Consider the following 288,358-nt stretch of genomic DNA (forward strand, 5'->3'; position numbering starts at 1 on the left):
GAGAAGGAAACTCATTAAACATTCTCCAAGGCTTTGTTGATAATCTATTATTGCAAAATTTCATGGTGTGTGTGTTTAAAACGTGAAGGTTCCCTAATTTTCCAGCAATGAATTCATCTTCCAAGTCATACTTAAAAAAATCATTTCTCATGAGAGTACCCATTAATACAAGAACTGCCCTACAAAATATACAATATGCCCTTGGGGAGACCCTGACAGATTAGCTATACGCTGATGGTATTCAGGTACTAAACAACAGGCTGGAGTTGGGATCTGGAGGTGAGTTTTGGAAGTATGTGACCACGTGGAGCGAGGGGGCTGCCCCGGGGGAGTGACGCATCTTCCTCTGCTCCCAGGCCTGGGATGGGCCGGGAGCCCAGGACCAGAGCCCAGGATGACGCCAGTGCTCAGGTCAGCTCAGAGGCGGGGCGGGGCACAGGGCACAGGTGGAGGATGCTTCCGATGGCCCACCAGGCTTCTGGGGGGTGGTGGGATGCTCAGTACCAGGAGCCCACCTGGATGCATGCTCCAAACCTGTGCTCCAGAAAGAAGAAGGGACACAGAGAGAAGGGCTCCTCTCAAAATATGTTTGTTGGTATGGTCAAAGGGGCCGCTGGGTCCGGACCCTAAAAGTCCCTGTGCTGTACAGCGCACATAGTCAAAGCATGTGTAGCAAAGTGGACTACACTGAGATCCAAGCCTCAGTGTTCACACTGATGGCAACTTCACATTTGAACAGAGTATTTCCCAAGCCATATTTTCCCTACAGTGATGGAAAGGGAGACAGAGACGGAAGCTGCCAGGACTGAATGGCAGGGAAAGCTAAGGACACTATGGGAAGTCCACAAAACCCTTGGAGCTTTTAAATGGACCAATGGGTAAGATGACACCTCCAAATGGGATCAAACATTCTAAGTTAAAAATGAATGCTAGATTTACTGGGAGCTGAACTCAAAAGCTTAAGTCTGTTGTTTTTTTTTTTAAATTTCTATCTATAATCAATCAAATACCCCTGAGTCCGGAGAGGCCCTGTGGCTCCGCCCTGCCCTCCAGGAGCTGGGGAAGCGGCAAGAGCAACCCCAGGGCAGACCCTGATGGCCAGTTCGAGAGGCCTGAGAGGGACAGCCATTCTTAGAGCTCTCATCCAAACAAGCCCCAACTGAACCCAGATCAGGCTCCTCAGAAGGCACTCAGCTGGAGCCCAGCGCCTAACTGGAAGCAGAGAGTGCGCCAAGTTCAGGGCCCCTGGGAGGAGGACCATCATGGAGTGCTATCTGCCTTGTGGTAACTGGCCCCCGTCACTTTCCTGTCCCTGGCCCTCACACTGGTTACCAGGACATGAGTGATTTACTCATTAGACCACCTCAGAAGCAGGTGGGGTAAAGAAAGGAGTGGGCAGAGACAAATAAAAGTCTCCATTTCACTCTGTGAAGGCAGCACTTAGGTGAAATGAGGGTTTTTTTAGGCTTCTTTGAAATGAAACCAGAAGGACAGAACTGCAGCTTTTTTTTTTTTTTTTTTTTTTTTTTTTTTTTTTTGGCAAAGGGAAGGCCTGTGGTTGCCTCGCGCTCCCACCCCTACAATTAGGGCAGAGGCCACGTTGCTTCCTGAAACAAGATCTACGTTCAGCCCTCAGCTCCAGGCAGGACACATCTGCTGCTGTGGCAGTGGAGGGACAGCGTGCACAGAGGCCAGGGGCCTGAGGTGCTGACTCTGCGTTAACCCTAGGTAACCTGCACGGCTTTGCTTCTAGCAGCGGAGTGATCTGGAAACACGGTGCAGCCTTGCAGAAGGCCGGCAAGACCTTACACTCAGGGGGGAGCTCTCTGGCTCCATCCAAGGGACCACGGGGTCTGCTCACCAGAGGTTTTGAGCAGCAGTCTGGGGTTATTTTTTCCCTCACATCTAATGTGCAGTAAAAATATGTGTTTTCCAACATAGAGCCCATCTTCCCTAGCTTCCTTCATCACCTTGATGGTTGTTTCAGGGGCTGGTGTGCCGAGTGCTGCCCCCTGGCCAGTGCCACCTCCCGCCACACCCACTCACCAACACCAGGCCCCGCCTGCACCTTTAATGATGTCAGGAGGTTCCAAAATGCTGACATGTGCTCCTGAAGTTCAGTTTTAAGTGCTTTCTCAGAAATGTGAGTTGACTTACCCTACCTGGAACGTCATTTGGAAAATGCTTGACATTTCTATAGCAGGGCACTTGCTCATTTAGGAAAAAATGATGAAGAGAAAATAAGGGCTGGGCTTTAGTGCCAATTCTTATACGCCCCCGACCTTCCCACCAGCGGGAGCAGTGCAAGGCTCCTCATCCCTCTCCAACGTGGCTGTATGGCCTCAGCTCTCAGCTGTCACATTCTGACGGTGGGAAGCTCAGCTCTGGCTAGCAGCTGGGTGTCTGACAGCTCCAGTTTCTATCCCCAAAGGAACCTTAGTCCTAGTCTTTTAAATTGGCACATGTCATTTTCCTTTCTTTATAATAACTAAACCACAGAATATTAGTCAAATTTTTTTTATTGTGTAACTCAAGGCCACTAAAATTGTGTGCAATAAAATCCATTTGGTTCAGGTACTTAAAGGAAGAGCTTAAACAGGTCCAAAGTTTCTGGCAGCTGTAGAACAGAGAAAGAGTTTCTGGGAGCGGAGGAAGGGAAGCATTTGGGATGCTCTCCTGCCGGGATACCCGCCCTCCTGTGCCCCAGTAGGCCCTGACCTGAAAGTCTTGGTTTAATCATGGTTTCTAAACTGTTTCTTGGGAGATGAGGATAAACATGACTTCAGAAGGACTGTTGAGCGGATCAAACTGGATGCGGCCACAGAGCTATCAGAATAATGTAAAGGGAGTGTGCAGAATGAGGGAAGCTGTTCCGGCAAGGGCTCCTGTGTCTCCCCCTCGTGGAGACACGTGACCTCCCATGGAAAGAGTTCAGAGAAATGTCTGAAACTAGAAAAGCCACTTTTTTGAGTTGTTTCTCATAGCCTGTCACTGGAGGTGCATCTCATCACACGCCCCCCAGCTCCCTGCTACCCACCTGCAGTTCTGACACTGCCGCCTCTGCCCTTTCCACGTGTGACCTCCGTGAGGGTCACAGCAGAGTCCATTAGATTGTCTCCCCTTCCCCAATGAGGGGCATCCTCCACAGCCTCAACAGAAAACTGAGAAGTACGTGCAGGAGTCTGGTCACTCTCGAGTTAGTTGTTCTCTCTCAAACTAACTCTCTCTCTCTCTCTTTCTCCCTCTCTCCCCCAGCCCCCCCTACAATATTGTCAATTTATTATCCCTCACAGTCCAGCTTGGGTTTTTTAGAATTGGAGTGCTGATAGATTATTTGCACACCCCAAGGATTAACCTTCAATGTTTTCATTTGTATTTAAACTAGATTATAGTCACCTCAAATGAAAAGCTCTCAAATACAGTTAATATGTGATCCGAACCCAGAGCATTGTGGGTGAGTGTCAAAGAATTGTTGTTATGTATTTAATCTACCACCCACTCTCTGGCACTAATTTCTTACATTCATTCCACATACAAAATTTCAGAACTCCAAAAGCCTCTTCCCGCTACAGCTTCAGGCTCAGGTTCAAGGTCCAGCATCTCATTTTCTAAAGCAGGGTCAGGTCCATCTGGGTGTTTCTTCAGGATCGGCTCCCCATGCCTGGTTCCTTCAGCTCTGAAGACCTGTGAACTAGAGAAAGAATGTCATGGCCCCACACATCCAATAAACAATGGTGATATTAAGAAAGGAAAACTCCATTTAATACCCTCCATTCAAAAGGGGAGGGGAGAGGAAGCCTAATCGGCAATTGGTCCATAGCAGTTTGGAAGTCTGGCCAGGCACAGGTCTCATCTCCAGTCCCTGAGTAGGCTCTTAGTCAGAAGCTGTTGTGGAAAATACTCTTAAAAATTTCTGAAAGCCCTACTGTCTGTGAAAGCCTGTAAAACATGCCTTTAATATTCTTAGAAGCCCCACTAAGTATATCCTTATTCTGTCTTAGGTCTTAAAAGAAGTCTTACAGCTACAAACTTTGGATTGTCACCCTGAGGCCATGATGTACAAAGTTCCCTGATTTTGATCTTTGTCCTGAAGCCACTTCTCATCATGAGATATTTTGCTGAGAGACAATGAAGTGAGAAACAGGTTCATTATCATGTGCAGGAAGTCCTGGACCCTTTACACTTTCTCTGAGCTCTGCTCTGCACCTTGACAGTCCCTTCCCTATTCCACCTCTCTTTTCTCACAGTTTGTCACAGGCAGTTGGAAGAAGCCAGTACATTCTGTCTTCTGCCTAGCATCTCCTCAGCCAGACCCAGGAGCTCACTGGGTACTCTCTCTGGTCTCCATGTTACCACAGGTGACAATGCTCCCAAGCTTTCTGTCCAGACATCAATAACGTTTTCCTCACTGTCCTCCGACCTCTCGTCAGCAGTCTCTTTGAGGCCCTTCCAGCATTTATTAACAATCTTCTCAAGGTCCTCCCAGCCTTTGGTCCATGCCTTGTCCCACAGCCAAGGCCATGTATTGGGGTTTTGTTACTGCAGCAACCCACTTCCAGGTATTAACTTGTGTTCTGATTTTCTATTGTAGCATAAAAAATTACCCTAAACTTAGTGGTTTACAATAACAATCATTTTTGTTCTTCACAATTTCGTGGATATGAAACTCTTGTGGAGCCTACACTGGGTCAGTTGGTGGTGCTCAGCTGGTGGGTGGGCTGGTCCATGGGGCCCAGATGGCTCTGTTCACTTAACTGGTACTTTGGAAAGTGGGGCTGAACGGAGACTATCAAACAGAGTCCCTCCAGATGGCCTCTCTAGCACGGCAGTCAGGGGGATCAGGCGTATCGCGTTGCAGTCAAGGCTTCCAGGGAGAATATTCCCAGAGACTTTTCTTAAGACTTGGGGTAGAAAGTAGTACAACATCACTGCTTCCATTTCTAGTGAATACAGTACTCTACCGAAGGGGAGAGGACACAATCCCCATTTCTCAGTGAGAGAATTATCAAGGAATTTATGGCCATCATTGGTCTTTGATACCCCTTCCTCTTCGCTTCTGCTTTCATGCTCCTTCTTCTTCATTTCTGCTTTCTCTCTTCTGCCTGGAATGACATGTGAAGGCTGGAGTTGCAGCAGCCATCTTGGACCATGAGGAGTTGGAAATCAAAGGCATGCAGTGCTGATCAGCAAGCTAGAAGAAATCTTGATCCCTGACACCATGGACAACCACCAAATCCCTCATCTGTCTACCCCTGAATTTTTAGAATGTCAGAGAAAATAATTATCCTTAAGTCATTGTTATTTGGGGCTTTTCTGTCACTTGCAGCTAAACACCTAACAGTAGTTTGGGGTACAGTGTACTCTTTGGTAGCTTAGAGTTACAGATTGAGGAAACTCTTCTGCACCCCAGTAATCCATCCTGTACCCCATAGCCAGAGTTTCCTGAAGCACCACATATGGAGTTTATAGAAGCTACCCTATAATACCTTACCTTGTAAGAGTCCTGGACTCACACTCTGATCTCATCACTTCTTGCAAACCAAATGTTTGGTCAGATTAAAGTCCAGCACACAGTTTGGCCCTGACCTACCTCTCCAGCCTGACTTGCCCATACTCCCCCGCACCCCACCCTGGGGTGAGCCCGCTGTCCCACGTGCCCTGTGCTATTCTGCCTGTGGGTGCTTACATCTGTGGCCCTCCCCCATGTTTTTGGGAGAGAGCTCAAATCTTCTTTCACCAAAGAATTTCTAGAATCACAAACAAAAGGGTTTCTCCTTCTCCTGGACTTTTACAGGAATCATGGCTCAAACCCCTCACCTGACATCACATTCCACTGTCCACAGAAGGTTTTGTTTCTTTATTTCCCCGATGGGCACACACCTCCGTTCCCCGACTAGAATCTGAGTCACCAAAGGGCAGGGGCCTGTGTCACTCTTCTCTGGGTCTCCAGTGGCTGGCTAGTCATGGCCAGCTTTGCTCCCAGGAGACCACACACCTGGAACAAGCAGTGTCATCTGCCAGCAAAAGTGGGGAGAGGAGGAAGAACATGCGGTTCACAAAGCCACCCCTTTCTGGCCCCTGGCATGCCTGCTGGGCACACGTGGCCCACCATTTTTGTCTCCCTCCGTCACTAGTCACTCAGTGATGTAAGTCCACCCCAGAAATCTCACTGCTCTGCTGTAAACCCAGAGGACAGGGGCCCAGGCTGCCTGCTGGGCTGACCACAGCCTCCGGGCAACCCCAGCTGCCACTTGACCCATGGACTGCCGCTGAGGCACAGAGTCCTGTCCACTCGGATTTGGTTCCACATCAGCACTTTGCCCAGCAATCAGGAACAATGATCAGAGAGGACATAAGCATAGAAATGAGAATGTCTCAGCTTTGCCTGCAGTTGCTTGAGAGAAAACCCAGTGTCCTGCTAGACCCCACCTCCCACACATCCCCCACCCCCACAGTCCAGCCTGCAGAGAACCAGCATGTACTCTGTGGGGACATCAGATGGCCTGCAAATGGGGAAGGCAGCCGAAAATGGCACAGATTCTGACTGCAACCTTTGGCTAATCTCAGCACTGCTTTTCATGAGACCGGAAAGCCTGACAGTGAGTAGAACTGACACCTGGGGAGATTACATTTAATGAGTTGTTTGGCAAGGGCTATTTCTGAAATTAATTATCAATCACTTCTAATTATTTTTAAATGGCGTTTATTAATCCCACAAGGCTTGGAGAAATGTTCATGCTGCTTTCAGGACCCACGAGGAGAGCCATCCAGAGACCTGGCCAAGGCTGGGCCTGCAGCTCCTGGCTTGGGGTGAGGCCTGAGTCCAGGGGGTGGACCCAGTGCCCAGTTGTCTTCCAACAGCAGCAAGCAGGAGCCAGAAGAGGAAGATCCTGACCTAAGCCAATTCTTACCCAGCACCTAAGGCCCAGCCTCAGCCCCAAGCCTCACTAATAATTCAGCCCCATTTAATCCAATACACCTGAAAATCTAGCATGCCCAATGCATGCCTCACTTGTGGCAGAGGTGTGTGCCTAGAGTGCCCATCTGCACAACCAACAGGAGAAGCTCAGGAAGGAAGGGCAGGTGCTCAAGTGTGGGCTCGACCCCCTGCCTTAGCATACTTGGCCAGAGCACAGGAGCAGGGCTCTGGCTGCTGCTCCTGCCTTCTTGGGACCCTGCCTGGCCCACAAGCAGCCAGGCGCACACATGGGAGTTTGGTCAAACTTGGGAGTGACAGGATCCCAAGTCGGCACCTCCCCCTGTACTTACCTGAATGGTCCAGAGGAGGAACCATTGTGAAGCTCACCCACCAACATCTGCCATCCTGGCTGAAGTGTGGGTTGCTCTCTCTGCCCAAGATGCTCTTAATAAGACACGCCACATGCCACACACCCACACCAGGGCATTTTCTGATGGGCCAGAGACAGCTTCCCTCTTGTATATGCCAAGGGCAAAAGTGGCGGCTTCTTTCTAGTTTTTGTGGCCCCAGCACTCAGCGCAGAGCCCAGTACGTGGCAGATGTTTAACAAATGTTGATCTAATGATGACAGATATTCCCAGAACTGCATCCCATGAGTCTTAGCATCAACCACCATGGTGTTGGGAGCCCAGCATCCCCACACTCTGGGACAGTCATCAGTGAGAAGACAGAAGGCTGTACAGACAGCAGGTGTCCTTTCTTGCTCTCCTCCCACCGGCTGCTCTGTAGGCTCTCCAACGTGCTGGGGCATTGCTCTGCTTCCATTCCTTAAAGCTGGTTCACAGGGGCAGAGTGACAGTGGCCAGGATCTGAAGGCTTTGTTCCAGACCAGCCACTTTGGAAAATAATTTTCCTTTGAAATACGGTGAGTGAAACTTAATGGAGAAGTTTGCAGAATCTCATTAGTCAGAACAGTTCTGAAATTCTTTCTTTCCTGGAAGTTGCATCAGCATTTCAGCAAACGTTCAGCCGCAGAACCTCAGAAGGGATGATCCCTACCCGTAATGCTTAGAAGACAGACAACAAGTTATCACACAGACTAGTACTTGAACAAGCATCAAAATGAGCGGGATGCTGCTGTTTGTGGGGCCTTGACAGAGACAGGATTTATGAGTCCCTGGTGACCTGGGCTGGTGCAGAGCTGGGCCTCCTCATCCTCATACAAAGTGAGGTCATCAGTCCTGACCCCTTTCGGGCTGACCTGGAATGTCTACTGAAAGAAGGCTCAGTACAAGTGAAACATTGACCTTGAAAGGGGGCTTCCACCCAGAGTGGGGCAGGGTGGGGTTAGGACATCTGCCTAGGACTGGAGAGATCCTCTGCCTGGTACTAGAGACTGAAGGAGACAAGTCACAGTGCAATAGGTCAGGAAATGCGCACTGCCTCCCTGGTTTGGACCAGCAGAGGCCTGAGCAGGCCGCCCCTGTCTCAGATCACCCCGGTGCAGGCAGTCCGTGGGGGGTGTCCGCCCCGGACCTGCCCCCGCAACACGTGGCAATCTGACTCACTCGACAACTCAACTGGCCCTGAAATGGACTGGGATGGATCCAAGCAAGGTTTTCTGGAATCTTGGCCCTTTTAGAGCCCATGGAAGCCCCTGGACTCCCATGTTCTCAGGACACGTGTTCCTGGAGTTTGGTCTATAACTTCATGGTCTTCCCCATATTACAGGGTTGGCAACCTCTTAAATCAGGGCCTCAGGCCTGATGCACTGCTTTGTGTGTTGACTTTTTTCATGGGAAATATTAATTGAAGAATTTTCCTTTAATTGAGTATATACTAATCACCCCGCAGTGATTTATACCTAAAAGATGAGGCACCACCAAAGAAGGACTAAATATTGGTGCCAAACACCAAATTCGCCAGGGGTCCTGTGCTGGCTGCTCCCACCTGCCCCTGTGCCTTGGACAGTCACGTCACTGCTTTGGCGCCAGTTTCCACACATGAAAAACCAGGGATAGGCTAGCGCATCTCCCCTCTAGGCCCGAGTCCAATGGCGTTCTGACACAGGGCACTGGCTGCATCGCCTCCCACTGGTTGTCACACAAACTGCTCCATCACCTCCCAGGAACCTCTGGTGAGCTCTGGGGTTCAACGTGGCAGTTTGTCATCTCTAAAGGGAGGTTCTGGCAGAAATGACAGCAAGGCACTGGAGGGGTATCCTGGAAGGATGGCATCTAGTCGGGAGTTATTTCTTTTAAACTGGCTGCTGGAAGCTGAGCACAGACTGAACGGCTTCACAAATCAGCACCTTCAGAGTTAAATCTTCGGTGACACACGCAAGATAAATGCCAAAGGGTGGACCCAGAGAACCACAAATTGGGGTGTTTGGGTTTAGCACAAACTCCAGGTACCCATTTCTAGGGAGCAAACTGGCCTTTTGGCACAGAGATTTGAGCCTGGGGCCTAACAACACTCAACACCTACATCACAGCGCTCTCTGAACCCGGGCATTCCGTGTGGGAGGGAGGGGCCGCTCGCAGCCCAGAGCCTTCTTCCATTTCCCTGCAAATGGTCTGCCTGGCTCTTGTTATCACCGTTTCTAGCTCCACACTCACGTTTTATGTCTCGGAGATAGTGTTTATTGATACTAAACAATGCTCAGCTGCTATGCAGAACATCTGTGCCGCAGCTGCCGCGGCCCCGACGCAGATTTTTGTAATAGTTGTACGGTGATTTGTTAGCACAGCACACAGAGTACTGAGAGGGCTACGTTCCACAAGTTAAGGGCATTAGGGGTAACTGGAAATTTTGGGGTTTTTCAGGTTGTTGTTAGGTGTGGTTCTGGGAAGGTCGCTTGTTTCCTAAATGTAAGTATCAACTGGAAACATGTTTATAGACGTCAGCAAGAAGAATTCTGTATAGATATACTCTCCCAGTGCCCCCCCAAAATAACTTAAGAATTATGCTGGAAAAGTGTCCAAGGCCACAGAGCAAGTCGCTGGAATGTTCTAGAACCAAGCCTGCTGGTAACAACTAATTCCCAACAGTTAAGCCTGTACTAGACACAAAAGCAGGCCTTTTATGCTACAGAATTGTTTTTTCATTTTACTTATTGATTTCAGAGGGGGGAAGAGAAACACCCATTTTTTGCTCCACTTACTTATGCATTCATTGACTGATTCCTTTCTGTGCCCTGACCAGATGAACCCGCAGCTTGGGTGCATGGGGACAACGCTCCAACCAGCTGAGCTACAGCGTCAGGATTATGCTAAGGGAGTTTTTAAAAACTACTCAGTGAGAAGGGACACTGGGAGAAGAGGTTCGATCCATCATCCTTCGTTAGCATGTTAGCACATCACAGTATTGTTATGCTAAAAGCTGTAAGAGGTTTAGATAAGGAATAAATAAATACCTTCAATGTGTGTGGTGCCCTTGGCTTTGGATCTCTTTCCCTGTTACATTTTCCTAGGCCCGCACACACTCAGCATTCTTTTCTTCTGAAATGTCACTCATTTTCTGAAACGTGGGTAGCGCCTTACCCAGAACACTCAGCTACCAAATTCTAGTGCTCCCAGCCCTTCCAGGTCTTGTGTTCCCACCCATTGTGTCTGTATTGTACGCCTACTGTGAGCACCAATCACTGCTCTAGAAACACGGTGGTAAACACGTCAGAGGGGGACCCTGGCCTCAGAGAGCAACACTACAAACGTACACAGGTAAACAAGAAGCAGAGGAAACACCAAATGCAGACGGAGAAGAGGGCTATGCAAGACTGAAAGTAGATGCTGTGCGGGGAGTGATGAGTGGGGTGGGGCTGCTTTAAAGTGGAAGGTCCATGGAAGCTGGCTGACATTGGAACTGAGGTCTGAATTGCAAGAAGAATCCAGCACAGGCAGATGAGGAAGTCAGTGTGTTCTAAGCTGTCCTAAAAGCCAGAACATTGGGCGAAGCCTGGCTTGTCTGAGGATCTGGGGAGTAGAGTGGCTGGGCAGGGGGTGGGGAGATGAGTTAGGCAAGGTAGGCAGGGCCTTGCAGAGTAGGGCATCCTGCTCCAAGTGCAAGGGAACCCATTGGTGAGTGGTGTGGCTCGTGGGGGCACCACCCCGCTTCCGTTCAGGAGAGAACTTGCTGGGAGGAGAGCAGTCAGCTGACTGACTGCTTCTAGCTGCAGTGCCTCCCAGATCCACCCAGCATGGGAGCTGAGGTCACACCCCCTGCCCCAAGGCTGACCAGGACAGGGGTACGCAGAGCTCCCTGCTGGGCTGGCACAGGGCACCTAAAGCTGCACTTGCTAGTTCCCCCTCCAGCTTCCTGGTCTGAAGTTTCTCCCAGACCCTCCTTGCTCCTACACCCCTTTATCCTTCACTGGTTTCCCCTTATGAGCCTTCAAACTCTATCTTGCCTTTGTTCCACAGAGAGCCGGGCCTGACAGAGCAGGTGTGTGAGGGGAAGAACAGAGCTGTGGGGTGGAGGACCGGGGTGGAGCAGGAAGCCAGTCAGGAGCTGCTGAGGAGCAAATCCGGGGACTAAGAAATGTTGGCCATGCTCTGTTTGAAAGGCCTTTCAGATACCTGGACGAGGTTCAAATTACCCTCTAGACCCAGGGGAAGTGCTGCCTTTCCCATGAACCCATCTTGGACGTTGCGGTCGAGATGAACAACTTCGGCCACTCAGTGGGCACGTGGCACAGGCAGGGCCTGGTGTTGAGCCCTGGACAGTCATACCCAGTCTTCATAACAATTCCACTTAGAACATGAGGAGACGTCGCCGTGGTTCCCAGTGCAGTGTCGCTGTGATGCGGCGGGCAGGAGAGCTGTGCCACACCAGGCGTTTGTCTTCCTGGTTATTCTATCGACAGCTGGGACTCCTTCTCCAAGTTCTCCCATCAGAAACTTCTGAACCATCTCTGAAGTCTCCGGGACCAGCCCTCAGGTTGTGTACAAGCAGTACGAGCACTTTCAGAACCTGTGGCTCCTGTCTGAATGCTGGTAAGCACCTTTTCAGTGACAGGCCTGGCATCCCTCCCCCAGGCCACACTGAGTCACTGTGCCCATTGTCTGAGGACCCAGGTGAGCATCTGTTGTAGGCAGCACACAGGAGCTGGAGGAGGAAGCAAGTCCTGGTCACTAAGAGCTGAAATGGCAATGACTTGAAGCCCATCCCCTCCAACCTGGGGAGGAAAGAGACCTTCCCCTTCCTTGTCCTGCTTCCCAGGCACTGGGGAACCAGGGCCTCCTTCTGTGAAAATAACTTTTTCTTCTCTTTTAGGGGCCTTGCGGCACCCACCCAAAGTACCCAGCGGAGGCCTACTGGCCCGTGAAGCCACAGGGAAGCTCGTGGGCAGAAGCTGGAGCACCATGCTCCTGGGAAGAAAGCTGGCTTGTTCTGGGAACACAAAGGACAGCTGCTGGGCAGGGATGGGCTGCGCATGCTAATGGCCCGGGTGCTGAGAGGACATGGGCTCTGCCCTGTGGAAGGCAGGGGAAGGCAGCTCGGGGCTCCCATACTGGGCCAGCCCTGGCTGGGATCTAGGCAAGAGGCCACTGTGCATCCCCCTCATCCAGGGAAGGGCCCTGCACCGGATGCCCACACGCCAAGTGGGCCCAGCCCTTCCCCAGGCCACACTGAGTCACCCGTGCCCATCACCTGAGGACCCAGGCGAGCATCTGTTGCAGGCAGCACACCGTCTAAACAACCGTGCAAACTTAGACCAACAGGTCCTGCTGAAATGTGCTAACCATCTGCTTTTCCTTAGCTGTTTTTGAGCAAATTATGTTTATTACGTTAATTTATTTTACTGTCAACAGCACGGAATGGCACAGTTGCTGCTAAACAACATCATTATGTAATCTCAGTCTGGCATATTACCAGAAGGCTTTTTTTTTTAAAATGTAAATGGAACAGGAATAAGTACAATGCTGAGTCCAGGATGGCAGGATGGCAAGGCCCGAGGCCAAGGCCTGCCAACGCCACTCACCAGGTCAGGGACGGACTTCTCTAGGAGAGACAGTGCTGTCTGGGTGAGCCTCGGCCAGGAACGTGGAGCTTCTCAGAAGCCTTCAGGATTGGGCATCTGATTTTTCCTCTCAAACTTCTTCCCTCAGCAAATCCTCCCATTTTCCAGGGGGCCAAGCCACAGGGACCAGGCAGAGTCCTCAGCAGAGACAGGGTATGCCACTCGAGACCCTCGTGATTCATTGGGGACCACCACCCTAAAACCCAACAGGCAGGCAGGGGTTGGAGTATACGGTAATTAAGCTTGTGACTACCACCCCTCAAGACCACCCCTAAACTCCATTCCCCCGGAGAGAGAGGAGAAAAGAAGAGTGCTGGGTGGGGGAGAGAGGGGGTGAGAGGACGCCTCTCAGAACCTACCAAATCAGTTGGTTCATCATGGAATGGACTGCTCATTGAGAGCAGAAGAACCTCATAGAAGCACTACGCTGACTCAGATAGTTCCTCAGTTAGGTAATGAGCAACACGATGTACATGCAGTTTCCCGGGAGGAAAGCAGAGCCTCAGACAGAGAGCAGAGCCACCCCTGCACAGAGGCACAGGGTTTCTTTCATTCAGCTCCCAGGCCCAAATGAAGCTCAGTCTGCACACACCAACCCAGGTCTGCCTGTGCAGTGGAGGCCAGGCTTCCCTGCGTAATGGAAGGGAGCTTTGCCTGCTGACCCCTCAGAAGCTGAGAAAATCCCCAGGTGGGATTTTTACAGCACAAATGGCCCGCCTCATCAAGAGATTTGGTAGCCAGGTGGCTTCTGGGTGTCTTTGCAAATATTTGGTTTCCAAGAACGGGTCACATTACACAGTTTAATATTGGGAGACTGAAAGGGCTGCAGCAATCAGCCTTTGTCCCTCACTTGTCCTGCAGCCTCCAGTAGGCAGCCCATAAAAACGTGGGACTCATGTTCACACAGAGGGCTGCTGGTTTTATGGGCTGGGGGAAAGCAGGGAGAGAAGACGGTCATGCCAGGCTGCCAGAGACTCTTGATTAAATGGGTCTCAGCTGCTGGGGACACCTGGGATCTGGGGCCCATCAGGGACTTGATGTTCTTTGAGGACTCCCTGCATGCCCCTGAAATGGGCACAGGACTGTCCTACCCTGCCTCCCAGAGCCACCACCTCACCACCTCCTAGTATCAGCATGGGAGTGACCCCCACCCTTGAAGTATGGCCTCTGTAGTCTGGCTCTGTGCCTCCTGAACCTCAGGGTGGGCCCCCCGCCTCTGTGTTTCTCCCCTCCTTAGGGGCCCAGATACCCTGGAGAAAAGGCAATAAACTGATTCACCCTTAAAAAGGTGCCTAAATTCTATCTCTTAAAGGATATTTTCCATTTAATTAGGGCTTAGCTTTAAGTCAAAGAAATTGGTACGTTGCTGTGGAATGCAGGAAAGGAGAGCCTCTAGTCCTCTGTGCTTTCAGCTCATTCAGGGACAAGAAGAAAGGAGGGAGGAACCATTTCAACCCTCGGAGGGCCCTCCTCTGCAGCCTTGAATTAATTCTGAACACCGGGCTCTTACAGGCAGTCTCCAAGGGACCACAGGGACTGTTCTCGCTCCTGGAAAAGGGAGATAAAGAAATGCTTGGAGGTGTTCTGGCCACGAGGTGGCGCTATTGCCCAGGGTGGTCGGTTGCCCTAAGAACGCGGGTGGTGAGTGAGAAGCAACCACACTGGGGAAGGCCAGAGGGTAACTAGAGAGTGCTGTCTTTGTGGGTGCTCCCAGTCAGGAGTTCCTAACTCAGCGGGGACCGGAGGGCGGAGCTTAAAGAACAAATTGCAAATTCTTCCTCATCTTTCTCCATCTCTGATATAAAACCTTGGGATTCTCTTGATGGCTGGGGTGATGGGTTGGGGGTGGGTAGAGAAAAGACCTATATTGTGGTCCTTTCGGTGTGGTGGCGGTAGGGGGTGGGGGGCGCGCTAGAGAAGACACTGCTCTGTGCAGGTTTGAGCAGAGTGGTCCTAGTAGGTTATAGGGCAGTAGGGGCCCTCTTTCCGGGAGGGTGTGAACACAGCTCCGCAGGCGGCTTGGGCCGCGCAGAGTCCGGGCTGGCTTCTCAGCCTCTCCCCGCGGCCCGTCCCGGAGGCTCTTCGCTCACGCCTCCGGGCTCCCTCCTTAGCTCCGGGGAAAGCCAAAGCATCCTTTCAAGCTGAGCTTTCTTCACGTAAAGTGATTACCACGTGTCAGAAATAAACTGCTGCTTTCTGTGTATAATCACAGAACACTTCGGAGAACAGTGACTTTAGATCAAAAAGGAAACTATTTCAAAACACAATGCTGCAAGCTGTCTGTCTCTGGGCGGGGGGTTGGGGGGGGACCTAAAAAACAAACACAAAAAGTCAGTCGGTATCTCCTCAGCACTGCAGCTGACTTCCTGTGTAAACGAAAACCATGTGATATTCCATAAATGTTTCCAGCTCTGAAAGACAGGAAATGAAAACCATCACGGAAAAGGAAAGCTGCAGAATAAAAATTCCCAGTGCGGATAGCATTACAGCGACGTTGCACGGTCCGGGACGAAGGCTGGGCCGCCTGCACAGACCTGCAGGTCATTAGCGGGACTGCTAACGCAGGCGAGGCTCCCCGCACACTCCGAGCAGCTTCTGCGGGAGAAAATAGGGCGGCGGTGGTCACACCCACGGCGCTGGCGGGACAACTCCGCTTTCAATTAGGGCCGGAGCTGAGAAAGTAGTCTTTTCTTCCCGCACGCCTCCCGAGGTCAGGTTATGACCTCTCCACTGTGTTCAATCGCGGTGGCATCCATATGCATGAGAGCTAATTAACTCTGAAAGGCCCGGCTGGCTGGGCCCACCCCGCCGCGCAGGGGGGAGTGGGGAGTGGGCGCCGCGCCTGGCAGCCGGTCTGTGCAGCTGCTGCGGCGGCCGCCGGAGCGCACGCGTGCGCAGGGAGCGCGGCGTCTCAGCGGCGGGGACCAGCGGGCGAGGGGAATTAGCCGCGTCATTTCTGGCCAGCCTAGCAACACGTGTGTGCTGATCCTGATGGCTCCTGCCTGGCCACAGCGTCCCAGGGCCGCGGGTAGGAAAGGGACGCGCATTCTAAAGGAGACTTAAGGTTTGGGGTTGTACTTGGCCTGGCGTCAGGGACCCAGCGCGGGCTGCCCGTGGGAGCTGGGTGAGTCAGCCCACCTCTCTGGGCCTTCTGCATTTGCCCCGCAGGACATGAGGTTGTTGGACTGGAGGAAAAAGGTCATGTCCTTTCCACTTACAAATAAGTCCGAGGAGGTCTAGCCAACCTCCGTAGTTTTCCTAGCTGAGTACTTTTAGGTCTCCCAGTTCAGGACCAGCCAGGAGGTGCCTAGTTTCCATGAGATGGCGATCTGTGGGGTTAACATTTTCTACTTCTTCCTGTATCAGTTAAGACCCTTCCATTTTAGATTTTAGAAACTAACTTGAACGGGCTTCAGCAAATTAGAGAAAATTTATTGCTTGTGGACCCAGAGCCTGGGATGCAGCTGGGCTCAGAAAGTTCCTTTTGCCTTCACTCACCTTTTCTTTCTTCCGCTTTACTTTTGTTAGCCGACTGGCTTCCTGTAGGGCCCGGTCCACAGTTTACCTGGCAGGCTACACAGCCCCACCCACTGTTCATCAGTTTACAGCTGCTCTAGTCAACAGAAGGGCTCGCAGCAGCCCAGCCAGAAAACTGCCCAAATTTCAGGAACAACACATGGGACTGGCCCAGCTGGGATCATGTGCCGGGTCTTGATCCAATCCACTGTGAGGGGGGCCAGACACATGATACAAACATGGCTGCCACAGGCCCAGCCCTGCAGATGGGGGACTTACGGGGGTGAATAGGCCAGAGATGCCAAAGGTTATCTGCTACACTGACTCAGAGCCTGATTTCAGAGGGGTGCGCGGTAGTTTCCTCGGACACGGCTGTCTGGGCTCCTGACTCAGAGCTGGCTTCCCCTTATGGTAAAGAGGAAGGGCAGGAACTCTCTCTGTGGAGCTCAGGAGCACCCAGAAGACCATGCCTGACTTAACTCAGTTCCTGGCGGAGAGTCAGGAGTGAAGCCACAGGCCCTGCATGACCACAGAGGAGGAGAAGCTGACTCTCCCTTGGAGAGACTTCTGTGGCCTGGTGCTGAGGAAGGAGGGTGACTGCTGGGGTGGAGCGTCAGCTGCACCCCTTCTGTCCTGCAATTGAGCAGCGGTCTGAGTCAAGAAGAAAGGAAGACCAAATAGGAGATGTATTGACTCGGTAAAAAAGGCATAGCATGAGTCTACAGGACAGGGCACTGTGGACATCATTCATTCAGAGGGTCGCAAGGAGTTGGAGCCCGCTTGGTGGGCAGGTAATACACAGCAAGTCAAGCCCAATGCCTCCTGTTCTGAGGGAACCAGAGCCTACCTGCAGATGTGACTACCTAATCAGACCTCCTGAGGGCAGATCAAGTAGGGAAGTGAAACACTCAGAGCTCTTAGTCATCACAAATAAAATATCCCTTGGCTAGTTCGGCAGAAAATGGATTTATTAAGTGTATTAGTCAGAATGGGCTAACCCTATATCAACCCCCACAGTGGCTTAAAACAATAAGAGGCTTATTTCCCTTTCACCGCACAGTCCAGCTGGCGATTCAAGGACCGGAACTCCTTGCTGCTAGTGCCTCTACCATCCTCTAGAGTTCTTGTCTTCCACGGGACCCTGCTGGGAGATGAAACTGCCCCACAAGATTTAGGGAAGATGATCGGCAGTCTCTCACCATTGGACAGAACTCAGTTGGGTGATCAAACCCAAGTGAAGGGGAAGCTGGGAAAGGCAATCTAGCTCCGTGTTCGCCCAAGGACTAAGAGAAGATGGGTCCAGTGAGCATCCAGCCATTCTCTTAGGTGGTTAGATGGTGTTAGAGTACTGAGTCACAGGCGGGTGGGAGTGAGAGTTGAGGTGACCTTCCAGGATTACTCCCTAAACCCAGCCACAGACTCCATGAGTCGGCTGCGGTGGTCTCTCTACTCAGCACTGAAGGCCTGAAACCTGCTTGACCACACGTGCTGCCTCTGCTAAAATTAATGCAACTTCCAGTCCCAGGGCTTGTCCTTGCTTCGTCTGGGACACAGCTGTCACCACCACTAAAGGTTGGGTGTCTCTGCTGTCACCCAAAACACTTAAGAAAGTTTGGAGGCAGCAGGCTTTCCTCCCTTCCCCCCTTCCTCCTCCCTGCCTCACTTTCCCTTCAGTTTACACTTCCAAAGTCAAGTCTTGAATAGGAGTCTTTAAAGGGTCAAAACTTCATCCTTCCTGCAAGGGAGGCTGGGAACTTGAGTCTGATTCTCATTCTGGGAAGGCAGGACCCATGTTGTGAGTTTTTCCTGTAATGAGGAGACAGACAGTCCTGAGACAAATTTCCACCATTGGGGGTGAGAAGGGATGGAGACCTTTTGGCAATTGCAGTTCTGGCTGGGTCTGGCTGGGTGTCAAGGAGAAATTATAAATTGTTTTCAAGCGGTTCTAAAAGCAAAAAAAAAAAGGTCAATGGGCGGAAACGTAGGGTCTTGGAGTAGGGAGGACTATTCCAGGTGATCTGTCTAGTTTCTACACAGGACCCCCCCTCTACCTGCCCTGTGATCAGTCAGCACCACTGAAATATTCAATGACGGGTGACTCAGTACTGCCTTGTACGGCAGACTTTTGGGTCACTTTTTTTCTTAGAATGTTCTTTTCAGTGAAGCAGAAATCTGGCCTTTTTTTTTATAGAACTGCCACTATTGGCTCCAGTGCTGCCCTGGAAAGCCACATGAAACAAGTTTGTCCTTCATGTAGATGACAGTTTTTATGTTCTGCTATCCAGGCCTTTTTCTGCTCTTCCCTGGGCTGAACAGCCTTACATCTTTCCCCTGTCCTCATCTGGTGATCTGCTCAGGAGAGACCTGCGGGTAGAAGGTCAGAATGACAACTTCCCTATGGCCATGCTGTGAATTTCGCTACTCCTTAGAGCTGTCTCACAGAGATGCGTAACCACTCCCAATCTGTCCAATGGGAAACTGATGTGCTGAGAAACCAGGCTATAGAAGAAACCCCCCAAACTAGGCTCCAGATCAAAATTTGAAACCACTGTCCCAAGTTCTACAGACACCTCTTCCACTAGGTCCTATCCTCCCCAGACCCATCCAAGGGCCACCATCCGTGTGCTGGGTCCCTGGGCCTGCACAGGTTCCCAAGTCCTGGTAGATCTGGCCTAGAGGCACTCTGAGGGCCCCACTGCAGGGGCTGTCACATTGACACCGTTCAGCTGTTCGTGTGGACAGTAAAGGGTGCAGCTCTGGGGACACAGGACTACGTCCTCCGGGAAGAGCCTCTGCAACATTACCTCGAATGTGTACAGTGACTTATAAAATAAAAAACACAATTTTACTATGAATTTTTTCTTTTAGGAAAAAGAAAAAATATATATGTTATCTTTCTGAAGCCACCAGCCGTTGTCTCCACTGCACTGACCTAATGGGTCCCCACAAGAAAGGAAGAGCCCGTCTATTAGAGGAATCATCAACCGTTGTGCAGAGCTGCTCTGCAAGTGACTGCTGTGATAGACCATGTCTCAGCCAAGTTCAAATGTGGGTATTTCACAGGACGCCTCAACCATCCAGATCGTGCACTCAAATTATGCTTCATTTCAAAAGTCCTAGATCTTTCTGTACTATCTGTATCCATTCTTTTCATGGTTACAAAGAAAAATAGGTACTTATTGTCAAATATCTGAAAAATGCATGCAAATGTAAAGAAAAAGGAAAATGGCCACTGCTAACAATTTAGTGCTTATTGTCTGGGCTGTTACACAAATGTGTATGGGTAACAATGTTAACAGCACTGTATACAGACAGCGTGTGGACATTCTGCTCATTTAGTACTGTGTTCATGAGCATTTTGCCATTCGGGCTTGTTGAGAAGATGGCTCTAGGGCTGAGTCATATTCCTTCTTTCATGTGCTGTTCCACAGCAAGGATCATCAGGTGTGCCAGGCACTGTTGCAGGCTTTGGGTGTCCAAAAGCAAAGAAAGGCAGCGTCTGGCTCCCTGGGGCTCGTCGTGACCTGGTGGAAGAGGCAGAAGTGGGAATCAGTCATTACAAAAGTGGAGAGCGCGTTGGAAAGGGACAGGCCATCACGCCGGCGGGAGTGGAGGGACCCAACAAGGCTGTCAGTGGGGGCAGGGGTGGGCGGCTTCCCTGAGGAAGCCCTGCTCCAGCAGGGCCCCACCAGCTGTGTGCTGCAGGAGGCGGTCAGACTCCGGAGTCGGGAGGTAGGAAGAACAGAACTTGGCTGTTAACTGCATGTGAGGGAGGAACGAAGGATGTCTTCAAAGTTTCTTGCTTGAGCAGCCAGGCGGATGGCCCCATGACCGAGCTGCTGGTCTAGAAACTACATTATTTCCATTTTGTCTTTCTTTCGCTATTAATAATGCTGCAATGAACATGCTTACACATAGGTCTGTGACCGCCTCTCTCTATGTGTCCTCAGGATGGAGGGGTTCCTGAGTGGTACTGGATCGCAGTGTTTAAGGGTTTGATAAGGGTCTTATCAAATCACCTTCCCACCCACGGCCAGGAGAAGATTTATTCTGTAGCTCCCTGCAGTAACAGGAACGACAATGATAATGGAATGTGTGGCCGTCACTGTTCTAAGAACGTCACATATTTTCACCTATTAAATTCTCACAACCACCACTCTGAAGTAGGTGCTATTGTCCTCATATCACAGAGGAGCCGGAGGGGACCCAGAAGTTACTTGCCTGCTGCCACCTCACAAGTAAGTAGTAGGGCTGCCACTTGCCCCAGCCAGTCTGACTCCGGAGTCTTCTTTTCAACACACAGGGTAGTGTTTTGTTTAATGTGGCCAATTTCATATTTTTTTAAGTTTGTATTTCTTTGAACACTAGTAAATCTGGCTCTTTTAATGTTTTTCCTTTTCTGTCCTGATTTTGGATATTCATGTTTGTGTGTATGTGGTGAAGTGTGTGGAGTACTTAGTGTGGTGTGTCACGTGGGGTGTGTGTTTAGCTTGTGTGTGTGTGCCTGTGGTGGTACATGAGTGTGCACGTGTGGAGTACAGAGTGTGTATTGTGTGGGTGTAGGGGTGTGGGGTGTGTGTATACCTCAGTGCATTGTCCATTTATTCCCGCAAGGTCATATGGATCTGGAATCCCATAGATCAGTGGAAACTTGAACAAATTGTGTTTCTGAGGGGACATCAGGACGCCCCTTTCCTCTCTGGAAGAGTCAGGGGCCACTGAGAGAAGATGGCCCAGACACTGCTCACAGCGGGGCTTGCTGTGGTCTGGGCAGCGTTTGGCCATGAGCTGGTGCTCCACAGCTGCATCTCCAAGAATCTGTGTGGGCCGCAGCTGGTGTCTGTCTGACTGTGAGGTTTCCTGTTGCACAACGAGACTTGAAGAACAGCCTGAGACCTGGCCTGAGGGACGCTGAGCTTTGCCCGGCCCTCTCTGAGCGGTCAAGAAGGAAGGATGTGCTGGCTCGCAGGTGAAGGACCCATGGGAAGTCCCTCATTAAGGGACGGGAGGCTTTGTTCCGCTTCTCTCTCCCTATCTTAGCTCCACTGAGCTGCTTCCCCTGTGGGCCCCTCGTCTTTCTGCACCTTCCTTCCTCTTTCCACAGACAGATTTTGGGGAGCACTTGCAGTAAGGGGCTTCCCACAAATTGAAGACTCTGCATCCTGCTTGAACACAAGCAGACACAGTCGAGGATGGAAACGGTATTGATAGATAAAGCACACAGACCCAAGGTGCACCAGGGGACCATGTGCGCCAGCCCGCCCCTCCCAAACAGCGGCCTTCAGGTAGCATCCTGGCCGGGCCCAGGGGGGCCCTAGGACCTGGTGGGCACTGTCCTGCCTGAGCTGGAGGGGTGGGGGAGGGAAGTCCCAGCCCAAGTAGGAAGTATAGTTGTAAATGGAGTGAATCTTTTTATTCTACCAGAACCAGATGTATAAAAGTACCAGGGAAAGAAAAGAAGCCAAAGGTTAAAAAAACAGACTACCGCCGTCAGGAACAATGAAGTTTTATGGCCATGCTTGTCAATGGCGTGGTTTATGAGTGAAAACTCAGTGCCAGACTCACTGTGCGGGACGGGCACAGCCAAGGCCCCACCTGCCTGGAGTGAGAGCTGAAGAGAGGCCGGCATCCCGTGCGTGAGCCCAGTGGCCCCTCAGCGTGGAAGCTTACCTGTGCCTTGAATTCTCCAACAGCAACCCTGTCACCTCTGTGACCAAAGTCCCAGCATTGTGTGTAAGTGATCGAACAGTGACTTCAACATTGTACTCCTTGGCAGCCACATCTGCTGGGTGACAGTCCTATGAACACCAGACGGAACCATCTTGAGAAATGGGTTCACAAGTGTGAGTGTGTACACAATTCAGATACAATCAGAACAACACCTTTTCCCCTGCTCAAAACCCTCAGGTGCTTCCCACCTTTCTCTTTCCTTCCCCTCCCTCCCTCCCCCCTCCCTTCCAGTGAATCAGGAGGCCCCCCAGGGCCTGCCATGGTAGGGCCCTGCCAGCCCTCTGGCTGACTGCCCCACCCCTGCACCACCCTGCACTTCTCCACCAGGCAGGCCCACCCCCACCGGAGGCCTTTACTCCTGTCCAAATACTCTGTCTGTAGGTATCCATGTCTCCCCTAGCCCAAGTAGGGAGCATAGTCTGTGCTTCTGAAGAAGGTGGCTTATATACCAAAGAAATTCAGAATCTGGCAGGTGCTGGGGGAACAGGGATGGGAGGAGCTCTTGTCAATATGAGATAAGGATTGAGGAATCAGTGGCTTAAAATGGGGAGAATGTATTGACTTGGGGATATCACTCATGATGGGGTTCTGTTCCTAGCAAGGATAGCCGGAGCTCCTAGTGCCAAGAAGGCTTCCTGAATGCAGGGCATAATGGTAGGCTTCAGTAAATGAGGTGAGGATGCTGGAGTGGCCCTTGTGCACAAGAGACTGGAAGGCTCAGGATGTAAACCAGGTAGCTGTCAGCGTGGATTATGCAGTGCAAGGGGAGGGGGCACTTCTGGCACTAAAGGCACCCAAATCCAGAGACACTAGAATATTCTTGCATATAGAGTGCTTTCATGTCTTTGGTCTGAGGACAGGGTTTTTAGCAAGACCTACCCAGGCCTGGGAGCTGCAAGGGAGCTTCCTGACTCATTTATTAAACGGGATACATCAAACCTGAGCTCTCTGAGTTACCTCTGGCTTTTCCACAGTGATGTGTGTGATGCTGTGTATGCACCCTTGCATGATCTCAGTGAAAGCAAAGGGAAGCCCACGGCACCCTGGCTGATGGAACCAAAATGTTACCACAGCATACAATGATGCTAGAGTGGGGAGCACTGAGATAAACACAACGTGATCAGAGCCCAAACTCACCCACTTAGAGAGACAGAATGTGGAGGCTGGTGGGTGAGCTGCCCAGAGAGAGGCAGCACCCATGGCCTTGCCCACCCCCTCATAGTCCTTGGGCTCCTTATATCTTACAGCATTAGCTGTAGAGGGGCTTTTTTAGTGGGAGCCAAACAGGACCACTATGCATCTGTTTCTTGTTTCAGAGTTTGCAACATGTATTTTGCTTCTTGCCCACCTTGCCCCTCACCCCCTTGGATGCCCAGCCCAGCTGATGTGGGTGAATGTCTCCGGTCACAGGCCTGACCAGGTCCTGTGAGCATTAGCTTCCAGTCACTCTGGTCCCTCTTCAGTAGAGTGAGGGGCACGATTCGCACCTACTGCTGCAGGGCATGGCAGGGGCCCCGTGGGGGCCCTGGGGCAGCAGCTCAGACCTGGGGTACGGGCTGCGGGGAGGCACAGTGGCCACTGCAGGCATCGTCTCCTTCCTTGCTCTCAGCCGGCTGTGTGCTGCAGACAGCAGTCAGCCAGCCAGCACCTCTCTGACCACGCACATCCAGAACCTCCCCTCCACTTCCCTCTTCCATCAGCCTAAACTGCCGAGGCAAGTGCAAGGCCCCATCCACAACCTGAGCTGGGCTGGAGGTGAGTGCTGTTAACTTAATGTATCACTGGAGACGGAGGCCGAATGTGCTGACCGTGTTCATTCTAATAACTCGGAGGGAAAAATCCATATTGCAAATTACCTTACTTACTTTGGCTTTACATGAACTATTTATTCCGTGGGAACTGCAGCGTGTTCATCATTTTCATTCTCCTCGAGGCAGCACGAAATGGCACGCAGATGATTTAAAGAATTTCTTCTCCTGCCTGTAAAAGGAAGGCTAGGAGAGAATGTGTAGACACTGAAATCCTGTAAAAATAATGGATTCAGGTGGTGGCTTAGGTTCTTATGTCTGAATACTCCCCACATTTGGTCACCGTACGTGGCGACCCCCCGCTCCCTGAGACAGAGGAGGAGACAGTCATCCGTGACCTGCTCTCCACGAGGTCCCTGTATTGTCCTGAGGGCATTCAGGCCCCTGCTGGGAGCTGGGGCGATGGAGAAGTGAGAACAGGACGGGTCACTGCCCACAGGGACTAGTGTCAGTAGTGCAAGAGGGTGTAAACTGAGTGGCGTAGACATTCAGGTGGCAGGGCGATCGCCCGTCTGTTAGAAGTAAAGGGAGAGGAGATGCCCATCCTGCCCTCCTTTGTGCCTGCACGGCACTCATCCTGGGCTTCCCCAGGATCGAATGAGGCGACGGCATCCCATGTTGCAGTTTACGTTGAGAACCCAGGGAGGTTTAACAACGGGCTGGGGGTCAGACCCAAAGCTACGCCCTTGGGGCCCCAGATCTGCTCCTGGTCGGCAGCCCTCTGGGTGAGTGGGGAGAAAAAGACTATTTTAAGATGAAGACACCACATGAAGGAAGGAGGGAGACAAGAGGGTTACTGGTAGCCAAGGACACTGAGACTGCTGTGGGGGGGCCTTCCTAAGGACAAGAGACCCCAACCCCATAAAAAGGCCAGCTCCCAAGGTGGTCGCACACTGGCCTCGAGCACTGGGTACATCTTACAGGTGACCCTACTGCTCCGCCCTTCAGAAGGGGGTGGGGCAGACAGGCATGAGGAGTCACTTAGCCCTGGGGGTTTGGAGGAAGGCTCAAAGAAAATCAGGAGTCCATAAAAACATAGTTTCCTAAACCTAGGGGTATTCTGGAGTGTTCATCAGAGGCCAGGATGGAAGAGCCCTTGTTTACAAGTCATAATTCACAGCCATGTTGTGTCCATCATATGAAATGAGGATTTCCTTTAGAGCCTAAACATTAAAAGGTCTTCGTGAAAATTTCAATTAAGCCCCCAAACAGTATTTTTCTGAGGGTTATAGACTGTTTTATTAATATGGAGACAACTACTTTCAATCCCTGGCATTTTGACCCATTTCATTAGACAACGAGGAGAAACCATATTGCCTGTACTTTTGATAGTGTTGTTATTTTCCGCCAGGTGACAACGATTTCAACTTCCATGATTTAAATGATTCTCTTTTTCTTGAATGTGGGAAGAAAATTAATAGGGCAACTTGCAACTTGGTTTCCCCACACAGACATTTCAGCTTGCGGGTCTGGAGGACAAGGTCTGTGCGTTGCAGAGAGCCTGTGCTCCTGCAGCACCTCCCAAAGGCCCCAGCCACTGAGTGGAGCGGCTGGGAGGCACGAGGAGGAGGACACAGTCTCTCCTGGGGCGGAGCCGCCAGCGGGGGCTTAATGAGAGCCTGTGGAGGACTGTGGTGTAAGGAGGGGCTAAGCCTCCCAGGAAGGGGCCAAGCACGTGGGGCTCACGTAATGGGCACAACACATTTGATGAAACAGTAAAAATGATCTCAAAAGGAGATAGTATTTTAAATGTTCATAATGGCGTTATTCGCAAGAGCCCCGAAGTAAAAACAAGCCTAGTGTCCAATAACTGCTGGTAAACAAAATGTGGCCTGTCCAAATGGTGAACTACACCCAGCGATAGATAGGACTAAAGTTCTGATGCATGTTACAGTGTAGATGAGTCTTGAAACATTATGCTAAGTGAGAGAAGCCAGACACACAAGACCCCATATTATGTGCTGCATTTATATGAAATGTCTAGAATAGGCAAATCTTCGGAGGCAGAAAGTAGGTTGGCAGTTGCCTTGTACTAGGGGAGCTGGTTGCACAACTCTGTGAATACACTAAAGGCCATTGTGTTATATACTTTAGTCATGTGAATTGTATGGTATGTGATTTCTAGCTCAATAAAGCTTTTTTTTTTAAGGAGATGAAGTCTGAGATGGGCCTTGGAGGTTAGATTGCGGATCCACAGAGGACTGACTGGCTCCTTCCACGGGGAAACCCATCTTCAGGTTTGAGCTGAGAAACGGTAAGGTTAGAGCTACTGCGGTTCTTGCTCCTAGAGGCACCACTGAAGTGCTGCAGGGCAGAGATGTGGTGACTGCCGTGACGCTCTGGGTGTCACGAAGAGCTTTGTGCAGCTTCACGGAGGTATAATTGACAAACGAAGCTGTCGTATATTTAAGGTGTACTAACACCATGGCCCTTAGGATCTTATAGACGTGGAAGTGCGCCTACCTTCAGGTCCTTAATTACCATCCATCATATTTACCTTAATTTTTTGGTGAGAACACTTAAGTTCTACTTTCTTAGCGAATTTCAATTGTATGGTATTGTGCTATCAACTATAGTCACCATGTTAGAATTCGATCCTCAGACATTACTCATCTTAGAACTGAAAGTGTGCGTCCTTTCACCAGTCTCCCCGCACGTCCCCCACCCCACCGATCGGAGCTGTTGGTAACCACCGTTCTACTCTCTGTTTATAACTTCTTACGTTATATCAGTCTCACTATGCTGTACACCTGAAACATAATATTTTATGTCAACTGTAATTTAAAATATTTTTTAATTACAAAAAATAAAGTACTGATAAGTATAGACTTGCTATTGCTATTTTGTTTACTGGTTTTGGCTGTTTTGTAACTTCCTTGTTCCTTTCTTTCCTTCTCTCTTCTTGTGTGATTTTATGATTTTCTCTGGTGATGTGCTTTGATTCCTTGCTCTTTATCTTTGTTTATCTACCGTAGATAAATGTGTGGTTGCTCCTCGCACGCCCTCAACTGGGGACCTGGCCTGCAACCCAGGCATGTGCCCTGACTGGGAATCAAACCAGTGACCCTGTGGTTTGCAGCCCGTGCTCAATCCACTGAGCTACACCAGCCAGGGCTTATAACATTCTATTTTAAGCTAATAACAAGTCAACTTCAAATGCATAAAAAAACTCTATGTTTTTACACTCCCCATTCATTGTATGTTTTTGATGTCCCAATTTACATACTTTATATTGTGTACTCATTAACAAATTGTTATAGTTAAGTTGTATCTAATTATTTTGTCTTTTAACCTTTATACTAGTTAAAGGTGATCTACCCACCACAATTACAATATTAGTATATTCTGAATTTAACTATATATTTTATACTTTCATATATTTTTATGTTGCTAATTAGTGTCCTTTTGTTTCTTATTGAGAACTCCCTTTAACATTTCTTATAAGGCTGGTCTAGTGGTAATAAATCCCTCCGACTTTCGTTTGTCTTATAAACTCATCTCCCCAGTTCTGAAGGACAGCTTTGCTGGGTAGAGTATTCTTGGCTGGCAGGGTTTCATTCTTTCAGCACTTTAGATACGTCACTCCACTCCCCTTTGGCGTGCAAGCCATCTGCTAAAACGGCCACCGATACTCTCCGGGGGCGGGGGAGCAGGGGCGGGGGGCATTCTGTCTTATGTCACAAGTTGCTTTTCTCTTGATGTTTTGAAGATTCTTCCTCTGTTTTTAACTTTTGACAATTGAATTGTAATATGTCTCAGTGTGGTCTCTTTGTATTCCTTTTATTTGAAACTCTCTGGATCTGGATGTCTGTTTCTTTCCCCAGATTAGGAAAATTTTCACCCATTTTTTCTTTGAATAAGCTCTCTGCCCGCTTCGTCCCCTTTCAGAACCCTTGTAAAGTATATCTTGGTCTGTTTCATGATGTCCCATAAGTCCTGTAAGATATCTTTACTCTCGTTCATTGTTTTGTTCCTCTACTCGTGTGAATCTCACTGCCTTGTCTTTGAGTTCACTGGCCTTTTCTTCCACTTGACCTAGTTGAGCCACTCTGTTGAATTTTTCTGTTTAGTTATATTATTCAGCTCTATGACTTTTTGATACTTTTTAGTATTTTCTATTCCTTTGTTACAATTCTCACTTTGCCTGCACATTGCTCTCTTGACCTCTGTTAGCATCTTTATAACTCTAATTTTTTTTTAAATTTTCTATTGGTTAAATCACTTATCTCTCTGATGAAGGTACCAGCACCATCCTCTCAAAACACAGGTGAAAGCAAGGCGTTCTCTACCTGGTCCCCATTGCTATACAAAGCCCTGCAGTCTTCCAGACCCTGTTAGCATCGGGAGGCAGGCAATCCCTCTCTTTTTAATGTACGCCGGGCATTTTCATGCCATATGCTGTTTTTATGCCAATCCTACAGCCTAGAATGTCTTCTTCTCTGGTTAAAAAATCAAATCCAAGACCTGAATGAAGTTGAACCTCCATGAAGGTGTCCCCAGGTCTTCTGGTTGGACTTGATCATACTTTCCTCTTCGATTCGACAGCATTTATCTGGTGCCACCATTATAGAATTTATTTCACTTTGCTTTTTGTATTTGTTTATATTCCTTTGACTATAATATGTGCTTTTTAATGGCAGAAGTCATTTCTTTACATTCTCTGGGTATTGATTGAGTGCTACTTTGCACAAATCATAGAACTTGATATTATGAGATGCACATTTAATAAGATATAGACTTTAAAAAATTTGAAGTGCAATTTTCAACATGTGCTAAAAAGAGATCTAAGCTCAAATAGAACAAGAGCTCTTACAAATCTATAAGAGCAAACATCACTATAGGGAGCGAAAATATTTTCAGATGCTGCTGGTGGGACTCTTCCTTGTCACCACTTTTCTTGACGGCAGTTTGACAATATTTATTAAAAATATGTATAGCCCTGGAGAGGTGACTCAGTGGTTGGAGAGTCATCCTATGCACAAAAGGTCACAGGTCCAATTCCTGGTCAGGGCTCATGCCTGCACTGCAGGTTGCAGGTTTGATTCCCAGCTGGGATGCATATGGGAAGCAACTGATGGATGTTTGTCTCCCACATCAATGTTTCTCTCTCTCCTCCTTCCTTTCTCTCTGTAAAATCAATAAATATATCCTCAGGTGAATGTTAAAAAAAATAATAATAATAATAAAAATATGTGTACACTTTGGTGCGGTAATTCCGCACGAAGGACTTCTGCTAAGGAAGCCACGAGGATGTGCACGGTGAGGGACGCCGCTGCACTTACCATCATGGCGCTAGGGACAAGGCAGTCTATGACATTGAAAATGGAGATAACACATCTATAGGATAAAATATTTTGAAAAATGAAAATCATGTTTTCAAAAGTATGTAATGGCACAGAAAAATATCTAGGATAAAATATCGAAAAAGAAAAATACACACAAAACCTACTTTGATAACAAATATATTACCAAGAAGTCATATATTAGGTTATTTTTATTTTATTCCTTAAAATGTTCAGGAATGATTACATATTTATTTTTAAAAAAGAAAAAAAAATTTGAAAGAAATACAGGGTCCAGCACAAATAATGCCCCTTTTTTATTACAAAATCTTTTATTACAAAATTATATGCAATGTAATTCTGTAACATAACAATATCACACTCAAACACACCATATGACATTTTAGGTGAAATGTTTGAATTAAAACTATAAACTATTACACCCATATTATTACCCTACCAAGCACACTCAAGCAGGCGTTACTTCTGCTGGACCTTGTATGTTATGTCTAAATGGAGAGCTAAGGCAAACACAGAAAGCCAGGGATGAGATTCAGCCGATACATCCCAGCATGTCCCAGTAAAGCCACAGTGGCCATTGGTCATTGATTACTTGGGGCCTTGACACAATGCTCATTAAACATACGTAATATTACCTATACAAATAACTATGATCAAAGGCAGAAAATAAGTTTCTTAAAGTCTGGACACAGAGTTTTAAAATATGACATTCAATAAAAAGAATCACTCAAAAACTGTTAAAGTAAACAAAACAGACCATCGTTCTCTATAGACATTCAGAATCACTGAGCTTAAGAACTGGAAAGAACCTTAAAGATCAGCCATATCACAGAGGGGAAAAACACAGTTCAGAAGTATTCACCCCCTCACCCAAAATCCAAGAGATGGGGTGGTGTTACAGGTTGAAGCCATAACCCCAAGTTCCACAGAACTTGACCTGACTTGGAAATAGGGTAATTGTAGGTGAAACGGGTTAAGTGAAGATGACTCCCTTAGGGTGGGCCCTAATCCAACGTGTCTGGTGTCCTGCTTAGAGAGGAAATTTGGACACAGGCACGCACACAGGGAGAATAGCATGTGAACATGAAGGCAGAGGCTGGAGGGATGCTTTTACAAGCCAAGGATTATAGCCAAAGATTGGACAAAGATTACCAGCAAACCACCAAGAGTTAGGGGAGAGGCCTGAGACAGACTTTCCCTCATGGCCCTCAGAAGGAACCAACCTGCCAACACCTTGATCTCGGACTTGTAGTGTCCAGAGCAGTAAGACAGCACGTTTCTGTTGTTTAAGCTGCTCGGTGTGTGGTGCTTTGTTTGGCAGCCGTGGCAACAACTCTAGATGAGCAGTGGAGTGGGAGCTCCAATGTGCTGATGCCCAGACCAGGGCTGAGGCCTCTGAACACGGTGCACGTGTCTTGAACAGGTTTCCCAACTCAGTGAACTCTGGGGCCCTCTCTGAATGGGCGTTTTTGTAATCTTCGTGCTCAGAACAGAACTGACTTTGAATTCCAAGCCAAGTTGAGATCGGAACTTGAACAGGAATTAAAGGGTCCGGAGGAGCTGATGCCTCCAGGCTACACACGTGGATGAAAGTGGGCGCCGAAGACCCCTCACCTGCACGTGAGGCCTGGCAGAGTGGCAGAGCCCAGGCTACATATGCAGGCTTTAATTCGTGTTGTCCTTAAGTGTATGGTTTTCTGATTAAGACTGAACAGCAGGTTTGTGGCCAGCACCTTTAACCCAGGCATTTGGCTGCTCTGCTTGCATTCCTCCTCCAGGCCCAGATGTCTGAGGTTGGAACGCTGAGTTCAGGACTTTTAATTCAATCCAGACTATGTATGAAGTCCTCTTATCATTTGGTCAAAGACAGGAGCTATGAGGGATGGCGTCTGGCTTGTCAGAGCTCACCCTGTGCGTGTGAAGCTGGACCTGCTGGCTCAAGGAGAGGCAGCGACAACCCACCAGATACAGGAGCGCACCACGGAACAGAGACAATACATCCAGCAGTGTGACGGGTCCTCACCGTCAACAAAATACTGGGGCCTCCTGCCCCTGTCCGTCTCACGACGCTGTGTTCCCTGCTCAGCACCACCTGGAACTCATAAGCAACTGGAGGACCAGTAGGTCATTGGAATGTGAACTCTTCAGGATGAAACAAAAAATCAAGGCAGAAGACAGGCTCTTAGGACTCATTTCTGTAACTTGAAGTTAGGGAGGTAGTGAGGACCTGGAGTTCTGCAGTGTTCAGTCCCTGCGCTGACCCTGGCCAGCCCTGTCCCCACCTAAATGGGACCTGGAGGAACTGGTCCAGCCCTCAGTCCTGACCTGAGTCACTTGGAGAACCAGCCTCCCTGGCCCAGCCAGGCTGAGACCAATTGTGTTATGACCCACAGAACTTTTAAAAATGGGAGTTTTCCTACAAAGCAGCTTTAAGTGCAAACAACAGTCTCTCCTGGAAACCTCTGCCTCAAGCTGTATGAGGCAAAAAAAAAAAAAGAAAAGAAAAAAAAAACCCAGTAGATTATAAAGTCCATGATACATTTTGTACATAGTTTGTGGTTTCAGAGTTACTTTAATCTTTTTTCCCCCTAAACTCCTCCAAAGATTTGAACACCAGCTGAGCCAACACACAGTTGCACTTCTGAGCAACAAAGTTGTAAAACTAGACGCTGGACCATGTCCACAACAGTTTTGTAACATCTCCAAGAGCAAAGGGTGACACGAGCTATTGAGAAAGATCCAAGGAGCCATTACTGTATTTGGTGTCAAAGAGCTGCTTTATTAAAGTCTTTTTTTAAAATTGTTGTTCAATTACAGTTCTCCCAATTTTCCCCTGTTTCCTCCACCGGCCTCGCCCATACCGCCCCCTACCCCGCCCTGGGGCTCCCACAGTCAGTCCCCACCCTGTTGTCCTTAAGGGTCCACAGGTCCTTTATACATGTTCCTAAACTAGACCCTTCCCCTCCTTTCCCCCATTTCCCCCCTCCCCTCTCCCCTTGGGTCTCTGTCAGTTTGTTCCTTATTTCCATGTCTCTGGTTCTATTTTGCTCCTTGATTTGTTTTGTTGATTAGGTTCCACTTATAGGTGAGATCACATGGTATTTGTCTTTCACCTTGTGGCTCATTTTACTTAGCATAATGCTCTCCAGGTCCATCCATGCTATCTCGAAAGGTAGGAGTTCCTTCCTTTTTCTGCTACATAGTATTCCATTGTATATACGTACCATCGTGAGAGATGCAAATTAAAACCACAATCAGATACCACTTCACACTGGTCAGAATGGCCATCATAACCAAATCAACAAACAACAAGTGGTGGTGAGGATGCGGAGAAAAGGGAACCCTGGTGCACTGCTGGTGGGAACGCAGACTGGTGCAGCCACTGTGGAAAATAGTATGGAATTTCCTCAGAAAACTAAAGATGGAACTGCCTTTTGATCCAGTGATCCCACTGCTGGGATTATACCCCAAGAGTCCTGAAACACCAATCCAAAAGAACCTGTGCACCCCAATGTTCATAACAGTGTTATTTACAATGGCCAAATGCTGGAAACAGCCTTAGTGCCCATCAGTAAATGCTTTAATAAAATCTTAACACCACAAATCAGGCAGATGAAGGTTGTATTTTCCACCTTATTTCCTTACCCCAGGTCTACACAATCAAATCCAATGGTCCTGGAGGCTGCCTGATGTCAACCCAGTGTCCCCTCTAAGCTCAGCATGCGAGCTGCCTTGTCACGGCTGGGGCAGCACATGGCTGTGGTAGTGGAGACAGGTGAGTATCCTACAGGGCCCTACCAGAGGAGGGACTCAGGACGCCAGCATTCTCAGTTCCATCCAGGGACACTGAGCATCCAGTGTGTGTGACAAACCCAACGTGATGGAACAAGGCAATGTTTTCCACCCTCAAAATCTTGACTTCAAACAAATATTTGTGCCTTTGTGTGTTTCATCTTTATTGTATTTTTCCCATTACCATTTAGTCCCCTTACACTCCCCCCGCTGCAGCAATCACCACACTGTTGTCCATGTCCATGAGTCCCTTTTCCTTTTTGCTCAGTCCCTCCACCCCCTGCCCTCCCCTGCCCTCCACTAGCTGTCATCCTGCTCTCCATCTGTGAGTCTGTGTCTGTCTTGCTTGTTAGTTCAGTTTGTTCATTAGATTCCACGTGAGTGAAATCATATGGTGTTTATCTTTCCCTGACTGGCTTATTCCACCTAGCATAATGTGCTCCAGGTCCATCCGTACTGTCACAAGAGGTAAAACTTTCTTCCTTTTTAATGGCTGAGTAGTATTCAATTGTGTAAATGTCCCATAGTTGTTTTATCCACTCATCTACTGATGGACACTTGGGCTGCTTCTATATCTTGGTGATTGTAAATAATGCTGCAGTGAACACAGGGGTGCTTATGTTCTTTCAAATTAGTGTTTTGGGTTCCTTCATATATTCCTAGCAGTGGGATCACTGAGTCAAAGGTAGATCTAGTTTTTTAATTTTTTGATGTATTTCCATACTGCTTTACACAGTGGCTGCACCAGTCTGCATTCCCACCAACAGTGCAAAAGTGTTCCCCCTTCTCCACATCCTCACCAGCATTTGTTGTTTGTTGATTTATTGATGATGGCCATTCTAGCCAGTGTGAGGTGATATCTCATTGTGGTTTTAATTTGCATTTCTCTGATAATAGTGATGTTGAACACCTTTTCATAGGTTTGTTGGCCATCTGTATGTCCTCTTTGGAGAAGTATCTCTTCAGGTCCTTTGTGCATTTTTTAAATTGAGTTGTCTGTTTTTTTGGTGTTGAGTTTTGTGAGTGCTTTATAAATTTTGGATATTAACCCCTTATCAGATGTATTGGCAAATATGTTCTCCCATTCTGTGGGTTGTCTTTTTATTTTGTTGATGATCTTCTTTGCTGTATAAAAACTTTTTAGTTTGATGTAGTCCCATTTACTTATTTTTTGTTTGTTTGTTTGTTTCCCTTGCCTGGAAAGATATATCTGATAGAAGAATATTGCTATAAGCCATGTCTGAGATTTTGCTACCTATGTTTTCTGAGCACAGAGAGGGCCTGGCCTTGGGAATGAAATGGCCTGGGCTTGAGTCCTGGCTGGTCAGCTGGCTGTCCTCTTCCTCACAACAGGCAGTGAGGGGCCCTGCGAGGCTGTCATGAGGGTGTCGGGGTGGTCACTGACAGGGATGTGGAAGTATTTTTTTATTTCCCTATCTCCTGCCCTGAAAGAACCAGCTTTGGGCTTTCCTGCCCATGTGGGCAAAAATACCTCAGAGCCACACCTGAAGGGATCCCAATGAAGCAGCACGGCTTCTATTACCCCTGACCTGAGCTCAGCCTGCCCAGATATGGATGCTGGCAATGTGACCCCGCTCACCCCAGGGAGGCTCTCAGAGGCAGAGAGTAAGTAACCCTGTCAGACCTGAAGCTCCTCTGAGTGGTGGGTGGGACAGAGGGGTGCAGCCACCAGCAGGGTGTGCAGGGGCAGAAGTACAATTCCCAACTCAACCAGCAGAGAAACACTGGGCAGAAGGACATCTGGCCCCAAGAGCACAGACCGTTGTAAGGGGGCAGGCATAACGCTCCCGTAACCACCCTCTCCCTGCCAGACCAGGTCCAAATCCTCACCTTGGAGTCAATGAGCTGTCTTCTGAAGGGGTCCCAGGTTAGAACGCTCATCTGGGAGGGTGCAGGTGTGGATGCCATGAGACTCATGAGGATCTTCGAATGGTTGTGTTCACCAGCAAAGAGTGGCCCTGGGCAAGGGCATGTAGGAGAGGGGGCCGCATCTTTGTCTGCTTAGGGAACACCTCCATACAGGCTCGGCCCTAACAGCAGGGCTCAGGGCCAGCCCCAAGAGCCTGGCTGCTCTCGTTAGGAGCAGGCCCTCAAGGGACAACAGCTCCTGGCCCCCAGGCCAACCCTGTGTCCAGCCCAGGGAAATGGGCATCATGGGCTGCTGGTTTTGATTCTGTGGAGGGTGAGTCAGATTCTCAAGGACAGCCTGCCAGCATGACCATGCCAGCCTTAGCTGTCCTTTGGGTGCCAACTGTCCTGTGGCCTGGAAATCACGAGACCAGGCCCTAATCACTGACAGGCCTGATGGCCAGCTGGCACCGTACCGACTGGCTGTGGGCTCTCGAGACCCGCCAACACGCCCCCCTCCCAGCACAGCCTGTCCACCTGGAGCATAGTCCTGTAGGTGACGTCTGAGGACACTGAGGTCAGGGAGGCTGTCTCGTGGTCCTGGTGATTAGAGGGACCCTGTCAGCTCTGAGCCCTTTGCTGAACCAGCACGGAAATGATGGGGACCGAGGGAAGATTCCAGATGGGGCGTGAAGAGGAGGAGCTATCGGGAGGGCAGGGCAGCAGTGCCAGAGGCAGGGAAAGGGGCTTCCAGAGAGGAGGGGAGTTGAATGCTGCAAGGAGGTTTGGTATCATGGAGATGATGGTGATGCCACCAAATGCAGGACCAGGGGCTCCTGGTGGCCTGAGGACTAGGCCACATTGCAGTGATCCGGGGAGGAAGGAAGAGGCCAGAATAATGAGAGAAAGAGTGTCCTGGCATCAGGTGTGGAGAGAGACCTGCCACCTGCAAGTAACCCCGAGTCCCGGCGAGAAACAGCTCCCCTCCCTATCCTCTCCCATCTCACCGAAAGAGCCTCTGAGGCAGGCAGAGGCCCCAGCAGCCCCTCCTCGCTGGCTCTTCTTCCTTCTGATGAGCAGAGGGCAGGCCCCAGGCTTAGAGGCTTCCAAAGGCCACAGCTGAATTTTGATGACATTGTCTTGCTTACATTGCATTTTTTACGGTTATCTTCTATGTCTGACAAATGATGTTACTTTTCCTATTTAGTGAAGTAGTAAGCAATTTCCTTATAAACTAATATGTTGAAGTAAAAATGTGAGTGCCTTTAAGGAAGAAAGTTTGAGTAAGTAGCAGGCTACAGGTGGTATGTGGCTGTGGCAAAGATTACAAGAGTGCATTACAGAGGTGGCAGGAGTGAGGGTCCCTGAGGGACCAAGGGTGGCAGAGGGCTGGTGGGGGAGGGTCCTGGGTCCAGGACTGAAGGGCCAGTGGGCGCCTTCCTGAGAGAGGCCCGGGCAGAGCCTGTTTCTCAGGCCCCACAGCTTGTTGTGGTAACAGAACAGGAGGGTGGCCTTTGCAAAAGCACCGGGAGGATCCATCAGCCCGTTTCCGCTCCTCAATCCATGCCATTTAAAATCTGATTATTTACCGCTTACTGGGGCGTGGGGTCCTACCTTTGATGATGATATTGCCCATAGGAAGTGAAGTAACACAAACATCAACACTGCGGCCACTTGTCTTGGTCCCCTGATGCCAGAGGCGCCTGTGGAGAGGGCACCGGCCCATGGCCTCTTCCTGCTGTAGTGAGTTCTCTCTCAAGACTCAAGCCGTCTGGAATGAACAACAGAAATGCAGATGTTATGTCATCTCTATAAGCACAACCGACCTGGCCTGTGTCTCTCCCTGGCGGGGAGAGGAAAGACAGGGGCACTACCTTTCAGTCACAGGAAACCCATGCGCAGACACGAGGCAAAGAGGGAGAGGTCGGTGCGCTTTTTTCCCTCCTGACCCCGTAGAGAACAGAAAGCTCACCTGTGGGGAATGTAAACTGGTGTCGGCTGTTACCAAGCCAGCTGTGTTCAAATTAAGGATGAAAATCTAATGCTTTTTGGGTCTGGTATTGAGAAATTTATGATGTTCTGAGGACAAGGCCTGCCATTCATTTGTCCCCTCATTTCCCCCAGGAGAATCTGCTCTCTGGTTATTGCTCCGTGTGCCCTCTGTGGGCTCCCAGTGCCTCCACAGAGAGGAAACCGAGAAAAAGCAACAGGTGGCCTGTGGGATTTGCCTCTGATGAAACTGCTTAGGAGGCAGGAATGAGCTTACAATGAGACCAGACTCAAGCTGGAGTTTAATGGAATCCACATTACGTGTGCTTTTCTTCCTTTCTTATTAGCCTTCTCTCTCTGGTGTCTGCTTTTTCTCCTTACTCCTTCCTTTTAGCTTCAGCTTGAGAGCACTTTCAGCACCGTTGGGAAAATGAATACAGGGCAAATACAGGGCTGTTCTGAGGCATTCCCTAAGTCTGGTGGCACGGAGTCCTGCAGGGGCCCGGCCTCTCTCACCCTGCAGGACCTCGGCTCCAGGAGGGCCAGGGCGGGCCTGCACCCAGCCTGCCTGTGGCCAGACATCAAACTGAACAATTTATGTGTGTGCAGTTTATTGTGTGTTGATTATAGAATTGTACTTTAACAAGCATGTATAAAAGGGAGGGAGAAAAAAGGGAGGGGGAGAGGGAGGAAAGGAGGAGAAGGAAGGAGAGAGAGGAAGAAGTCCCTGCTCCCTTCTGTTGGCTGAGCAGACTCAGGGGCGGGAGTCTGACTGCTAACCCCTTCTCCCTCCACGATCCCAATAGGACTTGACCTGATAATACTCATTCAATGGACATTGGGCCTGCACTTTAGAGTTCGACTGGATTCCATTCCAGTTTATTCATTCACTTATTTATGAGCAAATTTCCCTCTCTCTCTCTTACTCTCCCTATCCCTCTCCCCCTCCCTATCTTCCTCCCTCCCTCCCTCTCCGTCTCCTCCCCACCCCAGCATCACCCCCTCACACACAGAGTCCTCAATATATCTAAAGTCACACTTCCACTTTGCATGAACACGGGGTCCAGCTTCAGCTCTGTCCTTCCGTGCTCACTGGCTCTGGAAGGAAAGTGGCCAGTAAGATTTTCAGACTTTCCAGACTTTCCGGGAATTCAGCATCTGTAAATGCAGATGCGGAACCAGCAATATAATGTGGACAATTACAGAAAAACCCATCTGCTATCCTAGTTCCTGAGCTCTCCAGAGCTGGGTGCTGTGGTGCCTACACCCGTCCCGGGCGCCCCCATCTCTTAATCACACGCGAGCGCCCTTGTTTTACAGATAAGGCAGGAGAGGCTTGAAGGGGTTGGTGATTTCACTAGGTCATGTGGCCGGTGAGGGTGCAGCAAGCTGGAGGCACCCTCATGTTAACCCGCAGGAAGGTTTTGCCTAGAGAAGAAGAGAGTAGCTAGAGGTGGCTTCCCGATGTTTTTACACAGACAGTGGGGATAAGGTTCTCTTCAAGCTAAATCCCTTTGGAGGAGGTAGATCTCAGTGGGCACTTTGGGAGTGACTGAAGTCACTGTGACACACGCTGCTCCACCCTAGGACCCGTGTTAGGGAGCTTCACGTTCTCTCCAGAGATGTAGATGCTCAGAGGAGCTGGTTGCCTGCCAAGCCCTGGACGAGATGTCCTGTCAGAACTACCCGGCATTCTGGTCCCACCCAAAGTCTAAGCAAGCCAGGAAAGAGGTTCTGGAAGAGTCAGCCTCTTGTTGCATTGGTGAGGGGGGCTAGCTCAGGGAGAGAAAGCAGAGCCCCTGGCTACTCCTGGGGGATGGGCACTGGGGGGAGGGCAGGGGGCTGACGCAGGGCACGTAGCTGTGCAGAGGGGACTATGGCATTATGGGCATGTCCCATGGTGTGGTCACCAGCAAAACACAGCATGAACATGTGCTTCTCAGGGTGAAGAACGCAGCCAGGCACAGCTAAACTCCGTCACTTCCAGCCGTGTGACCCTGGGCAAGTGAATTTGCCTTGCTTTCCTCCTCTGTAAGAAGGGAGAACAATCCTGCCTTCCTTTCGGGGTTGCTGTGAACATGGAAAGAGACAATGGCCACACAGCCACTAGCACAGTGCCCAGCCCACTCCCAGCCGGGGCAGGGCAGGCAGCGGCAGCCTTTGAAGAAGATTGTCATGTGCTGTGTCCCGCTGAACGGATTTGGAAACCTCCTCTTTTATCTTCCACAACACTCAAGACCTGTAGCAGCAAGACCTTCCGTGCTGTCCCCGGCTCACGGCCTTTCGTCGTTGCTCCTGTCCCGGCTCTTTTTACCTCAACTAAAATGCATTCTGCTGCCCTGAGACGTAAATGTGTTGCTGTGGCTGGTGACTGTCTGTGGAAAGATGTATGTAGAGTAAAAATAGTCTTATAAGTGGCTTAAAGGCTTACAGCAGGGCGGAAGACTAGCTTTCGTCATTGAGGTGGTTTTGCAGGGAAAATGATGGCGAGTGCTGCGTCCCCCATCGACACTGCACTGGCATCAAAATCAAGGAAGTGGACCTTCCGACGATGAAGTTCACAGAGAAGGGGGAGGGGCAGCTTAGTGTTCTGCCAGCAGGAGTACTAGATGCTGAACTACAGGAGGAGGTTCAGTTTGCTGCAGTTACTACATCAGGATCCAACACTCCCAGATAAAAAAGAATGTCGAACACACTCACCATTCCGGCAGGCCCTTAGCTTGCCCCCTGCAGAGGGAGAACAGTGGTCAGCAGAGCTTCTGAGCTGTCAATGACCTTGACCTTCTTCCCGCCTGCCCCATGCCATCTCGACCCTGCTCTGCCTGCACCTTCAAGGCCTGGCTGTGGTCAGAGATGGCTGAATTAAATCATGCTAAACAAGAGCTTTGCTGATGTCTTAGAATTTCTAGGGTGACCTAATACCCTCTATCTGTTTTTCACAACTTTTCTTTTTACATTTTTTTTCCTCTCTTGTTTATAAGAGCAAGTTGCTGGACTGAGATCAAGCAGTTCATGGGGCCAAAAAACCAGAGAGGCTGCAGAGACTCCAAGCGCAATGCAGAAAGGCTTCCTGGCGCCAGCACCTCCCTGCTGAGGTCAGCCCAAGGTGGCCCCTGCATCGCCCTGGCCCAGCCTGTGTCCTGGGCCCAGCAGGGCTCGCAGCTCAGGGTGCATTGCAACAGCTGCCCAGGGAGCCCATCAGCTATCTGGCCTAGGCTCTGGTGGGGACCTCAATTTTATCTCAGGTGAGGAGGGCTGGAGTCCAGGTGGCTCTCCTGGTGCTGTACAGAATCGAGAGAACGAGTCCATGGGAGAAGCACTGGCCAAAATAACACTTCCTGCCTGTTCTCCACTCTTGGGAGAACTTTCCTCCTTCGTGCTGTTTCCTACGGGCCCTACCCAGGAAGGGCAGAAGGCCCCACGTGTTCTCATTCTCCGGGGGCCTGACGAGGGACTGGGAATCCTTGCATTTGCCCCTGATGTGAGCTCTGGACACTTACAGCCTCGCGTCCATTCTCACCGCTGAGCCTCCAGGATTCCTGTGAGTTCGATGGGGCAGATGCCAGCCCGACCCTAGACAGGGAGGGAGGATGACATAAATCCTCGAGGGCACTATAAGCCCAAGATCAGTGAGCTGATATGTGGAAAAGCCCCAGCAGAAACAGATTTTCTCTGACTCTCAGCCTAAAATTAAGTTACAAGTAAATGAAAACATTTAAACTGTATTTGTTCTTCTGACCATACCTTCCATGACGGGACTATTTGAAAGAACCCTATGGTGAGTTCTCTGTGACCCCTGTTTAATCTGCTTGATGGAGCCAGGTTTTCTTCTGTGCCTTCCTAAAAGAGCATCCCGCGCCCGCCCCTCCCCCCCTCCCCGCCCTCCTACCACCAGATGGGTCTGGCTCCTCCTGACCAAATGCCTAGGCGATTCTGGGTGCTTCACCCATCAACACATCATCCTCACCATCGCCATCAGCACCCACCCCATTTGACCAATGGGGACAAACGAGCACAGAACCTTAACTGCCCTGCCCAAGCCCACCCAGAGAGGCGTGGGAGAGTTGGGTTCAAACCCAGGAACTCAGGTTCTAGTCACTCTGCTTTCCCTTCGCCTTTTTCTGAGGCAGCCCTCACTTCTGTCACAGTTGCAGGCGGGAGAGGGGAGGGGTGGGGAGGTGGCTGTAGGGAATCGAATGTGCAGAGAGAAACATTGAGAGAATGACAGCTGGCCTGGATCACCCCACTTCGAGCTGTCACTGGGGTGGGAGCCTGAAATTCCCAGACTGGTTTCCAAGAAGCCTCATCCACGTATTTAGAATGATGCGACAGAGGGAAAAATATGCAGCAGTAAATCCCCTCGATCTGCCGCTTCAATGTCAATGAGCACACAGATCAGATTCGGTCCGTGGGCTTGAGGGGTGGGGCGCCAAGGCGGCCTTCCTAATGAGCGCCCAGGTGATGCGGATGCGTCAGGTCTGAGCACAGACCGCAGGTTTGCAGACTAGATTCCTGGGGTTTCCTGAAGATACCGCCGGAGCCTGCCTGGGGCAGGAGGGAGGGGTTTGGAGTAAGTTTGCCTTGAAAAAAAAAGGGGTTTTCATGCTTTGTAAAAAAACACTTGAAAACCACAGGTCTAAATATAAGATCCCATGCATTTGGTGATACTTGCTAGAATGTGTGGCAAGAAATATCTGTCCCAAAGATCATTTTTTAAATATACTTTGCTGACTCAAGGGAATCAGCAGCCATATTTGGACAGCTGGCCTCACAATGACCTCCTGCTACCTCATGGAAAATGTTGAAGGGACTCTACTTAGAAAAAATTATATTTATATAGTCTCTGTGTGCGCGTTCTCTCTCTCCCTCTCTCTCTCTCTCTCTCTCTCTCTCTCTCTCTCTCTCTCTCTCTCTCATAGATGCATACAGGAAAAAAAAGAATACTTGTTTCTGGAATTCACCGGCATGAGCTGTTTACTTCTCTTTGAGGCCAGAAATTTTATTTTATTTTTTTCCTGTGGTTAAGTTTCCTATGGGAGAGAGGGGGAAGGAAGACTTCTAACATGCAATTATCAAAAATTGTTACCATCTCTGAAAAATCAGTCTGTGTGTCTCAAATGCTCTCTACCACCTCCAGTTGTGTTCTACAAGGAAAAAGTTCTTAGATCAAATGACCTGGGAATGCACTGGGCCAAACAAATCTCTCTGCTCTAGAATCTCTCAGAGTCATTTGTAAGCCAGCATGGCTATAATGCTCCAGAAGGCAATAAGAGTCTGCAGCACTGCCCAAATGTCCTTGATCGCAGAGCCCATTTTTCTAGAACTTCTCCAGGAACACCAGAATTCCATGGAACCTAATTGCTGGGACCAGCTGACAGAGCCCCAGCTCGAGAGCACCCAGTGAAACACCTGAACCTGAGAGGACGTCTTCCCTGGGGTCTGCCTCTCAACGTAATCAGACACCCAGGCCTTCCAGGCCCGGAATCACCATTCCAGGAAGTTCCTGCTGGGCCCCTGGGCAGCCCTGAGTGTGGCGGAGGCCAAGGACAAGAGCCGCTCCTGTCAGGCTGGGCTGGGTTTCCTTCCCCTTTGATTCCCTGGGTGGCCCAAGGAGAGCCATCTAGAAATGTGGGTCCAGCTGGGAGTGGAGGATCATAGAAAGCTGGTAGGAGAGCAGCAAGGGGGAGGTGCCCAAGCCGGAGGGTGTCCAGAGTGCTCAGGGGGCCGGGGAGAGTGGGAGAAAGATCTCTCGTGTATAGGAATTGGGATCCTAGAGAAAGCAAGAGAGCAAAGGGTGTTCTGGGAAGGCTGGTGGGTGCAGGGGGTTGGGGAGTCAGGATGTGACTCAGAGGCCACTCAGGCTGAGGTTGGGCAGGGCCTTGCTTCATATGGAGTCCCCTTCAGCTTCTTGAACAGTGTAGCTGGGTGATTCTAAGGGGTCTCCCAGGTCTGGCAGTGAAACCTCCAGCACAGCATGTCCCCAAGCATGAGGATGGGACATTCAAGGCAAGCAAGGGGACCTTGGTGGTACAGAGACAAACATTTTTATTTTAATCGTTATGTTTTTGTTTTAACACTTATTCAAAAAGAAAAGTGAACCAGAACCTCACACCTATGCTTCCCCAGGTGTTCTCGCTTCAGTGGAGGCTGAAGCAGGTGGCCCCGGGGCTGCGGCCTGTGCTGAGCTCCTGAATTTTGCACGAATGGGAGCAGAAATGACAAAACTGTGAGCAGGCTAATGGTGACTGTAGTTATAGACACCCAGGAAAATTCAGACTTTTGTCTAGGAAAGACTGTCTCTGACTGCGTCGGGGAGCTGGTCCCTGGCTGGACGGTGCAGCTGTGGGGTCATGGGCTCAGCACACACTCGGGCCCCCTGGTCCCCTCCGGCCAGCAGCAGCCAGATGCGCAGCTGGTTTTCCGAGCAGCAGCCACGTACACGTGAGCCCTGCACCGTTTGCTCTGCTCACTGAGTCTCTGGAACCAGCTTCTAAGTCAAGAACTGCTCTGTCCTGATTGTCCCTAAAATGACAGATCCTGAGGACAAGGAAGAAAGTCTGGTGGTGAAAAGAAGATGCCAGAATGTGGGCAGGTTCCTGACTGCCCAGCTGCCTTACAATCTAACTTCTGTTCCTTCAGATGCCAAACTTGGATTTAATTCACTGGATGAGATTATCTTAACTCACCGGCACCCAAGCACACCTGGTGAAGCTGTATTTAACACGCAGGAGAGCTCCTTAGGTCTCTGTTTGGTCCCTTAATGCTGTAGTTTAATGTGACAGCACTCTTCATATGCAAATGGCCAGGCTTAAATAATGTACAACTTTCTATTTTCTGACTATGGCTCCAACCTGGTTTAGGCAAGAGGACTCTGCCCATTTATCACTGCCAGGATAATAGTCACTGGGATTTAGTGTCATTATGTGTCAGCACTATTCTGAGACACTGACACATGAACGCATTTAACCCTGTGAGCCGGAATGCCTACTATTCCCATCTCACAGACAAGGAGAGTAAGGTACCAAGAGGCTGAGCAACACCCAAGGCCAGGAGGTCAGCAAGTTGTGAGTCTGGGCTTTCAAACCCTGAGCCACCCCAGGCATCCCCAGGGAAAAGGTTTAGGACCCATATCCTGTCTGGTCACATGTTTAACAACACGAACCAAAAAGCAAACATCAGATCTGTGGATTTTCACCGTCAGTACTTTCCAGTGTGGTCTTAGGTGACGAAAACATTTCCTCTAACATGGGAATCTAAAAATCTAGAGAAATCTCCAGGTGACTGGTTTCTAAAAATGGGACCGCCTGCCTGAGGAGACACCCCCAGGAACATACCCATGATGCCAAGCTGCCCGTGGGAGAGGGTCCTGAGAAGGGAAGGGCAGGTGGGGAGTCGAGACACCCTTCTCCAACCTTTGTCCTAGGGTTTGAGCCTGGAGGAGGTTCAGCCCTTTCATGGGAGCATCCAAGGATGGGGGGGGGAAGCAAATGCTGCGCAGTTACTGCCTGTCCTCTAGACCCGGAGCCCAGGCCAGCCCTGGGCCGCACGGAGCACTGGTGTCTGGGTGGCAGCGTGGCCAGTCTGTTGGGTCAGTGAGCAGCCCCGTCTACCCTGGCCCCAAGCAGGCAGCACTTGGTCATGGGCCATCACTGCTGCTCATGGCCCAGGGAAAGCCCTGTAAAAAAGGCAGAGTGGGCTGGGGGCCTGTGTCCTCAGGCTACAGGAGCTGGAAAACGCTGAGCAGGCCAGCACATGCAGCCTTGAACAAGGGACATCCAGGGGTGTCCAACCTGTGGCCTGTAGGACACATGAGGCTCAGGATGGCCATGAATGAGGCCCAACACAAAATTGTAAATTTACTTAAAATATTATGAGATATTTTTATGATTGTGTGTCTTGATGTATTTAATGTGTGGCCCAAGACAACTCTTCTTCTTCCAGTGTGGCCCAGAGATGCCAAAAGGTTGGATACCCCTGTGAGACCTTGGAGAATAAAGTGGGCCTAACCTCCTCTGCCAGCAAGGCTCAGGCCGGCCTCTTCCGGCCACACCCACTCCTCTGGGAGTGTATCTCTAAATACAGTCCCTACCGTGGATGAGTCCAACATTTTGTCTCCGGCCGGAGCCTCACTGCTACACTTGGGCCATGTACACGTAACTGCCCATCTGACATCCTCACTTGGACATTTAATGGGCATCTCCAACTTCATTCCAATCACCCCCGTATCTGCCAGGCTCCCTCCCTACCTCTGAGCAACCCCATCCACCCAGGTGCTCAGCCCAACACCCTTCACATTATCCCTGATTTCTTTTTTTCACACCTCACATCAAGGTTGTCTACTCAAAACATGCTAGTGTCCAGCCCGAGACCCCGGCCTCCTGCCTGCGTTGCTGCTGTGGCCCCAGCCTTGTTTCCTAATCTGCAGGGAGTCCCTGAGGCCACACAGGGGTCTCACCATGTGAGTCCCGTCACCCATGGCCCTCCTCTGTTGAGAGCAGCAGGCCATGACCTGGCTCTGCCCCTCCAGCCTCATGTCCTCAGGTCCCCTCACTCCCTCCAGCCACTCCAGCCCCTTGTTGGCTGTAAGGCCTGGCTCCACCCTCAGGGACCCTGCTCTTCACAGGGAATGTGCTTCACAGACAGTCCACTGACCGAGCAGCTTGCTTCCTCACCTCCAAATTCACATTCTGCCCTCCACCTTCTCAGCAAGGCCTCCTCAGGCCACTCTATCTATAACGACCGCCCGCACTGGCCCTATGCCTCTTCTCCCCCCTTTCCTGATTTCTTTTCTCCAAAACTGTTACCCCTTCTCATATACCACGTGGTGTCCATATTTCTGTTTGTCGTCTGCATCCTTTACAATCGGGGGGCAGGCGGAGGCATTTTGGTCACTACTGTATCGAGCACTAAACCACCACCACCTAGTCGGTGCTGGTGCTGGTTTGTTGCCGGGAAACCCTGCCTGTCCCTCATGGCATCCTGAAGAAAAGTGCTCTTCACAGGGATGGTATCGTTCGGATTTACAGTTCTTAAACTGAAGACCTTCAGATGCCTGGCTGCCGGTGTTGCTCATGTCCCCAGGTAGCTCCCAGCTGAACTTGCCCACAGCTTTCCGTATCTCAGCTGCAAAGGGCAAGTGGAGGATGACCCATCAGGAAACTCTGAGCTGGGACATGGGGACTTCCATCTCTACTCGGTAGGGCCTTAGGGAAGTGGACAACCAGGAGCCACCCCAAGAAGCTGTCGGGTAGTGGGTCAGGCACAGGCAGGTAAGTGACGGGCTGAACACTAAGCTCAGATGGGCAGGTGCCTTAGAGAGCCCAGGGCGGGTGGACATTCCGGTGTCGTGTGTGTCTCCCCACCGGATGTGAGCTCCTGGACCACAGCACCCAACACGTCCTCTCTGCCCAGCGCCCAGCTGAGACCTGGTGCTCAGTGGCCATTCTCACAAGCGGATGTGCTTTCAGTCTAAGCATCCACCAAATGGCCACTAGGGACACTTTTTTGTTTGATCATTTCTAACAAGCTAAACCTCTGTGGGGTGTGCAAGTGGAGGTTATGCCCCCACCCCCAAATTTTGATTTGTGGTTGGTTTCTTGAAATCCTCCAGTCCCCTTTGAGGGAAGGCAGCTGTGCCTGAAACAAGAATGCGTCACAGGGGCCTCCCGTCTCCACCCACCCTGGGTCACCCACGGGACACACCCTGGAAACCAGAGAAGCAGTGGAGCCAGCTGTCCCAAAAGAGAGGAGTAAACGGCTGCGAGCAATTCGTAAAGAGAGAGCACTTGGAAACTGAGACCAAGCAGCTTCGTCTCATCCCCACCCCCCTGCTCATTGAAGGGAACACAATGAGAATGATCAGGTTAGCCAGAGGGCCCGACTCTCACCCCCAACAGGACCCTGGTGGCACCACTCTCCCTTCCATGGAAACGGTTTCCCCCTCTCAGCTCACTCACAGCTCTCCCTTGTTTGGGTGATTTGCAGCTTTGGTGATTTGAGGGAAAGGAATCAAACTCTGAGACGTGAAGCCTGGGACACGTTTCCACCAGGGTGCTTGACGCCTTAGCAGGGGACTAAAACTGTGACCTCACGGTGTTGTGTAAACTGGGACAGCCCCCTTCCCCAGCCCCTCCTGGCCTTTCAGCTTTCCCCCCTCATGCTCCCCAGGCCTTTTCTCCCAAAGGGAACCCAACATGCCAAGAAAGCGGTCCCCAGCTTGGAATCGCAGAGACCCCCACAGTGGTGATGAACGGCTGTTTTGTGTGACAGCTACTTAGCCTGTGGATCGTTGGAAAACTCAGCCACACTGTGAGCAGGGAAGTTGGAAAGAATGTTGGTCTTCACTGGGATTTAATATGACAGGTTTCTGGCTCTGAACTTGGAGATTAACTCTTCATTCTCAAGGAGGAAAAAAACCCCTTTAGCTCTCTGAAAATAGCACTTGAGTGGGAAAATGTGCAGCTTTGAAAGCATGGCAGGCAGTTCGAGTTGCGTGTTCCCTCTTTCCGGGGCTGCATGTTTTCTGTGCCTGATAATATGTTTGCTACACGTCCTCTCTGCCAGGGACACATACAGTCAATTGCCAGCTCAAACCATGTAATCTCTTAACCATCAGGCTGCCGCATCTGTCAGCCAGTTGCTGCATGGTTGGGTTCTTAACGTGGCTTCTAATTTTACTCTTTGCATTTAACATGAAAAGTTTTGATGAGTGTATGTAATTTATACTTTCTAGCTTCAGAGAGTCCTGAAAGAGAAACCTATGCTTTTATCACCCACATCTCTGACGTAGACGGTTTTATTTTAAAATCCCATTTCCTCCCCGATCCCCCTTACACAAGTGCATTATAAAATAGACCAATGGGGCGTCACCGACCTTTCCCAAAAATGCATCGGATATTTGTCTAGGTTTGGGTGAAGAGCCTCCCTCAACGCTGTGTTCCAATGGTACGTCAGATGCGCGCACTGTTCCAAGATCAGACTCATCTTGTGGGTCCCCATTCATTCATGTATAAAAACAAATTGAAAATTGGCATAAGAGAGACGACCCTTGAGTCATCTTGAAAGAATTCAGCTTTAAAACTTGCTTTTGCTCTCATGCCTGTTTTTACTGAAATGAGCTGGATTTAGTAATGGTTTGTTCCTGCCAACTTAGTTCACTTTTCCCATTTCCCCCTTCTCGGGCCTGCCCTGCATCTCCAGTGTGGAAAGTGGCTGCATCTGATTAAATACAGTTTGGGGTTGACCTTTTTATTCAGAGGCTTGCTTCCATTAATATATTTTGGGGTATTTTTTAGAAACAAACTCCAACAGGCTAAGCAGGAATGATCAATAACATGTGCTTCTGAGAGAGCTCCGCTTTCACAGTTACTCACGATAGCTGTGTTTATCATCCACCAAGTCCTGGGAAATTTCAAAAGGACGCCCCTTCTGAACACTTGCCCCCTGTGGGGGGTCATCTAGGTTGAAAGCTTGATGAAGCATTTCAAGTAAAGCCCAGAAGGAACTTCGCTAGTGTGGCTATGAACTCCTGCTGGAAGTTCTGAGGATGCTCTGCAGACGCTGTCCCTTTCTGCTGAGTGCATTGCATGTGGCCCTGGGCAGGGAATGGGACAGTCATGCCCACAATGGATGGCCGGAGTTAAGCAAACTCCTTTGATTGTTACTCTTTTATTGGGCTTGATTCTGTCAAGTTCACACAAGTTCAGAAGCAGGACCTCAGCACAGCATTTTGTGCAAAGAGCTGCATCTCAAATGCATGACATTGTGTCAAATGCAAGAGTCTGATGAACTTGACCCAAGTCACTTCAGGTCCCTCTGTTCCTCAGTAGATACGTATTAACTGTTTTATCTGGACACTTTCTAGGTCACAGGACAGAGTGGCAAAGTGGCACAACTTCCTTGGCACTTACAGTCCAGCCTGGGAAGAAAATGGTGATTTGACTACGGCAGCGAAGTTTTTCTACCAAAGAGCAGACAAAAAGTCTCTAGATTCTTTTGGCAGTCTGGGGATTTACTCCTTCTCTAGAGTTCTTGGGAACATTAGCCTATTAAACGTATTTTAAAAGCTAGGGGCCAGTGAAGGAATGGTCACTCCTGCAGAGGGTTGGAGGGTGATGGGGAGGCATCTAGGCAGAACCCAGGCCAAGGGTTTCATTTGAGGGGAAGGCTCCAAGGCTTTCAATGACTTGGTGCAGGAGATGGGCCACCATGCCCGACTTCCAGTGTAAAATCCTCTGAAGAAGACAGAGACAGTGACATGGGAGAGGACAAAGGGATTTGGAGAGAAGATGAGGGAGGAGGAAGAGTGGAGGGGGGAGAGGAGGGAAACAGGCAGCTGGGAAGGAGCTGGGGCCCTGGAATCAAATGTTCCAGGTTCAGCGCCTGCCCCCCTCACTCAATGGGGCAGAGCCTTGCTTCTCTGCGGTGAGTTTCAGGGTGACTTGGTTATTTCTCTCTTTCCCTTCCTCAGCTCTTCCCTTTGTCCCTGCCTTGTAACAGGGTAGGTTTCTGCAGGAAGTCCCTGGGTCCAAAGGAGTATAACTAATGCAGGGGTTGCTACTGTAAATCAAAATTAATTTTAGACAGTAATAAACAATAAGCATTGATTTGAGCAAAAGGAGCTGCAGCCCAAGCAGCACACATTTGGGTGGAGACTTACACCATTTCACTGAGACAAAGGGGAGGCTGCCTTTTATAGTGGAAGTTCCTGCCCAGGTTCTCAGGTAGGTCTGTTTCAGGAAAAAGAAGTATCCAATTGTGCAATTTTGATTGGACAGAGCAGGTCTCAGTCCTTCAGTAGAAAGAGGAAACCAGGGCTTCTGCAGTGGTGGACTCAGGGGCATAGACAAGTGGGGCATGGTGTGGGAAGAGACTTCAGTTAGAGGTTCTTCCTGGTGTACCGAGTCCATCAGGAGCCCTTGTCAGGAGAGGACCACCAACCTCTTATTATTTGTAAAATTTGGGCCCTCGGTTGACCCTGGGGATTCCATCTCCGCAGATAAATTCCTTCTCAGGATTCGTAGCAAATGAATCTTTCTTCTGGGGTTCACAGTATGGTGCATGTTTCAATGGAGTGCAAAGAAAATACCTAGGAGCTGGTGTAAAACTAGGCAGCACGTCAGTTCTCCGGTGCCCCATCTGCTGAAAGGTATAAGGCTGCATCCTCGGAGCATTCGTATTCTTAGTTGAGCACGTATCTGTGCCCCTGTGGTCAGGCTCCAGCACCTCCTCTGGTGCTCTGGTCCCCGCGGAGGGGAGCAGCAGAGCTGGGCTGAGGATGCTCACCGTGCGGCCTGGCTCTCACTGCTCCCAGAATCGATTGCCCCTTGAGATTACAGCATAGAGCTTGCAGGGATGTTCGCAAACCACCTCTCTCCCTCCCCCTCCGCCAGCAAAGTGCAGGTCTGAGATATTGTGATTTACAAGATATTTGGTCTTTATCCACAGTTCCAGACTAATAGCACCCCAAACCCTTGGAATTTCCTAAGCATCGAGAATGGAAAAAAAAAAAAAAAAAAGGAGTCTCTTGTTATGTTAATGATGTGACTTTTGGAAAGCACCTAAGGGGTGGGGGGTGCACCTGGTTGGCAATGGAGCCAACCTTGGTGATGAGAGGGTTGGAACTTTCAGCCCTACTCCCTGAACTCTGGGGAGGAGAGAGGGGGTGGAGTTTGAAACAATCACCAACAGCCAGTGACTCAGTCAATCAGGACCATGTGACGAAGCCTCCATAAAAACCAGGAGGACGGCTCATTGGCCTTTTCTCTGCGAGACCTTCCATGTTGGACACACCCACATGCCAGCCTGTGAGCACTCAAACTCCTCCTGGACAGAAGCCCCTTCTTTCAGGACCTGGCTCTGTGTGTATCTTCATCTGGCTGTTAATCCATATTCTTTAATATCCTTTGTAACAAATCTGTAATCTAGTAAGTAACATGTTTCTCTGAGTTCTGTGAGCCATTCTAGCAATTTAATCGAACCCAAGGAGGGGGTTGGGGAACCTCTGATTTATAGCCACTTGGTCAGAAGTACAGATGACAACCTGAGCTTGCACCTGGCTCTCTGAGTCGGAGGGGGGCATTGGAGCCTTCCGTCTGCGGCTGGTAGGTCAGACGCACAGGTAAGAGTCTGGGCTGGCATCTGGCTTGTGTGTGTGGCGGGGGCGGGGTGGGAGGGGAGGGGGCAGTCTTGAGGACTGAGCCCTTTACCTGGGGGACCCATGTAGATAGTGTCAGAATTGACCTGAATTGTAGGACATTCAGCTGATGTCCGAGAATTGTTTGTTGGGGACGGAAGCGGGGAGAGGGCATGCTCACAGGTTGGAATTGGGTCTGGAAAGCTCCATTCAAAGCCCCTAACTGGAGTCCTTCTGCATGTAGGTAGGTAGATGGACGACCCGTGGGACAGAGGTGAAGGCCACTCTAATGCAGCCTGTCTGTGATGCCGGGTTACCTCAGGTCCGATAGCAGTGGTTGAAAGTGTGCAGTGAGAGCCTCAGGAAGAAAGAGTGACAGAGGGTCGCCCACATGCTCAGGTCCTTCAGACCCAGGACCCCCACCCCAGGCCCTTGCCTGCCCAGGGACCAAGCCTGGAGAGCCTGCAGGCCAGCGAGTGTGTGGCTAGGACAAACGCTGCTCTTGCTGAGGAGGCTTCACGTACATCACAGGCCTGTGTGCACCACCAGGGCAGACGATGCAGCGTAATGACCGGCTTCTAACAGGAGGGGAACAACGCGGCCATCCCTTAGGAGCAAGTGTGACCTCGTGCCTGGTGATGATGGCTACTCTGGACAATGCCCACATGAGCGAGTCCCTCCGTGTTTATGAAAAAGCACTCAAACACCAGTACCGAAGGGCTAAACAAACCCAGATTGTTGTTGGGGATTTTGATGGGGAAAGGATTAACTCACTTCCAAGAGCCTTGGCTTCCTCCCAACACTATTTACTTAGCTGAGAACTGCCTTTCAACACCAGCCTGGTGAGAAAGACCAGGAGGTCTGCGCCTGGGGGAGGTGTGATTGGAGGAGAGGGGACAGAGAGGGCACGTTACAAAGACATTGGCACCCTCTCTCTGCTGGCTCTCTTACTCGGTCAGGCCTCGGGCCTCTAACTGAAACAGGGAGACAGGAGACAGAGACGCTGGAGGGTCTTGCTTCTGTGTGAAGAAAGAACTGCCCAAATGCGCTTATCGCAACTCAAGTCTCCATTGAGCAGTGGTAGCTTTCACCTGCTTGCTTTTCCAGCTAGTTAATCATGATTATCATGATTTAAATATTTTTCCTCTAGCATCCACAGTGATTTCAGTGCAAATGTGTTAAGAGACAGTCCCATCCAGAACCCTGTGTCTCTGCTTAAGGCGCTTCTTTTCACACAGAACTGGGTGGTTCAGCTGCAAATGTTTGATGACCCGCCTGTTCTGGCTGGCTGTGCTTGTGGTGTGTGTGCTCTGTGAGCCTGGGCCGGGGGAGGATGTCATGGGACCGGCTTGAAGACCGCGGGTCAGTAACCCCGGCCTATGTCGCCTGCCCACAGAGAGCATCCTTGGTGCGCTCCAGGGAGCAGGCAGAGCGCCATCATGCATTCCGTTCAGTTTATTCGTTCAGCAAACTGTTAGGTATCGGAGTTCATAGTGGGCGTGCACACACAGATGTTAAGAGGAGATGGTAAAATGTGAAGTTCTGACTTTTAGAAAAGCTATAGAAGCCACCATAAAAAGCTAAAAAGTTGAGAATTATTACTAGTGTTCACTGAGTACTCACCGTGGCTGGAATGGTGTTAAGAGCTGGGAACCCCTAGTCTGCAGCAGTAATCACTAACCCTCGACAGGACAAGGCAGAGAAAACCAACATCTCCAGAGGCTGGCCACAGGGCTAGGCTTCTCTGCCCACCCTGCCACGCTCACACCCTTCTGATGATACCGTGTTACCCCAACCTGCCTCTGAGTGAAGGGAGGCATAGGAAGGGACTCACTCCTGGGTGGCACTGAGAGTAAGTGGCAGAGCCAGGATCCAAACCCAGATCTGTCTGGCTCCTGGGCCACTCATCCCGCGTTACAGAGGCACCAGGGTCTCGAGCACAGTGATGGCCTCTATCTAGAGAGCCTGAGGAAGCCCTCAGAGCGAGGAAGACCTTTGAATGGCAAAATGAGCTGAGACTTCCTGTCTCTGGACTCCTTTCCCTTTGTGGTCCGTGCAGACCTGTGGTGCTTGCCCTCGGACGCTGGGAGCTGGGGGGCGGGGGGCCTTGGCTTCCTGCCGGTGCCAGAGCATCAGCCAACAGACTGGACTTGGATATTGAGGGATGTTGCTAGACAGATGAGGGATCATAGAGGTTTCTTAAAATTATCCCTTCAGCTCAGGAAGAAAAGAAGGCAAGGCCATTAAACCTTGAGGAGGCCGGATTGGAGAGGTGGAGATGGGTATTCCTAGCTGCTAAAAATGCATCACTGGGCACAGGTGAATTCAGTGACTCTCACAATGGTCAATAAATGGAGCAGAAGGAGAAGGGCATCTTTGTAGCACTGACAAATGACCCTGGAGGGATGTGGAGCCACCCACAATACATTCCACACCTCACTCAGGTTCTTGCCACAGAGCTGCCATCATCCCGGTCGGTAACAGTTTGGGTTTGGGTGCGAATTGTGCCAGATGCTTTTAATGAGTTCTTGACTAGGTTTTCCAGGTGTTGGCCATGGATGAACACTCAGACAACTGGCTTCCCGGGCCCTTCAACAGAAAACGGCATTTTCCGCTGAGAAGCTATGAGCAACTTAGAGAAACTAGGATGTCCAGTTGGACCACACAGTGACTGCCAACAGCACCTTCTAGCGAAGACAGATGGGCAGCTCCCTTGTTAGACAAGCGCCACCCCGAGTGGGGAGCAGAGGTGGAGGCTCCGGTGGGGGGTGGGGCAGGGGTAGATGGGCGTGTAGAACAGCCCAGAGGAGGAGGCATTGGTGGGCACAGCCCTGGCTTTTGGCTGAGTGTCAGGTGTCAACCAAAACTCAAAAGGAAATAATCAAGCAAAAGCCACCAGCACCCAGAGCCACTAAACTTGACTCACCTTTAACACACAACGAAGAAAACTCTGGCGCTTGTCTTCTGGGGCCCATTAAATGCTCCAGGGGTCGTCATCTGTGGTATCAATAAAACCTCTGGCCTGATGTTCGCTACTGCGAGACCCCAAGGAAGAGAGAAAGCCCATATTGGAAAAGCATTTAAGATCTGTGCTTATAATGTCATAAGGCAGGCCCTCCTTGAGGGGTCTTCTTTGCTAGTATTTCTGAAGTGACCTGATGGTGGGTGTATTTCTTCCAGCTTTCACCTTCAGTATTAATACTGGTACCATTTCTATCTGAAATGTCTGTTATAATTGTGTAATTACACACCCCATTTATCCAATTGTTAAGCCAGGAGACTGATTAAATATTAACAACTGCTTGGTTCTCCTGGTGTCATTAGTTGGAACACAACCCTGTAATCTCAGGTAACACACGACGGTAATTATCCTTCACATTCACACTTAGCTGAAAACCCTGAGCAGTCACTCCAGATAAGGCTGCCAGGTAGAAAAATGCATTGCCTTTAAATCCCGTTCTACGTCCGAGTCTGCAGCACGGAACAGTTCCGCCGCGCTCCGGTTTTTAAGAGCTTGCCGGCCCAAGCTGGGAGACAGCTGCCAGAGGGAGGCGGCCAGGCTCACACAGCCCAGTTCCCACACATCCAGGTATGCAGCCCTCTCCCGTCATAAATCCGACTGGGCTTCAGAATTTGTAATGGCTTTTTTACCCGAAGCACCAAGATGGAGAATCTGGTTTAGTGCCAGCATCCCTCAATTGAGAAAACACTGCCAAGTGCGGCAGAGTGAGCCGTGGTCACGCCTTGTGGGCCACAGAGCAGCGGGAGGCACATCCCAGGCCCAGAGGACTCTGGCTTGGCCCCGGGGCCCTGCCTGTACCAGCAACTCAGGGTCCCTCCAAGCTGGCTCCTTTCAAACTGGCCTTTTCCTGCCAGTCATCTATGCTCTCCTATTCCAGAGACCCTGAGCCGTGGTGCCTGTGGGGGACAGGTTTGGAGCTGACTGGCGCTGACTTGACAAGAGCTCAGGTCTTGGGTGGGCCTGTCTCTCCAGGCTTCGGGAGGCCTGAGTGGCTTCTCTGTTTGGAGATGCTGCCATCTGGGAACACAAAACCAGCAAGACCAAGCCCTCCCCGTGTGCCCAGGGCAGCCCTACCAGTACTCGGGGGCCTCCCCTGACTGCCCTTCCTGGGTCCCCAAATACACCGTCCTGGTTGGTGGCCAATGGTTGAGTTCCTCCTGCCCCAGGCTATCAGCTGGTTTTGCAGTCTCTGTTCAGACACGGGAGGACCAGGCGACAGCATTGCAGGGCTGGGGTCTCCCTGGAGCACTGCTACACCACAGCTCAGACTGTGCGGGGTGGGGGCAGTGAATGGCCTGTCCAGCCCCCTGGTGGCCGGGGCAGGCTGTCTCCACTCAGCACAGGGGGCCTGAGGTGGCCACTCTGCCTCTGGGGTGGTGCTGGTACGCATCTGGAGGGCCACCTTGAGGAGGATCAGGCATTGCCATGACATCCTCCTATAAATACAGAGGGTGTGCTGCCGTGCCCGGCTCAGCTCCTAATGAGACGGCATTAATGAGAAAGAATCAGGCAATTATTGCTCAACCCACATTTTAAAAATACCGCTCTTCGCTGAACTTTGGAAAGGTGTCTACAGGGATACGGGCTCATCCTGATTGAGTAATACATGGCCATATATACTGGTGTGAGGAGCAGGAGGGAAGAGAAGGCGCAGGTGATACAGAGTGGATACCACTATACCTGGGCGCAGAGTGGGGCCTGGAGGCCAGGCAACTGGCTGGGGCTGCCAGGCCCCTTCAGACTGGTAACAATGGCCTTGCCTCCTCACCTCATCTCTGAAGCTGTAAACTTCCAGCCCAGTTGCTTTATAAATTAGGGGTAGTTAAAGAGGGTGGCCTCTACGTTGCATGTCAAAGACTTCCTACTTTAGCTCAGGGAGGAAAATGAAAAAAATCTCCTTTGTAAAAAACAAACAAAACAAAAAACAAAACAAAACAAAAAAACATATTCTGAGCAGCCAATTCAGGGTTTGCATTTATCGCTGGGCAAGGCAGAGCAGTTTGGGCCCTCCAGAGTAAACGGTCTGGCAGCAGTCCTGGGAGGGGTACCTGCTTTTCTTTGACAACTCATTTGCTGGATCTTAATTATCCTGGAGATTCAAGTCGTTTTTGTTGTTTGTTTATTTAATACCAAAGTCAAGGAAAAAGTCAGACGGAGCAAAATTACACAACTTTTCCACTCTCTAGAGGGGAGCATCAGCACATTAAAATTGTCTCTATAAAATGCCCAGAGAACCATTAAAACTCACTTAAAAATCAGGGGACTTGATCACTGGCCCCTGCTCTCCAATTTCTCATTCGACAGCTGATCCACAGATTTGCTCCTACGGTGTTCGGTCGGCCTGAAGGCAAATTCGGTAGGCTGGAGGCCTTTCTGCCCTTCTGATGTTTCATACAGAGGTTTCACGTTCTGTGCCACGACTGCTTAGCTCTCCGCTTCCCTGTGACCATCCAAGTACCGAACACCTGGGCTCCTGGGCAGGGCTGCCCGATGCTGCTGCGCACTGCAGCCGCGGCCTTTGTGGGTTTAGAATTTTGCTTCCCTATTTTGCCCTGTTCCTAGGGAATATGTTTTCACAGCTGGCAGTAGGCATGCAGCACCCAGAGGCCCTGAGTCCCCAAAACCTGCCAAGCCTGCGTGAGCCAGGCCTGAAAAATGGGGCTCATCTCAGGGCCGCTGTGGGGAGAACGCAAGAATTTAATTGGTTCTGACTTCAGGATTCAGATCCTAGTTTTCCCTGGAGGTGCGCACTGCAGGCAACAATATTACCAGAGCCAGATCCTTGTAAACAGGCTGCAATTAATCAAGTTCCACGATCATTTGTAATGGGAAAACGTAAGGAGCATTCGAACATTTAATTACAATATTTTGTAATTGTTAAATCACCAGTGACATTACAAACTGCTCTCGGTGACCAGATACACCATGTATTTCTGTGTGGGAAGGCAGAAACGCTCGGCAAGAATGATGTAATTGTAGGCACCTTTTCCCCTCCTTAATCTTCTGCAAAAGGAACCAATTCAAATAAATAATTTAACTTGATTGTTTTTAATTACATTGTAAACACATGCAAAGAAAATCTAGTATAAAGGTAAATACAAGTCAGTTGGTAATAAAAATGCAGGCTCCAATTCTTCTTGGATGACAGATGAAATGAGTTTAATATATTCTTGCCCTGTGGAAAACATGGAACATTTAAAACTGCAAACAACTGAATTCAATTAGCAGGCCTAGTTCAGAACGGCTTGGCGAACTGGAGGGCAAGGACTTCCTATCAGCCACCCACTGTAGGACCAGGTAAGCATCCGAGTTCACGGCTGATAGGAATTGGTGGAGAAACCATTTAAAATCGGTGCCTGTGTTTTTCCATCCAGCCATGTCTGGCAAGCAGATCCACAAAAAGAGTCAGCTGCTAATGTTTTCAATCCCTCACCTTACATAAGCCCTTAATTCATCAGAAAGATATAAAAGTGGAGAAAATACATTCAGTGTTGAAAGATGGACTACTAACTGCACTGCTTTCAAATGCAGGTGAGTCCCAACAGTAAAGTTCAATTCCAAACTTCCCTGCACTAATCAATCACAGTCAGCAATTGTCCGGGGGTCTGTGCCACCTCACAAGAGGTCATCCCCGCCAGAGCCCGTCCTGGGCTCACTTTCTGAGCTGGTGACGTTTCCTACTTAAGAGGAGAGAACGCCCATTTATTTCAGAGAAGAATGGGCCTTTGCCTTGGTGTTCAAGACATGTTATTTTCAGTTGCTTAGCAAGGCCATTACTTTTACATCCGAAACACATAAATAGTTTGGTTCACACATTTAATTGCTTCGGCTGGTCTGGAGCAGGAACCCTGTGGGTCACCTGTGCTGCACATAGGGACTGCCTTTGTTTAACTAGCTGGCTGCCCAGCTCCCTGAAAGAAGCAGCTCAAGGCCCTGGAGATTGAGGTGCACAGCTGCCTTAGGAAACCAGAAACATCAGTGGGGCTCCGCACCCTGCAGAGTAGACAACCCCAACACACACATGCAGCAGACTCCCATCTGGCCTGAGTTTCACTGAGGAGAACTGAACTACCGGTGCTCCGGGGCAAGGCAGGGGGAGAAGACACAGTTTCAGTGGTGGGGCCATGCCAGACGGGAGGGATGCCTCGGCAGCTCCCCACCTGTGGGTGCTAGCCCCCCACTTTCATCCTGGGGTTGTGCAGGTTGAATGGATTCCTTTATAAATTTTGTTCTCCACCCCGCCCTCCCATAATTACAAGTACTGTAAACCCGGCTCCTGCCTCTGTCCTGTGAGTGAGACCACAGCGACATCACTGTACTTGGTAGGCATCTCTCCACAGTACTAGGTTCACAAAGCCCGGAGCCTGGGGCTGGGGTCAGTTTGACAACTTCCGGTTTTGCCTTTCTCATGGAGGACAGAACTCAACCCCTCCAAGGATGGGACTCCATTCTGTGCTTATTTGTGTGACGCATAACAAGACAAGACATAGAGCCTCGCTTCCGCAGCGCAGGAAGCAGTTCCTGTTTGGCATCTCAGGGTGTACAGGCTGCATACCAGGGTGTGTGGTTGGGGGAGGTGGGGAGGGTGGAATAAGAGCATGCCTGGAGGGAAAAGCGACACCTCTGGTGATGACAGCCCAGGAAGGAGCTCCAGGTGTGGACAGCTCACCCAGGTGGGGAAGGGCAGGCACGGGGCAGGCGCGCAGGCTGCGGGGAGGCAGAGTCCTGCATGGCCTCCCACAGAGCTGGACTCATGCTTGGGCAGAAAGAGGGTAAACAAGGAATAAAAGATCACTGTAAAAACTTGAGGGCTACCTCCCAGTTTGGAGCCCAGTAAAAAACTGGGGTGGGGTGGAGGGATGGGGAGAAAAGGCATACATCTGTAATTGAATAACAATAAAAATAAATAAATAAATAAAGTTCAGATAAAAATAAAAAAAAAACAAAAAAAAACTGTCACTGTCTGAGGAGGTGGGCTTAGACGTGTGCCATTCAAGTGGAAGAGCAGCTGAGGCCCCCGAGGGAACGGCTCCAGCCTCAGGACCAAGCAAGTGTCGTTAAAGGAACTACTGGGCAAGCACAGAGGTGAGGCAAGCAGAGCTGAGGAGGTGGGGGGCAGCCGCTGTCATGGGAGAGAAGGAAGGAGCGGCTGGGCTGGGCGTGGGAGAGAAGGTCCGTCCTAAGGTGGGACCCAGAGCCAGAGATAAGTTATTTCAGCCATGTTCCCTGGATGGTACATGTATACCCACAGTTACACAGTCAGTGGGGGACGGGGGCTCGTGGAATTTGAGGGGGGATTTTTGGCATGCTTCAGATTAAAGACTTTTCAGTGGTTGTCAATCCTTTCCGAGTCCTATTTTAGTGGTCTTGTAGAAGAATTGTCCATTTAAGACCTTTTCTCAAGGAAAGTATTGTAGTGACTTAAAAGCTTGCTATATTGGCACCGATGTCAGGGGGCACTTAGTAGGAAATCAGCAGGTCCTAGCTAAGGATTGGTTGCAACCGATTGCAGTGCTGCCTTGTGTGAAAGGTTTAATTCAAACCTCACAGCGCGGCAGAGCCGGCTCACTTGACCCAAGGCCAATGCAGCCTGCGCAATGACAGCTCCGAGCTGCAACACAGAGAAAGAGAGCAGTCAGCTTGCTTTCCTGCAACAGGGCTCTGACTGCAGGAGGAGAGCTAATGCTTTCTCTTGCCTCTATCCGCTTTGCCACCAGCTGGAATTCAGGGGCTTCTTCCCTAAGTTAAAAGACTTAATGCTGGAGTATGCCTAAGGTCTTCCTGAACCTACCTGAATCTACTTGTTACTCATGAAGGCCTTTTGCTATTTCTGTATGGATTGCTGGCATGGATCCTGCAGCCCCAGACACTCTCTTGTCCCAGGAGAGAGCAAAGTTTGGGTCTCAGCAGCATGGTTTTCTCTGGATGATCTCAGTCCTTTAGCAAATTGCCAGTTTTGGCGCCCAGAGTTCTCTCTCCAGGGCTGGCGAACGAGAAGGCCAGTCGGTGCCATTACGGCCATGGGTTTGGGGATGTGCAAGCTCCCCAGCTGCCTTGGCCTGTACTCCCCAGTGAATCCCAGCGGACCCAGAAACGTATGAGTCCCTTGTGAAACTGGCATAAGCTTGCCCTCTTCAAAAACAGAGGCTCTCAGCATTTTAACAATTATTATTGTAATGCTCATCTTCCGTATGAGATGAGAGGCATGTTGGAAGTGGTCTTTCAGTGCCTGATGAAAATCAAAGCAAAATGAACACATTCGATGGTTGGCTAACACGGGCCAGTTCCCTTCTCTGCTGGTGCCTTTTATTATCAATGACAGGCCCAAATGCTGCTCTCCCATCCACGTGTGTGCGAGTGGAGACCACAGCCGAGCAGCCCATCTGAAGGTCTTCCCAAGCCAGTGCCGCTCTGGGCCAGGCCGGCTCTGCAGGCCGGAGAGCCCACAGTGGGCGTGCTGGGTGTGTGGCTCTCCATGGAGCGTGAGCACTCAGGAGCTGTGTGTTGGTTTGGGAATCTCCTTGGAGGACCCCTGAATGGTTCCATAAACACTTCTTTTTGGCAACTTGGGACAGACTTAAGCTGCTATAAAAAGGGAACCAGACCTATTTTTTTTCAAGCCAACTAAAATTGAAAAAGAGGGACCTGTGAGGAATCCACATAGGAGAATGTGAATTAACTAGGTGTTACCTTTGAGTGGTTTAGGCCAAGTGACAGCTAAGTGAAAGGCAGACTTTCCTCCTCCCAGTGGCCTGGGTGTCTGATATGGGAGGGGCAGTTGGCATTTGTCTGCATCAGTTAGAGGCTTGGTCTAATTGTAGAATCACTCCCTGGAGAGGTGAGGGAAAGGCAAAGATCACTCTGAAGTCCAAGAGGTCTTTCTTTGACCATGTCCTTCATTTTTTTGTGACCCAGTTACGCTGCAGGCCTGGCGAACAGCAGAGAATTCAATAGGAAAGGGAGGCTTCCAGGAGAAGAAGGGGTCACACCCACCCACTCGGAAAACTGGCCAGACCACGCTCTTAGCCAGGAGAGGAGAAGGGGAGTGGGAGGAGGCGAGGGGAAGACTGTTGGTGCCAGTAGGGCCAGAATTTGCATCTTCTTCAGGGGCCTCCATTTCTGCTACACCATTTTATTTGAAGTAGGATGAGAAATGAGAGACAAGTCAAATCCAACCCAAATCCAAAGAGTGAACAATTCTAGTAAAGTGAAACTTCGAAAACGGGTTTTAAAACCCAGTGGCTTACTGGGGTGAGCCCTCAAAAGCCACGCAGGGCCAGGCCATTACTGGAGAGGCGCTAGAAGGCCCTCCGGCCACAGGGCGTCCGAAATTCCCACCATTAGTCCTCCCTTTGACTTCAGACCACCCTTCAAAAGGCCTATAAAATTCAAATACATGTGGGGGGAGGGGGGAGAGTCCCCATCAAGCCCAGGACAGCAGGGACCTGAAGGGCTGAAAGCCCAGGAAAGACACGCTGGGCTAGGGGAAGTGCCAGAAAGTCTAAGGTCTGTGGCAGTGTATTTCAGATTGTGTTTGCTCATTAGTGAGTCAAGAAGCCAATTTAGTGAGGGGTAGCCCTGATTAAAACGAGGGAATTCGAGCAGAACTTATCACAATGCCTGTAAATTATTATGTACACCGTATTATTCTTTTTACGAACTCAGACTTTCGTCCTGATGGCAGGTCTCTATGTCTGTTACATGTGCATGTGTGTCCTGTGTTGAAAAGATGTCTCTCTCACCATGGTCATTGTCTGCATGGGACTGTCAGGCAGCAGGGGCTCAGGTGAGGAACTGTGTGGCCACCAGAGCTGAGGGGGTAAGACCAATTTTGCCTTCTTCACAGTTTGGCTGAGGCCTTCCTAAACAATAACAGCATAGCTACAGCTTAATCCAGGAAAGCCATTTTTTCAGTTGAAAAAAAATGCAGCAAAACATTCCAATAATGAAAAAGTGTCATTCCTTCCCATCTTCCGGCCCCCCTTTCCTGAAGCAACCTTCCAGAAATCATCTGTGAATGTACAAGCGCACAACTGTCCCTCTTGCCCGCCCTTTCTCGTTTCCAAAAAGCAATTGAGAGCATACTGTACATTAGTCTGCGCCTTGCTTCCTTCACATAATACAGTCTCAGCAATCAAGCGCTACTTCAAGCTTTTATATGCAACATGGCATACTGTCATTTTTAAAAAACTGTTCTGATGGACATTTAAGTTCACCTGGCCTTTTGCTTCTGTAACCAAGGGTGCAGTGACATCCTCACACACTGGTCTGCGCACTGGTGCGGTCATATCTACGAACACGTTCCTAGAAGTGGAGTTCCTGGGTCAAAATGTCTGTGCATTTTAGGTTTTGACAGACATTGTCAAATATTGTTTGTTCCATTGAGGTTGTACCAAAACATTAATGGCATGTTGCTGCCTGAACACCAGTTCAGGATCCCTCCCTGTGGAGAGCAGGACTGAACTAAGATGGCCTCAGTCCTGTCAACTAAGAAGCCATGTTTAGAGAACGTACAGTAGAGCGATGACTCAGAGGGAGGATGCAACCCCTGGAGCATGCACGGTGCAATGCGGCAGAGACACGTGCTTATCTGAAGGGTAACATCACCCCCCCAGAGCATGCGCAGTAGTGCGACATAATCAACATGTCCTTATCGAGGTGGCACAAAACGACGTGCCAATCCACGGCCGATGCAGCGCTGCATCGTACAAGAGTACGAAAGCAAAGGCCTTTGAACCCAGGCAGAGACAGCTGAGAGGAGCTGAGATGACTGAGACACGCTTTGCTGCCCCCATCCACCCTGCTCTAGGCGACCGTGAACCTGTCGGAGGCTCCGCCTTGCAAGACGCTGACCAGATGCCTCCAGGTCCCAGACCTGATCTGGACTCTTACTCCCCAATTCTCTTGTGTGATATTATTGCTAATTGTTTCTGAGCGATAATTATTGTTATTGGGTTATTACAGGTTTGGATTGAATCTGCATTAGTAAAAGCTGAGTGAACAGCATAGTCACCTGTGTCGACTCACTGTTATTCTTTGGGGCTGGTGTTGCCTGGAGGGTAGGCGGCCCTATAAGTTGTGGCTCCGGTCCCTGACAAAGGCTGGAGGCTGCCTTATAGGTAAGAAAGACTATAGTGTGGATACTTGTAAGGTTAGAGTATCGCTCCCGACACCCTTGCTCTAAGATTGCCCATTGGACCTGTTATCACCAAAACGCTCCTCGTGCCCCATCCTGACATAGCACTTCTGCCCTCCTGCTTCCTCACCCCACCCGTTACCTCAAGAAAGAGTAAATACCATAGAAAAGACTTTGTCTTCTTGGATATTTTAGCTTTCCTTGGGTGTAAACATGGTCAGAAAGGCTCGTTTCAAGGAATGCCCTATGTACAACTTAACTGTGCTTTAATTTGGATTAGACGAGGAAAAGGCCGTTTTTAGTTTCCTAAGAACATACCCTTGAATTACTTCCAGACCCAGCCAGAGCTTTGGGATGGTTATGCAGCTCATATGTTTGAGCAACCTGGATCTCTTCCATGACCAAGTTTTTGTAGTGAGATCTGCATTACAACTCAGTCAGGAACCAGGTCAAGTTCAAAGCTCTGTTTTTACAAATGCCTATAGAGCCTTACAACTCCTATGTGGAGATTATACTCACATTTAATGTCAGAAGGTAAAATCTTTTCATTTTTGGATAGTGCTTGATTTGACTTTGAATAGTGCTGTTTGATTTATCAAACATAATCTATTACAATTAGCTTCAAAAGCTAATTGTTTGCAATTTTGCTTTTGAAACACACAAAAAGAGGCAGTGTTGCCACCCTGCTGTAGGTGCATTCTTTACTTCTCCACTAACCGAGAGTTGGGGGCAACTCTGAAGATGAGAGCATGTTTCAGTAAGCAAGCAAACCCACCAACATGCTGAGCTTCACATCAAAATCAGAACAAGTAATCTTAACTTCTCTTTCAGCTGTCACATTTGGTTTCCTTCAATAGATAACGATTTTTTTCTAGGGTTGGGCAACACACTGAAACATTTTCACACTTCAGAGTATGGAAAACGTGACGTGCTGCTAAGCTAATGTCGGCATACTAAACACAAATTTAAAATGCGCCTGCGAAACTGTGCTTACAGTTAGTCTTCAAATGGGGGTAAACCACGACCGTGACCAAATATGATAAACACTAAACATTTCACCTCCGACAGGAACCTTCCTCAAGAGGTGGATATCGTTAAAATATATATTGGATTGCACCACAAGCCTAGATAAGCTGCCGAGTGTCAGGAAAGTCAGTTTTAAAGTTGAAGCAAAAAACCTGTTCTGCTAAATCATCTTTACCAGGGCACTTTTTATCAGACTCAGTAAAAAGGGGAGACTATAAAATATGTGCCTAACAAAACATGTCAGCAGTTTGAATGGAGCAAACGAGTCCAGATCTGAGAATTCTAATAAATAAATGAAGTTGAGCATTTATTGCCAACGATCATGTCACTGGGGCCACAGAACACTGGAGCCGTGCAGCTGGGAGGCGGGCGTGTGGAGCCAGGGGAGGCACTGGAAGGCGCCCAGGTTCTATTATTTATGGCGTGCTGATGAAGAGACAACTTTCCATATGAGGAACAGCTTAACAGAGGGGCAGTCAGGCTGAACCAGGAAGGGAGCCAGAGAAAGAGTGAGAAACAAAAGGGGACATGAGTAAAAATGACAGCTAATAAAACAATACAAATCTACAGTGCTGTAACTTTCAGATATAATTTAGGGCCAAAGGAAAAGAAAAAAGAAATCTCATTTTGCTGGCCTTGCGACAATTTTCCAAGAAGCACGAGACATTAAGCAAAATGAATGTGCAGAATTTAAGACCTATTTGTCTCTATGCCTTTCTAGCTCTGTTTGGTTGTTCCTAAAGCTGGATTTATTCATAAAAAGGGAAGGGGCAATTTTGTTTGCATTTAGCTAATGTATCCATTTTTCAAGAAATACTTATTGAGCACTATTCCATGTCAGGTGCTGGACCCTCTGGGCTACATGCTGAGCAAAGACACGGTCCCTGTCCTCAAGAGACTTATGACCTACTGTGGGCAGCAGGAAAGACCGTGGTCAAGTTCAGAACACTGGGGTGGGTACTGTGATGAGCTGGGCCAGGGCCGCAGGGCAGCACAGAGGAGCAGCCACAGGGAGGAACTCCAGGCCCAGAGTGGAGCCTGGAACGGACATAAATCAGTGAACTGTGCTTTCTATATTGATTAGACACTTACCAAACTGCCATACAATCCAGATCTGTTTAAGAATTAAAATACACTTTTTACGCAGAGATGAAGTATCTGTGGTTCTAGTAGTTTCATCCTTATATTCTGGACTTGAGGCTCACCGCTCACTCTGTTAAATGATTTTTCTATGGTGTAACGGACCTCTTCTTTCAAGGCTGACCAAAAGCACAGTAAGTATTAGCCACTAGTCACATGGCCCACCTGTGGCAGTCACTTCATTTGTGTTGAGTCACACTTCACAACCAGGCCTGGAGGTGGGGTCATCACACGCACTTTACAGACCAGGGACTGGAGCTGGAGGAGGGTGACTCTCTCCAGGCCTCACGGAGTGGGCATCACAGCGCTTCCACGCCTGCCTTTGGGTCCAGCAGGCAGGTTAGGACAGCGCCAACAACACGTTTGCACCCAAGGCAGGCATATCCAGGAAGACCCACTGGCTTCATTGTTCCCAAAAGCTACTTTAGCTGAATCACTCCCTCTTTTCCTCTCATCTCTTCCCACCATTCTCACTGAAACAGTGCTACTATACTAGTAAGGGCAGAAATTCCTTATCTTAGTTGACTTTGTAACACAGGGAAGTGTTTCTAGAAGCTGAGAACTGTAACAAACGTTTTATTCTGAATGAATCCGTACACACTGGCATCCAGTGAGGCCACACTGCGGGTGTCCTTCTCTGCTGAGGACGGGGGACACTCTCCCCTCCCTCCCCCCACAGATTGATGCTCATGAGCGTGGAATCCAGCCACAGCACTCACCCATGAGCCAGTCACGCCTGCTGACTTCTGTTCTCTGCCGCGTTCCTGGCTCTCCGCTTCTTTCCAAAGACGGTCTGTGCCCTCGCGGCCTCGCCCTTGCTACGAGAATATGTGGTTAGACATTGGCTATGGGCGGGGGTCTCCAGCACTTTGGGGACTTCAGATTTCCCTTTTGCCCTCACCCGTTCACCGCTGTACACAACCCAGACCCACTCTTCTGCCGCTGGCCAACTGCTATTTCGGAAATACTGCTGAGTACCTGAGGACTGAACAGTTCAATGCGTTATTTTATAGTTTCAATTCAAACGGTATCGTAGGTAGAGCCCAGTTTTTAGTGTTTTTAAAACCAATCTTCCCAAAACAAACTAGCTAATGCACTGAATGGTAAAGCTGTTTCATGAGTAACCCAGTTCTAAAAAGATCAAGGAGTGAAGGTCTAGTATCTCTCAGAAACTGGGTGGTGTGTAATCAGTCGATAAACCACAGCAAAAATTTTCAGATATTTTCATTCCTACCCTCTTATTTTCAGATCTGTAATAATTTGCAAAAAGCCAAGGATTGAATTTTTCCTTTCGTAGCATTTGAGACAAAGCACGTCTATGAGTGTTTGCTTTTAAAATTAGACATTAAAAAGATGACTTAAGACCCATTAGCTTATCAATGAGAATGCAGTTCTTCTGTTTCAGTATCTTCCTTTAGCAGAGAAAAATGTTATGCTGATGTCCTGGCCCCGCTTCAGGCAAGGGGGCCGGCCCCCAGCACTGCGCTTTCATCTACAGGTGAGAGTTCAGTAGGATGAGTGCTCAAGCTGCGTTTCAAGAAAATATTTTTGCAGCCAGGATGGCCAGAAACTTCAAACAGCAACTTTTCTGATTTGAGGTAATTTCCCAGGAATTTAAGAGGAAATCATTTACTCTTGACTTCTAAAGAGAACCTGGGCTTGAACAGCACGGTTGTGTCTAAAATTGATCGTTTAGCAACAACCCACTGAAGTAACTTGGGAGCAGCTGAGACACCTAGACATCTGGACTGAAATGAACTATCTAGTTCTCTTTCCAGGCTGTAAAAGTCCTGGCTTGAAAATGACTTTTGAGCAAAAAAGTGAATTTTTTTATTAGCTGAAGTACTAAAAGAGTTTTTGATTACTTTGATATGAAACTCTACAGCTGTGAAACGTATATCTAATTTTCAAGGCAATGTGCATTTAAGAAAATAGAATTTTAGGCCCTGGCGGGGTAGCTCAGCTAGTTACAACGTTGTCCCTGATTTGTGGGTTCCATCCCCAGTCAGGGCACATACAAAAATCAAACAATGAATGGATAGATAAGTGGAACTACAAACTGATGTTTCTCTGTCTCTAAAAATCAATAAATAAACATTTTATAAAAACGTCAAAAAATAGTATTAAAAAATCTGAGTCCTGAAAATACGGATTTTAAATTATTTTAGATGAGAACCTTATTAAATACACTGCTCTATAGGATATTCAATTAAACAAGAGAATTTAAAAATAATAATATGGTTGAGACAATTTTGTCACCTGGAAATTTTCACTTTTGTTGACCTACTTAGACAGAAAATATTTGAATAAAAGGACACAGATACACACACTCAAGCACATGTTTTTACTGGAAACTACCTGTAGAACAGCCTAAAATCCTTTACATTTCAATCTCTAAATTCTGATCTCTTTATTCTCAAAAAAATCTAAGACATGAACAGTTAGTATATAGAATTTTAAAACAAAACTGCATAGTTAGAAAAATATGCATCATCAAGGGCATATATTTCATAAGAAAATAAAATTATGTACAAAAATCACTTCTGCTTATTATTGCTGATCCCAACTTGTTTGATTTTATGACTGAGCGCCACCATCCAACCAGAACTTGGAGGGAACGGAGGCACAAAACTCTCTCTACCCTCCCGTGGCCAGCGTTTCATTTCCCCGTTTCCCTGGGAGGCTCGATCCCCCCCTGGTGAGAGAACGCCTTCAGAATCCTCCAGAGCCTGGGAGCATCCTCACAATTGTGCCCTTGTTGCCAGTGCAGGAGGAGCTCTTCTTTCTTCCCAAGCGTCCGTGCACAGAGGATGCAGTTAAAGCCCGAGTGCGACTGGAGGGGTGCGCAGTGTGGGCTGGGACATGCAGGGCTCTGGGGGGCTTCTCCTGGCTCACAGGGTCCCGGCCTGGCTCCTTCATCTTTTGTGAGTGTTTCCATACCATTCTGACGATGAAGGCAGAGTTGCCTTTTCAATTTAGGAAATGCATGTACTTCCTCGTCGGAGGGACAGGACTTCTTCAGCAGTTTCCTTCTCTCAGGATGCTGCTTCCAGGAAGGAGCAGCATGTTGAGCCAGTTCTTCTGGAGCTGCTTGGCTCCTGGGGGGGAGCTGCTCTTGCAGCCTGCCCTGAATTTCCTCTCCATGAACATAAAGTAGATGAAACTTGATTTCGGCGAAAGACTGGGCGGTGATCTGGCAGCGGCCACATTTGATCTGCAATTTGACTTCGTCTGCCTGGTTTAGGAGGAGGTCATCTTCTGGGCTGGACTTGTTGTCCCTGAAAAGGGGAAAAATATCCAACATAAAATTGCATGGAAAAAACGGTATTGGAACTTTTCCTTTTTTAAGCTCTCAACCATCAAAGACCTAAAACACAACCATTGACAAGAAGCACGGAGCTGGTAAGTAGGCGGAGGGAGCCCAGGAAGGCCTTCAGCAGGGGCCGCAGGACCCCGACTCCTGCGTGGGGCCACATAATTCTCAAGCTACCAGGGGCATTTAGGCATCACCCCCAGGGGTGCTGACTGGTCTTTGGTTACTGCAGGAATAGGTGTTGTCAGCGAGAGTCAGGTGGAGCCCAGGGAGGCGCTCCAGGAGCACGCTGGGTTTGGTTGACAGTACCTGTCCCACACCACCCACTGTTGCCATCGCTAGCCTTGAACACCAAATACAGTTTGGACATTTTACCTAAATATCAAAATGGAGGACAGTAAAACAATGGCAAGGGCTAGAAAATCTAGTGTGGGAAATGGTTCATTTCCATGGTGCTCACGAGGATTCAGTTTAGTGAAACTCCCCGGCGGACTCATCGCTGTAGGAGAGCCCTGCCTGCCAGGGTTACGGATGGCTTCGCTTGTTTGTTCACGAGGCCAGCAAGCAGGACCTGCAAACTGGAATTGCACAGGAAAAAGCTAGTGTGGCCCAAACACCGTAGGGTCTGGTCACACTGCGGTGCCACCATGGGTCATGTGATGTTCTGGAGCAAAGGACGTTGTTTAGATATAAATTCTGTGAATTCCATTTTGGGGAAATTGTTTGTAAAGAGTACCAGGAACTATTTACAATATTTAATATTTCGCATGTCAGATACAAAAATAGTATGTTGCCTGATGGTCCCCAGCATATCTCAGGTAGGCAGCTGTGGCCTGGCTCCCAGGGGTTAGTGTCATCATAAATCATGACTGATCAGAAACCAATGAGAAACGAGATTATTCTAGACAGAAGAGGTAGCTGTCTCATAAAATCTTAGTCTGAGGATATTTTACAAAGTTATCTTTCTGCATATGAAATCTTAGCTTGTCTCCCAAATCCACACAGACCATCTTGCCACGCTTCCACTCCTCGGCACTCACCTCTGCGCAGTGGCCTCTCTGTCTCTGCTCTTCGGCACGTCCCCGGGCGGCAGTTCGCTGGGGGAGGACTCGGTGCTGATGACAACCCTGTGCACTTCCTTCAGATGGCCAAAATAGACTCTGACGTGACCGAACACTTTTGCACAAAATTCACAGCACACGAGTCTCCTCAGGCGGTTCTCACCGTGGTGAAGCTTCACGTGTGAGCTCAGGCTGCCAGAACGGACGTAAGTCTTGCGACAGATGCGACAACTGTAAGGCCGTCTGTTGGTGTGCGTGTTCATGTGGTCTTGGAGGTGCTGTTTGAACTGGAAGTGGTGGTTACAGACAGGACATCTGTGCCACGGCTTCTTAATGCCAGAGAATCCATTTCTGAATGCAGCGCTGGGCTTAGGGGAAGAAGAGCTGCTGTCTTGCTTGCAGCTGAGATATTTAGGAGTGAGAGAATTATTTAACAAAATGTCCTGTCCTGGGCCACCGGGCCTTTGGGATTGTAACGCAGCTGCAGGAGAAGCCAGGGGAGCCACCGAGGGCATGACAATGACAGGCTTGGGCATAATGCTACGATATTTTTTCATAGCCCCAGGTTTTGGGTCTCTGGATTGTTGGGGATCGTTTTTTATTCTTTTACATTTCCTCCTTTCCTCCTGAAATGACGAGATCTCATCTGGTACCTTCGGTTTTCTTCCTTTTCTCTTTGCTGCCCCACCATTCAGTTTCGCTTTGTGGCTGAGATCCAGTTTGGTGGCCGAACAGAAGGCACTTTCACAGGGACTCTGCTTCAGCACCTGTGAACCAGGCACCTTAGTGGCCATTTTGGCGGTTGCATCGAAGCCTCCTGTGACGGTGGATGTCTTACCGCAGTCGACCCTGAGCCCAGGTAAAGAAAGGTCTACAATGTTACCATCTGACTCACTGTTATAAACCCCTGTTGTTTCCATGCTAGAGTGGGGAAAGATCGGCAGTTTACCTTCGGGGATTGAGGGGACCAACTGAAGTGCACCGCCGAAGGCGGCTGGTGAAAACTTCATCGTGCCTTCTGCAAGGTCAACTGCTTCTTTATGTTTTTCACCAGCGACAACGGCAGGTTTACTGGATGTTTCTTTGCTTGCAAAGTTTTCTTTCCCTGAAAGCTTCAAGAGGCCCCGCTTGGCAGAGGGCTCCTCTGGTGTGGATGATGTCAGGGTGTCAGGACGGTTCAGCTGTCCATGGTCATTGGTCAGTGCGGCCACGCTGGGGCCGCTTGGGGCTGGGTTTAGTGATGGCACTGGCTCAGGTGGGCTGGGATGGGGTGGGGGTTCAGAATGGCCAGGGAGGGAAGGGGATGTCTGGGTTTGGGCAGGGGGTTTGCTACAGCCACTCTCAGAGGAGCTCCGAACGCAGTTCTTGGTTGATCCTTTGTTATTTCTTGGGGGTTGGTATCGAGGAATAGGCAGTTTAAGGTTTTCGGGCAGGGACAGTCTGCGTTTCTGGACTGGCTGAGCTGAGGCAATGTGCGGCAACGCCACAAGAGAAAATGTCCCCTCCGGGCCGGCAACCTGCATCAGCGCGTAATTCTGGGTGGGCACCCCCAGCGGTGTGGAGCTGACGGGAGGGCCTGGAGTCACCTGGTCAGAGAGTGATGGCGAGTGGCCCGACAGCACTCTGGAAGTTAGGACTTTGGGAACAATTTTCGGTGCGATGGTTCTAAACTGACTCTTATTCTGCAACCCTCTGCCACTCTGTATTGCTCCAGAAGGCATGACTGATTCACCTGCAATGACATTACAATGTAAAAAGTCACCTTGGTATACTTGTGCTGTTGTTGAGAGTGCACATGAAACATCTTATCATTTACTCTGCCTAGAAGGCATTCCTAGACCCGCCCCTACTCTTCTGGGCAAGTTCCTGCGTTCTTCAGCACCCAGTGTGAAGGTCAGTGCCTGCCTACCTTTCCCAAGGATTAATTATTGTTCTCCTCTAAAGTTCCATAGCTCCTATGTAAATAACATTTGCACTTCTCATAATAATTTATCTGTTTTTGTGTCTCTACTACTAAACAGAGCTTCCTGAGAGCTGGGACTCTGTTCTGCTCAACTTTACTCCACTAAGTCCGTCCTGTCTATTAACCTAACTCCCATGCATCTTTACAGGCTGGGGCCACCCCACCTCCTGTCCTGCTCTCCTGAGCTGGCCATCCCTCTGGTCTGTTCTGTACATTTTACTTATTTTCTATACATGACTTGTTGTCCTTATAAAGCTTAAGCTTTGTGAGGGTGAAGCTGATATTTAATTCATCTTGGTGTTTTCCCCTGTATCTTCAGTATGAAACAAGCGTTTCTTGTATCGCACTCGTTTTTCATTGAATCTCAGGACACACCATTTGACCCCTTGGCAGTGCGATTGGTTTTGCACAGTGGATGAATTCCGGACTGAATGCTAGCTTTGTTGCTGTTTCCCCATGTGACTTGTGAATTTCTTCTCACACCTTTCAAACTGTTTATGTGTGCTTTTGCAACTAAATCACCAGTATTAAAAAAGCTGATTTGACACCTTAAAAAATGTTGAAGAAAAACAAAAAGATAGAAAGTGATAGGTAAAGATACAGAGACAACACAAAAAATACACAAACACACAAAAAGCCCCTCCTAGGACACTTAGGAACAGCTTTAACTGACAGAATAGTACTTCATCCTGCCCCAGTTTAGTACGACTGAAGACCAATTACTACTACTCTAAGAGAACAATTCAGGAAACACGTCACTGAACTGCTTCGAAGGACGGAATCATCTGTTTTATTCCTGAGGCCTCGGGGTTGGAAGGCCCGGCTGCAGAAAAACCTCCCATTCCTAAGTGCCTCATTTTAGGCATATTTTGCTCCAACTCACGTGTGCTGGGTCCCTACACTTCCCTTGGAGTGGCTATGACAGGCCCACTTGACTATGACAGTCCCTTTTCTAAAATCTTTGGGGCACAATATATTTTGGAATTTCTACTAATTTAAAAATTAGTAAAGATTACTAATTTTTAAAAAGTCATAAGATGCACACACTAAAAGTTACATAGTACCCAACAGAGTCTGCAGAGCACCCCAAATTAAGCCTGTTACCGCTTCTGTAGCAAAATATACAAATAGGTGAGTCTTCACAAGAGTGGGACAAATGAAGATTTCTAAATAGTTTTAGTTCAGGTTTTGTCTCTGGATGAGTTTTGGTATCTAACTTTTGAGAACACTTTTCGTTTTCAGAGCTATTTAGATTTTGGAGTTACGAACAGAGGCGTGAAGAATTATTTGCTCAGGGTTACCAAGGATACAAAGATGAACAGACATTTCTGCCCTAGGTAGCTGGAATCTAGTGACAGAGACAATTAAAACATTTTTAAAAAATCAACCTTGATTTTAATGTTTTCAGCTACTGAACTGACAGTTTGTGCAGAAAGTTGATTTTTTTCCCAGTGAAAATGACACTTCTCACATGAACAAATCACAGAATAACAGGAATAAGAAATGTATACTGACCAACTTATTTTATAAAGTAATCCCTGTCTGGGGAAGAAAGAGAATGTTAAAAGCACATTCCCCATGGGGGCTCGCATTCGAACGAGAAGGGACACCACCAGTGCTACGGTCTGGAAAACTCACACACCGGTCATTAAGTAGCCTGCCTTCCTTCTAGCTTTTCTGCCACCAAGTTCATGGGTACACTGATTAGTCAATCACCTGGTGATAGTCATCTAAATGGATCTGCGACATTTGCTTCTTCTTCCTCTGTGAGTTATTTATTTTTTAGTGTTATTTTCATAGCCCTGAAAGTTAAATAAATGTGTTTCATTTTAAACCTCATCTCATCTATTGGAAGAAGTACTGAAGTTATAAATAAGTACGTTAAATTGGGATTGTGAGGTTTTGCAAAAAGATTAAAATTACTGATAGCTTTGGTAACCTAGAGACAAGGCTTATTAAAAAATTACATTAACAACAATAACAACATTCTTTGCGTCTACACAACAGATCGGGGTGAGGAAGGAAGAGAAGAGAAAACACTGGGTCATTTATATCTACTTCATACTCTTAATTGAGCACAAAATATTTACAGCAAGAAGAGTTGGAAGAAAGGCTACTTTGTCCTTAGTCATAAATCCTCTTGAAATAACATGTGACGATAATACATCAAAGCATAAGCCACATCACCTCACTTGACTGCCCCGAACCATCCAGTGGCTCTTCATCTCAGAGCCAAAGCCAAAGTCCCTGCAATGGCCAACAAGGCCTCCTGCCATCTGGCTCCTGGGGACCTAATTATTCCCTCCTCTCCAGCCACAGTGGCTTCTTTGCTGTCCCCTCACTGTGCCACACCCTCATTTCCTCAGTCCCTGCACTTGTGCTCTCTGGCGAGCTCTTCTCCGACTACCTTATTTGAAACTTACCTGTGTTCTGAACTCCCTACCCCTCCATTTCCGTTTCCAGGGCACACTGGCCCCATCCTAGGGACTGCATTATGGGCCCCATGCCCCTGACAGTGAATTCCTCGAGGGCAGGGAACTGGCTTATGTCTTCAGGGCCAAGAACAGTGTTGGCCACGTGGCAGAAATGTAATAATTATTTGTTGAATTTGTAAGTGGTAATAAAATGATTAATGGATGAAATAAAGGTTTTACAGATTGAACATAAAAAATGTTCTAAAAAATAAAAGTTACTTAAAAGCAAACTTTAACATTTCCGAATGTTGAAAATTAAAAAGAAGAAATAAGAGGATATATCTCTGGAACATTGCTTTTGTTGTTGGTTGGTTGTTTGTTTTATTTAAATTACACTTACTGCCAGAATAAGAAAATGGGTTAGTACTATGATAAAAACCTTTAAAATCAAGGGGTGGGAGAGGCCAACTGACTAACCATCTGAAGAAATGAGAGAGAACAGTAAATCATGCTGCTGGGATACAAACTAAAACAGTCAAAGAAGTAAGCAAGTTCTGAAGAAGAAACTGCATTAAAAAAATAGACAGACATAGAGGGAAAAAGCGGGGAATGAGAGTGTAGAAAGCAGAATCAACTAGAAATGGAAAAACTGAACCTCAGAGGCAGCAGATGGTAATGTCAACACAAAGAGGAGAAGAAATAACAAAGAACAGGAGATGCAGCTGGAGCAACAACCAGTGGTCAAGGTCAACTCAAAGTCTCTAAAGACTTAAGCTGGGCAGGGCCTTCCTACTTTTTATGACCAGATGTAGGAAAGAAAGCAACCTCCTGACAGGTAAGGTCTCCAGAAATGAGCCATTCCAAAGGGGGTGAGCTCATTATGATGCTTTCAAAGTTAATGTGCTTTGAGACTGATCTTCCAAAGTTTCCACATTATAATGGAAATAAAATCACACAGGAAGAGCAATGATATTCAAAAGAAAAGGAGCCAACTGCTGTCAGGTCCGGGAACAAAGGAGACCCTTCAGGGTAATCGGTGGTCCCAGCAAGGGAGAGCACTGACCAGTGAGCCACCTGGGCAACTTGAAAGGACAGAATCCTAGGTGACAGATATGGAGCCTTTCAAACACAGTTAGTTCTCCTCAAGTTCCCTGCAATTTAGAGAGGTGGATACAAGGTTAGACAAGTTTATCAGTTGGCTTCATGATCAATTATCATAAGCTAACCACAAGAAATCTGTGGGGTAAAAAGATAAGGGCTTACTGGGTAAATTTAACTCATGCAGGTTTACCTGGATCTGTCAGAAGTACGTACAAGGGTGAGGGTCTTCCTGAACGTGTGTTGAGTCTCATTTCCCAGAATCAATAAGGAATAAGTGATAGGGAATGAAACTGATGCATTAGAAGGAATGCAAGATAGGAGAAGAGGGCAAGGCCACAGAAATAGAAGTAAAACGAAACCAAACCGTAGGAATTAGTTACATGTCTAGCAACAGGGTATTAATAGAATAATCATCCAACCATACAATGTAATACTATGCAGCAGTAAAAAAGTAAATGAGTTAGACTGATATGAGCTACACTCCAGGATATGAGATTTACAGTATGCTGCCACTTGGATTTTAAAAAGACTGTGAGACATGCACACACAAAAATACATTCCTGTATATGCATAGGGTATTTCTGAAAAGAAACAAAAAAAACTAGTATTAGGTGGCCTTTGGGGTGAGGACGCTGGGGGAACTAAGAGGTCAGGATGAGACAGGTACTTATTTTGCACTGAATACTTTTTGTGCCTGGCATACAAGAGGTGCTCATAAATATCTGTTGAATGTAAGAAAGGAGAATGAGTTTCCCCATCTGAATCTATTTTTAGAAAGGGTATCTTTTAGGACAGCGATTTTCAACTGGTGAGCCGCAAACATCTGTAAAACCCGCAGTACCTGACTGTTTAGTCAGGGGCACTGACCTCTTTTCCCTTAGATTGTCAAATTAAAAAATGACAACAGCCAATACAACAATGGCCATCTGGTGTGAATGAATCATAATTATACCTATATATTTTTGTCAGATTGGCAAAAAATATGTATTTTTTTGGTGTGCCACAGCATTTAAGCAGTTAGTTAATGTGTGCCATGGGGTGAGAAAGGTTGGAGAGCCGTTTCAGGGTGTTCAGGGTGGGTAAGCGTGCGGGTGGGAATAAACGGCTAGGTCTAGGTTGCGCACACACAGTGTCTCACGTTTGCTATTTGCCTTGCGTACACTCAACCACAGGAATTGCTAGTGATCACGGAGCTGATCTAACGATCTGACGAGCAGTGCATAGCCACCCCCAAAAGTCAGGCACCGCGGGGGTCAGAGCTCACTACCTCCCCAGGACAACTGGAGTCCAGAGAAGTGTTCCCCCAGACACTTGGCTCTTCAGCACAGAACAAGGCAATCTGCAATAAAGGTCAGTTATGCTACAGTAACTGCAGGCTCTTTTTTCTTTTTAAAGTAGTTTGAATAGGAGTTCTCAGAGAAGTTGGAAGTGCCAATTAAGTTTTTAAAACTCTAAAACAGTGAGATTGTATGATTATAGGAAGTATTTCTTAGCAATGTAGCTACAAGAGTGGTTTACTCCACCACACGCTTACAAGGCCTTTCACAGATGATGACCAAAAACCTCTCACCTGTCACCTACTAAATTACAGACGCTGTAGACCTGCGCACTAAATAATGAGAGGTAGAAATTTCCACTGACATTCATAATTTCTGGAGATCCTGCAAAATTACCCATAACACAGTTTAAGAGACTCACAGGACGCTCAGGCTGTAAACATGGACTTTTATTAACTGAAAACATAAAAGGCTGACTCAGTAAACTTAATTTTGCAAAATTATACAATGTGAATACTTAACATCAGGATTTTACTTGTGGGCTGTTTTTAATACGTTAAGCATATGAAAAATAACTATTTTGAAAAGTGGCCTTTACAGAAACTGATCTAACTGTGGATTAAAGGGAAACGAATAGATATTGAGTCCTTACTATGATCCAGACTCTGTGCTAGGTCTTTGAGTGAACCCTCACCTAAACCCTGCACATAAATATTATTGTTCCCCTTTTATAGATTAAGAAAAACAAGTCTTGAGGAAGTTAAATAATGTGCCAAAGTCCACACAACCCAGATCTGTCCCTTTCCAACTTGAAGCAATGACTTTCCTCTCCATTCTCTCCTCAAAAGGAGGAAAATTATATACAAGTTGTCCTAATTCACTCTAAAATATAACATTATCTCTAAATGTTTAGGGGAAAAAAAAGAAATTTTGAAATAAAAATGGCTTGTCTGATCTCCCACCTTCAATTACCTTTAAATGATTCTTTCCAAAATGCCTACTTATTAGAAAGAACTCATGGAAAATTAGTAATCATTTGAAGCTAAAAGCAGATTTTTAAAGTTGAACTTGCCACTTACTCTCCATAGGACTCTGACAAATCCAGTAAGGTTGCCAGCTATTTGTTTGGAAAAAGTGCTCTGTGTGTCTTCCTCCTTTTCCTCCATTACCTCCAAAGAATTTGCTCTGATGGAGCTGGGCTGCGTGTCAGAGGCAGCAGGGGGAAGAGTGAGGGCTCAGCGGCACGAAGTGCCCACATCTGCGCCGGCTTGACCATCTGCTTCACAACACATCTGGCACAGATAATGTTACAGAGCGGTTCTTGGGGCAGGCAGCAGCTGCAACGGCTCACTTCCTGATTTCCAAGGGCAGAACCAAAGCCTCCTTTGTTCCTTCTGAACAAAGTTGTTCCTGCTTGTGCCTTTGTCGGTATGGGCACAACTCCATGATCCCGTGCACTGGGGCCACAGGCCTACGCTCCACTTGGAGTAGGAGCAGGGACAGAAAGAGAGGCGTGTTCCTGCTCTTGAAACAGGCTCCAGGGATCCAAGAGCAAAACGAAAGTGCTGCCAAGTCTTAGCCACGTCAAGAGCCGAAACTGTTAGGTGTTGTTTAGGTTTTAACTTTATTAAACTAAAAAAACCCATTTTCAATTTTATTGGTTGGCTTCCTTTTTCCCCCCTCCCACTTGGCTTTCAAATAATAAATTCCAGTTGGGGCTCAAACTGTTTCCCAGGATGGTCTTTGGTTAAAACAAATAGGGCAAAACCCCAGAGACATCTGAGATAAAAGAATTGCCTCATAACACAGGGGAGCTCAACTTAATTTTGTTGAAAACCCTATAAACACATTTAGCTATTGCCTTCCCTCTCCCCAAGGCACTGCCCGGGCTCTGCCGCAACACAGTCAACAGGAGTTGATTGAGCGTTGACTGTGGAGCGTGTGCTGTTAAACGTGCTGGCAGAGGCACAGTGCTCTTTTGTTTCCGGGGACACAGGATGCCAAATGCCATTTCTAACCCATGTATCTGCAGCACTAAGAACTCCTAGAGACATTATGTCCAGGACCCACATTTCAGTAAATGTGACACCATACAAAAGAAACAAGCACATTCCCAAATAGATGTCTTATATACCAAGCCTAGTTTTCTCCATTCTCCTTGGCACATGCCCGGCTCTGCTGACCTATGCTCTTACCTGATTCCCTCTCCTTTGCTTCTGTAACAAGACTGGTGATATCCAGACACTTACTCAGGACAGGCCTTTGAGAACTGCCTTGCCACACATTGAGTCCACAGCCTGGCTTAGCAAGACAAAGAATTCTTTTTCTGAGCATCGGACCTTATTTATTTCCTAGCACTTACCAATACCGTTTCTTAAACATTATTCCAATGATAAGGCATACTTTATATCAGGTCCTGTGCATACTTTACATGCATTAGCATTTCATCTCCACAGTAACCTGAATTGGGAATTATTGTTATATGTGCATTTTATAAAGATTTCAAAGCTGTTAAGTAACAGGCTGGACCTCAAGCCTTAGCCCATTTTTGACCCTAAGGGCTCTTTCCACCTCGACATGAAGACTGTAAGCTATTATGCATGGTTATGGCCACTACCATCATCTCTAGTGGAAAGATCATGGGTTTTGGGTTCAGAGAGAGGTGCTTTCAACTCCTGGTTCTGTCCTGTGGCTTGTGAAAGTCACTCACTGAGCCTCACTATTCTCACTTATGAAGTGGGCATACTAATGGTTTCTGGCTACAAAGGTCTATCAGGATTAAATGAAGAAGTCCCATGAAAGTGCCAGAATAGTGCCTACCACATGTTAGATGCTCAGTAGACGTTAGTTTTCCACTTCCTCTTGCCAAAACGTATGAGGTTCCTGACATTTATTTTTGATGGAACCTCCCCCTCCCGCCCCCAAATCTTGAATGCTAATCCTATGGAAATAGTACTGAATCCTTAAGCTAGTGTTTCTTTTTTGAGAGATGAAGGAAAGAAAGAGGGAAGAAATGGCTGTTACTTGTCAATAATGTTCCCAGTAAATCTGTAAAGCATTTTTTCTTTCCTGCCTCTCTCCTGCCGCCTACTGTGGCAGCTCAACCTTCCGGACACCTGCTCCATCCTATCAGGCTCCCTTATTCTCTGCCTCTAGTTTTTACATCCCAGTTGACAAAGCGATAATCAGATGGACAATCGTAGTGAGCAGGAATTAACATACATGCATTTTAAGGAGCTGTTTTATGGGGACAATCCTCCCTGCTTTTGTTTATATTCAATGTTGATGTTGCTCTCAAACCTGCTGGGAAGAAAGCCTTCCCAGCAGACTGTTCATGGGGTGGGGACAAGCCCAGGGCCCACTAGCCCTGTGAGGGACGGGGTCTAGGGTGGGCCTGGGGACAACTGTCCAGAGGCCTGAGAGCAGCGCCATGAGGTGTCCCAGTGCAGCAGTGAGACATGCAGACTCTCACCGAGGGTGGGGGCAGGGGATTCTGAATTCTGAAAGCGCATTCTGGTAGATCTCAGCATTTTGCTGAGGAAATCAAGAAATTGTTTAAGGTAATTAAATTAACTGTATAATTCATGTGCCAAATGAAAACATTTAAAGAGCTTTAACATTTATAATACATTTTAATAATCCTCAATTTCAATGGATTTCCCCTTCATTTTAATTAAGCCCCCTCTTTATCAGTCCTCATTTCTGGGGAGAACTGCTTTGATTTCCGGTGTTTCTGATGAAAAAACAGTTGAAAACTATATGGACTATTTTTATGTTTAATACATTTAGAAAGATAAAGTTGTTTAGCTTTTTGGCCAAAAAGATTGTTACATGGACAAGATTTTATTATTACAAAATAGTCATTTTGCATCTTCACGCAAATCTATAAATGACTGAGTAGCACAACCCCATCCTACAATGATTTTTTGTTAATATTACTATAATTGTTACTATACGGTTGAGTCATACAGTTGAGGTTTAGAAGGCTTTGATAACTGAACTTCATCAAGGTAAAAACAGTAAATCACTTCATTTCACGTTCTAGCATCCATAACAAATACCTGTGCGCACTCTCTCTAGATTCTGATGTTTGCTGAGTCAGCTGCTTCTCAGCAAGATTGGTGGGCATCGAAACATCTCCTGCAAACGAGCTTTAGTAAGCTGCACGAATGTCTCATAACAAATCTTCCATCAACAAATTAAAAACAGGCGTCCTCGCTCTGGCTGGTGTGGCTCAGTGGATTGAGCAGTGGCCTGAGAACCAAAAGGTCATACGTTTGACTCCCAATCAGGGCACATGCCTGGGTTGTGGGCCGGGTCCCCAATTGGGGGCACATGAGAGGCAACCACACATTGATGTTTCTCTCCCTCTCTTTCTCCCTCCCTTTCACTGAAAATAAGTAAATAAAATCATAAAATAAAGAAAGTTGGAAAAAAAAGAAAAACCTCTTTAAATTTAAATAAAAACGGACCTCCTCTTTTTGAAATCTTCCAACCATTTCAGTATCAGTTGGAAGAGTTAAATATCTGGGATGACTAATAAGATGACGGCTGGTGAAGAAAACCTTTTCCTGGGTGGGGTAAAGGGAGACTCGGTTTTCCACGTCAATTCTGATGTGCAGTCACGTGGACTAACTCAATGACGATACATGCCACAGGCTGAAGGCTCTTGCCTTTGGTTGAAATACCACAATTACCAACTGAAGTGGTAAAAGAACACAATGTTTCAACAGCAGTATAGTTGAAAGCAAGGGACTGGAATCAAAAAGACATTCTTATTTTTACACTATAATTTCAAAAATGAATTTAGTTTATATGCAAAGATTGGCATTTTTAAGGAGGGTGCAAACGGCACTTTAAAAATTGAAGTACTTGTTCCTCCCCTTTATAGTATAGTTTTATAGATGTTTTATCTGCAGTTCTGATTTATCTTCAACTCACAGTGATTTATAACTTTTTTTTTTGCTGCAAGTTTTTCTATGCTTCAACTTTAATGCCAAATAGTTCACGATTTATAAGTACCAATGCATAGGACCATGTATATTCCTTCATGGCTATACGTATTCCCTAAAACTCCTACTTTGTAAGTTTGTTTTTTTTTTTTGACTGTTACTTATTTCTTTAATCAAGGCACACTTTACCTTAACATAGAGAGACCACCTACAATACTGAGACTTTGAAGAAAGTGAAGAAAAAGCAAATGAAGCCCCGGGCACTGGCTGGTACTGAGACACCGGGATTTGCAGCAGTTACCCGTGGGGAGCTGAGGAGATTGGCTGTGTAAGAGTGAAGAGCATAACAGACTCCGAGGTATAGCTAATGTAGTCAGATGCTGACATGAGCTACTACAAAGAGCAAGGTCATCAGAGTTTAAAAGCTGTGGACTGCTTAGGAATCCTTTTCTTTTGAATTCTGCCCAGCTTCTCCTCCGGTATCTTTATTGTTCTTTGGATGACATCTACAGAACCTGGTTGAAGGAAATGTTTACTCTCATCTACAGGTCAGGAATATGTAAGAGTTCACTCTCCATTTTCTCTGAGGTGGAGGGATTATGCAATTCACCTGTGCTTTCTTTTCTTTGAGGCTCTTCATGTTAGGATGTGTGTGTACATAGGCAGGTAATTCCTGGTTCTGGGGCGGGCTTCAAGGCTGACCATCCACGAACACTCCCAGCCAGCATACCGTGGGTTCACCCCGCTGCCGTCTTCCTGCAGTACCTACCCCCACGGGCTCCCCCAGCTCCCCACTCACACTGCTGGCTACCCAGTGCGGGAGAAATCCAACCACCGTGAACACTGGATAACAATGCAAATTTAAGGTTTCCAGTCTCCAGCTGCAGACCTATTCCATCATCTGTTTCTTATCTCTGCAGACTCCCGTCAGGTCTCTCAGGGGCTAGCCCAGGGCTCTCCCTCCTCCACCTTTCCCCCATGGCCCTCTTCTCTCTTGCTAATGATTTTGGGCACTAACCTTGCAATGGACTGAATGCCTGTGTTCCCCTCAAATTCACAGGTTGAACCCTAACCACCCAGTGTGGTGGCATCAGGAGAAGGAGCCTTTGGAAGGTCATGAGAATGGAGCCTCATGAATGGGATCAGTGCCCTCATAAAAGGGACCCCAGCGAGCTCTCCCACCCTCTTCCTGCCACGTGAGGACAGAAGGAGAAGATGGCAGTCTGCAACCCAGAAGAGGGCTCTCACCAGAACCCCACCATGGTGGCACCCTGCTCTTGGGCTCTCAGCCTCCAAGCCTGTGAGAAGTAGATTTTTGTTGTTTGTGAGTCAGTCCATGGTGCTTTGGTATAGCAGCCTGAGGGGTCTAAGACCTCATGGAGAAAAGACAGGTCATCCAATAGGAATTCATTCACCATCCCTTCTTTCTGCTTCTAAACCCTCTTCTTCAATTACACAACACAAATTAATTTACCCTTTCAGGGGTGCAGGGAGAGAAAGGAGAAGCGCACTCTTAAACATACAATGCATCCACCTCAAGTCTTGAAACATTAAAATGTGGAAAAAATGTTCATCTCAGAATAAGAAAATGGAGCATTTCCAACCCTGTTCTGCACCCCATGCTTCCCTCCAGGCCCCTCGTGCTGCCTTGGGGACCCCACTCCAGTGGAGAGCCCGACCGGTTAGGGAGGCCCTCCCTGACCATCCTATCCCAAGGCAGTGGCTCTGCCCCTTGCCATCACTTGTTTCTTTCTCTGCTTCGTCCTTCACAGCACTTCCCTTTGTAACGAGATTATATTAACCGGCCTTCCTCCCACTAGAATGTCAGCTCCAAGAACGCAAGGGCTTGTTTGTTCTCCGCCAGGACCTCCGTCCCTAGAGCAGTGCCTGCTACATGGCAGTCCCACAGGATGTCAGTTACTGAACCAGTGAACTATTAACCTTCAGCAGTGCTGTCTTGCTTTTTCCCTTGTTGTTGCTGAACACACACCCACACAAATAAAAAACAAAACTGGACTCTGTTTCCTCTTCAAGCTACTGCCCTACCCCCTTTCTTTTCTTCAAGAGCAAAGTACCTTACCGCAGGTGGTGGGTATGTTTCCCGTCTCCACGCACCAACTTCTGTTCTTTCCTAAACCCCCTAAGCCCTAGAGTTCTGGTACGAAACATTCAAATGTCCTTCTGTCAGGAGTCAGACTGGGTGCTTAATTTATTACCTCACTTAATCCTCCACCAGCTCTTGATATTAATGTTTTCAGTCCACAGATGCAGAAACTGAAAGTTTTTTTGCAAGGGCACAGAGCTGGTAAGTGACAGTTGGATTTGAATCCAGGTCCATTTCAACACACTGACCTTTCTAAGGTGTTCTGCAGTTTATCTGTTTATGCGAGTCTCCTCCACAGGGTGGTATGTGCCACATAACCATATCCATGTTGATAAAATAGAGATTGTATTGACTAACCTTTTCCAATCACAGTATAACTGTTAGGAGGGACAGCGAGCTGGTTTTTCTAACAGGGATGTACAGCACAGTTGCCAGAGAGGAAGGTAACGACATTTACAGAGTGACTCCCTTCCCAGTGCCCAAGGTGTCACACCAGGCTGCTTCTGCGGGTGGCTTCTTTTTCACAGAGATCCCGGTGGCTTTTTCAAAGCAACAGTTAACAATAAATTTAACGATACTTTTAAGTACCGACAGTTTTTATGAGAAAAATGAAAAAAATCATTACTAAGTCTTTTACAATTTTAGAAATAATATACATTTCCTAGATATTTTCTAAATCGATACTACCTGCCTTTAAAACTGAGGTCACTGAAGAACATTGGGCGTGAATGAAAAAGTCTAAAAATGCAGAAAGAAATTCTAAATTCCTCATGTGCCTGTTCAGTAAATTTGATAAAACATTAGTGCTGTGGTCTATGGTTTGGATCTGGGCAATTTTCCGTTTTTAGAAGGGCTCCTCGGGGAAAACAAGACAAATTGCTTTACTTATAAGAAAGAGAACAGAGGTGGCCTTGGTTCTTCCATCTACTATGCAGGAGTCCGAGCAAGACAATATCCTTTTTGGCTTTAGTTTCTCCCTTTAAAGAGAGAGGATTACACGGGATCGGTGTTTCTCAAAGGGTGGTTTGCAAACCCTGTGCAGGGTCCCAGCAATCCCTTCTCACACCAATACTGAGGTGTCACTTCCTTTTCCACTATGTTGGCCTTTGCAGTGTCGCACTGGCGGGCAAAAGGGAGAGCTGGGTAACACTGCTATGGTGCCTTAGCATGAACTGAGGCAGGGACAGCAAACTGTTCACATTCTCTCCCACACGCTCTCTCAGTGGAGCAACAAAAAGGCGGTACAGCATTTCATAAACCCTGATCCTGATGCGCCTTTTTAAAGTTCTGAGTGCTGAAACAGGCTTCACAGGTGAATTTTACCAACATTCAGAGAAAAACTAACACCTATCCTTCTCAAACTATTCCCAAAAATTCAAGAGGAGGGAAGACTTCCAAGTTCATTTGATGAGGCCAGCATTATCCTAAATCCAAAACCAGATAAGCAAACTACAAAGACAGAAAATTTTAAGTGAATATCCCTGATGAATGTAAATGCTAAAATCCTCAACATAATATTAGCAAACCGAATACGGCATAACATTAAAAAGATCATACATCATGATCGAGTGGGATTTTTTCCAGGAATGCAAGGTTGGTACAGTATCTGCAGATCAATAAACAAGATACACCACATAAACAAAATGAAGGATAAAAACCACACGATGATAGCAATAATGCAGAAAAAGCATTTGGTAAAATCTACCACCAATTTACAATAAAAACTCTTGGCAAAGTGGGAAGAGAGGGAACATACCTTAATGTAATAAAGGCCATATATGACAAACCACAGCCTACACCACACTCAATGCAAAGTTGCTAAAAGCATTTCCCTTAAGATCAGGGATGTCTGCTTTCATCACTCTTATTCAGCACAGTACTGGAAGTCCTCGCCACAGCATCAGACAAGACGAAATAAAAATCATCCAATTTGGAAAAAAAGAAGTAAAACTGTCATTATTTTCAGGTGACATGATACTGTATATAGAGAACCCTAAAGATTCCACCAAAGAAGTATCAAATCTAATAAATGAATTCAGTAAAGTAGCAGGAAACAAAATAAATATCCAGAAATTAGTTGCATTTTTATACACCAATAATGAACAATCAGAAAGAGAAACTAAGAAACAGTCCCATCTACAATTCCATCAAAAAATAAAATACCTAGGAATAAATTTAACCAAAGATGTAAAAGACCTGTACTTGGAAAATTATAGACACCGAAGAAAGAAACTGAAGAAGATATAAATAAGTGGAAGCACATACTGTGTTCATGGATAGGAAGAATTAACATTATCAAAATGTCCATACCACTGACAGCAATCTATAGAGTCGATGCAGTTCCTATCAAGATACCAATGGCATATTTCACAGAACTAGAACAAATATCCCCAAAATTTATATAGAACCATAAAAGAACCTGAATGGTCACAGCCCTCTTGAGAAAGAAGAATAAAGTGGAAGGAATCACACTAACTAATCCTAAACTATACTCTAAAGCTATAGTAATCAAAACAGCATGGTACAGGCATAAAAGCAGACACACAGATCAATGGAACTGAATAGAGAATCCAGAAATAAATCCATGCCTTTATAATAAAATAATATTTGGCAAAGTAGGCAAAAACATACAATGGGGTAAAGAGAGTCTATTCAATAAATGGTGTTTGGAAAATTGGACAGATATGTGCAAAAAAGTGAAACTAGACCACCTTCATACACCATACAGAAGAATAAACTCAAAATGGATTAAAGACTTTAAAATTTTAGACTTAAAACCATAAACATCCTAGAAGAAAATACAGGCAGTAAAATCTCAGACATTTTTTGTAGCAATATATTTTCTGATACATCATATCAGCAAGGGAAACAAAACAAAAAAATAAACAAATGGGTCTATATCAAACAAAAAGGTTTTTGTACACCAAAGGAAACTATCAACAAAATGAAAAGACAACCCACTGAATGGGAGAACATATTTGCCAATGATACATCTGATAAGGGGCTAATATCCAAAACTTATAAAGAACTTATAAAACAACACCAAAACCCCAAATGATCCAATTAAAAAATGGAAAAGAACCTGAATAGACTCTTCTCCAAAGAGGACATACAGATGGCCAAAACCCATATGAAAAGATGCTCAATGTTACTAATCATCAGAGAAATGTAAATTATTAACACAATGAGATATCACCTGTCAGAATGGCTATCATCAATAAATCAACAAACAACAAATACTGGCGAGGATGTGGAGAAAGGGGAACCCTCGTGCACTGTTGGTGGGAATGCAGACTGGTGCAGCCACTGTGGAAAACAGTATGGAGATAGCTCAAAAAATAAAAATGGATCTGCCCTTATGACCTAGTGACTAGACTGCTGGGAATTTATCTGAGGAAACCTGAAGCACTAATTTGAAGGAACACATGCACCCTATGTTCTTTCTGCAATAATACCGCTGGTTTAGCAATAAACCCTATGTATATTGCTGTATTATTTGCCATGGCGAAGATTTGGAAGCAGCCTAAGTATCCATCAGGAGAGTGGATAAAAAGCTGTGGTACATTTACACAACTGAATACCACATGGCTGTAAAAAAGAAGGAAATCCTACCCTTGCAACAGCATGGATGGAGCTGGAGAGCATTACGCTAAGTGAAATAAGCCAGTCAGAGAGAGACAAGTACATAAGATCTCACTCATATGTGGAATCTAATGAACAAAATGAACTAACATTTCTTGGGGTAAAGAAATTATAATGTGGCAGATCCACATGACAGAGTTTTGAAAATAAAGTGCCTAAAGATAATGTTTCCTAATAAAAATGCCAGTTATAATGAAAATATCACTAGTGAGACAAGTTAGAATACAGATTTTACAATAAAATGCTTGAAAAAAATCTTATAAATATGTAATGCTTCAGATATTTTACTTAATTTGAATTTCTATTCATGAAATATGTCATAAACTATATTTACGCTACGGACGGACATTTGTATTTTCCCCTCAATTTTAAGAAATATCATCACAAGATTCTCCTGGTAGTGTACAACAAGGTCTGTCCAGAAAAAGCCCAGCCATTGGTAACATAATGAGGACAGTTTGTACGACATCAATGCAACCTGGCAGCCAAGGAGAGTGCACTGGAATGCGCAGGAGTGGACATGATGACTTCACCGTACTAGTCAGTGGGGGCGGTAGACACTGTTGAGTGTGCAGGTGCACTGTGTGGACGTCACATTCAAAATGACTGAGCGAGTAGAGCAACTAGTCTGCATCACATTTTGTGTTAAGCCTGAACATTCCTGCACAGAAACTATTCAGGTGATTCAGAAGGACACAGCTGTGGGCAACTGGTGATTGGCGGCTTTCTCATGGCAACGTGCCCTCTAATGCATCAAGTCTCGTGTAGAGTTTTTTGGTGAAACATCATATCACCCTGGTGACTCAGCCCCCCTACAGCCCAGATTTGGCCCCTTGCAACTTCTGGCTTTTCCCAAAACTAAAATCACCTTTATTTCAGATGGTTTACGAGATTCAGGAAAATGTGACAGGGTGGCTGATGGCGATTGGGAGATCTGTGTGAGGTCCCAAGGTGCTTACTTTGAGGGGGACTGAGGAATCATTGTCCTGTGTCCAATGTTTCTTATATCTTGTGTCTTCTTCAATAAATGTCTCTATTTTTCATACTACAAAGCTGGATACCTTCTGAACAGACCTCGTACACTATAATCGTTTTCCTTTTTTTGATAGAGCACTGTTTTTTAGAGAACTATTATTAACATGCATTCAAAATCATTTAAAATTATTTTATCAAAACCAAATAATCATTACTTGCTGTTGCTAGTGTAAGTTAAATGTTAGAACTTCTGTAAATGTTTTAGGATTTTGGTGCCAATTAATTTACAGACAATAATATACTTACTCTATAAAAGGCATCACTAGATTCTATTTCTATTCTAATTTCTATTCCTAGGAGTATTAGACTTTTACAAACATAAAATGCCTAATCTATATTTTTGGCTTGCATAACATTCTAAATACCTCTGTCAAACTTCTTTGCTTTTATTCCTGCTCAACTCATCACACCAGCCATCTGCCTAAATAAAGATGTAAGCATCTGCTATATGGCAACTGTCTCAGGGGCAGATGTTTCCATCCTGTGCTCATGTCACTGGGGCTGGATACATTATTGGAACAGATGCACACACTCGGAAAGTGTTGTGTCCCACAGTGCAATGTCTCCAACTGCTTTCTATCAAAGTACATAACTGCTATTTGCACCTGCATTTACGTTAATGATATAAAGGCAGCAGGGGTCTGACAAAGTGAGATGTGAAGCTATGAAATATATTTACATGGTTAATTGGAGTTTCTGAGAGACTGTTGCCAAATGGCCGCAGTGACATTGATACATGCCCAAGTAGATCACCTGACTAGTAGCCTGCTTTTGAAGCAGTGGAAATGTGGCTGTTTCTCAGGACAAAAACACTCATAATCTGAATTTACTAGTAAGAATATTCCAACCTCTAGTATTTTATCTCAAAATAGGAAAATAACTTCCAGTATAAGGTCTTTTAGGCCACCCAGGTCATTTTCATTTTGCGAGGAAATGTCTACAGGTACGTGCATGTTTTCCATTTGTGCCTCTGTCAGCAGCATAACATGCTAATAATCCATAGTGGTATTCTGCAGAGGTTATTGCATTGGAAAGTTCCAATTTCCAACATTAAGGAGTTAACCAAAACCAGCTTGAAAAATGTCAATTTGTACTTGGTCTGCAACATAAAATGGCACCAAAAATCCAAGAACAGCATTTACACCACTAGTTAAGATCAAAACGTTTCCATATGAATGTCACATATTTGGAAACATAATATTTTGGTAATACACGGGGAATGTTTTCCCCCCAGTAATGAGGTCACAAAGCCATGTTAACCACTAAACGTAAAACATCAAATGACAGTGGTTCTCCTTGCTACTGTGCATTAAATGTGAGGGCTGAAGAGCCAGAATCTGCAGTAAGAGTTGTCTTTGTAGCTTTACTGAGTGAAGAACTTGTGGTCACTTTCAAATAACATACTTATTACTTTATTAACTTGACATGGATAAAATCATCTTTGCATATAGTTATTCTGTCTGTGTTAAATGGCTCAGTTGGTTGGGGCATCATCCCATAACCCAAAGGTTAAGGGTTTGATTCCTGGTCAGGGTACATATCCAAGTTGTGGGTTGACCCCTGGTCCTGGCATGCATGATCCCCAGTCTGGGCACGTACGGGAGGCTGACAAGCACTCTTTCTCTCTCACACTGATGTTTCTCTCTCTCCTTTCCTCTCTCGCCAAAAGGAATGAAAAAAATGTCTTCGGGTGAGGATTAAAAAATGTTACCCAAACTAACTTTTAGTCCCCATACTATGCTGCAATTTATTCTGCTCTTTAAAAGCATTTACAAGGTGCTTTTACACACAATCGATCCTCGTTATTCATTCACAGATTATGTATTTGCAAATTCACCTCCTTGCCTAAATTTATTTTCAATCCCGAATCCATACTCGCGGCATATTTGTGGTGGGCTGTGGACGTGTACAAGCAAAAAGTTTGAGTCCCCTGAGGTGCGTGTTCTCAGCAGGGCCGATGGGGCTCTGCCTCGTTTCAGCTCTCATAAACAAGTGTCCTTTTTGTGGTACATTTAGTGCCGTATTTTTCATATTTTCCCTTTTTGTGACTGCACCGTTTAAAGTAGCCCTCAAGAATGGTGCGCCATGCTGTCCAGCGTCCTGAGCATACGAAGACTAAGTAATGCGCCTTATGACGAAAATACACGCTAGATAAGCCTTGTCACTCGTGAGTTAAATGCTGTGTCTGTGAGTTCAGTGTAAAGGAATGAACAATATAAATTACATGAGGTGTCTTTAAACTGAAACACACATAAAACTAGGTTCTGTATTGACAGCTGATGAGCATGTTGTGCTGTGAGCAGAGGCTCACAGGCACCTAACCCTGTATTTCCGTTAGGAGCAATGGTTCAAAATTCACTAATTCAGTGTTTCCGCAAACTGCTGCAAATGAGGAGAGCTGAGTGTATCTTACTTATCTCATTTGCCTGCTTCAGGGTGAGAATTATTATCCCCATTTTAAAGAAGAAGGGACTGAGGCTTTCCTGATTTAGCCAAGATCACAGAGCCTCAAAACAAGGGGGAAAGAATGACCGGAGCTCAACTGTCCAGCTCTTAGCATTCTTTCACCGGAATGAGGGAGGTGGGGGCGAGAAGGGGGAGGGGAGAAGAAAAAATAGGGAGGGAGCTTAAGAAACAGCTTTAATACCAAGCTCAAAAAAGTGAGCTGTAGTTAGATAACATGATAATAAACCATGTTTAGGTTAAATCCTCATAAAATGTAAACTCTGCTTAGATAGGCGGCCCACTTTTCTTAGCTGGGACTGAGCTATAAGAGAGTAGAGCTTAGTTTCACTTTCTTTTTTCCCCCTTAGTTCTTTGCTCCTTGCCTCTCCAAAGACAATAAATGTTTCTTAAATAAACACATAGACCTGAGGACTCCAGGTTGGTGTTTCACTAAAAAAATAAAGACTAAAATATTTTCATATCATTTAAGTAATATGATTTAAAAAATTGTTTGAGGGTTTAAAGCATTGTCATCAAAATTTAACATGTATTTGATAACCCACCCCATGCCAAGGTGATTTAAAGCCTGCCAAAGACAGAAAATTGATGAAGAAGTTTATAAAGAACCCCAATGATACTAAGAGTCTAAAATAAGTAAGGTTGCCCTGGCCAGGGCAGGGGTCAGTTGGTTGGAGCATCATCTTGTGAAACAAAAGTTGTGGGTTCGATCCCTGGTCGGGGCATATATAGGAGGCAACCGACTAATGCCTTTCTCTTATCCCACCCCCACCCTGTCCTCCCTCTCTAAAATCAATAAACATCCTTGAGTGAGTGTTAAAAATTAAAAAAAATAATAAAATAACTAAGGTCATTTTTCTAAACTTAAAAAGAAATCAATTAACTAGCTACTCCAAATTTTCCTTACTTGAGGCCCGCAGGCTACCTTCACTAATACCAAAATGCTTATGTATGTAAGACATATATTTTCATGTCTATAAGACATAGGAATATATTTTTAGGGTCTGCCATACTTATTTGGAAAGTATTTTATTGAATCAGGAAATCAGGTTTTTTTAAACAAATCCAAATCTGAACTCACAGGACAGACAGTAACGGCTATGGCTTCACGGCTGGATAGCGTGCAGGCTTTGAGAGAGAGTAGGAGCTGGACAGTGAGTGCATAATGAGCTAAGTGCTGGGTTCCTCCGCAGGGCATGAAGAACACTGTGTCTTGCCTCAAAGCATCTGCTGTCTTCTGACCCCCATTTACTTTTACTGACATTGAATAGAAATTGCGCTCACAATTTGAAAACTATGTTTAAACAACACAAATGTTACAACAGAGCTGAGGAGTGTCAGCAGGCCTGTATGAGATCTTGCTACCTGCTGCAGACCCACCCAGGAAACGGCAAGACCGAATGGCGGAGCTGGGAATGACTGGGAATGACTGGGAGTCACATGACTAGGAAGTTGAGCGACTGCAGTAACAAGGAGCCTCCCTGGACTGATACAAAGACTCTTTCCTGACCAACGAACAGCAGGACCTGTTCTAACCAGCTGTGTGGGGACGAAAATTCATCCTGCTTCCTCCAAAGTGCAAACTTCAACCCCTAATTGGCAGAGTCACAGTGAACTTCTTTCTGGCACATAAAAAACATAAATTGTTCCTGTCAGAGAAGCACTTGTCTGTTTCCTTATCTATCAAATAAATAAATTCATTTGCATTTTCAATCACCATGGTGGTTTTGTCTTTTTCTTCAGCACATTTAAAGTGGAAGTCTAACAACTGCAGTGGCCTTATCACATTGTATCATACCCTTTCCCCTCAAAAACATGGTGTACCGCTTGTTACAGTTTGCTATTTCCACACAAGATACTCACCCTTATATTTCTATCGGCTTCTTATTTCAAAATGTGAGATAAAAAAAGGGAAATTTTGGGAAAACCATAAATCTTGTCCCCAAATCCTGAGTGCATGAGAAGATAGAAAACCGTAGCAAAGCAAGTCTAATGACCTTCTGAAGGGTCTGTCTGGAATACCTCCCCACAGACGTGAACAGTGATGATGCCAAACTATATGGAAAGCTTTAACACAGCACAGCTTATCGTCAGAGTGACACTATACTGTTAAACATCTTTATTCAAAATTAAAAAAACAGCATAATGCTCTCCAGTTCCATCCATCTAAGTGAAATAAGCCAGATGGTAAGGGACAAATACCATATGATCTCACCTTTAACTGGAACATAATCAATAGAAGAAAAAAGGAAACAAAATATAACCAGAGTCATTGAAGTTAAGAACAATCTAACAATAGCCAGGGGGGAGTGAGGAGGGGACAGTGGGGAGAGGGGATTACAGGAACTACTATAAAGGACACATGGACAAAATCAAGGGGGAGGGTGGTGGTGGGGGAGGGAGGTGGGTTCAGCTGGGGTGGGGTGGAGGGATGGGGAGAAAAGGCAGACAACTGTAATTGAATAACAATAAAAATTTTAAAAAAAGGAAATTAAAAAAACATTTAAATAAAGGGCACTAGAATTTCTAACTAGTTTCCTCTAGTTTTTTCCTACTTCAGACACACAACCCTTGGCTCCTAAATTCCACTTGCTTGAATTCTATGCATGTGTCGTCACTGTCCTGAGCAAATGTCATCTTCTCTCCGCTACGCTGTTCCCTGACCAGCCTCAACATTCTGGCTTAATCAGCTGTCCCTCCACCCAGGTTCTCACAGTTCGTCACACTCACTCCTAGTACAGCGTTTGCCATGCTTTACTCTAGTTCAGCACACACGTGTCTCCTGTTCTGACAGAAGTCCGCTTCGAAGAAGCACAGGCTCTGTCTGATGTGTCGCTGGGTCCCCCAGAGCACCGGACACAGCTCCTGGTTAAGTACTGTCTTGGTGATCACTGGATCTGCTTCCACAATATGATACTTTATTAGGAGACAGTATGTGATGCACAAGATTTTCTTAAGCCCCGCAATTCCGCTGGTCATGTCCTACCTGAATTCCGTACATCACTGTGTACGGTATGTGTGCATGTTTACCGGTCTGAAGTCGAAAAGTACCATAATTTATACATATACGTCCAATTCAGAAATGGCATGTACCCAGCAAACTTCTCACACTGCATAAATGATTATATTCAATGGCAGAAATATAAACAAAGTCATAATTTAAAAATCTGGTATTTTTCTTTGTTAAAAATATTAATAGAATCCAGGCTACAGCAAAAGCATTTGACAGGCAAATGAGTAAATTAATGAATAACTGGGTGATTCCTAGGCTTCACATGCACTATATACTATTTTCCCTCCCTGATGTAATTTATCATGATGTAAATTCTAATTTCTGCCTTATTTGGTTTGAAAGAGTTTTAAATACTCATATATGTAATTAAGCACAATATGTTTGACCAGAGGAAAAAAAGAGAAATGATCTACAAGTAGATTATAAATATCCCCTGTAAATTTACAGTGTGACCCTGGGGACAAATACTGAGTTTTGGATTTTGATTGATCCAGGTTCAAATCTTAGCTCACTTAACAGTTGGCGATCTTGGTAAAAGTACCTGAACCTTCAAAACACAGATTATATCCACCTTATTGTTAAGATTAAATGAAACAAAGGATATAAAGTTGTAGGTAGAATAATGATACCACTGAAGGCACCTGACTAATTCAGCTGTTTTAGCTGTTATATCTCTTTCTCTGTCAAATTCTGGAGTTGGGGCTTGAGCAGCCTTTGTCCCAGAAGCGAGTGATGAAGACTTCACTAGAGCTAACAAAACCCTAGCTGGGCTTGAAGGTGACTCATACTCTCGCCAAGCCAATGGAGGTAACTGAGCACCTGCAACGGCTCAGAGAGGGAGACAAGAAAACAGAACAGAACGACCTTGAAGAGAAGCAAAGCAGGCCGGAGGGGGGAGTGGTGACATGTTTTCTTTACTTCCCTGTATTAGCCAGAAACCAAGTAGCTCATTGTTTAGTTACTCACACAGAATCACAACCTTTCACAGCTTAAAGAATGTCTAGTAATATTGGCTTTACTAATAGGGAAACTGAGGCTTAGGGGCCAAATAACTTGTCTGAGTTGCCACAGACAGCTGGAGGCAGATCTGGGACAGGAGCCCAGGATTCCTGACATTTGTTCCAATGCTCTTCCCTCTAAGCAGTCACCTCTCCTTACTTGCTCAGATGAAGAAGGTGAGGTCAGCTAGGAACCAAACTCCCAAACCCAGCACTGCAGAAACCTTCCAAAGCTATGCACGAACACCAGAAAATACTCATAGGAAATCCACACTTTTTATTTCTAGATGGGTTTACTGGCCTCCCTCTCATTCCCATCTTCTTTCTTGCCCTAGTGTTTGAGGCTGGATCTTGTAGGAATCTCAGAAACTCTTACGCTCCCTTTGGCCAAATGTCTGGATAAGAACCAAGCTGCGGGTCTGCTCTACGTTTACTTCCCATGGGTCTCCTTGGGTCATGCTTGGCCTCCTAAGAGCAGCAGGCATTCCAAGCGGGAGACAACCATGTCCAGCTCATTACATTAGCCTCCACACAAGGGGTGAGCCCAGGTATTAGCCACAACCATTAAGAACAATAGCCACCGTCATCTTATAAGTGCCTACTATGCAATTAGCAATATGCTGAGTAATTCACATATATTTACTCCTTTAATCTCCATATAACCTGTGGGGCAGGACTTACCTTCATTTTATAGATTTACAGATAAGAAAGCTTAGGTCAAGTGATGTACCTAAGGTTATGCAATTTCGTGGCAGAACTGGGTTTTAAACCCAGACTCCACATTCTTAATAGTTATATTACCCTTTTTCCTTGGTAAAGAGATTGAAGAGTATTATCACCAGGTAAGGGTTCTTTATAGCAAATTCATTCCATTCGCTAAAAGGTACACATTCCACTAAGGAGGCCAAATTGTGCATCAACAAAGACTGTTTTTCTGTGTGAAAGATGATATATAGGGGCAGGGGAAAGACTTGAATTCCTCCCTAAAAGTTAAGAGTGCTCCCTTTACTGTGGCAAAAGTTTATTATTCTTTATTCAGAAAGGACTGTATCTCCACCTTCTGCTTTTCTGAAAGGTTCAGGAGCTCCTGTTAAATCATGACTTTCTTTTTAAAAATCATATGGAGGGGAAATAGTTTTTCTTATGTTTCTTTTTAATTGAGTGTGGGAAGAAACAGGTCGAAGAAATGTGTAAGCGAATATCCTCTCACGCCCTCTACCTACGTGTGTGCGTGTCTGTGCGTGGTGCACGTGTGTGACTTACGTGGATGCATATATTCTCTTCCTAAAGTACATGCCGTTCCGTTTCAGCCCACACTCCGTAATTTCATTTGACACCTGTATGCCGGGTACAGACTGAGCTCGGGAGTTCTGTGTGGAATGAGATGGCCTTGCTCTCAAGGAAACTCAGTAAAGAAGAAATGTCCTTAAACCCAGGAGCCCATGTAAACTCAAGTAATTAACCGAAGGAAATAAACTTTCATGTACATTAGAACTTTTTCTTAGTTCTAGGAAATGAGTCCCCTGTGGTTAGGACAGTGACACCAAATGTACCAGTTCATACACATTTATACAGCACATACCATTTACAATGCCCACATCATCTTCCTCAGAAGGGCTTACCTTACCTGGATCTTTTGGTGGTACTGATGAAGAATTCTGTATTGTGATGTGTTCGACTTGAGCAGTAACTTCCCTAAAAATAACCAAGCACAAATAATAATTAGAAAATCATTGAAATGCCAAGTTAATACATAGGAAAATATAAATTATAAGCTTTTTAAAAAGTCTTTCTACTTATAACTGTATGAGTAATAAGGAATGGACCCAGGGGTGTCCAACCCATGGCCCATGGGCTGCATGTGGCCCAGGATGGCTATGAATGTGGCCTAACACAAAATCGTAAATGTACTTAAAACTCTTTTTTTCCTCATCAGTTTTCATTAGTGTTTGTGTATTCAATGTGTGGCCCAAGACAACTCTCCTCCCAGTGTGGCCCAGGGACGCCAAAGGTTGGACACTGCGGCACTGAACTATTAAGGAACTGATGTTTTTATTTCACTCTCATTTTCATACAGGCAGGGTTTGTTTTTGTTTTTTTTTTTAATGTCTTGGTGTGGGCCTGCAGAGGGAAGCAATGCCAAATGGAGAGAAGGACTGTATCTGCTTCTTTGGCCTCACAGGGACACGGACATGTGCAAGGAGGCAGGGTTAAGGTTTCCCTGGAAATGTACTGCCTGAAAACGGTTTCATATTGTCTGTTTTAAGAAGAAATAACTACCATGTTTAACAATACAGGTAAAAGTAGCATAACTGCAATATAATCATTTGGTGAAATATAACTCAGTCTTTAAAATGCGATTGTGAAGATTATGCAGCAGCATGGAAATGCTGAGGGCATAATGCACCGGATGAACACGGTGAAGGGCACACACTCTAGGGCTGCACCTGCATAGAACACAACGGTGTAGAAAAACTCACGACAGGAAATATGTTAATATGCATATTGGCATTGTGTTTAGTGATGAAAATATAGACGTTTCCCCCTCCATTTTAGCTATTTTTCAATTGCCTCTAATACTGTGCTCCATATTAAGAAATTATTTGAATATAAAAATAAAACAAAATACTTGAAAAAACATAGGTAAATATTTTTATAAGCCTTCATAGAAGTGTTTCTAAGCATGACTCCAAAGACAGAAGCCATTAAGGTAGAAACTAATGAATTTTGCTACTTAAAATTTTAAATGTGCAATAGAAAATTAGACAAAATTAAAAGGTATGACTTCTACTTCCAGCCAAGACTGAGTAAGAGAGACCATATTTTCCCAACTTCCTGAAACAACCAAGACATACACAAAAGACATGAAACAATATTTAAACACTGGGCATCAGGTCACAAAAGAATGGGCTCTAAGACCCAGGAAACAAATGAGATGAACCAACCCATGACTGCGCCGCAGGAAGGGAAACCCTAGTGAAGATTTCCAGAGAAACGCAGAAAGGAGGACAGGGAGGCAGGTACGAGGAGAAAGAGAGATTGTTACCTAAATGTAACATTTAAAACTATAAAATTTCTATAAGGAAACTTTATGGCCTTACATCAGGCAAAAATATCTTAGGACATCTAAAGCATAATCCATAAAATAACTAATAATTTGGACTCCAAAATTAAAAACTCCTGTTCTTCAAAAGACACTTAAGAGAATGAAAAGACAAGCCACAGAGTGGGAGGAAATAATTGCACACAGTAAATATAATAAGTAAATTATACCCAGAATACTCTGAAAACTCAGTAAGAAAACAAACAATCCAATTTTAAAAATGGGCAAAAAATTTGAAGAGATACTTCAACAAAAAAGATATGGTTTTCATATAATGGCATCAAGAGATGCTTAACATCATTAGTTATTAAAGAAATGTAAATTAAAACCACAAAGAGATATTGTTGTGTACCCATTAGTATGGCTAAAACTGAATAAAAAAGACGATACCAAGTGTAGACAGGGATGTAGAGGCAGTGGAAGTCTTATGCACAGTGGTGGTAATGCAAAATGATACAATTTGAAATATAGTTTGGTGTTTTCTTCAAAAGTTGAGATACACCTATCATATGATCCAGTCAATTCTTTCCTACTGATCCCAAAGAGAAGAATATGTCTATTGGATCAGAAAGAAACAAAAATAAAAGAATTCAAGTGATGAAAGCTACCAATTCTAGCAAGATTTAATCCAATATGCTTTATAAATCGTACAAATGATTATGTATGATTATTTTTAACGTTAGTTGATATGTCCCATTTAAACAGAATTAATTAAAAAATGAGAGTTGGATGGTTCCTTGAGAAGTGAGAGCCTAACGGTAGTGGACATGGAAGTCTTCCATTTATTCCTACTTGAGGACACCTAAAGCAGACATCGCCTTGTCTTTGTTGTGCTGCCTAGTCAATGTTCCTAAAGTTAAATTTAGACAAAGAATCTTACAGAACACATGAAAATCCTCCACTCCTTGATCAACACGCTTGTTAACGTTAACCCATGGTGTGAGTATGTGTTTAAATGCCGGTGCTTGTGTGCATGTGGGCACCACACATGGAGCTGCACTATGGACATTACTCTAGATTATTATTTCTGGGAATGATTCCCTAGAACATATGAGGGGGGCCCCCAAAACCCTGAAATTTATTAATAAAAAACTGTGTATTTATTCTCACACATTTAAACTTCAGTCACCTTCAAAGTATTCTCCATTTGATATAATACACCTATCAAGATATTTTTTTCCACTGCTCAAAACAGTTTTTGAACTTGTTAATTTTGACGCCTTTTAATACTTCTGCTGTTTTTTTTGTTTCACCTCTTCCACATGTGCAAAATGTTTCCCTTTGAGGACTTTTTTCATCTGGGGAAACAAAGAGAAAAGTCGCTCAGGGAGAGAATGGGTGAATAGGGAGGGTGGGGCATGGGGGTCATGCTGTTTTTGGTCAAAATCTGCTTACCACAGCGTGGTGTGGACGGGGAAGCTTGTAAATCACCCATCATGAAATGGGCAGACGTGTTGAAAGAGACTTCAAAAAAAATTCACAGAAGCTGAACACGGCCTCTCCCAACAACCCCATCTGGTACACTGATAGAGATGGGTCCCTAGAACACTCACCTACCCCGTGGGGGAAGCCCGCACTACAAGGGGACCACTCTCCAGGAGATAATTCCAGTGTTTTGGGGGGTCCCCCTTTGTACATGTCATACATCACCTGATGGACACAATGTCATTAAAAAAATGTTGTGATCTAGTACATTTGCCCAGGAGAACTTGTAATATAAATGTAGAGTCTTTGGGTGAGTTACCATTGGAATTTATAACAGGTTCTTCTTTACATACCAGTACTAAAATAATGCTACTAACCTACCACTGACTGGGAAGCTGCTCTTCTCGTGGGCCTTCCTCTAGTTTTGATTCTACTGCGACACTGTGGCTCTTGATGTTAAGGCCTTGCACGGTGATTGCCCCGCAGGTTTTACATTTTAGGCTGGTAGCGGAGTTGGTGAATTCTACACTGTAGCTCTTCCGCACTGCGTGCTTACCATGTGCTAGACCTATTAGGTAATTCATATGCACCTCTTATCCTCACATGAAAACCAGCATTATTATCATCTTTCAGGTCAAGAAACTGAGGCTCAAAGAAATTGAGTAATCTGCTCAAAGTCACAGAGAATGAGCTAGAATTAATTCCCCAGGTGTGTCTGACCCCTAAATCCACATATATGTTCATGCTCTCCTGTGTGCAGATTTCCCCCACTTCCCATCCTTCCTCCTTTTTTCTCCCTCACACACACGTGAACACACACAAGTATGGATCAAATCAATGAAAATACAGGTAAGATGCTTTTGGGCTGGATATTAGAATTGAAGAAAAATTAGTGAAACAAAGAATGGAAACAAAGTAATAGGGAGAAGTGATTTAGAGAAGTTAGGAAAGGAATGAACTTGATTCCTTTCTTGGAATTCAAATAAAGTAATTTAAGGGGAAATGATTGTCATCTTCAAATATTTGAAGAGAAGTTACCCTTGGAAGAAGGATTAGAGGAATCCTGTGCAACGCTGGTGGGCAATTAAAATCCCTAAGACCAGTGAGGGAGACAAGTTACAAAAAGGCAAATTTCAACTAGGTATAAGGAAAGACTTGGGGCACTGATTTCACATTATACTATATGCAATATTGTTCTCTGTCACTAAAAAAGTTGAAGAAGTTGACAAAAACTTTTATTTTTCAGCCTTAAGAAAACAGCAAAAGAACCCCAGACATCAAAGAACTGAAAAATCCCCCTTTCTTTTTTTGTATTAAGGAAATGAAAATGGTCACAGCACAGAAAAGACAAAAGGAACTGCTTGAACGAACTCACAGTCATGAAGTATTTAATGCTGCTCTTGTCCTTTTATACATTTAGGTATTATTTTAAAGATTTTAATGTATTTGAGGATGAATTTTCCTAGCTTGTTTTATGTAACTTCATGTGCTCATTATATTTCACTAATTTTTTAACTTTTCAAATCAACTATATTGAAATGTAATTTTCATACAACAGATACATAAAAGTATATACTGTGTAGTTATCATATTCTTTTCTCTATATTTTATGATATTGTGACACACTAGGGGCCTGGCTGGCTGGAAAGAGTGCCCCTTCCAGGGCTAATTAACCTACAGACAGCAAACACTAACTCCTCTTTCAGATGCAAGCCATCAAATCCAAAGTCTAGTCCCCAACCATCTCCTTTAACTCTCACACAGCAAGTCAATACTTCCCCCCGCTTAGATCATTACCGCAGGGCTAAGTACTGAACTAGGACCATCCTATGCCTGAGGACATTGCAATCATCCAAACTATCCAATCTTAACCTGTTTGTCTTGCTCTACCTAGCTCTTCCCAGGGAAACCACAATAAAACCTCCAGGCCATGCTTTCCCAAGACCAACCCAGGAACTTTCCCATCTGGCCCTGAATTTATGGCACACCCCCTCCTCTTGGGAACTTAAGTTACATATTCTTCTTTCAAAGGCAGCTGTTTCTCTATCTGTAACCTTACCATAACTGGTTAAAACAACTCTGGATATATTTCAGAGAAAATTCGGAACAGTAACATCACCTCAGAAAGTTTCCTTATTATTTCAAAAAGTTGCCTAGTCTTCTTTTACTGTCAATCCTCACCCCTCATCCCTGGCCCCAGGCAATCACTGACGCTTTCCATCCTGATAAGTTAGTTTTGCTTGTTCTAGAATACAATATCATTTCATATCAAACAGTGTGTGTTCTTTATCGCGTGTATCAGTAGATCAATCTTGTCCACGTATCTTGTTGAATGGTACTGATACAGAGAGATAAGATCAGGGAGGAGTAGAGAAGGGCTGTACCAGGAGACTGCCCAAGGCAATGGTAAATAGTCTTGGATGAGATTGGCTGAGAAGTTGAATGCCTCCAGAGTGCATGGAATTATGGGCCAGAAGATTTAAAACAGAAGGAAGGCAGAGAGAGACTCGCTCTCTTTCTCTTCCTTGAGAATGAGAATGCCTGGTTGGTCATGCTACACAGCTGCCTGCATTCCCCAAAGGATGGTATTTTAAATGGGAGAAGGAAATCTGGGTGCAGCCTAGGACTGGTCTGGCCTGGCAAAGGGTGGCAGGGTTATTTTCCTTTCGGTGTTCTACAGGGGATGGGCTCTGAGGCAGAAGCCTGTCATTCTTCCAAAATTGCGTAGCTTTTGTGTTTTAAGTTGTTTTAGTTTGTAAACTACCCTTATTGAAATAAGATAATTAAAAACTAACAGGGGGAATGATAGGGGAATTCAAGATTTAAAAGATTTTAGTCTTAATTAATACACTTAAGTGATTAAAGCTGGAGCTCAAGAGTTAAAGATTTTAGTTTTAGTTGATAGGCTTAAGTGACTAACGCATGTGGAAAGTTGTTATTCCAAAATTGTGTAGCTTTTGAATAAGGACTCCTTTCCTTTTCATCAAACCTCTGCTTCTGGAATTTTGCCCTGAAGGGTGGCGGAGGCAGCAGGACCTCACCTGCTGTTTGGTAACAGTATTCCGTCCTATGACTAAAACACAACTGTTTATCCACTCACCCACCGATGGCATTTAAGTTATTGCTAGATTTGGGCTATTATGAATGAAACTGCTATAAATATTTACGTCCAAGTCTTTGGGTAGACAAAAGTCATACCTCTTTGGTGAAAACCTAGCAATGGAACTGGTGGGTGGTATATAAGTATATATTTACCTTTATAAGCAATTGCCTGTTTTCCAAAGTGGCCAAACAATTATTTCATTGATTTAAAAAAACTACTTTTTTAAGAAATGCTAGAATTCATGTTTCTCAATATCTTTACATAAATAAGAGGACTCAGATTACTTAGGCTCAGTTTTGTTAAAATAAAAGCTTAAATAAAGCTATAAATAAAAGCTTGTAGGACATAAATTCTGACTAAGAGTAGTTTCCATCAATTACTAAATTGCAGTAAATTTTTATTCCTATCTCAATCTGTCCTATTTAAGAAAGAAATAATAAATTTTCAAATTGGTACTAAAGATTTAGAAAATCTGAAATATAATCTACAGAATAAATTTTGATCCACTTAAAAAGTTCTAACTGCTTACATTAATATTTGCATTAATATAATGTATTAATATTTGACAACCTTCCTTCCCTAAATGGTTGCATACTGCTAATGAATTCAATAAAAAAGTATCTCTTTAAAGTCAAAGATTTCTGAATGTTAGCAGTGACAGTAAGTGCTTTGCAGATTCATCTGGGGGCCTAGTTTGTTTAAGACTCTCCAAGGCAACCTCTTTTCAGTGTAGAGGTGGGGAAGCTTCAGGAATAGTCCTATTTCCCTTAATTTTTCAGACTTACTATTAAGGTGGTATGGCCAAATGCTACTTATTGTTCCCCAAACCAAAGCCCCTAAAAGACAAGCCTGACCCTTAATTTTCAGGGTCACTCTCCAGTGCAATTTCAAGTATGCAATGAGTTTAAAAGTAGTGGAAGCATCAGTGAACTGAGTGTGGAGATGTACCTTTTCAATGGAAACTTCTTACTGTGTGACCTTGGACAAGTCATTTAATCTTTTTGCTGTCTCAGTTTCCCTAAAGAGAGATTCCGGTCAAGATGGCAGAGTAGGTAAATGTGGTACTTGTATCCTTCCACGACTAAGCTACACAACAACCACCATTGAAAACCTCCCGAAGTCTAGCTGAACAGATGTCCTATAACTAAGAAATACAGAGGAAGCCACACCGAGAGTGATAGGAGGGACTAGTCCCACACCAATGTGTGCTGGTTAAAAATTGAGAGGGATATCTCAGCTGCAGAGGTCCGCCCCCAGGAGAAGTAAGGGGTCCCAGTCCTACCAGACCCATTAGCCCAGGGCTCCAGAGGCTATGGGAAGAGAAGTCCCCACAGCCTCTGGATATGAAAACCAGTGGGATTTGTGGCTGAGTGAGACAGAGGGCTCCTGGAGTCCCAAACATACTTCTTAAAGGACTCATGCATAGACTTACTCACCCAGGGCTTTAGTGTTGGGGTGGCAGCTCGAAAGGCACCAGACATATGAGGGGGGAACTGAGTTCTCTGGCATCAGGGCAACTTTCTCCCAGACCAAACTGCTGGCAGAGGCCATTGTTCCTTCGCTAAACCCTCCCACCACACTGCAAGCAGGCAGGCACCATCTGAGTTTCCATCAACCTGATTAACACAGTTCCCTGGCCCTGGTGATTTGTTGAGACCCCATTCCACCCAACTCTCAGGCCCACCCAAGTCACTTCCATACAAATGGCCTGTTTTGGCTCATGTTTGAACTTTCCTAAAATCACTGAGAGGTTAACAAACTCCCCCAAAAAGCAGCATTGGGCCTCAGCATGCACCATTCCTCTTGCTAAGTGGTCCCAGGCCCAGCATTAGAAGCAGCTACCTCTGGTTCGTGACTTGACCTCTCCTGGACACTTTCAAGCTCAGCACAGGTAGCAGCCACTTGCAGATCACTTTGTAGTCCATGTCTGGTGGCCCCAGGCAGGGCACAGATAGTGGCCCACCTTGGCCTGCACCTCCTGGGATGTCCCAGAGCCAGCACACCTGTTGGACAAGTTCAGACCACACTGAAGCACCACCCAAATATCCCCACGAGTGGCACACTCAAGGCGTGCACTGAGTGGGCGGCAAAGCTCCGCTGAAGCAAGTCCTGTTCCATGGGCTCAGCCCCTGCAGAGCAGATCCTCCATAGTGGTCACAGCCAGTCCTCGCAGCCATTGGCCTGGCGTAAACTGCTCCCATAGATGTGCCAACAGCAATCACGGCTCAACTAGAATAGGAGGGTGGACACAGACCACATAGGAGGTACACCTGGGATGCCCAGTTGGGTGACCAGGGAGGCTATGCCATGGGGCTACAGGACACTTAGTACATAAGGCCACTCTACTAAGCCTGGGAGACACACCTGCTCTACCTAATACATAGAAACAAACACAGGGAGGCTGCCAAAGTAAGAAGACATAGAAACATGTCCCAAATGAAAGAACATAACAAAACTTCAGAAAAAGAATTAAACAAAATGGAGACAAGCAACCTACTAGACACAGAGTTCAAAACACTGGTTATAAGGATGCTCAATGAACTTAGTGAGGACCTCAAAAGCATAAAAAAGGATAGGTCATAAATGAAGGATATACAAACTGAAATAAAGAACAATGTACAGGGAATTAACAATGTACAGTAGATTTGATGAAGCCGAGAATCAAATCAGTGATTTGGAACATAAGGAAGCAAAAAACACTCAATCAGAACAGCAAAAAGAGAAAAGAATCCAAAAAAATAAGGATGTGCTAGGCTTACACTCTCATTTCTTTCCACTTTATAGGTTTTCTGTAAAATTTCTTCCAGCTCCTGGGGCTCTAACTATTTCTAGTTCCCAGGTTCCAGGGCACAATGCTCTCTGCTTACTATATATCTCCACCTGATTAGATACAAACTAAATGCAGTTCCTGCCTCTAAAGTATTTTTCAAAGCTCTCACCTCTGTTGTACCCTACCATTAGGTCTGGGCTTGCTGGTACTACAAGAACCTCCTAAATTGTCTTCCTACCTACATTGTTACATCTTTCCAATCTATTCTCTATTATGCAGCTAGAAAAATATTTCCCTCTTTTAATTTAAAGAAATGTTAGGTTTCTTGAAATGGAACTGACGAAAGTATACATATTTAAAGTGTACAAAGTGATGACTTGACAAATGTATGTATACTTTGTAAAATGATTACCACAATCAACTTAAGTAACATGTCCACCACTTCACGCAGTTACTGTGTGTGTGTGTGTGTAGAGAATACTTCAGGTTTACTCTATTAGCAAATTTCAAGAATACGACACAGTATTATTGACTACAGTCACCATGCTGTACATCACACCCCCAGAGCTTGTTCGTCTTATCTTCCTCTGAGACAAGAACATTCAATTCTTAGAGGTGATTCTTCTGGTATTTATATCTCCCTATCTGTTGATGAAATGCTTATAATCTTATTTCTTGATTGTTCAGTTTTAGGCCGTTTCTAATCATTCCTACTTTGAATGATGAAGATATACCTCTATTTCTCTATCTCTCAATTAACAGAATTTTGCTTAATAATTTTTCTGAGTATAAAATTCCAGGTTGAGAGGTTCTGGCCAAGATGGAGGCATAGGTAGAAATGCTTTGCTTCCTCACACAACTAAAAGAAGGCTAACAACCAATTTAAAAACAATAAATAACCAGAAGTGCCAGAATAGCAATCTGCATGGCACTCTGACAACCAAGGAGTTAAAGAAACATTCATCTAGACTGAAGGAGGGGTGGAGACAGGGAGTTGGGCAGCCAGGGAGATGGGCATCTAGGCAGGCGGAGAGGACTCGGGGCAAGACAGTGGACGACACAGGCGAGGAGGGGCCGGCTCACCAGGAAACTAAAGACTCAAAACCTCTAGCTGTAAATACTGTGGGGGTTGCAAAGGTGGGAAAAACTCCTAGTATCACAGGGGAGTTCCTTGGAAAGTGGGGCTAGAGCGGAGTGAGTGAGCGGCATTGTTCCCTCTCTGACCCCTCCCCCACAGACAGTGCAACAACACAGCAAAGAGGGTTGCCCTGCCCTGATGAATACCTAAGACTCTGCCTCTTACAACATAGCAGGTGCCCCAAGACAAAGAACATGGCCCAAATGAAAGAACAGATCAAAACCCCAGAAAAAGAGCTAAGGGACAAGGAGATAGACAACCTATCAGATGCAGAGTTCAAAACACTGGTAATCAGTATGCTCACAGAATTGACTGAGCTTGGTCACAAAATGAAGGAAAAAATGAAGGCTACCCAAAGTGAAATAAAGCACAATATACAGGGAACCAAGAGTGAAGGGAAGGAAACCGGGTCTCAAATCAACAATTTGGAACAAAAGGAAGAAATAACATCCAATCAGAACAGAATGAAGAAACAAGAATTCAAAAAGATGAGGAGAGGCTGAGGAACCTCTGGGACAACCTTAAACATTGCAACATCCAAATCACAGGGGTACCAGAAAAGAAGAGGAAGAGCAAGAAATTGAAAACTTATTCGAACAAATAATGAAGGAAAACTCCCTAATCTGGGGAAGGAAATAGACTTTCGGGAAGTCCAGGAAGCTCAGAGTCCCAAAGAAATTGGACCCAAGGAGGAACACACCAAGGCACATCATAATTAAGTTATGCAAGATTAAAGATATGGGAAGAATCTTAGAAACAGCAAGAGAAAGGGAGACAGTTACCTACAAAGGACTTCCCATAAGACTATCAGCTGATGTCTCTGGAGAAACCTTACAGGCAAGAAGGGACTGGCAAGGAGTATTCCAAGTCATGAAAGGCAAGGACCTGCATCCAAGATTACTGTATCCAGCAAAGCTATCATTTAGAATGGAAGGGCAGATAAAGTGCTTCCCAGATAAAGTCAAGTAAAAGGAGTTTATCATCATCAAGTCCTTATTATATGAAATGTTAATGGGACTTATCTAAGAAAAAGAAGATAATCAAAACTATGAACAGTAAAATGACAACAAACTGACAACTATCAACTATTGAACCTAAAAAAAAAAAGCAAATAACTAGAACAGGAACAGAATCACAGAAATGGAGATCACATGGGAGGTTATCAATGGGGAGACAGAGGGGGGAGAATGGGAGAAAAGGTACAGGGAATAAGAAGCATAATTAGTAGGAATATAATAGACAGGGGGAGGTTAGGAAATAGTATAGGAAATAGAGAAGCCAAGGAATTTACATGTACAACCCATGGATATGAACTAAGGGGGGGCGAGGAATGCTGGAGGTTGGGTGGGTGCAGGGTGGAGGGGGGAGAAAGGGGAGAAAAACATTGGGACAACTTAATAGCATAATCAATATAATATACTTAAAAATACAATAAAAAGAAAAAAACTAAAATAAAATTCCAGGTTGATATTGAGTCATGTTCCACTTTCTTCTGGAGTTAAGAAATGTTGGTGTTAAGACATCCACAGCTACTACTTATGATCCTTTGTTTGTAATCTTTTTTTTATATTTTTCTCTATGGAAACAAGGTTTGGAAAATTCACAATGAAGTGTTCCAGCCTATTTTCATTCATTTGCTAAGTATTTGGTGGACCTCATCAATCTAGAATCTCTTGTATTTTAGAATCCGGGATATTTTCTCCAATTATTTTTCCTAGATTTCCTAATTTACTTTACTCTGCTCTTTCCCCCTGAACTCTTATTATTTAGGTGTTTACCTTCGCTGGACAGTTACATATTCTTTCATTTTTTATGCTTTATCTTTTATTTTTGCTCTTTTTGGAAAAAAAAATTCCTTAACTTTACCTTCCAGTGTTTTAATTGAATTCAGTTGTCATCTTTACCCAATAGTTCATGAATGATCTTTTTAATGTAAATCTAATCCTGTTTTGCCTATGCTTCAAGTCCTTTGGTGACTGCCTGTGGTCCACAAGACAAAGCCCAACCTCGCGTGACACATGAGGCCCTTCACTCATTGTCCTTCACTCATTATCACCACCAGACAGCCAGCGAAATAGGCCCGCTCTCACGTGCTTCCACGACTCTTCATGCAATGGTCTCTCTTCCTGTACCCTTCCTACTCAACTTCGCAAAGTCGACCTGGACAGTTCGAAAAATCTCTATTGATGTGTCCATTATCTCCTAATACTCTTTGACTGACTCTGTCTTAGTAAGTAGCATCTGTTTAAATTGTATTTTCCCCTTAAATTTGTAAGTTTCTTGATGCCAGGACGATCCCATATTTACCTTTATATTTCTACTACTCAGAAGTGACTTTGTATATAATAAGATTTAATAAATGTTTACCAAATTAATACATGTGAATAAACCTGTAAAAACAAGAATACCAGAGATAATTTAACAGTAACTTGCTCAGTTTCATCTAGTGCTTTTCATACCATTTAAATCTTTTATTTTCTAGATAAGTTTCTAAAATTCCCAATCATTTCTTAATGAATAGTAATTTTGAAATGTGAAGCAATGTCTTATTAATTATGCCATTGCTCTACTGTTCCATAACTTAAAGTGACAGAACACTAAGTTAGTTTTTTCAGCAATGAACTTCTTTTGATCTCTACCGATTGCCTCATTGTATTTTTAGAGGGACTGAGTCACTCCTAAAATGATTTTAAAATTCTCTTATATAAATGTAAAACATTTCCTAGTTTCTTCTATTTCTCCAGTCAGGCCTGGGGTTTTCAAAAACAACAGTGCTTTAGGTGTTGCTACTCACAGGTAACAAGCGCTAGGAAACAATGATCTCCAACGTTACCTATAACCCCAATTTGTGGACAATGTCGCTTTCTTTGCTAAAAGGCCCCTGTGCATTTTAGGTAAGGCAAGAAAGACCCAAGGTTTATGTAAGTTTTAACACATAAGTACCCTTCCATTTCTTATTTATTCTAATGTAGAACATATACAGTGTAAGACAAATATTTGGTTCTTTCTACACTAAACAGAGCACCCTTAGGATTCCCAGCCTGGCTTCTCGGTGCTTACAAGAATGGAGAATTTGATCAGGCAGTGAGGTTACCAACATGACTAGACGAAAGTATTTCAGAGAAGAATTGCACCACTGGGTAACAGACGACACCCGGCGCGAAAGAAGCACCACAAAATAAAGGGGCTGTCATTGACGTGTCCATGATATAAACACAGATTGTGAATCTTCATTATTTTGTTCCCTTCATTCTGGCTGCCAGTGTTTCAATCAGTTTGATTTGATTCATTACTGCTAACTCATCTACATTCTGTCACAAAATCATCTTTGAGCTAAGCAGGTTAACAGGAAATTGATGTAACATCATTTTGGATTCCTGACACTCCTTTCCTCTCTCTCTCTCTCTTTTTTTTTTTTCCAGTAGTTGACTAAATGTTATTAAGGAACATTTGGTTTTCCAACATAATGAATCACATAATAATAATTAACATTTGCTGACTATTAATTAGTGCCACAAGGCTCTACATTTTTAAAACTCATTTAATCCTAACAAAACTCTAAGATTAGCACTGTTATTCTGATTTTATAAAAAGTCTCCTTTCCTTTTTTTAAAATCATAAATTTTTTTTTAAGATTTAAAAGATTTTAAATTTATTTTCAGAGAGAGAAAGGGAGGGAGAAGGAGAGCGAGAGAAACATCAATGTGTGGTTGCCTCTTGTGTTGCCTCTTGTGGGGACCTGGCCTGCAACCCAGGCACGTGCCATATACTGTGAATTGAACTGGAGACTCTTTGGTTTGTACGCCAGCACTCGATCCACTGAGCCACACCAGCCAGGGCTCATTTCCTCTCTTAAAGCTCACCTGCAGCCAAGCACCAAACAGGTTTGGTTTCATCACCAGAGACCAACCAGTGGACTTTCAAGAAACTCTACTTTTTGCTTCCATTCCAACTTCCTCACAACATGGCCAATATGGTCCACTTTTCTCTCAGCTCTGCTTCCACTTCTAGCTTTTTCCTTCTTTACTAAAGTTTCTGCATTAAATTAAAATCCCATCAATTAGCTTTACAATGACTGTTCAATTAAAAAAAACACTGCTCTATTTCCTGCTAACTTCATCCATGCTTTATATTTTTCCATGTTCTTGCGGGTGTGTGAACTGACACTTAATGAATGATTCTGGTAATTTTTCTTCCTTTTTTAAAATAATTCAAACCTTCAGCTTTCCCCTGGAACACTCTAATCACAGATTTACCTTTTCAGCATTACCTGCATTTAAAAAAAATTCCATGTCCCCGATGGCATTTGTCTAACACTGAGGTTACCATAAAATGATTCTCTCCAACATGGAAAAAGCTAAATAAAAATGCACACACCTCCCTCTCATTCTATAGCACCAATTCCCCTCCTCAAAGGCAACAACTCTTAGTGCCTTTGTGGGTATACTTTCAGAAACAGTCGTCTGTGCGTTTATCAACTAACACATATAGATACGAGGTCTGTCTGTAAAAAGTCCAGCCATTGTTAATATAACAAGAAGAGTTTGCGCGACATCAATGTAACCTGGCAGCCAAGGAGAGTGGACTGGAATGTGCATGTGTGAACATGATGATTTCACTGCATTAGTCAGTGGGGGCGGTAGATGCCCTTGAGTGCGCATGTGTACTGTGTTGCCATCATATTCAAAATGAGTGAGTAGAACAACGAATCTGCATCAAATTTTGCATTAAGGTTGAGCATTCCTCTGAGTACACTATTGGGATGATACAGAAGGCCGCAGCTACTGGTGGGGCAGCTTCATCATGACAACACGCCTGCTCATGCATCAAGTCTCATGCAGAGTTTGTTGGCAAAACATCAAATCACCCAGGTGACTCAGTGCCCCTACAACCCAGATTCAATGGCCTGCGACTTCTGGCTTCTCCCAAAAGTAAAATCACCTTTGAAAGGGAAGCGATTTCAGACCATCAACGAGATCCAGGAAAATACAACCCAGCAGCTGATGGCACCTGGGAGAACTGTGAGGTCCAAGGTGCCTGCGTTGAAGGGAACTGAGGAGTCAGTGTCCTATGTGCAATGTTTCTTGTATCTTGTGTCTTCTTCAATAAATGTCTCTATTTTTCATCTTACATGGCTGGATACCTTCTGGACCTCGGAAATGCTCTACCCCCTTCTCCTCTCCTCTAATCAGAGTAGATTACACATGCTACCTTTTTTTTTTTAACTAATATGTTTTTAAGACCTCTCCATATTAGCGCTTATGGATCCTCTTAAGTCTTTTTAGAGACTGTAGAGTATTTCATTGCATGGAACCACAATTTATTAACCAGTCACCTGCTAACTGACAAAGATATTGTTCTCAGCTTTCTACTCTTACAAAGCTGCAGTATGAATTCTTAGACATGCATCTTTGCTGACATGTACAGGGTTTATCTGGGCTGATTTAAAAAATATTTATAGATATTGCCAAGTTTTGACTCAATGAACTTATACTAATCTATTCACCAATGTATGAGAGTGCCTCAAAACCACTATCTACAAAAATTGCCACAGGAATTTTTCAATCAACTATTGAAAAGCTTCACAAGTTCCAGCACGCCTGGATGTTCTTCTCAACTTTAGCTGGATACACAAGCGCTGCCCTTTGCTGAAACACAGAAACCCTGACAATAAAATTAAAACCAAGTGTCAACCTCAAGGATCAGAAGGGTGACAGTTTATGGGAAGTCCCTGACAGACTGGGAAAGGGAGGAGTTAGTGGGAGAGAAAGTGTGGCTGCCCAGCGCCCCCAGCGGACGTGGGCCCAGTGTCACAGAGATGGGCCCGCTGGTCTGTGTCAGCACATGCTGGCTATGGCAGTGGAAAGACAAAGTGATTTCCTAATTGAAAAAGACATCCAGATTTTTAAAAAAGGAGGAAAAACTCTGCATATTTTAAACACTAGGCTTATAAAAATGTTTTTATATTGAAGAAATTATAGAACATACAGGTATAGGTGCCCCTTTGTCTAAAAAGAAAGTGTCCTGACTGAGGGGCTACCAGCTGAGGATCAGGTGAACACAATTAACTCAATTTTTACGTGTTTGGACCAAGTGGTTTATTTTAAATGTACACTACTCCCTAAGTCCTTTAGGGTACCACATGGAAAGACCATAAACAAGCTATAAAGGTCATGACATTAATTTTCTTGTCATTCGCATGCTTTAAATAGGCATCAAAAAATTAAAAAAATCTTGTCCTCTGGGAAGGTAGGCAAATCTGAAACCAATTATTGTAATACTATTAAATTAAACACAGTGACCCTAGCTAAATTTATTTTGGTACCTTTTGTTAATGAATAAACCTTCCCAAATAAGATTACAGCATCCTCTCATAGAGCAAAATGATTCACTACAGCAGTGGTCCCCCACCCTTTAGGCATCAGGGACCGGTTTTGTGGAAGACAATTTCTCCTTGGACCGGGGTGGGGGATGGTTTCAGGATGATTGGAGCACATTGCAGTCAAGCTCACCTCCTGCTGTGCGGCGGGTTCCTGGTGGGCAGGGTTGGGGATCCCGGCACTAGAGGACTAGTGAGAGTAACCACTCAAAAACCTGAATTTCACGCACCTAAAGCTTAACCAGAAAGTTTAAGAAGCATACATGGAATCCTCGTTCAGGGAGTGCTGTGTCTGCTAGAAAGCTTGCAGATACTTGACGTGGGTAGACGACTCCGCCAAGAGTCATATCTGTTTTCACTTGTTTTTTATCGTCTAATGTTTCTCCTATTTTGTCAGCTGAGGACTAGCTCTCAACTACTGCAATTTATTTAAACCTGAAAGAAAACAAAGGGGTGGGGACTATTGCAGTAGGTTCTTTTTCTGCTTAGGTTTCCAAGACTCAAATTGCTTTAGGTGTTTGGAAGATAAGATGGTCAGCAGGAAAATCACAGGCAGCAAAAGTAAAAATAGACAAATTGTACTACATTAAAAAAACAACTTCTGTGCGTCCAAGGAAACAATCAACAGAGTGAGAAGACAACCTACGGCGTGGCAGAAAACATCCGCAAATCGCACTTCTGGTGAGGCGGTAATATCCAGAATACATGAAGAACTCCTACGATTCAACAACAAAAAGAACAACAAACAGCCTGATTAAAAATGGGCGAAGGACTTTTTTCCCTAATAGACAACTCTCCAAAGATGATATGGAAATGGTCAACAAGCATATAAAAAGACGGTCAATATCCCTTACCATTAGGGAAATGCAAATCAAAATCATGGTGAGATATCATCTCATATTCATTACTATAAAAAATAGAATAAAAAAGTGTGGGTGAGGATGTGAGAAAACGGGAACCCTTATGCCCTGTTGGTGGGAATGAAAAATGGTGCTATACATGGTGGTTTCTCAAAAAACTAAAAGTAGAATTATCATAAAATCCAGCCATTCTATCTGGGGATATATAAAAAAGTTAAAGCAAAATTTCAAAGAGATTGAACATATGCACAGCCATGTTCATAGTAGCATTATTCACAATAGCCAAGAAGCAACCCTCCTGTCCACAGAGAGATGAGTGGGTAAACAAAAGGTACTAGACATATATAGTGGAATGCTGTTCAGCCTTGAGAAGAACGAGATTCTAACACACGCTACGTCATAGCTGAACCCTGAAGACATTCGCTAAGTAAAATAACCCAGTCTCCAAAAACCAGGTATTCTGTGACGGTGCTTATGGGATGTGTCTAGAATAGTCAAATTCAGAGACACAGAAAGTAGGACTGGGGTTGCCAGGGGCTGCGAGGAGGGAGGAGTGGAACTGGTTGTTGAGTGGGTACAGAGTTTCAGTTTTACAGGATGAAAAAGTCCTAGAGGTGGGTTTCACAACAATGTGAACATACTTAACACTACTCAACTTAAAAATAGGATAATAAATTTTGTTGTGTGTTTGTTTACCACAATTTTAAAAAGGTGAATGTGATTGCACTAGTGCTAAAAAGCACAGGTCTTGTAAACAACAGAATTTTGGGCAAAAATGGCAATCAATCAGGACGTTTTAAGTGGACAAATCTTTAATCTTTATTGGAAGCACAGTGGACTTTAGCCAGGCATATATGTGTTCAACTGAGAAAAAAATTATACAATATTTATACTAGACATACATCTATGTTAAAAGAAATGATGCATTAAGGTACTGTGTAGGTTTTACTAGTTTTACTAGGTGATAGAGTATTTTCTTACCTAGCATTACACACTTAACTTCTGTGTATATTTTTGAGGAACATAATTTATACAAAAGTAAATATTGCCTATAAACAGGAAATCTCAGCCTAGGGCTCCTCAGGACACAGGCTATCAACACAGCTACTTTCTATTTCCCTCAACCACGAATCGCCCCATGTTCTCTGGTGAGTTTACCAGAGAGGCGGGGAGTCTCTTTGTTCACACTACTTTAATATTAGCTGCTGACAAAAGACCCAGTGTCACAGGGAAAGCACTTCAGTAAATAACATCTTCTTGGCTCCCAGTTGGCTCAGGCAGGGGTGAGCCCCCCACCCACTCCCCTCAGTGCACTGCCTGCCACTGCCACCCTTCCTCCCCAGGCTCAGAGTTGAGGGAACAGAATTAATTTAAGTGGTTCCAGATTAAAACAATTGTAGGCATGCCAGAGATTGGCTGTAAACCCTTCCATTGGCTTTGAGATTAAAGGAGCAAGGGCATGTATTCTTGGGTTCCCTAAGAGTGGGGTCTGTATTTACAATGCCGGCAGTGAGACAAGAAGGCAGGCGTCAGGGGGCTGGGAGGCAGAGCTCAGGGGCATGCAGGGCCTTGTGGGGCTTCTCTTGGGAACTTTCAGTTACACTGTAAGTACAGAAAACGCTGCAGATTGTACACCTACAGATTACATTCTCTAACACTCGCACAGCATGAAATCCAAAACAAAAATACAATTACTGAGAAATCTTTTCTCATTTTGGTATACAATCTGTAAGACACTACAAAATAAATTGGTTGCCACTATAAATTCATTAAGCATTCAGTTTCCCTATAAGTGACTGGGAAGGGTATTAATTCCGTCTAACTAACTAAAGTCACATAGAATAAAAGGACAGTTTTAAAGAATAAGAATTTGCTAAGGGGGGCTGCTTTTGGAAAGAGGAGGATCAGTAGGCAGATTTAGAAGGGAGATTAACTTTCCACTGTATCCTCTTTTGTAAACCTTTTGAATATCTTACCTTCTGGATGAATTACTTAAAACAACATTATCAGAGATACAGACAAGAATACTGAAGCAGATCGAGAGACGCAGGAGGTTCTCAATAAATGCTGGAGGGAAAGATGGCCACGAAATAATCTTAAGTGAAGCAAACTGTGGAACAGTGGATATACTCTGGTCCCACCTGTCGTTAAAAAAATCGTATTTCCACAGAGACACATCGGTCTGTCAAGGGTGAGTACCTGTGGTACTTGGGCTGGTGGAAGTTCCCATTCATTTCTGTATATGGTGTGTGTGTGCATATGTGAGTGTGTATATACAGTTGACCTTTGAATAACACAGGTTTGAACTGTGTGGGTCTATTTATATGCAGATGTTTTTCAGTAAATATATTGGGAAATTTTTTGGAGATTTCCTTACTATCATGAAGCAATCGTATTGATTACATTAGGCTACGTAAAGCAATTGTATTACTGTTTTTTTTTGTTACTAATGCATGAATTGTTATATCTGTAAATAAATATGAATTTTTTCATGCCATCTTTTCATTTTTATTGTGTAATAAGTATAACATCAATAGTGTTTTATATCACACAGACAATATTAATATAAGTGCTGGCAGATGGTTCATCTTGTAAATAGATGATAAAAACACTATTAATAAAGTACTTACATGTATTTTTTTCTTCCTTAGGGTTTTCTTAATAAAACTTTCCTCTAACTTTATTATAAGAAAACAGTACATAATGTCTATAACATAGGCAGTTAATTGATTGCCTATGTTATCAGTAAGGCTTCAGTCAACAGGAAGCTATTGTAGTGAAGTTCTGGAAGAGTCAAAAGTTATACACAGATTTTTGACTGTGCAGGGGGTTCAGTGCCCCTAACCCCCACTTTGTTCAAGGGTCAACTGTACACACAGATCTATTTTTATGTTAAAAAATAAATAACTGTTCTAAAAGAAACAGAAAAATACCCTGATTAGAATCTACATTAAAAACATTTTTGTTCAAGAAGGACAAATGGGTATTTTGATTTTCAAGTAGTAAGTGATTAAACTAAGTGGTAGTCTTTTTCACTTTTTGCATTTTCCTCATCCCAAATCCATGGTGACCCTTAGTCTCAATAAATAATTTTCTGTCAAAGTCAAATGCACACAGTTCATCAGTTAACCATTTTTATCTGTCAATAAAAAGCAATTAAATACATTGTGCCTACCTCAAGAAGATAGATATTAGATGTCATTTCTTAAAATTCTTGTTTCACCCTGACTGGTGTGGCTCAGTGGATTGAGCACCAGCCTGCGAACCAAAGGGTCATGAGTTTGGTTCCTGGTCAGGGCACATCCCTGGGTTGCAGGGCAGGTCCCCGGCAGCGGGGGTGGGGGAGTGCGACAGGTAGCCAGTGAATATATCTCTCACACATCAATGTTTCCTTCTTTCTCCCTCCCTTCCTGTCTCTCTAAAAAATAAATAAATAAAATCTTTTTAAAAATCTTGTTTCAATACTTTTGTTAAATTCAAAATAATTTCAGCTTAGTAACAGACCTTTAGCTAAGGATGGATTTTCAAAATCAGCACAAAATAAAAATATTTTTTTTCTAAAGAAACAATATTCTGTGACTTCCCCCAACTAGGTTAGGTCCTCTTAGTCTATGTCCCTACTGCACAGCTGAAGTCTACTTTCCCAACACTGATCGTACTTATATTAACCTGATGTCTGTCTTTTCTGACAGACTCAAAATTCCACAAGGGCAGGTTCCAAGTCTGTCTTGTTCCCATTAGCCCCAGGGTCACAGAGGGAAGAAGTCTTCCAAAAGTATCTGATGAATATACTTTGAAAGATATAAAACTAAACAAAAGGAGCTGGAAGATTTACAGATATTCAAGGGCAAACAGATCCTAAATAAAGATTATGTAACCAACCAAACAAAAAAGATCCACATCATAGTTAAAAATAGCGTAAGGATAGAAGAAAAAGTTATTTGCCTGAACAATTAGTCTGACAAAATGAAAGCATATGTTCTCTGGGCAAAATTGCTAAAAGCCTCCAGAGTTTTGCCTGTCTTATAAATATTAGGCTCTGAGTCACAAAACCTTGAAAAAATAACCACAAGTAACTTTTGAAATGGAATTATAACACTATATTCTCAAGGTATGTTATGACTGAAAAAATGATCTTAGTAGCAGATCATTTCAGAATTCATTTTAAATTAAGAAGCTTTTAAATAGAATTATGGGATGGTAAATATCCTTGAACACACACACACACACACACACACACAGCCAGACTTTCATTTTGACAATTCTTGAAAGAAACCCAAATCTTAATATTCTTTACTGACTATGTACAGCTTTTTGGCATGTCTACACTTACACAATCTACTACAGTTGAATTAAATCTACTCATGAACTTGTATTCAGTTTCAACAGAATTAAACCAAAGTGAAAAGTCACTTTTTCTAAACCAAAACAAAAGTTTTCTGCCACATTGCTAAGTAACGTCGTATGCTTTCATTTTTTAGTTTTTTGGTAATTAGTACTATTTTAAAGTTTTTCAATTACAGTTGACATTCAACATTGTATTAGTTTCAGGTGTACACATAGCGGTTGACATTTATATAAATTACAAAGTGACCCGATAAGTCTCATTCCCACCGGGCACCAGCCACATGCTTTCTCGCGCACCCTGCCATCTTCTGCGAGAGCGGGACAGGGGAAAGCCTGAGTGCGTTCATTCGATCAGCGTCATGACCCCGCAAGCCAGGCGTTAGAAAACGCTCCGTGCAAGGCCATCCGGTGAATATTTTCAGTGTTGTCGGCCCTCTGGTCTCTGTCACAGCTGCTCTCTCCTGCTGTTGCAGCGCAGAGCAGCCACACACCATATAAATGGCCACATGTGGCTGTGTACCAAGAAAACATTTTTATTTATGGATACTAACATTTGAATTTTATATAATTCCCATGTGTCACAAAATAGCATCTCCTTTTGAATTTTCCCCCCAATAATTTAGAAAAGTAAGCTCCATTCCTAGCTCGCCAGCCATGCCAAAGCAGGCCCAACTCGGTCTGAGGGCCAGTTCGCTATTTCCTGACCTAAACCAACTCTTCAGTAAACCTGGTTTATGCCACTTACTGGCAATGTAACCTTGTCCTCACTCCACCAAAAAAAAAAAAAGCCCAAATGACAAACAAAGTCAAAACAACAACCCAAACGGACTTATCTTAATTTTAGGTGGGAGTTGGAGAGCTGATGTATTGGCAGCAGCTACCTTATTTTTCGGACCATAAGACTTCCTGCAGCGGTGACCCAGCTCCTGCCTCCTGTGACCCCGCTCCACTGCCACCCAACGCCCCCTGCCCCAGTGAGCCAGGTAAGCTACATTCGGACTCTAAGACACACCCCATTTCTCCCAAATTTGGGGGGAAAGTGCGTCGTATAGTTTGAAAAATACGATAACATGAATTTTGAACTTACTATGTTGTAAACAGGGTTTTAAGCATTTTAAGTGTGTGCTAACTTATTTCTCACCACAGCCTTGTGATGGGTATTTTATGACCACCATTTACTTATAGGGAACTAGGTACAGAGAGGTTAGGTAACTTACCTAAGCTTACATCACTAATAAATGTTGAAGCTCACGCTGGAGACAGGAAATGGGTTCTGCTTTTAACCACACCTGCCTCGAACCTCAAAAATTTCCCCATTCTTTTTTAAAGTTCCCATCTCAAATGACAATTCTCAAAAATTAAAACACATAATAGAATAAGCACAGACAGAAAACAATGTAATAGAGTTAATGGTTATCCAAAAAGAGCTAATCCTTAGATTGAGCCTATATTGACCATAATAAAAATGGAAGCTTGATTAAAATAATTGCAAGCCTCGGCGTTCTCGGGGAGAAATCAGGAACAATGGTCCCCGACTCCCTCCTGTGTGAGTGGGCTCACAAGAACAAACTTAGTGAAAATGCCCTGTAACAGGGTTGCAAAAGGCAACCTTGATTTTCTCCAAGTGACTCTCTTGACTCTCCAAGTTTAAATTTGCCTCAAGCTTTGTTTACCCACATGGCATTTATAGATTTATAATGTTTGTCTATTACTGGTACATTAGCAACAAATCAGTAATGAGGACACCTTTCTTGTAACAGTTACAGTATAATCTAAATCACAACCCATCTGCGTGACCCGTGTTCTTTGCCAGGTCTTTACCTGACAGTTGGTTCTGTGTGTAGATTTTCCAAATCCAAGTGGATGCCCACTCCCTCCTCAAGGGTCAGTTGAAAAAAAATTTAGGGGAAAGATAAAAATTTATTTCAGTGTAGTCTTATATTGCCAAAGTGGCTTTTAGAAATTATAATAAAACACTATCACTCTAAATAAATCCAGAATAAAAATGTCTTTGAAGAACTTGACATTTTAAGACTTTGGCTAGCCATGGAAATAAGAATTACTAAAACTGAATTCATTCCAGTTATTCCTCATCGGAAGGTAGTTACTTGCCAGAAAATTATTTCAGAATCTATTAGTATTACTTAACATCAAAATGAGGAAACTTAAATGGCAGATGATCTTGACAGCACTGGGGATCTTGGGCAAGGCCAAGTACATGATAATAAGATAGTGAGGATGTATATTAGGACAAAAGAGACTCCCAGAGAAATATTCATCTGGAAAATATTTTAAAAAGTCTAGTTTTCTCAATTTTTTTTTGCTTTCCCAAAATGTTTCCTATCAGTGAATTATATAGTTCTATTTTATGTTTGACTGCTTTGGTAAGAAAGAACTATTTGTCAACAGGAAAAAAAGAAAAAGCTCTTGGCCCTGGCCAGGTAGGGCAATCGATTAGAGCACCGTCTTGGCATGCCAAGGTTGTGGGTTCCATTCCTGGTCAGGGCACATAACAGGAATCAACCAATGAGTTCATAAAGTGGAACAACAATTCAATGTGTCTCTCGCTCTCTCTTTCTTTCCTCAGCTATTAAAAATTTTTTTTAAAGAAAAGAAAAGCACTCATGTTACTTGAAGTTGTTCCTAACAAAGTATATACTGAAGGAAAATCTCTGGCTTAGAAATTGTCCTCCCACCCACTCACTTTCAAAAGTCCAACATCTAGGAGTCTGGCCTTGCCCCTCTTCTCCCTCACTTCCAGATCTAGGTTTTCCCCAAGTCGTGTCGACGTTATCTCCTGAAAAGCCCTCGGATATGTGCATTTCTTTTCATATCCACTATCCACTCCCTGCTGGTAGCTGCTATGTTGTTTCCTGAAGGAACCACTGAATACCCTTTTACTGCTTCCCCTCCTGCTCCTTCTCTCACCAACACGGCCACAGTGATGTTTTCAAGACAAAAATTAGAACACGCCACCTCAGACAGAAAACCGCTAGGAGCTACGGCGGGTCCATGAGGTGTTGTCGCACAGTCCAGCCTTGGCCTGTTTCTCAGTTTCCACCTGCACTCCTCACTCTCACTTTCTGTGTCGCAGTCACACTAGCCTTTCTCTGGTTTTCTGAACGTACTTGGGTCTGCAGACGGAGTCTTTATAAATGCTGGTCCCCCTCCCTGTAATGCTGCTTTTCTTCTCAATTAACTTGGATTCACCCTTTGTATCTCAGGGCAATACTGCCTCCTTAGGAGAACTGTCTCTGACCTAGTCTGGCTCACACACCCATGTTAATCATCTCAGTGAACCCTGGCTCTTTTCCCTTAGAGTATTTACCATAATTGTAATTTTACTTAGATGATGCCAATTACCCCCAACAGACAAGAAGTTCCAGAAGGCCGGATTCACATCCCTCGGTGTTCACGAGGTATCCTAATGAACACTGAGATGAGGTACCAGCATCTGCCGCAATAATAGAACACACAGGGGCTCAGTTGGTATTTATTTATGTTGGTTATATAATTCCTATACCAAAAATTCATCCTTTTAAAGTATATAGTTCAGTGCTTTTTAGTATATTCACAAAGTTACACATTTATCACCACTATCTAATTCCAGAATATCCATCACCCTACAAAGAAACCTCACATCAATTAGCACTCACCCTGCTCCCTGTCCCTAGAAATCATTAATCTACTTTCTGTCTCTGTAATTAATCTTTCTACTCTGAAAATTCCATATAAATGAAATTATACAATCTGTGGCCTTTTGTGCCTTCTTTCACTTGGCTTAATATTTTCAAGGCTCAGAAGCATTGCATCATGTATCAGCACTTCATTCCCTGTTATTGCCAAATGATATTCCAGCCCACGGATATACATTTTGTTTAGCTTTCCATCAGTTGATGGACATTTGGGGCGTTCCCACTTTTTGGCCACTATGATTAATGCTGCTGCAAACACGTGTGTACTCGTTTTGTGTAGACGTTAATTTCTCTTGAGCGTGTACCTAGAAATGGAATAGGTATATTCTGTACGGGTATAGGCTGAGTCATAGGATCAGTCCATGTTTAATCCTTTCAGGAATTACAAGACTGATTTTCAAAGCAGCTGTCCCCACCTATAACTTACAAGGTTTCCAATTTCCACATATATTTTTTTTAATATATTTATTGATTATGCTATTACAGTTGTCCCATTTCCCCCCCCTCACTCCACTCCATCCTGCCCACCCCCTCCCTCCCACATTCCCCCCCCAATAGTTCATGTCCATGGGTCATACTTATAAGTTCTTTGGCTTCTACATTTCCTACACTATTCTTACCCTCCCCCTGTCTATTTTCAACCTATCATCTATGCTACTTATTCTCTGTACCTTTCCCCCACTCTCCCCCTCCCACTCCCCCATTGACAACCCTCCATGTGATCTCCATCTCTATGGTTGTGTTCTTGTTCTAGTTGTTTGCCTAGTTTGCTCTTGTTTTTGTTTTAGGTGTGGTCGTTAATAACTGTGAGTTTGCTGTCATTTTTACTGTTCCTATTTTTGATCTTCTTTTTCTTAGGTAACTCCCTTTAACATTTCATATAATAAGGGCTTGGTGATGAAGAACTTCTTTAACTTGACCTTATCTGAGAAGCACTTTATCTTCCCTTCCATTCTAAATGACAGCTTTGCTGGATAGAGTAATCTAGGTTGTAGGTCCTTGTTTTTCATGACTTTGAATACTTCTTTCCAGCCCTTTCTTGCCTGTAAGGTTTCTTTTGAGAAATCAGCTGACAGTCTTATGGGAACTCCTTTGTAGATAACTCTCTGCTTTGCTCTCACTGCTTTTAAGATTCTCTCATCTGTACCCTTGGGTAATTTATATGGTGTACCTTGGTGTGTGCTTCCTTGGGTCCAACTTCTTTGGGACTCTCTGAGCTTCCTAGACTTTCTGGAAGTCTATTTCCTTTGCCAGATTAGGGAAGTTCTCCTTCATTATGTTTTCAAGTAAATTTTCAATTTCTTGCTCTTCCTCTTCTTCTTCTGGTGCCCCTATGATTCAGATGTCGGAATGTTTAAAGTTGTCCCACAGGTTCCTCAGTCTCTCGTCATTTTTTTGAATTCTTGTTTCTTCATTCTGTTCCAGTTGAATGTTTATTTCTTCCTTTTGTTCCAAATCTTTGAGTCCCAGTTTCTTTCCCTTCACTGTTCCCTATATATTTTCCTTTATTTCACTTTGTGTAGCCTGTACCTCTTCCTTTATTTTGCAACCACACTCAATCATTTTTGTGAGCATCCTGATTACCAGTGTTTTGAACTCTGCATCTGACAGGTTGACTATCTCCTTGTTGCTTAGTTCTTTTTCTGGAGCTTTGATCTGTTCTTTCCTTTGGGCCACATTTCTTTGTCTTGTCCTACCTGTTATGTTGTAAGGGGCAGAGCCTTAGGTATTCACCATGGCAGGGCAACCCATGTCACTATTTCAAGGTGCTCTATGTAGGGGAGGGGTCAGAGAGGGAACAATGCCACTTGCTTAGCACTCACCCTGCTTTCAGTCACTTCCCTCCCTTCCCACAAGTGGATTGTGCCCTTTCAGGAACTGATTCCCAGGTGGGTGGGTTTGTGCACATTCTAGGACCCCATAGACCCCTCCAGTGGACTCTTCTGTGAAACTGGGAGTTTCTACTGAAGCTGCAAGCCCCACTGGTTTTAACAATCAAAGGTATTGAGGCTTTAGTTTCCTGTGCTGGAACCCTGGGTTGCGCGGTCTGTCTCACTCCCCAGTTTTTCCTCCCGGCTTATCCAAACGTCAATGTGCGATACCCCAGTCTGCTGCCACCACCCTGATCTGCCAGCTGCTGCCTTGTTGCACACACTTACTGCCCTGGTTTCCCGTCTGCTCCCTCTACCAGTCTGGATGAATGTTTCTTTAACTCCTTGGTTGTTGGGCTTCCATACAGTTCTATTTTTTGGCTGTTCTGGTTGCTTTTTGTTTTTAAATTGGTTGTTATCCTTCTTTTGATTGTGTGAGGAAGTGAAGTGCGTCTACCTACATCTCCATCTTGGCCTGAAGCTCTGACCTTATTAATTCTAACAGTTATTCTTTTGTAGAGGAGTCCTTAACGTTTTCTACCGTAAGAAATGTCATCTGCAAATAGAGAAAGTTTTACTTCTTTTTAAATTTGGATGACTTTTATTTCTTTTTCTTGCCCAACTGCCCTAAATAGAACTTTCACAAGTGACAAGAGAGTAATACATTCTTGTCTTGTTCCTGACCTTAGGAACACTTTCAGTCTTTCACTGATAAGTATATTAGCTGCGGGTCTTTGTAGATTCCCTTGCTCAGGTTAAGAAAGTTCCTGTCTATTGGGATTATATCAAATTAAAAAGCTTCTGCACAGCTAAAGAAAACATCAGCAAAATGTAAAGGGAACCAACTGTATGGGAAAACATATTTGCCAATGATACCTCAGACAAGGGTTTGATCTACAAATTGCATAAAGAACTCATATGACTCAACATGAAGAAGACAAACAATCCAATTAAGAAATGGGCAAAGGACTTGAACAGAAATCTCTCCAAGGAGGACATACAGAGGGCCCAGAGGCATATGAAAGGATGCTCAGCATCACTAGCCATCAGAGAGATGAAAATTAAAACCACAATCAGATACCACTTCACACTGGTCAGAATGGCCATCATAAACAAATCACTAAACAACAAGTGGTGGCAAGGATGTGGGGAAAAGGGAACCCTGGTGCACTGCTGGTGGGAATGCAGACTGGTGCAGCCACTGTGGAAAACAGTATGGAATTTCCTCAGAAAACTAAAGATGGAACTGCGTTTTGATCCAGTGATCCCACTGCTGGGATTATACCCTAATAATCCTGAAACACCAGTCCAAAAGAACCTATGCACCCCAATGTTCATAGCAGCACTATTTACAATAGCCAAGTGCTGTAAACAGCCAAGTGCTCACCAGCAAATGAGTGGATCCCAAAACTGTGGTACATTTACACAATGGAATACTATGCAGCAGACAGAAAGAAGGAACTCCTACCTTTCACAACAGCATAGATGGAACTGGAGAATATTATGCTAAGTGAAATAAGCCAGGAAGCAAAAGACAAACACCATATGATCTCACCTGTAAGTGGAACCTAATGGACAAACAAATGAGCAAAAGAGAACCAGAGACATGGAACTAAGAAACAAACTGACAGTGACCAGAAAGGAGGGGGGAGAGGGATAACCAGGGAAAGAAGGGGAAGGGTCTAGTCAAGAAACATGTATAAAGGACCCATGGACATGGACAGTGAGGGGGAACTGACTGAGAGAGTGGGAGTAGGGGCGGGACAGGGAAGAGCAACTGGAGAAAAATTGGGACAATTGTAATTGAACAACAATAAAAAAAGTTTCTATTTCTACATTGTTGAGTGTGTTTGTCAGATAAAAGACTTAGATTTTGTCAAATGCTTTTTCTGTGTCTATTAAGATGATCGTATGGCTTTTGTTCATATTCTATTAATATAAGGTGTCACATTGGTTGATTTTGTTAAACCAACCTTGCATTTATGCGATATATCCCAGTTAGTCTTTGTTTACAATGCTCTTTATATGTTACTAGATTTGGTTTACTAGTATGTTGTTGAGCATTTTTACATCCATATTCATAAGGGATATTGGTCTGTAGTTTTCTTGTGTAGTCTTTGGTTTGGGCACCAAGGTTAATACTGCTTTATTAATAGAATTAATTTGGAATTATTTTCCCCTCTTCTAATTTTTAGAGGACTTTGTGATGATTGGTGTTAATTCTTCTTTAAATCTTTGATAAAATTCACAAGTAAGCCATCTGGACCTGGGTTTTTCTCTGTGGGAACTTTAAAAAAACTATAAATCAATTGCATTATTTGTTAGAGGTTCAGATTTTCTGTTTCTTCTTGGGTTTTGGTAGTTTTTAATTTTTAGGAATTTGTCCATTTCATCTAGCTATCTAAGATTTTGGTATACAATTCTTCCTAGTATTCCTTTATAATCCTTTATTTCTGTCAGATTGGTAGTAATGTACCCTCTTTCATTGATAATCTTAGTAACTTGAATGTTCTTTTTTTTTGTTGGTCAGTCTAAAAGTTTGTCAACTTTATTGATCTTTCAAAGAAACAACTTTTGCTTCATCAATTTTCTCTATTCTTTTTATTCTCTATTTCATTTATTTATACTGCAAACTTTATTATTTTCCTCCCTCTGTTTGCTTTGGTTCAATTTACTCTTCCTTTTGTAGGTCCTTAATGTGAATGGTTTGGTTATTAATTTGAAATTTCTCCTATTTTTTAAAACGGTAACATTCATAGCGATAAATTTCCCTCTAAATACTGCATTCTTTAGCTGTATCATATAAACTTTGGTATTCATTACTTTAGGTTAATTTATATAAAAGTATTTTGTAATTTCCCTTCTTATTTCTTCTTTGACCCACTGGCTATTTAGAAATGCACTGTTTAATTTCCACATATTTGTGCATTTCCCAAATTTCCTTCTATTATTCATTTCTAAATGTATTTCATTGTGCTCAGAAAACATACTTCATATGATTGCAATCCTTTTAACACTTATTAAAGCTTGTTTTAAGGTCTAACAGATAATTTTCCTGGAGAATGATCAATATGCATCGAAAAGAATGTGCATCCTGCTTTTGTTTATTAGAATGTTCTATATATGTTCTTAAGTCTCAATTGCTTACAGTGTTGGAATAGAACCCAAACTGTCCTGGTGTATTCAGGAGGATGCTCTCCTTTTTAACTGTTCACCATTCAAGTTAGTATCACCCTAATGGTAAAAGGTATGCACAGTAAAGTCCTCACTTTGGATTTGTTCTTATATATCTATTTTGAAGAACTTTAAAGAGAGCAAAGTAAGAAATAAATGTAGCTGTTCTACATTTGCTGAATAATTTCCTGTCTATCTCATGGGCACAATGCAACTAGATGATGGCAAAGCATCCTGCAAATAGAACATGAATATAAATGCACAGTGAAATGTAAAAATGCTATTTCAAACAACTACTACCAAAATTTAGTTTGCCCAAGTACTTTCTGAAAGAAAAATATCACTTTATGATTAAAATTTCATTTATGATATATACTTTGGGAAACAGCACCCACTGCAGATTTTCAAAAGCAGGCCAGATGAGGCAAATCTGGAAATTATGACAACTGCATCAATGTGCAATACTATCTAATCAAGTGTATTTATTGTTCTTGGATTTGTGGCATTTCCCTCAAAATGTGTGTAAAAATGAAATTTGTTGACTTTCTTCAACATACGTAGAGAAGATAATTGGATTTTCAAACTTAAGAGAAAAACACCAAACAGTATTATTTATTATCATGAAGTGTACATCTGTATTTACTGAACAAATGCACAGTATTTCAAATCTTAAGCAAAATCCATAAAGATATTTGCCTTATTCTACTGTACAACACAAAAGCTTACCACTTTAGTAAAGTACTAAGATTTCTCAACATGTATGTATGTGGATATGACTTAAATAATGATTACTGAATTATATAAAGTTACAAATCCAAAGGTATGCTTAACTTTGGTTCTGATTATTATATAATCAACACTAAATATCTCACACAATATCTCCAGGAGCTGCTACTAAATCACTACCATGTTTGCCTGGGCAACAGGAAAATTAGACTCCAAAAATATATCAAAAGTCTCTAACAGACTTTTGCTTCAGCTTCTAACAGACAGAGCTCCTGCTTCTAGGGTGAGAGTTTATATTTCCAAAAAATAGAATCCAAAGTCCAAACCTAATACCTGATATGATAAATCTCAGAAAATAACTTCTTTAGTTTTATTTTTCTAGTTACCCTGAGCAGCTACTTTTATACCAATGTGCCCTCTTATTAAAAGTAGTAAAAGAATTTTACATCTTTCTATTGCATGGTAATCATTTTGAGACTTGTAAGAGATAGTATTAAGAGTAGAAGGACACTTTCCATTCCAAATTAATGCCACTAGCTATATGATCTAAGATTTCTGCACCCTTTTACCAACCTCTCTGTATTTTCCCCAAAGCCTAGCCTCTGGCAGCCACTTTTCTATTTTCCACTCTCTGTTTCTATGAGTTCAACTTTTTTTTTTAGTCCACATGTAGTGATACCATCCAGTATTTGTCTCTTTCTGGCTTATTTCACTTAGCATAATGCCCTCCAGGGTTCATCCATGTTGCCATGGATGTCGGGATTTCCTTCTTTTTAAAGGCTGAATAATATCCATTGTATACATAACCGTATTTTCTTGACATATTCACCCCTTGGTGAACACTTAGGCTATTGCCATACCTTGGCTATTGTGAATAATGATGCAATGAACATGGGAGTGCAGACTCATCTTTGAGATAACGGCTTCATTTCCTTTGGATACATTCCCAGAGTGGAACTGCTGGATCATATGGTGGTTCTATTTTTAATGTCTTGAGGAACCCCATACAGTTTTCCATACTGGCTGTCCCAGTTTATATTCCCACTAACCACATTCAAGGGTTCCCTTTTCTCCACATTCTTGTCAGCATTTGTTATCTTGTCTTTTTGATAATAGCTATCCTAACAGGTGGAAGGTGATATCACATTGTGGTTTTGATTTGTATTTCTCTAATGATTAGTGACGTTGAGTACCTTTTCATGTACCTGTTGCCCATTTTTATGTCTTCTTTCAAAAAATGTTTATTCAAGTCCATTGCTCATTTTTAAATTGGGTTATTTGCGTTTTTTGCTATTGAGTTGTGTGAGCTCCTTGTTTATTTTGGATATTAATTCCTTTTGGAATATGTGGTTATCATATATTTTCTTCCATCCACAGGATGCCTTTTCATTTTGTTGATGGTTTCTTTTGCTGTTCAGAAGCTTTTTAGTTTGATGTAGTCCTACTTGTTTTCTTTTGCTGCTTTGCTTTTAGGAAAACTGTAAAGGGTACATGAGATGCATAGTATTTATTATAATTGCATGTGCATTTAAAATTATCTCAAATTTAACAGTTTAATAAAAAATAGCTTAAAGGTGCTTATAGCACGTTCTCAAGGACAATTCGACTATCCACCCTTGAATGCAGCATTCCCATTTTTAAGTGGTCTTCATCCAGTTTATCCACATTACAGTCTTGCTGGGGTCCGCCCACGAAGAAAGGTAAGATTTACGTAGAGAAAGGAGGAATGTCTTGAGGTTAAGAAGTGGAAAGTCAAGAACACAATAAAGCATATTAGTATTTCGAGAAGTAGATCTTGAGATGCATTTGAGAGTTTGAGATGACAGTGGCATAAACAAGTATTTATGACCTAAAAATAAATGCCTCCTTTGGTACTTTGAAGTATTTTTTTTAAATCACATAGAATTAAATTACAAAGCTAACGCACTTGTTTATGCAGCTGGTCTTTTTTAAAATTGAGAAACTTTCAACCTGTGATTCTAATAGGCTTACTGGTGACACCCCAATCCTTTAAAAAATAAATGAAACATCATAAATCATCTGACTGTTGTTAAGCTTAGATTTTTACCATCACTCAGATGCTTTAAAAATAAAAAGTAATATGAAAGAATAAGGTCTTGTTTTGTTAAGATAATAAATTATACTATTAAATGTCATTTAGAATCCTAACTTCAATACTTAGGATTAAATTGGCATAATATTCTTGGTCATTCCTATGAGATTTGATGCAAGTGGAGTAGCTTTTCTAACAAAATATTTCCGAACTCTGGAACTTCCTGTGATAAATGGAGCAATAAGGCTTTGGAATTGCAATTGGGCGTATTTAAGCACTTCATACAGGCAACCAGACTGCCATCTTGCTGGGTATCTAGCATTATGAATTTACTATCTCGCATCCAAAGGAATATCTGAATACTTATGAAGAGTAAAGGGTTGGGGTAAGCCCTTCTAATTTGAAGCTACAAATTTAGTACTACATTATAGCTACAGAGTTCAACCTTTATTTTCTGGCTAGTTGATTTAAAGAAAAACATTCATGTACCTTGAAATGTTTCAGATTCAACAAAGAATAGTAATATCTAAGCTTCAGCCACAGAACCTAAAAATTTTTTATTATAGCTGAGTTTCAAGAAAATAAACTATGGGAGACATTCTCCATGACATGACTGAAAGGTAATTTAATGACTGGTCAATGATCAGTTCAAATGACATTCCAATTCTTAAAAGTGTGCCTTCAGAAATCCCTGGACTAGCAGTAGGGCCTGTGTAAGTCTGTAACCACTTTAGATTTCAGTAGTTTCTCTAATTCTTTTTTAAGATAGTTACCAAATCAGTAGCCTCCAAATAAGGGCTTAACCACGCCTATGAAGCTATGTACAGGCACTTGATAAACACTTGAAAAAAATGACTGAATTAATGATACCAGAAACCCAACTTCTTATGGCTTACACATCATATTGTTACTAATGAAGAATTCTTAAAGATTATTTAATTTTAAAATGTACATTTTATTTCTCATGAAATTAGTATAAAATACTGAATTTGTACCAAACAATAGTTTAACTTATGTGTAAGTAAAAAAATAAAATAAAATGAACATATATCTTCCTACTACCCAGCTTAGGGAAAAATAAAAACATTACTAGTAACTTTGAAGTCACCTTTATGGCCTTTACCATTCCAATTCCAATCCTCCTTCCCATGCCTTCTCCCCAAAGATCCTAAATTTTTCACTTTGCTTTCCTTTATAGTGCTATCCTATGTATCCTCAGTTAATATAGTGTTTAATTTTGCAAGATTTTGGATGGAATAATATTGGTTGAAATCACATTGGAAGTATTCTTATATGTCCATAAGATTCATCCAATCTGGTATGTTTGAATATAGCCGTTTTACGCCTTCCCTTGTTGATGGATATCTGAATTCTTTCCAGTTTTCATGCATGTTTCTCTGTGTACATTTGCAAGTGTTTCTACATCTCAGAGTGAAATTTCTGGGTTGGTATATATACAAGTTATTACATAATGACAAATTGTTTTATATTATTGATCCAATTTCTTTAACAACTAGCAAGGTTAAGAGAGGGCAGGATGCTCCATCTCCTTGTCAACATTTTTGCCAATCTGGTGGGTATAAAACATTATCTCCTTGTGATACTTTTTAAAGCTCTTTTTCTATTCCTTGGAAGTGAAATATACATAAAATGAAACACACAAATCTTAAGTGTACCATTCTTTAAGTTTTACAAAATGCATACACGTCAGAACCCAAACCTGTGCCATCACCCCAAAGAAAGTTTCTATATAGTCCTTGCCAGTCATCCCCTGCTCTATCCCACTGTTTTGTTCCCCTCTCTCCTAGATAAATTTTGCTTGTTCTAGAATTTCATGAAAATGGAGTAATACTGTATGTATTCTTTTGTATTACACTTCTTTAGTTAGTATAGTAAGATTCATCCATGTTGTTGCAAGGATCAGTAGTTCCTTTTTATTTCTGATTTATTTATTGCTCTCCCCTACCGCTCTCCCCAACTCCCAGTCAATCCTCCCCATTGTCCATGCCCATGAGTCCTCTGCTCATGTTCCTTTGCTTTCCGCTTCCTCTTGTTATACCCCTCCCCCCTCCCCTCTGGTCACTGTCAGTTTGTTCTTTATTTCCAAGTCTCTGTATTTAAATTTTTGCCTACCCCCAAGTCATGATGATATTCTCTGACTTTTTTCCTAAAAGTCTTATGGTTTTAGATTTAATATTTAATCCATCTCACATTAATTTTTATGCATGGTTCAAGGTAGGAATTGAGATTTGTTTTTATTCCACAGAAATATCCAACTGTTCTGGACTATTTATTTAAAAACTCTCCTTTCCCCGCTGGGTTGCTTTAGAGCTTTGTTGGGAATCAAATGACCACAAGCTGTGGGTCTGTTCTGGTCTCTCTGCTCAAGTGCCCTGATCTGCTTGCGACCCGTAGAGCGGCGCCACACTGGTTCAGTTACTGTGGCGGCGTTGTGACGATGGTGTGGAGTCCTCCAGCTGTGACTTTACACTTGTTTTGGATACTCTCGGTCTTTTACATTGTCATACAACTTTTAGACTATAAATTTGTCAATCTGTAGGCCTGGGGGATTATGATAGGGATTATGTTGAATCTATAGATCAATGTGGGGAGAATGGTCATCTAATCCAGTCTTCCAATCCATGAACACGTCATCTCTCTTAACGTATTTAAATCTTCTATAACTTTTCTCAGTAATGTTTTATTTTTAATGTGGAAATTTTACATGTCTTTTGTTAAATGTTTTTAAATGTTGTACTTTCATTAAAAGTGGGATATAGGTTTATTATTTATGACCTCAATTCAAAACTACTTGTTATTTATTAGGGCTGTTCCACGATATATGTTCTCTGTTGGAAATATTAAATGCATCAAAATTCTGAGGAATTCTGTTTAATAGTACATTCTGTATAGTAAGCAAGGCAAGAATTTCTAAAAATGAGACAAGGACTCTATACCTTGGCAGTAAAATAAGGAATGGATTTAGTCCAAGAACACGCATGCTGGAAATTGGATCAGGAAATTTTTATAATCCACTCTCATTTAAAATATATTCTGTGAGGGGCAAGAAGGGCCAGATATACGATCACGTGTGTCTGGAGTTGCACTGATGCTTTAAGCACAGGACTCTTGTTACCTAACTGTCCCAAAGCCAACTCTTTTATGACTTCTGGCTCACACAGTCACGACCAAGGGTTTCAGGAAGAGGGTAAGAAGTATTTAGTTTCAACTTTTGAGCAAATAGAACACAAGCTCCTTTTCTTCTGGTTTCCCATTTTGCTTTGTTTCTTTTCTAACTTATTTGTCTCACTTATTCCACTTCACTGTTCCCTTTTCTCATCTCTGCTTCTTCCTGGCATCACAAATTTCACTCTCCATACCTTCAATATCTGATTCTTCAGATTTCTGTATTTATCGAGATATGAAAGTGAATGGAACAAATTCCTCATCATTCCTAAAAAGGACCCCTCTATCTTCGAGGGATAGAGGATGCCTTCAACCCTAAAAGGCATCGTCTATCTTTGGCCTTTGCTTGCCCCTTGCTGGCTTCTCTTCTGGCTTCCCTTAAGTCTTTTCTCCATATGCCTTAACTTCCTTCTTATATCCTTCTTGGTCAAATTGGTCTTCTTCCTGAAGCCTTTCTTTTGCTTTATTAAGGTTGATACTCCAATGATGCTTTTCCTTAGAATCTTTCACAACAGATTTACACATTGATGGCCACTGATGAATCAACTTCACTTCTTCAGTAAATGTTACTTTTTTATTAATTTAAAATGTTTCATTACTTACTTTCTTTCTTTGTTTCTGTGACTTTCTTGATTTTCTGTGCTCTCGTATTTCTATTCCTGACTTCCATGGTTAACAGCAGCAGCTGAGAGAAACGGAAGTCTGTAAGAAGTTTATCTGCAAGAGCGTTAACAGTGCTCTTTGCTACAAATACTGAATTTGAGGGCCTCTTGTTTGTACTACTTTCTTTCCCATTCCCCCTCATCTGCCTCTCTTCCTGCTCCTCTTCCTCTCTTCACCTAATACCATTAGCCAGCTTGACCTCTTCCTCTCCTGCTTCTGGTCTCTTTCCACCTTACTGAAGGACGGACATTTTCTCACTAAAATAAGCTCTAAATTCTTCCATTAGTCATTGGTGAGGGATAGAGCTCTAGGCTCATACACAATTCTTTGGTTAGCTGTTTCTATATTTTCTGAGAAATACTATCCAAGACCCCATAGCAAGTCCAAAACACATAGCATATTTGGGTAAAGGTAACTCGTTCAAATCAAATACTTCTTTATCCTTCATCAGATATATTAACATATGTAGGAAACAAAACACCTTTGAGCTCTTTAATTATTGATCTTGGGCTAAAAATGACTCTGGTTTTGTTTTCTAGAAGCCCGTAGGTTTTCTGGATTGATTTTTACTTCCTTCATAGGCACTTTCTTCTCAAGAAGTTGCTATACCATCCTTTTTTTCTTCTGAGGGAAGCAAAATTAATAAAGCTTCATCATCTACTTGGCAGGTCTGTCTGCTCTGAATATGAGTTGGCAACCTCTGGGCAATCAAAAGGAAGAACCCAGTTCATGGCCTGAATATCCAATACCCTGGCTGCAGTATTTGTAGCAAAGAGCACTGTTAACACTCTTGCAGAGAAACTTCTTACAGACTTCCATTTCTCTCGTCTGCTGCTGTTAACCATGGAAGTCAGGAATACAAATACCAGAGTACAGGCAATAGAAAACTCAGTTTAGATACTGAACCTCTTTACAACTGGAAAAAATATACATAATACTCTTATTCAGATGGCTTTTCAAAAAGGAACATAAGATTTTTTTTTTTTTTTTACTATAGCTCACAACCTATGTAGTTTTGCTCCAAAGTGATAGGGGTCTTATATTTCAATTTTCTCACCAACCCAAATACATTCAGAGTTTTTCAAACTCAAGTGTAGAAAGTCTTTTACAGATCTGATTTATCTTCCCTGGAATAAAACAAAGTTACTGTTTTGGGGGGACAGGTTTTGATAACAGCATTCATAATATCAATGGTCTACACCCAAGATTCTTCCTCATCATGAACTTTGGGGTTGGTATGAATACTCATTGCTTCATCCTTGTGTTTCAATAGTCAGACCTGTATGCAAACAAGTATATTGACATGGTGGGTCTGCTCACATAACTTGTCTCACGTCACTTCCATCAGTGATGAGATTGCTGAAAAGTCCATGATTCTTTCCTACTTTTTGGAAAACTAAAAGGCCTGAGAAACAATCAGTTCTCTCACAGGTAGTATTATCAGAACCCACAGTCCACCTGTCAAAGTTTATTACAGATGACAAAAAGCTTCCAGTCCTGGGATAAGAAAGTCAAAGTCTTGCCAGATCCCATTCTAGCAGCTCCACGAACATCTTTACCTTCCAAAACCAGGTTAAAAAAAATTTAAAAGTATGTCCTGTAGTTAGCATTGCCTCAAAAAAAAAGTTTAAAACCATTTGCCCATTGACAAAATTGAAGAACTGTTTGGGTGGATATAAAAATCTATCGGTTACCTATTCTTTTCTTCAAAATCTTTCCCTGAAAATCTTCTCAGTATATTTGATTTTCTTGCATTGAATAAAATCTGAGATTGACATAATTTCCCACTTATAAATAACTCAACCTATTTGTCTGGCTCCCCAAAGAAATCTTTCTTTACCTCAAGTCTAGCAACTTTACTAGGCCCAGAAAGAGTATGACCCCTTTCAATATTCAGGTTCTAGTTGTCTTTTATTTCAAAAATGCTTAACCTCTAAACATTGGTTTACTTCATTAGTTTGTATATCTCGTATCTACAGTTATACATACATTGGATCTGCTCTGCCTGTTTTCTGTATCAGGGGTTCACAAATTGAGGGACACCTGGGGCTATATGAAGGCTTTCCAGAAGATATGTGGGCACAGATAGTTTTAAGACAATAAATTCCAGATCCTCAACTTCCATCCTTCCTATTACTTATCTTTCTGGGAATGTACCTGCAGGTAAAGTATCGTGGCAACCACTTCCTCATTTCCTCTTCCCCTCCTTCACAATCACTCTTTCCCACGTTACAAAAGAAATACAGAACCACTCATTAATCCTGTCTAGTGCATTTCCATGGAATATAAACGCCCCCCCCATGTCATATCTGTAAATCCTCCTTTAATCAAAGTACTGTGATAAGGCTCTGCTGTTCCCCCATTACATACACATATAACACATATATTTAAGAAATGAGGTATGTGGGCCCACGTTAGTACACTGTAACTACGGGTGTCTAATAGAATGAAGCAGTAGTGCAGGCGTTTCTACTTAAGGGCCTTACCTCTTCAATACCTTTATAATTGAAAAAGAATCATCTCAACTCCGGGACATTTTAGTGAGCACAAAGAACTATTAAAAGCAACAGTATCTCATAATATTCAGGCAACACATGGTAAGGCTCTGTGCCTCATTTATTTATCTGTATTGGAATTAGAATTCAGCTGTCAGATGGTTGTTATGGAGACATACACTAACATATTTAAGTTGAAAAATCCAGTTGGACTTTCATTGACAGAAAAATGTCTGATTTGGAAGATAGGTTTGAAATTGAAGACTGGCTTTGTCAGTTAAATACAGTGGCAAACATTTTTCCCTAAATTGAATAATCTACATGTATAGCTGTAAGATTTTGATAAAAATACATTTCAGACATATTTAAAACAGAAGTTTGTCTAAAAATTCATACACTGGCAAGTATATATTAAAATTAATGATGTTTTTCAATATCTCTAAGTATATTGGGTTAAACAAGATGCCTCTAAAGTAAAAAAGTAGTAAGTTCAAAAGTCATTTGATAAATCTTAGTTAAGCCTTTTTATTTTTTTGTCTAATTTTCATTCTGGAATGTAAAGCTCCTTTTAATTAGAGTACAGGTGACATACAATATTGTACTAGGTTCAGGTGTAGAACATGGTGAGAGTTCACATTTATACACCTCACAGAGTGATCACCACAAAAAGTCCACTACCCATCTGTCACCGTACAGAGTTACTGTGATATCACTGACTGTATTCTCTATGCTGTCCTTTACATCCCCGTGACTTATTTATGTTACAACTGTAAGTTTGTATCTCTTAATCCCCTTCACTTTTTTGCCCTTACCCCCCATCCACTCTGGCAACTATCAGTTTTTCTGTATTTATGAGTCTGTTTCTGTTTTGTTTGTTCTTTAGTTTTTTAGATTCCCCACATAAGTGAAATGGCACAGTATTTACTTTTCTCTGACTTATTTCAATTAGCATAATACCCTCTAAGTCTCTCCATGCTGTCATAAATGGCAAGATGTCATTCTTTTTTCACGACAGACTGTGTATGTATGTAAATATATATATACCTCCACTTCTTTATCCACTCATCTATTGATGGACACCTAGGTTGCTTCCGTATCTTTGTTATTGTAGATAATGCTGCAGCGAACATAGGGGTACATATATCTTTTTGGATTAGTGTTTTGTTTTCTTCAGATAAGCACCCAGAAGTGGAATTGCTAGGTCCTTCTTTGTCTGTTGCTATAGCCTTTGTTTTAAAGTCTATTTTGTCTGTGTAAGTATTGCTATCCCAGATTCTTTATTTTTTTGTTTCCATTTTCATGAAATATTTTTTCCATCCCTTTCCTTTCAGTCTGTGTGGATCCTCCAATTTGGAGTCACATGCAAGCAGCAAATGTAGGGGTCTTGTTTTTTCATTCATTCAGTCACCCTATTTTTTTCAAATGGTGCACTTAATCAATTTATATTTAAAGTAATTATTGATAGATATGCACTTATTGCCATTTTAATTGTTTTCATACGAGATTTATAAGTGGTTGGTCTATTATCTTTACTATGTTTGCTCTTACTAGTGAGATTTTTTTCTTTCATATATTTTCTTATTTCTAGTTTTGGCCTTATCTTTTCCACTTAAAGAATCCCCTTTCACATTTCTTGTAATGCTGGTTTAGTGGTGATCGACTCCTTTAGGTTTGCTTGTCTGGGAAAACATCGATCTCTCCTTCAATTCTGAACGATAACCTTGCTGCGTATTCTTGGTTGTAGGTCTTTTCCCTTCATCGTGTTGAATATATCAAGCCACTCCCTTTTGACCTGCAAACTCTCTGTTGAAAAGTCAGTTGACAGTCTTATGAGCATTCCTTTGTATGTAACTAGTTGGTTTTCTCTTGCTCCTTTTAAGATTTTCTCTTTAACTTTTAATAATTTAATTATAATATGTCTTGGTGTGGATCTCTGTGAGTTCATCTTGTTTGGGACTCTCTGTGCTTCCTGGACTTGGATGTCTGTTTCTTTGCCAGGTTAGGGAAGTTTTCAGCCACTATTTCTTCAATAGGTTTTCTGTCCCTCTCTCTCTCTCTTCATCTTCTGGGACCCCTATAATTTGAATGTGAGTACACTTGATGTTTTCCCAAAGGTCTCTTATGCTATCTTGATTCTTTTAAATTCTTTTATCTTTTTCATCTTCCAATAGGGTGATTGCCACCATCCTGTCTTCCTGATTGCTGATCCATTCTTCTGTGTCATGTGATGTGCTGTTGATTCCCTCCAGTGTATTTTTTTTCATTTCAGTTGTTATATTCTTCAGTTCTGATATGTCCTTTTTAATAATTTATATCTCTTTGTTCAAGTTCTCACTGAGTTTATCCACTTGCCTGCAGAGTTTGATGAGCATCTGTATGACTATTACTTTGATCCCTTCATCTAGTAGACAGCTTCCCTCAGTTTCACTTAGTTCTTTTTTCTGGGGTTGTGTCTTCTTTGTTTGTTTGTAACATATTCTTTTCTCTCTTCATTTTGCTTATTTGTTTCTATGTAATATTAGGTAAGTCGGCTAAATTTCCTGGTCTTGAAAAAGTGGCCTTATGTAGAAGGTGCCCTGTGGGGCCCTTACTTAGAAGGCATCTCCCTGTCACTGGAGCCAGGTGCTCCAGAGGCGTTCCCTGGGACTAGTGTGGCCTCCTACTGTGGTTGGGCCATAACTTCTATGGACACACTGGTAGGCAAGGTCCAGCCTCACAGGTGCAGAAACACTGCTATATGCTGGTGCCACCAACTAGGGCCACCCACTGGGTATGGCAGCGCAACAGCCACTTTGGAGGGGAGCTTGCCTGGGTGGGTCCTCAGGGAAAGGTCAGGATTGAGTGAACACTATAAGCAAGGTTAATGGAGAGTGTCAGAAATGGCGCCTGCCAGTGTTAGACCAGCTAGGTTACAGAATGGGGAGCAGGAATGGTGCCCACCAGCATCTCTGACTTAGGAGAAAGTTCCAACAGATCCCTGTCCCTTCACATCCCTTCACACACCCTAAATTTAGTCAATGCACAACCTTCACATATAACCGAGGTGCTTTTCAAATTGCTGCCTTTGTGCTGGAACTCAGAAAGAGTTCTCAGTTTCCTACAGCCCTTTGGCTCTCTCAGACATAAGCCCTGCTGGTTTTCAAAGCCAGGTGTTATGAGGGTTCCTCTTCTTGGTTCATGTCCTATAGGCTAGGGCTTGAACCCTTCACTCTCTGGGGACAATGTCCATGGTTGTGATATCCCTCCCACTTGTGAGTCACCACATGGGGAGTGGGGAGTAGAGTAGGTCCTGACTAGACTTAGTCTCTACCCCTTCTACCCATTTCAATGTGGCTTTGTCTTTATATCCATAGTTGTAGAGAATCTGTTCTCTAGCCTTCAGGTCATTCTCAGAGACAGCTGTTCTATATGGAGTTGTAGTTTTGGTATCAGTAAGAGAATGTGAGCTCAGGATCTTCCTACTCTGCCACTTAAACTCAAGGCCAGGAGCCTTGCTCTTGAATGCCAATTTAGGTTGTCTGTGAAATGTTGTTCCTTGTGGTTGTTGCATAGTGTCTGCAAAAAACTAGTTAAGTTTTTTGCCGAATTTCCCTAAACTCAGAAAGTGATAATAAATTCCTTTGCAAGCCAGGTGGTTTCCAAGTCTTTGCTTTCTACAAATGATGGAGTGACTGAGTTGTTAGCAGATCATTAAAATAATTTATAGGTCATTTCATGATTTTTGGCACTTAACTCAGCAGGATGAGAAAAATTAATAAATGGTGCAGTTCTGTCCTATTGTAAACAATGATATTTTTAAATTAAAGGTGTTTCATCACTCTTTTCAGTGTACATTTGACTTGATTCCCTTCTCTCATTTCCAATTTCTATGACCTCATCTTTTTCTGTACCATCTCTTTTCTTTCGTACTCCTTCCAATTTTGTTTTCATTTCTTTGATAGTTTTGTTTTCTTTTCAACTTATTTATTGAGCCCTGCTTCAAATTTTATGATTATATTTAATTATAACTATTCATTTACAGCTTAGAAGTTAACCATTTCCCATTTTGTGTATAATGCAAGGTAGGAGTCCATTTTTACTACTTCATGTGAGCAATTTTTTGCCCCAGTTGTTGCTGCTGGTCTACAGAATCCAACGCCTTTCCTATGTTGAAAACTCTATCCAACCTTTTTCACACTGATCTACAATGCTAGTTTTGCTGTAAGTCAAGGTTCCATATATAGATGGATTTGTTTCTGAAGTCTCCATTCTTTCCATTGGCCAATTTGTATATCCTTACACCACACACTGGCTTAATTATTATAGTTTTATATTAAGTCACAATATAGGCAGGAAAGACACTTTGTTATTCAGGAGTGTCTTTCTAATTTTGGACTACTCTTCCATATAAATTCATAATTGTAATGTTAATAATAATAATAATAATAGTAATGCTAACATCCCCAAAATTTGTTCACAATTTATTCTAAGTGCATTGAGAGAATTAACATCTTTGCAATATTAAGTCTTCCAATCCATAAATGGTGATTCTTTCCATTTAACTGGATCATAATAAATGTTTTTCAATAAAGGTTTATTTCTTTCTCAATAAAGGTCATAGACATCATATTGTGTTGCTTTTGTAAATTATATGTATACATATATATAGTCAAACCTCAGTCCTCGAATGTCTCCAATCTCAAACAATTCAGTTTTCAACCAAGGTGTTCACGGAAAACAATGCCTTGGTTGTTGAACAAAATTCAGTTCTTGACCCGACCACCCTTTCATGCTGATACCTGTATGGTTAGTCATGAGTCTCTCAGGCGTGATTTGGTTTTTGAACAAATCGCTTCTTGAACAGCCTTCTGAGATGAATTAAGTTCAAGAACTGAGGTTTCACTGTATATTTAATCCTCACCAGAGTATATGTTTATTTAGAATTGAACCTGCAAACTAGGTATGTGCCCTTACCATAAATCTAACCTGTGACCTTTTGATGTATGGGATTTATATATTCTTTTAATTTAATCTTTATTGTGCTTTTCCCATTACTATTTAGTCCCCTTATACCTTTTCCCCAGCAATCACCGCACTGTTGCCCATGTTTAGGAGTCCTTTTTCCTTATTGCTCAATCCCTCCACCCCTTTACCTCCCCCACCGCTAGCTGTCATCCTGCTCTCTATCTATGAGCCTCAAAGTTGTATATTTTTTTAATAATATTTTCTTCAGTAACTTCACTGTGGAAAAACCCAGCAGACAGATACCACCTCAACCAAGCGATCAAGGTTAACATCATGTAATACCATGTACGTGATGCAATCAGGAGAAAACACCAGACAAACCCAAACTGAGGTCCATTCTTAAAAGACCTGACCATTATTCTTCAAAAGTATAAGGTCCCTGAAAGAAAAGACCAAGAAATTGGTACAAACTGAAGTAAAGGGATTTAGCTCTCTGGATTTGATCCAGAACAAAGGACACTGGTAGAAAAACTGGGGAAATCCAAAAAAGGCATAGTTTAGTTAATTATACCAATGTTAATTTCTTAGTTTTGGGGAAAAAATATACCATGGCTATGTGGGGTGATAATTATTTCAAAACAAAATGTGTTTAACATTACATTCTGTTGTGTTGCTATTGCTGCTGGTCTATAGAAATGCAATGGGCTTTCCTATGTTGATTTTATGTCCAAAAACCTTGCCAAAGTCTAGTTAATTCTAAGAATTTAGCTGTGAAGTTATGAAAACTTTCTACATAGACAATTATGTAATTTGCCAAAATGGCCATTTTTCCTTCTTTTCCAGTCTTTCACCTTTTCTTTTAGGTTTTTTTAGAAGGCATTTCCTTAGTCTGCTGACTAGGATCTCTGGTACAATATTGAATAGAAATGGTGATATCAGGGATCTTTTAAGAGTTAAATTATATCTGTTGATGTCTAGAGAAAATTTTAATATCATTTGAATAAGAAACATAAGTTACTTTTGCTTTGAATAGTTCTATCTTAGAGAGAGCAATACCATTTTTTAGTTTCAAGTATTAAAATGTTTATTCAAAAAGTATAAAATAATATATAACACAAAGAAAAGGAAGTAACATGAAGACACAAAACCAAAGCAATACGGTATCACGTTATTAAAGCAAAATAAAAGCTGTGACATTAATGTGTTAACCTGTAGACTCTAACCTACCATCATCTAAACTCCGCTTTTCCCATGTCATGGTGTGGAGCTGTCACAGAAGTGGCTGCCGAGCCGGAATCCACATTTCCAGACCCTCCCCCTTGCACCACATGTGGTCTTGTGAAAAGTTCCCCCCAAAAGAATGGCAGTGGAATCACTTAATGCTAGTGCTCAGGTTCAGGCTTTTCAGAAGCAGGTGAGGTGTGTTCGTAGTCTCTTTCCCCACCTGCTTGGAGACTCAAAGGCCCAGGTTATAGAAGGTCAGGAATGCCTTCAAATGCACTGTTTCATAAGTAATAAACACACTCGAATTAGGTTTAAGCTACTACATTTTTGGAGTCCATTTACCACAGAGAGTAGCTTTCCCTAACTAACGTAAAAAAGTGGTATCTCAAAGTGGGGTGCAAACCAAACAAAAAATCTAAAATATTTGGCAACAGCTTAGCAACCAGGCAGCAGGAAATGAAGAAACTGAGTAAAGGACGGAAAGATAATTATGTCATGCGGTCACAAACACTTAATAAAAAAACTGCTTGTGAAAAGGAATCTGTAGAGAAAGAAGCCAAAAAGTGGCTGTCTCCAGGGGAGCAAAGCGGGAATGAACAGGAAAGGGGCATCCATCTGGGGTAATGCACATGCACCATATGTTATTTTGCATGGTGGTTTACGCAGGTGTATACAATTATCAAAACTCATTGACCTGAAAGCTTAAGAGCTGTGTTTATGTAAATTACACCTCAATTTTTTTTAAAGCCCAAGATAGATTGAAAAGCAGGGTGTCTACCAAGTCACTAGCTATAGGGAAAAAGAGATGGAAAACAGAATACTAGAATAACACTGTTACTTGCTGCATTTATCAAGAATTTAAAAGAAAGAAATGAGCACACGCAAGAACTAACAGATTTGCCTGGCTGGTGTGGCTCAGTGGATTGAGCACTGGCCTGAGAAGCAAAAGGTTGCCAGTGTGATTCCCAGTCAGGGCACATGCCTGGGTTGCAGGCCAGGTCCCCAGAGAGGGTGCATAAGAGGCAACCACACATTCATGTTTCTCTTCCTATCTTTCTCCCTTCCTTTCCCTCTCTTCAAAAATAAATAAATAAAATCTTTTAAAAAAAGAAATAGCAAATTTGAGAGCAGAAATGAAAGAGAGAATCCAGAAATTTGGGGGATCCCAGGATTACAAAACTGAGTGCTTCTGAATTTCACACAGTAAAAGACTGAAAAAGATTTTGGGCAGAAACGGCCTGTTATATGTTTCCTCAGGTAAACAGGGAAGTCAGTCTTGCTGCAAATCAAGTTAAGTGTGTTAACTTCCCATGAAACCTATTTCAAAATGAGAGAGAGACAGAGAGAGAGAGAATTAGGCTCAGGAGTTTTTGGTGTGCATTTTGGCTACAATAATCACACAATTAATTGTCCAAACTGGCATAGTTTCGAGAGTGAAAGAGGACATTATTACTTAACATGCACAGGAGATAATAAACTAAGACAGTCCCTGCCAAACTGGGACATATAGTCACTCTATTACTAGTACATGGAATTAACTACAAGAAGATAGATCAGAAGTCAACTAAGCTTCTAAGGGAATAACGTTGCCAAAAAAAAACCCCCAAAAAACCCAAAAAACCCTACAACAAACCCCACACAACTCTTGCTAATAAACCTTGATTGTTTGACCCTTAAAATAATGTTCAAGCTGCCAAAACTGCATGAGCAGAAAGTAGGAAACAAAGGTTAGAAGCCTCCAAGGAGGGCGTATTTGCCAATGTCTATGTAAGTTTGACCTTGAAGGAACCTGGGCAAGGAAGGAACCCTCCAGAAGTGAGAGTCAGATCCTGGAATTAATGAGTGGAGTTCCTTCTAGAGAGCAGGACTAAAGTCTAATCAAGGGACATCTTCTACCTTAAGCAAGGATTCTTCGAAACGCTTCTTGCCGTCCCATTATTTTTTTAGAGTTTTTTAAAAAAGATTTTGGCAAGAAGGGAAGGGAAGGAGAAAGAGCGGGAGAGAAATATCGATTGGCTGCCTCTTGTAAGTGCCCCAACAGGGGATTGAACCTGCAACCCAGGCACACGCCCTGACCAGAATCGAACCAGCAGCCTATTGCTTTGCAGAATAATGCCCAGCCAACCGAGCCACAGCGGTCAGGACATCCCATGTTTTTCATTGCTGTCAATATTCCTAATTCTAAATGTTCCCTCAGCTTTAGGAAATTAAATAAAAACTTGTAACTTATTGTGCCTAGCACAGTAGAGTATGAACAGTGCATGGAATGCGGTCATGGTAATAATAAACCGGAAGGGTCTTTTACAAAGATCACTGAACTGACTGCCAGGAGGCCATGACTCTCATCCAATCCATTAACTGTGTCACTCTGGGTACGTCATGCTTTCCCTGGATTTGTAAAATGAATGAGAGGATGGCCTCCAGTTCTATCATTCTAATTTAAAATTCTTGACCGTACTGAACCAAAACAACTGCAAAAACCCCTACAAAATGTCAGCACCTGCAAAACCCATACTCGACTAGTTGGTCTGGTTTTTATAGCAAAAGCAAGTCAGCAGAATTCTAAAAAGTTGTATTAGCAAGAAAAATCCTGGCACTCTTCATTTCTTGATTTTCCTGTATTATTTTGGTCTCATGATAATCATTGAGAAATAAAGTATACCTCTTTTAAGTGGGAGAAGACACTTGCCTCCCATTTCATTAGGCTTTAGAAACTAATCCAGAAAGGTGGTGGGGGGGTCCTCCACTAGCACGTGAAAATGACAATTCTTTTGGAATATTTACTAAAAGGTAGAATGTTTTAAAAACCAAATGTAATTTGGAGAAGATTGTTAATCTAAAAATACCATAATAGTATATTTTATTAGCTATACAGTCAATATTAACCATAATATTATTCAATAATATATATTAAATCCTAAAAATATTTTTCAAATGATTAAAATTTAAAAATATGCCTGCTAAATTTGAACTTCTGATGCCACCTCTAATTTTTAGAAGAAAACAGCATTCAGGACTCTGTCTGCTTCATTGATAAAAGATAAGATAAAAGCTAATATTCTATATTGGTATCTTATAACTCATAACTATTTAGCTTTTTATATGTATAAAATAATAGCCAAACATTTAAAGACACTAGGACCCTACACTTTGCCACTTTAAGTCATTATTTGTTGGGACACATATAAAATAAGAAATATCAATCCCACAGTACCTTGAGAAAAGAATGCTCTAATCATCTGTTGCATGTATTAGTGAATCAAAAAATAAGGAACGAGAATAAGTACCATGAACATACCCTAAATCTCTGAAACCCAAATTTGCAGATGTACCTCAGAATACACAAAAACTCAGTTTAAATGATGGGAAATTTATAAGTGGAATATGTTTAGTGTGCTAAGAAACTTTATATTTAGAGATATTTGACAGTAACTCTCAGGTAAAAGAAGTGCTTTTTTATGATAAAAATTATCCCTTAAGAGAACACTTCACAACACTATCAGTATTGATGTAGAGAAGTCTCTTTGTTCTTATTTAAAACACTTTGTATATGACAATTTTCTTTCTTCTCTAGAAACGTTAACATTTACTTCTCCCTTCTGTTCTAGGAAAATGTCTTATATAATTTCTTTGATAATCCTCTTCTGTTTCTCCCTTGTATAGTGAGCTACTAGACCTCCCGGGTTGCACCTCTAATTATTTCCTCCTCAAATTCATCTTTCAACCTCTCCAGTGAATTTATTTCAGCCATTACATTTCTAATTTTTGTAAGCTATTTCTTGTTCCTTATTTTTTCTTTCCTTTAATTCTCCTTTTTAAAAAAGACTATTTTCTATGCAAAAATTTATCACATTTTCAAAGATAACAAGGACAGTTATTGTCTCACCAGACTTCTTTGTTTCTGTTTACTTTATCTTTGCCTTTATATTGGAGGCATTCCCAAATATGTGGGGATCCTTGGCTGACCATCCCCACCTCGGTGCACATTACTAGTATGGCAAGTTGGTGGCTCTGTGTGTGGGGTTGAGCTGTTGAAGGTGAGCTTCACTGAAGAGCAACTGGACAGCAAGCTGGCTTTCTCCGTGGGGGCACCGCCTCAGAGCCTTTCTGTAGGGCTGTTCAGTTTGTCTCTGGAACTTAGCCTGGTGCTCTTAGAGCAGGGCAGACTTTTACTGAAGTGCAGCTTCCAATGTTCACATAACCCTGTGCCTAGGTCCCCTGTAGCTTCAACATCTCCAGAGAATAAAGCTCCCATCTTCTGGGATGAGATAAGGAGGTCCTTAGGTCCATGAGGTCAGTGAGTGTCCAACTGATCCCTTTACAGACTTCCAGCTGATGGTGTTTCTAGCCCCATGCCTTACTTCCTTCTTTGGCCTACCCTGATACCTCTAATCACACGGCCTCCTGAGGCTCTGCACGGCAAAATTGCCTCCTGGCATTGTTGTCGTCCTCTGCAGGTCTTCATCTTCCTTTGTTCTACTAAATCTCACCACCATACTCATACTTTCTGTTCACATTTACAGATTAGAGTTACTGATGTCACCTACTTTTTATCAAAGAAAGAACTGAAATTTCTGTTTCCTATTTTGTTTTGGAAGGATTTAATAGAAGGCAGAAAGTTCTTCATTTGCCATTTTAAAAACAGAAGATAGAGTCTCTAGATTATTTCACAGACCACTTGTAACAGTTTGAACGCACTGCCGTTTCGGTCTGCTGAGAACACATTCCACCCATCGCCCTTCTTCTAATTGCTCTGGAGGAAGCCTCCCTCAGCCCCTGGGCCAGGGCCCACTCCTGCAGCACTGGGGAAACATGCTTTAGCTGGGCCCACAGAGTACCCCATTCCCTGGGATATCACACACGAGGTCAAACCCGCATCTTCTCTGGGCAGAGCTGGATGTTTGGCCCAAGACACTCTCTTTCTGATGGGATTGCTCAACTAGGAAGGCCACAGTCTCAAGCTGCTGGTGGTCATCTCACTGGTCACATGCCTGTTTGGAGAATGATGAATAAAGAAAACAGCAGGGCCGAAAAAGTCCTGATGAGATCATTGGAGTTCCTGGCTGCAACCATGCCTGAAGCCAGATGAACCTCTGGAAACCAAAGTTATATAAACAATTAAGTTCCTTTTATTTTTGTAAGCTGGCTTGAGCTAGTTTTCTTTCACTTGCAACCGAAGGAGTCCTGATGAATTCATTTAATCAAAATGTTCCAAATTACTAATACTTGAACTACAACGCACCACTTCATTGCCAAAAATTAAACAGCCTAACTTCTTTTATTAAATAAAATCACAGATCATAAATAACATAAACATATGTCCCTTTCACCACTTAGGTAAGATACTTTGATTTTATTTGAGTATTCCCATGTTTTCAGGGTAGCAGTTTGAGAATGAGGCCAACAGTGGTGGACAAAAGTAGATCTGCAGCTACAAGTCTGCGAACACAGTTTACTCCTGTATTATTATGTTATTTATTTGTATCGCCACCGTAAAGCTACTTTTGCCCACCCCTGTACACGTTCCATGGTACTACGAACCCCGGAGCCACTATCCTACACAAAACTTTTCATCCAGGTACTTCAAAAAGTCTTACCATTTCTCTAAACCTTCCCTGTCAGAGCTCTCAGTGTGTATTAAAACTCAAGGCATATGGCTATCCTACATAAAGCTTATATGGAAAAATGAAGTAAGTTAGCTGAAAGTAACTGCTCCCTTAGGAGGAAAAGTATGATTTAAATTCAAAGAATTATTCGGCCTGAATCTCTGACCCAGAGACTGGAAAACAGGGTAATTTCAACCCTGGGATTTATAGGAAGGAGGTAAACAATAATAACAAAATCCCAAGGGAACATGTAGGAATGCTTTGAGGTCATGTGTTCCTTGGAGGCTCTCCCTGGAGTGACTTCCTCATTATTCTCCACCGGCCACTGCGCTGGCCAACCCAAGGGTCAGTACTGGAGCTTCTGGATTGGAGTCTCACATGCTCAGAGCGCCTGGGCAGCTAATCTAAAAGAGTGAGGAGGTCAAGCATTTTACATGTATTGCAATTATTTTATTTTCATTAAAAAGTTAATCTTATTAAATTTCAGTCTCTCACCTTTTTAATTTGTTCCTTTTATGCATCATTTCTATCTACTGTTTGTAGCTTGTTCATGGTTTCATAAAGCTATCTTAAATCATAGTTTTTTGGCACTATTACTCCTTGCATATATAAAAATTTTGTATGAATAACAGCTAGTAATAATAATACCAGTTCAGTTTACTGAGCACTTAGTATGTGCTACACATAGCAAGTGCTTTATCTGTATTAACTCATTTTGTCCATACTTCAGCCCCATGAGGTAGGTACCATTATCTTCATTTTATACATGAGGCCATGGAGGCACTGAGAGGGGTAAGCAGCTTGTCCAAAATCACACAGTAAATAAGTTGTAAATATGAATCCAGGCACTCTGCTCTTAAATCACTATTCCACAATGAAATATGCCACCTATTATGTGTTGTTGTGTTCCCCCAAATGTTATGTAACCTTATTTGGAAATAGGAACTTTGTAAATGTAATCAGGTTAAGGTAAGGTTATACTGGATTAGGGTGGGTCCTAATGCAATATGGCTGCTTTCCTTATAAGAAGAGGAAGTTGGACACAGAGGGGAGACAGCCAAGAGCAGATGGAGGCAGAGACTAGAGTTGTGCTCCCACAAAGCAAGAACGTCTAGGGCTATCAGATGCTGGAAAAGGCAGGAAGGATCATCCCCTAGAGGCCTCTGAGGGAGCACGGCCATGCCAACACCTTGACTTCAGACTTCTGGCTTCTAGAACAGTGAGAGAATACGTTTCTGTTGTTATGATAACCCTAGGAAACTAATGCCTTTTTTCACTTATGCTGAAAAATGTCATCCTATCAACCGATTATTTCCAATTTTAACACAGATGGCAGTATAAATAACATTCAACTTTCCTCTTAATTCTATTTAAAGAAACTCAACTGCTGGGGTAGGGCTGTGAGCACTGGAGAGCAGCTTCTACTTCACTCTACCTGACTACTGATCCATGGAAAAGTAGGCCTGAAGTTGCTACATTTCACTTTTCAAGAGAACCCAGAAATCTGGATTTGTACCTTAAATTAGTTAACAACAAATTACATCAGTAACTAGTTAAAGTAACACTAATGACTAATCCATAAAACAAGTTTTGTACAAACAAACATGACACATCTATGGACCAAATCTGGCCACAATTCTCTACTTTGTGTGTTTTCTTTGCTTTCCATGTCTACTCTCCCTTCCCTTCACTGGGCCAGGCACCCACCAGCCTTAGGAAGCAGGCCTGGTGCCGGCCCTGAGAGCCTTGTGGAAGACAGCCCCTGAGGACTAGGGAACCCACGCTGAGATATACTGAGTATGGCAGGTGCAGAAGAGTCCTACACACTTAGGAATCCAAGACTGAACAGGTGCATGCTTCTGGATTCGTAGCTGAAGCCTGATCCATTCCTCTACTATGTCAACTGGTCTTCCTAAGGCATTTGTCTTTGCCAGTCCAATGTATAAGAGGCTTAGAGCTTTCATTGGGTAAAGGTTTTAGGTTAGCTTAGGACATGACATTGGTACTTCCCAGGCTCGCTGCCACTTCATCACAGTACTGTCCTTCTAATATGAAGAGTTCCCTAATTTCTTACATGTATACTTAAAGAAGCGTAAATGGATTACAATAACTCATTGCTGTCTTTTGGTCTTCACCATCCTGTAATCCTATAAAAGTTGCCAGGAAACTGGAAACATTTTTGAAAAGCAGTTTTGTGTGCAAAACGGTTTTATAAAATATGACTTTATTACTCAGGCTTGTAAAAAAAATTTCAAATATATAAAGATTTTTTTTTTTTTGAGAATGTTAACATCAACTATAGTCCATTAAGTCTATTGCTATTAAGTAGTCTTAGAATCATCTTGGTCCTCATTGGCTACGAACATTTCTTCAGTACCTTCCAGAGTTCAGACCTAGTTGATATGGCATAAAGACTAATGATTGCTTCTGGTAAGCGAAAGCAAGTAACTGATGTGTTGCCAGGACAATCTGCTATGCTGAGCTATTAAATCCAGTGATGCGGTCTGGCACACCACGGTGTTTGGACTTGCAAAACTGACAGGCATTATTTTGGAAAGTCTGTAGAGCAACGCTAAGAAGTGAAATGCCACACAATCTGTACAAGTCATCAAATTTCATGTTTTGTTTTGTTTTCTTAATTTGTTTTTTGCTTGAATTAAAAATCTCTCATCTTCCTTTGGTTGTTATACCTGTAATATTGGCCAGTAACCTGGCCAATAAAACCTGTGTTACTGGCCATTTGGGTTTTATCACCATATGACAGATGAGGGAACTAAAGCTGAGAGCTTTAAACAACGTGTTCAACACTGTCAGTGACAGAGGGAGAGCTTGTACTCAACGCCCCTGAATCTGAGTTTGCTGATCTTTTCCCAATAAAGAAAAGTCACGCAGACTTGTAAGACCAGGCTGTTTAGACAGTCAGATAGACCTGGGGTCAAAACCAAGTTCTACTTAGTTTTGATGTCAGATAAATTTTTAAACCTCTCTAAACCCCACATTGGTCACAGGTAAAATGGAGTTAAAATGATGAAAATACATGTAAAGAACACAGCACAGAGAGGATACTTGACAAATATTAGTTCTCTCCCCTCCCTTTCTCCTACAGGACCCTTCAAATCTAAGCAGACCACCCATTCTCTGGTTGAACACCTGGATGATTAGTGAAAACCTAAATAGCTACAGAAAAGTAACTCGAGGGATACGGGGATATTAGTAAGACAACAACAAGCTCACCATCATAAGCGAAGAAGACCACAGGGAAATTGTGGTGTGCACCACTTCAGAGTAGCCAAAAGAGTGGTCCTTTCAAAAAGAAAAAAATCCATAATGTTGAGTCTTTTCGAAAGGGGTCAGACCACTCCTTGAACTTATTCTCTGCCAGCTAATAAATATGGCTCATTCTTTTCAAACATAACATATTCAAAACACATCAAAGAGGGATAAAACATTTCCGACTAGTGGCATGGTTTGAGACTCCTGAGTGGGGGTGCCCTAGCAGCTGCCTTACCCCACATTGGCCCGGAGAGTCCCCAGCGTCGTCCAACTTGTCAGCAACACAAGAAAAGTTTAAATCGGACTCCTTTAAATCTCCTCTCTGCTGGGGGCACTCATGGACAGGCACTAGCAGGGATGGACAGGGCGTCTGGGGCTACACTGACAGTGGCTGAGGACAGAACAGAAACGTCAGCTCGGAGGAAGCGCAGTCGCTGCTGTCAGGAGGCATGCATGGGTCTGCTGCCAGAAAAACTAGGCAATTATCAAATCTGATGCTAAAAATATTAAAATGCAGAGCATGATTTAGAATATTTCTTCAAATTTTGACCAAATGTTACAGAGTTATGTGCCAATAACTACCTTACATATGTGACTCCAGTTTTTTGCACCTTCCGGTAGAACTGAGGTTGTATCACTACATACGTGGGTGGTTTAAATACTTTCTAACGATTATGTTAAAGGTCATATTCCTCATACATACAACTGCACTTACGTTGCGAGTTAGACATGTACATGAGTAGACAATGGTTTCCTTCCATTAATGCAAAAACTTACTGGCTGAAATTACTGTTTAAGTTGCCAGGTTGTAAGAGAAAAGAGATCACATTAATGAGGGTGAAGCTTTATAATCAGTTTATAAAACAAATCATGCTGAGGTCAGGGCTGACATCATCAACTCCCACACATCTAAGTACCCTTAAAAATGTTACCATCTCTTTTTCCCCACCACCGCTGCTCTAATTCAAGCTGTTTCTTATTTCTCTTCCATTCATAAGCCGTGGATGAATCATTTATTTTGACACCTGTCAATCTGATCATGTCACCCGTCTCAGAAGCCTCTGAGGGCTTCCCGCTCCTTGAGAGAGAGAGAGCCCCAGCTCCTCAGCAAGGCATTCATGGCTCCATTAAATCTGGCCCATCCTTCTAATTCAGGGGATTCTCAGTCACTAGGGGAGCTCTGAAAGAAAACAGGCTTATGTCTCATGCCCCAGAAATTCTATTTATTAGTTCTGGGGAAAGATCGGGGGACTTGCATTTTTAAAAATATCTATGGGTAACTCTTACTCGTTGCCAAACTTGAACCACCGGTGTAATTTTCCCACCTATCACTGCACCCGACAGGGACCAAGCCTTCTCCTGCAGCCAGTACTGTGGCTTTGTTTGGTTTTGCATCTCTGGTCCTCTCTTCGTGCTGTTAGACCAACCTGGAATATAAGTCTTCTCCCAGCTCTTTCTTTAAATCTTCACTATTCCTCTATTCCAGCAATTTTCAACCTTTTTCATCTCGTGGCACACATAAACTAACTACTAAACCTCTGCAGCACATCACACATTGTATTTTTTTGCTGATCTGACAAAAACAGGTAAAATTTTGATTGATTCACGCTGGATGTCTATTGTGTTGACTGTTGCCACTTTTAAACTTGGCAATCTAAGGGAAAAGAGGCCGGTGCTCCTGACTAGAAAGTCAGGTACCTCACGTTTTACAGATCCCCGGGCACACCGGTTGAACGCCGGTGCTCTGAGACTGACTGAAATCCCACCCCTACCTTTAGAACCAGGGTGAAGCATAAGGATACTGCCACTCTCACACTCCAAGAGCATTTGTTATCCTCATGAAGTATTTTATGGCAATTAATAACATATTGTTTGAACTCTGTTTCTTTCATACTTACTCCTTGCATTTCAGAATCCTGGAGGAAAAGCAAAATTTCATAATACATTGGTTCTCTTTCCATAGCCCCTAGCACCTACAATGGCATGAAGCACAAGTAGACTTTCACTCTTGTGCTCAAAGCTTAGGATGACTGAACGCATTTTCTTACAGGCTGACAAAATAAACTGTCAACCTCCAGGCTTGTGTATGCACACACTGACGTGTTTTTGCGGGAAGTGTCGCTATGCCCATGTAGAAATGAAGAAATGATAATCACTTGTTCACAAAAACTAATGTGATGTTAAATACAAGGTTTTTATATTTGTTTTATATTTGTTTAAACCTATAAATGTGTTTTTCCTATAGGAAGAAGTATTTTCTATGTTTACACATGGTGGGCAAAAGTAGGTTTACAGTTGTTCATAGGGAAGAACATACAATACAAGCATAATAGTAAAAGAATAACTCACAACTGTAAACCTACTTTTGCCCACCCCTACATATTCAATTCCCGTAAGTTTGTAGACCAACAGAAAGGGGGACATAGTAAAACAGTTCCTAACCTGTCAATTACCTCACTTAAAAATGACCCACCCACATGATAGGAGACAGCTGAAGCCCTGTTTACCATCTTAATCTATTGTGGGGAGAACCAGAAGAGCAGGAGTCCCCTTGCCCTCAATTTAGAGGACGCAAGAGAACCAGCAAGCCGCAGGTAAATGCCATTTATGCAAGTACTAGAAACTACAAAGCCAGTGGTGCGGGAGCATCAGATACGTTGAGCCACTGCTGGAGACACAGCTCCTGCCCTCCTGCTGCTCGAGCTGCCCAGAAACTGGCTGTTCTGCCCCTGGGCTGTGGCAGATGTGTCTCCACAGCCAAAACATAGACTTTCTCTGCAAAGCAGTGTTGTACAAGGTGACTCTCTGTAGTTAAATCAGTGCTGGCACTTACGAGTTAAACAGTTTTGGGAGGACAGCTGAGAACTTAAGCACTATTTATAACATTGTTTTTGTGGAAAAATGCTTTCTGCATTCCAAACAGCAGAATTAGACATGAACTTCTGGAATACAGTTTATTTCTTAGGTTGGGAACTGAGTCTGTCTTGTTAATTACACTATGGGCAGTATTTTCTAGGATAAAATGGCAGAAGGAACGTCTGCCAGGAGCGCATAACGGCAATGAACAGTCGCCATGGATAGAAGCCATGTGTGTCTACAAGGGTAAAAAACGGCTGGCATGATAGGAGAAAAATCCAGACACATTCTTAATTTATTAAACAAATATTTACTAAACTCTGTTAAAGACTATGCTGAAGGCTGTGAGAGGTGGAAATAAGTCAGACAAGAGGCTTGATTTTATAGTCCTTATAACCTAGTTGGCAAGATAAGACAGACAAACATAAGTAATAAAACTGCAAGATAAAATGTGCTATCTTAGTGACAAAAACAAAATATCAGATGAAGTAGCAGATGGCAAACTAATGCTTCCAGCTGGAGCAATCAGGGAAAGCTTCATGGAGGAGCTGGCACCTGGGCTGAGTCTTGAGAACTTGTACAAGATTTCAACTGGCAAAGGAAACGATAAGGGAGGAAGAACAGGGAACATCACAGAAAAACATCAAGAAAAAATAGTACAAGTCAAGACAATGAGAATTCAAAACACAGGAAAGAGTCCAGCGGGTGAAAGTGGGGGATATTTTCAGGAGCTTGGTAGAGGGCTTTGAATGCCAGGCAAAGGAGCATGGGTGCCGCCCAACAGTGAGTAGGAATCACTAAAGGGTTTTACCATTACTGCAGTGATTCTATACACAGACCCATCTGGCAGCAGAATATGGAGTGAGAATGAAGACAAAAGACCATTAGGGGATAATTCTAAGCGTTGAGGTTGGTTAAGATGACTTTTCAAAGCTACATTGTTTAATAAATACTTATACCTTTAAGATTCAAGTGTTATTTAACTGCTAAATATCTCCCTTTAATGATCAAGAAGGCATAAATCATTAGAAAAGCCAGATAAAGACTTAAACTGAAAAACAAAATATTACCTACAATGCAAAAATCACTTTAAAAGCATGAGTTTGGCACATAGTCAGGACTGTGGTGACTAGAACTGAAACAAAAGATTATTCTGAGGTATTAGTCTCATTTTAAATATAATGCCACAAGTTTAAACATTAATTTTAATAAGCACATGAAATGTAATAAAAGTCATTGTTCCACTATTTTCCAAGATGTGTGATTCAACATACAAGGTGAAGCTAAGATACTCTGAGAAATCTGAGAGTTGAGAAAGAGTCAGAGGTAGTGGACTTAATTCTTTACATTTTAAATCAATCTTAAGTGGGTGCTAAGATGGATGAGAGGAAACTTACTTGAAGTAATCTGAGTTAGCAAATGTCTTCTAAAAGTCAAATTTTCAGTTTCCAAAAAGACACGGTATTCATCTTTACCTGAAAACAAATTTAATGAGAGTAATGAAATGGAAATAATTGATAGGTAGCTTATAGAAGTCAATTAGATGATTATATTTTAAAGACCATAAAAGAGTTATATAAAATCCTATAAAATAGAAAGCACTTATACTATGTATAATTTAAAGGCCTAAGATAAAAATCTCAAACTATGTTCAAAGACTTGTAAAATAGGAGATGTAACATATTCCATTCATATATTTTGTTAATTTCCTACAAATTCTGGAAAGTATATTATTTGGCCTGATTTACATTAGATTATACATTTAAAATTTAGCCAACAATCAAGCCCTATTCAGTGTTAGGGGAGTATTAGAGTAAGAGATAGTTTCTGTTCTCAAGAAAAGTACAAACCACCAGAGGGGACAGAAGAACATGGATGACTCTGCACCCAGTGCTACCAGTTGTAAAGCTGCTATGGGACTTTGGGGAGGGTTGACTGCTACATGGAGCATGTGGGAAGGCCCTGTGTTATGGACTGAATTGTGTTCCCTCCACCCCAGATTCATGTGTTGACACCCCAACCCCCGATACCTCAGAATGTGACTGTGTTTGGAGATAAGGACCCTACAGAGGTGACTAAGTTAAAGTGAGGCCCCTATGGTGGGCCGTAATCCAATATCACTGACGTCCTTACAAGAGAACAGGACACACAGACAGACACCGGGGATGTGTGCACACAGAGGAAAGACCGTATGAGGACACAGCAAGAAGCGAGTATCTGCAAGGCAAGGGGAGAGTCTACAACAAAATCAAACCTGGAGACACCTTGACTTTGGACTCCGAGCTTCCAAACCTGAGCAAACAGATCCTAGCAAACTAGCACACACTATAAAGGTAAAATTTAAATAGATCAAGAAATAGAACTTTTAACAATGAGAACCAAGTTAGGTTTGGAAACAGCATTCCAGGAAGAAATAAAAGGTCCTTTATTGTAGGTAAAGTGGCCACAATGTACAGCATGAGCTCAGAAACCGTCAGTGCACTTCTATAATAAGAGCACAGTTTGGGGTAAGGAGGAGAAAAGTAAGAAGTGGAGGAGAGAGGGAGGGAGAGAAGGAATGAGGGGGGGGCAGGAGGGAGGGAGGGCAGGATGAGAAGCAGGAAACTGACAGGGTAACAGACAGGTAAGGACTGGAATTTTGGGTGGCCCAAGACGGTTCAATACTACATTCAGTACAAGGCATTCTATTTTGTACATAAAAGGAGGCATCAAAGGTTTTTCAGCAGAAAACATGTTGGAATTCGTATTTCACAAAGATGGGTCTGGTTTTGGAGTGCGAGTTACTATGAGGAGAATCACAAGGGGCAGTGAGACCTTTTTGTTACTGCAGTGGTTAAGAAGAAACCAGAGCAACTGCAAAGAGAGTAAAAAGTGAACAACTCACTGAAGACACGCGTGCAGATGAGACCCGGAGAACCAGAATGACCGCCCCATCGGTAACGCGAGACTGCGCACTGGAACAATTACCACTGCTCGTTTACACAGTTACAAACGCAGGGTGCCTGGGGCCTCAACAGAACTTTCTTCTCGATCATTACCATGGCTGCGTGCACTGACCGTTACCTTAAGAAATCAGTCAATCCAAAGACTCGCCCCACTTCTGTCTTACATTAGAACTTCAGAGCCCAACCTACAATCAAGAAAAATCTAAATTCATTTCCTCAAAGGAGGCACCACTTCACAATCATCTGTGTGGTCTCTCTTGCTCCAGCAAGTCAATGGAACAGCTTGCTTATCTCCTATAATATTTATTTATTTGAGGAGGGGGCTTTCCACGAAACACTGATGCCCGTCAGTGTAGTCAAGAACGAAGGGCAACGGGAGGGAGAGCCCCGTCCGGCTTCTCGGAGCAGCACGAGGACTAAGACCCTAACAGTCACTGGGGCCTCAGAAAGAAATTTTAGAAAGGCAATAAAAGAGAAGAAAACTTCCAATAATTGGGGGGGTTAAAGGAAAAGGAGAAGTGGAACTGACTAGTCAATTTTACTCTTCCAAGGAGCCTGGCACAGTCTGAAAGCAACGCTGAGTCTTTAATGGTACAGTCAAATTTTGGTTCTTGAACATCGCCCACCTCAGTTAGGTTCTCAACCCAGTTGTTCACAGGAAAACTGTCTCGGTTGTCAAATAAAACTTCACTTCTTGACCTCACAACCCTTTCATGCTGATACCTGTGTGACCAGTCAGTCAGCTGTCTCTCAGGCGACAAAGGAGAGAAGGCATGAGTGAGAGTCAATTTACCACTAAACCTTGTGTTGTTAACATCTCAAGAAATTGTGCTATGAATATTTTTGTGAGGAGTTTTTGCTTTTGTTGGTTATTATTACATATGTACAGAAAGTCACTATGGGTCCTAAGAAGGTTAGTGATGGCAGAAAAGTAAACGGGAAAGTTGTGAAAACAACAGAGCTTTAAAAATAATTGCAAAGTAGGATAGAGGGTTCGCAGGGCTGATGTGCCTAGAGTGTGGCAGGGCGAAATCAATGACGGGCACAACTGTACAACATAGAGGGGCCTTTGACAGCGCTGATGTTGCTAAGGGCGCGAAGGTGCTCACGAAACCACCACAGGCAATAGAAGAGGAAGAAAAATTGTTGATAAACGAAAAGCAGACGGCTGGTGGTAGCATTTTGGAGGCAATGATATGTGAAAAAGCAAAGATGCTGCACACTGACCTCCTGACAGACACCCCTGGAACAACTGCTGAAAGTGATGCACCGAAGGCTCGTGGGGCTGGTTCGATAACCTTAAGAAGTGGCGTCCATAGTGTAGCGAGGCATGGGGCGGCTGCCAGTTCTAACAAAGTAGCCGCTGACAGTTTCACGACAGAATTTCGAGAACACATAGAGGCCAAGGGATTTTTTTTCCCCCAACAAGTGTTCAGTTGTGATGAGACAGGTGTCTCCCGGAAGAAAATGCCAAGGAGAACCTACATCACACAGGAAGAGCAGTCACTACCAGGATACAAGCCAATGAAGGACAGACTGACATCCTAGTGTGGGAATGCAGGTGGAGACTTTAAATTGAAGCCTCTGCTCGTCTACCATTCTGAAAACCTGAGAGATTTCAAGAAAAAATAATGTCATGAAAAACAAGTTTAATGTGATGTGGAGGACTAACAGTAATGAATTCAGGAAGCGTTTTCCCCAAATGTGAAGAAATGCCTCTTGGAAAAGCCATTGCCACACGGGGCACTCCTTGTAAACGGACGATGCTCCTACCCGCCCTCCAGCCTTGGAGGTCGAGTGGGTGGAGGAGTAGAGCTTCATCACTGTCCAGTTTTTGCCCGTTAACACAACTCCTCTCAGCCAGCCCGTGGCCAGCAGGTCACTTCTAATTTTAAGAAACTACACAAATGTACTGTTTGAGAGGTGTTTGGAAGTGACCTCTGAAAGTGATTTAACCCTCAGGGAGTTCTGGAAGGAACATTTTACTATCCTCACTTGCTTGAGGCTCACAGACAAAGCATGGGGGGGAGTGCCTTCCAGGACCATCAGCCTGGAAGAAACTGGCCTGAGTCTGTTGCTGAGACTTTGAGGACGAGCCTGTGTCTGCTGTGGAGGACGCTGTGTCCCTGGGCAAGTCCATGGGCCTGGAGGTGGATGGTGATGACGTGGAGGCGTTGGTGGAGGACCACAACACTGAGCTGCCCACGGAGGAACTCCGAGACCTTCAGAGGGAGCAGCCACAGATGGCAGCTGAGGGGCTTTCATCAGAGGTGGAGGAAAAGGAGGACATTCCTACTTCACTATCAAGGAAATGCTTGGGAAATGGGGCAAATGCAAACTTTATTGAGAAATATCACCCTGACAAAGAAGTAGCAAACCATGTGATAAACTTATTTAATGACAACACAGTGTTTCACTTCAAGCAAGTGATAAAACTCAGGCAAAAATAATCGTCACTGGATAGGTTTTTAGTGAGACGGAGGCCGAGTGAGCCTGAAGCAAGGTCTAGTGGAGAAAAAAGACAAAAGAGAGGAAGAACCCCAGAAGAACAGCAACCTGATGTTTTCATAAAAGGGGGCTCCCCTTCCAAACAATAACATCCCTCCACCCCTCCTCTCCACACTCAGTCATCAGTAGCTCTCAACACTAAAGGTAAGTTCAAGCATGTATGTAAATTTCCATTTTTTTATTGTACATTTCATTTCCTTTCTGTTACATTTTCACTTACATTTCATGTTCTTTTTGTTTTTAGAGTGCTAATAGATTTAGCAGTACATTAGACATGTCCTGTAAATAAGAAAGGTTAAAATAGGGAATCATTTGGGGGTGTGGAATAAATTAATTCAACTTACATTATTTCTAATGGGACAAAATTATTTGTTTTTCAAACAAATTGCTGCTTGAACAGCCTTCTGGAATAAATTAAGTTCAAGAACCGAGGTTCCACTATACTTTTTAAAAAAAAAAATTAATGCCAGTAAAAGGGAGGTATATAAAGGGATACTGATAAATAATGGACCAAATGCAAGAGAAGATGAGAACAAGAACGCTGGTAGAATTAGCCATGTTAAAGAGGAGAAGCAGTTCTCTGTGATTAGAAATGGAGGAAAGGATGCGTGATGTATGTAAATAAAAACTGTGTGTAAGGGAATAAAGTTGCGGGAGTTAAGATACAATGGTAAAACCATCTATTGAGATACAGAGGGGGGAAGAGGGAGGGAAGAAAGGAGAGATGGAGAGACACTATATGAATGAAGGAATGTCTGAATTTAAGATTTTAAAAGCAAAAAATGGCCAGAGAGGAGGAGAAAAAATGAGGGGGGGTGGCTTTTAGTATTTGAGGTTTTGAAATGATTGTGGTTGATGGAACTGAGGAAGTTAAAAAATAATAAGCTCTTTGTATCAGAAAATCAGTAACATGAACTAGGAGAAAGAGATTATAATCACAGGGTGAGGGGTTGAGAGGAGAGTTTCAAGTCCGATGCTGACTGACATAATTGGGGAGGTTGGAGCAATGTCCTGAAGTCTAACGAGAGTTAGACGGGGGATGGAAGCGTGAGAGAAGGAACTGATGCACAGGAGGGGCACGCTGGCCACTGACCTGACAGTAGAGGGCAAAGGAACACATCCACCCTCCTTTCAAATCTAGAGGTAGAAAAATTCAATACTTTTTATTGAAATGGTGGTTAGAAATGGCACTATGTACAAACGCCAGGTTTAAATTTGGGGGCAGGAGAGAAAAGAGGAGTTCTATGGAAAGATCAAAATTATAAAAACTTGTTCAAGTTTCTCACCTTTAACTGGAACCTAATCAACAAAAGAAAAAAGCAAACAAAATATAACCAGAGACATTGAAGTTAAGAACAATCTAACAATAGCCAGAGGGGAGGGGAGAGGGGACAGTGGGGAGAGGGGTTTACAGGAACTACTATAAAGGACTCAAGGACAAAACCAAGGGGGAGGGTGGAGGTGGGGGAGGGAGGTGGGTTTGTCTGGGGTGGGGTAGGGGGTAGGGGGAAAATGCAGACAACTGTAATTGAACAGCAATAAAAAAAATCTTTGTAAAAATAAAAAAAATAAAAACTTGTTCAAGATGCAGGATCCAGATAACATGTGGAACCAGAAGTAGGTTAGCAGTGGGTTCCAAATGAATAGAGTAGGTCTGACTCCTTGGAAAGAGCAAGAGTAAGAGTAGGGCTTCACCCCTATTGACAGGTGCTTTGTCTCCACCCCGCCCCCCCACTACGTATTTGGTGAGACAGGGCAAACATCTGGCCACAGGTGTCACCAGTTTCTCACTCTCTTTTAGACCTCGGTTTCCCAAACCCACATCCGTTCTCCTCTCATCCACATGGCAAATGCAACAGGACAAGTTAAGTCAACCCAATCTGAAGGGACAAGAAGGCTAGATGCAGACCTGAGCACATTCTTTTACCCAGTTTTTCTACACATGAAGTTGACATTTTTATTCTAATCTGAGTTATGTCTACTTCTCAAGGGTTCAGAAGCCGGATGAAAAAAATATGGTATAGCTAAAGTGTCCCCTTAACCTCCAACAAAAGGGATGCAATGTAAATACGTGGAAATCAATCTGAAAGGACCCAAATGGAAAGCAGGTTGAGTGTAGAACTTGTCAGCCACATGGAAGTTTTAAATATCCTAAAAACATTTTTCAGAGACCTAATACTGATACCTGAATCAGTTGAAAAATACTTACTATTAGAGGTGGGGAAATTTTTTTTATTATGGATTCAATGCCTTTTAAAGATATAGCACTACTTAGATTTTTTACTTCCTTTTGTGTCATTTTGGTAAGTTGTATTTTTCAAGAAATTTGCCTATTTCCTATAAGATGTCAAAGGTATGACATAAAGTTATTCACAGTATAGTATTTTCTTATTCTTCAGATATTCTTGGATCTCTAATGTTTCCTTTGTATACCGATATTATTAATTTCAGCTTTATCTTAGTAGTGTATCAATTTTGTTAATTGATAACAAATTTTTAATTTCAAAATAAACAACTTTGACTATGTTAATTTTCCCCATTTTATCTCCTGTCTTTGTTAATTACTGTCTTCTGGAGTTTTTTAAAATTTAATTTGCACTTTTTTCTAGCTTTGTGAGATGGAAGATTAGACCATGGACTCTCAACCTCACCTTTCAAATATGTGCATTTAAAGTGATACAGTTCTGCCTAAGCATTACTTCAACTGTGTCTCACAAGTTTTGATACTGATTCAGTTCAAAATATTTTCTAATGTGATTTCATTTCTTCACCCCATAGATTATTTTAAAGTGTGTTGCCTAATTTCCAAGAAAATTGAGTATTTTTTAACTCTTTTCTGTTATTCATTTCTCATTTCAATCCATTGTGCAACATATACTGTATGACTTCAATCCTTTGAAATCTGTTGAGACTTGCTTTTTGGCTCAGCACGCATTCTATTTTGGTAGAAGTTCTATGGACACTTAAAACAATATGTGTTCTGCAGCTGCTTGGAATAACGTTCTCCATATAGAACACTGACAACAACAGGTCAATAGGTCAAGCTGGTTAATGGTACTTAAATATTCTACATAAACCTTACAGACTTTAAAAGTCTACTTGTTACATTATTGGTTGAAAAAAGGTTGTTAAATTCTCCAACTATGATAGTGATTTGTCTATTTCTCCTTTTTATCCTGTTAATTTTTACCTTTATATATTTGAAGTTATAGTTAATATATAAATTTAGAACTGTTCTGTCTTCCAATCGAATTGTCCCTTTTATCATAAAATGTTCCTTTTACCTCTCATACTTCTTGTCCTACACTCTACTTTATCTGATGTTAATATATCAGATTTCTTTTAGTTAATGTTTGTATAATGTACCTTTTGTTTCCGTATCCATTTAAGTAATATGTCTTGTGCAAACTATACACAGTGGAGTATTGTTGAAAATCGCATACAAAAATATTTGGCTTTTAATTAGGGGTCTAATCCCATTTACATTCAATGAATTACTGATATTTAAGAAAACTTTTTGTTATTGGTTTTTTATTCATCCCATCTCTTCTTTTTTCTTCTTTTATTCCTTTTTGATTAATCACATTTTTTATTATTCCATTTTATCAAATGTTAGCTTTTGTTTAAACATTTTTATAACTTTTTAGCAATTATCTTAGAGATTATACATACTTTTCTGACTTACTACAGTTGACTTTTACCACTTTCTGAACAAAACAAAAATGTGAATATCTCTATTTACATCTACTCATCCTGTGTTCTATTGTTTCCATATATTTAATTTCTACATATATATAAAAGTGCCATAAGACATTATGATTGTTGCTTTAAATAGACAGAAATCTGTTACATTTACTTACCTATTTATGCTTTCCTAAACTCTTCATTTTTCTCCTGTGGTTCAATGGTTCTATTTAGGACCATTTTTGTTCAGACTGAATAACTTCCTTTAGTATTACTGTATAATGGGTCTACTTGTGATAAAATCTCCCACCTTTTGTCCAAAAGCATCTTTATTTTGTCTGCATTAAAAAATACATTTTCTCTGGGTACAGTTTCATTTGGCAGTATTTTTCCATTGTGCACTTAAAATTTAAGGATGTCAGTCAGTTGTGTTCTGATTTTAATGAGTTCCATAGAATAGTCATCCATCAATCTTATTGTAGCTTGTTTGAAGGTAGTGTGGCCTATTGCTTTTGGCCATTTTCAGATTTTCTCTTTATATCTTGTTTTCACAAGTTTCACTATGCTGTACCTATGTGTGCTTCCCTTTATATTAATCTTGCTTGGTGTTCAGGAGGTTTCTTGTGCTTCTTAAATTTGTGAACTGCTGTCTTTTATGAGTTTGGAAAATCTTTGATCATCTTTTTAAATATTGCTTTTGCTTATTCTTTCCTCCTGGTACTCCAATTACATGTATGTTAGATAACATGACTCAGTGCCTTATGTTTCTCATCCTGTTTTGCTCTTTCCATTCCTTTTTTTATTTCTGTGCTTTACCTTGTACATTTTCCCATGGACCTTGAGTTCACTAGTTCTAGTTATTTACTTTTTGCTGAGTCTCTTTTTTCTCTTGAACTCAAATCTTAACTTCAGATATTGTATTTTATGGCTCTACAATATCCATTTGATTATTTTTTATGTGTTGATATCCTTTATCTTTTCACCTATTTTGTTAACCTCTTCTCTTATTTCCTTTAACATATTTATAACAATTATAAAATCGTCGTATGATAAGTCCTAGATCTGTATCATTGGGGGATCTGCCTTCATTGTCTTTTTAGACACATGTTATTTCGGACTTTTCACATGTCACGTAACTTTTTAGTGTCTTCTTGATATTGTGAATATAACAATCATAAAACTGTGGTAGATAATATTTTCTGCAAGTGAGGGCCCATCTTTTCCTCTATTACAGCGGTCCCCAACATTTTTGGCACCAGGGAACAATTTCATGGAACATGGGAGGGGCTGGGTGGATGTTTTGGGGGTGATTCAAGCAAATTACATTTATTGTGCACTTTATTTACATTATTAATATATTGTAATATATAATGAAATATTTATAAAACTCATCATAATGCAGAATCAGTGGAAGCCCTGAGCTTGTTTTCCTGCAACTAGATGGTCCCATCTGAGGGTGATGTGAGACAGTGACACCCAAAGTGTGTTGCTTATGTCCAGTCTATTCCGTAATCTTTTTTTGGTTGCTGTCACTGCAGAAAACCCTGCGTCACAAAGATAGGATGCAGGAAATGGAAGCAGGCTTTTGAGTGCTTTTGTGGCAACCTCAGGATATTCCACCTTGACTTTAATCCAGAACATATGGAGACCTGAAGTTGCCTCAAACATTCTTCTAAGGCCACCGTCATTTGTGATCTCGGACAGTGGATCCTCTTCTAGCACAGACAAAGTCGATTCTCCTGGCTTATTCACACATGGAACTGGGATCCCTTCCTTCCCAGTTCGGGGGTCCTTTGTGGTTGGAAAACAATGCTCAAACTCTTTTGCAGCTGAGATAGGTGATCATGCACCAGCTGGGAGAAAGTAGGCCCTGGCTCAGTCACTTTCAAAATCTGTGTTAATGTTTGAAACATGTCAAATATCCCAGTGTTCACTCATCACCCCTAATTCCATTTTGGCTTTGAATGCAGCCACTTATTCTGCTGATTTAACACAGCTGTCATTCTTCCCTGAAGTAAGAGGTTGAGTTTGTTGAGCAGGTTGAATATATCACACAAGTAAGCAAGTTTTGAGACCAATTCTGTGTCACTGTAATGTGCTGCCAGTGGTGACTGTTTTTCTAGAGGAAATCTCCGGAACAGCTCTCATAACTCAAAAACTCTGGCCAGAGATCCACCTGTAGAAACCCATCTCACTTCTGTGTATAAGATGTGGGTGCTCTGCGTCCATCTCCTCACAGAGCTGCACAAACAGATGTGAGTTAAGGGCATGTACTTTAATGTGGTCGGTAATTTTAATCACATCCTGCAAAACACTGTTAAGTTCAGGTGACATTTTTTGGCTAGCCAGCATTTCTCCATGGGTGATACAGTGCATAGGCTCATATTCAGAAGTGACTTTTTGACCTGAGTAGTGAAACCAGAAAGCCATCCAGTTGTGGCAACCACTCCGTCAGTGCATATACCAACACAAAATGATCAAATCAGTTTTCCTGACGTGTAATCATTCAAAGACTTGAATAGTTCTGCAGCTGAGGTGTAGGTTGGCAACAAAAGTGAGCATATCATATCCTCATGCACATCCTCCTGAAAAATATATCGTACAAAACCAGGCATCGTTGCCTTGTTGTCAACACTGGTAGACTCGTCAACCTGGACTGTGTACCACAGTAACTCAATAATCCTCTCTAACAATTGTGCCTCCTTATCCTCTGCTATGCCACCGATTTGTCTAGTTACGCTGCTAGCAGAAAGAGGAACACGTGCCACCTTTTGAACTGCAGCCTTTCCTAAAAGTTCATGACAAATGTCCTTAGCAGCAGGCAGGATCAGCTCTTCACCAATAGTAAAGGATTTCTTCACTTTAGCAATGTGGTTAGCCACTAAGAATGATGCTATCAGTTCAGACACATTTGATGAAGTGGTGGCCTTCAATAATTAACTTCTGTTCTTCATGTTCACGTTTTTTTTTTCTTTTGAAAAACTCCAAAGGTTTGTCTTTTACCGCAGGGTGCTTGGTCACCATGTGGCGAAGCAGTTTCGAAGGCTTCATGGCTTCATTGGATAGCTGGTCACCACATATTATACAAAGCAGTCTTGAGGAATGTGAATCACTTGTTGCAATGAACCCATAATTTAAGTAGGACCCTTGATAATTTTCTTTTAAATGCAGCTTTCTTTTTGTTGACTCTTAGTATCTTCTACTCTCTCATCATTGTGTCTTTCCCTGTTTTCAAAGAAACTTTCCAGCAATACTTGTTTCCTACTTATTTTGGCTAGGGTTAACATGTGGGCTTACCAATACTGTGACTGAGATAAGCGTGTGGTACGGGAAAGAGGCACAGATGGAAGTGGTAAATAATATAATGGGCGGGCCACGTACAAACTAAAATAAGTGTCAGATTCTGACTTAAAGCTGTCACCAGATGCAGGAGTACACTTGAAGTACATCAACTCACTTGCCACTATGAACTCTGCCACCAGATGCAGCTTAATTGTCACTTGCCACTCACTGATAGGGTTTTGATATGAGTCTGCCAGCAATTGATGTATTATGGTCTCTGTGCAGTCAAATCTCTCTGCTAATGATAATCTGTATTTGTAGCCACTCCCCAGTGCTAGCATCACCATCTCAGCTCCACCTCAGATCATCAGGCACTAGATTCTCTTAAGGAGTGTGCAACCTACATCCCTCTCATGTGCAGTTCACAGTAGGGTTCGCACTCCTGTGAGAATCTAATGCCACCGCTGATCTGACAGGAGGTGGAACTCAGGTGGTAATGCCAGTGATGGGGGGTGGTTGTAAATACAGATGAAGCTTTGCTCACTCACCTCCTGCTGTGCAGTCTGGTTCCTCACAGGCCATGGTACCTGTCTGTGGCCTCAGGGGGTTGATGACCCCTGAAGTATTAGGTAGGGTGAGGAACTAATCTCTGAAATCCAATTAGTTTATGTCTGGTATAAAATGTTTCAAAAGTGAAATCAGTTGTATATTTATTGGAGCCGTACCCTACCCTCTTCCACAGAGACTATCTCCTAAGCACTGCAAGACTTCAAAACACTTCACTGTATAGTTCCAGCTCACCTTCCCAACCTTGCTCACTGCCCTAAGACTCATGAAATAAACCAATGGAGAAAACTAGCTGTGTGTCTGAGGACTCTGTAGGTTCGAGTTCACTGTGCCAGATTATGTGACCATCAAAAGTCCAATGGTTTCTCTTTCCCCTACTAGAGCCTCACTTCCTTAGTGAACTTCATCTTTAGCCAGTGTCCATTTGGGCAAACATGCTCCACAAAGATGGCTGCTAGCAGTCTTAGCTCACAGGCTCTGCTATTTCTAGAATTTCAGTTGTTTAATCCTCTTTGCTTTCATAGCTGAGGTCTTCAAAAATATGACTGTGGTTAAGAGTGAGAAAAATATTTTAAAAGTTCTCTAACATCAAGTAATGTAATGTCTCTCCCCAATCTTGAATTTGGGTGACCTCTGTGACTCTTTGATCAATTAAAAATAGGAATATATTACACCAGTTTCTGGGCCTAGACCTTAAGACCCTAATACCTTCAAATTCTTGCACACTGAAATACACTGAAAGCACTGCCACTAAGTGGGTGGAATAACCTCATCCCTTAAAAAAATATAAGAAAAACAGCTTCTGTTTCTATAAACTTTATTATTTGTTTTATAATATTTTATTTTATTGATTTCTACTTCTTATTTTCTACCTTCTACTTATTTTGGGCTTATTTTGCTTTTATTTTTCTAGCTTCTTAAGATGAAAGTGTAGATAAGTTTATTTTAGACCTTTCTTGTTTTTTAATATTTGTATTTTTAAGATATTTTCCTCCAAGCGACACTTTAGCTGCATAAATATTGGTATGATTTTCATTCATACAATTCAAAATAGCTTAAATGTTTTAATTTCCAAATTTGAGAGAGAGGAGTTCTAGTTATTCTATTGTTACTCAGTTGTACAAGGTCTGTCTGGAAAAAATCCAACCATTGTTAATATAAAAAGTTTGTGTGACATCGATGTAACCTGGCACTGGAAAGTACATGTGTGAACAATGACGACTTCACTGTACTAGTCAGTGAGGGCAGTAGATGCCACTGAGTGAGCGTGTGTACTGTGTGGCCATCGCATTCAAAATGAATGGGTGAGTAGAGCAACAAATCTGCATTAAATTTTGAGTTAAGCTTGAACATTCCTCTGAGGACACTATTTGGATGATTCATAGGCTGAAGCTATGGGCAACTGGTGACTGACAGCTTCATCACAATAAAGTGACTATTCATGCATCACGTCTCATGCACAGTTTGTTGTCGAAACATCAATCACCCAGGTGACTCAGCCTCCTTACAGCCCAGATTTGGGACCCTATGACTTCTGGCTTTTCCCAAAACTAAAATCACCTTTGAAAGGGAAGAGGTTTCAGACCATCAATGAGATTCAGGAAAATACAATGGGGCAGCTGATGGCAATTGGGAGAACTGTGTGAGGTCCCAAGGTGCCTACTTTGAAGGGGACTAAGGCGTCATTGTCCTATGTCCAATGTTTCTTGTATCTTGTGTCTTCTTCAATAAATGTCTCTATTTTCATATTACATGTCTGGATACTATCTGGTCAGACCTTGTATTTCTATTTAGTAATAGTGATACAATATACTCTGTGTGGTTTTAATCCTTTAAAATCTATTGAGACTTACCTTATAACCTAACATATGATCCACCTTGATAAAAACCCCATGCGTACTTGAAAAAATGTGTATTCCGCTATTATTGAGTGTGGTATTCTATAAATGTCAATTAAGTCCCTGATTAACAGTGTTGTTCCAGGTTCCTATTTTTTAAATTAGTACTCTGCCTATTTACACATTAATTGCCAAGGCAGAGGTTTTTTAAATGAACAGCAACTGTAACTTTGTCTATTTTTCCTTTCTTTTCTGTCAGTTTTTGTTTCAAGTATTTAGAAGCTTTATTATTGTGCTCAAAAACATATATGATTGTCTTTTTAATGAACTAATTTTTTTATCATTATGACATATCTCTCAATATTGCTCATAATATTCCCTATTCTAAAGCCAATTTTGTTGAATATTAACATAACCACTCCAATTTTCTCAATGATTTGTGTTTTCATGGTATATCTTTTAAAATCCTTGTTCTTTTAACCTGTGTGTGCATACATGAAGAGGAGTTCTTATAGACAATATGCAGTTATAGGTCTTGCTTTTCTATCTAGCCTGATATTTTCTGCCATTAAAGTATTTATATTTAATGTAATTATTTATACAGTTGAATTTGAATTAAACATCTTATTTTCTGTTTGCCCCAATTTGTTTCCTCTTCTCCTTATTTCTTACCTTTTCTGGGATTGAATATTTTTTAGTACTTCAATTTACCCCTCTATTGGTGTATTAGATACACCTGTTTCTTTTGTAGTTTTAGTGGTTGCTTGGTGTTTAAAATAGAATCCTCCAACTTAATCACAATGTAACTTCTAATAATATCATGGCAATTCACATATAACAAAATTTTGTTGCAATGGAATGCAACTATCCCTTCCTTCCTGCTTTTCTGTGCTATTGTCATCACATAAGCTACAATAAGACTGTCACGTTGGAGAGGCTAGGTGCAGAACTCTAGTTGGCAGTCCAGCTAAGATTAGCTTTTTAGTAATCCTTATTAAAGTTCTAATAATGTGAGTAAAGCTGTCTTGGACCCTCCAAACTAGTCCATTCTCCAGGTGAATCCCAACAACTAACCTCATCTGATGCTGATGATGGGGAAGAATAATCACTCACTATAAGCCCACCCTTCTCACTGACCCACAAATTGTGACCCACACAAGTCCAGGAAGTGCAGAGAGTCTCAAGCAAGATGAACCCAAAGAGTCCTACGCCAAGACGTATCGTAATTAAAATGGTTGAGTTTAAGGACACAGAGAAAATCTCAAAAGCCACAACAGAAAGACTGTTGAGTTTTTAGGTAATTTGTTGACAAATTATAGAAAGATAACAGATTCGGTTACATAGAAGTGGGGTTCTATAATAAAAATCTTAAATCATGTAACATTGGCTTGGGGACCAACTGCCAAGCAGAAGCTGAAAGAGCCTCAGGAAGACGTGAAGGACATAAGTGAAAATGCTAACAGATGGGGAAACGCCAGCCCCTCTTACACAGTGCTGGAAAGTTCGCAACACTATTCTTTGCGGAACACAGAAAAGAGAAAGTATGGCCAATACAGTGGTAGGTTTGGCTGAGGAGATTTTTAGACAAAAGGCTGAAAGTATTAGTCTCTTTTAGTCATGTAAGGTAAGGTATGCACAGAGAAAGATGAGCTAACTAAAGAACTGTTTCATGTTCAATAATAATTTGGAGGAAATATGAAAGAGCCAGGACTTGCTCTTTTCAAAAAAAAATTTTAAAAAGTTTCTCATCTCTATTTTCTCCAGATAGAAAAGTAAGAAATAGCTTCAGAGTAAAGAAATATCAGGTCTAGGGCTCTACAAGTAGAGCATGGCTTCAGGATAAAAATCTCTAGAGTGTGTCTATAAAACCCTGCGGTAAGACTGTAAAACGAAGTAAAACTGTATCCAGTTCAGTTCTAAGAATCTTAACAGTGTGCCTCTTAGACTCTTGATGAAATGCCTCTAGGAATCTTAAGGGCATGCCTTTTGGACTCTTTCAAATAGAAAAGCTTCTACGAATCTCACGGGTATTGCCTTATACACCTTGCCTGTCAGTCTGAAGCAGAAAAAAAAAAAAAAAAAACCTGTCTCAAAAACAAATTTGGTTAGGCTCTCTGTCTAACAGAGTGGATTATATTTTGATACATAGGAATCTGACAAAGTTTTTAAAGGAATTATATTAGATCGGACTGAAAGGAACAGAGAAAGCACAAAAGGAAATGAAAGGCTTTTGGACTTTTAAACTTCTACAAGCAGGAAGCAAGGTTGGAAAGGATACCCAGCTGTAAGCATAAACCACTTTTATAGAAAAAAAAAAAAAGACTCAGAATTGATAGGGTGAAGACAGAGCCATGAACAATCACTTCGGGGGAGCAAATTTTGCCCAAATAAAGGAACTGATAACATCAGAATTTCGAAATTACTATGGACCAGTGAAAGCTACATGCCTCCTGTTCATGTAGCTTTCACTGGAAGTTTTTTAATGGAAGTGCTTATTCCAGTTATTCTATGCCTGACTCTTTAGTATATGTTGAGTAATAACTTGTCTCTTGAGAGGGAGTACACCTGTGGCGCTTCCTGCATATCTGGACCTGATTTAAATGAAAAGGTCCTGAACCCTAAGCTTGAGGTTGAAGACACAGTGGGATGAGAATTTGGGGGCTTCTCAGGGGTTGAGTATATTTTGAATATGGGAGGAATGTAAATCCCTGGTGTGATCAGAGGGTAGTCTGTGGTAGATTTAGATGGTCACGAAGCCTCTGATACCTCTTCCATGAATAGGTCACGTCTGTGTCCCTTTTCACTGAAACTGGGTGCAGTCTGGGACTGCTTTCATCAACAGAATACGGAAGTAATGTGGTGCCAGTGTCCAGTTTTAGGCCTTCAGGCACTGGCACTTTCTACTTCCTGTTTCTTGCGAAATTCTCTCTAGGAGCTCTACACCATAGTATTAGAAGTCTGACTACCCTGAGATTACCAGGCTGTAAAGACCACATGAACCTACCCATCCACCTCTGTCCAGACACCATATATATATGTGTAAAGATATCTTCTATCCTCCAGAGCAATCCATCCACCAGTTAAATACCATCCACTTACCCCATTCAATACAACATGAAGAAGGAAAATCACTCAGCTGAGACTCACCTTAATTCCCAGTCCCTAGACTCAGAAGCTATACGAAACAGTTGCTGTTTTAAAAAATTAAGTGTTGGGCAACTTAATATGTGATAATGGATTAATGCAACAATGATTTTTCAAATTATCTTGTTTTAGGGGCCACAATGTCCTGCCACTGCTTTCTAAAACCCAAATAGAAGCAGAAACCTAAACCTAGATATAATTCAGAAGTAATACGAATAGTTCATCAGAAGACAAAATTATTTCTTGGAGACAAAATGGCCAACTTTCTGAGAGACATAAAACAAACTACATTTCAAACATAAACTTCAACTAAGTTATTACAATTAAAATCAATCACTTTCTTCTTACTAAATAAACTATTGTACATACATATTCAAAACAAAAGATTCATGCTCAGGTTGTACTTTAGTTAGTTCATTTAATAAATGGTTATTTAGACACTTTCTCATGATTGAAACAAGACCAGCATTACAAATATAAAATTAAGACCATTTATAGTAGTCTAAAGCAGTGATTTTAAAAATAACATAAAGAAATATTGGTTTATTAAGGTAAATTATGGCTCTGACCAGCGTGGCTCAGTTGGTTGGGCGTTGTCCCACAAAGCAATTGGTTGCAGGTTTAATTCCTGGTCATGGAACAACACAGATGGGTTGGGGGTTTGGTACCAGGTGGAGGCACTTATGAGGGGCAACCAATCAATGTTTCTGTCTCACACTAATGTTTCTCGCCCTCTCTTTCTACCTCCATCCCCTCTAAAAATAAATAAATAAAATCTTTAAAAAAATAAATTATGAAATACAAAACAGGTAATAGTTGTTACTAAAGTGGCTATATGCATACACATGTATAAGTAATCAGGATGTTTATGTGTATACACACATGTCTTTTTTAGAGAAGTGGCTGACAGCATATTTACACAGCATTACAACAGCTAAAAACTGTGAACAATTTAAATATACACTAATAGGAAAACAGCAAAAAAGGGTCCAGAGAAAAGAGACTTTAATTCTTTTTATTCTACACATTCTATACTTGGCATATGAATTCAATTGTTAAAATCTTTACAACAGGTATATAGCACTTGTGAAAATTTACAATTAAAAACACACACCATTCCAAGCTATACTATGACCATGTCCTACCGTCTTTAGAGCCTGAGTAACCCTTGGTCTAAGCACTGGAAAACAGCCACAATTATTTCTCAGGGAGAATCAAAGCCCACCAGCACATATTGCTTCAGGCTACCTCTATTCATAGGTGGCAGATAATGTATTCAAATAGATTTCCTCCTCAGGCTCCCCAACTTTTCTAAAAGGATGCCAATCCTACTCCCAACCTAGCTGATAATTAAAGCAAAAGGTTCCATATCTAACTGTAAGTGCAAATAACTACACTCCAGGTACTTGTCAGGAGTACAATGCTGATCTTCTTGTTACTCAGTTTCACCAAAAGCTTCTGTAGGACGGGTACAGGTCTATTCAGTCCAGCCATTCCTTAATCTAAAGCTGCCTGTCTGGATCCAGATGCACCAGCAATGAACGGCATTCTAGGTTTTATCCTTTTACTGCTCTCCTCCCTATTCACCCTGTAGAACTGTGTTTAATCAAGTGCCTTTGATGTTAAGCCACTAGACTGTGTTGAAGAAAAGTTTAATAACAGGTCTGGAGAATAGTCTTCAATTATTTACTATGAGGACGCTGTTGAGACAGTTGAGTATGTTGCACTACAACTAAAAAGACATATTTTTCTATGAAGTATAATTACTAGGCTTCTCCTAAAGTGCTGATAAATTTTGATCTTGTGAAAACTAGAAAACACAGTTCATCACATGAGAGGTCTCTTACGAGAGCTTAGAGGAAAATTTGTGATCCACCTCAAGCAAATACACGAGCTTTTATGAAATGCATTGTGTGTCCTACCCTTAGTCCATTTGTCCCATTTTCATTATCCTTCTTTTTTTTTAAAGGTTTATTTTATTTTCCTTCAAGACAGAGAGGAAGGAGGGGGCGAGGCAGAGAGAAAAACATCAACGCACAAGAGATACAATGATCAGCTGCCTCCTGCAAACACGCTGACCAAGGACTGAGCCCGCAACCCAGGCGTGTGCCCTGACAAGCAATCGAACTGGTGACCTTTCGGTTACAGGATGGCATTCCTACCAAGTGAGCCAGGCTGGGCAGGGCCCTTTTTTTTTTTAATCTTCAACTGAGGATATTTTTTTATTGTTATTGTTTTTTAGAGAAAGAAGAAGGGAAAGAGAGACAGAGAGAGAAAGAGAGATGTGAGAGAGAAACATCAATTGCATACCTCTGTAGGTGCCCAAGCTGGGGATCGAGCCTGCAGCCTTTTGGTGTCCTGACCAGGGATCGAACCTCCAACCTTTTGGTATACGAGACAATGCTCCAACCCACTGAGCCACCTGGCCAGGGCTCATCCCTCTTTTTTTTTTTTTTTTCATTTTTGAGCTATAATTTGCCTAGCATAGAATTCACCAGTTATAAGAGCACAATTCAGTGAAGATTCAGTCCATTTATAGGTGCCAGCATCAGTGCAGTCCAATTCTAGAACATTCTCATCACTCCCCAGTACTCCCCGGGGCCACCTGCAGTCAGTCTGCCCCACCCCAAACCTCCTCTGATGGGCACTGTCCACACACTGCCTACAAGCGGGGTCAGACCATTTTTAGGGTTTTGAATGTGGCCTCTTTCACCTAGCATATATTTGAGGTCCATCCATATTACAACACTTATCAGTATTTTCCCTTTTTTTTTCCATTGCTGAAAAGTATTTCAGTGAATGGACATATGACATTTTGTCCATTTATCAGCTAATGGACATTGAAACCGTTTCTAATTTGTTGTCGATTATGAATAAAGCTACTACGAGCAATCACATACAAGTCTTTGTGTGGGTATATGTTTCCATTTCTCTTGGGTATATTCTGAGAGGTGAAACTGCTGGGTTACTTTTACACGTCAACTTGTCTGGACACAGTGCCCGGATACTTAGTCAAACGTTATTCTGGGAGAGTATTTTAGGGTGAGACTTACATTTAAATTGGTGAACTGTGAGTAAAGCAGAGTGCCCTCCCTAATGTGAGTGGGCCTCATCCAATGAGCCGAAAGCCTAAATAGAACAGAAGGCTAATCTCGCTGAGCAAAAGGGAATTCCCCAGGAGAGGGCATTTGGCCTTTTTCTGCAACATCAGCTCTTCCTGGTTTTCTAGCAGGCTCGACTTGCACTCAAACTGCAGCTCTTTCCTGAGACCCAGTCTGCTAGCCTACCCTACCTGATTCTGGACTCACCAACCTTCACACGAGACAATTCCTTAAAATAATCTCTTCCTATATATAGACACATCCTATTGGTTCTGTTCCTCTGGAGAACTTGACTTATGCATATGACCAAACTGTTTTCCAAGGTCCATGTATCATCTTACATTCTCACCAACAATGTGTGAGAGTTCATGCTTCTCTGCATCCTAGACACTAGGTATTGTCTGTATTTTTAACTATGGGCATCCTACTGGGTAGGAAGGAATACCTCACTTTTTTTTTTAATGTGCATTGTTCTAATTACTAAAGCTTTTGAGCACATTTTCATGTGTTTATTCATCATTTGTATGTCTTTTTTGATGAAATGTCTATTTAGTTCTTTTGCTCTTTTTTTTTAATTTGGCTGTTTGTCTTATTACGGAGCTGTTGGGAGTTCCTTATATGTGCTGGATACAGTTCTTTATCAGATATGATTTCCAAATATTTTCTCTGTAGCTTGTCTTTTCTGTTTCTTCACAGTGTCTTTCAAAGCACAAAAGTTTTTAATTTTCACGAAGTCAAATTTATCAATTTTATCTCTAATGTCTAATAATGTCTAATGCTTTTGATGTTACATCTAACAACTCTTTGCCTAATCCAAGGTCATAAAATTTCTTCTATGCTTCTCTCTACATGTTTTATAATTTTATCTCTTACATTTAGGTCCATAATTAATTTTGAATTTATTTTTGTGTAGGATTTTTATGAGGAAGTTCATGTTTTACATATGAATATCCAATCTACCCAGAACCATTAGTTTAACAGATAATCCTTTCTCTATTGAATAGTCTTAGTAGCTTCGTCAAAAATAAATGGACCTTATTGGATCCTGCTCTGATGTTGCCTAAGTTGGCCACTGGGTGTCTGAGTTCTGGGCCTCTTGGGAGGGACCTTGGAAACATGCCAAGTCACTGCTTGTGATTGGCCCTTGGCAATACGCTTGGAGCTACAAGTGACCCAAAGTTTGTCCCTACCTCTGCTGGGCCTGGGTGCATGCGAGGAAGACTGAGCTGTACACCAAGACTGGCTTTTACCAGCACCAGGCCTGGGGGACTACATCAAATTAAAAAGGTTTTGCACAGCAAAGGAAACTGCCAGCAAAATGAAAAGACAACCCACTGAATGGGAGAACGTATTTGTTGATACATTTGATAAGGGCTTAACATCCAGAATTTATAAAGAACTTAAAAAACTCAACACCAAGAAAACAAACAATCCAATTAAAAAAATGGGCAAAGGTCCTGAGTAGACACTTCTCCCAAGAGCACATATAGATAGAGGGCCAACAGACATATGAAAAGATGCTCACCACCACTCATCATCAGAGAAATGCATATAAAACCACAATGAGGTATCACCTCACCCGTGTTAGAATGGCTCTCATCAATAAATCAACAAACAAATGCTGGAGAGGATGTGGAGAAAAGGGAACCCTATGTTGGTGGGAATGCAGACTGGTGCAGCCACGGTGGTAAACACTATGGACCTTTATCAAAAAACTAAAAATGGAACTGCTTCACAACCCAGTGATTCCACTGCTGGGGATATATCTGAAGAAACTGAAAACACTAATTAGAAAGAATGTATGCAACCTTATGTTCATTGCAGTGTTATTTACAATCACCAAAATTTGGAAGCAGCCCAAGTGTCTATCATTAGATGAGTGGATAAAAATATCTATGGTACATTTACACAATGGAATACGACTTGGCTGTAAAAAAAAAGATGGAAATCTTGCCCTTTGTGATAGACAGCACGGATGGACCTGGAGAGTATTACGCTGAGTCAGATAAGCCAGTCAGAGAAAGACAAGCACCATCTGATTTCATTCACACATGGAATCTAATGAACAAAATGAACTAACAAGCAAAACAGAGACAGAGTCATAAACAGAGAGCAGGCTGACAGCTGTCAGAGGGGAGGTTGGGGGCTGGGGTGGTGGAGGGATTGGGCAAAAAAGAGGAAAAAAACTCATGGACACAAACAACAGTGTGGCAACTGCTTGAGGGAGGAGGGGAAGTGGCGGGGAGGAGGGTCTGGGGGGATAAATGGTGATGGAAGGAGACCTGACTCAGGGTGGTGAACACACAATACGGTTATAGATGATGTGTTGTGAAATTGTGCACCTGAAACCTGTTAATTTTGTTAATTAGTGTCACCCTGATAAATTCAATAAAAAGGAAAAAAAAATTCAATGGACCAAAAACGTAAGGGTTCATGTTGGACTCTCCACTCTATTGGTCTATATGATTATCCTCATGTCAATGCCATATTGTCTTCTTACTGTCACATTACAGTGAGTTTTAACAATAGGAAGCGACAAGGTCCTCCAACTTGTTTATTTTATTCATTTATTCAAATTTTGTTTCATATTTTGTGTATTAATGAATACCATCTTAAATTCTTTCTGAGAGAAGACAGATAGTAATAAACCCCCCCAAAATAAACTGCATTTTAAAGATATTATTAAAATAACCTATGTCTCTTAAGATTTGAAAGGGATAATCACTAACAGCTCACCCTAGGGATAATTGTGCAATTAAGTCTCTCCCCTGCCCACACCCACATCAACAAACATTTACTGCAGGCCTATTAGATACCAGGCATGGTGCAAATTCAGATGCTAAAGATACAAAGACAAATAAGACACATCCCTCACTTAGCATATAAATGGAGAATTATAACACAGTGTATTACTAGCAACAACAGAAATATGTACAGCGATAGCGAGGGCAACGGTAGCAAGGGATATTAAATTTATCTAATCTGTTACTTCACATAATAAGCTTTTTTCTGGAAAAAAAAAAAGGTTTGAAATTATTGGGTTTTTCCCCCCGACAAAGTGGGTTTTAAAACACCAGAGAGTCTAGTACTTACAGAAGCCTGGAGTAAACAATCCTTTTATAAAGTAGAGGTTCTCTTAACTCATCAGATCTTTTTATTTGTTCTTTGTTTTTAAGTTTATAGGAGTAGTCATACTAAAATATAAAGGCTTCATCTTACCTCTAACCCACCCATCCCCACCCCCACCCCCAGGGGTAACTTCTGTTACACTTGGTCAACTCTTGATTTTTTCAGAACTATAGTAGATGCAGAATCTATGAATGCTTAAAATCTTCAGAGATATCTCAAACCTTGTATCAGATAAGAATGTCAGCCTCTTTCCCACTGAACGTGACATCAGAACAGCTAGCAAGACTTATAAATCATTCTTTTGTCCTTCTATATCCAATCTTTTGCCCCAGAAAAGGTACAGATTAAAAGAAAAATAGACACAATCAACAGACCTAAATAATGTATGTGTATGTAAACTGTACAGTGACAATTCCTGAAACCTGTTTTACAGGAGACTTTAATAAGTGTCCTTAAAAAAGAAGGAAAAGAAGAAGGAAGAGGAAAAGGAGGAAGAAAGGAAGGAAGAAAGTCTGGCAGTAGGCATTTCCAAAATCAAATACATGGGAAATAATGGGTTCAAAAAATACCAACAGCATTCACTGAGATGCTCTTACTGTTCATAAAATTGCTGACCACCACACTTTTAAATCACGGGTCCCCTAGTAATATCCTGAAAGAGTCCAGATTGTGAAGAATACACAGTGTGGGAATCAAGCACTGGTTAGAGTCTCCCCTTCATTGTAGCGCTGGCGGTAATTCATACAGTTGACCAAATGAGGATCTGTGGAGATAGGCATAGGACCACATAAATTTGTCACTGGCCACGAGACTAAAAAAGTTAAGTCTACAGGTTGTCTTAAGATTCTATCTTTACTACGTTGGAAAAACAGGTTTGCTTTCTTTGGTGTATTATTTTTCCTTTGTACAATAAAAGAGTAAGTTAGAGATAGAAATTTGGCTCTAAAATTAAATGTAGTGAAGTGTTTGCTTTCAATAATAAGTAAACATAACCAAATGGTCACAATATACAGTCTATCCATTTTTTAATTTGCTTTACAAAACCAAAAGTTAAAATACTTAGGATATTAATACAATCATTGCTTTATTGTAGAAGAACCTTTAACAGGTTAATAAAAAATTAGTTAAGTTATACTGACAGAGAGCGACTACAGTCACTCCATCTGTGTAAAAACACTAGTAAATTGGGATGCATCTCCTTCTACGTTACACTTCGAATCAAGACAGAACTCAGCAGTGAGCGCAGTTAAATCTGCCCGAGACTGGATGGGGCCTTATTTACCAAAGTGTAGTCATGAGCGATAACTTTCCAATATATCTTATTTCTGTCTTGCTGCTGAAATTTGAATTGGGTGGGAGAAGTCTGGGAGGACTTCCTAGAGAAGTGGATCCTTAAGGAAACTAAAAAAGCAGTATGCCCTTGGGGAAAGCTGTTCCGAAATTCCACTTCAGTAAAAAAAAAAAAAACCAGGGAATAAATACGTCATCAACGGAGAAAAGTCTCCATCACGCATTCAAGCTGTTTTGTTGTTTCTTCGTTGCCGCTGAGAACAGAAGTGTGATAGCTATCGCCCGTATTTATAAACGTCAAATAGCCTCACTCCATCACGTCCAGACTCCCACTACCTGCTTCATGCCCAGCTCCAGCTTCCTCCATGAAATCTCTCACCACTCTCTAATTCTAGTCACACTGACTTCTCCCTCTAGGAAGCTACTGGACTCTTATTCAGGGCTCTCACTTAACACACAACTACACCTAATGCACCTGCAAGTTGCTGTTTAACTTGGCTAGAGCATGTATCCTGTTCGAGGAGAGGTCTAGCAGACTTCAGGTGGCAGGACCAAGGTCACCGATAGTGCATCTTTGGAGGACCCGAGGTAGCAGGCACAATGCTGTTTACATTAGCAATCTCTAAGTATTTGTTGACAGATTTATATCACTAGTCAGTGCTTTATGATAATCCGAGGACTAATTAATCCCTGGGAGAAAGTATTTTTCCATAATGAAAATAATAAACGGGCTTGTTGGTTTTAGGAAATGTTAATAGACTATAATTTAATTTGTAAGTAAATGTTATTTTTTTCCTACGACAGAGCAGTGTCATGCTAGGCCATCCAGATGCAGATCACTTAAGGACTTGGGCACAAAATGCTGTGAGGGAATTAACTGCTTAATAGCAAAGGACTTTGAACAGTATCTATCACTAGAGACTAATAGGAAGGGTAAGAGTAACATTATTGAGATGTACATAATCATACACAGTACAGGGAACAATTAAGAGTCTAAAAAGTAATGTGGAAGTCTCACTCATTCATTCGCTCATTCATTAAACGAACCGTCAGAGAAAACTTACAGTGTGACAGGCTGTTTTAGCAATGGGGAACTAAAGGGAAATGAGAAATAGCAACCACTCAATGTTGGTTCTCTAAGGCAGACCCAAACAGAATCAATCTAAAAATTCATCTACCCATGTCCAAGTAATACCATAATACACTTGGTTAAAGTGCATTAAAATATTTTATCTTATTGCTTTAAGCAATGCAAATAGTTTTCTTTGGTATAAACACCAGCAAACTTCAATTATCCTAGAAACTCCTTCAAAGAGAGATAGTTTTATCTCTGCCCATCCCCAAGCCCTTAGGCGTTTGCTGTTGAAGTAGGACACAGAGACAGCTATAAGCACTACAGCTAACCTTGCCCCAAGCCTGTCTGAACAGAAGCGCGCTACCTGTGATGAGGGCCACAGGGACTCAGCTCCTATCATTCTTACACTTCACGGGAGCATCACACTTTCTTCTAAATCTTAAGGAAAAAGGCAAAAATAGAAAACCTTTTACTAACCACAAAAATGTACATTTAAAATATTTTGTGTGGAATAAAAAATGAGCTGCAATATACTTTTAAAACCAGAGAAAAAGGAGAAAATAGTAAGTATCTCCCCATGCTGACTACAACCTTCTGAATGGGACTGAAGCTGCAATTCAGCAATTCCAGCTAAGCAGCTTTGCGATGAAGCAACTTAAAATGATCTACCTATGAAGTAAAGTAAAAGTAAGATGATAGGGGCAAATCTGCTCTTTCAGAATCAGAACCCATTTTTCACGTGTGTTTTTAGAAGGAAGGATGTAGTCTTTTAATAGATCAATGGGCTTTCATCTAACTAGAAATTCACTAAACCAGAAATCAGTAGTTTTTAAATCTACACAATTAATTTGACAAACTTAACTATTGAATCTGAATTTTAAAACTAACATGTAACTGCTCCATTCTTGTTTTGAATCAAAGGGATTTCTTCTAGGACCGCAAAGGAATGAGCACTTGAGTCTACCTCATGGAGGAAGGAGCGGTTTCTAGTCTTGAAAAACAGGAGATCGCCTACATGATCACCTGGGACAAACTTGGCCAGTGCGAGCAGGCTAGAAGGTTATAGGAGCCTGGGAATGTTTAACATCAAGAAGGGAATTACAGCTCAGTAAGATCACAGGGAATTACACAGGAAATGTGAACAGTAACCCTTTCATATCTCCGTACCCCTCCCACTGCCTGTGATAAATGGAGTCCTGCTGCATGCTGTCCAGCTATGCAAATGCACAAGCCCACGCAGCAAGGGGAACTGGGAAAAGGGAATAATCCATTTTACATACACACGCAGAGCACAGCATAAATTCATGACATGATAAAATCACATTGCTTCAGAAAACAGCCTTTAGCCTTTCTTACTGCCACGTTTGCACTTATCACTGCCTTATCCAACAGAGCCCTAAGCAAAAATTCCAAAGAAACATGAAGAACCAGGCAGGGGTGGGGGTGGAATAGTTGGCGGAGTCATCCTAAGAAGGAAAACGTGGCTCCTCTGAAGCTGACCAAACAAACAGGTCTCCACCCTGGCTTATGTTTAAACATCTTGTTCCTAGCCAGTCTGGAGGGAAAACATTCTTTCCACAATAAATAATATGCAATCGAATCAGAAATTCTTACTCCAGCCTTTGTCCCCTCTGTGTAAAAGTTTCTTCAGTACTGTCAGCCAGAAGCTGAGAGAATTCAACTGATTATGAACTTTTTGTTTTAAGAGTAACTTAGTTGCATAAAGTCAAGGCTAGTTAAAATATTTCTAGTTGTTAATTTAGAAAAGCTAATGTGCCTGCCCAGATCCTGTACTCTCTAGAGACCCCTGGTTCGCATCTCAAGAAAACAAGCTACCTTTACTACATCTGTTCCTGGAAAAGGGAAATACTCAGTTTCTAAAAATGGGTGAGTTTGAGAGAGATTCATTAAAAAACAAGCCAAAAAAATCCTTCATGGTCCTCAGATAATAAGGGCATGGATGGAATACCAAAATGAAATGAATAAAAAACTGATTTTTCCAATAGTGTAAGTTTAAAATATGGAATGGAATTTCATAGGTCGTTTTGAAACAAGAGTAAACTTTTCCCACTGGTATAACTTTAGAATAGAGATGTTCGGCCACAAAGAGCAGGTCAAGAAATAAATGAAAGCGAGTACAGAGATGGCAAAGCAAACCACCAATAAAAGTGAAAGGATAAGCTTTTTAGAACTATCCAGAAGCAGGAGCAATAAAACCAAAGGATTTTTTTTCCTGCAAAGTGCCTCCTCCAAAGCATACATATTTCCTTTAAGAAACAGCCCATACCAGTAGTGTTTCTGTACAGTACATGGTACACTCAGATGGCAAATGGGATTTCAATCACAGACTTCCTAGTCACCTTAAAGGCAAACAACTGATGTCTAATTTCTGTAGCACTGGCTCGCAGGTAGGCTCCCAGGACTCTGCAACAAGCTAAAGATGCTGCCCTGACCAACGTGGATCAGTAGGTTGAGGAGCATCCAGTGAGGTGAAGGGTCTCCGGTCGGGTTCCTGGTCAGGGCACATGACTCGGTTGCAGGTTCAGTGCCCAGTCAGGGCACAGTACGAGAGGCGACGAGCTGTGTTTCTCTCTCACATCGATGTTTCTCTCCCTCTTTCTCCTTCCCCTCCCCTCTCTTTAAAAAATATCTTTTTAAATTAAATTTTTTAATTTAAAAAATTAAATAAATAATTTTTTTAAAGGTGTTGCTCTTCCCATGGATTTAGAGTTGCTATAAAATTTACATTAGGAAAACATTAACAGAATGAGAGGGTGCAAAAATGATAAATAAACTCCAAATAATAAACCAGACTTCTGATTGGGGTTCTGGGAGGAGTCAATTCCCCGTTACAGTGTGGACCCCGAAGTGCACCAACTAGAAACTCAATGGAGCAATCTCCTCATCTGGAAATGAGAGCCGCTTCTGCTACCCCTCAATCAGTTTTTACTCGTGTTATGTTGTGTTAAGCATAAAAACTTCATACCCTCATTGTATATTGTTTGAGTTTCAAACTAATTTAAATATTATATAATCAAATAGAAACTACAGCAAGATAATTTTTGCTTTTTTTCAAACAATGTTCTACAACAAAATTAGCAAATACTTCTATAAGTAGACAGATATTAATGAATACTTTACTGTTATTTTGAAGACAAACAGGTCACAGATATCTACAGACACTAACGCACTGATGAAAATGAAGTGTAACTGTCGGGACTTCACCATTTCTCCTCCCATGAAGAATTGCTATAGATGATGTTTCTAGTTCTTACATTAGGCCTGAAGAAATGCTGACTGATACAATATTAGGCCTTCGATATTTGTTAAATGATCCAGCAATAAGGCCTATTTTTTCTATTCTGAAAATAACAGTGCCCTAATATAGTATTCTCTTTCAAGTAATAAGGGATAGAAGCAAGCAGTGTGAGTCTTTAGTACAGAGACAATAGTAAAAGATGCAAATTGTAGTCAGCACTGACAACATAATAAAAATGGCAAAAATGTCAGCACATTTGTATAGCAGTTTGCAATGTATGAAATATTTTATGTAATTTCAACCCCACAACTTTATAATGTGGATATCACCTGATTGAAATAGCATAAAGTGGCTTTTTCAAAGTTACCCAGCTAATTAAGCAGCATAACTGAAATTTAAACCCTTCTGACAGCTATCCCATTCATTAAAAGCTCTTAACTTTGTCGCGAAGTTTGGAAAATATCTCCATCCAAACTCCAAAATCAGGGTATAAATAATAAGCACAACCTCTTTTTCTTTTAACCCACCCAATATCACTCACTCCCTTTCTACTAATTCCCCAAACATTCTCAGGGTTCCCATCGCGACAGCCTTTATTTCCTCATACCGGCGTGACTAAGGGCACAAGGAAAAGCACCTTTCAAAACAAACCTTTCTGCCAGGTCTTATGTCCTGTAAGTGTCATCCGGAACGAGGACACCGTCACAGGCATGAGCTTTGAAAAGCATGAACTACTGAGGAAATGGCTAGTGTTGTCTGTCCTCCGTCCGGCATGAGTCAGACAGGGCACACAGGTGAGCAGGAGCCACCCTCCCATCCCCAGCCTCCCGGCTTAGCGAAGACGCTCTCCCTGAGGAGCGGGGAGAGAAGGCTGCGGGTACATGAGTGACAACGCTAACAGGACTAGAAGTGACATTCCTATCAATTTTTAAAAATCATTCTAAATGTTTTATTTTTAAAAGACTTATATAAAGATCGATAAACTAATGGTATTAGCAATTTAATGTAAATGCGAGGCATAATGAAGGTAAAAGTTTATTCATATAAAATGAATATAGAATACTCACCTTTGTCAACAAAAGGTCACTGACACCAATCCAATGCCAACAGGAATCCCCAGCCTGGCTTGCGGTAAAAAGGTGAACAATTTGCAAACTGTGGAAATGCAGCCTCTGGCAAAAACCAGTGGTGTGTTCCGCAAAAACAAAGGGGAGGGGCGTGTGTGTGTGTGTGTGTGTGTGTGTGTTTAACAGGTAAGTTCCTACCCTGGTTCACGATTGGTTCGTTTCTATGCCAATGTGGAATCCAAACAGCATAGTTCCCATTGGTCCAAATAGCACTGTCCTGATTGGTCAGCTTTGCGCATTCTGTTTTTGTCGTTATGGTGCTGCTCTGACTGGTCAGAGTAAATGCAAATGAGTGGCAAAGTTCCAATGGACAGGGCAGGGCTCAGCGCACTTAGTTGAAAGACGACACCAGAAGCTCCCTTTTAAGGTTCACATCAGAGAGCAGGAGCTCAATGCAGTAGGCTTGGAAGCTCAGTCCACGGCTTTTCCCTGAAATACAGCATTAGTGAGAGGCCTCTGTTAGCAACGGCTGCTAGACTAGGATTATGATTTTGGGCCTAATTAACACGAGGAATCCTTCCTGGCAGATAGATTCCTCCTCAGGGTTCACACTTCTGAAGCTTATTATGAAGATTAAGAGACGAAATTACATGAAAAAATACTAAACATCTTGCCTAATACATAATAACTACTCAATAAATGGCTACCAATATTATTGAAGTATTAAAAACAAAACATATAATGGAAGGTCATATTTAAAATGCACCAGAAAACAATTTAATCCGTTACCTTAACTTATATTCAAAATAGAAATATCTGTTCTGTGCATAGAAATATAGTCATATAAATATTCAGGAAATGATTTGGAAGAAATGGCAAAATGACCTCTGGGAAGATGGGAGAGTAAGTAGTCAAAGGGACTTTGATCTGTAATTTTTTTAAAGTATTTTTGTATTCCTCTTTTAAATAAAATGTTTTAAGAAACAAAATAGACAACCTATTTAGACAAAATATTATTTTAGTTTCTAAATTTCACAGTTGATTTCAGTACTACATGAAAGAGTACTTTCATTTTTAGTTAATGTGTCCAAATGAGAATTAAAATCTCATTTTCTTGCCCTGGCCAGTGTAGCTCAGTTGGTTGGAGTGTCATCCCATAAACCAAAAGGTCACAGGTTCAATTCCTGGTCAGGGCACCTACCTAGGTTGAGGGTTCAGTCCCCTGTCAGGGCACTTACAAGAGGCAACTAACCAATCGATGTTTCTCTCCCACACTGATATTTCTTTCCCTCTCTCTTTCCCTCCCTCCCTTCCTTCCCCTCTCTCTAAATCAATAAGCATGTCCTCTGGTGAGGACAAAAAAAATAAAATCTCATACTCTTTATTCAAGCTTTATAGTACACATTGCTTTTAATAATCTTCCTAATGATACTCCTAATTGCTACATTAAAAATACCTGCTTGTGCAAAAAGAAAAAAAATCTATTTTATTTAGTTTTAAAACCACTCAATGTATTTAATCAAGGTGCAAGGAGGCTTTCAAAGGCCGGGAAGTCATAAATCAAAATGGCTTTACATGAAAAGATCACCTTTTCTCTTAAATTCTGTATGTGGTATATTTAACACACCACAGGCAGAAAGTTGAACCCTTGATTCTTTTTAAAGCCAAAGGGTTGCCTATTTAAAATCATCCTAACAATTTCAAATGTCTTGAGGGTTTCTTTAATTAAAAATCTCTCCTTCTAGGCTCTTCCTAACTTCTAATTCTGGTCTGTACCATATTGATGCTGGTTTTAAAATTCTAACTTTCCTTCTACTTTAGAACCATAACTTTGACATTTTCGTTCCATTCTTTTTTCCTTCAGATCAGCTAGATCAGAGCCTATAAATTGTGGGCACACCAGACCACCAAAGCCCTTATTAACTCCCTGGGGGGAGCAAAGAGCAGGCCTCCAGGCATGAAGATAAGCCACTTGCACCACAGGCCCAACCGGCCCCAGCCCCAGCAATTTACAGATCCACCTTATAAATTAAAGGCCTCCAGTGTTATAAAAAGAGATAGACATTTCAAAGGATGAGAGAGAGAGAAAGCAGCCTCTCTTTGACTAGGACGACACTGGGCTGAACAGGAAATCCCCACCTCAGAAAGCTTTGAGATTCAGCTCTTCATTATGGGAGGCTGTGCAAATCTCTTCTAGATATATTTAAAATTCAAGAAAGCCCTTTTCTGTAAATTAATGGAGAAGAGTATTTGATCAAAAGGTATTTCCTATAATTTCAAATAAAAATTTTAGTTATAATCTATAACTAGTAGAGGGCAATTCTGATAATAATTATAATAATATACAGCTTTATTTCTAGAAAATGAAAAACATATGTATAGATGATTTTTTTCACCTAGGTGCTCAGTTATGGACTCATTAATATTAAGCTGCTGTAATAAAACATGCAACAATGGTTCTTCCAGTACACGACTCCCTTCATTCTCTCTTTACTTAGCACAGTAGTTAACAACATGAACTTTGGAGCCAAATGCCAGATCCACCACATACTAGTTGTTATTGGTTAAGTAACTAGACTGCTCTGGGCCTCAGTTTCTTGGCTAGTATTAACACCTACTTTATAGGATTTACTGCAAGGGTTACGTAACTCCTCTAAAGCGCTAGAACTGTGCCTAACACAGAGAAACGCATTGTAAAATTCTTGGCTGTTATCATCCTTAACATCAGAAATGTTCAGCTCTCGGAACAGAAATTTAAGCACAGCTTACTACAACCACTGAAGGACCAGGTTCCTTGAGACTGCTTAGTTCTATTCTCAGGACACATTCAAAGTCACTGCATCTCTTTCTGTTGTGCATTCCAGTGACTGCATCCCTCCTATATGCCTCCATGTATGCTGTGCTCCGGGTACCCGTTTACTCTGCTCCTTCTGGACTATAAATGTCTTGGGAACCGGGACTGTATCTTACCCTGTGGTCTCAACATCTAGCACTGAGCCTTGCAGAAAGTAGATGCTCTACAAAAACTGAAACAATAAATATTAGCTACTTATCTGACTGCCTCAGTCCAGTTCCTGAGGTCAGAGGCTACTGATGTAGATCTTTGCATCCTTACAGGGGTCTTCTGTACAGTGGCGCATAAAGCCCATCACCTACATTTTGTATCCAAGTTTCTAATATATTTTGAATTTTATTTGAATTTATTCATGATCCTTTATGTACTAAAACAAAATGCACTTTGAAATGTAATAATTCTCCTTTTTCCCCCTAAAAGAAGGAAATAAACTTTTCAATGATATTTTAGTCCTCAAAGTGATGACCACAGGGCGGAGAAGCAACCAGTGTCTGCTGCCTGATCTCTTTCTTCCACGCTGTTCTGGATGGAATCTTTGGCAGCAGCCCATCCCCCAGAACCTAGCCAGAACAAAGCCCGTCCTCAAAAAGAGTCACCCTTGGACGCCTGTACAGATTTTATTCAGTCAGTACTGTTTCCTAGCTCTTTCACATTTATAACATGTTCATTATTTCAAAATTCTCTCTGGCCACCCGGCTTGTGACCATGCCCAGTTCAGCTTATGACAAACAGCCACCTTGGGCAGCATTCTATTTCCAATCTTGTAAAACATGAATTCAGTGCTGGAAGCCTTTTTACCACTTGTGAATTCCTCAATGAAAGATCTTCAGTGGGACCTTCAGTCTGATTTCTGACTGCTGCCACACAGTGGGGCTACCTCCCAGCATCGTCAATCTCAACACATGCACGTATCCCAATGAAAAGGGTAATAACCTTTTTAGAGTCTAGATAAACACCTAACATTTCTCAGGGGAAAACAGTGATTTAACATTCCTCTGAGTCATTCTATTACCAGATTACTTCCAGGTGTTAAAATTGTGCCTCTCCGCCACATCATGTGTCATTAACTAGCATTAGGTCAGAGCACAAACACACGAGTCACATATGGTCCCTTCTTCTTGTTCTCCTTACTCAAAGGAGTAAGGTGTTTTATTCCTCTTGACTTTACAAGATGAAATTAAGCTGACTTCTTTGCTTAATGAAATTAAAAATAAAAATGCTGTCAAAATGACACTTCCTTGCTATCCCTGGTGCTCTTGGTCAGACCAGGAATTTCAAGGTTAGGAAGGACCTTGGAGAGTCATCTTCCTCATCGAATATATCTAGCCCGAGGCCCAGGAAAGTTGAGGCTTTGCCATGGTCACATGCGCACAAATACACACACACAAGCACACACACACACGCAGAGAACCAAGGCTACAGCAAAGGTCTTCCTGCCCCCTCGGCCCATGTGCTTTCCACACACCACACTAAATGAGTCTCTGGCCAGGAACTTCACCCTGACCCACTGTGCTGAAGAAGCTGTTCTCATTCTCAGCCTAACCTTACTCTCTACATCTTGGTAGTCCAGCTACATAATTATGTGCCCCCAAAATATGAGAAAGACAAGTCTCTCATCTCTAAGAATAACTTAGGAACATCACTGTTGCTTAAAGATATTGCCCCTAGCAACTGCTACAGGCTTCTTTCTTCCATACTGTTTCCAAGACAAGACTGAATGTCCCTAAGAGCCTGCTTCCTTAAATAGTCCTCAGGTATAGTCTGATAAAAATGGGAAAACCCCACATACAAGCACTTTTACTACAGAGAAAGAATGGGGCCTGATGCCCACTTAAGAAAGTCATATGACTAGGAGCATTCAAGGTAAGAATAATAGCCGATCAGAGACTCAAAGCAGCAAGAGGACAGATTCTGTCACTGGCAGTGAACAAATGTTAATGATAATGTAAATTCCATGCCCTGTGTTACTTGACATAATCATTGACAGGGACATATTGGAAAACAACCTTACTAGTACATAACTGGTGACACCCCCCACCCCACCACCACAAGATCCATTAGCCCAAGAATTCCCGAACAGATTCTAGACCTTATCGGCTATAGCAAATACCAAATACAAAACTTCATATTGTAATTTCAAATTAGACTCTCTCTACTTCTTGTTTCCTGGTCTAGTAACCAGGAAAATGGCCTGAACGTGAGCAACAGGGAAAAGAAAAAGAGTGTCTACTTTTAAGACAGAACGTGGAAAGAGATCAAGAAAATAATGAGAATGGAATATGACACAAGAGTATATTTTGAATGACTTTCTTAAAGTTTATTTTGATATGTATTTGGAAAGTGACAATTTATTGAAAGTTGTGACAATCAGGGTTTTCATAATTTTATGTCTATATAAAAATTAATAAAAATATTTTATAACTAATTTCAAATTACAACTCACTAAAAGTCTGAGATTAAAATCTCAGATCACATTAATGAAAAATAAGAAGCAGATAAGCAAAACCCCCTATTAAATTTCTCATTTCATACTGAGGGAAAACAAAGGACACCATCTCATTCTTGACTGTTAATTGTAACTATTACAGAGGTTTAAGGTTTCAAAAAAACTTAAAAACTATCCCTAGAAGATTTCAAAGCAGACTATTTACCTTCAGATATACCACAAATTTAAAGTATCAATCAAATCATAATTTAAAAAAAAGTTTTAAATCAAATAGCAAAAACCCACAATGGAAACAAAAAAATTTAAAACAGAAAGTTTAAAAGAAGATAAATGAAGTGAAAACAATTAAATCAATTTTTGACAATAAACATAAATAAATTAAAATATCTGTTAAAATACAAAGGTTCTCACTAGGTTAAAAATATCAACTCTTCCACTTTTAGGAAACATTTAAAAGAAATGACAAAGAAAGGATAAATACAGTAAGAAGTACAAAGATGTTTAGGAAAATGTAAACTAAGGTAGCAATATTAATGTCAGCTAAAACACAAAGCACCAGGCATAAATTAGAAAGTCATACAATTTTTATAAAATTTATAATCCTCAATTGAGATTATAAATTTTATATTATAATACATTAACACCAAAACAAACCAAAAACTGACAGAAATATAAATAAAAATTAATAGAAGAAATCATTGATTTATATATTTAAGACTTTCATAGAACAAACAGTAATCATAGAAAAGTTAAACAGAATAAATATTTAGGTATCTTATAAAAAATACAAATTCTTTATAAAGGTCTGTAGAACTGTACTGATACTGATCACAAACTAGTCCATAAAGACCGTCTTAAAAATCAGAAAAGCACAGTACTGTGTATCAATTTATCAGTTTATTAAGTATTAGTATGTAAGTTTAAACGTAACTTAGAAATTTGAGAATTACTCTCCTAAATAACTACTGCACTGTCCTAGCCGGTGTGGCTCAGTTGGTTGGAGCATTGTCCTGTAGACCAAAGGCCACGAGCTTCCAGTCAGGCACACACCCAGGTTGTGGGTTCAATCTCCAGGGGGCGCATGTACAAGAAGGCAACCATTCAATGTTTCCCTCGTACATCGGTGTTCCCCTCTCCCTCTCTCTCTCTACCAACTCTAAAAACAATGAAAAAAGTGTCCTCAGGTGAGGATAAAAAAAATTTAAAAAATAAAATAACTATTGCATCAACAGAGCTCTTATCCAATCCTATGCTGTTTTAGAATTGTTAATTGAGAATATACACCAAAATACATTGAATATGGCCAACATAGAGAAAAATGTAGGAGTCTTAAATTCTTAAGTGTTTTCATTTTCTGTTAGGGTATCAACTTTCTGCTATAACAAAGATCCTCAGAAATACAGTAGTTCAACTTAGAAATGTTCTTTTTCATGTCACAACACAGTGTGGCAGGGGAAGTGTGCTTCACGAGATCATTCAGGGTGGCTCTATCATCCTCCACAAGGCTTCCATCTCTGGGAGGTGGCTGCCATACCTGACGTAACCTCCAACCAGCAAAAAAGGAAAAAACAAAGTCTAGGTCAAGTGGCCTGTCTTTCAGCAGATAACCTTGTACACATCACCATTCACCTCTCATTAGTCACAAAGCCACAGCCTGCTGCAAAAGAAGCAGAGGGAAGCAGTGTCTAGGTGGTCATCCACGTATGTGCTCAGGTAAAATCCAGGGCTTCTATTTCTAAAAGAATAGATTCCAAGGAACATTAGGGTGACTTCCACACATTCTTTCTAGTTTAAAAAAATGAAAAGAACAGTAAAACAAAACAAAAAGAACTAATCATATGTAATTACTTCATTGTTGCTGGATTTTTAGTGCCAAAACACTACCAAATATAATTTAAGAAATTAGAAAAGTACATCAATGAATTCTAAGGATGTGTGGGTCCCATTATAATACATCAAATCATAGGCTAGAAAGTATACTGAGAAGTTCATCTACTATCTTTACTTCTTAAGAAGAATTAATTCATACATTATTGTTTATATTGTGACTGATTTATCTAAATGGACTTTTCCGGTCTACTCAAGTAGTTTTAGCCTTACACAGAGGTCTTCTAACATTGGACAGAAGTTAATCTTTTGCTAGAAAAATAACTTTCAGAATTTATGGAGGGTTTGTTTTTAAAAAAGCCAACATTACTGAAGTTGTTTTTATATATATTGAATACTTTATATATACTATTTCTTATGTACTGAAGTATATTTTATATACAATAAAACGTGTACATTTTAAGTGTACAGTTTTGTGAACTTTACGAACACCGATGTCCATATAATCCCCCCCATAGTCAGGATACAGAACACATGTGTCAGGCTCAAACGCTCCCTTGTGCCCCGTTCAGGTCAATCACACTTGCTCTCAACTATAGGCAACATTGTTACTTGTGTGTTTATTGTCACTAGAGAATAAATCTGGCTTTTCTAGCCTTTGTGATATAATAATTCAGGGCAGTAAATGGAATCATAGAGTTTGTATTCTTTTGTATCTCGATTATTTTATTCACTATAATGGTTTTGAGATTCCTTCATGCTGTTGTGTGTATCATTACTTTTTCCCTTTTTATTGTCAAAAAGTTTCTGATAGCATGGACATACCACAATGTGTTTATCCATTCACTAATTGATGGACATTGTTTCCAGCTTGGGGCTATTATGAATAAAGTCACTATGAACATTCACGTACAAGTGTATCTCTGAACATGTTTTCATTTCTCTTGGGTAAATATTTAGAAGTAAAATTGTTGGGTCTTATCATAATAATATGTTTAACTTTTTAATACACTGTCAAACTGTTTTCTAAAATAGTTTTATGATTTTACTTTCCCACCAGCAACGTATGAAACTTCCAATTGCTCTACATTTCACCTAACACTTGTTCTTTTTTAATTTTTACATTTAGCTATTTCAATGATATGCAATGGTATCTCCTATTGATTTGCATTTTTCGGATGTCTAATGATGTTAAACCTTTTTCCCTGTGCTGCATAGGCTATTCATTATTTTCTTGTGCCATTTATTTAACTGGGTTGTCTTATTATTAATGAGCTGTAAGAGACCTTTATATATTCTGGCCACAAGTCATTTGTCAGATATATGTATTGAGAATACGCTGTCTCTGTTTAAAGACTGCCTTTTCATTTTCTTAACGATGTCTTTTGATGAATAGAAGTTTTAAATTTTGATGGAGTCCCATTTGTCAATTTTTCTTTTACGGCTCATGCTATTTGTGTCCTAAAAAATCTTTGCCTATCTCAAATTCATAAATACTTTCTCCTGTGATATTTTTCTTAGGTTTTTTTTTCTTTAAACTTTTATTGTCTTAGTCTAATTAGAAGCATTACTCTTTTCCACTTATTTTGTATATAGAAGAGGTAAGTGTTGCTGTGTGGAATATCTGAGATTTTCCTGCCTATGTTCTCCTCTAGGGCTTTTATGGTGTCGTGACTTATATTTAAGTCTTTTATCCATCTTGAATTTATTTTTGTGTATGGAATAAGGTGGTGGTTGAGTTTCATGTTTTTGCATGTAGCTGTCCAGATCTCCCAACACCATTTGTTGGAAAGGCTACTTTATTCCATTTTATGCCTGCCCTCTTTGCATGGGTTTATTTCTGGGCTCTCTATTCTGTTCCATTGATCTATGTGTCTGTTCTTATATCAGTACAAGACTGTTTTGATTACAGTGGCTTTATAATATAGTTTGATATCAGGTATTGTGATCCCTCCTACTTTGTTCTTCTTTCTCAAAATTGCTGCAGCTATTCGAGGTCGTTTATGGTTCCATATAAATTTTTGGAATATTTGTTCTATATCTGTGAAATATGTCATTGGTATTTTAATAGGGATTGCGTTGAATCTATAGATTGCTTTGGGTAGTATAGACATTTTGATAATGTTAATTCTTTGACATGTCCCCTAGAGCAAGGGACATAAAGGAAAGAATAAAGAAATGGGACTTCTTCAAAACAAAAAGCTTCTGCACGACTAAAGAAAACACCAGCAAAACAAAAAGAGAACCAACATATGGGAAAATATATTTGCAAATGATACCTCAGACAAAGGTTTGATCTCCAAAATATATAAAGAACTCACATGACTCCACTCCAGAAAAACAAACCACCCAATTAAGAAATCGGCAAAGGACCTGAACAGACACTTCTCCAAGGAAGACATACAGAGACATATGAAAGGATGCTCAGCATCACTAGCCATCAGAGAGATGCAAATTAAAACCACAATGAGATACCACTTCACACCAGACAGAATGGCCAACATAAACAAATCAAGAAACAACAATTGCTGGCGAGGTTGTGGAGAAAAGGGAACCAGAGCGCACTGTTGGTGGGAATGCAGAATGGTGCAGCCGCTGTGGAAAACAGTATGGAATTTCCTCAGAAAACTAAAAATGGAACTGCTTTTTGACCCAGCAATTCCACTGCTGGGATTATATCCTAAGAATCCTCAAAGACCAGTTCTAAAGAACCTGTGCGCCCCAATGTTCACAGTAGCATAATTTACAATAGCCAAGTGCTGTAAGCACCCTAAGTGCCCATCAGTTAATGAGTAGATCAAAACACTGTGGTACATTTACACAATGGAATTCTATGCAGCAGAGAGAAAGAAGGAGCTCCTACCCTTCATAAGAGCATGGATAGGTCAGGAGAGCATTATGCTAAGGGAAATGAGCCAGGCGGTGAAAGACAAATACCATATTATCTCACCTATAAGTGGAACCTAATCAACAAAACAAGCAAGCAAAATAGAACCGGAGACATGGAAGTAAAGAACAAACTGACAGCAACTGGGGGGGGGGGGGGGAGGGTCATCAAGGAATATGTGTAAAGGACCCACGGACAAAGACAATGAGGCCGGGTGGGGAGGACTGAATGTGGGAGATGAGGGTGGGTAGGGCAGGGGAGAGTAATGGGGACAACTGTAGCTGAACAACAATAAAAAAAAAATGAGAACAAAAATGCCTCAAAGTAATAAATTCCTTAGATAAGGACTTAGATGAGGGCCAATTGGACTGATATCAACCTTAATATTAGCTCTTCTTTCAACTCAAATATTGGAAATTTTACCTAGAAGTACTTTATACTCCATTGGTGAAATTGGTGAAAGTTTCCCAATAAAAACGCAGGAGGATTAAATCTGAGGAGACGCTAACAATAGTTGCTTTGACAAAGAGAGATTCTAAAAGGTACAGTCTCAGAACTGGGAAGATCTTCGAAATCAACTGTCCCCCTCTCCACTCCAGCACAGTCTTCCTCCACCACATCCCGTGAGGTGATCACCTCAACTTGTACACTGTCAGCGATGGAGAACTCACTGTCCTGTGAAGAGGCCCAGCCTATTTTCACACAGATGTAATTGTTACCATCATTATAGTGCTCACTAAACTGAGTAGAAATCAGTCACTGTGTCATGTCTCTCCAATGAGCTAGCTACCTCTTTCCATAGCTCTAAATCTCCAGTCCCTCTTACACTTGAGAGCAATTCAAATGACAGAAACTTGGAATAATAAAGGTGCAAATTACCAGGCTAGAGGCTGGACTGGTTAGAATAATGGTATAGGGTAGGGGAGTAGGAGGGATTAGGTGATTCCAAATGAAGTGGAGAATTAAGGAACAACAAGAAGGCAATTGCGGTTAGAACAAAGTGAGTAAGACATAATGGTAAGAGATAAAGTGAGCAAGCAGAACACGCAGGGTCTGGTAGGGCTCGGTGAGACGGGGTTTTATACTGAGTGTGATGGGTAGCCACTGAAGGGTTCTCAACAGGGGAATGACAGGAACTGTTTAACATTGAAAAAATTAAAAAACACTTTTGCTCCTATGTGGAAAACTGACTGAAGAGGTGCAAGGGTATAAGGAGGAGATGAGGAAGGCCGGTTATTATTATCATCTAGGAACTTACGATGGTGGCTGTAAGTTATATTCAAGTGGTGGGTGGACTGGGGTGGCAGCAGTAAAGAGGGATTTGGGGTGTATTTTAAAAGGAGGACATAAAATCCTTATTGATGGGCTGGATGTGGGTTAGCAAAAAAAGAGGAAAGTCAAAGATGACTTCTAAAAAGTGAATTTAGATGACTTCTAAAAGATGAATTTTCGGCCTGAGTAACTAGGTGGCACATTTATGGAGATGAAGAGGGAGACAGAACGGGTTTGGGGAAGAGAGTGCAAGAGAGCTCTACTGCAAACATGTTAAGTTTTTAATGTTTATTAGACTTCAAACTGAGATGTTGACTAGGCAGACATACATTTGAGCCTTGAATACATGGGAGAAACCAAGGCAAAGAAATAAACTTGGGAGAATAGGTGGCATTTAAACAAAGGCCCACATGAGATCACATAGAGAATAAATGTAGAAGGTGGCCAATAACTGGGCCCTGAAGAAATGCCAACTTTTGGAGACTATGAAGAAGAGGAGATAGCAAGGGAGATTTTGAAATTTTATATGAATTTCATGCTTTCTAGTATAAGAAGAACTAGAGATTTAGAGCTACAGAAAGACACAGCTAGATGGGAAAAATTAGAGAGACAGATTTCTGCTCAGTGTAATGAGCACTATAATGAATAAGCTGGTAACTCACTCTTCCTTAAAAAGCATTTGGAATTATTTTACACCTACAAACTACGAAGCCTACAGCCAGTCATCATAATCTTCTTCAAAAACCACCTTTCCCAGCCCTGTGCCTATTGTATTCTGACTCCTGCCCACTGACTGAGTCTGGATAGCTGCATTTCACATGTCAACTGCTCAGTTATTCCACCTTTAGCCTCTGGCATGTGTCCCAGCTTCTGCATCCAAGTTCTCACCCCAACTAACAACTTCTAGTTGCCAAACATTGACCAGGAGGCACATGGAGATCATATTCCCCAGAGCTGCCAGAAGGCCAGAAGTTCTTGGCATAGGATCAATGAAGCATACAATAAATGAGTGCTCGCAACTGATCAGCTGAGAGAGAACAGCTGACCGTTAGGGAACTGCAGAATGAGCCGTATCAACACTGGAGCACAGAACAGGAGGCTGTGCTCCAGAATAGTCATCCCGGCGGAAAATCTGCTCTAGGTTCCCCAGTGTGATCAGACATCCTTTTTTACCCAGAAGAGTTGAAGCAATCTGAAGTTTAACCACATGTCCACGGATTTGGGACTTCCTGGAAGCTGGTGACACTGAGAACCAAACTGGAGGTGGTGCCACCACGGGCACTTGTCCTCCCTGCCCCATACCCTCAGGGTCAGCCTGCGGACATCCGTTACTCTCTCAGCCTCAACTATAAAGGGAATTCTAAACTATCTCATAGGTGTTTGTGAAGATTGAATAAGATTATTGTAAATAAAGACCCTGGTAGATAGGGAGTGCTGAATATGTATTAGCTGTTCCCATTTATACTTCAGATGACCACAAAAGGACAGCTGGTCGGCTAAATGGTAAAGCATGTCTCAAAAGCAACACTTTTAGTGCTCTGCTAGCAAAGAATACTAATAAAAAGGGTTTTTGTTGTTGTTGTTTTTTAATGTGTAAACTGGTATATAACCAATAAAATTTAAACTTGTCCTGAAAAACCTGTCCTCCATTTTTCTACACTTCTCTACCAAGGTTGGCACAATTATATTACACAACTGAGAAGTAAAGATGAGATTGCTAACACCAATTCTGAATAAATATCAAGCAAAACAGAACTTTCTAAGCCAAACAATTATTCTGCAAGAATCATTCAGGCCCAGGTTGCTTGTTTTAAACATCTATATTTTTTAAGTGTAATATATTTCTATTTCCTTTTATGAAATTCAAGTTTAACTAAAATCATTAAGTTGGCAACAGAAGCAGGAAACCATTTATAAGGCCAGCATGGCTATTTTACTTTTATTAATGAAAAGTTATGTAATAGTCTCAGCAAACTAGAGTTCCCTTCTTACAGTCTTTTAATATTTATAGAAATTTAAAAGAGTTATACTGCTAGAGTTCATTTTGGAAATTGAGAATTTCTATTATCTGACAGCAATCAATTATTTTAGCTCAATTACAGAAATGGCTATTTAAGAGTTATGTTCATCTTTATTCATACCCTTTAACAACAGGTCATCTGTATCTAGTACTTGACCTAGAAGCTGAAGTAAGTGTGACTGAAGAAAACTATACTAAGAGGGTCTCAACTCCAAACCACTGAGTCACACTACTGGTCTTTTTGTCCCTAAAAGTACATTTTAAAAAGAAAAGAAAAAAAGCAGTTTTCTGGTACAGGGGACCATTCTGCATGGCAGTGGGAGATGTAGCCCAGCCCCCACCTGGAAAAGCCAGTGGGGAGCAAGGTCCAGCAGACAGGACCCCCGCCCATGGACAGGTTCTCCTGTGGGGAATCAGGCCTGCATTGTACCTAGGCTGCTATGAGACTTGCTTTTGCTAAAACTCCCTCACCCTGGGTTGAGGCAGCAAATGTTTACTGAGTATCTTTAACTTCCTAAAGTCCATGCTAAACCTCCCAGGTATGGAGTGTAACTAGTTCAACCACTTTCCCCCTTCATCTGTAACATCCTTCTCTTTGAAGTAATTAGCAAGATTCTTTCCTTTGTTATCTGTAAAAGGTAATCACCTACACAGAACCTGTGCATAGTAAATGAGGATCATCCTCGATGTAATGTACTCAGAAAAGCAATAAAAGCCTGTCCAGGCAGGGGTCAGGCTCTCTGGCCCTCTCGCCCCCTCTCTTACTTAGGTCCCTTTTCTCCATAAGATTTCCGTAGTCTGTGTGAATTTGTCCATTGCTGCCACAACACACAGATCCCGTGGGCCGGGATCCGCATCTTTCTGGGAACATTTAAAGGGCCTGTTTGTGTTAACAGACAGTGCTGTACTAAACTACCAGAGAGCACACAAGCAGCCTAAAGGACTCAGAGCAAAGCTGTGGCCAAGTACAAGGAGATGTTCACAGACACCACGCCAACATCCACAAACTGAAACCCCATACCTCCTATGAACTGAAAAATGAAACCTACAGCCTCACATTTCCCTACATGTCTATTTCATGAAGTCTAGATTTTCAAAATATAATTATTTTGATTTTTCAAACTACTACATGAAAAGTCACTTGTAAAATATAATATCAAATCAACAAACCTGTATTATTTATTTTTCTGCTTTAGATAAACTTTTATTTTGGAATAATTTTAGATTTACAGAAAAGTTGCAAAGCAACTATAGAGTACTTATATACCCTTCACTCAGTGTCACCTACAATTAACATCTTACATAACCACGGTTTTGTCAAAACTAAGAAACTAGCACTGGTACATTATTGGTAATTAAACTACAGACTGTATTTGGATTTAACCTGTTGTCTTTTTTTCAGTTCTAAGATCTAATCCAGGGTATCACATTGCATTTAATGACATTTTTTCCTTTAATGCTTTAAGTTTTAGACCCTGCTGAACTTGTGTGTCTTATTAACAATGTCCTCATAATTATTATTGAAAATACAGCTCCCTGTAAAATATGATTTATTGGATATTAGGGAATGTTACATTAAGATTCATATAAATATTACATTTCTCTTATTGAACAAAAAAGAGGTAAATCACTGAATTAAGTTATGATCCACTGTCTACTTTGTTAGGAACCTGTTGATGAAATTATTTAATGTTTCAGAAATATCTCTTCAAAAAATGCTTGTCACTTACCTATCTCTCAAGACTCCAGTAAAAGTTGTAACATATATGGTAAATCCTTTTAATTAGTCCTGTAACAGAATGTAAAGTATTATTATAATTCTATTCAGATAATTCATTTTTATCAAATATATGTAAAAACTGCTTTTCTTTCATTCCCAAATTTCATTTTTAATTACTATATAATATTTGCATTATGATACCAAAAGAACTAATTTAAGGGAGAATAATTTCATAAGTGAATTGCATGTCTTTAGTTTAAAAATATAGGTATGCAAAATTTAATGAAAGTTTTAAGATAAATAGAAAATGTTCTAGAAAAAAAGGCCACAATGAATAAAACTGACTAAGAAGAATGCTTCACACTTTTCCATGAGCATAATGCGTGGAAATTACTAAACAGCCATAAACAAGTGAATCATATTGAGGGTACAGCCTTTCTGATGGAAAAATATAACAGTTTGGGTTAAGAGATTTTTGAAGAAATGTGTCTGGTCAAGTGTCTACGTGTAATAATTTGCCTGAGATAGTCCCAATTTATGCCCATTGTCCCAACAATTTGTCATTTGTCTTGGATTTTTCACTTTCTAGAGATTCTTTTTTTTTTTTTTTTAACTGTAGCATTATAACAGGCCAGGACTTTCACTTCCAGGCTCTGCCACGACCTCACTGAGCAGTGAGTGTGAGCTGCATGTGCAGTGCACCCGTCTAATGCAGACACCGGCGTGGAGTGTGGCGACAGCCAGCCAGAGGGAAGACGGGTTAGGGAGTCGGTGGAGGTGAGCAAAAGGGAGGAAAATGGAAACTGAAAGACACTGCTTGGGGCAATGGGCACACGATGCAGTGTGCAGACGATGTTTTCTTCAGTTGTACACTTGAAACTTGTACCATTTTGTGAACCAATGTCACCCTAATAAATTCAATTTAAAAAACTCTGAAAGGCCCTGAGCAGTAACCCATCTCTGGATGGTCTATAACTGACACTTTATCCTCAAAGCCACTTACAGAAAAAGTGTCACTCAGGAGTAGCTAGGGACAGCCAACTCCTTCATTTTGGGGTAAAGCTGGAAGAAATATTCAATGCTGCTGCCCCTGCTTCTGACTAGCTTGAATACACCAATTACAAAAACCATATGGAGAATATGTTTTACATATAACTCTATAAAGCATGACTTTTCAATGAGATCAAATGACTGTTCTTTAAATTTATCTTAGTCAGCTCTGATTACAAATTATCTTGTTTAAACAGCCAAAGTTAAATGGCAGCTGTTATTTCGTTGGCTCTATTAGCAGAAGAAATTCACACTTAAATGATGCCAGCTTCCAATCAGTGTCAGGAGATACATCAACTAGAAAATCAGTTAATTCCAGTAATGGTTTGATTGTTTTTATACAATTCAGGGAATCAAAGGAAAGCTTTTGGAAGTTCATTCTGTAGAACATGAAACACCTGACGTTGCTGTAACTGCTATTTAAACTCAGTTAAAAAGTTCAACAACAAAGATAAAATTACAGTCAGCTTTCATTATTCAAAGTAATTAAGCTCTATAAAGCAAAACCAAACCACTGCTCTTAGAAGAAATACAGAGTTATGTTCCTGTGAGCCTTCGGCCGCAACATTTTCATCAACTGACCAAACATAACCTTGTTTTATGTACATTTCTGCTTAAAGACACTTTACTTAATATAAATTGTTGAGTCACTGACATTGAACTCACAGTCAATAGTATTAACTCATGCCTGTGTGAAATGTATTTAAAACGCATTTTCTCTGTAGAATACATTACATCTCAGCCTTCTGGCACTTGGGAACAACATGCAGCACTTCAGCACTGTGCCTGGGCACTATTTAAACAAGGAAATCACCAACAAGTGCATAAACATGCAAAAACCGTGGCACCAGGCAGACGGCAGTTGACAGTATCAGAGCTGAAAGAAGGAGGCAGAGAATTGGTACATTTTACCTAAGCTGGAAACATGTGTTAAGCAACCCAATTTTTTTTCTCACTCTGCAAATGTCTATGAATGACTATAAAAGCAGCATGAGTACTAATTTTGGCATTACAAATATATTTTTATAAGTAGAATTTGCAAAATGGAATCTGTGAATAATAAGGATAGATTGTATTTGTTTTTACAGTGCTAATACAAATTTTGTTCAAGCACAGCATCACAGTAAAAAACAATGTTCGTATTAATTAAAAAATTATGGAATAAAAATTAAAGTGGACTTGGTTGTGATTCACATTCTCTGTGAATAATGAATATAGATTGTATTTGTCTTTATAGCACTAATATAAATTTTGTTTGAGCACAGCATCACAGAGTAAAAAACAATGTTTGTATTAATTTAAAAAATCATGGAACAAAAATTAAAATGGACTTGGTTGTGATTCGCACTCACAACCATGCCATATAAACTTTCATAATATACTAACAATCAGTGTAGAAGCAAGCATATTGCACAACTGCATCCACCAAAGAAGTACCGCTTACCAACTGAAATTTATAAATATTTAAACACATACACACGCACTAGTTAAAAAAAACTGAACTAGAATGCTTTCTGTGGCAAAGCTAATGTTGAACAGGAAAAACTTCAGCATGGCAGTTGATCCTAAGACTCACGCAGACAGCCAAGCAAACTTAAAAAAGAAGAATGGAGATGGTAGAGTCAGACAACCCAGTTTCAATACTTATTATGTAGATGCACAGTATCAACTGTCACAAATGTAAATGTGTAAAACAATGGAATGGAATTGAAAAGTAAACCCCCACATTTCTGGTCAATTTTGACAATGGTGTCAGCCAAAACAGTTTAATGGACAAAATACAGTCTTTTCAATGAAAGGTATAGGGACAACTGAATATCTACAGGCAAAATATTAAGTTGGACCTCTTCTTTATGCCAAACACTAGAATTAACTAAAAACCACAGACGTCAGTGTAAGTACTACCACTACAAACCTCTTAGAAGAAAAGATAGAAGCAAATCCTTTGCATTAGGTAATAGTTTGTTAAATACGTAACAAAAGCACAAGCAACAGAAGAAAAAATAGATAAAATGGGCTACATCAAAATTAAAATACTCTGTGCTGCAAATGATATTATTAAAAAAACCCTCCAGAATGGGAGTAAATAATTGCAAACCATACATGTGAAAAGGGACTGGTATCAGTAGTAAAGAACTCTTGTAATTCATTAATAAAAAGATAAAAAATTATTTAATTATGGGCAAAGAATTTGAATAAACTTTTCTCTAAAGAAGATTTGTAAGTGGTTAATAAACATGAGAAGATGTTGAACATCATAACCATGAAAACCACAATACATGTGTAGTCAATTTGATACTCAGTGAGATAGCACTTCCCAACCATTAGGATAGCTACAATCAAAACGAGAGACAGAAGCAAGTACTGATGAGCATGTAGAGAAATTAGAACACTATATATACTGCTGGGGGGCAAGGGAATGCAAAGTGGTAAGAGCCACTTACAAAACCAGTTTGGCAGCTCCTTAAAAGGTTAAAACATAGAGTAATATTTGATCCAGCAATTCTACTACTAAACACATACTGAAGGGAAATGAAAACATACATCTGCACAAAAATTTGTCCATCAATGTTCATAGCAGCATTATTCCTAACAGCCAATAAGTGAAAAAAATCCCAAATGTCCACCAATTGATTAATTAATCTAAAAGATTCCTCAAGATATAGAAGCAACCCAAGTGCCTACCAACAGAAAAGTATATAAAAAAAGCTATGGTACTTATATGCGATGGAATACTACTTGGCCATAAAAATTAAAATCTTACCATTTGCAAAAGCACTGATGGACCTAGAGAGTATTATGCTAAGCAAAATAAATCAGTCAAAGAAAGACAAATACCATATGATCTCACTTATATTGGAATCTAAAGAGCAAAACAAACAAACAAAATAGAAACAGACTCATAGATACAGAGAACAACAGACTATGGGTTGCCAGAGGGGAGAGAAGTTAGAGGACTGGGTAAAAAAGGTGACGGAATTATGAAGTACAAATTGGTAGTTACAGAATAGTCACAGGGATGCAAATTACAGCACAGGGAATGTGGTCAGTAATATTGTAACTGTGTATGGCGCCAGGTGCTGGAAACATCAGGGGGACACTTTGTAACGTACATGATTGTCTAACCACTAAGATGTACACCTGAAACTAATGCAAATATTACTGAATGCAAACTGTAACTGAAAAATAAAATTTTATTAAAAAAACCCTTAACTTTTATTTTTAAGAAGTAAAAATAAACAGATGTGGCATATCCATACAATGGACTAGTATTCAGCAATAAAAAGGACTGAAATACTCATACATACCACTTCATGAATAAACCTCAAAAACATTATACGAAGTGAAAGAAGTCATACACAAAAGACCTTGTATTACATGACACGAGTTACATGAAAACCAGAATAAACAAATCCACAGAGACAAAGTCAACCGGTGGTTGACAGGACTGGGGGGCCTGGGAAGATGGGGATGGAAGTTACCGAGAATGGGTTTCAGTTTCTTTCTGATGTGATGAAAATGCTCTTAGCCTAGAGTATGGTGATGGGCGTACAACTCTGAGAATCTAGTAAAACCAGTGAATTGTATACTTGAAACAGGTTAATTTTATGGCATGAAAATTCTATCTTAATAAAAATGTTTTTATTTTTATTAAAACCAACTATAGCGTCTAAAAACAGAAAACTGAATCCGTAATTATCAAAGAAAAATACAAGTGATTATTATGAAATTGGGGGTAGAGTTGTGATTGACGCAGACACATGGAAGAGTTTCAAGAGTGACTGACAGATATTGTGAGGGTGCCGGCCAAGAGGCACAGGTAGATAACACTTCACTTCCTCGTACAACCAAAAGAAGGACAACAAATTTAAAAACAAAATCACCCAGAACTGCCAGAAAATCAAACTTTATGGAAGTCCAACGACCAAAGGGTTAAAAGAAACATTCATTCAGACTGGTAGGAGGGATGGAAACGGGAAGCTGAGGTGGAGAGGACTAGCAACAAGGTTACCACAGCTGCCAGCTCGGAGGAGGGTGGACTGGGCAGTCCCATATTCGTTTGCAGATAGGCTAAGAGGAACAACTAGGGAGCAAGACAAACTGTGCAATCCATGGTTCCAGCGCAGGAAACTAAAGCTTCAAAAAACCTCTGGCTGTAAAAATCTGTGGGGGGTGTGGCAGCAGGAGAAACTCCCAGTCTCACAGCAGAGTCTGTTAGAGAGACTCACAGGGTCCTTGAACATATACAAGCTCAACCACCTGGGAATCGGAACCTGAACAGGCACAATCCACTTGTGGGAAGCAAGGGAAGTGACAGAAAGTGGGGCAGGAGCCGAGCAAGCAGCCTTGTTCCTTCTCTGACCCCTCCCTCACATACAGCACCACAACACAGCAAAGTGGGTTGCCCGCCCTGGCGAATACCTAAGGCTCCACCCATTACAACCTAACAGGTGTTCGAAGACAAAGAAATATGTCCCAAAGGAAAGAACAGATCAAAACTCCAGAAAAAGAGCTAAGCAGTGAGGAGATAGACAACCTATCAGATGCAAAGTTCAAAACACTGGTAACCAGAATGCTAACAGAAATGATTGAGTACAGTCACAAAATAAAGGAAGAAATGAAAGCTATACAAAGTGAAATAAAAGAAAATATGCAGGAAACCAACAGTGAAGGGAAGGAAACTGGAACTCAAATCAACAATTTGGAACAAAAGGAAGAAATAAACATCCAACCATAACAGAATGAAGAAATAAGAACTCAAAAAAAATGAGGAGAGGCTGAGGAACCTCTGGGCCAACTTTAAACATTACAACATCCAAATCATAGGGATGCCAGAAGGAGAAGGGGAAGAGCAAGAAATTGAAAACTTATTTGAAAACATAGTGAAGGAAAACTTCACCAATCTGGCGAAGGAACTAGACATGCAAGCCCAGAATGCTCAGAGTGTCCCAAATAAGGTGGATCCAAGAAGAAACACACCAAGACACATCATAATTAAGTTATGCAAGATTAAAGATATGGAGAGAATCTTAAAAGCAGAAAGAGAAAGGGAGACAGTTACCTACAAAGGAGTTCTCATAAGATTATCAGCTGATTTCTCAAAAGAGACCTTACAGGCAAGAAGGGGCTGTCAAGAAGTATTCCAAGTCATGAAAGGCAAGGATCTACACCCAAGATTACTGTATCCAGTAAAGCTATCATTTAGAATGGAAGGGCAGATAAAGTGCTTCCCAGATAAGGCCAAGTTAAAGGAATTCATCATCACCAAGCCCTTATTATATGAAATGTTAAAGGGACTTACCTAAGAAAAAGAAGATGATCAGAACTATGAACAGTAAAATGACAACAAACTCACAACTATCAGCAACTGAACCAAAAAACAAAAAAAAAACAAATACTAAGCAAACAACTAGAACAGGAACAGAACCAGAGAAATGGAGATCACATGGAGGGTTATCAGCAGGGATGGGAAGTGAGGAGAATGGGAGAAAAGGTACAGGGAATAAGAAGCATAGCTGGTAGGTACAAAATAGATAGGGAGAGGTTAAGAATAGTATAGGAAATGGAGAAGCCAAAGAACTTATATGTATGACCCACAGACATGAACTAAGGGGGAAGGGATGCTGGAAGGAGGGAGGTAGAGGGTGGAGGGGGATAAAAGGGAGAAAAACATGGGATAAGTGTAATAGCATAATCAATAAAATATACTTAAAAAAAAAAGAGTGACTGACAAAGTTCTATTTCTTAGCCTGAGTGTTACTGGCATTGTAATAATTCACCAAACCAATATATTTGATTGAGTGGTTTTTCATTTAAAAACACTTTTAAAAGGGACATTTTTGGATTTCTTTTAAAAACAGGAATTTGCAATTATATGCTAATTATTTGACCAACTCCTTAAGGTAATAATGAAAATATCCTATATCTGTACTGTCCAATATGAGCTCCAGAAATGTGGCCAGCATTTTTGAGGAACTAAATTTTTAATTTAATTCTAAGTAATTTGAATAGCCACTACAGGTCGTGGCTACCTCATGGACAATGAAAGTTTAGAGCATAAAACTACTATGAAATTTTGGGCAGAAAAAGAAATGTTAACTTTTAAAATATTAAAGGTAAAATGTATATACCAGAGAGATGGCAGCTTTGTGACAACTCCTATTTGTTTTTAAGTTTACATAAACTTCTCAGAGTTCAATGAAACAAACAGGGCCTGCCATCCTTTTATTTAAATAAATAAAAGTTACATTTATATCTCAGAAAAGTTTGGAATCAGATGTTCTTGTCTTACTGGACAGAGCTCCTTCTATAAAGAGCTCTCATACTCTGGTTTCTCTTCGGATCATCTAAATCTTTCGCCTTTGACCATAAAGAGCTCTTATGAGCAGTCCTATCTTCAGATTTCATCCAAACTCTCAAGGCATGAAAATGGCAAACTCATCAGAACATCACTCAAGTGACTGCTACAATATATCACCAACCTCCATCCCTTCTCTGTCTCCAAGAACCACTAATTCCATCAGAATCTTGAACAAATACATCTAAAGTCTAAGGTTTCTGTCACCCTCCAAATGGTTTCCCAGCCCTAAGTTCTCCAGACTTGGTTTTATAAACATGTGTCACTAAAAATAGTCTTTAATATTCAATCACTTGACAAACATTTATCGAGCAATTATTCTGTTAGGCACTATGTTAGGAAACAGATGAAAATTACAATCTTTGTCCTCAAAGAGATTATATTCTTGGGGGCAGGGGTCCGGTACCAAATCAACCTCCAGAAGTGAGCAGTAAATGAGTTCCATTTACATACTTCTATGGTTGTAGAGAAAAGCAGCATCTAGTTCCCAGGAATAGAATAGAGGCCAGGGAAGCGGGACTCAAGCAAAAGTATAGCTGAGGTAAATCTCGGAAGACAAGCAGAAGTTATCCAAGCAGTGAAGTGCTAAAGAAAAGTGTTTCAGGCAAACAGAAAACATGCAAAGGCACAAAAGTCCAAGAGAACTCAGCATTGAGGGAAGTTCAGTCCTGAAGCACAGGAAGGGAGGGGAGGTCAGAGAAGTAAACACTACGCAGGTGGGCAGAGACCCAATCCCAAAGCCCTCTGCTTGCATGGGAAGGAGTCTAGATTTTACCTGGAAGAAGTAGGAAGCCAAAGAATTTGAGCTCAGGAATAATGTGACTAGACTTGCATTTTTAAGAGCATCACTCTGCAACAGTACAATGTATAAACAAGAAAGTCTGAGACTGGAGATAGGACAAGACTTTACAGCACTACAGGTGGCAAGAAATAGGGGCTCAAACTAAGCAGAAACAATAGGGATGGAGATGAAATGATGCACTGGAGGGATGTTTAGCATATGGAACATCAATTGGCTGTATATGGGGGAAATGAAAAATAAAGAACTAGGATGAGTTCCAGAATTCTTGCTTAAGAAAAAGGGCAATGACATGAACTAATAAAAGAATACAGGAGGAACAAGAAGTTCAGGTTTGAGAGGTAATTTTGAGTTTTGAAAACTCAGGAAAAAGGTATATCAGTATCAAATGTCCTCAGAGAGTTTAAGTAAGCTCAAGTCTACAGGCCCCAGCTTAGAACTACTGAATGAGAAATGGAGGATGGAGCCCAGCAATGTGTATTTCAATCACCCTCCAGACGGTTCTAGTGCATGCCAGCTTGGAGAACCACCGGTCTTGACGAACATTACCAATAATACTGGCAAAGGATCAAGCAGTCAGGCAGGCACAGATGATGTCAGAAGGGAGGTGTATTACTACTAGCATCCAGATTATAGGACATTTAAGGAATAAAATGGAGGAAAAGAAGTGGAGACAGTACATGCAGACTTTTCCTTCAATAATCTTGAAGAGATAGTGAGAAGAGAGACAGACAAAATAAAGATGAGAAAAAGAAATGATTAACAGAATAAAGTCCTCCAAGAGTTAGTTAAGGACCCAGAGCCCAAGAGGAACTTGCCTTGGCAGGTATGGCAGGCACTAGGGCTGCCTTCCCAGTCCACTCCACTTCCTGGAAAACAATCCCAATTTTGTTCTTCTCTGAAAGGATTGGGAGGCCATAAATCTTGAAAGCCAATCAAAGGACTTCTATACCCTTTTGCCACTGACTGGTTTAGAAATGGGTTATATGTTGTAAAATTGGCTAATAAAATCAAGTCTGCTGGGAGGTTTCTGGGAAAGTGTTTTTTACTCTTAAAAAGACATGTGAGATGATCCATCCTGAATGTTTGTATCCTCCAAAACTCATGCTGAAACCCTAGCCCACAATGTGGTTGTATCTGGAGGTGGGGGTCTTTGGGAGGTGATAAGGGTTAAATTAGGTAATGAAGGTGGAGCTCCCATAATGAAATTAGTGCCCCATAAAATGAGAAAGAAACTAGAGCCCTCTCTCTGCCATGTGAGGAAATAGCAAAAAGGTGGCTGTCCACAAGCCAGGAAGGGGTCCTCATCAAGAGTCAAATCATCAGACACCTTGACCTTGGACCTCCCAAACTCCAGAACAATGAGAAAAATAAATGTTTGTTGTTTAAGCCATCCAGCCTACAGTATTTTGTTATAGCAGTAAAAATGAAGAAGACAAGACACACTGTCTTTTCTTACAGTCTTGGGTGCTTTGATCTAGGGATATAAATCTTGGAGCTAATGGTGCCTGCCATCTTGACACCAGGAGGGGGCAAGCTAAGGACAAATGCTAACTGGTGGGAGAATGGAAAGAGGGAAGGCTCCCAAGAGCCTAATGACAACACTTAGCTGCTACATGAACCAACTATAAAACGATCTTCCTTCTAGATTTCTAGTTTATATGAGATCATAAAATTTACTTCTCATTTGAGCCATTTTCAGTGGTGTCTTCTGTTATTTGCCACCTAAAAGCATTCTAACTGATATAGAATGAAAAAAATATTTTCACTGAAATGAGTGTGGATGAAATTAAGTTTGTCTATTGGAGACTTGGGAATTTGAGGAAGTTTAAAAGCCTGAAGTTTCATTTATTATAAAATGTAGCTCATATAGATCTATTTTATAAAGGGAATGACCTTAACAGCTTTTTTGTGCTTTAAAAATCAGTATTTCTAATTATAACAATAAATAGTGAAGATGATGATGATTAAGATGATGATAATGATGATACTATGAAAAACCTGTGGTTGTTAAAGTATTTTAAAATCTAGGCAATTTATTCTTGTATTATTTACATTCTTCATTCCATTTGACTTCAATAGTGAAACCATATCAATCTCCTATTTTGCTTATAACAATTTTCATGTCAGTTTCATTTTTCATACTTTCACAGTGTGCATAACATTCCACTACACTATAGTTTATAGAGGAAATCCTTAACTCCAAAAAACAAACAATCTGAACATTTAAAGTTGTCCCAGAGGTCCCTAAGCCTCTCCTCATTTTTTTGAATTCTTGTTTCTTCATTCTGTTCCAGTTGAATGTTTTCTTCCTTCTGCTCCAAATTGTTGATTTGAGTCTTGGTATCCTTTCCTTCACTGTTGGTTCCCTGTATATTTTGCTTTACTTCACTTTGCATAGCCTTCACTTTTTCCTCTATTTTGCAACCATACTCAATCATTTCCGTGAGCATCCTGATTACCAGTGTTTTGAACCATGTACCTGATAGGTTGGCTATCTCTTTATCTCTTAGTTCTATTTTTGGAGTTTTGATCTATTCTTTCATTTGGGCCACATTTCTTTGTCTTGGTGCACCTATTAGGTTGTAAGGGGAGGAGCCTTAGGTTTTTGCCAGGGTGGGGCAACCCACGTGGCTTCATTGTGGCACTGTATGTGGGGGAGGGGTCAGAGAGGGAACAATGACGCTTGCTCAGCTCTTAACTGGCTTTCAATCACTTCCCCCCACCACCCGCAAGCAAACTTGTCCCTTCTGGTACTGATTCCCAGGTGGGTGGGTCTGTGGACATTCTAGGTAGGACCCTATGGGTCTCTCTAAGGAACTCTGCTGTGAGGCTGGGAATTTCTCCTGTCTCTGCAGTCCCCACAGACTTTTACAGCCAGAGGTTTTGAGGCTTTAGTTTCCCCTACTGGATCCCTGGGTTTCACAGTCTGTCTCACTCCTCAGTTGTTCCTCCCAGTTTATCTGCATGTAAGTATTGGACTGCCCATTCTGACAGGCATTGCCTTGCCGTGCATCCCAGGAGAGGCCTCCTTGGGTGTGCAAGCTTCTGGCCCTGGGGCGCAGTCCACAGGCTTGCTCTACCAGACTTGGGAGAGCCTGGGTCTGCCTCGGCTTTCCAAGCCAGGACCAGCGGGCATCTAAATTCAAAGGAAAGCACTTTTGTAAGTAATAAACAAGACACATGAAAGCTCTAAGATGTAGATTCCAAGATACCTCCCCCCCACACAAGAAAAAGATCATCAGAAAAACAAATGAGAAAGAAAAGAGAAAGAGCAAGAAATTGAAAATTTATTTGAAAAAACAATGAAGGAGAACTTCTCCAATCTGGCAAAAGAAATAAATTGCCAGGAATTTCAGGAAGCTCAGAGAGTCCCAAAGAAGTTGGACCCAAGGAGGCACACACCAAGGCACATCATAATTACATTACCCAAGATTAAAGACAGGGAGAGAATCTTAAAATCAGCAAGAGAAAGGGAAACAGTTATCTACAAAGGAGTTCTCATAAGATTATCAGCTGATTTCTCAAAAGAAACCTTACAGGCAACAAGGGGCTGGCAAGAAGTATTCCAAGTCATGAAAGGCAAGGATCTACACCCAAGATTACTGTATCCAGCAAAGCTCTCATTTAGAATGGAAAGGCAGATAAAGTGCTTCCCAGATAAGGTCAAGTTAAAGGAGCTCATCGCCACCAAGCCCTTGTTATATGAAATGTTAAAGGGACTTATCTAAGAAAAAGAAGATGATCAAAACTATGAACAGTAAAATGACAACAAACAACTATCAACAAATGAACCTAAAAACAAAAACAAAAAACAAACTAAGCAAACAACTAGAACAGGAACAGAACCAGAGAAATGGAGATCACATGGAGGGTTATCAGCAGGGATGGGAAGTGAGGAGAATGGGAGAAAAGGTACAGGGAATAAGAAGCATAACTGGTAGGTACAAAATAGACAGGGGGAGGTTAAGAATAGTATAGGAAATGGAGAAGCCAAAGAACTTGTATGTACGACCATGGGCACGAACTAAGTGAGAGGGTATGCTGGTGGGAGGGGGTTGCAGGGCACAGGGGGATAAAGAGGAGAAAAAAAATGGGATAACTGTAATAGCATAATCAATAAAATATACTTAACAAAACAGTCTGAAAACCAAACAATTCATTAAAAGATTCCTATTTTTATTTCCATATATTCTCTAAAGCTGTTCAAGAAAATAAAATAACATTTCAACCGCGTCTGTGCAATACCTTTGATTCACATCAGAGGGTGGAAACTCAACACTGCAGCCATATAAACAGAGAAAGCACGATTTGAGCACAAATAACAAAAAGCACTAGAACTGTGTGTCTGTCCATGCAGTCTCCAAATGGTGAAATTTTTTTGAAAATTAAACTGTAAGATAGTTTTTGAAGTCCAAAACATTTTTCCTATAGAAACAATGTTGCTATAAGCAATTCCATTATGAGGCAAGTCTATAAAAACTTTATTAAAACCATATGTGTAAAACTACTGTTTGAACTATACCCAGGTAAAATAATGCCTTTTTCTTTGGAAAATACATCATTTTCCCCCTCTACCTCTACCAAGTCCCAGAAGAACTGGCCCAGTCATGGCCTCCACTCACCTCGCCAACCTCGTCTCACCTTACTCTCTTCTCCCACATTAGTGGGCCAGCCACACGACCCTTCTTCAACCTGCAGGGTCTTCTCCCTGGCAAGCCATTGCTGCCGCGCCCTCCCTGCCCTCTTCAAGGCCACCTCCATTCAGTCTTCTGGTATCAGCTTAAAAGCTACTTCCTCAGGACGGTTCTCCCTTGTCCCCCCATACTCAGTCACGCATGCCTGCTCCACTTCCCCACCACAGTGATGATCATACTGCACTGAAGCCCCTTTGTCTCTCTCCCCCAGAATCTCCGTCATGTCAGGTATCCATTTTGTTTGCTATTAGTTTAACCCCAGAGCTGGGAAGAGTGGTTGCCCTTTTAAGATGTTTAGTACACATTTGTTCGTATGAATGAATTTTCATAGAAGAAGGTACTTCAATGCATTTTTAACCTCATCTATGGAATATTTAAGCTGATCCATGATCATTGACAAGGAATAAAGGGTTTCCCCCCAAAATTTCTCTACTCCTGAATTTATACCTATGATTGTTCACACAGAGGAGGCTATTTGTCCAATTTCTTCCTCATTGGTGGTTTATAAACTTAAACAGAACATTAAACTTCTAACAAACAGAAGTATATTTTCTAATATGACCTTTATCTCTTTCCTGTAGGTAATATAATTTATTCTTATGGCTTTCACTATAATTGATAAAATGCTGATCCCCAGATGGTATCCAAGGCCTGATTTCTTCCAGCATCTACAATTTTCTACTTGAATGTCTCACAAGGACTTCACTCCCTCCCCAGAGCCTCCTCAACTTTTCTTTTCTCCTGTGGTCCCCATTTCAGACAATGACGGCACCGTCTAGTCCCTGCAGCGTGACACTCAAGTTAGCTCACCCTTGCTTTCTGAAGATTGTTCCACAGACTAACAGTGGTGTTCACGTCCTGGAAACCTGTTAGAAACACAGTATCTCTGGCCCCTCCCCAGATCTGCTGAATTAAAACACACCTTTTAACAAAATCCCCAGGCAATTCCGAGGCACATTACAATCTAAGAAACAATAATCTGTAATTCCTTCTTTTCCTGATTTTCACACATCAACTCTGTCAACAACTCTACACAAGAAAATGCCTCAAATATATTTCATCCGTGTCCATTATTAATCCTCTAACAAAAGGGCCATTATTAGAGAGGTTGAGCTATCACCTCTCTTTCTAAATTTTTTAAATTACAGCTTATATTCAATATTTTGTATAGTTGCAGGTATATAACATAGTAGTTAGATACGTCAAGTACCCACCTGAAACTGTACAGTTACAACAATATTATAGACTATTTTCCTCTTGTCTGGAACATTTCACAAGAGATACTGTGTTGTATAGCTATGAATTTTGTGAGAGGCCACATGGTTGGCTGGCTGGGACTATGCATAATAAAAAGTTTATCTGTGTTGCAACTTGATACAAGCACTTCCCACAGTCCGTTGTATTATTTTTTCATTATTAATAAATGTTAAATTTTATACATTCAAAACTGTTGAACTGTCTTTGGTGAGTTTATTTTCATTGCTCCAATACTGAGTTATTATTCTTTCACAAATCTGATGAATATTATATTCAATTTTCTACTTTTTAAAAAATGTAATTTTTAAACTATTCATCTCTTAAAACCAGCTACACCTGATAAAGACATGATGTGCAGAAACACTCATATATAAGCCATAAACTTACCTTTTCCAATTCTACTCCCACACCCTTTGCTAGGATACAGCTAGGGAAATCCCTTTCATCCAAACTCCTCATTCATTTTAATTCAAACTCCCTTATATTAGAATGCTGGGAAGAAAGCAACTTGAGCTAGTGTCTTGTGCACTACCTTAAAGGTGGCCCTGAGACATCCACACCCTCTATGAAAGAATTAGCAATTAATATTTTAAGGTACATGTTAGGGACAGAAGACATTTAAAGGACTCATCAGCAATAAAAATCAATGCTAATTTAAGTGTTGCGGCAATATTCACTGCCATGCTTTCTAAGTCCTCAAAACTGGGCCTGGCATGACCACCTTTTGATTCCATGTCATGGAATCTAATTTTCAAATTAGAAAAGGGGAGTTAGTCAAGTGGTTTGCAGCTGAGTATGTCTGACTCTGGCACGATTGTGGAAACTAGAGGGCAGGGGCACTTTTTAGATGTCACAGTAAGGGAACACACATTGCTATGAGTGAGGAACCAGGGACCGTAAGTGTTCCTCCATGCGTAGGGCAATCTTGTGCAACAAAAACTTGTCCCATCCCACACGCCAATAGCCAATAGCCCTAAAGCCCAAAATGTCTTGCTTCCAATATCTAGACAAGGCAAGTCTCCTCTCATTTGTTCCATCCACCCTGCCACAGGTGCATGTTCTCAGTGGGAGGGCCAGCTCTAAGGAAGACTGAGGGAGACCTAGCAGTACTTGGATGCCTTGCTTACTCCTCCAGTGGGGTCTCTCATTTTACTGCCCATTCTGGCCTGCATTTGTTCAAGTAACACCCCAAGTTTCTAACCTTTGGCTACTATCTTCTCACTCTGATCCACCAAAATCTGTTTCCTATAAGTTCTGAGAGAATACCTGATAAACAAATCACACTAAAATATTAATGAGGATGCAATGCATTCCTCTTCTCAGGGACATATGTATTTAAGGCTTAAGCGAAGATACTACTTACCATCTCTTCTGTTCCCACCCTGGTCCAAGCTACTACCACCTTTTCACCTGGATCACCATAGTAGTTTCCTAACTAGTCTCCCTGCTTTTTAACCTTCTAACTCATAGTCTACTCTCAACAAAGAGCTGACCCACATAAGATCCTATCATTTCTTAGCTCAAAACTCCCGAGTTCAATAATAATAAAAGCCAAGAATCTCCAATGGCCTACAAGGTCATAAATGATCTGAAATGAGGAAAGCTGAAGGCAGAGTATATCAGGGAGCAAAAACAAGAGTCCACTTCGGTCATGTTAAACTTGAGATGCTATGAGACATTCAAGTGGAGCTGCCATGAAAGCATTATCCTTAGATCCTCAGAAGGCAGCTTTAGGCTATATGAATGGTTCTCACTGGGGATAATTGTGCCCCCCAGCAGACATTCAGCAATTTGTGCAGACATTCTTGTGTGTCACACCTCGCAGAGAGGTGTTCTACCGGCATCTAGTGGGTAGGGGCCAGAGATGCTCCCGGACATCCTACAACACCCAAGGCGGCAACCCCACAACAATAGCAACAGAATCAGCCGCCTGAAACATCACTAGCACCGCAGCTGAGAACCCTGGGCTAGAGACATAAACATGGAAGACTTAACAAACAGACCATATTTAAAACCCAAAGAACAAAGGCGGGGGCGGGGGGAGACGAAACCTTGAGAAACTCCTCTTTCACAAGTCAGACAAAAGTGGAAGAACCAACATAGAATACTGAAAAGGGTAAGCTGGCATGGGCAAAGGAAAACCAGGAAAGGGTGGTGTGACAAAGGCCAAGGGAAGAGTGGTCCTGAAAGGAAGCAGTGCTCCGCTGTGGTCAACTGCATTCAGAGTTGCTAAGACATCAAACAGCAATGGCAGGGGGCAGGAGGTTTGAAAGAATGGAGGAAGTATGCTGTGGGGAGCAAGATAATAGAGGCACAGGGGAAGACTGTTGGGTAATTTTGAGGCTGCTGAGTATATCATTAAAGTGAAACCAACAGGCAGGTAGTTGAGCTCATCTAGTGCTGAGGCTTTGCCAGATAGCAGAGATAAAAAAGGTACAAAGGAATTGAGGGAATTTGCAGGAGAGTAATTTGAATTGGGCTAGGGAGGCTGGATCAGAAAGAACTCCTGACAGATAGAAACTAAGGGATAAAGAGAAATTGGGGAAGGAGGTTAATGAACTGAAAGACTTGGTAAGTCATAAACATTTTCCCAAATCAATAAATACACTTCTCCATCATGTTTTTAATTTCTGTGTAATAAAAAGCCTTATTTCTTGATATTATTAAGTAAATGTGATTTTACTTTAATATGAAAAAGGTATTTAGTATTTGAACACTGCTCACCCTTCTTCTTACTTTTCATGATCTGGATCAAAGGCATTCGTGGAAAAAAACCCAAACAAACAGATAAAAAGATGTTATCATGAAGGATAACAGGCCTGGGTTAAAACATCAGCTCTTTTCTTACTAATGTTATGACCTTAGAAAATTTACCTAACCCTTCTGAACCTAAATCTCTTAATCTAATTAACAGATCCCGGTAGGCAGAAGAATGCCCTCCTCCTCCACAAGGCTATCTGGGTCCCAATCCCTTAAGTCTGTTAATATGTCTTGTTACATATTATGTGGCAAAGGGGAATTAAGACTACGAGTAGAGTTAAGGTTGCTAATCAATTGACCTTAAAATAAAGAGAATATCCTAGACTATCCAGGAGGGCCCAAACTGATCACAGGAGTCCTCTAAGGGAAAAGAGGAACACAGAAGAATCGGAACCAGAGAAATGGCACGTGAGAAAGATTCACCCTGCCGCTGCTGGCGTTGACACGGAAGGTGGCCAGGAGCCAAGGAAATGTCGGCAGCCTGCAGAAGCTGGAAAACACAAGAAAACTGATCCCCCCTAAAACCTCCAGGAAGCAATACAGCCCTGCCAACACTCAGTAAGACCCATTTTGGGCTTCTGACCTCCAGAAGTGTAAGAATATAAATCTGTTGTTTTAAACCATGAAGTTCTTGTTAATTTGTTACAGGAGCAACAGGAAACTAATCACAGGTGAAACAAATCATCTTCATAAACCTGTGTAGATTAACCAACCTATAAAGTAACTAACAGAATGTCTCATTCATAAGAAGCATTTAAATAGCAGCTATTAATGTTATCAGTGTCAATACTAATAACAGCACCAAAACCAATAGACATCAACAGAATAAACATTGACACAGTTCTAGAACTTCCTTAATTCTGTGACATAAGATATCTTAACCTCTGCGGGACTCAGTTCTCTCACTTACAAACAAAATGAGGGGGCCTACAACAGACAACTTCTTAAGTTTCTTCCAACCCTAACATTTTATGATTCTAAAATCTAATTCCTTAATGACATTCTACATATTGCTAATTAAGTGATTCAGAAAATCCTATTAAATAAAAATAATAAGCCAAGTAGTTTTCATTTTATGTTTCAACATTTTCAATATTTTATATTGCTGAGTTAGAGCCTTATAAAGTTGAGTCATGGCATAAAAATCAGAGGCCTGCAAGCAAGGAAAAATAACTAAGTCATCCTGCTACTATTTAAAGGTGTTACAGTCAAACTACAATAATAATAGAATCTTCTCAAATTGCTCAAAGTGTATTCACACATATTACCTCATTTATTTTTTTAAGTTTTATTGAGATATAATTCACATATCATAAAATTCACCCTTTTAAAGTACACAATCCATTGGTTTTAGTATATTCAGAGTTCTTCAACTATCACCACAGTCTTAGGCCATTTTCATTATCCCCAAAAGAAACTCCCTACTCCATTAGCAGTCACTCCCCATCACCCCTCTCCTGGCCCATTAGTCCTTCTGCCCCTGTGGGTTGGCCTATTCTGGACATGTCATATGGATGGAATTATACAATAAATGGCGTGTTTTTGGTCTGGCTTCTCTCACTGAGCATAATGCTTTAAGAGTCACCCTCGTGCCAGCACGTGTCATCCAGCACTTCGCTCCTTTTTATCGCTGCATGATACTCCCCGGCAAGGCTGGGCTGCACTGGCTCATCCATTCATCAATTGATAACATCTGGGTTGCTTCTACTTTTTAACTGTTAGGAATAACGATGCTATGAACATTCATGTACAAGTGTTTGTATATATGTACATTTTTATTTCTTTTGGATATATACCTAAAGTGGAATGGCTGGGTAACATATGGTAACTTTATGTTTTAATCTTTTAAAGAACTGCCAAACTGTTTTCCAAAGCAGGGGCCCACTTTTACATTCACACCAGCAAGTACAAAGGTTCTAATTTCTCCACATCCTTGACAACACTTGTTATTATCTGTCTTTGATTATAGCCACCTATTGACTATAAGTACTACCTTTTGTGTTTTGATTTGCATACCTCTATGACTAATGATGATGAGCATCTTTTCATGTGCTTATTAGCCATTTGTAAGTCTTCTCTGGAGAAATGTCTACTCAGACCATTTTTTAATTGGGTGATTTGTCCTTTTTTATTAATGAGTTGTAACAATTTTTTCATAAATTCTGGAGACAAGTATATTATCAGATATATGACTTGCATGTATTTTCTCCCATTGTACGTATCTCATCTAATCACAGTGCAGCCATCTGCACCAGGCTGTGCTGCTATCCCCACCTCACAGACAGAACTGGCATGTCATGTGATGAAACGCACTTGACAACCGACAGACTCAAAAGAAAGCTTATAGCTGTGCTCCTGTTTTTATTAATCTAAAGGTCATATATTGATAGCAACATTGTGACAGAACACTCAGGAAGTCCCCTTCACTCAACCCTGATGCTGTCTATATTATTTCCACAGCCATATCAAAGATGATACATTTATTTACTCAAAAAATAGTTAAGTGTTTGTGGCCAGCTGTGTGCCACTCCTAGCTCAGGATGCATCAGTGAACATGACACCTGTCCTCATTAGTTTTAGAGTTTAGCAGAGTTGTGGAATATCCCTAACCCTAAATCACTTTATTAATAACAAACAGTCCAAACAAAGAAATGTTTTAGCATAATGTTAAAAGATTTACCCTCAACTCAGAAGAAACGTTACAGACTTTAATGCAAATGATAGTCTTTTTTTTTTTTTAATTCAAAGCACCAAACTTATTTTGTGATGCAGTGCAACCATGTTCTGAGTATTGGCTTCAGTATGCCAACACTTGGTTCTTATTAACCCTTTTCATAATGCAACAATGCTTACTTTAATATTTGTCAAAATGCAACTTTGACAAAAGGAAGATAACTCATGTTTACCCTTAATTGGAAAAATCTGGAGGTTCAGAGTCTATACCATGGCCCATTCTTACCCCATGCTGAAGAAAGATGTCATCATATCTCCATTAAACACCAAAACAAAAACACAGAATTACAAATCCGAGAACTTAAAAAGGTAGTTCTAACCTCTTCTATCAATGTATTCCTAATGCAAAGCCGAGGAACTAAATAATCCCCAGGAGACTGGAGCCCTAAGTGGCCCAGGCAAACTTTAAATTTCTTGGTCTTGTTTTTTTCCCCGTAAAGAGTTTACACAAATGTTACATTCTCAACTATAATACATCCAGTTTCTTATAAAGAACATCTGACATTCTTAATTGGGTCATTATAAAAATTTGTTGAGAAGGACAAATAGAATACATGGCTTATAATTGGAACTACATTAACTTTGACTGCAAATTTAGTAAATTAAGTAACAGACAGCAAGTAAAACTAACACTCAGAAAAGAGGCAGCATGCCTACCCCATGGTTCTGAGCGCCCTCGGCACCCTCCTTTGTCACTGGAGGGTGTGCATGCTGCCTCTAGCTGGCCAGGTGCCTCAGGATGAAGAAGGCACAGGCTGAGCAGGGGGAACATGACCGGAGGTGACCCCTGGGACAGGCAGTTGCAAGAAGGCGGCTCACAGCTCAATCCAGGGCTGCTCCACGCTGTGAACTGTGAAGCTAGGGGTTCTCTGCAGGTGTCTTGGGTTGCTTTGTGGGGTCCAGAACAGCTGTAAATGGGCAGAGCACTGCACTCCTGTCTTACAATTCCCTCACTTTCACCTGTCTTACCTACTGGGCTTTCATGTTAATTTTCTGAAGACTGTGCTCTGACTTCAGAGAAAAGGGGCTGAAAAGCTAAATCTAGAGGAAGTCTTGGCCAGGCAGACAACAATGTCCATCAGATCTGAAAGACAAGGTGAGGACAAATGGGAGAATGAATAATGAAGCTGGTGAGGAGCAGAGTCAAAAACAGGAAAGGGTGCGGTATAAGCCAAGGGTCGGGGTCAGGCCTTTATCCACAGAAAAGAATGCCTATTGTGGAGTGGGTGAGTCTACTTAAAGGAACAGCAATGGGATCCTTCACCCAGAAGCACTCAACTGCTTAAATCTTAAACTATCCCATGCTATTTTTGGGCCACAATCTCTTACGCTTCTCACTCTTTAGAATCCTGAAGTCCCGTTGCCAATCAATTTTCTACAAAATATCTGAACCACCAGAAAAGTAAGGCTCACTCCTCTGATTCAAACCTTCCAATGGCTTTCCCACAGCACTTGAAGAAAATCTAAATTTTTATGGTAGCCCTAATATAATCTCACCTCTCATTAATTACCACTCTCGTTCTCACTCATGCTCCCCAGTGCCCTGGCCGCTCCTGGAGCAGGCTCCTGGCCAGGCTCTGCCATGCTGTTTCCTTGCTCACATGCACTGCTGTGTCCTCACTGCATCCCAGACTCGGCTCAGAGGACACCTCTTCCAAGGGCCTCTTCCTGTTCAGAGTGTCTAAAACAGCAGATGCATCGCTCTCTCTTTACCCTTCCTCTTTTTAACATTTTCTTATAATCTGAAACCACACACACACCTATCTCTCTCTATATCTACATCTATATGTTGTCCACCTCCCCCCAGAAGCAAAACCAACCAGTGTAGGACTTTGTGTTGATCACTGTTTTGATCTAGGTAGCCACGTCAGCTACAACAGCACCCGGAACATAAATGCTCAGTATCTATTGAATGAATACATCATACTTGATCTTAAATATGTTTAGTCATTCAGTTTCTTCCCAAACTCCTCTGTACTTTTTTCCCTGACCCATCAACCATGCCCCAAGCTTCACTTCTTGTCTACTGTAACCTACAATGAGATCATCCAGCTTTTCCCATTCCCTTGCCTAAACTCTCAACTGCTTTGTCAGCTTCTCCTTTGCTTAAACCAATCTAAGGATTTACTTCTTCATCCCCAAATCCCACCCATCTAAAGATAATTGCTATAAAAGGCCCAACCATACCGACTAGGGACTCTGCAAACACAGGGTCTCCCATCTCAGCAGGCCCTTGCTCCCTGCTGTCCATCAATCTTTTAGGGGCCCCCGATCAGCTTTGTCTCGCATCCCACAGATGCAATTCCATACTTCCATTACTTTTTTCAAGCTTCCAACTCTCTACTCCACTCAGCAAATGACATCATCTCCACAGAAACAATGAAAAAGTTATTAGGTCAAATTCCCTTAGTTTCCTCCACCCCAATGACCAACAACAAAAAAACATACGCCCGCTCAAACCTTTTTCCTGGCTGTGTGAAGGAAGATGTCCCTCTGCACACCCACAGCTAGCCCTCAACTGGAGCTCCTGAACTCAAGCCCCCTGACCCCCTCCTTAGGAATCTGATGCCATCATTCATCCACCTTCCCTCCACATACTCAACTTCTCCTTTTCTTCTGGCTTTTCTCCCATGGCATGAATGCTTAAATCTCTCCTATCATAAAACAAATGAATGAACAACAAAACCAATACACTTCCCTAAACCTTGCACTATCCAATTTTCCCCTTTCTCTTCACAGCCAGGTTTCTTGAAAGAGTCTAAACTCTCATTTGTACCACTCTGCCCACCTCCCCAATTCATTAAGCAGCCCTCTGCAAGCTGAATTTTACCTGCAAACACAAAACTGCTCTCTCCAAAACACAGGTGACTTCTTAACTAAAATTCGCTCAGAATTTACTACACCCATCAATTTACTATTGACAACCCTAATTTTACAATCCTTCTCTCTTGGCTTCAATAACATTGTTTCTTGGTGGTGTACTTTTTGGACCTCTCTTCACAGGCTATTTGCTCTTGACTACGATCTGGGGAAAGCCTCGCTCTATGGTACAGAAGTTAAAAGCATGGGCACTGTCACAGTCAGCTTGGGCTGCCATAGCAAAGGACACCACTGGGTGACTTAAAGAAATTTGTCTTTTCACAATTCTGGAGGCTGGAAGCCCAAGAGCAGGAAGCCAGCCTGGTCTGGTCCTGGTGAGAGCCCTCGTCCCAGGATGCATGTGGGCAGCTGGGTTCTCCCCGTGCCATCACCCGGAAGAGGTCTCCGGTGTCCCTTTCTCTTCTGTACAATGAGGGACCCACACTTCCAGCCCCACTTAACCCCAATCGCCTCCTTAAAAGCCCTATCTCCAACGCAGTCATCAGAAGGGTAAGTCTTCAACATGAATTTGGCAGGGTGTAATTCAGTCCACAGGGGCCGACAATATTTTAAGAATGGTAAAACCGAATGTTATGTAACAATAACTGTGCAATTATGAGAACTCTGAAGTGACAAAGAAAATGGATATCACGTGAAAACACCAGGATACAAAGTTTTATATATATGTAAAAATATGCATATGAAATAAAAGGAATATATCTAATCATAATAGGAGTGATGTTCAAGTAAAAGTGCTTATTTCTGAACTCTTTGTTAGACAATTTAAAAAATAAATTTTCATACAAAGAATATGTAAATCAAAAGCTTCAAGCAAGAAAAAGAACAGAAACAAATCTTTCTCTTTGTTTCCTGCTTGTATCATTGCCATTCATATTAACTAGGGTAGAGGCTATTCTGCTGTAACAAAACCAAGAATATAGTGACTCATGCAGGTGAGAGTTTATTCCTCTTCATGTAATAGTCCAGGCCTAGACAACTGGTCCCAGGAACGTGGAGAACTCCCCTCAGTCCAGGAACAAAAGGTTCCTTCTTTCTTGTCCCACCGCTACCCGGGGCTCTGCCCTTGTCTGGATGATAGAAGCTGGCTCACCAACACCTCATTCATGCAGATAAATGGAAAAGAACACGACAAGCAGATTGTTAATACAAATATGGTTTAAAAGTTGCACACATCACTTCCTCTCCCATCCACTGGCCAAAACTTAGACATGTGGCCTCACCTGTCCACAAGGAGCCTAAGAAATAGTTTCTATGTAGGTAGGGGCTCTGAGCCTCGCTAAATATCAGAGGTGCCAGTGCATCCTTCCCATTCTGGAACAGTCATCTCCCTTCTAAAGGGATGACCCAAAAGCCCCATCCAGGTACTGAATTCGGCTCAAAGTCTACGATCTCTGGGTGATGCACAACCCTTCAACAGATACCAATTTAACTGCGACCCAGTTGAGTGACCTACAGGTAAGTAACCTTTGCTCTTCACCACGACCTTCACAGCCACTGTACAACGGAACGCAAATAGGATGAATACAACTAAGTCTTCCATTCTGAAAAGAATGGGGAATATATGTTCTTACCAATGATGACATCCTGCTAGACAGCAATGGCAAAGAATCCTGCTGAACCAGGGGAGCAAGTCCCTTGGTTAAACTTACTTCTGTTTTCTCAGGGGATCTCCTTGTCAATTTGTCTGCTGGAACCTGGCTGTGCCTCTGGAAGATTCTGTTTCCATTTTCCTTTCTGGTCCTATATGAAGTAGACATGGGAGAATATGTGCTCCAAAGAGGCAGCAAAATGCCGATACAAATTTGGGGGTCAAGGGTTGCTTTAGGAGACAACTTCAAACCACCACAGGCTCTTCAAGGAAAACTTGTAGCATCTTTGACAACATAATCCTCTCAAAAGTTCAACACGCTGTTTGCCCTCGGTCAGTACCACGTGAAGGGAACCACACTGAATATTCAGTCTGCTCACAGGTGTCAAGCTTGTCATGTCTCCTGTTTGCTGGCCTCTGTGGCAGGCCCATCTCTGCCTCGCAATTTGAAGTTAACTACCTTGAGGTCCGATTCACGATGGAAGGATTTACCATCACACCCCATTTACACAAGGGCATGCCATGTGACTTGAGATACTCCTTCCTACCTGAATGATTTCAGGCTCAACCACTTGATTTGCTTTGGCCAAGACAATACGAACAGAAGTAACACATGCCACTTCCAAACAACTGGTTCTGCCATATTTCTTTTTCCTTCTTCCACAAAATAGTAATATGTCCCTAAAAAGCCTGTTCTTTCAGCTTAGAGTAACCCAGCATGTGGAACAGAGGCAGAGACATGTCATGACTAAGAAATACACCTGTGTTGTTGTGGGGAACTGAGACTTTGTATTTGTAACTGGAGCTTTAATTGACTGGTTCAAGTGGGAAGGTAAATCCTTAATTTGATCTTTGCCTGGACTGACTTCCACTGTCTGGCCAAGAAAATCTAATGCAAGGTTCTGAGAACAAACCTTACCTCTTATTGTTTGGGATACAGAAGCAACTTTTCCCAACCCTGCAATACCCCACATTACTTTTCTTTCAGTCAATTCAGAGCATAGGCCATAATAGAGGGAATCTCCTTTACTAAAACTATATTCCCTTCCAATCCTAATTGTGAACTGCTAACTGCAAATCATTCCCTTATTTGCTACCCTCTTACAGTTCCTTGCTAAAGCAGCAAAGAGTAGCCAATTCCTTTTAGCAGTCATTCCAACCACTCCCCTGGAGGTACAAAGTAGATAGACACATCAGCTATCATCCAAATAATCAGAGGTGACAACTTCACCAAATGTGTTGCCACAGCACAGTCACCAGTTTTCTAGCCTACTGTTTGTTGACCAAGTATTCAACCTGCCCTGCGCCATGCATTTTAGCTTTGTATTAAGGTAACACCCCACTTCAGGTACAAATTTGGGCATTATATAGGGTATGGGGTAAGTTCTTATGATAAACTGATGTCAAATACAGTGGCTCAAACAAAAAAGTTTATCCTCTTTCTTGAAAAAGTGCAGAGATAGGCAGGAAGCTAGGGGCAAGGTCAATAGTAGGGGGAGGGGGAGGAGTAGTTGGTTCTGCTCCACAGTGTCATCCAGGAACCTAGGCTAATGAGAGATGGCTGTGCCATACTCATCACAGGACTTTTATCTGTGGTTTCAAGGCAGTTGTTATAGTTGTTGCTGCTCTCCAGTTAGCAAGAAGGGGCAGTGGGGTGGGAAGATGAATAGGACAAGCACCTTAACTTTAAAAAGATAAACTAGAAGTTGCACTTACCACTTTTGCTCACATCTGACTGGCCCAAACCTAATCACACAGCCATACCAACAGGCACGGGAAGTGGGAAAACAGTCTCCAAGTATATCTGGGGTAAGTCATGTACTGTACCCAGCTCGACTAGAGGGGTTCCGACACTAAAAGAAGGAAGAACGAGATACTGCACGAGGATCGGCAGTCTGGGCCATACCTCACCCAACTATTCTCAATAGTTATCAGGGAGGTTTTTTTAAAGCATACTTCAGCCTGTGGCACCCTCCATGCAAAACTTTCACTGGCTTCCTATTCAATTAGCACTAAAGCCAAAGTACTCACAAGGGTTTCCAATCCTCATGCAATCTGCTCCCCTAGTTACCTCTCACCTCATCACCTAGTACTCTTCCCAATAATAACACCAAATGAAGTAAAGATCTAAATATGAAAGGTAAAACTATGAAGTTAAAGAGAAAGTAGAATAATACATTTGTGACCCTGAGTGATGAAAGACCTCAAAAGTATAAACAACATGAGGAAATTATGATGGCATTGACTCCATCGAAATTAAGGGCTTGTTATTCAACAAAGACTGGAAGAAAATGTTTGCTATATTTAAAAAAGGGATTTAATATCTAGTGTATGCAAAACAGTGTAAAAATCCCCCAAAAAAGACAGGAAATGCAACTGAAAATTTAGAAGACAAAACAGACAATTCACAGATGGTAAAATTAAAGTTGTCAGATATCTAAGTACAGGATGTCCCCTTAAATTTTAATTAAAGATAAACAGTGAAAAACTTACAGTTTAAGTATGTTACTACTATTACAAGTATACTCTTTTACTAAAAATTTATTTGTTGTTTCTATAAAATTCAACAGTGTCCTGTATTTTTATTTGCTAAATCTGGCAACTATAGGTGAAATCCATATGGCTAACAAGAGAAGCCCAGCCTCACTAGTAATCAAAGATGCAAATTAAAACTATTAACTACTGCCTTGGTGGGGTAGCTCAGTTGATTAGAGCATCATCCTGATATACCATACACCAAGGTTGTGGGTTCGATCCCAATCAGGACACATAGAAGAATGAACCGATCAGTGCATAAATAAGTGAAACAACAGACAATCTCTCTCTCTGAAATCAATAAATTTATGAAAATTTAAAAAAACCTATGGTATACCATTGTCTTTGCTAATATATGGTATACCACTAGGAATTAAGGCTTTTATGGAAGAGCACAAAAATCCTTGTTTTTTCCACTTTACTACAAAAGATCACCAACCTAAGATTCTTTTTCAAACAGCTCACTAGGCAATAAAAGCCCAACTATTCACTGCATATGTACAGAGAAAGACACATTTAAAATCATTTTTTCGTACTGTAGACAGACAGAACAGACGTGATCTCAGTAACCACATTCAGGCATCAAAGATCCCAGTAACTTTTTCCTAGAAAATTTAAATACCTATTTAAGTATAAATTTATAAAATTTAGATCTTGAGGATAAAAAACATTTGAGTATTGTTTAATAGTTAAACAAGAGCTTCTTAATAAACAGTATCATTATATTAATTTTAATACTGGGTTCAGAGTAACCTCTTAAGGTTAGCTATCATAGCAGGTCAGATACTTGGAATGCAAACAGAAACAAGAATCGGGTTTCACATTTTCAAAGAGCTTTTACATAAAAGCGCTTCATCTAAATAACTAATAGAGCTTTATCACTGGATAGTACCTATCTGGAAGGCAGAGAGGTTAAGACACAATAGCTGTACATTAAGGAAGGAAGTAGGGACTGCATATAAACAGGACAGCACCCATTCTTCTAAAAATATCAGCTTATTTCAAATGTAAATACAGTCAGTGTGTATTGTATTTTAAACGATATCTCAATACAAAAAATAAAGTATACCAAAAACTTATTTTGCCCTCTCTAACTCCAAAGATAAAGAATGCCCTCTGAACTTATTAACATCTCCATAGGAATATATTACTGCCAGACATTAATTTAGAAAAATACCGACTTTTTGTTATAGTTCTGGTAAATAGTCATAAACAGCTCTTTATTTTATTGTGAAGAATAAAGTATTCTAAAATAAATATTAAACCAAAATACTTTGTATAATGGTACTACAATGTAACAACTGTGTTAAAATGATTCACAGACACGAAAGTGACTCAGCCTACCTTATACAAAAGACATGCAATATAATCATTAAACTTTCTAAAATGTTGATAACAACAACTGCTAGCTAACTTTCAAAAAGTAACCACTTCTAGATGTTTCTCTAACAGCAAAAAACCCCAAACTTTTAGATCAGTAATTCAGCATCCATCAAAACTAATCTTGGCAGGCACGTGATATGACACTCTCACAGGAGAGAAAAATAGATATAAAAGTAACACAGCTTTCACCATAACATTTAACACATTAAATTTCCATAAATAATGCTATTAGCTTTTTAACTATGTATAAAAATGATGCTTGATACAACCTGGGTCCCACATTATATAATCCTGAGACTGACAGACAACAAATGACATTCATTTCACTTACTCATTTTTTTTATTTCATAAGAAAAGCAAAATCAAATGTCTTATATTAGCACAATTGCCAACATAAATGTTTGACATTAATGTGGAAAAGAAAAAGGACCTCCAACTTCAATAAAGGAAAAGACTATTCTTGGGCTCTTGTCCCAAGCTGGGAACAAGTAATCAAAGAACTGATTTTAAATATGCCCCAATCAATCAACCTTTAAGTTCTACTCAACCTTTCCACTTAAGCACGCAGCTAAGAAAGTCAGCCAGTTAGGAACGGTCCCCCTTCAGTACCGTTGCTCCTCAAAGCCGGCCAGTTCCTTCCAAGTTGAAAATTGGCCAATCTGTAAATTGTCTCACTTTTGAAAAAAAGCCAGTCCTAACTTTCAGAACCCTAAGTGCATCTCGGCCTATTTGGGGGCAATATTTTGCGAGTAAAGTTCTCCTTGTTGAACAAGTATAAAATTCAGCTTTGTTTCAGCTCTGCTTGAGTAGTGGACTCTTCCCTCAGTAACACAATAAATATTATGGTTACTTGGGTCTTAGCATGTTTCTTCATGGAGGTGTAAACCAAAATATCTAAAACGGACAACGAATAGCAATTTTGGGGTCCTAGAATGTAGTCCAGATGTCGCTGGGGAAGTCTGACTTACCCATGTCCACAACACAGATGAGCTTTAGACATGTGAACTTTGGCGCTTGCCTTAGAAGTATGTCCTGGAACTTGCCCCACCTGGTTTCCATGTCAATCGAGAACCATGTCAACTTACCTGAGAGTTTCATTACCTGGATCTCACCAATCTCTTTGAACTAGTCATCATGCCATGGTAGGTAGCCATGTAGTTAGGTAGTTTTTGCCTTTATAAACCTGCCTTTTTTGTTCTCTCCAGAACTCAATTGGAGTTGTTATTTGAATTTGTATCTCTTGGATTATAGTACTACACTCAAATAAAGGCTTTATATTACAACCTAGGTATTTTTGGCTCACAGATGTAAAAAAAAAATTGTTACAATAACTCAGTTTTATAGAACATTCGGAATCTTCACCTTTTAAGTCTGATTACAATCCTTCTTGCCCAATCACCAATGCACTAACAAAGGGTCTCTTTCCTTCCCCTCTCAATCCCAGACCCACAATTTCATGCTATCAATGGTCCAAATCCAGGCAACGGATGTATTATATGAAGCACTAAAATTTCCAACTACATCAAGAATGGAATATCATCAAACGTCTTTGAACAAAATAATGATGAATCAAATATTTAAGCAGGTATTCCTTTTGGCTTAATGAAAATGACAGTGTGGCTTAGTTCTATAACATCTGATAATCTACATTCTAAATCCTATCTTTGAAATTGATTTACTTCTAAAAACTGATAGTTTCTTTCTAATTTTCCAATGTAGAAAGTAAAGTGACAATTACCAACTCCTACCACCTCACAAAAATGACGTACTCACTTACAGGAAGATGAATTCTAACTGTTTCAGAAAAGAAAAGAAAAACCAACCATTATGTTATGATTTCATTTGTTCTTCAAGCCAAGTCAGTCTGAGGTTTACATCAGCATGGATAAAAACTAAGAGAAGCAGCCTCAAAATTGACATGAAAGATGGCTAAGAGAGTAATAGGATTCAAATTACAAACGGGAGTCCCACCCAAATATAAATCCCTCTATCAGACTGGCAAAGTGAATCATGCTGGGGGGGAGGGGGCGGTGCCCCACCTAAGTATGTATGCTCAAATACAGCCAACAGCCAGCTTTGGACTGCTGTTGGACTTGGTGTTCTCAAAAAATAAACTTGAAATAGCAAGTAGTATTACCCTATACCTTATCAAAACTCAGTGAAGTTGCTACTCAAGTCTAATCATGGTGGTATTACAGAAAGTGAATTATCAATTGACTCAAGTGACAACATGACGTAGGTGTGAAGGGAAACTGGTGTCTCCCCAAAATATGTCATTCTGACATTGGTTATGAGAATTAAGGGAACTTAAAAAGCAGGTGCGAGGATACTCTGACTCTCCTTTTTTCTCCCTGAAGCAAGAGGCAAAGAGGCAAAGCTCCCAAGTCAAATGTACCCTCCCTGTACCAGGAGGAAGGAAGACAGTATCACCCTACACTGGGGATCGAAGAGAGAAATTTGTACAAACAAACCTTGTTAAACTAACCCTTATCCTCCTAGTCACTTCACCATATTCTACCTGTAGCCCAAACCCCTCTGTGTTTTCAATTTTCACAAATTTGCTGTTTCTTTGTCTAAAATGTATAAAAGCTTCCTGCTCTGATCACTTTTTCGGGACTTCATTCTCTTGTGAAGGCTACTACATACATGTAAAAGTTCAACAAAATGTGTGTTTTTCTCCTGTTAATCTGTCTTATATCAGTTTAATTCTGAGGCCCAGCTAGTGACCCAAAGAAGGTAGAAGAGAAGTTTCCCCTACCTACAGAGTCAAGAGACCTACTTAGTTAGGTTAGGCAGATTGGGTGAATTTATCCAGAAACTGTCAAATTTATTCATTAGAGAAGACTGCCTGGAGAAGTAGCACAGGCTTAGAGAAAACAGTCAAAACTACGTTATGAGCTGGGTGACCCTGAGTAAGTTACCTAATATCTCTGAACCAGTTTCCTCATCAATAAAATAGGAATAATAAGCCATTTCACAGGACTGTCAGGAAGACTAAGTACGGTAGTAGTACCTGGTAGCTTCAAAAATGCTCTAAGCATCAAGACCTCTGAGTCCTAGATTTGTTTTTGTCACTAACTTACTGGAATACATATGGCAAGTCATTTGATCTAAGTTCGTTTCCTCATCTGTCAAATAATGAGGATAATACACACCCCTACACATTTCATGGGGTGTATGACACTCACATATGAAGATTAATGTGAAAAGTATTTTTAAAATATATAAACCATGTAACTACAAAGTAATTCAATATGTACAAAAATGCAGGAGATTCAGACTAACAAACCTGTTACAACCCAGGATTATATAATGTCCAAATTAAATTAATTTTACTAGGAAAAAAATTTCACAGTCAAAAACAAACCAAGAACTAGACACACTGGTAACCAACAATATTCAAGGCTGTTACCTACAAAACTTATTTTTCATGCAATAAATGAACCAAATTAGCTCAACTCTCCAACAAACTAAAAACAGTTCAACACAATCTTTTGTTCGAGTCAGTGTTTGCTACTTAAAACCACCACCTCAATCTCTAAAGGGGGGAAGACAGGGGAAGGGAGAGGACGGGAGGGAGTTATATATTGCAGGGTTTCTCACCACCAGCAGTATAACATTTTGAATTAGATAATTTTTTGCTGTTGGGGTTGTCCTGTGCATTGAAGGATTATTTGGGAGCATCCCTGGCCCCCACCAACTAGAGGCCAGGAGCAGTGCCGCCCGCCCCCCCCCCCCCACACACAGTTGTGACAATCAAAATTGTGGCCAAATGTCCCCAGGGTGAGTCAGGGGAGGGGACAAATCATCCCCAGTTGAGATCCATTGAGTCTCTCCCGGTACTATATTCCAATATTTATCTCACATTTACCTCTCTATAGCTTGGTGACTTAGAATGTGCCTTGAAACCAGCAGGTTCGCAATATAAAAACCAATAAAAGAATGCTGCCTGTAGAATAGTAACATCTTAAGAATTAAAGATATAGTAGGGAGTTATGGCTAAATTATCCCCTCCATCAACATGCTGTTTTTGCTTAATTCTCCCTAAGAATTTTCTTCTTGGGTATTCTTTTGGGGAAACAACTTCGTTAACATGTCACTAAAGCTTAGTCTCCACCTGTGTGGTCAAAAGAAAATCAAGTCTCAAAATTTTAAATTCTAAGCAGTCAAATATGGAATGAATAAAAATTAAGTGCTACTTATCTATTTAAATTAGTTAAATACATTTAAAAATGTTAAGGAAAAATACACAAACTGGTATTCATCTATTACTGCCAATATATGATATATATGTATATATGTGAGTTGGAGGTAATACACAAAAATAAAAGAAACCACAAGAAATGGAATTTCAAAAATTATATTTAGTGTCACTACATACCATCATTGGGCCAGACACATGGTTTTCTACAAGAAATAATTTCCATATATTACATTTGTACTCTTAACATAAGGTAGTAGTTTTTAAACTTGTTTATGTAATATAAACTTTAAAAGGAACTTGGATTTTACAAGGTATCTTTCATATTGCATGTGACTCTATATTTCATGTGGGTCCGTGTTAGAAAGAATGGCTTCTGTCATCTTCGACCAGGAGGACTTCCCATCACGCCTGCTCTGCTGGGAGCTGACACAATGAAGTCACCACCAATCTGCCCTCGCTGAGCCTGAACTTACAGAGTGACCAAGCCTGAGCAACCAACAGGCCGTGTAAGACGGAATTCTACTCTATACCATATCTAACGTTCTTAAGGAAGCTAACTGCAATTGTGACATAAAGAAAGACTAATCATTTCAACTCCATTCACTTTAGGGAAGCTACAGCAGTATATTTAAAATTCTGTGAACTGCAAAATGAGATGGCACATCATCTGTGCATGTGTTTGTGGAAGGTTCCTGTTTGGAGTTATTGGTGGATTTGGTTATCAGATCAACTGTCTCACTGAAAGCTAAAAAAGCTAAACAAAACATAATTTTGTATATTGTAAGAAGAAAAACTCTAAATTTAACCATGAAATCTATTATAGTGTAATTTTATATCATCTTTTAATGGCTGGAATTTGAAATATTCGTGTCAGGAAGCAATGAAATTGTGATAAATGAATCGAGGTATAGTATGCCCTGAAAGAGATATACAGAAATAAGATACTTATTGTTCTGTGTATTGTTCTAGTTTCTACGATCTACAATGTTCCGCCTGTAAATTCCACCTGACATATAGCACCTGATCCCCTTTCTATGACAAAAAATATATCGGAGTGTTAAAGAGATGATCAGCAGAGAAACTCAAACTTATTTCATTATGTGGAACTTAGGCATGAAAGACTTAAACTGGTGGAAACCTGCCTAAATACTTCCCACAGCCCCTCCATCACCCTCTATTATCCAAGCTACAGCTCTTCAGGCCAACTCCCTTATTTCAATAGTGAGCCCTGTCAACAACTGAGGTAACAGAACTGGAAAAACTCATCACTCCCCAATGATATTCAGATACCTGAATATGTTTCATTTGGTAAAAATTGTATCACTGCCCAATAAAACTAATGTAAATATAGTAAAAACATGCACGATTTTTGAGGAATTCTTTTGTTGAAAAGGACTGGGGAAGCCTCAAATTTATCCTGCAATTGCTTAGGCATTCTTTTGCCTCTTTGACCCCTTCATGCCCTGTTCCTTAAGTACATGGGGTGGAGGGGGCTGCAGAATGAACTAATCAGCATGCATGTATGCAGTCAGCCTGCTCCGGTTTTATTCCCTCGGGCCTTTCCTCCTACTCAGCTCCTCCAGGAAGAATACTGTTTTATTCATCTCTGAACTCCCAAAACCTAACCAAATGCCCTGCATATACAGTCATTCCTAACATCTGCTACCTGGCAGGCACTAGATTAGGGACTAGTGGTAGAGAAGTAACAGAGGTACAGACCTCACCCTTGTGGAATCTCATGGAAGGGAGACATTGAATATTGGCTGCAGGAACAGACGCAAGTAATGAAAGACCAGTTAGCACAGCCTCACTGCCAACCAAAGCTTAGAAGAGGAACAAACAGTCTTCCTCTTCAGAAATATAAATGTGTGTCTCTAGCCCTGACCATTCCCAAGTTCTATATTCATATATCCAACTACCTACTCAACATGTCAACGTGGAGGTGGTTACAGGGATTAACTGCATGGACTCTGAAGCCAGACTGCTTGGGTTTGAATCCCAGCTCCATCACTCACAAGCTGGGCGACCTTAGGCAAATCATTTTTAACCTCTCTGTGCCTGCTTTCTCGTTTGTAAAATGGAGAGCATAATGATTCATTCATACTACATACAACTGTTATAAGGATTAAATAAATTTATATGTAAAAGTGCTTAAAACCCTGCCTACTACATCGACGTAAGGGTATGCTTACATCATGCTTACTACTATTAGTAGTAGCACCAATACTAGTATAACGAATCTGAAATTTGTCCAAAACAGAATTCATGATTTTCTTCTCAAATCCCTTTCGCCCTTCTCAGAAAATAGCACCACTACCTGCCAGTTGTTCCAGCCTAAAACCTAAGAATTTTAAGTTTCAGATAAACCCACGTTGGTAAGTCCACACCAGCAGCTCTATATTCAAAAGTGTATCATGAATTTGACTACTTCCTACCATCTCTACAACTACCTCCCCTAGCCCAAGATACCACCAAGTACAGCAATAAATTCCTATCTCCCCATCTTCAATACTCCCCGCTCCACGACCCTACGGTTAATTCTCCATCCAGTAACACGGACATGAGATGTCATTCCCTTGACACAAACCTACCGATGGTTTCCACCACACCTAGGATAGGTGATGCCTGGCCCCCCAGCGTCATCTGCCACTAGTTTCCTCCTTCCTTGCCATGTTCTCCACACTGCTACCTTGCTGTGCCTTCGCACCTCAGGCTTGTTTCCACCTCAGAGCACCACTCCATCGTTGGGCCAACTGCGAGGCAGGACAGCATGGCTATTTGGAGCGTGGACTCTGAGGTCAGATTGCCCAAATTCAAACACTGTTGGTATGACATTTTAGTTGTGCAACTTTGAGCAAACTTTTAATTTTCCTGTGTCATTTCCTCATCTATAAAAATGGGATTGAGTACTTCCTTCATAAGGTGGTTGTAAGAATTTAGTGTTTAGAAGAGTGCCTCACATACAAGATTTATGTAAGTGCTTACTGCTATTCTTATTCCTCCCTGAAATGTTCCACCTCCAGCTCTTCCTGCAATTCAATCGACTCACCTTCTCCCCTCCTTTGAAGGGCCTTTCCTGATAGGCCCTGTCTAAAAATAACCAGCCCTGTTCTCCTACTGTCTGCTGTTTTTTTTATCTTTCTTTGCATCACTGGATGTATCACTGTGTGAAGTGATGCTACATACTTATACTTTGTTGCTTGTTTCCCCACTGGAACCCGCCAGCTCCACTAGGTTGGAGATTTGGTCTTGTTTGCTGCTCTAGTTCTAGTTCTGACTCAGAACCTGACTTTGAATGCACACATCTCTTATTTCTCTGATCCAGGATAGGGGACCAATGCAAATTTCTTAATCGCGGTATCATACTTAGCCTTTCATTTTCACACTCATGATCTCATTCTTGAAAAAGCAACAGCAGATATACCATTACCTCCCATTTTAGAGAGAAAAAGAAAATTTTAAATTTGGGTTGACTTGTCTTTGGACACAGAGGTAGCAACTGATAGAACAAATATTAGGACTGCTGCTTTCTAAGCCTCCTCAAACTCAAATGGAAGGATATTACACCCTTGAACTAAATTTATAGAAATGTAATCTTTCTATTTCCTGAGATGTGTACAACATTCTTCCCTTCCAAGTTCCTGACAAATACTTGTCCTTGAATTTGAAAAGTATTAAAGTACAAACTCATCAATAATGTATTAACCCTTGGCAAGCCAAATAATTCAAGCAGTCATATATGATGATTGTATATTCCAAGTTTACACAGCAAAATTCCTAAAACTCACAGTGTATCTGTATTGAGTATAATGTACTAGTTTCAACATTCTAAAAGCTTTCTCTGCAAAACCCAGACATACGGAAATTGCCAAAATAGTTATGATAACTGTGCCAGTTATTTCTTGATCCCTGTTCCACAAAGTAAAATGACATGGCTTCAGAAAGCCCATCAGGCTCAATTGTTGTATGTAATCAGATTAGGGTGGGGGGCAAGGTGAGGAGGCAAAATTGTGAAAAAGGTCACTAGTTACAAGACCTCTGTCAAATCATTGGCCATCACATTCTCAGAATAACCGACTGTCTTTATAAGCTTTCTTCCAGCAAGTTTACATGTTTGTATTACCTCACTTGCTCTCGCAATTCCCATTCCTGTGAAAATAACAAATACGGAGGCCAGAGGCTACTTTTCTGCCATTTTACACAAAAAGGAAACTAAGGCAGCAAATGGTTATCTTTATAACTTGTCTTTAGCGATTTGGTAACTTGTGGGATGTCAAAAGAAGCCTGGATATAGAATATCTGAAGGAAACTTCTAGCCCAGACTTCACATGTCAAACTTCTGGGCTGAAGGGAATCCAAGTCCCTTCATCCATAAGGAAAAAAGAAGACTCTCATTTAGACCTTCCCCCTTCCTGGACCTGGTTCTCAGGCTCCTAAAGCCCTACAGGCCCTAGAGGAAGAGGTGGGGGCCCCGCCCAGCGGGGTGCGGCCTCGCCTCCCCGCACTCAAGGCTCTCCGGGCCCTCCCACCCCAGTGGGCGCATTCCCGCTCTGGGCGGGCACCTGTCCCTTAACCAGGTTCACGGCTCCCCCGGTAGCACCAGGATCTAACAACCCACAGCCTCTACCAACACGGGGAAGACGAGCAGCCGGACGAACCCCGCAGGCCCGGGTAGCTGCAGGAATCCTCCGAAACTTACAGTTTTCCTACAGCGTGCGCGTCACGACGAGGTGACGTCACGGGACCCGGCGTTCGGGAAGGTCAACCCTAGGGTCGCGGGGCCGCTCGGCCCCCACGGCTCCGCCCCCCGCGCGCCGGCGGGAGACACACCCCTTTTCCCAGGGCCCGCCCCCGTCTTGGGGCGCAGGCGCACACCACCTGCGCGGCCGCCTGCTGGTGGGGTTCGCGAGTCCTGACGTCTAGGGTGGGGGCTGCTCCGGAAAGCTTAGCTCAAAGCTCGTGACCCAGGTCTGCGACTATCAGTAGAAGAGGTGAAGACCCCGGGGAACACCGCAAGCAAACTGTCGGTCAGGGGATTTCGGTAGGACGCCAGAGTCGTGAGGCATATTTTCCACAGGCACTGCTGTCCTTTACTCACGTGTTGTTAAAAGTTCTCCACGTGTGGAAATAGGCATTTGCATTGTATCAGGTGCCTGCGGATCCCCGCCGGGAGGGGTCAGGGCTCCCCCATCGGCCCTGACACCCGCCCCGGCCCCGTCCCCGCCCCGATCTTCGCTCCAACCGGCCCCGCCCCGATTCGGCCCTGCCCCCGGAGTCCACCCTTCCGGCCCCAGCTAGCCGATCGAGCGAGCGTCCACTACCCCACCCTGTCCCGTTGCCACTTCTAGTCTTTTCTTTTGAGATTTTAGTCTCCACCTTTTACTAGATTTCCCATTTGGGCTCAGCCTCCATTAAATTTAAAAATGGTGACCTGTGTAAACAAATATATACACTTACTAGCGTGTGTCAAGTTTCCACCACCTCCCACTCATGTGACATCTTTCTGTCCCCAACCCCGGGTTTCTGCTCTTTTATAATTTTACAGACAAAGGGTTCTCGTTAAAAAGAGAGCTCAATAGGCTCCAAGAACTGACAATATATTCACAGATTATTTATGGCGTGTAGAATTCTTAGAGTACTATTACAAGCAGAAAGAAGTTGCTGGGACAAATCTGCCTTGGGGGAAAATAAATTAAATGGGAAAAATAGGCGTTGGAAAGAGACCCTATTGAAGGTAGCAAGGACACTTTTAAACCCTTACTTGGAATCATGACAAATGATTAGACCTGGGATTTTGTCAGGCAGATCCAGTGTAAATAAAACCCAAAACAACGGTTGCTTTACCTCTCATTGAAAATATTACAGTTAATTTCATAGGAAAGAATGATGACGGGAATGTTAGACTTCAACTCAACATCTGAGCTGGTTGAAAATAAACATGTATTACTCAGAAAAAATCTACTTAAGTATTTGTACATTTTATCTTAATGTCATATGATGCTTTTAATGATCATTATCAACTGATATGAGTAACTTGTGAAGTTTATACATACTAATTTTATACATACTAAGGTTTTGTTCTGTGGAGCAATTATAGAAAAATTAACAATTTTTTTAAATTCTACATATTTTTTAAATAACATTTTTCCTTGCAAAACAGGGATTTTAAAAAAACCTCTAAATTGTTAATCACATCATTTACAGGTTTATAGCCTGTTTTATGTATGTCATCCCAAAAATTAGAATTCTTTTTCAATGAGTTTCTAGGTATACCTGTCAACCAAAAGTTGCTGCCACCAATCCAATGCCAACAGGAGTCCCAATCTGGAGAGCAGAGAAAGAGAAACTTTATTCAGGTAAACAAACAGTTTGCAAACGCAGGAAACACAGCCTCCAGGGAAACCAAAAGTGTTCCCGTTCATCGTACCTGATTGGCCCATTTTTATGCAAATAAGGAATCAAAATGTGCACAGTCTGGTTGGTTTAAGCAACACATCCTGATTGGTAGTTGTAGAGCTTCTCTGATTGGTCAGTAAAGATACAAACCAGAAGGTAGCTGTGCAGCTCTGATTGGATGAGACAGGTCTCTGCCCACTGGTAGAAATAGAATTCTAAGAACTCCTTTATAAGGTTCAGTTCAGCCAGCAGGAACTCAGTGCAGCAAGCTTAACAGTTCAGTCTGTGGCATTTTCTGATATGCAGTGTGCATTACAGGCCTCTGCAGACAATGACTGTTAGACTTTGGTAGTGAGTTTGGGCCCTGTTAACTACAAGGAGTCCTTTTTTGGCAGTTATATGGCTTCTTGGGGTCAACATAACTCTGAGACTGTCCTGTCCCATAAGTAAATGTCGTTTGTCATTTGGGGGGGGGGGGGGGATTTGAAAATATTTAAGAAGTACACACTAAATGCATTGTTTTTAATATAGAATACTTTGGCCTTTATAAGATGGTATGACAGAATACCTTCTTTTCTTCTCGTCTTATTATTCATTATTTTTTCTCCCAACATTTCTCCCAAAACAAACAAACAAACAAAACTCCTATAGTGCTAGATGCAGGAAAGAAGTAATGCGACCAACAAAGGATCGACAAGCAGAAAGGGTACCCCAAAAAGAGAGAAACCTCAGGAAATATAAAGTAGAAATTTGTAGGTAGATACACAATCAAATTTAGTCTAGTTTCTATAGTAAACTAGAATTTGATCTAGATAAGTAACCAGGAGCTAGGATTAAAGTGTGTTGATATTAGAGGAACTGTAAGGGTAACTTTCTTTAAGTAAATAAAATCCTGGACGTTCAAGTTAGCAACGGAAGAACTAAGGACCTCTGCTCTGACCCTTAGGGTTTCTATTTCCTCTAGTGGTTCTTTCACTTTGTTATCTGCTGCCCCTAGTAAGCTGGCTTCCATAGCCTTGTGCTCCAGAACTCTTCCCTTCATCCTGCTACTGACCTGACAAAAGCTGAAACTTCATACCAGGGGAAAATAAAAGAGAACAAAATATAATGGATGATATTTATTGAGTGTTAATATGTGCCAAGCACTGCAGTATCTCATTTAATCCTTGCAACTATATGAGGTGCTATTACCTCCATTTTACACAAAGCAAGCAAGGTGCAGGAGACTGACTCAAGTGTCCCATGTCACACAGCCTGAATAGCAGTCAAGATTTGAACCCATACTCCAGAACCCATAGCTATAACCACTGATATGTATCAAGTTTCAAATAACAAAGTACAAATAATGCAAGAAACAGAGATTTGGAAAGTCCGAGACACGGAAATTCTAGCTCCAGAAGACTGACCACAAGGTGAGGGCGTCTTCGCTGTCTTCTGGTCTGCCTGCACATGCTGCTTCTATTTGTTTTTTAAAGTGCTCACCATGACCCACTAATAGATTGATTTTGTGACCCGTTAATAGATTGTCACCCTGAAAAACACTAATCAGAATCCAAAATATAAAAGATCAGATTGAGTCACATGTAATAAGGGTATTTCCAAAACATACATTTTGGGAAACTAGTGTTGTAATAACGTGTGTGTATTCTGGTTTGTGATATTAATGTATCTCTTATGCTGGATCTCAATAAAAAAAAAATTTTTGAGTACTGTTATAACCACCCCTTGCCTGACTTCTATGCATATTTCATCTTTAAGAATCAAGACCTAGAGAAGCCAAATTCCATTTAGCAACCCCCCTACATCCTTCTCAGCTCCAGAATCTGATCTGAGAGATCTCTTTCCAAATAATCAACACAATAATCAGGTCATTGCTACATCTAGAAAGGCTGTTGTCTCCAGCACAAACCCCAGAGTGGACTAATACCCTAACAATATAATAAACAACCATAAAACAAGAGTTGTACAAAATAAAAAAGAGGTTGTTCTGGAAAAGGAGCAGAGATAGGGAGCTTGGTGGAAAGAAGGCCTGGGACAGAGATTGGAGAGCCGCAGAGGGGTGTATGTTTAATAACCACACAATCTTACACGTGCTGTTGTTACATGATTTCAAAATATCTCAAATCTCATTTTATCATTTCTCTGTCCCCATTCCATCACGGAGCTTATTCTCCCTATTCTTTTGGTGTCTGCTTCACAGGAACTTCCTCAGAGAAGCTTTCACTGTTCTGCCTTTGCTCTTGGCCTCGGGAATTCTTTTCATTCCTTCCTCAGCTAGACTGTAAGCTCTGTGAGGGTAGGGACAGTGCTCGTCTTGTTCAACCTCAAATCCTCTACTTGGGGCTGAGTACCCTACCCTAAGCAGATACTCAGTAAATATGTGTAGAGGAATAAATTCAAATTCAAAGATTGGCTAGGTCTCATATACTCAAAATACTAGTTACTTTCTAAAAAGGGGGGTACTGTGTTCATCGAAATAATACTGAGAAGAAAATCCTTTGCAGCAAAACATAGCAAAACACTGGGCAGGGTCCAGTGTTTTAGCCTGTTATTAACTGGCTACTTTTGTGCAAATCCAATAACTTCTCCAAAACTCAGAGGGGGTTAAGCTCACTAAATGTTATTTGCAGTGAATGTCCTAATAGGGTGTTACCCCTCTGGAGAGCTCTGGGAAATCAGGTCAGGCCACCTGGAGCCTTATTTGCATGGAGTCCCCTGAAAGAACCTAACAGGCATTTGAGGGGTGGGAGGGAGCAATCAATCTTCTTAAACAAAAGATGTGGGACAAAGGCTTTCCCCAACAGCAAGAGGGTGGGGTAGAGGAGTGAAGAGGGAAATAGAAGACCAGTAATGAGTGTCATTGCTCTGAGGAGCCAAGTTCATGATTGAGTACAGGGCCAGGTGCATGCTTTTGAGTTTAAAGCCGAAAAAATCAAGCTGCCTTTGTGGGTGTGTTGGGCTGGAGGACAGGGGAGGAAGGTGCAGGAGAAAGTAGAGGGTGTCAAAAAGATTTACACTTTCCCAAGGAAAAAAACCTCATATACTAAACCACAGACAGAAAGAATGTTTCAGAAACAGGCCTCTAAGTCTTTGTGTCTGTTCTTTCTTCTTGGAATCTGTTTTCTCCCTTATCGCTTGGAAAAGAAACTACTCTTTCTCCAATTTCAAGTTCTATCATTGATTACCTTTGCTAACAATAGCCAACCTTTATTGAGCACTTACTTAAATCAAAAGCACTGCTGAGCATTCATGTGAAATCTTTTTTTAAATTTATTGATTGATTTTAGAGAGAGGGAAAAAAATTGATTTGTTGTTTTACTTATTTATGCATTCATTGGTTGATTCTTACATGTGCCCTGACCGGGGATCAAATCTGCAACCTTGGGGTAATGAAACAATGCTCTAACCAACTAAGCTACCCAGCCAGGGCTCTATGTGAAAACTTAGAGATACAAGAAATAATGGTGTATCTTATAATTTATGGCATCTTTTATTTGATAACAGATAGTATATTGTATTACAATTTTTTATATTCCTTTCTGCCCTGCTAAGCTATGAATTCTTTGAAGACAGAGGCCGGTTTACTCAATTTTATGTCCTTAGCACCCAAAATAGTTTCTGGCACATAAAAAGCATTTGACAAATTTCTTTAATTTAGTTGAAAAAAGAATGTCATCTCCCTGACAGGGTGACAGGTAGGTGCAATCTAGGAGACAAAGTCATCAGTGTTGTCACCGAAACTGTTGGTTATCCACAAGGCCATCCTGGCCTGGGCAAACAAAGTCACAACTTCTCCTAGTTTTATCCCGGGTAAGTTCTAAGTAGCTCTGAAAGTGTGTGATAGTCCCCTCATTCAAAGAGATGCTGTGTTTTCAGATTTTTTTCAATTTTTCAATTATTTTATTGTTGTTCAATTACAGTTGTTTGCATTTTTTCCCCACCCCAGGTTTTCAGATTCTTATAGTGGAAAAAAATGTCAAATATTTTCTTAGCTACACAGTTTCCTCACTCTCAGTATTTTCTTATTTACAGAAGACAAAAATAGGGGGTTTTTCCACTTTAAAATTTCATTCCTGCTGTAGTTAGTGGACACTGACTATATTTTTGCTTGTATACAGACAACACACACACACACACAATCAGGAGAATAGATGCCCACTTTGCACTAAGTTGCTTTGAGTTTTTCTTTTATATATTACTTTTAAAAGCTCTTTTTTTTTTACTTAAAATATTATATTATCCTTGTCAGTTAAAGTAGGCCAGTTTCTTAATATGGGCTTGGTGATCAATTCACTAGTAACTAAAGCATTAAAATATAATTGTCTAATTCCTAGATTTCCCTTTCTTTAAAATTGGGCCATTTATAAAAGGTATTGAATGAATGAACACTGAAGGTTATACAAAAGAACTTTTCTGAGAAACAAGAACTGAAGGAAATCAGGCCTGGTGGCCATGCCAGTGCTACTCTTTCATTTTTATATTTCACTTTTTTAGGGTTAGCATATATAGAATAAAATTCAGAAATAATAAATGTATAGTAAATATATATATATGTTAAAACTCACTGAATACACACTTATGATGTGTATTGTAGTATATGCCCATCACCCAGAATGTTCCCCTGCACCACTTCGCCGCCAGTCCCCTCCTGCACCCTGGCCCCTGGTACCAGTGGTTCTTTTGACTTAATACAAATAGAGACACGTAAATAGAATAATGTAATCTTCTGTGTCTGGCATCTTTTACTTAGCATAATGTCCTTGAGATGTATTCATATTGTTGTATTAGTAGTTAAACTTTTTTATTGCTGAGTTATACATAATATTTATTTTAAATTTTTAATTTAATTTATGTTTTCATTTCCCTGTTGACAGATATTTGAGTTGTTTCCAGTTTCAGTCCATTATAGATTAAACAGCTATAAACTTGGAGTACAACTCTTATGTTTTCATTTGTCTTGGAAAAATACCTTGTAATGGGGCTAGACTTCATGGTTAGTATACTCTCTATAAGGAATTGCCAAATTGTTTTGCAAAGTGACTGTACAATTTTACATTTTCATCAGTAATGTATGTGAGTTCTAGTGTCTTCACATCCTGAACAACATTTGGTATCGTCTATCTTTCGGCCCTCCTATTGTTTATTTCCTAGTGTTCCTTCTAAGAAAGCTTGGACTAACCCAAGGTCACAAAGATTTCCCTTTTTATTTCTTCTAAAAGTTTTACAGTTTTAGCTTTTATATTTAGGAATATGGTCCATTTTGAGTTAAATTTTGGTACAGTGTAAAAGGTGATTAACATTCTCGTTTCCCCTCCTATAGATAGCCAGTTGCTCCAGCACCATTTGTGAAAAGACTCGCTTTCCCCAGTGAATTACCTTTGGTATCGTCTCTAATATCATCCTTTTTCATAAAATCCCATTTAATCTCCTTTTAACCAGCCTTTCCTCACTCAAGACCATCCTTCTCACTATGGTCAGGTTTAGACAAACAAACAAACAAATAAATAGACCAGCAGAAAAAAATACATAAACCCCTGTAGTGGATCCTGTGACACTGTGACATTGCTCAGATCCTCTTCAGGACAGAGATACTCCAGCTGCCAGATGTTTTGGTAGGTGATGGCTCACAGCTGTGTCCCTCTCCCGGAATTGCTCCCACCTGCAGGAATCAGCATTACCCAGGGCTATAACCTCCTCCCTGGGGACTGATCACATCCAGTGCCCTCTCAGTGTGGGTAAGAAGGTCTGGCCACTTGGACTCCACGTGGGATAATGCTGAAGGGCCATTTGGGATGCAGCCTCTGGTGCATCTGCATCACACCCAACTTCCCTTCACCCCCTTATAAGTAATATTTCCCAAATTATGCCCCAGTGAATTGCCGCCTGGAAATCTCATGGTTTCAGGGACTATTTCCTAGGGAGTCTATCCTGTGATCATCTTAAAGCTGATTATGTCATTCCTCTGCTTAAAATCCTTTGCCTACAGACTAGTGTTAACTCCTTAATTTGGCATGGAAAGGTTTACACACTCTGGCTTCAGTCCATCTTTCTCTCCACAACTTCCTCTGTCACCACTGACTGTCCTCCGGACAACTTCATAAATTTGTTACCTCAGATTCCACATACCTACTTCTTTGCCTGTGGTTCTCTCTCTCTCTCTCAAGGATAAATCTTTCACCTTCTGCTTATCCTTCTGTCCTACCTTGGATCAGACCTCCTCTGGCAAGTCTTCTCACCTTTTCCCCCACAGCACCATGTCCCCCTTGATATAAGAATTTATCACCTAACATTGAAACAGTTTTGTTTCCTTACCTGACCTTCCTACTAAATTGTGAGCTTCTCTACACTAGAACTGGATCCCGTGTTGTCTTCAGTAGGTTATAGATTTTCAATACCTTTTTGGTGAAAGAATTAATAATAAATACCAAGAAAAGCTAAGCATTATAAAAAGTATTAAACACTTGGAAAATTTTGCTACATTTGGTTCCTGGTATCTTATATCTAGATCAGCAATTTTCAAACATAAACTAATTACTAAAATTCTGCAGCACACTGATAAATATATTTTTTGCCAATCTAACAAAAAATAGGTATAATTTTGATTGATTTACAAAAAAATGATAGTAATTATCTACCCTTTTTGCTACAAAGTAACTTTTTAAAAAATTATGTGGCTATATTGTATGAAGATTTTCGGTACCAAGAATTAACCAATTACAACCTTTTTATGTGATATGACCAATATGATACAACTCCCTTTATATTGGGTTGGCCAAAAGTTTTGTGGGTTTTTTTCTGTAAAATAAAAGACACATTTTTCATTTTCACCAATAACTTTATTGATTTGGATATTTTGAGTATGTCAGCTATCTCCCACGTGGTAGAACATTGATTGTTCTCAATTAAAGTCTCAATTTGATCACTATCACCTTCAACTGGTCTACCTGACTGTGGAGCACCGTCCAGCGAGAAATCTCCAGCACGAAACTTCACAAACTACCTTTTTTAAAAAAAATTATATTTTATTGATTATGTTATTACAGTTGTCCTGATATTTCCCCCTTTGCCTCCCTCCACCCAGCACCCCCTACTCCCTCAGGCAATCCCCACACCATTGTTCATGGGTCATGTGTATAAGTTCTTTGGCTACTCCATTTCCTATACTGTACTTTACATCCCTATGGCTATTCTGTAACTACCTATTTGTACTTCTTAATCTCCTCACATATTCAGCCATTCTTTCCCCCCAACCCCATCTGGCAATCTTCTGGTAACTAATTTCTTTTCTCTTGCTTTTAAGAGTTTCTTTTTATCTTTAACCTTTGGCTTTTTAAGAATGATATATCTTGAGTGGGCCTTTTTGCATCCGTCACAATTGGGATTCTGTGCTTCCTGGACTTGCATGACTATTTCCTTCACCAAATTAAGGAACTTTTCTTTCATTATTTTTTTCAAATAAATTTCCAATTTCTTGCTCTTTCTATTCTTCTGGGACCCCTATGAGGCAAGTGTTAGACCTCTTAACGTTGTCCCAGAAGCTGCTTATACTATCCTCATTTTTTTGGATTCTTTTTTCTTCTTGTTCTGTGTGGGTTGTTTGTTTGGTTTTTTGTTTTTTTGGGAGGTTGCTTTTTTATGTTCCAAATCATTGATTCGATTCTTGGCTTCATCCATTCTACTGTTGTTTCCCTATAAATTGTTTTTTATTTCAATTGGTATATCCTTCATTTCTGACTGGGTCTTTTTAATACTGCTGAGGTACTCACTAATTTCCTTGAGCATCTTATAACCAGTGTTTTGAACTCTGCATCTGATAGATTGCTTATCTCCATTTCATTTAGCTCTTTTTCTGGAGTTTTGACCTGTTCTTTCATTTGGGCCATGTTTCTTTGTCTCCTTGTTTTGGCAGCATCCCAGTGTTTGTTTCTTTGTATTGGGTAGAGCTGCTTTGACTCAGTGTCTTGGTAGTGTGGCCTGATGTAGTAGGTGTCCTGTAAGGTCTAGTGGTACAGCCTCCCCTATCACCCAGGTTGGGTACTCGAGGTGTGTCCTTTGTGTGGGCTGAGTATACCCTCCTCTTGTAGTTGAGCCTTGGCTGCTGTTGGCACATCAATAAGAAGGGGTTACCCAGGACAGTCAGCTGCAAGGACTGGCGGTGACTACTGTCCACCAACCTTCACCCTCTGTGGAGGATCAGCTGTACAGGGGCAGGGTGGTGGTGCTCTGACATGGTCTGTAGCTGTCCACTGGGTGCACTGGCCCTGGGGTTTCCTGGGTGGTTACAGGACAAGGTCAGCCCCCACCTTTGTTTTTCCCGGGGCACCCTGCCTGAGCTGTAAAGCAATCTGAGATGGCTGCTACTTGTGCTGGGCTTGGAGATTCCCAGGTGAAGCCAAGATGTGACTCTAATCTGGCTGCCACTAGGGCTCACTGAAGCCAGCTATTGCTTGTTTGACAGGGTTAAGGAGCCACAACAAGCCATTCTTAAGGAAAAGCAGTTTGAGTGGGCCTGTAAGTTAGGTGGGGTAGAGCTTGTGTGGATTTCCAAAGTGGGTCACACAGTGTTAGCCAGGTTGATAGAGTCTTAGATATGGCACCAGTCTACCAGCTCTGTGGGGGGAGGGCTCAGCAAAGGGACAATGGCCTCTGCTTGCCCCGATGCCAGACCCTTCAGTCTCTTCCTGGTGCCCTCCAAGCTGCCACCCTGGTGCTGGAGCTCAGAGGGAGCGAGTCTGAGTAGGTGAGTCCATGTGTGGGTTCCTGGAGAGGAATTGCTCAGGACTCCAGAAGTCTCCTCTACCCACTCAATCCTCACTGATTTTTGCAGCCAGAAATTGTGGGGACTTATCTTCCTGGCACTGGAATCCTGGGCCAGGGGGCCTAGTGTGGGTCTCGGACTTTTTGCTCCTTAGATATCCCTCCTGAATTTTTATCCGTGTGGGTGTGGGGCCAGCCCATTCCATGTCCACACCCCTCCTACCAGTCTGGATGGATGTGGTTTCTTCAATTCTGTTGTTGTCAGACTTCCATTTAACTCAGTTTCTGACATTCCTGAGTGATGGTTATTCTATATTTTAGTTGTAATTTTGATGTGGTTTTGTGAAGAGGTGAGCCATGTCTGCTTGCATTGCTATCTTGACTGGTAGTCTGCAAGCCACTTTTGACACATTCAATCCATCACAGCACCTCTCCATATACTTGGCAAATCTTTTTTTTTGCATTTCAGTTGCATATAATAAAGCATAATATACTGAAAGTGTTGCTTATTTTCTTCCATCTTCAATATTAAAATGGCTACACAAAAATTCACCAATTTTCTTAAGTTATTTTTTAATGCACGCTGAGATGACAGCTGCCACAATACAATCGAACAAAATTGTTCAAATGAAGTTAAAGACAAGTAAGCACTACCAGAGCCATCTTACGGAAAAAACCAAATGAACTTTTTAGCCAACCCAATATGACTTATATATTAATGGTTCAAGACAGGGCATTCGCACTGGATGCCTGTGCGTCATCCAGTCATCCTGTCGCTGTGTTGGCTGTTGTCATTCTTATATCTGACAATCTAAAGGAAAAGAGGTCATTGCCCCTGACTAAATAGTCCGGTATTGCATATTTTAAAAATTCTTGCGGCATGCCAGTTGAAAATTGTTGATCCACACTATCATGTGTCTTCTTTAACAGAGCCTGTAATTTTTAAAATCTTTTTTGAATTCTTGACTTACCATGTTAACCAGCAACAACTCCAGGCCAACACTTCTAGATGAAATGAAATCCGAACCTTGGGTTTTTTAAGTTAGTTCTGTTTATATAAGAGAGGACTGCGAAGGGTAAAAACACCAATGATTTCAGAGAGAAAAAAGAGAGATCAGGGAGAGAGTGAGAGGAACAAAAGAGAGATTGGCTAGCGAGAGACTGGAAATTTTCTTCCTATCCCCAAGAGGCTTATTTTTTATCTTTCTTTTTCACACTGTAAAGTGTCAAATTAAATTGCAAAGTTAATTTTCATCACTAAGGAAGGGATTGTAAATGTATTAATTAAGGATTACTGGGCATTTTAATTTTATTCGTGAAGATGGTAACTTTTAAATGATTAAACATTTATTTGTTATCTTTTACATATTTACATTATAGAATATTATAATTTAACATTAATGCTTTAGACTCTATGTTCTGGAGATTTGGATGACTTTTTAAATGAGAGCTGTGCTTATTGATAAATTTGATTTTATAAATTGCGATGCTGGAGTTCCTTTGAGAAAATTATTTTCTTTAAAGATAAAGTCCTTAACAGGATGAGATCTTAACTCACAGGAAACCCTGAGTTCACTGGGGAGAAGAGTGATTTGGAGTTCGCTCTGGGAGAACATGACGTACCTTGTGAGCACTTACTGTGTCTTTCAGTGGTTTGTCTTATGCGTAAAATGATCTTTGCGTTTTCAAACAGATGATGAGTCCAGCCTTATAGAAAGTGAACAGTTGTTCTGCAAGAAAATCTACGAGAAAGAAAAACAAAATTATTTGCTTTTGGTAAGGTAATAGTATAAAAACAAGATTTTTTTTTAAAGCCTTGTATCTTTGACTGAAAACCCAGTTATTTAATGATTATGTCAAAATTCTTTAAACAGTGAGGCATACATTGAAAAAGTTGGAATCATTGTCTTCTTTACAAATAAATGTTGAGGAGCTTGTAAATTCTAAATTATGAAACAATAACCTGAAAATAAAATTATAACCAATTTAACATTAAAGACTGTGTTTCTTTTCCCAAATTTACTTTGCCTTTGAACATTTAGTTCAGATCCCTCCGCTATGTTCTCTCAGTAAATAAGCTATCCTAATTCACAGATAATATTAAAAAATATAATTTCTCAGAAAGGGAACAACATTGGAAATTATAGCGCTTCAAGCAAAACTAAATTATAGTACTTTAAATGGCACCAACAATTAAGGTTTTTTATTTTTTTAATTAAATCGTGGGGTTTTGTTAAAATGAAAGCTTTAACTTTTTGTATATGGACAGAGGAAATATGTGTGTAGACACAATTGTCCACTTGTCACCTTGACAGACAGAGATTATTATTAATAATAGTGTAACACAGGCATACGGAGAGTCTGGAGTTCTGTCTCCGTTCAGATTTAGGTCCTGCCAGTGGTAGCAGCTGTTTTAAATTTGAGAGGACAGGCGTGGGTTAGCGACATTTTGTAAGAAATAAATGAGCCTTCAGCACACACCGATTGCTGGTAAATTCAGAAAATAATAAACATTCTTCCTGGAGCCAGCAAGCACGATAGAAAACACACCTGCAGACACTCACTTTGAAAAGAGCAGAGATGTTGCCGTGGAACTGAAACGTTTGCTAAAGGCTCTCCATTCCCCTATTCGCACCTTTTTCCCCATCCGTTCTCCTTCAGGACAGTCTCCTGACTTCAGTCGTTCTGGATTTAAATAAGATAAAACCCTGAACCTCACAAGTCAAAAATTTCAGCTTCAGTTTTAAAAACCAAGTAATTTTCCATTGAGTGTTTGTTCCCCCTAACTTTCTTCCTTTAGTCTATGCTTTTTTTTCTGTGAAAATAGCTTCGACATATTTTATATAATGGAACAACAAAAACCAATCAAACAAACAAAACCCATCAAAAAGCCATTAAAAACTGTCAGAAAATTGAACAGTCCTTAAGCCATACAATGAAGTGTCTGCCTAATACCACATTAAATATAGATAGTATGTTTTATGATTTATCCTATGGTTGGCATTCCAGAGAGTAGGTGAAAAAAACTTTGACCAAATATCTTCTTTAAGTCAATTGTGTCAGATTTTAAATTACTAGCTTTCTAGCATTTGTAAATATCATATACTTGATGTAAGTAAAATTTTTATTTCTTAATAAACCTAATTAAAAACCCCACATTCTTCCAAGTTGCCATTTTAATTTCCTGAAATAGAGCCTTGTGTCCATCACTCAACACCCTGTAAACTACATGTACTTCTTCTTCCCTTGTCTTAAATCATAATGCAAAAAACATCGAAAAAGAAGGATCTATATTCAGAGGTAAAGTAAAAACTGAGATTAAAATAAAAAATAGTAAATGTAGGCTACACTTAATATAATCAAACTACAGTTTTATGCCATAATTTTCTTCTAAAATTAGATGACTATCATCAAAACAGCTCCCTGTATTTATGGTTTTCAAAACTTTTTTTAGGTTTTTGTCATCAGGAGTATCATACTCGCACAGTGGGAGACAGAGAGAGAGAGATAAAGAGAGAGGGAGGACAGGCTGAGGTAAATCAACTGAACTGAATTGACAGAATGCATTTTAGGTCACTTTCAGGCTATACCATAAGTTAAAATAGAGTATTTTCTCAAATAAACACAGCCCAAGCTGTATAAAGCTGTGTTTCAGTAATAAGGATGCATGTCAATTATTGCTTATAATGAAAATTAGTGTTATAAACTTTAGGGTAGTAGGGAAGGTAAAAGAAAAAAGAAAGAATAAAGTAATTCCTGTTACCATGAGTTATATCACTGCTTCCAAACATGCCATGAAGACGTGAGAAATAAGATCCTTTGTGCTCATGATCATCAGGGCCTATCGTTACCTCCCAAACCACAAAAAATTAGAAGCTAGAATTAAAACAATGACAAAGCAAATAGGGCAAAGAACTTCAGTGCTATGCTTTTATCATTTTGGTAGGGTTTTTTTCCCTCCTATTGCTATTGGGATTGAAAAGAAGTGTGTCTTACATTATTATTTCTATATAAAATGTGGATCTGAAAGATTGTTGGTGGTAAAGGATACATCTTTACTTATCTGTCTGCCTACACATTGCCATGTACACAAAAGTTCCCTAAAATGCAATTTCAAAACCAAACAAAACATAATAACATGTTGTCCTCAAATGTAATCACAAAGACATAATCATCAAGTCCTTTAGCTAGTGCCTTAAAGGAGCAACATAAAAAACTTCAATGTCGAGTACAGGTCTTGAACCTGTGGGAGCAAAGCCTCAGAAGCCCTGAAGCCCAAACCATAGCAATCTAATTTTGAATTAAATTAAGAACATTTTGTTGAAAATGGTTTCATGCATTAAGAATCCTTAATGCCTATGTTCTAATAATTTGTCTTTATTCTGGAAAAAGAAATAATTTTGATATAATCAAATCACAAACATAACACAGTAACTCAGAATTACACAAAAGTAATTATTGCTATTAGCTAAATATTGGAGAATTTGAAAACTATGAAGAGAGTTTAAGGAGACAGGATCAGAAACAATTTTAAAGATGTCAGCATTCCAAAATGAATACACATGCTCAGAAAAATCTAAATTAATATTGAATTTGTTTTGTTATATATTTTAATTTCATACAAATATTTTTAAATGTGTAAAAGTAGAACTTAAATTATAAAATGATTGCTAGTTTTTCAAAAAGTAGACTTACTTTAGATCTATTGTGTTTATTCATTCAACACACATCAATCAATGTTCTTGCAAAACACTGTGATATTGACTTATAAGAGAAAAATATTACCCAAGCATTGATTTTCAAGGATCTTTCAGTTCAACAGAGCTGATAAGCTAGTAGGTAACAAGTAATAATAATACAACATATAAAACTATGTTATTAAATTTCAGTTATAAATATGTTTTTAATAAACATTTTGGCATTTAAATTTAGCAATGTAATTATAAGCCATGACCAAGTAGATTTATTAAATGGATTATATCTATAAAGTTTTTTAAACATATGTAGTTAGAGTGATAAATGCATTAACTATTAGTTATTTATTCCAAAAAATCTAAGGATAATTCAACATAAAAAATGTGTACTTTATTAAATTAACAATTAAAAAAGAAAAATGAATTTATTGATATATACAAAAACACATTTGATAAACACTAAAGACAATTAAGAAAAAGCAAACAAAAAACCATCAACTATAATGTCAAAGGGCAAACTGCCAAAGCCATCATGATTAAAATCAGGGTTCAGCCACGAGGCAGAAGCCACACCAGCTACTTTAGCAGGGAAAATTTAATATAAAGAAATATTAATGAGGTGCCAAGTTATTCATAAAGTAGTTTTAAAAAAGAGAGAGAACTTGGGATCCCAGAGGTGACAACTGCAGAAAGCAGCTACAGCCCTATGATTGAATGAGATCAAGGAAGGCCCTTGTGGAAATGAAACTCAGGCTTCTGGTATCTCTGAGCGGGGAGTGCAATGAGGAGGGTTCTACACATGTTGGAAAATTGTTCATGGGATTCCTCTGCTGCTATGGGAAGGAGCTGCTCTGGCCAATGTGAGGAAGCATTGGTGAGATGATGCTCATGAGAACAGGGAGCAATAAGAAGCTCCCAGAAAACAAACAGGAAGACACAGTCCCTTCTTCCTTCTCCAGCCTGTGATCTCTCTGCCTCTGAACTCTATCAGCTGTGTTTAACAGGGTGTCATCTTGCAAAGAGAAAACATGGTCCGCGGAGTCCCAGCCCTAGCATCACAAGCATAGCATCAAAAAGTAGGTTTGTAACTAAGAGACATACTTGCTATCATCATTATTCAAAATTGTTTTTTGGCAACTTAGGCTAATGCCAAAGATAAGAAAACAAAGTAATCAATAGAAATTAATATAAATCAGGGAGGGGAGCCTTCATTTACTTGCAGGAGATGTTATTATACCTATAAAACCTAAGGAACTATATTAAATTATTTTTAAAAATTAAAGTCAGGTAAGGTAGCAAGATATAAGATAAATATACAAATAATCATTTTTCTTTTAAATAATCATTAACTGGTGCATCAGTTAACTCTGTTATGTAACAAGACAACCCTAATATTGCAGTTGCATTCAATACCAAATATTTATTTCTCACTAACATTCCATGAGGGCTGAGGGTTGCTGTTGGGAGACACTCTTCCATGAGTCTCCCATGTTTTCACATATTTTGCTGTGTATGTTAAACCTTCAACACCCAGCTACTTCTCAGGATTGTGTTTCCAGGGAGCCACCTTGCAGGGAGGAGGTAATTCCAACTCTGGAGCAAAGAGCAGGCTTGCTCACTGCTTGCTGTGAAATGTTAGGATTTAAAGTGCAGTGTTTCTGTACTGGAATGCATCCTGCTATGCTCCTCTGGCACCCATTGGGCTCCTCACACCACCAATGTAGGAGTGGAGACTCAGGTAACCAACACAAGCAGGTGGATACTCCAGCTGCTATCTTTTGTCTCTGATTCAGTACTTGTCTTCTGCCAACATCCATGAAACTGGCAAGTTAACATCTTAGCTTGAAAATAAGGTCAAATATGAAATCTTTCACAGGCGTTGACAGTTGGCTGCTACTCTGCTCCAAGCTATGGGTTGGTTGCAGGTCTGCTTCACAAGCATTCTCATTCCAAGATCTAGGTTGACGGGGCAGCCCCAACCTGGATACTTCAATGCCAGAGAACAGAAGCTCAAGAGGGCAGGTATAACCACACAATTGAATTTAAAGCTCCTGTTTTAATGTGTTTATGTCATGTCCACTGACATTCATTGGCCAAAGTAAGTCACATGGCCAGCCCAGATGGGGATAGGAGGTATGCTTCATCTCTAAAGAGGTACTATAAATTATATCCAATGAATATGTCTGTTTAATTCTTATTAAAGAGGGAGTAGGTAATGACCAATAATATTATAATACAATCTATCAAACTAGTGGTCACCAGTCAAATATAAATGGAAAATAAAACCTTCCTTTTCACAATAGCAAAAAAATTTTTTAAAAAACTATAAAAAGAATGAAGTTAACAAAGAATTACAATATCTACATGAAAACCTTCTTTCTTGAAAGACACAAAATAAAAGTCAATAAGTGCAAACATACTATGTTACTAGATGGAAATATAGTATGATTGAAAACTCCTTTCTCATTTTAATGCAAATTAAATCATAATCTTAGTTTTGGTGTTCTTTAAAATAAAGATGAATTATATGTTTATGTGGACCAGGGGGGTCATCTGTGAGAAACTGTTAAGTGATAAAGCATGTTTCAGAAAATGTGCAATATACTATTACCTTTACAAAATAAAAGCACTACATATTTGTGTGTTAGTGTAAACATGAATATATGTTTGTAGCAGGATGAAGAATAATAGGGCAGATAACTTGATTTACCTCAGAGAGATGAGTTTATAAGACACTAGGGGAATAATTCCTTTTTCTTTTTATATCTCTATCTTGTTTGACAATGGAGTTTAGTCCAACAGTAAATAAGATATCAGAGACTCATGCAAATACTTTAAATCTTGTCTAAGTCTCCACTAAAAGTTGGCATGTTTTAGGCTACTGACATAGATATGAGGATAGAACAAAAAAATATTTAGCTTACTGAGCTCAGGAATGAGGGGAAACTAGGCAGTCGTCTTCCATCATCAGCATTGCTTTCCTCTTCTAAACGAGCCTGGCAATCTTGAAAATAGTACTCACGAAAATTTTCTTTTTCCCATAAGGTAACTGAAGATGGCAGCCAAAACGCAAATCTGATAGAGCTCACTTATATATCAAGGTTAGATTCAGGCTTATTGCAAACAACAAGGGTTCCACTTTTTTAGGCCTAAAAACACCAATCGAAGGAGCCATTGAGTCCCTACCTCACATTTAATGACATTTAAATCAGAGTCACACAAAACTTATTTTTATATGAGTAGACCTTGTTTTTAGAGTGCAGCTCTCTGCAGTAGGTACTATTAAATATCAGGACATATTAAGAAGAAACTGTAATGGCTGTGAAGATTTTGGTGTACAGTAGCCCTTTTAGTCACTGGAGGACCAACTTTACAACACTGGGAGAAATTCTCAGGGACCTATGCATTCCAAGGTCTGCCAAAAGTTTATCTGAGAGAATATTTTAAAGCTATCCCAGAATATTTTTTCTTGTATTCTATGGACAGGCACGAGAATGCCTTGCCTAATAATACCACGCACTGAGTTTTGCAAGGGATCAAGTTATGGCTTTTTCTTACCGTGAGTTCTATGCATCTTATGACTGCCCCAAGAGCTTGGTGCTGTACCACATGTCTATGCGTGACTTGTGGTTAAGATGCTATGGAAGGAAAAGGCTGTTTCTCAAGCCTTTGGGGCTCCAACCAAATCTAATAATATGTCTGAAGCCCTGTCAAAATTCTTCTGAATAAATGAGCTATTTAAAAAATTGGTTGGAATGTGCATTCATGACGCTCCAGTAACACAGGATTCACAGTGAGGCATTTGGCTGGGGGAAAATCAGAGTTATTCGCTGCTCAACACCCTATGAGAATGAGAATTATTCATATCATTTCTGCGGTAGTTGCCCCATGAACAGTGCTAGAGTATACGCCACATGTTGAATATTTGAGTATTCATGACAAAGTTCTTACGTTCGATTCTGAAGATTGCTAGTTATCAAAAGAAAAAAATTGGCTGAAGAATGCAAGGGTCTTATTTTTAGAACATCAAGGAAACTACCAACTACTTCAGGCTTTTAAGACTAATAGTTTGATCTTGGCCATATTTGGCAGATATATTTGGAATTCTGTATATGGAACCTGAAATTTTAAGAAGTAAACACTAACATTAATGTGTTAAATATACTTCATACAGTGATAAATTCCAGCTATAGGGAAAACAAAAAGTGGTCTCTCTTCTTTCTGACCTGATTCTTAAAATTGATGTCAGGGAAAAATGTAAAATATCATTTAGTTTGTTTGCAAGATAAATTCAGGTAATATTTTCCTGATATTGTGTTAGAAAATTCCATTTGGAAATTTGAGAGGAAATTTTGACTTGCTGCTAACATTTCATATTTGCCAAGCAATCCCCAGGAGAAGATTTGGGGAACATATTTGATTTTGTTGTAACTTCCAGAAGATTATTTGGAAAAATGTTGGGTAAAATAGCTTCTTATTTCACCCAGAATAAGTGAGCAAGCTTTGTATACCCTTATCCAATTTGTATGGACTATATTTGTGAAACTTTTTTCTTTAACTTTTGTATTACTAGGTCTGAAAACAAAGCAGCATGATAGACTTGATGTTAAAAATGGCCTAGATTGTGCTCTGGCTTTCAACTCTCTTCCAAATTCCTGCTTCCAAAGAGAGCTCAATAGCAGGCTCAATGTGCACACAAAATCACGTAACTAAGATTAAAAATGTAGGTCTCAAGTTAAAAAATATATCTTTCTTCTAAAATACAATTGCTTTTATTTAATTGCTATATTTAATTCAATTTAAAATAAAATAAAAAGAAACCATGGTTTTGAAATAAGGAAGTAGGTTAAAACTCTTGCCTCCTTTTTGCTACTTCAGGGAATACATCCTTATCTGGAGAAATAAAGAACTGATTGCGATTTCCTGTATATACTGTGTACTTTATGCTTCTCCGTCCTCTCAGATTATGCTTTCCTTTTCTGAAATTCACTTTTCCTCAGCTAATTACTTCTTGACTTTCAAATCTCAGATCAAGTAAGTCATTTACTCTAAAGAGCCTAGTTCAGCTCCTATTCTCCACAACACCCTACTCAGCGTTTTGCCCTAGTCTTTTCCAAAAACCGTGTCCTCCATGCTGCCCGGGACCGTACTTTATTTGATTCTAAATGTACAGCCCCTCTCAGAGTGTCTATGGCATGCCAGATATTCTCTCTCAATAGACATTGGGTTCCTGATATTTATATGTAAATGCATGCAGGTATGCATGTCACAGAGAATAAGTAGAGAAAAGTCAGTGACTGACTAAGTAGTAGTAATGGTGGGCTGGTAGGAAAAGACAGAGAAGAGGTGACACGGAACAGGATTCTGATACCGAATAGGCCGTAACATGTAGAAGGCAAAGCTGAAGGAAGCTTGAGGGAAGAGCATCTCAGACAGGAAAAGAGTATGGGAAGGAAGAAAAGAAGGAAGGCAGGGAGGGAGGATGGGACGAGAAGTTTTAAGCAAGGGGATAAAGAAGTATGAAAGAGATGTAAGGCGCTGCGGAGTGATGGGAACTGTAGTACCCTGGAAGGTGCATGCCTCATTTAAAGAAGGGAGCCATTATCAGGCTTTTAGAGATTCTTTTCATATAGGAATTGGGAGTCTAAGGTTGCCATTTCTTCTTTTTTAACAGAAGGTCATAATGGGATATACAATTTCCCAGTTTTTAGATATTGCTAAAAACTTTACTTCTTCACGCAAGCTAGAAAGACACATCCTGGGGCTGCATTTGGTTAATGTGTTCTGTTCTATGTCCACAGCGAGAAGCATGTAAACTGTGGAAAACAAGCTGTCTGGACGCACCAGGTCCGTGGGCAGGCGGCGGTACAGGACGGCGTAGAAGCAGCGGTCTGTCTCTGTGCGCTGCCCGTGCACAGCACTTTCTGACGAGAGTGTGTTCTCGCTGCCAACACGCTCCAGCAGTGTGAGACCGCTGCTGATCGTGGGCAATCCTGGGGAATTTCACACTCCTGCGTGAAATGGAAAGGTCGGGGGGGCGGGGGAACCCCCTCTAGATAGTTCAATTTCACACTCTAAATCACCAGGGAGAAGGTAAAAGGGGGAACAATAAAAGGTTCAAGGACAGAAATTTGGGGAATACCTACCTTCTGGGCACTTGAAGACAAGAAGAGGAAGGAGGTAGAACAAGAAAAACAAGGAGAGTTTGCCATGGAAACCTAGGGAACAAGGCCAGTGAGGTCATTTATTACAATTATGCTCAAGTTATTTTGTACATTTGTTTTTATTAATAAGATGACGTGAAAAGTAATTTTAGTGACTATTAAATTAGCCAGCATTCGTTTGCATGTAGGTTCAATAGTTAACATTCCTGAACAAATAATACACATGAGAAAAGCGATCTGAGGCTAGTTTCACATCTGCTTTACTTTAACCTTTCTGCACAGGAAAAACAGTCCTGATGGCTTCGCCCAGTTTCTGCACTCGGAATTTCCTTACCTGGAACTGAAAAGCCCTCACACAGGAGATGAGTCTCGTGGTGTCGAAACTTCGGAAACCTGGCATGGAATTTTCTTCTGAGATTTGAAATTCACCTGAGAAATATCTACAATCGATATGAGAATATGGGGATGTGTTCAGCCTCATTAGCGATCTAATATACACAAATCACAGCAGCAATAGAAGAGCCTGGACAGTTCGGAATAGCGCTGGTGTCTGGCGCCGGCTGCGTTGCTCTTGCGCCTACTATGAAACCATGCAGGAGGTCATACGTTTGGGATGGACCCTAGGAAAAATAACTTCGCAGTGCATTACAAGAACCACAGAATGTCCTGGCTCTGTCGTTTTTGGAACTGAACTTGAAATCTACAAAATAAGAGGAAAAAAAAGTACATTTGTAAGGATTTTTGTGTCACCCATATTTACAAGCTATCCAGTGTATGTAAAATGGCTATGCAATAGCTCAGTCGATTGTTGTGGTTGGTGTCCCTAGAAGCAGAGCCTGAGATGGGGGTGTCTGGGCAGTGATTTAGTGAAAGTGCTTTCTGGTAAAACCTACAAGGGAGTGAGGGGGTGCTGAGGAAGAAGCCAGGTGAAAATGTGGGTTTAGTTGAAGTCTAGCCTCTCAGCCTGAGCCCATGGGGAGCTCTGAAGTGTCAACAGCCCCACAGATTGAACCCACCTTGAGCAGGGGCCTGGCATTGGCTGCACTTCACCTCTGGGAGGAGGGCATAATCACCCCTGCATTTCCAGATGAGGCAGCTCTGTCTCTCAGGAGCAGGGTTTAACTCACATTTACCTGGGGGATGGGTGCACCAGCCCAGTGCCGCCTGGCCATTGGCAAGCACCCCTCTCCTCTCCAGGTTGGAGAATATGATTGATATGTTGAATCCAGCTCAATTATAAAGTCTAGTACTCATATAGGACAGAACTCCTGAACTTTAATCCTATTTCTTTTTATCAGCCTAATCCTATTTCTTTTTCTTCTACAAAGAGCATGGCCCTTTGTCTGCAAAAGGCTTCTTCCCGTGGGAGCTGCTAAATTATTTCTCCAATACTCCTCATCCCTTTTTCTCCATCCCACCTTCTACCACCACACTAGCCTTAAATGATTAAATGAAAAAAATTGACTGGAGAGAAAAAAAAATGGAGACTTTGGTAGGTGGAAGGCGGAAGTGTGGCTTCTAGTGGCTCAAAATTTGGAAAATGTGTCTGCTTTTCTTATTAGTGCCTACCCAGTATATCACAGTAACAGGACCAGTGAGTCAGAGGCTTGTCCAGCCTCCTCTGGCAGCGTCTGCCCTGCTGTGGTTCAGGCAGTGGAGTGTGTGTCTTTTAATCCAAAAATGTGCTTCTCCATACAACCTTTTGAAAGGTACAGGTAGTGAAAAATCTGGCTGCTCTTTCCCACACAGTCTCCTCCGCTTTGGATTCCACTTCTTGTCTCTTTGTTTATCTTCCAGAGAATTTTAAAGAGCAATTGGGAGGTATCTCAAAGCTATCAGGAATGGCCAGTCTTCTGCCAAGTTAATTCAGAAGAGTTTTTAAATGGGGTGCGGGGACGCCTTTGCACATTTGAGTATTTCTTTTGAGAACTCTTTAAAATTGATGTCTTTTTACTAAAGATTTCCTGTTTAGACCAGATATTCCTATTTCTACATACACTTTAGAAATAAATGATAAATATGCAAATTCAAAAGTAATGCATGAAAAGCACTGAGGCTTTTCCACCTGAAGCCTTAAAAATATTGAAGAGACAAGGGCGTCTAATGGGGACGACACAGACGCCCAAAAATTCGGGAAGGACAGAAGTGGTCACGCAATTACGTTTGTAATCCAAACCCCCGTTCTACCACTGAAAATCTGCAAATTCGGATAAGGTACTTTCTCTTTCCAAGCCTCAGTTTCTTCAGCTACCTAGTGGGCATGATTATTTTTTTCCTCCCTGGGTTAGCAGGGTGGTGGTGAGGGCTGGGGACGTTTGTTCTGCAGGCCCTGAAGTCAGCATGCCTGGCTTTCAAGGCTGGCTTCACCACGCACTGGCTGTCTGACCTTTGGCACGTCACCCCACTGTGCCTCAGTTTTCTTCCTAGGAAAATGAGCGTAATAGGAGTGGTCATCTTCTAGGGGGTGATTTGAGGATTAAATTAATTAATACCACTCAAATGCTTAGAAGAATACTTGGTATATAGCAAGCATTAAAACAACATTTGGCTGCTAATTTGTTAAATTTTGTTATGATTTTTAAATTAAATAATATATATAAAGAAAATAGCCTATAACAACCTATACGGTTGTTAAAAACCCTATAACAAGGAGCTCGTTGGTCTGTATGTACTTCATAGCAAGGGATATATTCTGTACAAACACCAACTAAGTTTTTCCAATGTGATGTCATCATCATTTAGAGCAAGTGAATCACACAGAACACAGCAAGGTAAGGCAGGCTTTATGTGTCAAATATTCACAGATCTCTTGAAGTTTGTATTATTAATATGGTGTACCGTCGTTCTTCATTTCTTTTTCAAGGAACAGGAAGTATTCTCTCAGCATGGTGGATCACACCGACAACACTGACAAGGAAACAGTCACTAAGCCTAAGCAGCCTTTAATAAAACCGACCCTCTTCTCCTATAATGGAGAGAAAGCACCAAAGGGAGGGAGGGAGGATGGGAAGGGAGAGAGAGAGAAACGGCGACAGTGAACTAATAGGACATAAATAAAATAAAATGCCTTCGTAAATATATCAGTCTATAGCTTAGAAACTGAAGTCCGGATGTTATCTCCAATCGATCTTAGAAATCAGTCACCACTGATTCGATGCTGCCTATGGTGAACGGGGTTGAGAGCACCGTCTCACTTCTGGGCAAATGCACGTCATGAAGAAGTTTTCTTTTTGCTAATTTCATGACTTAAAGCAAAGCCTTGAAGCCATTTACAAAGATAATGTAAACACATTTAAATTAAGTATTGAAATATGTCTTCAAGGTAATGATATTAATTCAGGTGTTTATCCTCTAACATGATATGTGTATCCTTAGAGACTTTGTACAAAACCAGGTACTGGGAGTTTAGGAAGAAGTAAGACTGGAGCAGGCCACTCAAAACTATGCAACTTTGTAACCAGAGCACCAGAAAAACAAAAATTGTTTCCTGGAGCAGTAACTTTGAGAGCCCAGTTGGGCAGCTCTCAGAGTCTAGAAAATGCCACAGCAGAACAAGAGAGGCCAGGCTGGCAATAAGTCAGTAGGGTGGGGCTGGCGGGGATGGGGTGGGGGGAGAGTGCAGGGGTGGAGGTGTGGGCGACGGCGAAGGTGGGCTCTGTGGGCTGCTTCTCCCGGAATCTGCCCAGAGACCAGCCATATCTATCTTCTTAAAAATGCAGTTTATAGGGTCCTAGTGCTAGTGTGATAATCAAGCTGAGTTTTCTTTTCCCTCTTCTGCTAAAGGTTATAATTTGCTGCCATAACGTGCCCCTGGCCTAGAAAAAGATCGCGAACCAATGCAATTTCCTGGTCTTACAAACATCACTTTTATTGATCAGCTGCATGTGAGCTTATTTGCGTGGTAGGTTCTCTAATGTGGCCAAAATGACACTAAGAAATTTTATACATTAGAAAAATTACACAGCAACTTACTAAGGAATATGTTGCATTTGACTACCTGAAAGAAAGTTATAATTTGATTAAGGTGTTTGGGATCTTTGAGGAAACTAAGGATGCAAAGGGATGAGGTAGATGGGGCCAAAGTAATAATAGGAAGGATTAATACTCTGGTAATGTCTCATGCACTCCTGGCTCACTCTAAGTGTTTTGTGTGGACTAACCCACTTAATCCTCCCAGCAATCCTTATAAGGTAGGTTTCTACCACCTCACTTTTACAGATGAGGGAACTGATGCACAGAAAGGTTAAATCCCTCCTCAGGTAAGTGGTAAGTGGGGATTGGAACCCAAGCCTTCCACTCCAAGCCACCTGCTGTGCGGCCAGCAGGCTCCTGGTGACTCAGACAGACAAAGCTCCCCCAGGAACGGGTGTCTGAGAAAGTTTCCTATTACCTGAAGCTGGGAGGGAGGGGAAACGTGCTGGATGGACAGACAGACACTGCAGCTCCCTGCTGTGGGAGCTCCTGTGCAGTCATCAACCATTTCTAGATCCTCACAGACGCCAGGCCCCAACGTCCTATGCTTCTGCACGCTTTCATACCAGCCCTGGCTCCAGGGAGGAAGAGAGTGTAGAGTTAGTGTGGCTTAAAAAAAAAAAGTAGATAGTGGATGAACAGTCTGACTGTTTCTCTAAAATACAAAGGATCTTTGGAAATCCCAATATTCATCATCAGCATTTTCCCAATTTCCTTCTCTCCTTGGCGGGCAGCAGGATGGAGGGGCATGAAATTTAATCAATAGACTGAAATAGGAGGAAGGACTGTTGAAGAGAGAGACAAGTAGGCCGAGGAGGACCTGGGATTCGAGACCCTCGGGTTGGGAGAGCCTCTGAGGACCCCGGAACATCAGCTTAGCGTCAGGGCCTCAGCTCCAGTGACAGGATGAGGAGCCCGAGGAACAAAGTGACCTGGGGGCCTCTGGACTTAACATCCCCAGATCTGTGTTTGCTCTTTTTACCCTCTGCCTGTTTCCAGCTGTTTCCAACTTCAAAAGGATTAAAGGATGGAGGAGTTGTAGAGCGAGAGGGTACTTACGGCTGATCCCAAGGCTTAGGAGCCAGAGGAAGAAGGAAACCTTAATCCCAAGAAACAGGTGGGTAGAGTGGAAATCAAAGTAATGGGACAAACACAAGAATTCTTGGAAACAGAGAATTAATTAACCCAAGGCCAGGAAGCAGCCCAGGGGGCAGCCATCTGGAGGCCAAGCCCTACCATGACTCCACTCCATCCTGGGGTAAGGGGGCTCCCTTCTCAGCGCACTTCTCACTAGGTCCTGGGAGCCAGCGGTCCCTGTTTCTGCTGTGTGGGAAGCATGGGGAAACCAAGAGCCCCTAGGGGCCTTTGCTGGGAGAACAGAGGCTCTGGAATCCCATATCAGAACTGGAAGGCATTTCCCAGAAGAAACAGGAGGGTGTATAAGCACAAGTAATGTAACGAAACAGGAACGCTCAGGGCACAATCTGAAGCTCAACACAGTTAAATGACGAGGCAAAGGGAAGAGAAGGGATGTAACAGGACAGACTGGAACCCAGATCTATCTGAGAGGATTCTGAAGTCACCAGGGATGGTTTTTTGCCATGAGTCCGGGATTGGTTCACGCCACTAGTTTTGAAGACGGGAGGCAGGAAGAAATGGCCCAGGTCTGAGTGGGAGACCGGCACTGTGGTAAGGGGAGCCCACAGAGGGTGGACGGTTTAGGTCTGTGTCTCCCCAGTGCACCCCCCTGACCATGAGCATCAGACACACGGGTGTTCTCGCTCACAGGGTACAGTCCTGGGCTCCTCTCCAGGCCCACTAGCCCGCGACTTCTGGTGGCAACGAGTCTGCATTTCAACAGACATTCTAAAACATTGACTTTCTTCTACGCAGTCGTACTGCAGCACCACTGGTTTAGGTTTTATTATTTGTTATGTATAAATTTGGGTGCTTGAATGAGAAATGAGAAGAATGATCCAATTATTTTCCAGAACTATGAAGACTGAGCATCCATGAACAGGCCATAGTGTTGTCACTGAATAAACCTTGTTACATGGACAGTGTACCTAACACTCTTAATCACTCTCTTGCTGAAAGTATTTAGGCACACATGTGAATCTGGTTTCCTAGATGGCTGTGATTTGTGTGACTTCAGATATTTCCATTCCAGCATTGCTGCAGTCATCAGGAGAGAGAGGCCTGAGCTGGAAGGATGTTGTAGGGGTACAGATGAAGAACTCACCAACTCTTACTAGCATGGTATCTGGGAGGTGAGGGGTGCTGTTTCCTACAGCTGAGATACTGGAGAAATGAGAAGTCGTAACTAATCTCTTCCTTTCCTGGATAGAAGATGGAGCCAGCCACCAGTCTGAGCTTCTCTGTACCACGTGGGGATCCTGTTAAAGCCCCAGCTCCTTGATTCCTTCCCAGAAGCCCAGAACTCTGCTCCTTGAACTTCTCAGGGCCTTGCTACTCCCTCTCCATGGCCTGCCTGGGTGGATGGCTGGTTGGCTCCTCCATTGTGAGCGCTACAGCACTTCCAGGTGCAGGAAGATTCACATCCTACAGCAGAAAGCCAGACACTGTCTGGCCCAGACCTCTCATTTTGCTGATGAGAAATGAGGCTCTGAGAATTGAAAAGACTTACTAGAGGGCAGCTTTGTATCTTGAACTTGGGTTTCCTAACACCTAACATACTGTTTCTTCTTTTCCATGGTGTGCCAGCATTGGTTTATCTCTGGCCAGACAGAAGGTGAGCAGGTGACTGAGGGGAATTGTACACCAGGCTCAGCTGGGCCTGTGAATAGCTTCCTGATCTTTTCCACTCTCCCTGTCACCAGATCACTCCTAGGGTCACCTCATTTTACCAGCCTTTTAAAATCACAACTCATTTAGAATCAGTATTGGCAGCAGAATCTTAAGCACTTGTGAAAACAGGCTGGCATTATCTCTTACTCTCCATTGACTGATTACGGAGCATCACTTTTGTGACTCCCATTTGTTATTTTCTAGCAAATGTTCTTACCCACTGTGGCCAAAGAGATCAAAATGAAATTCTAATGTTGGTTGTGGTAACTTTGAAAAGCTGAGGTAATGCAGCTTGGAAATAAAGCAAGGTTCTGGGGACAGAAGGTACTGCACGCAGTCCAGCCCTGTTCAGTTTCCATGTGCTTACGTCATTGGCAAGGGCTGAGAACTTCTGGGAGATTAGACTTGGTCCTTGCCCATGAGGGCTGTTTCCAGAGAAGTTTATGGGTTGTACAGGAATGTCCTCAAGTCTATCAGAACTTCTACATTTAAGAATAGTTATGCCAGTGCTGGCTGGGTGGCTCGGTTGGAGCATCTTCCTATACACCACAAGGTTGTGGGTTCCATCCCCGGTCAGGGCACACACATAGGTTAGGGGTTCAATCCCCAGTGGGGGCACGAATGAGAGGCAGCCAATTGATGTTTCTCTGTCACATTGACAGATGTTTCTCTCTCTACCTTCCTCTGTCTGTAAGGAATCAATGAACATATCCTTGGGTGAGGATTAAAACAATTTTTTAAAAATAGTCATGCTACATAAGAGTCTGATCAAGAAGTTTAGGAGGAAGATAATCAGAGTCCTTTTTACTTCTCCACCCAGTTCTCAGACAGTATAAGAAACCATGAGGGCACATGTTTTTAAAAGGCATATCCATTCTTCTCTGTAGGTGACCTTCATTTCAGCCCAAGTGGATGTGAAGATGTCGTTTGAAACAGGTCCTCTACAAGAGTTTATGCTCAGCCTGAAAAACTCCCAGGGACATCACATGAGTGTGCTTAGCTCCTGTCAAGCAATGCTCGATTGCTCTATAGGGGAAAGAGAGGCCTTTGAGTGCCCGTGGTTCCAGCCAAGAATGAGAAATTTGGCAAGCTTACCAGAGCAGGCTGCTAGATAGTTCTGAAAGTTGTTCTGGAATGGTGAAAGCTTTCACTCTAAAGACCTTATCCAAGAAATCCCCCAAAGCCCCATACCACCATGAACTCTACATTTTTCTTTTTGGAGCAGATAAATGATCCTGTCAAGAATAGACCCCATGGCTGCAAAGAGAAGAAAATGACATTTTTAGTAGGAATTCAGTCATCACTTCACTCCTCTGCAAGAATGAAGGGGGGAAAAGGTGTTAGTGGCATCTAACCAAATATAATAGCTTCAGCTATGTGAAACTCTTTATACATCTTGGAATTTTTGAAGCTAAAGTTTTCTATGCCAAGATACACTTAGGCAACACAACCTGAGAAAACAAAGTTTTAAATAAAGCATTCTGACATCTCTTTCTAATGACACATGCAATTTTGTAATCTACCAAGCTTACGTCTTTCCTTCCAGCTTGAGAGAGGGCAGCACCATGGGCGCCTGGCCCCAAACCAGGAAAAAAGTTGGGTTTGGCCGCACCCCTAGGTTCTCCGTGGCTGCTGATCCAAGAGGCCTAGACACAGACAGAGAATTAACACATCACCCCTTAAGCTTAGAGGTTGGGGGGACCTGTTCTCATTGCTTTGGTTTCTAAAGTTTCTAAATATAATTATGTGCAAAGACTTGAGCTGGGAATGAGCAGTGCTGATGTGAATTCATTTTAGAGCCGAATGAATGTGGGATGAGCTCTCCTTCATGCTTCAGAAGTCACCCAGGAAGAAACCCAAAGTCATCTTTCTGTAGGCTGATCACAGTAAATTCTCCATTTTACCTCCGAGAGCCAGCCTCAAAGTTAATGTGATTTTCTGCAGTTTAAACATTCTAATTAGATACCTGGATTTATTTTTTGGAAGAAAGAAAGCAGATCATTTATTTCAGTCACATAAATAACCGTATCTTTGGCCCGTATTAAAAACTGTTGGTCTCCCAAGCTCTGTTTGAAATTCACAACATGGGAACTTACAGAATTTTCATGAAAGCAATTGAAATTACAGCGTCTCCGTGAACTCCCAGGGTGTACTTCTATTAACAAAAGATGTTTTGCTTTACTCACACCTGCTCAGTTCTCCATGGGGGCTCAAGCAATACACATTCCAATAGAGCAGCGTCAATGAAATCAAATAAAAATTAAGTTTCAAGGAATGGAATCTAGGTTTTTACCATGCAAAGTGCATTTGAAAAGGAGCTGAGCTCTTGGAACTGACTTTTTAAGTAGAAAGTTAATACAGAAAGATAGATTTTTTCAACCATAAATCATACAGTTTTGACTTTGTTGAATTCTCTGTCTGACAACTAGAACACATCATCCCTCTGTTTCTGTGTATGCATATGGGTGTGTGGAAAGGAAGGAAAAAAATGAGTGGGGAATGTTTAGGGGAGGTAGGAGAAAGGGCTAAAAGAGCTAGCAAAATAGCAATTTCTTTTTTCTTGTTGCCTGGTACTGGAAAGAGTTAGGGAGCCCTCACAAAGTCTGCTTAAATTAATGTGTTTCTACTGATTAGATTATGCTCTTAAGAGAAGAAGAAAACTCATGTTTTCTTTACTCTAAATACATGAAATCTTATTTCTCTTCAGAAGCCTTCTGTCTATGTAGAGATGCGGGCAGAGTTGAATTCCCTGTATTTGCCAACACATTCGTATTTATACGCAGTATTGACATTTCTAGGGCCGTGATGTTCTGAGAGTCACAAAACATGTCAGGAACCCTGTGTGTGCAGATGATTACATAATAGTCCCTCTGTCCACACATAGAAACTCACACGAATCACACTGAATTGCAGGTAGAGGCAAGGTCCTTTGCCTTGAGGAGACTGCTTCCTTTTGGGGAATAGGAAAAGGACAAATACATGAGTGATGGGACAATTTTATTTGTGAGAGAGAAGAGTTCCTTGCTATTTACAATTCCATGGTTGCTTTCGATGGAAGGAGGATCCAAGGAGGGCCCTTTGCAGAGAGGTGTTGGGTGCAAGGGTGGCAGACTTAGAGACTCTGGGGAGGGATGGTGGCGGCCCTGCGTGGAAAAGCACCTCTTGGATGGTGGGAGACCCTGGACATAGGCAAGACTGCCTCAGAGCTGTGACAGGAGGGGAAGCAAGGAGAGCAAAGTAAGGCTGCTCGTGGCTGAGGAGAAGCTCTGGGAGGGGACAGAGTTGAGTACTGGGGACTTTTATTGATTTTCCATTCATCAATTAATTCACTGTGTTCAGAAAGTTTTACTAAGCACCTGTTAGATGATAAGCGCTGTGCTACACACTGGAGCTAAGGCAGACAGTGACCCTCAAGCACCCTCAGTGAAGCATCACACTTCCTCATGGAGCGGATTTTCCCTTGGAGAAGGCAGGAAAGTGCTCAGGGACTTTGCCAAGACCAGCACTGGGTGAGAACACGGAGGCTGCCAGGGAGGACAGCCACACCTGCCTTACTCACATTTCAGCGGGGAGTCCATGAAGGAAAAACCCAGCGAGTAGGCTCTTCCTTGTCATAACTGACTGGGTGACCAAGAATTGTAAGCACCTACCAGTAGCATGCATAGCTGCTCAGGAATGTGGAGGGAAAGGAATAGTTCGCTTTGGATTGGCTTTGTCACTTCTGAGTCTAGTAAGGTGGTTTAATTTAGTTATTTTGTTCTTTCACCTTGGTCTCAAACAGTCTTTGGAGTTTAAACCTCCAGAGCAGGTTTTCAATAGTGATGTCCCTCTGAGATGCGTTGAAATGAGTTGTGAGGTATACAGTGATTTCTTACCAATAATAAAGGTCCAAAAGTGTGCACGTGAAGCCACCATGGTTTTTAAAATGAGAATAGTGAAAACCTGGATATCTAAAAACAGCTCCTCTTTCCAAAATTCTCAATCTTCTCCGTAGCTGTGACACATGTGACCAGTCCCTCCTGTTTGCATGAATGGCCTGATAGGTGTTCCCAGCTGGATAGCTGTAACCCCTCTCCTTCCTGTTCTGTTCAAGAAGGAAATGCAAGTGAGCACGACAGATATTATTATAGGTGTTATTATTCCTTAGGGCTAATTCTGGGCTCAGTGGAAAGACTTATGTGAGTGATTGATGTCTTCCATGGATATGGGAAAGAACGTGGTAATGCATTGCCACATATTTGCCGTTTCCGAGTTAGATCATTTCTATGAGCTCTTTTGTGTTGTAACCCTGTAGTTTGTTTTTTGAGGTAGTCATCTATCTGTAAGGTTGCACCTGACATAGTTTTGATTCACTTATATCACCTAGCCTGGTCAGGTCTTGCACTGAAGGAGACTCAATGGGCATTGTTAGAATTTGGTTGACTTTCTCTATCATTCAGCTCAGAGCTCCTAATCTGTGTGCTGTCTTCACTGGTGTTGTCAAAAAGGCGACACATGTGGCAACCTATGTCCACATAACACTCGACAAAAGGTAGGTGCCCAAAATATTTTTCTCATTAATTGTGCTAATAAAATAGAATACATTTTGAGCATTAGTAAAACGGTATTCAACCGGAAATTTCCGGGGATGTTATTGGTGTCTTTTCAGATCCAGTGCTTGAGGGAACCTATCCTCACACCTGTCCGCTTTCCTGCCTTGGCAAACACAGCCAAGGGACGAAATGCAAACCGTGGGAGCACCTCGTGGTCCCACTGTCATGACTGTTGTATGGGGAAGATTGGGCAAAACTACGGGAACTTAAGGCAGCCACTAGAAGTTGCTGTATAAATAAATAAATAACCCAGGATCTCAGAGTGTTTTGTTGATAGTGACTTATGAAAAAACTAGGTAAAGAAAATAAAATCCAATAATTGAGTGTTCTGGTAAGCCTGGGCAGATAATTCTAGGTTTTTCTTTGTCTAGTTGCCCAAACATGGATAAAGATTAGGATCCTCAAGATATTGAACATTAGATATAACATTATTTTTTGGCTTTCAAGTACTAAGCCTGCGTAAATCAATTGAAAAAGCTCACTTGTATTTCTGGCTCCTTAACACTTCATTCTTTTAGCACTTGGAGTGGTCAGTAGCCACCTTGAATTAGACAGCACCACCTGTCCAGTGAACTCAGCTTGAAGGATACTACAGAGCAAGCAAATCAATAAAAATAACTCCTGCAAGATGTTGGAATGAAATTCTTCTCCTGAGAGGTAGCATCGTGCAAGGGTTGATAGCATTGAAGGTTTTTAGAGCTAGACTACTTAGGCTAAAATTCCAGCTCTAACATTTATAAGCTGTGACCTTGGGCAAATATTTAACCTCTGTGCTTCACTTTCCTCATCTGTAAAAGACACCAGTGTTGAGAAAGTCATGTATATTCTGGTACACGGACTAGGTGCCTGGAAAGTCATTACAAGGCATGGCTGGCACACCATGTCATCTGATATGAAGTCAGTAAAATTATCTTTATATTATTCTTTCTTAATCAAGTAATTACAATTACTTTCTTTCTGAATATCAGCTTGCTACTGTCACGCATAGCTCTACTTTGTAGCACTGCCCTTTAGTTATGTAAGAGTGAGGTCTGGTTCTCGCCATGTGCACACCTGGGGAAGGTCAATTCTAAGTACACACCGCCTTTCTAGTGACATGATCCATGTGTATATTCTCATTGATGACCAAATTCTAAAGTCTAAATGTCAGCCAGTTCTTCAAAGTGGCTCAGAGCTAATTTATTATGGGAGAAAAGATGACGGGGTCTGGGGTCCGTTCCTGGAGGCAGTGTGAGCCTGGAGGGCAGGCCCTCTGGCATGAGAACTGGCATAGGGCAGAGGTTCGGAGCAGCCATGAGGCAATGTCACAAAGGGACAAGCACACAGTGGAGCTAAGGAAGGAAGCCAGAGGTCAGCCTGATGGGAGCAGTACTGGACCACAGGTCAGAGGGACAGGAAACAGGTCTAGGGCCATGACCCGGGACAATCAGGACCAGGTGGGGAAGGGAAGTGGTCCACAGGACAGATTGAGGCAAATGTTTCAAGATACAGTCTGGGATCAGAGAGGATAGAGGTGCCTTTTGAAGAGGTGAGAACAATGTGTTGTGGGGATGAGACTTTTAGCTTAAATGCTTTGCAAATGACCCTGCTTCAGGTCTTCAGAACTGCAATACTTATACCATTTAATAATCTGAATTGGTAAGGCACTCTCCTCAGAAACTTCACACAGACCTACAGAAGTGTGATTGAAGTGAGCAGGCCTGGAACTTAAAGTCCGACCCTCTCCCTCTCCAGGCTTCCTGACATCAGCTGAGGTTGCCCCTGGGGAGAAAACTCCTTTAAGATAAAATTATGCTCATAAGTTACATAAGCAAAACGAGTGGGCATCACATAGCCAAATTACCAAAATGTGATATGCATCACAGGTACAGAGTCGCATGAAGCTGGAGCTACTCAGGCCAACCTCATGCCAATCTAGGGTCTTTATTCCTGTTCTTACCCTGGTCCCCTCTCTGTAGTCAGCATCACTCTGCCTTCTAAACCACTTGGGTACTGAGTAGTCATAGCAACAGCTATGCCCAAGTATTGAGTCTTAGTATGTACTAAATCCTTTATACATAACAGGTGATTTAATCCTGGCGACAATCCTAAGGGTAGGTATTATTATTATCCCTATTTTATGGATGAGGAAACTGAGGCGCCTAAAGATTAAGCACCTCGCACAAAGTCACTTAGCTGGCAACCAGCAGACCTGGGAGTTAAATCCAGGTCTGTTTGACATCAAAGCCCAGGCTGTTTACCATTCTGCTGAGGTTCTGATTAGAACGAATTACAGCTACTAATGGATTATGTACAACAGTGCACATAAGTTTTAGGCGAGCTGTTACTACACTCAGGATTTATGTTTTAAGATATTTTACCTTCAATTGTGGAGCAAAACTTTGGGTCCAAGTTAAGAGGCCCAGAGGCTGCAGGAAGAAGGGGGCTGGGTGACAGAGTGGGTGAAAGTGTTCCGGGCCAGGTGTGCTTCAACTGGATTGGTAATTTTTTTAGTATGACCAGGTGGCTGATCCAAAAAGATCGGAAGGGTCTGCTCCAGTGCTTCCAGGAAGAGGACCAGCTCAGGGCTGCCTGGGCTCCCCGCCAAACCTATTTTCAGAACCTGCATATATTTGGCCAACTTTCTTATCAACTTGCCCTGTAACCCAGAACCCCCTGAGACCTGGGACAGAAGTGTGCTTGGCTGCTTTTCCTCCTGCTGTCCCTCTGCTGTCCTCCCCCTGAACCTTTCCCCTTCCTCTGGCCCATGTGATGCTGCTGATAATAACAGCAAATGTACATCTTATTTACTATCCAAACATTCCACATATCTCAACTGAGCTGATTCTATTTTCCTGAGCATTTTAGAATATTTTTAAAAAATAATTCTTTCTTCGCTCTCATTTTACAGTGCATTCATAGGCTCCTTATATCTTATATTATTTCTTTCTTCTCATAACGATGTTTTCACAACAAAGCTTGTCACCAGAACGTGTCCTCGTTGTCAGCAGAGGGGCAGTGTTTTTTTCCTAATTAATTAATTAATTAATTAATTATTTAGACAGGGGGAAGGGAGGGAGAAAGAGAGGAGAGAAACATTAATGTGTGCTTGCCTCTCGCATGCTCTAACTGGGCGCCTGGCTCGCAACCCAGGCCTGTTCCCCGACTGTGAATCAAAGGAGCGACCCTTTGGTTCACAGGCCGGCACTCAGTCCACTGAGCCACACCAGCCAGGGCTGCTGTGCTGAGATCCCACCTAATTTTTCCATCACCATCATCTCTGCTTTGCCCCTCTGTCCTCCCATTCACCTCCCAAGCACTCTGCTCAGTAGCATTTGCAGCATTTCCCAGGCCTTCCCAGGTGCTTGCCTGTGAAGTTACTTGTATTTTCTCCCACCACCTTTCTTTCCTCCCAACCACACATTTGCAGAGTGGTGACTGTCCCTCAAAATTGGCTCCAAATGTTGTTTCTTCTATTTATTTATCTTTAAGGAGTAAGGTCATCGGCCTGGCAACCTGATGCTGGTCACAGTCTGCTCTCCCTCCTCTCCGGCTGTGCTGTTGACTAACGTAAATTGGCAGTGAACATAAAATGGTGATGGTTGCCCCGCACACCCCATCACTCCCCTCACACGGGGGAAGGTCTGTGGGCCACATTGAGGCTGCTCGCCTTCTCTTCCATCCCTTCCCTCCCATCCCCTCTGAGAGAAAAAGAAAAGCATTCAACAGAGATCCATGGATCTTGCGAGCCAAAGGACAAAGCAAATATCTTTACAACACATCATAAGTCACCAGGAAACGTGTGCCATCATTTCCATGGTTTTGATAAATATGAGGTGCACTGAAATTAAAGATCATAAATTTGGGAGCTGAGAGGAGATGACTTGGATTTAATAGAACAAACTGCTATATGAAATCTGTCTTCTTAAAGTTAATTAAAGGAAGTGGAAATGGTCATCTATTAACAGAATCTAGCCCTCCAAGGAATAGTTTGTGAATACAAATGCACACACACGTTTGCCCACATATGTGGACTTTATGTGTGTAGGTAATAGTGTGTGTCTGTATTTACATACGAATTCTCCTCATTTAAATAATGAGGCCCAAAAGGAATTTTTTTCTGATTTGTGAATTTATTCATACAAAGAACATTATACAGATATAGAATCCAGTAATGTTTCATTGTATAGTTAATGCATACTGTTATTGTAAAGAATAAAATTTTATGCAGTTTATTTCTATGTCAAAACGTGTTATGTATTCCGCCCTCCTCTGGGCAATCAACCCAGGACATTTTTTCAAAAGGTCACTGCCTAAAAGCATTAAGGAATCCTGTACAGACTTCTCCTTTCCAGATTGCTGGAATCTTAAAAAAATCAAGTGTAATTAAGTTGTATTTTGAATATTAAAAAATTAAAAGGAAAAGGATATAAACTCAGGCAGAGGTAGTTACCCATGTTGTCTCAAAACATTTTGGAAACAGTAAGTCGGCTTTCGCATACAGACTGTCCTGCGTTCGGGAGTTACATTAAGCTCTTTCTTCTTTATATTCCAGCTCACCAAACAAATGGGTCCCACAGACACTACTTACTCATGTGGCTATAGGAGAGCTGGGGCTCGTAGTCCAGACTCCTCTGAAGAGCCTTTTAGAGGCCTTCATCCCCACGGTGCATCAGCTCAACAAACAATGAAAGGCGAAGAGAGAGGGAAAAAAGAATCTTCTTTAACTGAGTTGCCTAAACCAAAACCAAAAAGATGGCTTTTGAACTGTACTCAGAAGTTACCTGATGGAATCACTATCCACTACACTAGAATGTTAGCCGTAGTGTTAATGTGGGCCTTCCTTGATATAAGCTATATAGAAAAGGTGTCGGCTTATCCGTGTTTACAAGTCCGATGGAAGACTTTGAGGAGCAAAGGCATTGTCTTGCATTGTCCAAGGACACAGCATTGTCTGTGGGTGTGGTAGCTGCATTTTCACTAATTGGTGGTGGCAGCACAAACCAAAACAACTGGTTTGAAAAGCATTTTGGCCATACATAGTAAGAGTCATAACACTTTTCATCTGTCCTTTGACACAGAGATTAGTCTTCTAAGAATTTATCCTAAGGGAATGGAAAAACAAATGCACAGTTTGCACTGCATCATCATTTTCAAATGTAAAATCTTGGCCATACACTAAAATGCCAATAATAAGGAAATGGTTAAGGAAATGAGGCACGATGGTTGGATGGAACGTGCTGCAGCTGTTTAAAATGTAGGCTGTGCAGTGGCACCCCAAACGAAGCTGAAGGTATGGGCTGGCTATTAAGTTGCTGGCCCCCATCTTGGAACCATGATGCTCTGTGGTGCTGGAGCTGGAACTCTGCAAACTAAAATTGTTTTGCTGCTGGCTCCCTATTAGACTCCAGGGAGACTGAAAGCAGGATTGGGGAGAAGGACCAGACCCCTTCCTGTGTGCTTCCTGTCTCATCAGTTACCCACTAGGGCGCATCACTCTGAACAGGGGTGGTTGATTGCACCAGCATTAGTTTCCGTTTCGGCTTTTGGATCCACACCCGGAAGCTACCTCATCCCCTCTCCCCTAAGAGCTGTCAGCCCCAGGCCTGGTGGTGCAGAGGTGTGCAGCCCTTTCCAAACCCCAGACTCCAGTCCTATGCACCTGGACCTCCTCCTTTCGTTCCTCTAGCCTAGGGGTAGTAGCTGCCTCCTGCACTTACTATGCCTGTTTTATTTCAAGGTTTCCTTTATACGTTGTCATTATAACACCTGTTTAACCAATTTCTTACATTAAATTCTCTCTGCTAAATAGTGTTGTTCCCACTTTTCTGACTGGTTAAATAATCAGGGAATAAAATTGTATGTATATGAGTCTAACCCTCTGAAACCACGTAAAAGCAGATGTATGAGGAAAAGGACTGCAAGGAAATTCACCAGCATTTCCATACGGGTTGTTTCACATCCTGAGTTAGTCTAATGAGTGATTTTTTCCCTCCCTTCATGCCTACTTTCTAGATTTCCCGGTAATGTGGTTACATTACTATTATAGTAAGTGTACATTTATATATTTTAAAGAAGGGAGGATTTGATTCCCAGTAGAAGAGCATGTAGCCTGCAGGGAGCTGGGCCTGGACAACCAGACGATCTGGGTAATGGAAAGTGACGGTAAATGTGGCCGCCATCCCACTGGGTCTTTTATGGAAAAGAGGAGCAGCCCGGGAAGGCTGCAGCAAAGCAGCTCTCCTTTGGGGAAGACATAGCTCAGAAATGACACGCTGAGAAGGTCGAGACTTTCCAGCAAATTCTACAACAGTCTATTACACAGATGACTTGATAACACTGGGAGAATGCCTGGGTTTACAGAGACAAAATTATGCCAAATTCACTTCATTTCCTTTTTTATGGGGTTATTTTATGCATTGATTATGTATTTATTTATTTATATTTATTCATACACCACGCATTTATTACATAACTACTGTGTTCTAGGAGCTGTGGTGGCAATGAAGATAGACAAGTTTCAAGTAGGAGAGACAGATACAAATGCTTAGATGGGAGCAACGCATGTCATAGGAAACAAATCATTCTGTTTTAAACTTTTCATTTTACCCAAATAATATGCAAAACAGACATCTGTACTTCATACCTGAGACTCACACATAACTGCACCTGACCCCCACTTCTGGGTGGGGGCAGGTTGCAGGGACTGGGGATAACAAGACAGAGGGTGCGGAATAAGGCAGCGGCTGGCATGGGTGGGAGTGAGGACAGGTTCCGGGGTGGGTTGGGGGAGGTTAGGCACCATCTGGCAGCCAAAACACATAAAGCAAGGCAGCATATGTTTTTCACACTTGCTCATCACAGCAGGGGCCATCAATCATTCCAAATAAGGTGTCTGTTCATTCTCTTGATTTCACATGAATCTGGAGTGGTCCACATATCAGATTCTCTGAATTCTCCCTTAAATTTGCAGTGGTCAAATACATTTACTTTCTGGTGATAAACAGATTTAGCTATTTAGTAATGAAACTCATTCCATTTTCTATATGGACACATCTGCTTTTTTGGTATTCTGTCCAATTTGGTTGTTCTTATTGATTAAGTATACAAAGGACCTCAGAGTGAGGGGATAATTTGCCTCTAATGTGATTTTCTATTCTCAGTTCTAAACTAAAATAAATTTCTGGGGTTTTTTTTGTATTCTCTTTTGTATACATATATCTTAGTTATTCTAAATCTCCATTACGCATAACGATGATTGGGAGGAGAAGACTAAAATCTCTTAGAGGTTACACTAGATATAAATTTTAATGTATCTTTATACTTTTCCCCCTCTGATGATAAAGAGACTATCCTCATATAAAATTATAAGCCATTTGGAAATGAATAAAGTAGAAAAAGAAAGTTTCCCACAATTCGCTGTGGAAGATGTTGGAAATGGAATAAAGGAGAAGGTTTGGCTGAGCATGACAATTGATAAATAGTATAATGAATAGTGATTTTACTTTTTGATATGGCTAAATTAATAGAGATGAATCAAAATGCTCTGCTTCGGGATAGGCAATACCCGCCCCCCCACCTCACTTCCCCCCCCCCCCCAGGAAATCATTGTAAAAACTGAAGTGGAGGATCAAGAAGAACCCAGTGAGCACCAGGGGAAAGTTGGAGAGGAGTGTTTGTGGATTTGAGGCTTTAAACAACAAAAAATTACCAATTTATTACATCCCACCATCTTTCAAAACATATAAGGCAGCCTAATAAAATGTATGTAATATAAGGAGAGGAGGTGAAAATAAGTTGTGAACAGGGACAAGAGAATCAGGGCAGGGAAAATAAGATTAACCATGAAAAGGTTAGTCCAAAATCAGTATTTGTTGAAATATTATAAGAAAAAATATTTGTAGGAGTTCCTATGCATTTGCTGAAAAGGGACCACAAGTTTGGTTCCAAGCTTTCAGGCACATACACAAAAAAAGGGAACTCTGATCGCATTGTCAATTGCTTTATTAATTTACTTAACTAATTACTTAATTAGTTATTTAAATGTACAAACCAATTGCCCAACTAAAGCACAACTCTCCCTGGTACCGAGACAAGAAAGAGATTTTTCCCCGTGGGTCTTCACAAAAAGGCGCGGAGGGACACAGTGGGAAGTGTCCTGGTGGCGCTTTCAAGTGAAAAAGACAACGGGTCTTATGAAGATGTTTCTTCCGTCAGTTGTCGAGAGGGGTGGAGTAAAAACACTATCACCCGATTCAGTGAAAGAAACTTGATGAAAATAAAAACTGTGCGGTATGAATGTAGAACTTACCATGGGAACAATTTTAGAGCAGTAGTTCTTAACCTCTTCTGAGTTGTAGACTACTTTGGGAAACTTTCCATGCAGTTATTTTTTTTAAACAAATATGTATGAAGAATCTGCCCCGTTCCAGGCCATGGCAGCCATGGGAATATGCTGCCTGGATCTCCTTCTGGGTTCACCACCATACCATGTTCACACCGAGGCCGACCCACCCCTGTTCCCAGTCCCCACCCATGACAGAGCACCGTACAGGTGAGGGTCCTGAATTGTTCTGCAGGATGCGAGAACTTTGGCTCAAGGACCTCCAATAAGCCTGGCCAGAACTTTCTTAGAACTGTGTTATGGTCTGAAATTCTTTCAACCTGATCTTCGTTCCTTCCCTTTCTCCTTTCTTAGGCATCAGACCTGCATTGGGGTCTAACAGTTCTGCCTGCCTCCTGCTCCCGCCTCTGTCTGTCACTGGCGTTTCCCCCAATAAATCTCAGCATCTGCTTTTCCAAGGAGCTAACCAACATGCACCAAGGTTTCCAGTTACCTGGACAGCCAGGGATCCTGTTCACCTGCCATTTACATTCTAGAGGGAAAAGGTAGATTACAAACAAGGCAACGAACAACAGTGAAAAATGCTGGAGCAAATATTCTTGTGCACACATCTTTTCACCCTTGTGTGATTTTCTCTTTAGGGCAATGAACTAAATTTTGGTAAGTGTCAAGTCACAGGGATTTTGAAATGATACACTTTGACTAGTACCTGGAGTGCTTCCATTCCAGGATGCCAAGGAAAGGCAGACCAAAAAACTTAAACAGTCGGTGAGCCGGGAGAGAGGTGGCAATCTCTTGTGAAAACTGAGTCTGACGGGGACTTGCCTTGCCTGGAAGCCAGTCCACCTCTGTTGGAGTAGATTAATGGGGAAACTGTGGGCAGGGCAAGGTTGACTGACCGTTTGTTCGTTCATTCATTCATTCATGCATTCGTTCATTCCATAGTGCTAGTTTGTGCCAGCTACTGTGCTAATTACTAAGGGACAAGATAGAAGTAGTCTCTGCCCTATGGAGATGATTATACCATGCAAGCCATTTAAGAATTATGAAATTTATCCCCTCAAAAATTTGTTTTTAAATCCCAACACCCTTAAAATAAGAGACTTTAGCTGAGGAGACTTGCAATCAAATTGATTGAGTTTGCCTGAGTCAAAATATTTGATATTTGATGAAATTAAATAGGTGGAAGGAACCAGAGCCCACCACTGGGACCCATCTGTCTGAAGGCAGGGAATCGTCCCCAATTGTTACATTTAGTCTCAGCTTTTGAGTCAACTATACTGTATGGGGAAAGGTTGCTGAGACCTAGTTAGAAAACAGATGTGGGAGGTGAGGAGTTCCTCCTTTTCTGGAATCCATCATGTTTGGCTGTGGGAGATCCAGGTTTGTAAAACTAGAAATAGGAGCCTTCCTGATGGCCAGCGTGACTGAGTTACCATGATGCCCCTTATATCCATCTCTTGGTTAACTCAGCCTCACCACCCCTTGTCCTTGGCCCGGACAACTCTTCTTCCTCTTGATCTGGCTAACTCAGGCTGATCTTAAGTCTCAACTCTAATGTCATTTATTCTAAGAAACCCCCTCCTAGGCTCGGTCAGATGCTGTTGCTACATGCTTCCATGGTACAGGGCACCCCCTATCACCATGTACGGTATTAAGCACACTTTAGAAAACTCGTCTGAAGGGCCATGACCTACCTAGTTGGACAGGTCATGGCTTACAGTGGGGCACGATTATATCGCAGTCTATGTGAATAATGTCCCCTGAAGTTGGCTGTACATCTCTGCCCTGATTGCTTATTGTCGTATGGCTTCCCCATTAGGTGGTCCACTCCAGGAGGGCCTGGACCGTGTCTCTCTTGCTCATGATTTGTTCCCAACACCTAGCACTATTGCTGGTAACTATTAGTGCTTGATGTTTTCTGATTAATGTAACAAATCTATCCTTATTAATGCATATAATGGTGAAATGTAACCTCCACACTAGATATAGCATACCTAAATTTTTCTAGGCGATGTATTTATAATTTGATTTAAAATAAGATCCTCAGTGGCATTTTTCCATTTTTGTTTTATGCTGCTGTGTTAACATAACCAGATGCTCCCCAACCCACCACCCCACTCTATTTCCCAATAACCTTTACCAAACTCTTCGCTGGAAGGGCCGGCCTCACAGTTCCTGTGGCAGGGGCTAAGACCAGCTCTAAGGGCTCGGCAGTCTGATGACAGAGGATGAAAGGAGAAAGTTTTCCCTTGTGATGGTCAAGCAACAGTCAGATAGCAAAGTTCTACCCAACAAAGTAGACTTCTATCTCAGTGCCCCAGACTGCAAGGGAGTCTGGGAAATGAAGTCTTTTTCACTGGGAACACCGCTGGAGGTAAAGGAGAACAAATGATGAATAGGCAACCAGCAATCCTGTGACAGGCTCTAAAAGTAGTTTTTGCCAAATGCTGAAATGTGGGAAAATGGCCATGTCATACTCACACAGCTCAGAATATCCACATATAAAATAAAGCTATCTTTTTTTTTTTTTTTTTTTTTGGTCTGCTGTGCTGGTCACTAGGGTTGGATAAAGACAAATCACCCTCCACATCTCTTCTCTCAGAGGTTCTGCATATACATACCTTTGGGTCAGTTGTCCACGTTGGTGAATACAACCATCTCTGAAACAGTGATCCCAAAGAAGGAATCCATCTCCCACATGGCTCCTGGCAGGGCTCGGTGCCAGCCCCAGCATTCAGTCCCCAGAGGTCCCCAAAGCATGCTGTTATATAGGAACAGAAAAGATAGTGTGCTCCTTTGAAAGGGCAATATAAGAATTCAGAGAAATCATGTCCTGCTGCTTCCTACAACTCAAGCAAGCTACTTTCATAATTTAAAGCCAAATTAAAAACAAAACCCTAGATGTGGAATGCTTGTGGAGAAATGGAGACGAGCATGAGTTAAAACAGTATTCAGACTGGGCTCATGCTGCTTTGGAGAAAGTGGCAAGGTGACCCATGGTCACGTTTAGCTGGCAGAGGAAATGTAGGAGTATGATTGACTGTCTGGGATTTGTTAGCTAAGGGAGAATAGGAAAAGCAGTATAGAAAGAAATAACAAATTCTTAGAGGTTTTCATTCATAACTATCCACTTACCTGGCTGTATAAATTAACCAGAACCCAAACTCTTCCTAGTCAACCCATGTCTTCAAGGGTCCAATCAATAGATACTAAAAAGTGTCCATTCATTTGAAAACTGAGAGGAATAGTCTGCAACTAAGCAATACACAATGAAAATGATCTGAAATGACACATCTTTGGTAGAAAACATGCTGAGGATATGTGTATACATGTGTGACTATTTACAATAGAATTGAGGAACATTTTTTCCATCTGAAATTAAATTTTGCAATTTAATAGAACCCACTCTGATGAAAAGGCCACTGCTTCAATAAGAAAGTCATTTATTTGCAACATTAATCATCTTAAACTCATAGTTTCTCCAGAGGGACAACCCCCATGTTTATTTCCATTTATATTATCTTTAACAGGAAACAATGACTTTGCTAGAGTTGTACCCTCACTAATACTGTAAGAGAAAACCTAGAAATATGACGGGCTTAATAACTTCCCCTTGGGCACCATAATCACAAGTGTAAATGATAGCATTTGCTTTGCATGCAATAAAAACTACATGCATTAAAATAACTAGGCTGAGCGTATCTGAGGACGATGGAACTCAAGGAGAAGGCCTTATTTGTGTGTGGCTTGTACAACTGGAAGATTCTGACTGACATTCACTACCACAACAACGACAGAATTTCACATAATCCTTACTCTTCTGGATACCCAGATAGTCTTGAAACACTTTTAATAAGGCTTTTAAATCTGAAACTATTTGAAATGATCAATTGAGTCTTTGCTTGGCAAAAGCTATGGCATCAAAGGAATTCTTCATGGATTTCAATAGTCTTTGTTAGCAGTGAAATACGCATTCACTGCATGGTTCAGTATTTCCTTTGTTTCCCACAGCAGAGATGGCAAACAAGTGGCCCCAGGACCCGGTCCTTCTCCTGGGACAAGCATCCATAGTCGACCTTGGCATACTGTCTTGCCCAGACCAGCTTTCTTGAGATAACACTTCAATGAGCTGCCAGTTGGTCAGTGCTTAGGTGAAACCTATTTAGCGTTTCTGTCCCCCAAAGTAGCTCTGTGTACTTGGTTTAAAAGGTTGGCTACATTCCATATATTCAACTCTATAAAATTCCTTTCTGTAACTGTCAAAAATGTTTCTCTATAGGCTATTATAAAACCAGATGGGGTTTAAACATAATTAAAATACCACCAGTCTTTAAACTCACACATGAAGAAGATAAAATATCATAAAATGATCAGCCTGCTAATTTATAAAAACCAGAGGGATAATTTTGTAAGTATATTTTTGTTTGATGGAGTAAGCCAATAAGAACAATAAGTTGTGTTGGTCTGTGAAATGTTAGTGTCCGAGAGGAGTTTGTTGTCACATTTTAACACTGCATTTCTGCCATAGTGGTAGCTAACATAACATCGCTGGTCTTCAAAAATAAGTTTATCTAGGAAGCTTTTTGTTTATGTTAATGTAAAATACGCAGTAACTTTCTTAAGTAGGTAAATTTTAGCAGCAAAAACATAGCTTTCAGTATCATGCTTTGTAATAGGTTTTTCCTCAAGTCTGTTCCCAACAGTCTTCTCCAGGTAAGATTAACTTCCAGCCCTAAGCCATCCATCTGCCTCATATGCTTTGATCCTTATTTCTTTCCTTATTTCTATCAGAATAGTTGAATCATAAGACTAGTGTTACTGAAAGCTTACTCAGGTGGCAGGGAAATAAACGCAAACATGACTGGAAGATTTCTTAGTCTCTTCTTCCTTGACCTGGGACCGTTTGCTTCTTGTGATGTGAAAGCAGCAGCGGGTGAGGAGTGGGCTGGGAGGGTTGCTGCAAGAGGCCTGCAGGGGGCCCTGCGTTTACTGTCTCTACACACCGTTTCCTCCGGTCCTCTCCATTGAGTCCCAGCAAGCAACGAAATAGACAGGGGCGGCGTGACATGTTAACATAAAAGAAGGACTTGTGTGAAATGGAAAGCCAAAAACTATCATACATGCTGGATGATGGCCAACTCTTTAAGGTGAAAAGAAAACACAAACCTTCTCTCCATTTGCAGTCAACTTGGGAGCTAAGTGTTCTCTCATCTCCGCTATTGATTACATAAGCATAAAATCAGCTGGGAGCAGAGGACCCTGCCCCTGCCCCGGGCATGTCACTCAGCAGCTGGCAGGCCTAAGGAATTGCATCTGGGGAAGGAACACAGACCGGGGGGGCGGGGGTCACCTCGCCCATTCCCACTGTTGGGGAACTTGGCTGGATGTGGTGTGTTTTCTCTTCTGTAGTGGGGTGGTGACTCTTGCACTAAGGGAAGGGGGGAGGGGAGAAATAACATAGTGGGTGTGTACGTGCTCTGTCAATCAGGGAAGAGTCCCAAAGAGCTCCAGCAGTGTCAGGTGTGACGTTATTGTCATCCAAATCATATCCTGTCGATCTGACGTATTTTGGGACATGCAGCTCTTTCCCTAGACTCAAACAAGATAGAGAGATTTAGATTTAGAGATTGTCAAGTTCATCTTTTAGTTTATTTTCAAGTACTACCTACCCATGGTTTTCAACCCAACTCAGCATTCAGAATCAAGTGTAGATTTTGTTTTGCTTTTTAAATGTATATATTGTATATATTTTTGAAATATACAGATGTCATGCTCACATTTTACTCCAGGACCAAACAGGATCCAATTGTTTTTTGAAAGATCTGCTGGTAATTCTTATGCAGGGCCGAGGACCACACCCTCAGGGTGGTCCGGGACAGTTAGTTGTCTTATCCCCACACCCCCAGACCCTAGGTTTCCTTTCTTCCACGCAGTTCTGAGTGCAATGGGAAAGGATGGTATAAGATTTCACTGGCAGGCTTTCCTGTGCCTTGGCCCTTCCTTCCTCCCTTTACCTTCCCAGGAGATGCTGGCTACCTGAAGAATCCAAGCAACTCTTCTCCTGCCACCCCACCTCCTCTTTCTCTGGTGGTGATGACGAGTTGGAATGTCAGCCACCTGAATGGGGACACTGGCTCCATCTCTTAGCATCTGGTATTCAATACAATCACAATGTATAGTGCCATGGCTAAGGAAACACTGAATGAAATTTATTATACTAAAAGATATAAGTGGGCATTTAAAATAAGTGCCTGGGATTACATTTTGCTGAATTCCAATGTTAAACTTGGTACTGAATTGATGTTATTTTTTTGTGCCAGGTGATGCCTGCACTGGCAAGACACAGATCCTTTGATTCATACTAATCTGTTCTCTTGAGTGAAAAATACTTTATTATTTTAAGTTGTTTCTCTCTCTCTTTTTTTTTTATCCTCACCCGAGGACATGCTTATTGACTTTAGAGAGAGAGGAAGGGAGAGAGAGGGAGAAATACACATCAATGTGAGAGAGAAATCAATTGGTTGCCTCTCGAATGCACCCCTGACTTGGAGCCGAGCCCACAGTCTAGGCCTGTGCCCTGACCGGGACCCGAACCTGTGTCCTTTCGGTTTACAGGATAACACTCCAACTGAGCCACACTGGCCAGGGCTTACATTGTTTCTCCTTAACTCACCCAGTTACAGGCATGCATATAATTTCAGCAGAGTTCATTCTAATCAGCACAATTCTAGAGAAAGGTTTCTGTGGCTTTGTATATCCTTCCCTTTTTTCCCTAAGAGCTTGTTTTAAATTAAATTAATCTTCCTATACTTTGCTATTAAAATCTTCTCCGGTTGATACAGGTAAGATCATCAAACTGATTGCTGACATCTAGAATGTGGCTGTTCTTTTCATTTCCCCTAAGTTTTTCAGCACGTTTTTACAGCAAATTTTCCCAGCTGGTAAGGGACCCAGCTTCTGGAAGAAGCAAGAAGCGCAGCCTCGCTCCCCAGCTGCATGTTATTACGTTATTCCCAATTCACAGGAAATGAACAATCATTTAGTCTTGACAGGTACATCCAGAAACCCGCTGTCTTCGTTTTCAACCTGAAAAACAATCAGGGCCTGCAGAAGTTAAGCATTAGTCTTAAAATATGCTTCATATTTTTTTGCCAATCTTATGAGAATATCTTGTGAAAGCTTTTGAAAACACTCTGGGAAAAAGCTGCCAACAGGCTTAGAGACCTGGGAGGAAAAAAATAATCATCCGAAAGGCTTTCCGTTCATGAAGATACGTAAGTTAGTGGTCCCTTGTGAGCTGGTGCAGTTCAGACACATGTGATGGTAATTGGGGTGTAACCCAAATAAATGGCTTTTATAGTCGACGATTAGACATAACGCAAAGCAAAGTTGTCAGCAGTAAGCGCCCTCCGACTCAGTTCTAGGGTGAACTAAAAGCAATTACAAATATGCTAGGGAGGGGCTTTTTCCTTTTTATCCTAATGGATTTGTCCCTCGGTTTGAAAATATTTCCATTTTCTGAACATAGTTTTCCAAAGTAGAAACACGATCAACACAAAGTAGTACTCCCATTTGACTCGCAGGTTCAAATTCACAAAGCGCTGCCAGGGGCGTTGCTTCCCACCCACCCCCCTACTCCTCCTCTGGCTGTGGAGGCTGGCCCCCACTTTACAGGTGACAAACAGAGACACGAGGGAGGCTTCGCAGGCTGGCTGGAGTCGCGGCAGCTGGGTCTCCTGACTGCTATGCCAACGCTGTTTAGTCTATCTAGCCGAGGATTTTAAAACATTTACTTCAGCGTGACTCACTTTGCCCCCTATTATGGCCCATTTGTGTGTGTCAGTCTTTATCTCTGGACCCGAGTCAAACTTCGCCCTTTCTCCCACCTCCTCCTGTTTCAGAAGGGGGTGGGGGAAAAGTAAAGGCTAAATATGGAACACATGTGCTTCTCATCTGGGCTGTTTAGAGGGATCGGGAAATCGGAATTGTCGTTGGCTCTTTGGCCCGGTGTTTCGGCGTGCCCTTACACCTGGGTCCCGCTGGCAGGGCTACTGGCCCCGGGTGCACAAAGCCGGCCACGTTCATAATCAGCCTGCTAGTGCGTGCCTTCACACCAACGTTCATCTTGGGCTTCTGTGTGTTTTAGGGTTTTGCTTCACCGGTCTGTGAAAAATCTCCTTTTGTCTCTATCCTGAGCAGACTCGGAGGTTTGCAGTGAGAGAGTAGTAGACATGTTTTGGTAAAGACTGGAACCTTCTGCCACCTCTTCGACTGGACTGCAGTGGGTAGCCATGACTCATGGTGAGGTCATGCATTCCCAGGCAAAGTTTATAAGTAACGTGGAGGCTGAGCTATTTGCAGGTCCCCTACATACTGAGCATTCTAATGCTCACGCACCTCCACGTTGCACTGGCATCTTTTGAAGTAAAACTTCATGGGGTGAACAGGAAGACTACAACATTTTTATTATAGTTGGCTTCCTTTGCTGAATTAGCGTTTATATTTTCCCAGTAGAAATCCCCAAATTGAAAATATAGAGGTGTCAGCTAGCACCACTTTAGTTAAGGTTGTGTCAACATTTCCTATAAACCTTGTTTTTCTAGGGTTTATAACTAGACCATAAAAATCTGCTCAGCTCTGAGACTTGGCATAGAGTAAACTTAGGAGTGAATTTTGCAGAAATTGAAGAGGGAAAAATAAGTTCAGCTGTTTTTAACATGTGCCTGTTCTAAAATGGAAATGATTTTAAGATGTATTTTCTTATTAGTGGGACCCAAATGGAGCTTCAGTTAAAAAAAATAACTCATGAAGAAAGTATTTCATTAACATGGACTAATTGCCCTTGCAATTTTTAGAGAAAATGTTCATGATTGAGGTGTCTAACTTAAACCCACGGACTGTGCATCAGCAGGTACGGGTTTCTCAAAGCAGTTAGCTGTGCATAATAATGGGATCTGGCAAATCGTGTGCACACCTTTAGTGCAGGAAACCACCAATGCTTCAAATGAAGAAGTCCTTCTGATAAAAGGTTAATGGGCCGTTTCAAAATACATAGTCATTCAGGATAGCATCCTCTTATTCATCTTCATTTAGTTTGTAGTTCACATTTATTGAGTGACTCCTCCCTCCCACCCACCCCCTCAAAAAAAAAGCAGTTCATATAATGTTTGTGTGAGAGAAATCTCCAATCTCTCTGAAAAATCCACCTTCCCTTGATTATAGGGCTGGTACTCTGTCTCCCCAGCAGCTCCCTCTGGCTGGACTGACAGGATTCTGGCCTGTTGGAGGCAGTCAGTCAGCACGTGGCCCTGTGCCTGTGAGGCCCTGGCCTGCAGTTGTCTGTCTCAGGCCATAAGCTCTGGGAAGATGGTAGCCACCAGTGATGGGAGCTTCATGGACGAAAGGAAAAAGGTGCTGGACCCAAAGCTGGAAGAACTGAGTTCCAGAGTCCTCTCTGGTTCTTAACAACTCTGTTGACCTAGGAGAGTTAGTCCCCAGGTATGGGGAAATCGGTACTCTGCTAACCTAGTAGAGTTAGTGAGTGATCCACTGGAATCATTATATATGCAAACACTTGTTAAACTGTAAATGCTATTCACCTGAAAGGTGGTGGTACCTATCTCAGCACCTGGTATCTGTGGATACCTACTAAGTGTTGCTAGGACTCTAACAGTATGTTCCCCTTTCAGCTGATTCATGTGCAAAGGCCCTGGGCTTCCCATGTAACAGGCCACAACCACATTGACCAACAAGGGCTTCACTTCTTCTGGTTACATTTTTCTGTTTCCACTACTCTTACTTGTTGCTGATCACTCACTGCCTTTTTTTGAATGGAAAATGTCCCAGAATCCTGGCTGCTCATTTCCTCTGGACATTAATCCAGTCAAGCCCCAGATGCCACCTGTGATGTCACATCATTTTGCCCCTCCCCCAATCCGACCCCTATCCTGCAACGTGCCAGCAGGTCCTTCTGCTAGCTGCAGGGGTTCAGTGCTTGGTCGCCTGGGATTTTCTGAGGCTGACTCCCACTACATCCTAGAGATTCTTCCCTCGCGCAGAACCATGCTACACAATTTAAGCATAAATGATTTGCATCTGTGGTGGGAATTTCCCGGCCGGGAGAGCTGCGGATGCCATGCACACCGTCAGTCCTCAGAAGGATGTTGCACTTGGGTGAATGGTCTGTCACCATCCTGAAATTCTTGATACACTTTTACCACAAGGCCCCACACTTTCATTTTAGACTGCTCCCTGCAAATTATGTAACAAGGTCTGGTCCTGCTTTTCTGCTAGCTAGCCTTCCACCTGGACCAGTCCTGCTGAGTGCTGGAGCCCAGGCTGACCACGGTTGGCGAGGTTGGAGGTCACCTTTCCTGGGAAGCAGAAGGATTTTGAGTGAGGCTTGCTGCCCCATCCGGGGCTGGGGTTGGCCTCCTATACTGGAGTCCCTACCCCACCCCACCCCATGCCTGCTGCTGAGAGGAGTAGGTTTCTGTCTCTGGTCCCTGCTAAAACAAGAACCATTCAGCTCACTCCACAGGAGCCACACTCCCTGCCCAGCATTGCAGCCCTTCTTCCAGAAACTTGGATGCTGACATGGGCCTTCGTGGTCTCCAGTGGGGTCCTGTTCTGACTTGAAGGAGACACCAGGCACCTTGGAGCGGCCAGTCCGGAAGTGAGGACCACCATGGCTGCATGCAGCCCATGGTGGCCTTCTGCTCACCCAATCAAAGCTGGGTACTGACCATGTGCCAGGCACCACGTGGGCACTGGGGACACATCAGTAATCAAGACAGAGATGTCCCTGCCCCAGGAAGTTCACTTTCTAGTGGGAGAAGACAGACAATGAATACATGAGTA

General features: G+C 42.1%; 1 protein-coding gene, 1 long non-coding RNA gene and 1 pseudogene across 12 annotated transcripts; all 3 read right to left on the reverse strand.

The window, feature by feature from the left end:
• Positions 1 to 11,393: 11,393 nt before the first annotated feature.
• LOC123478022 (uncharacterized) lies at positions 11,394 to 16,556 on the reverse strand. Its single transcript, XR_006653121.2, has 4 exons — positions 16,437 to 16,556; positions 14,449 to 14,486; positions 12,900 to 13,134; positions 11,394 to 12,022 (listed from the first exon to the last, which is right to left on the reverse strand). It is a non-coding gene; the product is annotated as an uncharacterized lncRNA (long non-coding RNA).
• Positions 16,557 to 66,227: 49,671 nt separating this feature from the next.
• On the reverse strand, positions 66,228 to 236,588 carry ZNF438 (zinc finger protein 438). Of its 11 annotated transcripts, none has more exons than XM_053923020.2 (9): positions 236,489 to 236,588; positions 199,556 to 199,614; positions 184,520 to 185,008; positions 155,028 to 155,105; positions 133,173 to 133,254; positions 128,191 to 128,808; positions 96,367 to 96,434; positions 69,757 to 71,509; positions 66,228 to 68,681 (listed from the first exon to the last, which is right to left on the reverse strand). In XM_053923020.2, exons 8-9 carry the CDS (start codon positions 71,496 to 71,498, stop codon positions 68,063 to 68,065), a joined length of 2,361 nt encoding a protein of 786 aa, XP_053778995.1. In that variant the 5' UTR covers positions 71,499 to 71,509; positions 96,367 to 96,434; positions 128,191 to 128,808; positions 133,173 to 133,254; positions 155,028 to 155,105; positions 184,520 to 185,008; positions 199,556 to 199,614; positions 236,489 to 236,588; the 3' UTR covers positions 66,228 to 68,062. The 11 variants fall into 11 exon arrangements, with proteins under 11 accessions (XP_053778995.1, XP_053778991.1, XP_053778997.1 ...); XM_053923016.2 differs by lacking the exons at positions 128,191 to 128,808; positions 133,173 to 133,254 and adding exons at positions 145,782 to 146,988; positions 150,736 to 150,804; XM_053923022.2 differs by lacking the exon at positions 133,173 to 133,254.
• On the reverse strand, positions 133,405 to 134,604 carry LOC139440872 (probable ATP-dependent RNA helicase DDX10 pseudogene; annotated as a pseudogene).
• Positions 236,589 to 288,358: the final 51,770 nt, after the last annotated feature.

The sequence above is a fragment of the Desmodus rotundus genome, chromosome 4 (genome assembly GCF_022682495.2).
Source record: "Desmodus rotundus isolate HL8 chromosome 4, HLdesRot8A.1, whole genome shotgun sequence".
Lineage (NCBI taxonomy): Eukaryota > Metazoa > Chordata > Mammalia > Chiroptera > Phyllostomidae > Desmodus > Desmodus rotundus.

Excerpts from the sequence above, each read along its gene's own strand:
- ZNF438 (XM_053923017.2), bottom strand. The coding sequence starts at position 145,882 with ATGTGCACCGAGGTGGGGATGGTCAGCCAAGGATCCCCACATATTTGG. Across the intron at positions 96,435-145,781 it reads AACAGAAACAAAGAAGTCTG|GGAAGTTACTGCTCAAGTCG; the intron begins GTGAGACAATAA and ends GGTTATTTTTAG. Across the intron at positions 71,510-96,366 it reads AGTACCACCAAAAGATCCAG|GTGAATCAGTCATGCCTTCT; the intron begins GTAAGGTAAGCC and ends ATGTCATTGCAG.